This window comes from Thalassophryne amazonica, chromosome 14 (genome assembly GCF_902500255.1).
Source record: "Thalassophryne amazonica chromosome 14, fThaAma1.1, whole genome shotgun sequence".
Lineage (NCBI taxonomy): Eukaryota > Metazoa > Chordata > Actinopteri > Batrachoidiformes > Batrachoididae > Thalassophryne > Thalassophryne amazonica.
The window spans coordinates 34,782,949-35,021,169 of NC_047116.1; the positions used below are offsets into that span (position 1 = coordinate 34,782,949).

General features: G+C 42.8%; 5 protein-coding genes, 1 long non-coding RNA gene and 1 other non-coding gene across 8 annotated transcripts; 6 read left to right on the top strand and 1 right to left on the bottom strand.

Moving 5' to 3' along the window:
* Window positions 1–1,810: 1,810 nt before the first annotated feature.
* myo10l3 (myosin X, like 3) lies at window positions 1,811–142,958 on the bottom strand. The gene is made up of 41 exons (XM_034185803.1): window positions 142,816–142,958; window positions 104,126–104,224; window positions 79,075–79,233; window positions 76,137–76,324; window positions 75,856–75,990; window positions 75,330–75,454; window positions 75,199–75,212; window positions 74,981–75,065; window positions 74,539–74,645; window positions 74,108–74,237; window positions 72,180–72,298; window positions 67,861–68,007; window positions 66,010–66,110; window positions 65,596–65,662; window positions 61,953–62,045; window positions 50,666–50,734; window positions 45,915–45,997; window positions 45,708–45,816; window positions 44,736–44,816; window positions 26,525–26,649; window positions 26,286–26,400; window positions 20,810–20,916; window positions 19,383–19,778; window positions 18,731–18,764; window positions 17,842–18,618; window positions 15,261–15,384; window positions 12,824–13,067; window positions 12,578–12,673; window positions 12,288–12,381; window positions 11,946–12,001; window positions 11,714–11,856; window positions 11,290–11,484; window positions 9,345–9,502; window positions 8,772–8,895; window positions 7,605–7,902; window positions 7,248–7,455; window positions 6,971–7,107; window positions 6,722–6,845; window positions 4,629–5,084; window positions 4,356–4,547; window positions 1,811–3,001 (listed from the first exon to the last, which is right to left on the bottom strand). Exons 1-41 carry the CDS (start codon window positions 142,834–142,836, stop codon window positions 2,897–2,899), a joined length of 6,240 nt encoding a protein of 2,079 aa, XP_034041694.1. The 5' UTR covers window positions 142,837–142,958; the 3' UTR covers window positions 1,811–2,896.
* Window positions 142,959–164,494: 21,536 nt separating this feature from the next.
* On the top strand, window positions 164,495–191,908 carry glb1l (galactosidase, beta 1-like). The gene is made up of 16 exons (XM_034186542.1): window positions 164,495–164,673; window positions 172,693–172,859; window positions 172,930–173,092; window positions 173,779–173,839; window positions 173,927–174,021; window positions 174,112–174,292; window positions 174,387–174,445; window positions 174,532–174,653; window positions 176,547–176,587; window positions 176,997–177,115; window positions 177,219–177,293; window positions 177,395–177,484; window positions 177,598–177,711; window positions 177,885–178,016; window positions 191,134–191,361; window positions 191,475–191,908. Exons 1-16 carry the CDS (start codon window positions 164,608–164,610, stop codon window positions 191,664–191,666), a joined length of 1,905 nt encoding a protein of 634 aa, XP_034042433.1. The 5' UTR covers window positions 164,495–164,607; the 3' UTR covers window positions 191,667–191,908.
* A 28,523-nt stretch (window positions 191,909–220,431) lies between these two features.
* trnak-uuu lies at window positions 220,432–220,504 on the top strand. The gene has a single exon. It is a non-coding gene; the product is annotated as a tRNA-Lys (tRNA).
* Window positions 220,505–220,610: 106 nt separating this feature from the next.
* Window positions 220,611–224,229, top strand: LOC117525197 (low choriolytic enzyme). The gene is made up of 9 exons (XM_034187042.1): window positions 220,611–221,043; window positions 221,141–221,183; window positions 221,282–221,341; window positions 221,427–221,582; window positions 221,676–221,793; window positions 222,058–222,236; window positions 222,385–222,466; window positions 223,545–223,669; window positions 223,819–224,229. The coding sequence occupies exons 1-9, from the start codon at window positions 220,984–220,986 to the stop codon at window positions 223,836–223,838; spliced, it is 843 nt and encodes a 280-aa protein (XP_034042933.1). The 5' UTR covers window positions 220,611–220,983; the 3' UTR covers window positions 223,839–224,229.
* A 338-nt stretch (window positions 224,230–224,567) lies between these two features.
* LOC117524252 (high choriolytic enzyme 2) lies at window positions 224,568–227,447 on the top strand. Its single transcript, XM_034186022.1, has 7 exons — window positions 224,568–224,914; window positions 225,009–225,060; window positions 225,163–225,222; window positions 226,632–226,784; window positions 226,869–226,986; window positions 227,081–227,259; window positions 227,350–227,447. The coding sequence occupies exons 1-7, from the start codon at window positions 224,843–224,845 to the stop codon at window positions 227,445–227,447; spliced, it is 732 nt and encodes a 243-aa protein (XP_034041913.1). The 5' UTR covers window positions 224,568–224,842.
* A 102-nt stretch (window positions 227,448–227,549) lies between these two features.
* Window positions 227,550–228,085, top strand: LOC117525199. Its single transcript, XR_004564979.1, has 2 exons — window positions 227,550–227,643; window positions 227,747–228,085. It is a non-coding gene; the product is annotated as an uncharacterized LOC117525199 (long non-coding RNA).
* Window positions 228,086–228,482: 397 nt separating this feature from the next.
* Window positions 228,483–237,238, top strand: tmem41aa (transmembrane protein 41aa). Of its 2 annotated transcripts, none has more exons than XM_034187011.1 (5): window positions 228,483–228,734; window positions 230,849–230,897; window positions 230,988–231,149; window positions 232,566–232,704; window positions 236,133–237,238. In XM_034187011.1, exons 1-5 carry the CDS (start codon window positions 228,493–228,495, stop codon window positions 236,348–236,350), a joined length of 810 nt encoding a protein of 269 aa, XP_034042902.1. In that variant the 5' UTR covers window positions 228,483–228,492; the 3' UTR covers window positions 236,351–237,238. The 2 variants fall into 2 exon arrangements, with proteins under 2 accessions (XP_034042902.1, XP_034042901.1); XM_034187010.1 differs by having other exon boundaries at window positions 228,484–228,734; window positions 230,747–230,897.
* The last annotated feature ends 983 nt before the right edge of the window (window positions 237,239–238,221 follow it).

A 238,221-nucleotide genomic window follows, 5' to 3' on the forward strand; every position in this document is an offset into this window, starting at 1 on the left:
CTAGGGTATTTCCACTTATGTGCCTCAAATCCTGAATGTATTGCTGGAATCCTAATACATCCATAATTTCCATAAATGATTTGCAGTGGGGATCAGAAGGCTTATTTATATGAATTTTTAAGTCACCAATAATCAGAATGTTATCTGCACTAGTCGACAAGTTAGAGATAAACTCACCAAAATCATGTGAGAATTTAGAGTATGGGCCAGGGGGCCTATATACAGTGACAAAGTAATACGGCTGATTTTTTATATCGGTATATGACTCAGTATAGCATGGCACAAGACAGGAAAGCTCAACAAATGAAAAACTAAATAATTGGATGTGTAGGTATAGTATCGGCCAACTTCACCTGGAGTTATATCAAGTTGAATCGGCCCTGCCCCAAGCCATCTTGAGCTGAGTACAAGTGGGCTGCTTGTGTGTGTAGCAGCTTGTACTCTTTCTTCTCTTCTGCATTGTGTTATGCTGACTCCTTCCACTCACTCCTCTCCAGACCCAAACTCATGATCGGCGGAGTGGGAGGTGGACGCTCTAACCAGAAGGCCAAAAACACAGGTTCTGGCCCTGTGACCAGAGTCCTATTAGCTGTTGGGGAGTGAGGTTTACTGACTACCCTTGCACTGCGACTCCTGCTGGCCTCCATCACCTGTGCATGCTCCGGAGGACTTTTCACTAAATGTAGCCGAGCAAGAGCTGGTTGAGGAAATCAGCTGAGGTACGGCTCAGCCCGTTATGGCACCAAACTTGTCCAAGTGTAAAAGCAGCTTAAAGCTTAACGGATGGTTTCCAACTGTCTACCAGTCAACGTAGATGAGTATGCCAAGTGCTCCACCCCCTTCCACAGCCCACCCTACCCCAAGTTGTGCAGAGTCACTACTCATGGAATCTTCAGTACTAAAGTTGGCCAGGTAGAGGTGCTGAAGTTTATAACAGGAGGCAATCAATTAGCTAATTGAATGAAACAGAAAAAAAATGATGCATCTCATTTTAGTTTTGTTTGTATGAGAATGTTTGAGCATTGTAAAGCTGATGTTATGTTGACCAACTGAAAAAAATAATTAAAGCAGTACACTGCAATGAAAACTCAGGGGTGCCTATAAGGATGTATGTGCTTTCTGAAGACCGTTCTTGTTAAGGTTTTGTGGTAATGTGCTGTGCACAAAGAGTGAGATTATGCGTGTCAAGTCTCATGCAAGGTGCCAACAGGTAGGACAATGACAAATGAATAACACATTTGAAATGCAATAATTTATTTAAAGCATCATAAATTCAAATATAAAACATTTTCTGATTTCTTTCCCTTTTAAAACAAGCAGAGATTTCAGAAATACAGTCATCAGTCTCTGGTGTGGCCGCCGGCAGCTGACCAGAGAGTACAATTCGATACGGTGGGATAGCAATGTGGAAGACGGTGATGCAATGTGAGGTAAATACTGAGCTCAAAACCTGTATGGATCATGCTTTTACCATAAATTGTAGACTGGTTTGCAGGCACCAGTTTTTGTTGTTGATTTTTTTTCTGCTGACAAAAGCTCAGTAAAAGGATTAAAAAAAAGTCTTTATCTCAAATCATATAACATTTGTTTTTCTAAATGCAAAAAAAAAAAAAAAAAAAGGAAAAACACAACTATTACAAAAATAGCAATAATGCATTCCAGCAAAGTCTCCCAGTTGTCAAATGCTTATAAAAAAATAAAAATAAAAAATCAATAAATAAATAACTGACCCACACATGGCCTCTAACGTCACAGGGGGAATATATATATATATATATATATATATATATATATTTTTTTTTTTTTTTGGATGCATGCCGCAGCAACATTTTGCTTATATCTCAGGAGGCATCGCTTTTAGTTATTAAATTACTTTGAAGGCAGATACACAATTCAGACTGCAAAGAAATGAACTTGAAACACAATACTGACTCCTGGACAATGAACACACACACATTATTCCAAACAGTTCAAGGACTGGGTTTATTAATCTGCACCTTATAAGAAAATACTCTTCTGCAGTGGTTAATTAATTGCACATCCATCTCATGTAAAGATGCAGTGCGCTTTGATTTCCAGTGTTGCTGCAGCTTGCTGTTGTGAAGAAAAAAAAAGAAGCTGAATTTGGTTTTTAAGAATGTGCTTTTTGGCACATTCTGTACATCTGATCTGCAGGAGCTGCTACTCAACAACACTCTAAAGGCCACATTTACTCTGAAAGTGTTAATCCAAAATATAGCATCTTAAATAAAAAATAAAACTTAAATAAGGCAAAGTGAGGGAGATATTCCCCCCAATTGGACAATGGGTACATTATCCACTAACCTGAGGAAATCTCAATTCTGGAGAACATTCATTAAAATGGGGTTCAATACTATGTAAAAAAAAATCATGAGAACACATGCAGCATTCTATGTATTTGCCACTGCAGCACATTCTTTTTTTTTTTTTTTTTTTGTCATTTTTGGGATGTAGGCTTAAAAGCAATTTATTGCTTTGAGGAAAAAAACTCTAAATTTAGATGTGAAAATGTTTATTTAAGAGATAAGGTGGTCGTGGTGGTGAGATATGGAGGGTAAAAAAAGAAAACATACCTGAAGTACATTTCAAGTAAGCTGTGAGAAATGGCCAGTGTAAATAATCAGAGCAGGTAACATGTTTTTATGTTTGGACTCTGCTGGATGAAAGCAACACTCAGGAAAACTGTTTAGTGTGCGGATCCTAGAGTGTTCTTTGAGAAAGAACAGATGTCACCAACTTCTGCGTCGCTGTACAAAATCATTTTGTCTACACAGTCAAAAGCTCTGAGTCACAATTTTTGTCAATCTCAGTTTTAATTATATGAAGCCCCGCCCTCATTTTAGGCCAGGTGTCTTCATGTGTCCCATCCGGTCTATCACCTGATCCAGTTGGTTCCGTAACTGGACACGGATCTGACGCTGCACCGCTTCTTCACGATCATGTTTATGTAGGCTTTCATGATCTTCGTGATCTCGCCAACCTGGTAACGTAGAAATTAAACAGTTACCAAACGGCATCGAAACAAAACCGAACATACTAACAGAAACACAGGCTCCCAGTGTGGGCCGTGACTCCCCGGTGTGCTGTGAATGTACTGTAGGTGAAGCATAGGTCACTATCAATATATTTTAAAATGTCTTTGATTTTCAATTGTGTAACAAAGTTTAAATTGCCTAAAATATTTTATTATTTTAAAAATGTAATTATAATACATCTTAGTCTCATATGTCAATGAAAATTGTGGTTAAAAGTTTGGGTGGTCCCCAGACAATTTTCATATTTTAAAGTGGGCCCCAGCATTCTTAATTTTGGGAATGGCTGTATTAATTAATTGAATTTGTCTGCAGGATGTGAAGAATTGGCTGGCTCAGATTTTTTTAAAATTGAATGACGACAAAACCAAAGTTGTTGTGTTTGACCATCCTAATTCCCCATCATCCGCTGACTTGTGTTCTTGGCCCCTTGGCATCTTTCTCGCAGTCTGTGGTAAAAACCTTGGAGTTCTAATAGACAGCTCGTTTAAGTTGGACAAACAGATCAATTCTGTGGTTAAAACTAGCTTTTTCAACTGCGAGTCCTAAGTAAGGTGAAACCTTACCTCCACCACAAGGATTTTGAGTGTGTTGTCCACACATTTATCACGTCGCAACTTGATTATTGCAACTTGCTGTACTGTGGAGGAGACCAATCCTCCCTTAGCCGCTTACAGCTCGTGCAGAATTCTGCTGCTCACTTGCTGATGGGCACCAGGCGCAGTGAACACATCTGTCATCTCTGCACTGGCTTCCAGTCAGCTATCACATTGATCTTAAAATATTGCTCATCGTATTTAAATGCCTGAATGGTTTGGCTCCACCTTATCTATCTAAGCTGTTGCCCTCTTATGCTCCCTCAAGGATGATGAGGCCCACCAATCAGCTGCTTCTCAATGTGCCAAGAACACGTTTGAAAACCAGAGGAGACATGGCCTTCTCTGTAGCTGCTCCTAAGCTGTGGAACAGCCTTCCTTTCAATATTAGATCTGCGTCTTCTTTAAATGCTTTTAAGTCATCACTGAAAACCCATCTCTTTGCACAGGCCTTCAATATCTAAGTGGAGTTGCACTTTTGTATTAAATTTTTTATTGTATTTATTAGTGCTTGGTTTTTGTATTTTGTATTCTTGTATTTTTATACCCTTTTATTCTGTATCTGTGAAGCACTTTGGGCAGCTTTGGTTGTTGTAAATGTGCTATATAAATAAATTTGACTTTGAATTTAAATATTCCTATTGTTTAATTACTCTAGCTTTTCTGGCAAAAAACAAACAAATAAACACAAACTAAATCCATTTACCTGTGGTGTTTCAAAGAACATTTCCCTCTCGTCCACAGTGATCTTGTAGGTGCAGGCCTGGGGCACCCCAAAGAAAATGATGTGCTCATACGGGAAGGTCTCCAGAGGCTTTGGCTCTCCTCTCTTGTAGACGGACACATTCTCAGCGCTCACACTCAACCACAGGTCATGAGGGAAGCCTCCTTCTTTGCACTACAAAAACAGAACCAGGATCTCAACAACATGTAACAAGATTAAAAGATACCACCATAAAAGATTTACTGATGTTTTTACCTCAACATCAAATAGTGTGGATCCGTAACCATTCCATTCTTTGATGATTGTCATATATTTGAGCATGGCCTGGTGCTGGTCCAGACCTGCCAGGTGGGACCATTTCTCCAGGATGCTCGCTCTTGTGGCAGATGTCTCCTCTTTTATCCACATCTCCACCATTTGCTCTTCTTCCATTCTTTGTTTTTTCATTGAGCCTGTCTTTAACCCTCGGCGCAGGGTTCCATCCAAGAAGCTAGTCCTTCGCCGCTCCAGCGTCTGACCTGACCCTGAAGCTCCACCGACTTTGGTGAACTGTAGGACTCGACTGCGCAGGCGGCCCACAGGATAGACACTATCCAGGCTCCAGCTCACCCGTGTTTTGTCTCCATGTAGAAACTGCAGACGCAGAGCTGCTAGGTGCTGCAGGGTCTCCTCGCGGGCTGGAAAGTGGCCCCGGGTTAAACTCTCATGTGCCTAAACGAACATTATCAGCGTAAAAAGTAATTAACGCCTGCTGACATGTTGGCTAAATAGAGGAAACAAACTTTTCTGGGAATTACTGTATGTGAAGCATCCTGCTATTTCTCTCAGACACTGACCTCAACATGACCTGTCTGACAGCACAGTGTATTTTACCGAGTATAATATCATCTAAAGTGAGTACATACAGTCCCACTACAAATATTATAGTGTTTAACTCTTCTTATTTCGGCTGCTCCTGTTAGGGGTCACCACAGCAGATCAATTGTTCCCATCTCACCCTGTCCTCTGTATCTTCCTCTGTCACACCAACCACCTGCATGTCCTCCCTCAGCACATCCATAAACCTTCTCTTTGGCCTCCCTCTTCTCCTCCTGCCTAGTGGCTCCATCCTCAGCATCCTTCTCCCTATATACCCAGGGTCCCTCCTCTGCACATGTCTAAACCATCTCAGTCTGGCCTCTCTGACTATTAGAGTTTGTCACCTTGATTCAACACTATGATAGAGTTGATTTAACATTATTCAGACCATCCTGCATGTGCTCACTACAGAGTCTATTTTAGGAAGTTTTCACACCTGAAAGTCTGAAATAAGCGCTATACCAAGGCTCACGTTCTGATATGTTTTGTCTAGTTTGTTTGGTTTCACATTGCAATTTTATGTTTGGACTAAAGAACTTTCCACAACAAAATTCTTGCATCGTGTTATCATCATCTGTGCTGGCTGTATGTCCCTATACTTGACATTGGTTTATTTGGAGACATGTGTGTGTCTGACATTGACTTGTAGTTTAAGTTAAATGGATACATTTTTATGGGTCTTTTCAAATTCAATTTTATTTTTTATTTTTACCATATCACAATTAAAACTTCATCTTCCACTCGCTCTCTCATTTTTTTTTTTACTAGTTTTGTTTATTTTCTTCTTCTACTGCCTAAAGAATGACCAATTCCGTTTTTCTTCTTCTACTGTTTAATGGGTGATGCTAACCTGCCTCAACATCCTCTAATTGGTCCAAAAGTAAAAACTATTCAAAAATTGTGCAGATGTTTTCACGCATACAAACAAAACGAACCATGGTTCAGTTTGATCTGGACTGAGACTACCCCATTTGGTTAGACCAGATTTTGATCATTTGGTCTGGATCATGGTGCAAGGCAGCTTTCACACCTCATATTTTGGTTTGCCCGAACCTGATAAGTCAGACGGTCTGGACTCTGGACCAAACAGACTAGGTATGAAAGCACCCTTAATACAAACAATTTACTGTGAACCAAACCATGCATTATATCCAAATATGCTAATGCAGTGGCCATTTTGTGAATGCATTATGCTAACGCAAGTTACTAACTTGTAATCGCTTATGCTTATTTATTTAAACTGGCTTTTAATGCCTAGTGGTGCTGTGATTATGTTTTGTTTTTATGTGCCTCTTTAACTCTGTTTTATTTTTGTGAATTCTTGATCTTTGATTTTACTGTAAAGCACTTTGGACACGATTTGGCTGTTGGAAAGGGCGATAGAAGTAAATGTGATTGATTGATTGATTGATTGATATGCTGCGGTAACAATATCAGATATCCACATCCAGAAATTCACCAAAAATGACTCCTTTAAAAACAAAACACACCTGTTCAAACATGAAGGCAAACTCCACCCCTTCCTTCGGCATGCTCTCCACATCCAGGAAGCAGTAAAGTTTGAAATAGAGTTTCCATTGTCCTTCATCCTCTGCTTCATCACTGCCAGCCAGTCTGTTAAGAATTCATAAAACACTTAAGTCGCTTACACATCAAATTTCCGTTTATCCATTACTTCAGATGTCATGCACATTAAAAATGTAGCATCTAAGTAAATGACCAAAAATGACCAAATTTACCTTTCAAATTTGGCCAAAACATCAGCAACAAGAACTCTGCTTTCCACGGCTCTATCAATCAGGTCGTTATGTTCAAAGAGAGCAAACATGTTCCTGCTGTCCTCCATAGCCAAACCTCGAATTAGCTTCTCCACAACCTGGGCAAAACAAGGCAATACATTAAAAATTAAAATTTTACAAAATATCTCTGCAGCGGCTGTCATAATAACAGCAACATGCGACTCCTCTATTGTATTTAACATTTCAAACAGCCTTTGAAATATTTGCACATACGTACCTCCCCAGCAGTGGTGTGCGAGTTGACGGATATCTTGCAAGAGCCTCCTCCATGGCAGTAGACAGTAGTGGTCATTTCTTGTCTGGTAAGCAGTGCCATGATTTCTTCTTGGGAGGGAACAAACTCCCTGGTCTTAGTCTTCTTTAGAGATTCGTTGATGAAATGGGCAAACAGTTCAATCTCAGTACCAGGGAACAGCTCCTTAATCCTGAGGGGACACACACACACACACACACACACACACACACACACACACACACACACACACACACACACACACACAAAGACCAGAAGTGAAGTTAGAGTTTCTACCAGATTAACAGATCGATCACAGGATTCAACGAGAGCTTCGCTTACCTTTTCAGGTGAAATTTGAGGTAGCGTAGGATCCCTCGACTGGGCAGGAAGGTGCAGCTCATGCAGGTCAGGAGATGCCAGTGGGCACGATTGGCTGGACTGTTGGGGTGAGGGACGTGATTGGTTTGTTTGATCAGCTGACAGTAGACTTCATCTCTTAGTGGCCTCAGGTCCTGGCAGGTCTGCAGGATTCCCTGGATAATGGGCACAGGGTCAGACACTGCCTCCATTTCCTGCAATGAGTTGAAAATCTTCACAGCTTCATCCTGCAGGCTGGTGTAACCCTTTTCTTTTTGCACTGACAAACAGAAGGGAAGAGAGAAAAATTAGTCAGACAGGCAGTGCTCAGCATTGTTACTTTATCAAACTTGTTACTTTTAAGATTCCCCATGCAGTCAGGTTTTGTTAGTTGACTGTATTTTTTCTCGTGCTATGTGGTGAATGCTAAAACCTAGATTGTTAGCCCTCTCATGCTCTGCAACTTGAAGTGACACCATTGTCATACTGGTGACGCTACAGCCTGCATGAGCATCGATCTTCAGCCTGCAGAGGAGTGTGCCACACTACAGTAACTCAACTGAAGTGTTCAAAATTCCACACAGTAGGTTTATGAGCCAAATCCTGTAATACAGCTACAGTAGAACACAGCGGGTGGTGATCTTAAAAATTTTTTTGGTCACAACAGAGAAGTTTGATTTGGAATGAAAATACCCTTTCCCATTATACTTAGAATCATTCATTATCTGTATAACATTTCACAAAAGGAGAATCAACATTTTACTGCATATAATTTTACAAACAAGCTGTTCTCAGTGCTTTATTTTCTGGAGTACAAGTCATGTTTTTTATTTTTTAACTAGTTTGGAAGTTTCTGTAACTTATATCCAGGTGCGGCTTACTTACCGAAAAATCGTGCAGTGTTATTCATAATAATAATTACAGTAACTATTTATATAGGACTTTCATAGAAATCAAAGCACTAAACAAATAAACTCCAATAAAAGAATAAATGGCAATAATAAGATGTACACTACAACAATTCCAAATGAATGAGTTGGTAATACAGAAGAACATACCAATGTTAGCTGTGCAGTCCCTACTTGTATTTGATAATCAATGTGCCAACAGTAGTATGCTGTCATGGTGTTCGAGGGCCAGAACACTCACAGTGAACGCTGACATCGCCATAAGGCAGAGGTAGAAGAGGGGAGTGCAAAGGATGCTGGGTATATCTCAGGATGGGGTTCCTCCAGTATGTCTGCTCCACAGCCTCCACATTCAAACTGCTCTCCTGGACAAATGGAAAAGATAAACATCCTTACAGTTGTGTTCTTTTCAAGTACATCTACTGCAAGAAGCTATTTCATTCTGTAGGTTCTCAACAGTCAGATCAGAAAATAGAAATAGAGTACTGAGAGTAGTCATATCAAAAGTACATATTATAGATGCACTAAATCCAGCTGAATGTAAAGAAAAGAGGTTAAAGTATTTCTGAAGCAGGTGAAGATCACAGCACACAGTGAGTACCTCACATTACTACAATGTGTGCTCCTGGCAATGACTTGCACAGCTGAAGAGTCACAATTAAAAAAAGGACCCAGCAGTTATGGAATGTCAGATCATTTGCATGGTGAATTAGCATTTTAATCTGTTACATATTCTATGCATGCAAAATAAACTCTTACACAGTACACAGACTCACAATCAAAGCAGAAAAATGGTGATGTAAAGCTGTAATACCTTGATGTCCCTGATTAGTTGCTGCGTTGGAGTTTCTATGGGAACTTTGCCATCTATGGCTCCCTGTATGGCAGATGTCCACCTCATGGCTTCATTCAGCATTTTGGTGTAAAGTCGGTAGGAGTGTTTACGCCCGTGGATAATTATATTCCAGTAACCTAAGTGAAGTTAACATAAAATACACAAAACATGTCACTTGGAAGTACACTCAACAAAAATATAAACACAACACTTTTGGTTTTGCTCCCATTTTGTATGAGATGAACTCAAAGATCTAAAACTTTTTCCACATACACAATATCACCATTTCCCTCAAATATTGTTCACAAACCAGTCTAAATCTGTGATAGTGAGCACTTCTCCTTTGCTGAGATAATCCATCCCACCTCACAGGTGTGCCATATCAAGATGCTGATTAGACACCATGATTAGTGCACAGGTGTGCCTTAGACTGTCCACAATAAAAGGCAACTCTGAAAGGTGCAGTTTTATCACACAGCACAATGCCACAGATGTCGCAAGATTTGAGGGAGCGTGCAACTGGCATGCTGACAGCAGGAATGTCAACCAGAGCTGTTGCTCGTGTATTGAATGTTCATTTCTCTACCATAAGCCGTCTCCAAAGGCGTTTCAGAGAATTTGGCAGTACATCCAACCAGCCTCACAACCGCAGACCACGTGTAACCACACCAGCCCAGGACCTCCACATCCAGCATGTTCACCTCCAAGATCGTCTGAGACCAGCCACTCGGACAGCTGCTGAAACAATCGGTTTGCATAACCAAAGAATTTCTGCACAAACTGTCAGAAACCATCTCAGGGAAGCTCATCTGCATGCTCGTCGTCCTCATCGGGGTCTCGATCTGACTCCAGTTCGTTGTCGTAACCGACTTGAGTGGGCAAATGCTCACATTCGCTGGCATGTTGGAGAAGTGTTCTCTTCACGGATGAATCCCGGTTCACACTGTTCAGGGCAGATGGCAGACAGCGTGTGTGGCGCCGTGTGGGTGAGCGGTTTTCTGATGTCAATGTTGTGGATCGAGTGGCCCATGGTGGCGGTGGGGTTATGGTATGGGCAGGCATCTGTTATGGACGAAGAACACAGGTGCATTTTATTGATGGCATTTTGAATGCACAGAGATACCGTGACGAGATCCTGAGGCCCATCGTTGTGCCATACATCCAAGAACATCACCTCATGTTGCAGCAGGATAATGCACGGCCCCATGTTGCAAGAATCTGTACACAATTCTTGGAAGCTGAAAATGTCCCAGTTCTTGCATGGCTGGCATACTCACCGGACATGTCACCCATTGAGCATGTTTGGGATGCTCTGGACCGGCGTATACGACAGCGTGTACCAGTTCCTGCCAATATCCAGCAACTTCGCACAGCCATTGAAGAGGAGTGGACCAACATTCCACAGGCCACAATTGACAACCTGATCAACTCTATGCGAAGTAGATGTGTTGCACTGCATGAGGCAAATGGTGGTCACACCAGATACTGACTGGTATCCCCCCCAGTAAAACAAAACTGCACCTTTCAGAGTGGCCTTTTATTGTGGACAGTCTAAGGCACACCTGTGCACTAATCATGGTGTCTAATCAGCATCTTGATATGGCACACCTGTGAGGTGGGATGGATTATCTCAGCAAAGGAGAAGTGCTCACTATCACAGATTTAGACTGGTTTGTGAACAATATTTGAGGGAAATGGTGATATTGTGTATGTGGAAAAAGTTTTAGATCTTTGAGTTCATCTCATACAAAATGGGAGCAAAACCAAAAGTGTTGCGTTTATATTTTTGTTGAGTGTACTTAGACTTTCACAGGGTTTTGTTTCCCTAAAACATTAACCTGTAGATTGTCGTAGTTCATCTTAGAGTTAATCTTAGAGTTCTTTGGAAGAAGGCTATAAAATAAACCCACATTTCACTACTAACCTGTGTCCTTGAAGACCTTCTCATCTGGCTGCACCACAGAACAAAGGCTGTTGAGGACCAGTGTTCCCAGTTTAGTGGCGCTGCGCTCAGATGACTTGTAGTAGTCGAGGGAGTTACTGTTAAGAACAAACCAGCGCTTTTTCAGTTTTAACGAGGTGCTTTTAGCTCCAGATTTCATCTCTTTATGCAGCCAGCCTGCAAAAGGAACAAATTATTTAGTGAAACAATGTAATCTCTTCTCAAAACTCAAGATGTTCAATAGCTATTGTACTACAAGAATAAAAAGTTAGCGGAAGCACATTTAGTGGCAGTTAACTGGTTCAGTAATGGTTTTTAAAGTGAGCTGAAAAGCTAAACGGTGCTCACCACTGCTTATTTATAATTCTAAACATGAATCACTTTTACAACACATACAATGACGGACCTCGGACTAAGAACTCCTGTCCATCAAGTCTGGAGTCTCCTTTGGATTTCTGCAGCAGACCGATCCAGTGGTGCATCTCCTCAGGTGTGTCTGTGTTGCAGTGGATCACCCGGTTTGCTGTGATGATCACAAATGAGTTTGGTCTGGCGAAAAGACAGGCATAAATTATTAATAGAATATCCAGACTGTCAGAACATTATACCTCTGATGGTCGTCAAATGTGATTCCTCACCTGTCGGGGTTGTCCGAAGCACAAACAGAATCAATTAAGCCCACGTCTAATGTACCCTGAACAAAGACGATGGGGTAAATAAACTTTATCAGCTATTGAGACATTTTAATTTACTATACTTTCCTGACACATTTTCTTGTATGAACAGTTAACTACACTGTGATCTCTGTAATGTCCATGCTAATGGTCAGTGAGGTTCTACTGGCAGTTATACCTCAAAACTCTGCCCAAATTCACATCTAAATATTATACTTCAGCCGATTCCGCTACATGCTTCATCATAATTGCTGAAAAACTGCTGAGGCTGGGGTCCAGGCAGTAGAGATGTAAAACAGAACTAACCACTGCATTTTTTGGGTTGGCTTGTTCATGGTGCATCTCCATGAGCTGCTCCGGGCTGGCGCTGTGGACCCGACTCAGCACATTGAACCAACCACTGGATGGGGTCAAAATGAGTCCACATAGAAAAACAGGAACCAGTGAATATGTAATTGAAAATTACACTATGAATTTCTAATGGCAACCACAAGAGGGAACTTTACTTCCACATTCTGCACATTGAATGTGAGATAATGGCAAATGTCAGCAAGCAAAACGGCTCCAAAAGCAGCAAAGTTATTTATACAACAAACCTGGCATCTTCAGGGGTCTCCGCATAGATGTGGTAGGTTCTCTCCTCAGTCACAATGTTCAGTGCATTTTCTTTCTCATGGTTGTCCACTATATTGCTACAGAAAGATTCACAGTTACCAACAATTCAGAAGAAATTAATCTGATCTTAAACTGGAAACAAAGAAATAAAACCTATCAAGAAGAGAAAAATCTAGTACGTGAATCAGATAGTGTAAAACTGGAGAGGATGGAAGGGAGGGACCTACTTCACTGTGCGGATATCGATTGTTCCTTTCAGCTTCTCCTCGCTGTCATTCTCAAAGTACATGAGTTTTGACTCCTGCAAAACAAACCAGCGCATCTTCCAGTTGCGCCGAGATAAGGTGGACATTCCTCCTCCTTTCTTGTAGAGCCAACCAGACTTGAGGGAGTCCTGCTTTGCCCGGAACCACATAAAGGTCTCGTCCTTCAGGACACACCACCGCCGACGCCACGGGATCATCAGACCACCTGAAAGTGGGAACAGTGCACAGAGGAGAGCACTGTAAAGTGTATGCTTCTACAAGGAGTCTCCACACGACAGGAGGTAGAAGACCTTATCACACTTTCACCAGCACTGGCCCATACATCTGGACAGAGACGTGACCACCAACCCGCTGTTCACAACTGACAGATCTTTATTGTGTACAAAGCTTCTCAGCTGTCTGTAGGACTGAGATCGAGTTGCCGCCCTGGACTGACCCTGATGCCCTACTACCTTTTATGCTACCCAACCAGTTACTGGAATGGATGTGTGGAGGGACGTCTTAAGGATTATAGAGAAGCCAATGTGGAGTGAACTTCTGGATATCTCCTATCGGAGATCCTTTGTCGGTAAACAGACTCTGCTGCACCCTCTTGCTGTGTATTCATTTACGTTATCCTGCCATTGTGCACAATGAACTACATTTGATTGTTTGAGTTACAATTTTCCTTTTGATAAGTTACTGCATGTTCTGTCAGTCTTGTTTTGGTGCAGGTATTCCGTCAGCTGGAGAAGATTCCTCTTTAAATCCTCCTTGGTGGAAAAAAACTTAATCTTTCTTCTTTACACATGGTAGCACATGCAAATACTGTATGTGAACAATGGTGATAGTGTATTTTACAAGCTAACGCGTGTTTAAATGCAAATATAAAAAACAATATTTATTTATTTATTTATGTATGTATTACAGCACAAGATAAATACTGTCATCCATTGGCCATTTCATTATGTTTTAGGCCGCACACAGAAAGGAAAGTGAAAAAGTAAAGGAATTTTCAGCTTGTAAGGTACATTTTTGCCTTGAAAGCGAGGAGAATGTAGAAACTTCCCATTTATGATGACAGGCAACCAGGTGATATGTTGAATCAATACTTCAGCTCTACTTGGTAGAGCTCTTGGTAGAGCTGTGCTTTTATTTTGACATGAAAAGTGATCTTGGCTGCAAAAAAGGTTGGTGACCATTGTTAGATAAATAAGATAAAAGAAGCCAAACTGTGAAACTACATCTATACATCTAATTACATCCATCTGGTTCTGGTTCATGGCGGCACCAGACCAGGCAGCTCATCCCCACTTCCCTGTCCTTCGCCAAGTCCTGTAACTATTACAGGACATACAGGAGTTACAAATCATCACTTTTTACTGAGTGAGTGTGCAAGAAGCAGACTAGTGAGTGAAGCCACCAAGATACTCATGACAAATCTCAGGAGTTACAGTCCTCTGTGGTTGGAGAATGTTTGTGCAACTTCCTGTCAGTTGCACCACCAGTCACAGGTTTGTGGTGAAGCTATGGAACAGATAAGAAAACAGATCAAATCTAGGCTCAAGTATTCCACGTGCCTTCTTGCAAACTGTAGCTGAAAATGTGACATCTTCTCTTAAAACAAATTCTTCTCTGCTTCCCTCCACAATAAAGCCGTGTAACTGGTGTTGCAACACTCAAAAATTGCACTATGCACAGTTTATACATTTGCAGCCACAGAAAGCTATAACTCTGTCAGAGCAGTCATGGGCTTGGGAGCTTCCCTCATTAGTCTCCTTCTTGCATGGTCACAGTTTTTGAGAACTGCCTGCTCCAGAAAGAGGTACCGTATAGTATCACACGCTCTGTATTTCTTAATGATTAATGTAAATGAAGTCCAAGAAATCTTCAGTGACTTGGAAATGTTCATGTATCCATCCCCTGATCTGACTTAAAAAAATAAATACATAAATTAAAAATAAATAAATAAAACTGTGTAAACATGATGATTTGTTTGAACATAAATGCTTTTATATATATAATATTATATTTAATTTACTTGATTATTTACAGGCTCTGAAATTAGAAAGACTGTTTATAAAAATGGCTGCACTACAAAACATACCTGATTGATTTATAGCAACTCTAATGTAGTGGTGTACAGAAAAAAAGTTAGAAAAACTGTAACTGTCCAAATACTGATGACATGGCTGCATTGTGGCAGTATAACAAAGCCACAAAACCAACAAGACTGAAACATTAGAATTCAGAAAGCAACCTTAAGGAAGAAACAATGTACATGTGACTTTGATTTGAGAATTTGTACATGGAACAAGATAACAACTTCGGATGATTTGCTACAAGCACACATGCTGTGTGCAGCCATACTTAAACCACGTGCATGCCTGGCAGGCAGTGAATTGGTAAAGCCACTAACTCTTCATGTAGAGGTAGCCGTGGAAGTATGGAGGCCCGCTGCCATTCAGGAGATTCACTCTTCCATTGGAAACTTCCTCATCTGTGTCCACGTAGCCATTGTTGTCTTCATCACTCTCAATGAACTGCAACACAAACACCATCATTTACTATGAGAAAAAAAGCAATCGTGTTACTTAGCAGTCATGTTGATAGAAATACAATAAACTGCAAAAACAGTAATTTTTACCAAGTTGTGTCTAATTTCTACTCAAAATATTTAATCTACAGTTAATGTAAGACAAAATCACTTAGGTTATCGTGTACAATTTCAGTTAGTTATAAGTTGTTTTTAGATAATACATCTTAAAAATCGTATTAATTGTAAGTGTTGGATACATCGTCTTTTGAGTTGCATCTGAGATTAAACAATTTTTTTTTACTCACATGATTTTTAAACTTCTGTGTTATTCGTAAAACCAATATTTTACTCAGATTAAGTGTTACAACTCCAAATGAGTTATTTCAGATTATTTCAAGATATTATTTAAAAGTGAATTTTCACTTGTTCTGTAAACAGATTATTTTAAACTTGTGACACGTTAAAAACACTGTTTTCATGTGAAACCGATTAAGAATTATTTCAATTAGCTGAAAAACTCATTTGGTGTGATCTACAAATATAAGCAAGAGGTTGATTTTTGTTGGCAGTTTTCCACAGCAGCCTATACTCAAGGTTCTTGAAATGGAGCAATATCTCCACCTGGTGGACATTTACCATGAATGCAGGTACAACAGAGTTTCACCAAGAGCTCTATAATTTATTAATCAGGAAGTGCTATATCTTTTACAAATAACAAAGCAGCTTTTAAAAAAGTATGCTGAGCCAGAAAAAGCTTGTTTCTTCTCAGATATGACTCAAAACAAGATGTGTCCAAAAGTCACTGTGAGATCTGAAGATGGTTGCTCTACAAACAAGTCCTTATATTCAACTGACATTTTACAAGTACTTATGTGATTTTGTTTGGTATTAAGTGTAATTAGATAGTTTGACTAGAAATTAGGCAAATATACTTGACAAGATTACTGAATGCATGCTGAGTTTACCAACATGCTCGTGTGTGCACAACAGACTCAAAAACAACTAAATGAGCCATCTGTGCGGTTACAATATATTAAGGAACAGATTTTTTTTCCTATTTAATTAAAAAGTGCCCCGCAATAAACCAGTGTCCTGTCCAGGGTACAGACCCCTTTCAGTCACGTGACCCGGCCACTTCCCAGCCACTCCCCATCCCCATGCTGCCAGTCATGCACAGGGTGTCCAGGGTTATTTACACAAGAAACAACGTACATACTGCAAAGTGTGAGACAAGCTTAGCGATAAACTCATTATGTCTGAACTTGACAGTGGAGTAAGCAAACATACGAGCCATCTTTCTGGTGTGGAATTACAGCAGTACAAGGATAAATTTGATGTTTTTGGCACTTGTGCACAGCATCAGGCGTGTTGTTCTTTGTTGACTGGATCTGGAGCAACATCACTGCACGTGTAAGTATGCTCAGGACTTAAGTTCATTGAAGATTGCAAACTTATATATTTTATATATTAACTTTACTGAATTTTGCGTACGCTGCTGCGGAATTGTGGAAGAAAACTCAGCCGACGCTCACTTTTTTTGTCATCATTAATGAAATGAGTAATGTCTTTGTGGTGCAGTTTTTTTATTTCACTATTTCTAACCTTACCCATGGTATAATGGTGGAAAGAAATGGCGAAAAACAAAGGAAAGATGAGTTGAGATGGCTTGTTTACACCGCCAAATGTATTGTGATCGGTTGAACATGACCTTTAGCTGCGCGTGGCACCGTCCTGCACGTGACCTGTGACGTTACGTGCAAAGCCTCAAACACTCCAGGCTCCAGCCCCACCCCCCGACACTTAATTTGAGTAAGCGGATACATAAAATGAAAGAATGAATAACTGAAGAGTCAGTTTTTACTTTCTAACTTCAGCACCTAACTGTTTTCTCATTGCATTTGATGCAAAGCTACTGTATATGCACATAGAGACATGCTACATCAGCTCACAGGCTCTCTGTTTGCCTTTGCAATTTTACTGAAGTGGCAGTGTTTTGTCTACGTGCTGTGTTAATGGGAACAGATTCACAAGAGTATTTGCAGAGTCACAAAAAAAAAAGAAACATAAAAATCACTGCTATGTTATTTGACCGTGATTTAAACAGATACTGCATTTTTGCGTGCAAAGAGAGAACTCAGATCCAAACAGCATAGGGAATATTGGTATTAAGATTACAAATGTTTTGATATGGAAAGACTATGAGAGCAATCCAGAGGAAATTAAAGGTTTCTGAACAGATATAAAAAAGGACACTTCTCATTATGGGATGAATTGTGAGGGTAGAATATAAACATAAGATCCAATTACTCCTATGGGATCGCTTGATTTGGCTGAATTAGCAAGATACTATCTCACTGATTGTCCTCTGATTGTCCTCCAAATAATTCCTTGTTTGATCAGATCTACAGCTGAGCTCATTGCATTTGACAGAAACGGCTCCTAGTCTGTTAGGAGGCCTCACCGAGTCTGAGCTGCCCCTGAAGGAGTCCAGGCTGTTTTGGGTACAGGAGGATTTTCGTAACACTTCCTCATCTGTGGCATGGCCATCATTGGTGCTAGCACCTGAGCTTCCATGAGCCTCCTCAAACTCCTCCTGATCGTAGTCTGACTCCGTGTCTGGCATGATGGCGTGAGACAGCCCCTCATTCACATTTTCAGTGTCTGAACCCCTGCTGGCCCTCCGGCATGGTTGTTTTTCTCCATTAGTGACCACAGGAGGACCAGGGCTTTGGGAGGTTTTGAGAATGGGGACATGGTTCAGACCATTCATAACAACTGGGGAGTCATTTGGTGATGCAAAGGCAGGTGGAGGAGGGGGAATACTTTGGAATACTTCTTTGTCCAGAGGATCCACAGGAGGAGCAGGGACGTCAGGCAAAGGAATACACTCATCCTCAGCATGAAACCCCTCATCCACCTCCTCTTCAGCCAGAGGAGCAGTGGAATCGGTAGGATCATGAAGGTTCTCTTCACTTGAGAGTGATGGCTCTAAGCCACCAAAGTCCAGGAGCTCCAAAAACTCAGTAGCTACACGAGACGCCTCCTTCTCCAGTCTGTAGATCTCGGCGTCCCTCATCTGACGTAGCTCCTCATGGGAGATGTCTCCGAGAAGGGACACGCCATCCTCCTGCTGCTTCTGGAGACGCTCGATCTCTCTCTCCAGCCGTAAGATCTCCTCCATCTGACGGGACTCTTCCTCTGTGCAGTAATTGTAAGACATCGACTGGGTAAGCTCCTTCTGTAGACGACGACAGCAGACACAGGAAGCAAAATTAAGAACAGTTCTCCACCCCATTCCCAGCTCACTGTTTTGTCATTTCATATAAATGTAATTTAGAGTCATTAATTACCTTCTGACAAGCACCATTCATCTTCAGTGAAGTCCTAAATACAAAACAAAAGCATATTAATAAGCGTCAGAGCATTTAAATAAACAAATTATAGCTTTTCTCTGATACTGAACTGAAACTAGAGCCTGTGTAAAATGGATTTTTTGGGGGCTGATACCAATATTGATATTAGTGAATAATATATTTACAATACCAATATATAATGTACATAATACTGCCACCACGTTACCTTCACTCAAATTGTCAGTCATCGTGTGGAATCGTTCAACATTTGCATAAAATAGATTCCTCGTCTATTTTGGCCCCATCTATCTGGTGGCATAGCCCACTCTGATTCAAAATGAACGGCAGCTGGTCGCTTTGCCTCTGTCTCTTGTAGCTAATGTAACCAAGGAGTGATGGGAGTCCCAGCCACGCTTGACAGCATTGTAAACAATGCCGATGGAACACCCTCTGCTGGATAAACTATGTAATGACATGATTTCCAACAGCCAAAGTGTTTTCTACATTGTTTATTTGGTAAAATAAAAGTTTTCGTATTTGTAAAAATATTGGCGACGCTGACATGATCGCATAAGACTCATATCGGTCAATATTACTGGTGAACTGATATACTGGTTGGGCTCCACCTGAAACATACACATGTTTATACCTTGTCTTATCTCCTTTAGCTGCCATTTCCTGCGCCGCATCCCTCCTCCTGCTGAGCTCCTCACTCATCAGCCTTTGTTTCTCCTCCTCTTCCTCCATCTTCTTCTTCTTCTCCACCTCCTCCTGCAGTCTCCTCTCCTCCTCCAGCCGCCTCCTCTCCTCTTCTATTTGCCTCCTCTCCTCTTCTTCCTCTCTCCTCCTCTTCTCCTCCTCCTCTTCACGCTTCTGTTTTTCCTCTTGGAGCTGGCGGTAGAGAGATCGGGCCAACCGGCCTCTGTGGTGCTTCTGCAGAATGATGGTAGCCGAGCGCAGGCGTAAGAAGATGCTTCTCCAGAAGTGAGCGCGGTAGTTCTTCTGGATGGTGATGATGCTGGACAAAACCTTCTTATACTGTTTTCTGAGGAGAGAAGAGAAACAATTTCAGTCACTGTTTATTGGAAAATTATGTGTGCTTTTTTTTTGCGTCACTGCACCTACTTTGTGATGCTACATGCTGCTTGCTGACGTTCCCTAAATAACCACAATGTGTTTTGCCGCACAGTGTTTTCAGACTGTTGGACTGGTGCTGCTTCACTGCAGCCCTGTGGGCTGGAGTGTTCATTCCTGTGACTAAGACCCGTTACACACATTTTGCACATGTCAAGCACACACACACACACACACACGCACACACACACACACGCACACACACACAAGTACCACATGCAATGCTCTGATTTTCTGACACTTAGTTGCCATCATTCTGTTCATCTGAGCACAAATTGAGAGCAGAGATAATGCTACTTATGTAAGTTCCACAGGCTCAGTTTACAGTAGAAGTATCTTTGAGGGGAAATGAATCTACATCCTTATGCTGTCATTAGGCCCATTATACTCTCCAAACGCAGCTTTGCAGAGAGCCATATGTGACCTTGTATACGGCAGCGTGCAGGTGGAGTACAGCTAGACTACATGACTCAGGGTGTCTGCACGTGCAGATGGACATACTGTCTGTCAGGTAAGGTGAAAAGGTTAAAAGAAAAGCCTCGCTAGTCATAAATCAGAGATTACTCCGTGAAGGAAAAAAAGCTTAATTTAAGCTCAGATGTTACAACCTGTAGACGCATAACCTCCACATTATTCTAAATTAAACTGACATTGATGCCATATAGTGCTTTAAAAAAGAGCAACATATTTCACTCACAAAATGTTACAACACATGCATTTGAAACTTTGTCAGACAAAGCAGCTCCTGTGCTGATGCTATAAATAAACCCTTACAACATGCCCACATGTACAAAAGTGTGTGTGTACATGCACCAAACCCCAGTGCCAGACACACGAATGCACACAAGGGGTGTGTGCCTCGATGACAAAACAAACACCAACAGTCACTGTCACGTAGCCCACCGTCTTGTACTTCTACTTCCTCCTCCATCTATCGCTCACCTTGCCACATAGCTGAGAATGTGGGCGCGGATCACCATGCCAGCCCTGCGCCGCACCTCTTCTCTCTCCTTCTCCAGCCTTTGCTCCAGGGCCTCCTTCAAGAACACCTGCGTCCCAAGCAGTGCCACGGCCGAGAGCGGGGGGAGAGGGAGTCGGGGAAGATGACAGAAAGGAGAAGAGAGAGGGAGAAGGAGAGATGGGATAGGTTAGTTTGTCCTCAGAGATGAGCAGGGCCCCTGCTGTCAGTTGGCAGCACCCTCTGTCCACTGCAGGGGAAGCTGTGGTGCAGCTGAGCCGAGCAGTCTGACTGCAGAGTGGAGTGGAGAGGAAACAGGCACAACTGCAGTGTCGCTGCTAATGCTGCTGCTGCAAAGCCTCATTGTATTCACATGTCCTTCCTGAGCCTTTCCCCACTGCTACTGCGCTCCACTGACGTGCACAGGCAGAGCAGCAGAGAGAGGGAGGGCAGGGGAGGAATTGAGGGATGAGGGGGAGGAATTGAGGGATGAGGGGGAGGAATAGTGGCTTGTGTCCAGATACCAAGCCACACCCCTCCATGCTCTTATGGAGGAAGGAGGCAGAGAGAAAGAGTTTAAAGTTAACCCTTCCCCGGCTCCTGGAGAATTTAGTTTCTAAACCGGCTCCACCTCTCTGAGTCATACAACTGTAAATCAGAATCAAAGCAGCACAGCCTTCTCGAAGGAAGAATATCATCCTACAGCTCCTCTTAAACACGAAAATACACAAGAAACACACAGTAACATGACATTCTTTAACATTTCTGCTCTCAGTGTCACTACAGTAGATACTGTATAGAGCCAAATACTGACTTGGCAGAGGTTTTGCACCACATTCCGCTCCAAATGCAGCTCTAGATCTACAAAGAGAATTAAAGTACATGTTTTGATGGTGCGAGGAAAACCATGCAAACATCTCTTACTCTTTGGCCCTGCTGTGGCAACCCCAAGTGAAAAAGGGGGAAGCCAAAACAATTTATTTTTGTGTATTTGACCATGGTTGTGTGGGGGTATTAAAACATATGACTGGCATATTGTCTTAGTAACTGTTGTAGAAATGGAAATATCAGACCATCAACTTCTTCACTGGTCTGTGCAGTTCTCCCTACCGCATACCCGCATATAGGAAAAATCCCAGAACGCATTTACATCATCAGCATTTTTTTAAGCGGATAAAAGCACTTCCAGGTGCATTAATACAGTGAAGATTTTCACTCCGCAGTGCCTGGCTAATTATATTTATGTGCCTGATTATATGCCTATTTTAGTGTTTGTTTACTGTTACTTTCACATGCGTTATCTCCAAGTCTGTCGTCATGGAGGAGTGCAAAAAATTTCACAAATATGATGGGCCCACAGCTGAAAAAAATGTCTCCCTATAAGGAGCGTTCCCTGCAGTGGAAAACTACACTGGGAGCTGGTGAGTCTCGCAGAGAAAGGTGCACAAGTTTATCCAAATTTGCAGAAGTATGACCACGAAGAGAAAGCAAAGACGGGTGATGACAGCAGTGGGTTTTGTTCCTGACAGGAGAGCTGTGATGAAGACAAGGGATGTGAAATGGCTACCAGCCATTCGTGTTAGCGATGTTACCTGTTTATTGATTGTGGTCGAACAAATGACAGAATAAAGCAACACAAATGTGACGATGGCTATCAGATGTTTACTGACCATCCTGTGAAACTCATAAAACTTGGAAGTATCGAAGGAGACAACAACTTTGTGTACATATGAAGCTGTGTGAAACTGGAGCAGCGCCAGAGAGCAGAATAATATTCTACATGGCTGCTATGTGCTAACACAGCAGAAGTAAAATCAGTGGGATGCTGTTATGTTTCAGGGTATGTATTTATTACTACTTTGTGCTTATCCGATCTTATTTAGATATAGTTTATTTATTTATTTATTTTTAAGATATGTTAGCGTTCGCTTCCTGAATGCACTGTGGGTTACAAAGAACCCAGAACCAGAAATACGTTTGTTAGCCAGTCTCGGAAAATTCAGGCAAAAACAAATAGTTATTCCTTCTGTATAGCGTAACAACCCACACTATCTCAAATCTTTGAAATGAAATCCTCCAAAAGGGCAAACAGTGGACTCTACTGGGTCAAGTCCACAGCAGCTCACACCCTCTGGAAGCGGGGTCCTGACACTCAGCCATTACTCAAAAGCGGCCACGCCCGTAATCATTCATCACTTCATTACTTAAAGTGGCTTTTGCTTCCAGCTGCAAACCAACCTGTCAGGTTAAAAACTGGTTTATTTTTGGTCGAAGTGTTCTGAATGATTAAAAAATTTGGAGCTCAAACTAGAACAGTGCTCGATCCCTGGTGGTAACAACTGCTACCCTGACATTCTGCAACATAACCAGATTTAATCGGATTCCTCTCGTCTCTGAAGTGTGTGTGTGCTAAGGTGCTATGCTTAAATGTGGACCTTATGTGGGACTTGTGCATGTGTGTATTTGACTTCCAGATGTTCCACTAATCAAAGGATCCCACAGCTGCAACCCTGCCTGCCCCTATGCGTCTCAGAGAGGAGGAAGCTTCCTCTTCGTCCACATCCTTCCCTCGTCTGTAAAACAAACTGCTCAATCACCCACCCACACACACACACACACACACACACACGCACACGCACACGCACACATGCACCTCGTCAATCCAACGTCATCCCAGCCCCCAGTTCTGGGCACGCACTTCCTCCATAAACAATCAGCACGGACATAATTACATGCAGATTGTTTCTCCAAAGGAAATGTAACCCCATCTCTCAGCCCCCATCCCACAAACCACACTGAAATTGCCTGTTTGTACGCGAAAATATTGTGCCACTATCAAAATCACACGCATGGCAGAAACATTTTGTACATGGAGCCACTGTGTGCAATATGCAAACAAGCAAAGAAACAAACAAACACCTCAGAGGTGGAGCCGTCATCAGTAGCGAGTCATCTAAAGGCAGAATAATTACTACACTGTGGATTTTAAAGGCAATATGGCTTCACAGACTTTATGGCTTTGATGTATGATGCAGAATGCCATGTGTGCAGCAGAAACTATTCATGCTGTGTCAGTCAAAAGGACCAAAACAGGAATCAACAAATATAGGAACAGCACCAAAACAAAGAAATCGGAAGAAACATAGGGATAACCTTAGCACTTTTTTAGACCCACGTTTTTGACCCAAGTTTTTTTTTTTTTTTTTTACCCAAAAACTTCGGTCTAAAACCCAGGTTTTTGGGTCAAGGATGAACGCCACAAAAATGGAATGTTGATAGGATGAATATTTTTGGAGAAATTAGGGATATTAGGTAACACTGAACAATGGACGTTGATATCAACATTAATCAGTCCCTGGTAACCAGACAAGCTCTGAACAAAAGACATATTTCAACTTTGCCAGTTGCAAAACATGACATCAACTAAATCTGCCAAATAATAAATACATTTGTTCACAAACCTTCTCATTTTAATTTACTGCACTTTCAGTTAAAGCCATTATACAACTAGAAACTTTGCATAATTTATTACCACTCTTGAAAAATGTCAGCTACGTATTCACAATAAACAATACCCAATCTAGAGCCTGTGGATCTCCATGGGCAACGTGCTAGTGTATATACAGTAGTGTTCAGAATAATAGTAGTGCTATGTGACTAAAAAGATTCATCCAGGTTTTGAGTATATTTCTTATTGTTACATGGGAAACAAGGTACCAGTAGATTCAGTAGATTCTCACAAATCCAACAAGACCAAGCATTCATGATATGCACACTCTTAAGGCTATGAAATTGGGCTATTAGTAAAAAAAGTAGAAAAGGGGGTGCATCAATGGACTACACGTCACAATTTGAACTCCTAAAGTACATGTTGGACTTCAGCAGCAGTGGAACACCAAAATGTAAGTTCCTTTTCTGTTGTTTATAAATTAATATAATATCAAATGACAAGGATCTACTTTAGCCGTTACATAAAACAAATAATGAATGTTTTTACATAATTTTCAATGGAACAAATATTTAATTTAATTTAATTAACACATATGTGTGTGTGTGTGTGTTAGAACGTGTTGCCATTTGTATGTATATATTGACATATGTTGAAATGTTAAAATTTTACTCCATAATCAGTATCAGCCCACAAAAAAATCCATATTTGTTGGGCTCTAACACACACACACACACACACACACACACACACACACACACACACACACACACACACACACACACACACACACACACACACACACACACACACACACACACACACACACACACACACACACGATGTGAACTCTATTAAGCATGTTAAGTTATGGCTATTGGAATGATTTATGCAAATTAGCAATCTAATTGGCATATCTGTATATCATCCTAGTTGTATCACCATAATATACACACCTTCTGACAAATATAAATTTATCTTATTAATATGCAAATATATGCACAAAGTAGCTGTAAAATCAGCTATAATCAGCTCATCGACTCTCCAGTTGATATATATGGTGTAAGTGTCACGTGTGTACCATATACTGTTATTCATGACATAATCTCCTGTAAGATACATATACAGTAATAGGACATAAAACCATTATTATTTTTAATCCTCATCTGATCTCATGATCCAATGACTGACTATTCAGACAGCATTTAACATGGCACTCAGCATTGTGCAATCCTCCAGAGTCCATACAAACAAGTCATTATAGGTTAATCATTCTGTGAGAATGCAGGGACGGGAGCGGATTCCCGCTGGAGAGCTGATGATTGTTCATAAAGCCAGAGAGAGAAATGATGCATAGGGAAGGAAATGAAGAAGTAAAGGGAAAATCTGAAAGATGGTCACTGAACGGCTCAAATAAAAGCCAAATGCAAATTTTCATGAAAGGAAAACAAATGCCGAGAATGTGCCTGTCCTCTAACCACTGCTTGATTCATTGACTCATTGCTGTTTTATGCCTCCAAACAGTTCACTGAGAGGTTATGTTATTAAATCAACATCTTGGTGAGCGTCAACAGGCTCGCACTATTCCGGCTAAAAATCAGGCTGCTTTGGGATTACTGTAAACTCGCGACACTGAGTTATGGTTACAGTAACAGTTGTTAGTGTCAGGGTTTAGGGGCAGTCATGTAACTCTGTGGTTGTAAACAGGAGAGCCGTAGAATGACCACAACCGGCCAAAAAAATCCTTTGCATGTGAGTCACAGCGGAGGCCATCCAAACTGTGGCACACATTAACGTCTTGGGAATGACAAGAGCTCGACTTGCCAAAAAGCACAAGTCTCACAGAGCAGCAGATTTATCACGAACATTATTGACTTGAACGCTGCAGAGCCCATGTTAATCTTGACGTGACCTTTCACCTGACCCTGCAGCCTGCCCAGCTGGGCTCTTGTCTGCTTCACTCCGGTAACACTATCCTGCTTCCTGTGTATGTGTGTGTGCACATTCTCTACCTTTGTCTTCCCCAGCTGCCACTCTTTCTTCGCTTTGTCGTGAAGCGTGAGAAGCTCTAAACAGCTCTGCTTCTCGTCCTCTGAGTGTTTTCTGTTCTTCACGATCATCTTGTACCTGTGAAAACACAAACACAGAACGACAGCACACTTTGAGCACAATCAGACAAAATACTTTAGTGTGGTTCTGCTTTTGAAGATTTTATTGATTGAATTTTTATTTTTTAGAGGTATATCCAGACCTGCTGTAGAAGTCCTTGAAGGTTCTACGAACAGGGAAACCAGCCCTGCGGATCTTCACAGTTTCCAACATCCCAGAATATCTCAGCTGATTTAGGACCACATCAGGATCAAACTGGTTCGCATTCTGTGGACAGTAATACAACAAAGCAAGGTAACTGTCACCAGATTTAAAGTTTAATACTCTCAAACAGCTACACTGCGTTTCTTCTACTTTTAGGTTTTTTTCCCCCCAGAATTAGAGTTTTTAATTTTCAACTGTAAAAACAATCAAAATGCAAAATCAAAACAACTAAACAGTTCAATTTATAATGTTTATTTTTGTTAATTTTAAAGTAGAACTGTGTCTAAACTTTGACTTGCAGTATATATCCCATAAACACACACACACACACATATATATATATATATATATATATATATACAGTGAGGAAAATAAGTATTTGACCACCCTGTGAATTTGTAAGTTCTCCCACTTACAACCCCTGGCAAAAATTATGGAATCACCGGCCTCGGAAGATGTTCATTCAGTTGTTTAATTTTGTAGAAAAAAAAAGCAGATCACAGACATGACACAAAACTAAAGTAATTTCAAATGGCAACTTTCTGGCTTTAAGAAACACTATAAGAAGTCAGGAAAAAAAATTGTAGCAGTCAGTAACGGTTACTTTTTTAGACCAAGCACAGGGAAAAAAATATGGAATCACTCAATTCTGAGGAAAAAATTATGGAATCATGAAAAACAAAAGAACGCTCCAACACATCACTAGTATTTTGTTGCACCACCTCTGGCTTTTATAACAGCTTGCAGTCTCTGAGGCATGGACTTAATGAGTGATAAACAGTACTCTTCACCAATCTGGCTCCAACTTTCTCTGATTGCTGTTGCCAGATCAGCTTTGCAGGTTGGAGCCTTGTCATGGACCATTTTCTTCAACTTCCACCAAAGATTTTCAATTGGATTAAGATCCGGACTATTTGCAGGCCATGACATTGACCCTATGTGTCTTTTTGAAAGGAATGTTTTCACAGTTTTTGCTCTATGGCAAGATGCATCATCATCCCCAAACATCCTTTCAATTGATGGGATAAGAAAAGTGTCCAAAATATCAACGTAAACTTGTGCATTTATTGATGATGTAATGACAGCCATCTCCCCAGTGTCTTTACCTGAAATGTAGCCCCATATCATCAATGACTGTGGAAATTTACATGTTCTCTTCAGGCAGTCATCTTTATAAATCTCATTGGAACGGCACCAAACAAAAGTTCCAGCATCATCACCTTGCCCAATGCAGATTTGAGATTCATCACTGAATATGACTTTCATCCAGTCATCCACAGTCCACGATTGCTTTTCCTTAGCCCATTGTAACCTTGTTTCTTTCTGTTTAGGTGTTAATGATGGCTTTCGTTTAGCTTTTCTGTATGTAAACCCCATTTCCTTTAGGCAGTTTCTTACAGTTCAGTCACAGACGTTGACTCCAGTTTCCTCCCATTCGTTCCTCATTTGTTTTGTTGTGCATTTTCGATTTTTGAGACATATTGCTTTAAGTTTTCTGTCTTGATGCTTTGATGTCTTCCTTGGTCTACCAGTATGTTTGCCTTTAACAACCTTCCCATGTTGTTTGTATTTGGTCCAGAGTTTAGACACAGCTGACTGTGAACAACCAACATCTTTTGCAACATTGCGTGATGATTTACCCTCTTTTAAGAGTTTGATAATCCTCTCCTTTGTTTCAATTGACATCTCTCGTGTTGGAGCCATGATTCATGTCAGTCCACTTGGTGCAACAGCTCTCCAAGGTGTGATCACTCCTTTTTAGATGCAGACTAACGAGCAGATCTGATTTGATGCAGGTGTTAGTTTTGGGGATGAAAATTTACAGGGTGATTCCATAATTTATTCCTCAGAATTGAGTGAGTCCATATTTTTTTCCCTCTGCTTGGTCTAAAAAAGTAACCGTTACTGACTGCCACAATTTTTTTTCTTGATTTCTTATAGTGTATCTTAAAGCCAGAAAGTTGCCATTTGAAATGACTTTAGTTTTGTGTCATGTCTGTGATCTTCTTTTTTTCTACAAAATTAAACAACTGAATGAACATCCTCTGAGGCCGGTGATTCCATAATTTTTGCCAGGGGTTGTAGAAATCATGGAGGGGTCTGAAATTCTCATCTTAGGTGCATGTCCACTGTGAGAGACATAATGTAAAAAAAAAAAAAAAAAAAAAAAAATCCAGAAATCACAATGGATGATTTTTTAATAATTTATTTGTATGTTACTGCTGCAAATAAGTATTTGAACACCTGTGAAAAGCAATGTTAATATTTGGTACAGTAGCCTTTGTTTGCAATTACAGAGGTCAAACGTTTCCTGTAGTTTTTCACCAGGTTTGCACACACTGCAGCAGGGATTTTGGTCCACTCCTCCATACAGATCTTCTCCAAATCTTTCAGGCTTGGAGTTTCAGCTCCCTCCAAAGATTTTCTATTGAGTTCAGGTCTGGAGACTGGCCAGGCCACTCCAGGACCTTGAAATGCTTCTTACGGAGCCCCTCCTTAGTTGCCCTGGCTGTGTGTTTGAGGTCATTGTCATGCTGGAAGACCCAGCCATGACCCATCTTCAATGATCTTACTGAAGGAAGGAGGTTGTTTGCCAAACTCTCGCATTACATGACCCCATCCATCCTCCCTTCAATACGGTGCAGTCGTCCTGTCCCCTTTGCAGAAGAGCACCCCCAGAGTATGATGTTTCCACCCCCATGCTTCACGGCTGGGATGGTTTTCTTGGGGTTGTTCTCATCCTCTAAACATGGTAAGTGGAGTTGATTCCAAAAAGCTCTATTCTGGTCTCATCTGACCACATGACCTTCTCCCATGCTTCCTCTGGATCATCCAGATGGTCACTGGTGAACTTCAAACGGGCCTGCACATGTGCTGGCTTGAGCAGGGGGACCTTACTGCCCTGCAGGATTATAAACCATGACAGCATCATGTGTTACTAATGTAATCTTTGTGACTGTGGTCCCAGCTCTCTTCAGTCATTGACCAAGTCCTCCTGTGTAGTTCTGAGCTTTCTCAGAATCATCCTTACCCCACAAAGTGAGATCTTGCATGGAATCCCAGACCGAGGGAGACTGACAGTCATCTTGTGTTTCTTCCACTTTCTAATAAATAATCATAACAGTTGTTGTCTTCTACCAAGCTGCTTGCCTGTTGTCCTGTAGTCCATCCCAGCCTTGTGCAGGTCTACAGTTTTGTCCCTGGTGTCCTTAGACAGCTCTTTGGTCTTTGCTATGGTGGACAGGTTGGAGTGTGATTGATTGAGTGTGTGAACAGGTGTCTTTTATACAGGTAACAAGTTCAAACAGGTGCAATTAATACAGGTAAAGAGTGCAGAATAAGAGGGCTTCTTAAAGAAAAATTAACAGGTCTGTGTGAGCCAGAATTCTTGCTGGTTGGTAGGTGTTCAAATACTTATTTGCAGCAGTAACACACAAATAAATTATTAAAAAAATCATACATTGTGATGTCAGGATTTTTGTTTTAGATTTTGTCTCTCACAGTGGACATGCGCCTAAGATGAAAATTTCAGACCCCTCCATGATTTCTAAGTGGGAGAACTTGCAAAATCTCAGGGTGTTCAAATACTTATTTTCCTCACTATATATATATATATATATATATATATATATATATATATATATATATATATATATATATATATATATATATATATATATATATATATATATATATATATATCTATCCCCCTTCGGCTGCTCCCTTGTTTGCACTCGGGGTCGCCACAGCAAATCCAAGGTGGATCTACATGTTGAATTGGCACGTTTTACGCCGGATGCCCTTCCTGACGCAACTCCACATTACAGATAAGATAAGAAGATAAGAAAAGCCTTTATTCATCCCTCAATGGGGGAAATTTCAGTGTCACATCACAGCATAGAACAGTAGGAGTACACAGAAGGGCATGCAATAAAACAAACAAGTATCTCTCAAAAAACAAGAACTAAAAAAGCACTGAGTGCCGGGTAACACTAAGGCTACCATTGTTCAGTTCAATGCTGCACTGCTGGGATGATATACACTGTCGGGATGTAAAAGTGATCAGATAAAGTGACTTCAGCGTGAAATGTACGATAAGTTACTCTGATATTTACAATATGGACAGGTTAAAATATAGTAGGTAAAGTGACTTAAGTTTGCACCATAAGTTAAATTATTGCACCTAATAAATACGGCAGGTAATGACATGATTATTGTCCTGGTTGCTATGGTTACCACAGTACTAGCATTGTTCATTGTACAGTCTGACAGCAGCCGGGAGAAACGATCTGCAGAATCTCTCCCTCACACAGCGAGGGTGGATGAGTCTGTCACTGAAACTGCTCTCCAGAGCAGACAGAACGTCCTGCAGGGGGTGACACTCGTGGTCCAGCATAGATGTAAGTTTAGCTAGGACCCTCCTGTCCCCCACCTCCTGCACAGAGTCCAGAGGACAGCCCAGGTTAGAGCAGGATTTCCTGATGATCTTATCCAGTCTTTTCCTGTCCTCTGTCATGCTGCTGCTCCAGCAGACCACACCGTACAGGATGGCTGAAGCCACCACAGAGTCATAGAAGGTCCTCAGGAGTGGCCCCCTCACTCCAAAAGACCTCAGCCTCCTTAAGAGGTAGAGGTGGCTCTGACCCTTCCTGTAAAGTGCTTCCGTGTTGTGAGTCCAGTCCAGTTTGTTGTTCAGATGAACACCCAGGTACTTATAACAGTCCACTCTCTCAATGTCCCCTCCCTGGATGTTCACTGGGGGGGAGTGTAGTGGAGCAGCGTCTGAAGTCCACCACCATCTCCTTGGTTTTCCCTGCGTTGATGAGGAGGTGGTTCCTCTGACACCAGTCCACAAAGTCCTGAAATAGTCCTCTGTACCCCGTGTCATCGTCATCCATAATGAGTCCAATGAGGGCGGAGTCGTCGGAGAACTTCTGCAGGACACAGCTGTCCGTGTTACATGGAGAAATGTGTCAGGGGTGGGATTTGAACCCGGAACTTCTGAACAGACACCAAGCGCATTACCCACTTTTCCACCACCCCATATATATATATATATATATATATATATATATATATATATATATATATATATATATATATATATATATATATATATATATGTATGTGTGTGTGTGTGTGTGCAACCCCAATTCCAATGAAGTTGGGACGTTGTGTAAAATGTAAATAAAAACAGAATACAATGATTTGCAAATCCTCCTCAATCTATATTCAATTGAATACACCACAAAGACAAGATATTTAATGTTCAAACTGATAAACTTTATTGTTTTTATGCAAATATTTGCTCATTTTGAAATGGATGTCTGCAACATGGTTCAAAAAAGCAAAAAAGCTGGGACAGTGGAACTGAGGACACTAATTGTTGAAGCTTTGTATGTGGAATTCCTTCCCATTCTTGCTTGATGTACGACTTCAGTTGTTCAACAGTCCGGGGTCTCTGTTGCCGTATTTTGCGCTTCATAATGAGCCACACATTTTCAATGGGCGACAGGTCTGGACTGCAGGCAGGCCAGTATAGTACCCGCACTCTTTTACTATGAAGCCACGCTGTTGTAACAAGTGCAGAATGTGGCTTGGCATTGTCTTGCTGAAATAAGCAGGGACGTCCCTGAAAAAGACATTGCTTAGATGGCAGCATGTGTTGCTCCAAAACCTGGATGTACCTTTCAGCATTGATGGTGCCATCACAGATGTGTAAGTTGCCCATGCCATGGGCACTAACACACCCATAATAGAATCACAGATGCTGGCTTTTGAACTTTGCACTGGTGACAGTTTGGATGGTGTTTTATCCTATTTTGTCCAGAGGAGACGACGTCCATGATTTCCAAAAACAATATGAAATATAGACTCATCAGACCACAGCACACTTTTCCACTTTGCATCTGTCCATTTCAAATGAGCTCAGGCCCAGAGAAGGCGGTGGCGTTTCTGGATGTTGTTGATGTATGGCTTTCGCTTTGCATGGTAGAGTTTTAACTTGCACTTGTAGATGTAGAGACGAACTGAGTTAACAGACAATGGTTTTCTGAAATGTTCCTGAGCCCACGCATTAAGATTCTTTACACAATGACGTCAGTTTTTAATGCAGTGCTGCCTAAGGGATTGAAGGTCACAGGCATTCAATGTTGGTTTTTGGCCTTGCCACTTATGTGTAGAAAGTTCTTCAGATTCTCTGAATCTTCTGATTATATTATGGACTGTAGATGATGGAATCCCTAAATTCCTTGCAATTGAATGTTGTGAAACATTGCTCCTAAACTGTTGGACTATTTTTTCACGCAGCTGTTCACAAAGTGGTGATCCTCGCCCCATCTTTGCTTGAGAACGGCTAAGCCTTTTGGGGATGCTCCTTTTATACCCAATCATGACACTCACCTGTTTCCAATTAGGTGTTCGTTCAGCATTCATCAACTTTCCCAGTTTTTTGTTGCCCCGTCCCAACTTTTTTGAAAAGTGTTGCAGGCATTCATTTCAAAATGAGCAAATATTTGCATAAAAACAATAAAGTTTATCAGTTTGAACATCAAATATCTTGTCTTTGTCATGTATTCAATTGAATATAGGTTGAAGAGGATTTGCAAATCATTGTATTCTGTTTTTATTTACATTTTATACAATGTCCCAACTTCATTGGAATTGGGGTTGTATGCCCAATCATGACACTCACTTGTTTCCAATTAACCTGTTCACTTGTGGAATGTTCCAAACAGGTGTTCTCTGAGCATTCATCAACTTTCTTTCATCGGAACTGGGGTTGTACCTGGGAATCCCACAAGCCAGTAGGAACTATGATAAAGATGCAAGAAAGTCAGTCAGAGCCAAATACCTCTAGTAGGTAAGACAGGTGCTGAGAAGCCAGCTCAATGGTAGGAATAAGATCTGAGCATCATACATACCCCCTACCAGTCATCAGATACCAAGGTGGCATACTAAGTTGGCCACAGGAGCAGATACATACCACTGATGTCATGACACTGAAACTCCACATAATGCACAGAGGTTTCCACCCAAAGTCTATATTGTGAAGTCCTCAAGTCCCACTGGAAGACGCCACCACAGGTGGTTAAGAATGACAGGGCTAAGGTCCTGTGGGACTTCATATTCCAGACAAACAATCAGTTGCTGGCCAACCAACCAGACATAGTGGTGGCTGACAAGGGAAAAAAATAAACTGCAGTTGTGATTGATGTGGCAATTCCAGCTGACAGCAACATCAGATGGAAGTAAAATAGATAAGTACCAAGGGCTTAAGGAACAACTGGAGCAGCTGTGGAAGGTAAAGTCCAAAGTGGTCTTCGTGGTCATAGGACTGACAGCTGTAACCCCCAATTTGGAAGAGTGGCTCCAGCCGACTATTTGTGATTGATTGTGCAGATTCCAGGCACAACATCAGAGGTCTCTGTCCAGAAGAGTGCAGTCCTAGGAACAGCTTATATATATATATGTATACTCAACAAAAATATAAACGCAACACTTTTGGTTTTGCTCCCATTTTGTATGAGATGAACTCAAAGATCTAAAACTTTTTCCACATACACAATATCACCATTTCCCTCAAATATTGTTCACAAACCAGTCTAAATCTGTGATAGTGAGCACTTCTCCATTGCTGAGATAATCCATCCCACCTCACAGGTGTGCCATACCAAGATGCTGATTAGACACCATGATTAGTGCACAGGTGTGCCTTAAACTGCCCACAATAAAAGGCCACTCTGAAAGGTGCAGTTTTATCACACAGCACAATGCCACAGATGTCGCAAGATTTGAGGGAGCGTGCAATTGGCATGCTGACAGCAGGAATGTCAACCAGAGCTGTTGCTTGTGTATTGAATGTTCATTTCTCTACCATAAGCTGTCTCCAAAGGTGTTTCAGAGAATTTGGCAGTACATCCAACCAGCCTCACAACCACAGACCACGTGTAACCACACCAGCCCAGGACCTCCACATCCAGCATGTTCACCTCCAAGATCGTCTGAGACCAGCCACTCGGACAGCTGCTGAAACCATTGGTTTGCATAACCAAAGAATTTCTGCACAAACTGTCAGAAACCGTCTCAGGGAAGCTCATCTGCATGCTCGTCGTCCTCATCGGGGTCTCCACCTGACTCCAGTTCGTCGTCGTAACCGACTTGAGTGGGCAAATGCTCACATTCGCTGGCGTTTGGCACGTTGGAGAGGTGTTCTCTTCACGGATGATGCAAAGGTGATGTGTTGCACTGCATGAGGCAAATGGTGGTCACACCAGATACTGACTGGTATCCCCCCCCCCCCCCCCCATGAAACAAAACTGCACCTTTCAGAGTGGCCTTTTATTGTGGGCAGTCTAAGGCACACCTGTGCACTAATCATGGTGTCTAATCAGCATCTTGATATGGCACACCTGTGAGGTGGGATGGATTATCTCAGCAAAGGAGAAGTGCTCACTATCACAGATTTAGACTGGTTTGTGAACAATATTTGAGGGAAATGGTGATATTGTGTATGTGGAAAAAGTTTTAGATCTTTGAGTTCATCTCATACAAAATGGGAGCAAAACCAAAAGTGTTGCGTTTATATTTTTGTTGAGTATATATAAGACAGTCCTATAAAATGCCAATATGAAGTCACATCTCCTTTCTATTGGTCACATGATGTTTGACCTTTCTCACCTTTACAGGTCAAACTCATTTAAAATTAACACTTCAATGAATTGCTTAAAGACACACCTATGCTACAAGAAAACTCTAAAATGAAGTCACCCATCACCTTTCTCATGGTTACATGACCTTGATGACCCTGAAAGGTCAAATTAATTTAGAACAAGTATTTCAAGGAATTCTTTAAAGATCCACTTGAGGCAGAGGGAGCCTGGTAACCCAAGAACTTCATGAGGGGAAGATAGCAGGCGTACACTTCTTCTTCTTTGTCTTTTGGCTCTTCCCGTTAGGGGTCGCCACAGCAGATCAATCGTTTCCATCTCACCCTGTCCTCTGTATCTTCCTCTGTCACACCAACCACCTGCATGTCCTCTCTCAGCACATCCATGAACCTCCTCTTTGGTCTCCCTCTTCTCCTCCTGCCTGGTGGCTCCATCCTCAGCATCCTTCTCCCTATATACCCTGGGTCCCTCCTCTGCACATGTCCAAACCATCTCAATCTCGCCTCTCTGACTTTGTCTCCAAACTGTCCCACCTGAGCTGTCCCTCTGATATGTTCATTCCTAATCTTATCCATTCTTGTCACTCCCAAAGAGAATCTCAACATCTTCAGTTCTGCCACCTCCAGCTCTGCCTCCTGTTTTTTTGTTAGTGCCACTGTCTCTAAACCATACAACATAGCTGGTCTCACTACTGTTTTGTAAACTTTCCCCTTCACTCTTGCTGATATTCTTCGGTCACAAATCTCTCCTGCCACCTTTCTCCACCCACTCCACCCTGCCTGCACTCTCTTCTTCACCTCTCTACCACACTCTCCATTACTTTGAACAGTTGACCCCAAATATTTAAACTCATCTACTTTCACCACTTCTACTCCTTGTAACTGCACTATTCCACTGGGCTTCCTCTCGTTCACACACATGTACTCAGTCTTGCTTCTACTGACTTTCATTCCCCTTCTCTCCAAAGCATATCTCCACTTCTCCAGACTAGACTCAACTTGCTCTCTACTCTCACTACAGATCACAATGTCATCTGCAAACATCATAGTCCATGGGGACTCCTGTCTGATCTCATCTGTCAACCTGTCCATCACCACTGCAAACAAGAAAGGACTCAGAGCTGATCCTTGGTGTAATCCCACCTCCACCTTGAATGAGTCTGTCATTCCGACTGCGCATCTCACCGCTGTCACACTATTTTGTACATGTCCTGCACTACCCTAACATACTTCTCTGCCACTCCAGACTTCCTCATACAATGCCACAACTCTTCCCTTGGCACCCTATCATAAGCTTTTTCTAAGTCCACAAAAACACAATGTAACTCTTTCTGTCCTTCTCTGTACTTTTCCAACAGTATTCTCAGAGCAAACATTGCATCTGTAGTGCTCTTTCTCGGCATGAAACCATATTGCTGCTCACAGATCTTCACCTGTTTTCTAAGCCTAGCTTCTACTACTCTTTCCCATAACTTCATGCTGTGGCTGATCAGCTTTATGCCTCTGTAGTTACTGCAGCTCTGCACATCACCCTTGTTCTTGAAAATAGGAACCAGCACACTTCGTCTCCACTCCTCAGGCATCCTCTCACTTTCCAAGATTTTATTAAACAATCTGGTTAGAAACTCTACTGCCATCTCTCCTAGACATTTCCATGCCTCCACTGGAATGTCATCTGGACCAACTGCCTTTCCACTCTTCATCCTCTTCATAGCAGCCCTCACTTCTTCCTTGCTAATCTCTTTTACTTCCTGATTTACTCTCGCCACATCATCCAGCCTTTTCTCTCGCTCATTTTCTTTATTCATCAACTCTTCAAAATATTCCCTCCACCTTCTCAGCACACACTCCTCACTTGTCAGCACATTACCATGTGCATCTTTTACCACCCTAACCTGCTGCACACCCTTTCCAGCTCTGTCCCTTTGTCTGGCCAATCGGTACAACTCCTTTTCTCCTTCCTTACTATTCAACTTCTTGTACAGCTCGCAATATGCCTTTTCCTTTGCTTTTGCCACTTCTCTTCTCGCCTTACGCCGCATCTCCTTGTACTCCTGTCTACTTTCTTCATCTCTCCGACTATCCCAAAACGTTTTCGCCAACCTCTTTCTCCTTATGCTTTCCTGGACCTCTTGATCCCACCACCAAGTCTCCTTGTCTTCCTTCCACTGTCCAGATGTCATACCCAGTACTGCCCTAGCTGTCTCCCTCACCACATCTGCAGTACTTTTCCAGTTGTCCAAAATTGCTTCCCCTCCAACTAGTGCTTCTCTCACCTGCTCGCTAAATTTCACACAACAGTCTTCCTCCTTCAGCTTCCACCATCTGATCCTTTGTTGAGCTCTCACTCTCTTCTTCTTCTTTACCTCTAAAGTCATCCTACAAACAACCATCCTATGCTGTCTAGTGACACTCTCTCCTGCTACCACCTTACAGTCTGTGATTTCTTTTAGCTTGCATCTCCTATAAAGAATGTAGTCCACCTGTGTGCACCTTCCTCCACTCTTATATGTTACCCTGTGCTCCTCCCTTTTCTTAAAGTAGGTATTCACTACAGCCATTTCCATCCTTTTTGCAAAATCAACTACCATCTGTCCTTCCCCATTCCTATCCTTGATACCATATCTACCCATTACTTCCTCATCACCTCTGTTCCCTTCACCAACATGCCCATTGAAGTCTGCTCCTATCACCACTCTTTCATGCTTGGGCACACTCTCCACCACCTCATCTAATACACTCCAGAAATCTTCTTTCTCCTTCATCTCACAACCTACCTGTGGGGCATATGCACTGATGATATTCATCATCACCCCTTCAATTTCCAACTTCACACTCATCACCCTGTCAGACACTCGCTTAACCTCCAACACACTTTTAACATACTCTTCCTTTAAAATGACCCCAACACCATTTCTCTTCCTGTCCTCACCATGGTACAACAACTTGTACCCACCGCCGATGCTCCTGCTCTTACTTCCCTTCCACTTGGTCTCTTGCACACACAATATGTCTACCTTTCTCCTCTCCATCATATCAGCCAGCTCTCTCCCTTTACCAGTCATACTACCAACATTCAAAGTCCCCACTCTCATTTCCACCCTTCTAGTTTTCCTCTTCTCCCGCTGTTCGTGGCAACGTTTTCCTCCTCTTCTTCGTCGTCTTCGCCCAGCAGTAGCCCAATTTCCACCGGCACCCTGTTGGGCAACAGCACCGGTGGCGGACGTTGTTAACCCGGGCCGCGACCGATCCGGTATGGGAATTCGATTCTGAGTCTGCATAGTTGGGTTGGCTTGTTTTACGCCGGATGCCCTTCCTGACGCAACCCTCCTCATTTATCCGAGCTTGGGACCGGCACTCAGAATGTAGTGGCTGCACACCCCATGTGGCTGAGTTAAGATAGCAGGCATACACTGTGTCCTCTAAATATGTTCTCAATTTCTAAAATAGATATCAATGTCAAATATGGTACAGCTAAACTCTGAATGTCAATATAATCCTCCCCTGCTCGGCCTGCATGCTTTTTCAGATGATCCGTGTGCTACATTGAGTTAAACTTGAACTAAAAAGTTAATTAATGTATCAGTTTACTTTAGCACTTTGGTTAGAGCAAAGAAAACACACAACAGAGAAGCCTGTACAGTGTTGTGCAAGACTGTGCAAGCAGGGTGACAAACTTTCTTTCTGGAATAATCAGCTGCATTGTTCACAGCTCTGTTGCTGCGGCACTTATCACAGAAGTGGATCAGTGATGTCTGCGGCCTCACACCTTCACACAGGCTGCCCGACGCGGCCACACGAAGGCCACCGACTGCCAGAGGACACAAAACCTGCACGTGACTCAAGCATTCTGCAAATATGTCAATCTAATTACAGCTAATTCCACTCTGCATGGAAACAGACACACTCTGATATAAAGACACCTGCAGGCTTGCATGTGCTCACGCTGTTAATCACACCAACACAAATGTGCGCCCTCTCTGGGCTGTGAAGTTCGCACTTTAGTAAAGGTATTCGGCAGCTGAAACAGGCACCTTCACTTGTCTGATGGCAAACGAGCTAATCCATTCCCCAACGAAAGTGGGTAAATGTAAATTGCACAAATACAGTGCATGTGTTATAGTTTGCATACATGCAGCCATGTGTGAAGCTTGTGCATGCACGCCTGTCATTCTGAGGGATTAAACCAGGCATGGCTTGTTCCATCTCCAAATGGGGTGGGAAAGAGAGGCAGAGAAAAGAAGGAGGGGAGTGGAACAAAGGGTGAGTGAAAGACAGTGTAGTTGCCATGTTACTGTAATAAGTCAAGAGGGGAGGTGTGGAATGACATAAGGAGGAGGCACGTAAGAAGTCAAGAGGAAAAAAGACAATCACCACATTGTGTCCACCAACTCTGAGCCTTTGACAGCCTTGAATTAGTTTGTTTTCTGAACTCCCACATGCAACTAGTGTGCAAACACAATAAAGCCTATATTGTGAATGTTAAATTTGTCAGAAAGAATTTAAAGCAAAGCCAGTGACATATTTATGTACATTAGCACCCCAATAATGTTAAAAATCTTTGTTTGACTTTTGATCAGACTCCTTCCTTTGATGATGAACATATCAAAGATGTAATAACATTGTCTTTTTTCATTAGAAAAATATTGCAATGATGAGACCAGTTTCATCTGTGGCTGATGCTGAGGTTGTGATTTATATTTTTGTATGATCCAGAACTCATTATTGCTTTCTGGCCACCCAATAAAACATGAGAAGTCTTCAGATGGTTCAGAATGTGATTGTTCAAATACTGACTGGAAGTGAGAAATTTGATCATATTATGCCACTGATCGAGAAGGGCGGATGGGGGTCACACACACACCCACACACCACATTCACTCATGCACTACATACCTTCTGTCTTGCAAGAATAAATTGCATATATGTTCATAAATGGTTCTGCCAGTGTGGCACTTACCATTACTATATATGCAGACAGGGGGGGAAAAAAAATATTATGCCACTGATGGCTTCTTTACACCGGCTGCCTGTTCACAGAAGAGTAGATTTAAATGTTCAGTTTTTAATCCCTTTGTATATCCCATCGATGGGAAATTTCACTTTTTATTTGTGAGATACTGACAAGCCAAAATGAGGCTGGTGGTAGGGGGTTAACCGAGAAAATTCTGAAAGGTTGTGCACCCTCTTATGCGGCAAAGTTGGTGCAGCCATATGTGCCGGCACGTACCCTACAATTTCCAGAGGACTGTGTGTTGTGCTCCGAAGGTCAAGCGGTGGCACAGCAAAGTGCGAGCATATCGTGTACCAGCTGTGTAGAACAGTTTACCAACTGAAATGAAGCAGTAGGGTTCTGTATTTTTAAATCCAGACTAAAAAACATTCTTATTTCCTACTGTGTGCAATCAATGAGGGTGCATAGTTACAAAAGTTTATTTTTTAGTTTTTTAATTAGCTTTTAAATTTTGAGGTTTTTTTTTTTATCTATTGTTGTAATTACTTTATGTGCACAATGCTGTGTTGTTGCTTTACTATTAGTACTACTTCTGTTAAACCCTTTGATTCTTGAGAAAGCACTATATAAATAACAACAACAATAATAATTTTTATTCATCATACTAATTTGCATATCTATGTCATCATACCTACCTTTGCTGTTGACAAGTCATGTTGTGATAATGACATCATGCAAAGAGGCGGTGTCCCTTCAAAACTGACCAATCATGGCTCACAATAACCTTTCCTTTCCTCTGGCCAAAACAGTCAACAGCAACCGCTAACATAACCTCTTTGATTACAGTCCTCACAAGCTCTCAAATGAGCCCCATTTGTTCTGATCCGTTGTGTTTTTACTGAGCTGACACAAAGTATTTTTCTTCTTCAAAAAATCGATTTCACACTATTAACTTTAGCAATGTTCTCCTTGGTTACCATGGCAACCATCTAAATGTCTATTTGTCTGCTTTATTTAAGCAATGTTAACCCTGATTATGGTTATAATTTGTTACTGAATTATATCATTGATGTACATTCAGCACAATGCATCAAATAATGTAGGATTCAGTTAATTTCCACATCTAATTTATTATGCGTATTAGTATAAACATGCTCATTCATTTGAAAATCTTGACAAATAAATATCTGAATGTGGTTAGACATATGTTGCATTCATTTAAATAAGCCATTATTTTGGACATCTGTGTTGATGAAATTTGATTCTGAGGTTTACCCGTGCATCACACTAAAAATAATTAGCACAGTAGCACAGTGTCCTATGACTGTTGGGATAGGCTCCAGCCGTCTTTATAGGGGTAAGCAGGTACAGAAAAGGAATGAATGAATGAATAAATGTCATCTTGTAGGATTCCTGAATGCAAAAGCAGGTTTTAAGGTTCTACTGCTGACTTAGAGAATACTAAATGGTTGAACTTTTTGACTCTTATGCACCATCACTTGACCTGTGGTCTCATGATGCAGGGTTAAGCCACCTTGACACTTGCACGAATTGGATCGTGGCGAGGCTGCCACTCACGCGAACTAGTCGTGAATACTGTGCAACCTATTCGCAAACACTGCGTGTCACTGCACGTCATTGCTCGCAGGGACTCGCACAGTTTATGCCCAGTTTACAATGAGTCAAGTGTCAAGGTGGCTTTACTCTGTGTTCCTCAGAAGTCAGCAGGATGCAGACTTTTTGCTCATCATTCTACTTTCTGAAATAATCACCTGGTTGACATGAATTAAAATGAGTAGAATTCTCATTAACATGCAAATACGTATAAGCATCAATTAACAATGAAATGTAATCAGCTCCATTCCTCCACAGGTAGTAACTGTGGTGTAAGCATGAACTGTCTACTCTGTATTGTGTTCATTATGTCCATAGGGACAGATGCAAGCAAGATAAAATAATGTACTGCACACTAGGTACAGACTAGTGGAGCATAAAAGTGATAACATGACAATAAGTTTTTTTTAAAGAAAAAGTTATCAAAGACGATTTTGAAATGCATTTCAGCAGTGTGTGACGGTCCAGAGGCACAAGAAAAAGCACAGAATTTCAGATTAGGTTTGCCTCCTTCCTCTGGCTCCACTACAGTTGCTCTTGTTTTATCTTGGCATTCCACTGATGCAGCCAAATCAGTGACGCATCAGGCAACTTGCTACAGCTGGAATACCCAGCATTGACCTCTGACCCTGGTTAAGGGGCTAAAATGGCAGGAATGTGCCATTACACAGCTCCATTATTTGGAGACATAACGGGTGTCACTGCACGAAAGCCCTCATGCAGGGTTAGATTATTACCAATACGAACAACAGCCACAGCCACATGAAATCTTTACTTCACAAACAGAAAGTGGAAATCTAAAATTAAAATGGCTACCTAGAGTGTTAGTATCAAGTGTCTACCATGTACTGTTTTATTAAGGAGTTATCCTGTTCACAAGAAACATTACCACCTTCTCATTAATATGCAAATATACGTACAAAACAACCTTAACTTCTAACCAGTTTATCTATACCCAAGGGGAAACATACTGAACACCTAGTGCAAGCATCAAGTGTCTACAACCAAAGTTTTACAAGAATATGTCCAAAGTCAGACGAAGGCATAAAGACAAACTATCATAATATATAACATAAATTGTAGAAATAAATATAACACAATGCTAAAATACCCTCGGCTGTATGAGCATTGTGTTCTTTCTAATTTGTAGTTATTTAAATAATTTTTAAGATCCTATTGTCTTACGTACAATTTGTACATGCTCAGTTCATGAAAGAACCGCTATCAAATCAATCAATCAAAAACAATATGTTTTAATGGCATCTGCAGGAGGCTTTGCGTGTGTACATGAGCTTTTGACAAGAGCAGAAGTTGTGCAAATCAAGGAATATTTGTAGATCACCCTCTGTGCATTTGCAGGTATTAATAAGAAAAATTTAACTCCATAGGAAGCTAGCTTTGAGTTAGCCAAAGTTATTAGGTTCCAAAAACAGCATTTTTGTTGTGTGGGCCGCTGAAGAGGAGGTACTGCTGGCCCACCACCACCAGAGGGCGTCCTGCCTGGAGTGCGGGCTCCAGGCACCAGAGGGCGCTGCCGCCTCACAGGAGCAGCCTGGGTGACAGCTGTTGCTTATCACCGACGACAGCTGTCATCAATCATCATATGGTATATCAGCAAGACGGCATCTCCACCTCATTGCCGAGATATCGTTCTACCTGAAAGGTAATATCCTCAGCCTGACAGCTTGATTGAAAGCCTTTTTTTGTGATTTTGTGAGTGATAACAGACTTTTTCTCCAACGAGAGGTGGAGGTAGCTTCCCTGCCGTGCAGATTGCTGGGTGCAGACGCACCCACGTTTAACTGTGTTTTTGTTCCTCGCCAGCAGTACCAGGTCCGACACGCGGAGGCAGTGGCCACCTGGGAGTTCGGGACTTGGCGGCTCCAGTATTCCCGGGGTCTGGTGGCGGAGGAAATCGTGTGGTTCCGGTTCTGCTTTGGACAGGCATCTCCTATCCTCGAGCCTGCCCACACGACACCTTGTAATTTGACCTTCGATCTATCGTGTGATCTGTTGTGTTTGTTGTGCACGTTCGCAACAGTAAAGTGTTGTTATTTGACCTATTCCATTGTCCGTTCATTTGCGCCCCCTGTTGTGGGTCCGTGTACTTACACTTTCCCAACAATTTTCAGTTTTAGAAGTGTCTATTTCTCACTAGCTTTTACATAATAAATGACAAAGAGGTTATATTAACACACAAATGAAACAGAGTTTTGCAGCTAGCTAAACCAGCCTATGACGTCATCACGATGACGTCGGTGAAATGTCTTTGAAATCACTTCAGAGGTGTTATTATGTTCCAAAAACAGCATTTTCCATTTTGGACGTGTTTATGCCTCACTAGCTTTTACATAATATATGAAAAACATGATATATAAGTGAAGCAAGTGAAGTAATTTTAGACAGACCTGCCACTGATGTCACGGCACAACTCTACTCTTATTGGCTGTCAACCCTGCGCCTCAAAAAAAAAAAAAAAAAAAAAGGAAAAAAAAGAAAAAACTTGAACAAATTAAAACAGAATGTGACTTTTCAACCTCTTAAAATACCTCTTAGCTTAGGTCAAGGTTAGCCATCTTTGAACTTGTCCAAGGTCTGTGTCCCAAGAATGTTCCCTGTGAATTTGAAGACTCTGGCAGTAATATTACTGGACATATGCTGAGCACAGACAGACGGATGGACAGACGCAAAGCCTTCGCAATACCCGATGGCCATATTTGATGGCCTTGGATAAAAATGACTCTGCACTAGTTACTATTACACTGCAAAATCAATACATAAATAGCCTCCCAATAATTAGCTTTGAGGAATGACAAATATGAATAACAAGGAGGTTTAACTTTGCATAAGTTGATCTTGATGACCTGCGGCAGGTTTTCTGACAATTACTGCGCAGTGAAATACATGACCTACCTTATCCATGTTTGGCTTGATGCAGCGCACAAAGAAAGGGTTGGAGGCACTGAGTGTGGCCATCAGGGAATGAAGGGAATCCTGAAACACAATAAGAGCTTGAGGACAAAGATAGAAAATGGCTTTCAGCCCAAACGTGTTCATTCATGCCCGTTTATTTATGCTAATGTGGAACTCCCTGGAAAAGATGTGATTTAAATAACAATCAGCAGATTTATATACAATAAACACATTCACTGTCTTGACTGAAATAATAATAAAAAAAAATACAGATCAGGCCAAAAGTTCAAGTCTGCACAGGATTTATGTTATTATTTGTTGAGTACTTTTGTCTTCTGGATCCCACTGCGTGCTTACGGCGTCTTACTCAGCCCTTATTTACCTAAACACACACACGCACGCGTGCGCACACACACACACACACCGAGGACCCTTGAACCTATCCAGCTATGTCAGCCTCCCTCTCCTCCCCGCCTCAGACACTCTGTCTCCAGCAAGGCCTTTCCTGGCAGAGCTGAGTGTGATTGGCCCCTGGTTGGCCCCTCGCTACCCAGCCATCAACCCTAAACCCCTGGTTTCAGGAACTGTAGGCCAAGGCAGTCTGCCAAATCCTCTTCTCCCCTGCTCCTTCTCTCCACACTGCAGTTAGGACATGCTAAGTTGAGCCCACAAATACAAACCCCCTCACCACCATCCCCGGCTCACAACCGTATATTTCATACATCCCATCAACCACTATCCCTCTGAGGATCAAATTCACAGATTGCCCTCTCTTTCCACTCTGTCTCTTCCTCATTCCTATCCTCCTTCATGTCAGTGCTCTCCTGAAAGCACTCATCACGCAAAGATAGAGAGAGAGCCAAATGTTGAGGGGTTAGCATGTGTAGCCATATGAGGGAGACAATTAGTTTGCCGTCCATGGGATGGTGCAATTCTGCAATTGAGTGTGTGGAGCTAATGCCGCAATTTTACCCTGAACTGAGAGCTGACTGTGGGCTTGCGTCTGGCCGTCCCCATCTTCAGGGTCTCGTCTCCACTTCTGCTACCCACTCGCTCAAAAAGGTCATAGATGAAATCGAGCCTGCAGACACATACCGCAGCACAGGGCCCGTGATGGTACATAAATGCAATGAAAGCAAGTCATGCATCATGTAGAAATCAGAGCTACGGTGTGCTTACCTGCTGTCTTTGAGAATGAAGAGGATGTCGTCTCTGAAAGTGTCTCTGTTCTTCTCCAAGATCCCCCGTACATCATAGAGGACCTAACAACAATGTCAAAAACAAAACTCGTGATCTGTGTGGAGGGCGTGTGTACATACAGTATGTATATACACCAAAGTGTAACAGCAATCTGCTTACACAGTCATCAGAAAACAGACTATAATCATATTCAATTATTTAGGACATTTATCAAAACAAAAGCTTCATCATTAGTCATTTTGTCAAAATGTAAGTATCTGGTAATTTTTCTTTGTTTTATAGTCTTGGACATTAGGTCAGACAAATATCTGAATTATCCTCTGGGAAACTGTGATTAGTATTTCTCATTATTTGGTAAGCTAAAATTAATACATTTATCTTAAAAACAACCAACACACTTAATTGTATTGTAAAGAATTGTTAGCCCTAATAAGCATACGTAACTAATTTTAAACATTCTGTTCCCAACCTGGGGTCCGACACCCCCCGCCCCTTAGGGGGCGCTAATGATCACAGGGGGTCCTGAGGGTTTCTCTGCTCCGACGTTATCAAGATTAACACACTTACTTCACAGTCAAAATGAATTAAAAACATAATTTTCTTTGGAGGAACCAGGGGGATAAAACGTTAATTCCCCTGACCCCCACACACCCTCTTCAAAACTTTATTTTGTTAGTAGGGGAGTATGTGGGTGGGTTCCATGAAAAAAAAAAAAAAAAGGTTGGGAACAATCTTAACAGACACTGGTTTAAGTTGAGATTCCATATTGTTGCAAGCAATACTACAGACTAAATTCCATTCCAGCTCTGATACATCGGCACTTTGTGTTAATTCTGTGTCTAGAGTGGCAATGAACTGCAAGTGTTTAGTGCTGTTGTGTCAAACCAAAAAGCTGTTGGTTTGAAACCCATCTTTCTACTTTTGTAATTCACATGTTTTTTTAACGATCTGGAAAGAAATAGATTTAAGAATATTGTTCCACATAAACCAAAAACTTATTCTTTTTTGTATATACAAGTATGGATACTTGTTTATTAGGACAGTATTTGAAGGTCTGTGATCTGCAAATCCTAATCAAGTTCATGACAAGAGGAGAGGATTCTAACAGAACAGACTTTTAATATAAAGGTGACATTTTAACTCATCACATTAGTTGTCTATGTGTGTTTTAGATTCAAGACAGTAGGGAAGGGCCATAAATACCGAATCTTGAATTAATGTTTTTACACAAGAGCATGCATCCATTTGGAACCACGTTTCTGGATTTAAATTGCAGAGGCAGCAGGTTAAAAGTAAGGGCTCACAGCTGTTCCTCTCCCCAGCCGCACCTCCCAGCTCTTCCTGGGTGATCCCAAGGAGTTCCCCAGCCAGATGGGACAATTATCAAGTTCAGTGTGTTCTAAATGTACCCAGAATCTCCTACCAGTTGTGCATGCTCAGCAGAACTCGAAAGGAAGGTGAGCAAGACAAAGTCTTATGCTCACTTTCGTGGATATGCATCCTGGAATTCCACAATTTAAAGCGTTGTCTGTACCTTGGAAACATTAGAGGGTCAGGGAACGTTTTTTTTTTTTTTTTTTTTTTTTAATTATGGCAGGATTATAAAGAGGTCTGAAAATTTTTCCTCTTCATCATGATACTTTGGTTATGCTTTGCTGTACCGTGGAGCTGACAGTGTTGTTGTGCATGCAGTGACATAGCCGGGAGGTATTCCAGGAGCACCAAGGTTGTGCTAAACACAACAGTACAACAGCTGTTTCTGCAGATGTCAGATGGTCGAAGTCCTGCCTGTTATGTCATCAAACTGTGCACGAAATCACATTTGTGGGCAATTCTGAGCTTCGTGCGGTTATATTCTGGGATGCATATCTGTCAGAATAGTTAGTGAGAATCTGGTTTAAATTTAAACGGGTTTCTTGGAAAGAATTCATATGGATTGCATTCACGCAAGCAGTGTGTTTCTGTGCACTAGAGCAGCCAGGGCTGGAAATGTGTGTATTGTTTTTGAGTAGAGTGAAGGGCCTCTGCAGTAACGCGGTCACCTGTCGAGATCTGTTCAGCCTTCATCTTAGCTACATGACATTCCTCTGCCAACAGGAGGATCCCACAATTATACCTTCTGAACATGTGTTTGCGCTTCCATGAGTGTATGCAGTCGTGACAAAAATAAAAAGCATTGTGCAGAAAGTAATATGCATGTACATAATAGGCAAACAAACACATTTGTGTACCTATTTGTATATTATAATCTAGTGTGGGGTGGGGTAGGGGCAAACCTGCAGGCTCTTGGGAGTGGGACCCACCCTGGGTAACACATATATTTTCAAATCACAGACACACTAATTACAGCCTATTCCTTTGTTGCTGAAATAGATTCATATACAATAGACTCTGTGTGTTAGTCAATGCCAGGTTTGATTATCGCTGCGTAGTCTTGTAATTCTACAGGGGAATGGGACCATCAAAGAGAATTACACCCAGCACGAAGGCAGAGTTCAACAATCAACCATCCAGTAAATACAGTTACAATTCATCGACCAACAGTTCTTGCTTCTTTGCAAATTATTCACTGCAAGACATAAATCTCTAAATGTGTCCAGCAGAGTTCACGAGGTGAAGCCATCATTGTTTGTTGTTAAAGAGTTCATATCAGGCAAAAGAGAATCAGCTAAAATTAACTACATTTCCTGGCTGTGCACAGATAATCAAATCTATGGGAGGATGCTACAATTTCCCCCACTGAAGTCATGGCACTGTTTCAGATAACAGAAGAATCTTTCAGAGCCAGAGAGAGACAGACAGTGAGACAGACAGAGAGAGGAGGAGGCTCTCTGGGCAGGAAGACAAGCCTGAGAGAGAGAGAGAGAGAGAGAGAGAGAGAGAGAGAGAGAGAGAGAGAGAGAGACAGAGACAGAGACAGAGACAGAGACAGAGACAGAGAGAGAGAGAGAGAGAGAGAGAGAGAGAGAGCAACTGGCTGGCCTGCCCATCCTCTCTGGAGTAAACCGTTACCATAGACATCTGGGCCAGACTTGTGACTGGGCCGCTGCGCTCACAGTGAGCACATTGTCTGAGGCTCTCTTCGTAAGGTCATTCTGTAACAATCTTTGGCCTCTGTCGGGTGTCGCCAGCCCCCCCCCCCCCCCCCCCCAACCCCCCAACACATACACATATCCAATTCAATCCCTATCACTTTTTCTGTGTTGTCGTATCCAGATCTAGACTCTTGTTTGGTCTCCTCTAACATTTTCTACACAGGTGTCAGGACTACAGACCACAGCTATAGTTAACAGGATAACTTTGGTTTGAGCGTTTGTTTAAGGGATATTTTTGTAGACTAGGCAGTGGTTTTCATAACGGATGACTTGTGTGTGGACATTAAAATGTATAACCGGCATATTGTCTCGTAACAGATTCACCATAGGTGGACCTAATTTCACCAGGCTAGGTGCTATTAAGTGCTAACCTGGTGCAAACACATAAATTGAATAATACTAAAATTTCACTCAAAGGAAACACCAGAGCACCAACGTCCTTGATGGTCCGTTAGTACAAAGAACTGCACAGCAAGCCATATCATCTCATATATTTGTACGAAAATGCACAGAAAGAACAAACAGTCAACTTGACCGGGTCAAGACCACAGCAGCTAGCAACCATTGTTAGCGAGACTGACTCAGCACTCAGCTGTCACTCAAAGAGACCACACCCCTATCTAGTCTTAACTTTAGAATCAGAACCAGCATAGCTTTTATTCACCAAGTATCCACAGAATACAAGGAATTTGACTTCGGTTTATGACTTAAAATAGCTTATAACACCCCTCTACAGTTGTCCAGAAAGCCCCTTTCACACTGGGCCTGTGTAGGGCTGCATTGTGCTGCATATCTTGTACACAAGAATGGCTGCATAAGTTGCGCGCAGGTGGGAGCTTGGCAAGAACGCGCACGGGGGGAGAAACTTGGCTCCATGACGCTCTGGACACGCAGATGGATCTGATACATTGGAAAAGTCAGAATACATTATTTCCAGGAGTTAATAGACTTTATTTAACGTGCCACAATCGTGAGAGAACTTGAGGTGAAGGCAGAGCTGCAGCCGACGAGGGCATGCGATCTGTCCATCAGGAGTTATCGTGGAGGCGGACATGTCCTCTTGCTGGTGATACATCTGTGAGGAGTTATAGTGGACACGTCCTCTCGCTTAATTTTTTGCATTCATTTTGTGGACCCCTTTGCATCCCTCAGCTTATTGCCACATAGGGCAGTGCATAAACTCAGCGTAGTCGGGTATGCTGCATTATGCAACTCCATGTTGGCCCAGCGTGAAAGGGGCTGAAGGGGGAAAGCTAGCTATAGAGACCAAATCTTTTTAGTAGCGGGCTGTAAACATATTTATTTCTGATGTAAATTGGGAGAATTAAACATGGGCACTACAAGGAGTGACTCGCATCAGCAGCCATTCATGGAAGTGCAAGATTTTGTTTGTTTCATTTGTCAGGACAAGAAGCTGGGGCTTGGGTCAAGACTAAAGCCCATTCTTTCATCAAGTGTGTGAACGTGAAGAAGTATGTAGATGTGATATCTCTATCCTCCCGGATTTTGGCAAGCAGTTTCCACTACCTAACCAACAACTACCTCACTTCCCCACACAGACAGAAGGAGGCGCGTGATTTTGTGTGTGTGTGTGTGTGTGTGTGTATGTATGTGTATAAATGTGGTGTCGGTTACCTCTCCAGCATAGTGTTTGATGCCAAACTGGTGGTCAGTCACTCTGGGCTTCACATAGTATGAGTTTGTCTGAGGACACATGACAAAACTGCTTACTTTTTCAAATTCACCAAGTTAGGATAGGTGGGAAAATTAAGACATTACCAATCAGAGAGGATTCTACATGACAGAAAGAAAAAGACAAAGAAAAAAATAAATACAACACAAACCCAACATATTTATGGAAGTTGTTTTCTGGGATTTATACATTTATACATATGAGTAAAACGTGTACATGATTTGTGTAGGAGATAATCAAATTTGTTTCTTTTTTATTGTTTTTGGCAGCAAGACTTCATGATAGAATAATGACGAAACTGAATACCACATGCAACCCTAGGCAAATATGTTTTTTATTAGATTAACAGTAAAAGTTAGAAAATTTGACATTTGAAGATGTTGATTTAAAACAACTGCCAGGAGAATTTTGTTCATTTTATTTGCAATTCCAAAAAACAAAACAACAACAACAACAAACAGGAGAAATGGATTAGTAAATAACACATTTATCAATATGATGATGTTGGAAAAACGCGATAGTTTATCCAGAACAGTTCAGTTTTAATGGTAAAGGATCGCCACAAGATATTTATTTTGCAGTCTTTAATACATATTAGCCTCATAAATTATTTGATATTCAGAAGTCTTTAATGACTTTTTCAGCCCTTTTTTGATGATGCCAAAGATTCTACATCATACTGTACTTCTTCCAAACATCAATCAGATATGCGCTGCAACAGTTTGTGTTATAGCTGTGAAATCAAAGTACGTACTAAGTAGACAAACAATATACTGCAATCACAAAATCAAATTCATAATTACCTCATACGAGGTCTGTGAGAAAAGTATCCAACCTTTTTATTTTATGCAAAAAATATATGGATTTGATTCATATGTTTTTACGTCAGCCAAGCTTGAACCGCTGTGCGCATGCGTGAGTTTTTTCACACCTGTCGGTTGCGTCATTCGCCTGTGGGCAGGCTTTGAGTGAGCACTGGTCCACCCCTCTCGTCGTTTTTTTTCATTGCGAGGAAATGGCGGAATGATTTGGGCTTTGTTCCATCAGAATTTTTTCAGAAACTGTTAGAGACAGGCAGCTGGAAACCATTAGGAAAATTCACATGGCTTTCAGTGAAAATTTTATGGGCTTCACAGAGATTAAGGAGTGTTACTACCGCTTTAAGGACGGCCCACAATGGCGCACAGCGTGCCGCACAGCGTGCCGCGCTCCGAGCCGCGATCGACAGGCAGAAATGACCATTTCATTTCTAAACGGATGGCTGTATGGATCCGGGACCGTCGTGTGCAATTTCTCTGGTTATCACAAGAGCTGGACATCAGCCATTTTCCGGCAGATTTCACTTTTAACAAGAGATTTTGTCATGGAAAGCCGTGTGGAGGCTTCGCGCGTCACGACGGATTCGCTGATGGAGCGAGACAAAGAACACCTCAGTTTTGGAGTGTCAGAGGACAAGTTGGGACATGCCCAGCTCTCCACAATTTCTCTTATACTCACTCGACTGGTAAGCCACTGAAAGCCAAGATAGGCATGTCCCAACTTGTCCCTGACAACCTCTGACACGCCAAAACGGAGGCGTTCTTTGTCTCACTCCATCAGCAGCTCTGTCGTGACGCGCGAAGCCTCCGCGGCTTTCCATGACAAAATCTCTTGATAAAACTGAAATCTGCCAGAAAATGGCTGATGTCCAGCTCTTGTGATAACCAGAGAAATTGCACACAATGGTCCCGGATCCATAAAGCCATCCGTTTAGAAATGAAATGGTCGTTTCTGCCTGTCGATCGCGGCTCGGAGCACGGCGCGCCGTGCGCCATTGTGGGCAGTCCTTAAAGTGGTAGTAACACTCCTTAATCTCTGTGAAGCCCATAAAATTTTCACCGAAAGCCATGTGAATTTTCCGAATGGTTTCCAGCTGCCTGTCTCTAACAGTTTCTGAAAAAATTCTGATGGAACAAAGCCCAAATCATTCCACCATTTCCTCGCAATGAAAAAACGACGAGAGGGGTGGACCAGTGCTCACTCAAAGCCTGCCCACAGGTGAATGATGCAACCAACAGGCGTGAAAAAACTCACGCATGCGCACGAAGGTTCAAGCTTGGCTGACGTAAAAACATATGAATCAAATCCATATATTTTTTGCATAAAATAAAAAGGTCGGATACTTTTCTCACAGACCTCGTACATTGGTTTAGATTGAAATAGACTAGAGGTTTACTATTTTTATAATCTTACCTTTGGAAAATGACAAACCACTCAGGAACCCCTAAAGCACCCACCCCCCTCCCTTCGTTAATGAGCCTTACTAATTTTTAACCAACCATGATACTCAAAGAATAGGGGATAAGGTTCTTGCAGCACTGACAGGAGACTCTTTTTGTTGCTGCCGGTTTTCTTTTTATCCCCTGTGCCAGTTGTAAGGCCAGAAGGGGGATATAGAATTGCACTCTATCTAAGCTTCAGTCACACCTTCATGTGCACGTGACAAATTGAACATAATGTTCACCTACTTTGAACTCAACCTAAATTAATGCATTAGAAATGTCTAAATTTAAGCATGGCACGGGAGCCCCTCCCTTCTTATGGCATGAAATTCAAGGCATAGCGTGACATGAAGTTCATGCTATGGTATGGCTTCATGCCATTACCACAGAACTACAATATTTGACATAGTCTTCAACCACAACAACTGAATAGTGCCTGCATTCTGTGTAATCACTGAGCAAATTGTTCTGTTTGTTAGGAGGGAAATGAGCCGAGAACATATGCATTTTTTTTAAGCTCACACTATTTGACATCTTGCTGTCAGCTTGTATGCACACCCCTGGAAAGAAACAGAAATAATTCTTCCTAAACTTCCTCCACATGTTATCCCATGTCCATGTCGGTGAAGGCTGAGCAGTTGTGGGGTTCGTGTCTTGTCCAAAAGCCCACAGAGAAGACAATGAAAGTCAATGTTATGAACAAAGAATGAGTATTGTGTAAATCTTTTAGACATATTCATCATACCTAAAACTTTTTAAAATAAGGAAAAGCTGCAAAATTTCAAATTTTTATGAATAAATATAAATAAATAGAGAGCATGTAAATCAAATTACATAATCTGTCGGAGTAGGTGTCTTGTAATTTCTAAAAAACATTTTATTATTGAATGATCATCGGCATCAACCTTCAAGCAGTAAAACATTGAAGAAATCAATCTTTCTTTTGTTTATTTTTAATATGAAAATGAGACATCCAATTTGATAATTGACTGATGAAGAAGATGATGATGAAGAAGAACACAAATAAGAAAAGAAAGAATTCTAACAAGATGAAAAATATAAAGGAAAAGAAGAGGAAGGATAAACAACCACAATTTTTGTCAGAATTGTAGGGTACCAAAAACACTGTGCACAGTACGGTAGTTTTTAAAATAGGTTTAAGTCTACAATGCAGAATGCACTTATTAAACTCTAGTTATTCCCATTTGTATTTTATAAATGTTATGTTGCATTCACATGTTGGCTGTAAGTGGCAGGCGGTCAACTGGCAAACTGACTCCAGCTGTGCACCGTTACGGCACTTGCCATTAAGTTAAAAATGTAACTTTTCCCACCTGCCACAGCAACAAACACAAACAAGACATTTTGTCTTTAACAAGGAGAAAAGACAAGCAGCGAGAGATAGACTATTTAAAAGTGACAAATCGCCCGTTTTAAGTAGTGCAGCAGATAACTGAAACAATCATGCAAATGGTGATAAAAACATCAAATTTGGCAGAAATACTCCTCAGACATTCCTCTTTTGAATAAAACCGATTGGCCACTTGAATTTTCAATCGGTGGTCACGTAGGGGTCAACTGAAGAATTACACAGTGGTCAAAACTGAAGCATGCTCCAATCATATTGAAAACTATACCACATTATTTGCTTGATCATAAAGATTCCAAAAAGGTATAGTTTGGACTATCTGTGACTGACTTATATGGCATTATGGGGTAAAAACAGCAAAAATGGTGACAAAGGTCAGTTTCAGTTTGTACAGGGATCAAAAGTTAAAGCTGCTCCAATGTTGATTAGTTGATTTAACAGGGTTTTAAAAAGGAATAGTTTGGACCATGTATCACGTTACGCGGTAACATACGAGGTCTGTTAGAAAAGTATCTGACCTTTTCATTTTTTTCAAAAACCATATGGATTTGAATCACGTGTGATTGCATCAGCCAAGCTTGAACCTTCGTGTGCATGCGTGAGTTTTTTCACGCCTGTCGGTTGCGTCATTCGCCTGTGAGCAGGCTTTGTGTGAGCAGTGGTCCACCCCTCTCGTCGGATTTTTATTGCGAATAAAATGTCTGAATGATTTGGAGCTTTGCTGCATCAAATTTTTCCAGAAACTGTGAGAGACCTCCAGGTGGACACCATTCGGAAAATTCAGATGGCTTTCAGGGACGATTTTATGGGGATTACACAGATTAAGGAGTGCTCCAGCCGGTTTAAAGACCGCCCACAGCATCTGAGAGTGCGGCGCACTCCGAGCGCCGATCGACAGGCTGAAACAACCAGATCATTTCCAACGTGAAGGCTTTGTTGATCCGGAACATCGTCTGACTTACACAACAATGGCAGAAGACGTGGACATCAGTACTTTTTCGGCACATTCCACTGTTACAGGAGTTTTTTTCATGGAAAGAGGAGCAGAGGGATGCGCCACCGTGCCGCTCATGGCGCGGCACAAGACCACCTCCTATAGAAATAAAACTTGATTGATTGACAAGACCACCTCCGTGTTGGTCTCACAGGACGGCTTTCAGACGGCTTTTCAGTCGTGTGACTATCCGAGAAATTGTGCATGAGCTGGACATGCCCCAACATGACCTCTGAGGCTTCATCACGGCGTTGCTTTGCGCCATGCGGCTCCACCGCGACGCGCGGAATTCCTCCGCACGTCTGTCTCAATGTGCCGAAAAAGTGCTGATGTCCACGTCTTCCGCAATTCCTGTGCTAGTCAGACGACGTCCCGGATCAACAGAGCGTCCAGTTTGGAAATGAACAGCACATTCCACTGTTACAGGAGTTTTTGTCATGGAAAGAGGAGCGGAGGAATGCACCACCGTGCCGCTCATGGCGCGGCACAAAACCACCTCTGTGTTGGTCTGCATGGCGCAAAGCAACGCCGTGATGAAGCCTCACAGGACATGTTGGGGCATGTCCAGCTCATGCACAAATTCTCGGATAGTCACACGACTGAAAAGACATCTGAAAGCCGTCCTGTCAGACCAACACAGAGGTGCTTTTGTGCCGCGCCATGAGCGGCACGGTGGCGCATCCCTCCGCTCCTCTTTCCATGAAAAAAACTCCTGTAACAGTGGAATGTGCCGAAAAAGTAGTGATGTCCATGTCTTCTGCCATTGTTGTGTAAGTCAGACGACGTCCCAGATCAACAAAGCCTTCACGTTGGAAATGATCTGGTTGTTTCAGCCTGTCGATCGGCGCTCGGAGTGCACCGCGCTCTCAGACGCTGTGGGCAGTCTTTAAACCGGCTGGAGCACTCCTTAATCTGTGTAATCCCCATAAAATCGTCTCTGAAAGCCATCTGAATTTTCCGAATGGTGTCCACCTGGAGGTCTCTCACAGTTTCTGGAAAAATTTGATGCAGCAAAGCTCCAAATCGTTCAGACATTTTATTAGCAATAAAAATCAGATGAGAGGGGTGGACCACTGCTCACACAAAGCCTGCTCACAGGCGAATGACGCAACCGACAGGCGTGAAAAAACTCATGCATGCGCACGAAGGTTCAAGCTTGGCTGATGCAATCACACGTGATTCAAACCCATATGGTTTTTGAAAAAAAATAAAAAGGTCGGATACTTTTCTAACAGACCTCGCATGTCACGTCATAGAATCTAATGGACATTGACCTTGTTTGACCTTTACTTTGGAGACCAAGCATTCGACACTGTCAAAACTACTCCATTTATTAATCCTATTAGCTCAACCAATAATTTGCATCACTTTTTACCAAAATTGGAGCAACTTTAACTTTTGACCCCTGTACAAACTGACACTGACCTTTGTCACCATTATTCAATTCAATTTCAATTTATTTTCATTTATATAGCGCCAAATCACAACAGAGTTGCCTCAAAGCGCTTCACACAGGTAAGGTCTAACCTTACCAACTCCCTCTGAGGAAGAAACCTCAAGCAGACCAGACTCAAAGGGGTGACCCTCTGCTTGGGCCATGCTACAAACATAAATTACAGAACATTTCACAGAACAATTCACGGACGAATATACAAGAAATGCTATTGGCGCACAGAACAGGAGGATCGCCAACACGAATACAACTCCCATCGCTGGATGGAGCTGCACCTTAAACAGAGAAAAAACAGAATCAGGCATCAGAAAGACAAAAAATACTGTATAATTTGCCAGCATTAAACAACAAGAAAAACAGAGAAATACTAAGGTGATCGCCGGCCACTAGCCCTAAACTTCACTAAAAGACCCAGAATTTAGGTAAAATTGAGGCCGCAGCCCGCTCCAATTACTAATAAATGAATTAAAAGAGTAGAAAGTGTAAAACAAAACTGTACCAGTATGCTAGCCATATGAAAGGGAAAATAAGTGCGTCTTAAGTCTGGACTTGAAAATCTCCACAGAATCTGACTGTTTTATTGACGCAGGGAGATCATTCCACAGAGCAGGGGCATGATAAGAGAAAGCTCTGTGACCCACAGACTTCTCATTCACCTTAGGGACACAAAGTAGTCCTGCACCCTGAGAACGTAAATCCCGGGCCGGTACGTAAGGTTTAATTAGGTCAGCTAGGTAGGGAGGTGCCAGGCCATGAATAATTTTATAGGTTACCTTAAAATCTGATGTCACTGGGACAGGAAGCCAGTGAAGGGATGCCAAAATGGGTGTAATGTGGTTGTACTTTCTGCTTCGTGTCAAAAGTCTGGTTGCAGCATTTTGAACTAACTGGAGACCCCTAATGCTAGACTGCGGTAAACCAGAAAATAGAACATTGTAGTAGTCCAATCTAGAAGAGATAAATGCATGGATCAGGGTCTCAGCATCAGCCATAGACAGGATGGGACGAATCTTCGCTATATTTCACAGGTAGAAGAAAGCAGTCCTCATAATATTTCTAATGTGGAGGCCAAAGGACAACGAAGGATCAAAAATTACCCCAAGGTTCCTCACTTTATCAGTGTGATGTATGACACACGAGCCAAGGCTAAGAGTTAACTGGTCAAATTGATACTGATGTCTCACTGGACCAAGAACCATCATTTCAGTCTTATCAGAGTTTCAAAGCAGGAAGTTTCTAGACATCCAACTTCTCACTGCTGCAAGGCAATCTTCTAAGGATTTTATGTGAATGAGATTACCAGCAGTTATCGGCATGTATAACTAAGTATCATCTGCATAGCAGTGAAAGGTAATCCCAAAATGCCGCAATATGTGCCCAAGGGGTGCTATATAAAGGGAGAAAAGCAGGGGGCCTAAGACAGACCCCTGTGGAACCCCAAATTTCATGTCACTAAGGTTAGAGGTAGTGTTACTGTACAAAACACAGTGAGAACGACTGGTCAAGTATGATGTCAGCCATGCAAGGGCACTCCCAGTAATCCCAAAATGATTTTCCAGCCTATCAAGTAGAATATGATGATCCACTGTATCAAAAGCAGCACTGAGATCTAACAGCAACAGAACCGTAGTGGTGTCCGAATCCATTGTAAGCAGAAGATCATTCACCACTTTAGTGAGAGCGGTCTCTGTGGAATGATGTTTTCTAAAAGCAGACTGCAGTGGCTCAAAGAGATTATTCTCAGTAAGATAGTCTACGAGCTGCCGTGACACCACTTTTTTCCAGAATTTTAGAGAAAAATGATAGATTTGATATCGGCCGATAGTTTTTCAATACACTAGGGACAAGATTAGGTTTCTTAAGTAATGGTTTAATCACTGCAGATTTGAAACATTTAGGAACAGATCCAGAAGTTAAAGAAAGATTAATCATTTCCAGCACAGTTGGCCCAAGAGCGGACCACAGGTCCTTAAACAGTTTTGTTGGTAAAGGATCAAATAAACAGGTTGTGCTTTTTGTTGACATTACGAGTTTTGTCAGCATGCCTAGTGAGATACTATCAAATTCTGTAAATCTAGGTAATACCTCAGTAGTGGCGCCTACCTCAATAGCAGGGTGTAGTGGCTGGGTTAAGGCATGCCGGGATATGTTTAACCTGATGTCTTCTATTTTCTTCCCAAAGTAATCCAGGAAATCTTGTGCTGTAAAAGGAGAGCGAACTACAGGTGGTTGTCCATGGATAAGTGTTGCCACCGTGTTGAATAAGAACTTTGAGTTATGCTTGTTTTTGTTGATCAAATCAGAGTAGTAGGTCCGCTTTGTAGCCAATAATGCATGCTTATAGTCTAAGATAGCATCACGCCACGCAAGGTGAAATACTTCTAATTTTGAACGACGGCATTTCCTTTCTAGACCTCTTGCTTTATGCTTGAGGTCACGCAGATAATCACTGAACCAAGGTGACTGTGATTTGGAGGAGCGCGATTTTAACAGAGGTGGTGCAATCATGTCGAGTGTAGTTTTGAGCACTGAGTTTAAACTATCCAGAAGTCTGTCTACTGACTGGGTATTTGTCAAATGTGAAGCTAAGACATCAGGCAGTCTAGCTTCGAGTTCAGTCGTAGTTGAGGAGTTGATGCATCGCTGTAATGATATATAAGGTTGTTGTTCCACTAAACACGGCAGCGAAACTGTAAACTTAATAAGTGAGTGATCAGACACCATTGATGTAAGAGGCATGATGTCAATATTCATGACAGCAATACCACGTGCGAGAACCAGCTCCAGGGTATTTCCACTAATGTGCGTTGAATCCCGAATGCATTGCCGAAATCCTAATGCATCCACAATTTCCATAAATGATTTGCAGAGGGGATCAGAAGGCTTATTTATATGAATGATAAAGTCACCAATGATCAGAATGTTATCTACACTAGTTGACAAGTTAGAGATGAATGCACCAAATTCATCTAAGAATTCAGAATATGGGCCAGGAGGCCTATATACAGTGACAAAGTAATAAGACTGATTTTTATTCTTCTGACCTTGGCAATGTGTAATATCCTGAGCAGAGCAGAGAATCAGATGCTCAAATGAGTTATATTTGTAACCCCCAACAGCTAATAAGCTAAACCTAGATTTATAAATAAGAGCAACACCCCTGCCTTGCTTCGCATCACGAGGGACATGACTAAATGTATATGCTGGTGGGCAGGCCTCATTTAAGGGGAGGACAGCTGTAGGTTTAAGCCAGGTTTTACATAGCCCAATCATATCTAAGTGATGATCAATAATTAGATCATTGATCAACAATGATTTTGAGGACAGTGATCTTATGTTAATGAAACCCAGTCTAAGGACCTCAGTGGGGTTGACAGTTGAACTGTTTGGGTTTAGGGATGGTTCCAGAGTAGCATATATAAGATGCCTAGAAGTAGGTTTAGGTTTGAGACATTCCATGCGCGTTGTAGGTAGCAGACATTAAATCTTTGCTATTGCTGGAACAACCACTGGGCCATCCTCAATTTCAACATCATCCAATATAGTAATGGGTATTAAGTTTGGAAAGCATATCCCTCTTTGATTTTTATGGACACGACTACGGAAGCAGGCCACAGTCTCAACTTGTTGAAATTCCCTCCCTGGCAAATAAACTGCACTATCACCATAGTGGATTTTCTGCACTAAATTCCCCGCTAAGCTAATGGATTCCACACCCACATTTGTCATAAGTTTTGCAGGGTCTCTAATCACCTGCTCCGTGGCCTGCTGTAGATTCCTAATGTTACCCTCCCTGTAGAGCTCTATTTATGTTCGCAGACAAGATGGCGGCGCCTTCCCCAGTAGGGTGGAAGCCGTCCGGCATCAGCAAGCCACGGTGGCCCCAGAACGAAGGCCAGTTATCAATAAAGCTAAAGCCTTGCTGTCTACAAAACTGCACCAGCCACCTATTTAACGATGTCAACCTGCTAAACGCCTCATCAGCAACCCGGGAGGGGAGGGGACCAGAGACTATTACAGCCAGTTTTTGTAAGATTCTTGCTGTTTCTATCCCATAACTCCATAGAATTCAGTTACAGATAGTTCAAACTATACCTTTTTGGAATCTTTATGATCAGGTAAATAATGTGGAGTAGGTTTCAATATGATTGGAGCATCTTTTAATTTTGATCCCTGTGGAATGCTTCAATTGACCTCTACCTGAACGCTGACTGAAAATTCAAGTGGCCAATTGTTTTTTCAAAAGAGGAATGTCTAAGGAGTATTTCTGCTGAATTTGATGCTTTTATCACCATTTGAAGGATTCTGCTATAAATATTCTCTTATCTGCTGCACTAAATCAGGTAAACATGAATAATTTGTGTGATATTACCAAGAGGAATTAATCTATAACCTCACAAAAAGTTGAATTCTTAAGAACCATCAGAGCTAAAGCTTCCTGTTTTAATATAATCCTGTGCAAAATGCTAAAAATCTGTTGTATCGTTAAATTATGTAAGGTTAAGGTTTGTCAGACCTTGGCATAAGTGGCCAAACCTTGAAAAAAGAGCAATAATATCAATACAGACAGACAGATGCCAGAAGACACAATGACACCAACAAGCTGGACTTGTTGAGTTGTAAAAGCAGCAAATGCTGTAAATCTGCTTCACCATCTGAAACGGCTAATCCCTCAACCCTTCAAAACGTGACCTTATAATGAAAGATATAAATCAGTGGTTAAGTTATACACCATGGGAGCAGTCAGTGAGTCCTCAGGTTTCAGTTTGCAACTCTCCTGTTTCAGTCACCTGCTGCCCTCTGAAGCTTTCTGGGAACTCCTCTTTCTGATAAACACGATGATCGGGCTGGCAGAAAAGCTGATCGCATTTCAACATTGTTGCTTTTGCATGCGAGATTACCCTGAGGGGTGTGTGCAAGCTTTACACAGATTTAACACCGCACCAAGGGCAAATAGGAGCAAAGAGGTTAACTCTGAGTGTGTTTGTACTGCAGGTTGGTAAACACGATGCCTTAACAGGAGGTAAAAATGCTTTGTTGGGGACATGGATTTTTATGAGCGTATGCCTGCAGGGGCTTGACTGTGCATGCACTGCTGCCTGTGCGACACATGTTTGCATGCTTCCATATGTGCGTGTATGTGTAGACTCACTGCATGCCGACTGTGCAGTTTCTCCAAAAGGGTGTAGTCAGTGCCTTTGGGGAAGCGGCTCTCCTCATTGATAAGAGCCAACATGCCCAGTTTCTAAAGGGGAGACAGACGGGAGAAAAGAGGTCAAAAGACATTGAAGTCAAGATGAAACTAGTTCTAATCCTATTTAGATACATCTGGCAGATGTTGCTGTAACAGTACATCCAGGAAAGTACAGAGTACTTCTTTCAGTTTAGTCTTTTATTCATGAAGTGTGGGTTAACTAAGCATAAAAGCTCATGCCACGACAACGCTTGTACTTAAATGACCCGTTTGCCACAGGCTTTCTCAAGCAACATGATTTATTGAAATCACGCAAGAAACTGGTTCTATCAACTGGGTTAGGAACAAAAAGCAATCAGATTTCTGCTGATCAAACTGGATATTCTCGTCTGCACAGCCAGATCCATAATAGTTGGACAATTACAGTTTCATAATTTGGCCTTTATATATTATTAACGCAACAAGTTTCAACATGTGCTTATAATGCAGACTTTTAGCTTTAATTCAAGGTGTTTAACAAAATGACTATTACCCAGCAGCACGGTGGCTTCCTGGTTAACACTGTTGCCTCACAGCGAGAAGGTCATGGGATTGCTTCCCACCTGTGGCCTTTCTGTGTGGAGTTTGCATGTTCACCCCGTGTTTGTGTGGGTTATCGCCGGACGCTTCGGCTTCCTCTCCCATACCCAAAGACTTGCAGGTTAGGGGAATTGCAAACTTTAAATTGTCTGTAGGTGTGCATGCTGGCGTGAATGTGTTTGTCTATATGTGGCCCTGTGACAGACTGGCATCCAATGAAAGGCTCATTAGCCTTTCATTGGATTCAGGTGTGTTGGAGCAGGGAGATGATGTGATTGGAGAAACAGCATTTGCTTCTTGCATCACCAGCCACATATTCATGGTATAGTGGAATATGAAAGGATTTAAATACAAGAAAACAGATGAAATCTTGGCTGGAGTCTTTTATGTGCTTTCTGGCTAACTGTAGATTCTTTTTAAATTACATTCTTCTCTGTTCCACTTCACCATGAAGGTGCACAACTGGTGAAGCAATAGACAAATATTGCACTGTTCACAGTTCCTTCAATAGCAACTACAGACACCTGAAATTCCTTCTGAGTTGTATGGATGTCTCCGTGGCTTCCTTCACAAGTCTCCAACTTGTAGGGTCAGTTAGTTTTGGAGAACTGCTCACTCCAGACAGATTTACTATACAGTACAGTACTGTTTGCATTTCTTAATGACTGATTTAAATGAAGTACAAGACATATTCAGGATCTCAGAAATATTCATGTATCCAACCCAACTGGTCTAAAGACAACTGGATGTAAAAGTGGTGATTTCCAATTACTTATGGGCTCTGACAGTGGAGGGACTATGCATGCAAACGATCATAATTTATAAACGATTAATGCAATATTTTTGTTAAACCCCTTGACTTAAAGCTGAAACTCTACACTACAAGTACTGTAGGCTACTGTTTCTTTTCAACTACACTGTGGCGGTGCATAGAGGCAAAATTACAAAAATTATGTCGTGGTCCAGTTACTTATGGACTTGACTGTACATAATTAGGATTACACAATAGCCGTTTGAAAAATGCCAGACAGAAAAAAAATGGTCGTGACAGCTAACAACAGAATAGTATACAACCCCTGGCAAAAATTATGGAATCACCGGCCTCGGAGGATGTTCATTCAGTTGTTTAATTTTGTAGAAAAAAAGAAGATCACAGACATGACACAAAACTAAAGTCATTTCAAATGGCAACTTTCTGGCTTTAAGAAACACTATAAGAAATCAAGAAAAAAGATTGTGGCAGTCAGTAATGGTTACTTTTTTAGACCAAGCAGAGGAAAAAAATATGGAATCACTCAATTCTGAGGAAAAATTTATGGAATCACCCTGTAAATTTTCATCCCCAAAACTAACACCTGCATCAAATCAGATCTGCTCGTTAGTCTGCATCTAAAAAGGAGTGAACACACCTTGGAGAGCTGTTGCACCAAGTGGACTGACATGAATCATGGCTCCAAAACGCGATATGTCAATTGAAACAAAGGAAAGGATTATCAAACTCTTAAAAGAGAGTAAATCATCATGCAATGCTGCAAAAGATGTTGGTTGTTCACAGTCAGCTGTGTCTAAACTCTGGACCAAATACAAACAACATGAGAAGGTTGTTAAAGGCAAATATACTGGTAGACCAAGGAAGACATCAAAGCGTCAAGACAGAAAACTTAAAGCAATATGTCTCAAAAATCGAAAAATGCACAACAAAACAAATGAGGAACGAATGGGAGGAAACTGGAGTCAACGTCTGTGACCGAACTGTAAGAAACTGCCTAATGGATGATGCTGGAACTTTTGTTTGGTGCCGTTCCAATGAGATTTATAAAGATGACTGCCTGAAGAGAACATGTAAATTTCCACAGTCATCGATGATATGGGGTTGCATGTCAGGTAAAGGCACTGGGGAGATGGCTGTCATTACATCATCAATAAATGCACAAGTTTACGTTGATATTTTGGACAATTGAAAGGATGTTTGGGGATGATGAAATCATTTTTCAAGATGATAATGCATCTTGCCATAGAGCAAAAACTGCGAAAACATTCCTTGCAAGACACGTAGGGTCGTCATGGTACAGGGTCAATGTCAATGAGCAGATCTGATATGATGCAGGTGTTAGTTTTGAGGATGAAAATTTTTAGGGTGATTCCATAATTTTTTCCTCAGAATTGAGTGATTCCATATTTTTTTCCTCTGCTTGGTCTAAAAAAGTAACTGTTACTGACTGCCATAATATTTTTTTCTTGATTTCTTATAGTGTTTCTTAAAGCCAGAAAGTTGCCATTTGAAATGACTTTAGTTTTGTGTCATGTCTGTGATCTGCTTTTTTTCTACAAAATTAAACAACTGAATGAACATCCTCCGAGGCCGGTGATTCCATAATTTTTGCCAGGGGTTGTATTAGCATGGGAAATCTAAAATCTACCGTCTGAAGAAAAGTGAAAATGACAATAAAATAACTTTGGTTAGTTGCAATATGTTGGTTTGTATACCTGAACAGCAGAAATTTCAATTTTATTTAACGATACAACTTCTTTGACAGAAATAAGCTACAGTCACACTTTCTCAATAATCTAATTTCTTGCATACATTAATAACAATCCCACCAAGTGCTTACATATAGCTGCAACTTGTTGACTATCAAGCAAAATCATAAAATGGAACTAAACACATTCCTCAAAAGCAGTTACCTTGTTTGGAGTGAACCTTTCGTACTGTTGTAAATTTGAACTACAAACCTGTTAATTTTAAGCCCATCTTCATGGAGGCTCAATATCAGACTATCCTCTTAAATATTCCCAACACAAATCATCTACACTTCACTGAAGCCTGACATTTAACCGCTAAATGGTGCACATTACTTTGCACACAACATGGAAAATGAGACTGTATAATCATAGAGTGGGACTTGGAGGTCAGTGCAGGCGTAGTGTGGTGTCTGGGTTAGCATGTTCTTGTAGGCGGTTTGTGGTCGGTCTCGGTGGTGATTTTGCTCTCAGGATCTGACTATCAGTCTGTAACAGTTACCTTTTCTATGAGATCCAGACACTCGGCATTATCCATCCAGTCTATGGCCTCCCACTGGATCCCCTCCCTGTGGGGAGACACGCACACGCACACACACACACATAAAAATATAAACAGCTATGTAGACACAATGGCGGTATTATCTAGCATGTTCATGTGATGAAATGAGCCGTGTCCAAACTGCTGGCCTATTATACAAGAAAACAACTGTCTGAGGGAGAAACTGAGTCCAACTGCAAATCTCTGGCAGTTTGCCCGAATGGCCATGAAGAGGCACAACCCCCATGCCTGGTCCTATCTGTCTGGGTGACATTCTCCAACACAAGCACGGCCTTGTTTTATTTTCAACTTCTCCAGGCAAACTATCTGTACATGTTGACATCTGTAACTGTGGAACATTATGAGCCTCTTTACCGGTTGTACTCCAGCTGCTCCAAAGAGAAGATGTGCTTGTTGAAATATTCCTGAAGTTTCTCGTTGGCATAGTTGATATTGAACTGCTCAAACCGGTTCACCTAAATGATAACAGAACATGGTCAAGTCAAAGCCAGTGAGGTGTGCAGCTCAAACAGTTTCTAATACACTCAACAAAAATATAAACGCAACACTTTTGGTTTTGCTCCCATTTTGTATGAGATGAACTCAAAGATCTAAAACTTTTTCCACATACACAATATCACCATTTCCCTCAAATATTGTTCACAAACCAGTCTAAATCTGTGATAGTGAGCACTTCTCCTTTGCTGAGATAATCCATCCCACCTCACAGGTGTGCCATACCAAGATGCTGATTATACACCATGATTAGTGCACAGGTGTGCCTTAGACTGCCCACAATAAAAGGCCACTCTGAAAGGTGCAGTTTTATCACACAGCACAATGCCACAGATGTCACAAGATTTGAGGGAGCGTGCAATTGGCATGCTGACAGCAGGAATGTCAACCAGAGCTGTTGCTCATGTATTGAATGTTCATTTCTCTACCATAAGCCGTCTCCAAAGGCGTTCCAGAGAATTTGGCAGTACATCCAACCAGCCTCACAACCGCAGACCACGTGTAACCACACCAGCCCAGGACCTCCACATCCAGCATGTTCACCTCCAAGATCGTCTGAGACCAGCCACTCGGACAGCTGCTGAAACAATCGGTTTGCATAACCAAAGAATTTCTGCACAAACTGTCAGAAACCATCTCAGGGAAGCTCATCTGCATGCTCGTCGTCCTCATCTGGGTCTCGACCTGACTCCAGTTCGTCGTCGTAACCGACTTGAGTGGGCAAATGCTCACATTCACTGGCGTTTGGCACATTGGAGAGGTGTTCTCTTCACGGATGAATCCCGGTTCACACTGTTCAGGGCAGATGGCAGACAGCGTGTGTGGCGTCGTGTGGGTGAGCGGTTTTCTGATGTCAATGTTGTGGATCGAGTGGCCCATGGTGGCGGTGGGGTTATGGTATCGGCAGGCGTCTGTTATGGACGAAGAACACAGGTGCATTTTATTGATGGCATTTTGAATGCACAGAGATACCGTGACGAGATCCTGAGGCCCATTGTTGTGCCATACATCCAAGAACATCACCTCATGTTGCAGCAGGATAATGCATGGCCCCATGTTGCAAGGATCTGTACACAATTCTTGGAAGCTGAAAATGTCCCAGTTCTTGCATGGCCGGCATACTCACTGGACATGTCACCCACTGAGCATGTTTGGGATGCTCTGGACCGGCGTATACGACAGCGTGTACCAGTTCCTGCCAATATCCAGCAACTTCACACAGCCATTGAAGAGGAGTGGACCAACATTCCACAGGCCACAATTGACAACCTGATCAACTCTATGCGAAGGAGATGTGTTGCACTGCATGAGGCAAATGGTGGTCACACCAGATACTGACTGGTATCCCCCCCCAATAAAACAAAACTCCACCTTTCAGAGTGGCCTTTTATTGTGGACAGTCTAAGGCACACCTGTGCACTAATCATGGTGTTTAATCAGCATCTTGATATGGCACACCTGTGAGGTGGGATGGATTATCTCAGCAAAGGAGAAGTGCTCACTATCACAGATTTAGACTGGTTTGTGAACAATATTTGAGGGAAATGGTGATACTGTGTATGTGGAAAAAGTTTTAGATCTTTGAGTTCATCTCATACAAAATGGGAGCAAAACCAAAAGTGTTGCGTTTATATTTTTGTTGAGTGTATATAGATTTTAAATCTGACTTTCTGTTCACTGTCTAGTTACCACAGTCAAGTGAGGACTTGCCTCAAAGTTCTCAAAGCCAAAAATATCCAGGATGCCAATCGACTTGAAGTTATCTTTCCCTTTGATCTTCTGGTTGATCCTCATTATGATCCAGGAGAAACACTGAGAATAAAGTGCCATGGCAACAGAGTCCCGAGAGTCCACAGCCTGCAAACAACAAGAAAATATGAACATTTATAAAGTCACAGCAGAAAGAAGATACAGGAGACTTTGCATCTGTGTATTAAACATAAATCCAATGTACATGTCACCAAATCAAATCAGTGCAGATTTAAACATTTTTAAGACTGCTTAATTTATGGGATGTTTAATAGCAGATGAAAAGCAATGTTGTGTCAGAATCTCTCTGTCAGCAACAAAGATGATACAATGTCTGATTTAACAGCAGACGGTCTCATTTATCATCAACGTATTTTAAGAGTCACATTTTATAGCATATATATATATATATATATATATATATATATATATATATATATATATATATATATATATATGCTTTCACTGTAAAAATGTTTGTAACAGAAGGTATGACATCATCATTGTTCATCTTACACCCCCCAACCCTTTTTTTTTTTTTTACACTTTCAAGCAGATGGAAGACAGGTGGTTCCACATCTGTAGAATATGGTGGGTGGTCAAACAGATGGAAGCCACAGTCATGCAGCATTGGTAACAGTCAGCATGACTGTGCCCCAGAGCTGGGGCACAGTCCTGATGAAACAAGAACCCCTTCATCACTTTTCTTGGGTGTCTGTTCTGAACAGTATCTAGTAACTGCCTCAGTAAACTGGCACAGTACTCTCCATTTATGATGTGGCCCTTTTGAAGGTAGTCCATGACTGCAATGCCCTTTCCACCACAGAAAACTAAGGCTACCACCTTCCCGACACACACTTTCTTTCTTCAATTGAGTCGAGAGAGAGAGAGAGAGAGAGAGAGAGAGAAGATGGCATTGACTGCCTCTTTGGCTCAAAGTGATGGACTCATTATGGTAGGTAACACCGAATGAAATTAGACTGATTTACTTCCAAATTGCACAGTTTTTCACTTTACATGATAAGCCTGCACAGAGCACTTTTAATCAGAGTCAGAAGACCCATCAAGCAAAATCAAATCAAATCAGATCAATTCTATTTATATAGCACCAAATCACAACAAACAGTTGCCCCAAGGCGCTTTATATTGTAAGGCAAAGCCATACAATAATTACGGAAAAACCCCAACGGTCAAAACAACCCCCTGTGAGCAAGCACTTGGCGACAGTGGGAAGGAAAAACTCCCTTTTAACAGGAAGAAACCTCCAGCAGAACCAGGCTCAGGGAGGGGCAGTCTTCTGCTGGGACTGGTTGGGGCTGAGGGAGAGAACCAGGAAAAAGACATGGTGTGGAGGGGAGCAGAGATCAATCACTAATGATTAAATACAGAGTGGTGCATACAGAGCAAAAAGAGAAAGAAACACTCAGTGCATCATGGGAACCCCCCAGCAGTCTAAGTCTATAGCAGCATAACTAAGGGATGGTTCAGGGTCACCTGATCCAGCCCTAACTATAAGCTTTAGCAAAAAGGAAAGTTTTAAACCTAATCTTAATCCTAATCTTAAACCACTGATATTCCAAGTTATGTGTGCAAAATGTTCTTAATTCTTTACTAGCAGATTTTAACACCATTAGCTATCCGATTAATAGTCAATCACCTATCGTTCATCACCACATAGCACCAGTTTTGGGTTGTTTAGACATTGGATTATCTGCTGCTAAAAAGAGAATGTCACCCTCCACTGTATCAACCATTTCCCTATAAATGCTATTGGGATTTAAAGGAACCTATTTTGATGGTGTACACAAAACGGAGTTCCTCACACTGACGCAAGTGACTGGTGATGATACGTACAGAGTGAATGTGTGTTTGGAATCTGCTTATGTAATAAGGCAAAGCTGACTATTTCACAGCATTGGACTTTAGATCAGGTTTTTACTGGTCTGAGACACAAACTCTTACTGGTGACAGAAGATGTCAACAGATGAGTTTTACACCTCATTTTTGGACCAACACATTCACAGAAGTGCAAGTGACATTGTTATTCAGAGGGCGCAGGCATAGGGTGTAAAACTGACATGTGGAGTTGTGTGGAAATTAGCAATGATGCCTGCACCAGGCTTTGGGCTGGGTTTACTATATGACCCAAAATCTTCTACAGAAGGTATGTGAAGATAACCCAAGTGTCTTCTATGAAACGCAGCTATACTAACTCCCTCCCAATGCACGCACTTATACACACACACACACACACACTAATCAAAACAGTTGAATAAATGGATGCTAAAGGTACCTTGACACTTGCACTTGCATTTGATCCCCACACTGGCATGTGATCTGGCGTGCCAGAGAGTAAACTTATTTTAAACTGTTGTAAACTGTGTGTGAACTGTGTGCAGCTGCGTGCAAGTACGCAAAGAAAATTTCAAAATGCTCAGAATCTCTGGGACATTAATTTTGTCATGTGAACATTGCGTAATCTATTCGAAAAAAACACTGTCACTGCATGTCAATGCTTCTCACTGCTGCAGCGCAACACATATGAACGATTATGTGCATGTAACGATTATGTTACATCCACAATAAACATCATTTTACAGATACATTATCTAACTCATAAAAATGAATGAAAATACAATTGTTTTACCAATCCATTACAATATAAGTATTATAAATAATTATCTTTGAAATGATTCCAAATGTGTTCTCCATCTCTTAAAGCACTTGAGAAAAGTAGCAGCTGTAGATAATCTCTCTGTTATTCCGGGAGCGATGAGAGATGGTTTCATCAGCCAAATTCCGACAGCAAATGCGTCATCCACTATGAACTAATTACTTTATGTAACGCGGCATCCAGCAGCACAAAGCGCGGCATCCAGGAGGACAAAGTGGGTTGCACTGGCACGATGAATTGGAATTAATTTCGTGCAAGTGTCAAAGTGGCTTACGTTTCATTATACTGCCATTACTCTTTGGGATTCAGCCAACAAACCTCTCAGTTCACTTTCATGTACTATGCATAACAGAGAAATATGAATTTTGTGGCTAAAACACAGATCAGTGATGATGCATATGCATGTTACTTAAAATGTATTTGCAACTGCTACAGTATTTGACCCAGGTTTGACTTTAACCAATTGCCATAAAGCTGCTTATTTCAGTTGAACACCATCTGTGTACATACTGTATATAATAAGCTTTAGCCTGCCAGGTACACTTCCTCCACAGGTATTGTGCTCAAATAAGAAAACACTGTGGCCATGTGCACTGTATATTGTACAATTCTCTAGGGCTTCTGAGTAATCCATCATGCCCAATCACTTTTTTCAGCTAGCGGGTGAGAACAGAGTGCTGGTGGCTCCAGGATCTCCGTCACTGGACTGAGAAGAATGGGTGTTTGTCCCCAGGATAGGGGGTCTGCTGCATGGGTGACGAATGGCCACTGTGAGACAGAAGTCATTCTCACCAACTCCAGGACAAGAATAATGCACTCCATTAAGAGACAAGCTGCTTCAAAGGCCAGGCAGAACAAACGGCAGCAGGGTGACAGTACAAGGTCTTTGTCTTTGTGATGAAAAGCTTTCTTGTTACTTTCGTGTCCTTGTGATAATAGTAAAGGTCTATTCTGCATATTGATTGACGTTTATGAGATTGAGTGGGCTGATGGCGTGCCTGCCCCCCCCAAAGAACTTTGTTTCATGCCTGAAAAATTTGCTTTAGGCATATGGTCACAAGCCCAATACATGCATTAATTTTTTTTTTTTTTTTGGAGGGAGGCAAATATTTCACTTGGAAATGCACAAACTGAAAAAGTGGAGATTGCACAACTCCTCCAACGTTGTCTCATATCTTGCTGCCTGGCTGCACTGCCTCCAGAGGTGAAGGCTCTCACTTCAGCCCAGCCACTGGCTCTATTGTGCCTCTGACTCAGATCACTATCACGATAGCTTTATTGTGCCAAGAATCTGGCAGACAAAAAGCAGGAAATGGCTGGGAGTCACGCAAGGGATCTAGGGAGGCATGAGGGGAGTGTGATGGAGAAATGGAGAAAAGCTTTGTGTGTCACCAGGACGGGTGTGTGTGTGTGGAGGGGGGTGGGGTGTCAAATTTTTGTTTTCAACCAATCTCATGATTCCACATCGATATATCGATTCCTGAGAGATAAGGACTGCATTATTTTTTGGATGCCAGTCAAATCAGTGTTCTGCTTCGCTTCATCTTAGCTGCAGTATCCTTTCATTGAGCAGTGGAGAAGGAAGACGGATTAGTTGCACGCTTACCTGCTCCACAGTGAGTGGCGAGCAGATCTCCTCTCCTCTGAGGATCATGGAGCGTTGGGTCAACACCTCTGACAGCTGGAAAGAGTCCAGACCCAGCAGCTCGCTGACATTACTGACCACTGCAAAACACACCCATAGGCATACTTACTTACAAGTATGTGTTTATATAGTGCATCAAAGTTCAATGCAGCTCAAACACAGCTTATGTCAAACATTAGGAGATCCTACACAGGGCATAGGAAACTCTGCTTTTGTAGTATTATGGTGCAGTACTCTGTAGTCACTGCAGTATACCGATTCTTTGGAAAAGAGGTCAGATGTAGCTAACAAAGGAGCCTTGAGCTCATGCTACAGCATGTTTGGGGTTCTCTTACTGTCTGTTAGCATAATGTCAATCAAACCTACATGCAAACATCGAACAGGCACCAAGAATACTGCAGAGCTGCTCAACATCTGTGTCAGACCAATTATGTCATTTAGCAATGAGGCATGTGTACAGTGTATTCCAATGGAAACAATGTGTCATGTTAACTGAACCAGGCTTGACCCCAACTGTTCTATTACTCATTATAATAGTTTGCATGCTATGTAAAATCTGTTTTCCATTGTTAGTGGCATCGTATAGATTATGTATTCTTCACTCCAGTAGGACTACTTACTTGCAATATTTTACCAGAAACATCTTTGACAGTAATACAACCCGACATCAATAAAATGTTTGAAAGCCTCAGAATCTTGACTTCAGGATTTATATCGGACATGCAGTTGTCTCTTTAATAGGTTTCATGTCTTAACTTGAATGAACTTATTTTATGTACTATGTGTTGTGTCCTAAATTATGCTGTACTTGAAGTGAATTACAGAATGTGTTGCTGTACTGCATTTAATATTCAAGCACCAGATAAGCTTTCCTCTGACAGTAAAATTGATGTCATTACCCTGCATGCTGCTGCATACTCATAATTCATTATGTAAGTTATATCTCAGTGTGCAGAGCACCCAGGGAATGCATCAGCCCTCTGATGCCTTTCATCTGAAAACAAAGTACAGCATGATTTTTAAGGCAAACAGTCTAGAGGGTTGAAAAGGTTAAAATTATACATATTCTTGACAGTTCCCAAGAAATATTATTCATTTCTCCTTAATCATCTCTATGCATGGCAGTTTAAACAGTGCAGTACAAATGTGTGTACAACTCTCAACAGAGTCCATCTTAAACATTTTTGTGCAAATACAGTTCGGCTAATACGTATACTGTATATTTAAAGAATGATGATGTTTTTGGTAGTTTAAGTGTCCATCACAGCATATGAGGTTTTCAGGAAGCCATTTTCAAAAACTGAGTGACGCTGCATGAAACAAACTAGTGAGCAAAACCACCAAGAGATACATGGCAAAAGCTTCAGTAGCTATCCATGGAGAAACTGTGCACATTTACGTTCTTGTGTTCCCCTTTTTAAGAGTGGATTCCCCTATGCTGCTCAACAACAGCAAGGCACGTTTTTTTTTAAATCTGAAGTCTCTCCGATCACAGCCAGAGACGTTACAGGGTCATATGATGGTCACAGTGTTTTCTGAGGAAGGCCTGCAGGAGACAGATTTGCCAAACTATTTCTATTTCTTTATAATTTATGTAACTGAACTCCAAAGAAAACATGACACTTGAAATCAACTACAGGCCTATTATCAGCTGATTTGCCAATAAAATAAAGAGGAAATAATTCCCGTCTGCTCAAGAAACAGCTCAGCAGCCAACTGTCCAATTACTTTTGTTCACTTAAAAATGGGGGTCAGAGTCAGATAGGGCTGGAATTCGTACACCGTTCACTTTGAGAATGCACTACTTGCTCCTCGTTTCAACTGTAACACACGGTAACAAATGCATTAAATATGGTGGCCTAATATAGATGATAAATATGTTGACTTACCCCCTTTGGATGTGATCTGAGCTCCGCCTGCTGTCATGAATTCAATGTTTCCCATATGGAGGACAGCAGACAGCAACCTGAACACGTCTCTGATGTCCTCCTCGGTGAATTCCATCACCTTCAGGGCTTCCTACAACAACACCAGAGGAAAAGAAAGATGACATAAAAGGCACAATACAACAACACAAACCACATCAGTTGTGACAGCAAATAAATGTAAAACATTTCAGAAATTTCAAGAACATAATTTAGAATCTGCCTCACAAGCCAACATAGACCAGAAAGACTGATGCATACTGTGGCAGATAATACGACCACAATAATAATGGAATATAGCGCCCCCTACATGTAAAACAGGTCACCTACATTACATATCTCTTCATGTACGGTATGAGCGCCACCATACGTTCTGTTCTCATCCTCTTTCTTACCATGACACTGTCAAAGAGCTGCTTGTCATCCAGACTGCCGTCCGCCACGCAGCCTGACTGACTCAGGTAATGATATGACTCAGGACCCTCAGACAGAAAGTACATGTCTGCAAAACACATAAATGAACAAAAGAAAAACAATTTTCGTTAATTTTAATTTTCACATGATAACCAGCGTCCATGTCGTCAAAATACTGAGCAGCATTGTGCTTATTTGTGCACCCATGGGTGTGTTGGTCTAAAAGTGACGTGTGGTCAGGTGTAAAGTGGTGCACTGGTATCATCGAGAAGCAAACAGCAGCACAAAACAGAGAAACCTAAACTCAAGCACAGTGCATTTCTGATATTTAAGCAGCACAAAAGTCAGATTCGCCGTACACAAATGGGTTCATGTACACACATCATCATCATTATTATCTATAGATATTAACAAAATGCCAACCTCTCTGTTCTCTGTCAGGCCCTGCCAAGAGTGCATAGAAGATGTGGTAGTTTCTCTCTCCTGGATTCTGTCGAACTACACGATTCTTAGAAAGACAAGATAACAAAAATATGTTACAACACTTTCATAGCTGAATATGCTTTAATAATAATTGTTTGGTACTCATCAAATAACAGAAGTAGTTCTTGAAAGGTCCAATAAACATAATTAAAACTCACCTTTTCCAGTAAATCTGATGGGTGCAAGTCAAGGAGAACAAAGATAAAATTGTGGTATGATTTGTTTTTTTTTTTGTGAAACACTGGCATGACATCTTTACTGTACATGTGAGTGGACTGATGAAGGATACAATCAATGATGCAGCCTCCCTGTATGTTTCCATTCTGGGAAAAGTGGAGCTGGATGAATTTACCAAAGCGACTTGAATTATTATTGTACACAGTCTTAGCATTCCCAAATGCTTCCATGATGGGACTGGAAACAGAGAAAGAAGACTGTTTTCATGGTGTCATCTCAAAAAGCTGTACATAAAAAGGTTTAGAGTCTTAGTTTATCTACCACAGGAGCAAGTATTTGGCAAAATGGCAAGGGAAAATGATTGAGAACTGGCAATTGAGACGTTTTGAGCCTGACTTAGGAAAAGTAGGGTGTGGTTCTCCATTTTTTGCATTTTGAGAAACCAGCATTTCTCAAACTGCACCCAGTGAGTCAAATCTTCACACATTCCAGAGAAATGTTGGCCTGTCTAGAGTTAACCCTAACCCACTTCTGACCTCTAGCCCCCCATGACCCTTCACTGGAATAAGCAAGTTCAGAAAATGGATGGATGGACTCTTGAAACCACATAAGACTTGAGGTCAAAGGTCATGCAGCACCTGCTTTGGACGAGCGCCTGCTCCACCCTGGTGGTCCTCTCTGATAGAGGAGTACCTGCTGAGTTCTGACTCATCACTGAGAGGAACTTTAGCAGTAATTTGGTGCTTTCTGTTTTCCCAGCGCCGCTCTCTCCACTGAGGAAACAGTACGCACAGGTACAATTAGATACAGTTGACCCCTTTATTAGAATTATTTGGGAAAAGTGCTACAAATAAACACAAAAACACAATTTCACACCTAGTTTGCAAGGAATATTAGACTTTTTCTTTCCAGTGCTCACCTTATTAGAACACACTGGCTGTCATGTCTCTTCCACAGACAGCGGTAACACTCATTGGCCACAGCAAAGATATGAGGAGGCAGCTCCCCCAAGTGGTGTTTGCTGTACAAGTCGACCGCAGTGCCATCGTACAGACCTGCTATCTGTTTGTAGGGATTAACTGCTGCCAGAATAGAACCTATGTTGGTCTGAGGCAAATGAAGATACGGAGATTAGTAACAAAAGGGACGCAGTGACGATGAATAACAGAAAAGAGAGAAAAATATATAGACAGACGAAAATGAAAAAACTAAAATACAGAAACATACAGTAAAATGAGCATCATTTATATAAAAATAATTATTCAACTTGTACGTCTGGCAAGGTGCTTGTAGCTTCTTCAAGATTCAAGATTAGTTTATTTGCCATTTGTAGTTAAAAAAACCACATAATGGTTGAGCAAAAAGCTCAGTGCATCACACACAAGAAAACAACATTAGACAGACATGGAACAAATTATCACATAAAGACACATTGACACTGTGAAATACAAGGTACAGAGATCAAGTTAAAAAGTTAAGATCAAATAAATTAAATAAAATAAGGTGCTGTCAGGCTTAAAGTGCACTATTCAGTCTGATCACAGCTTGTGAGAAAAAGTTCCCTGCATAACAAGACGTCTTACACCTAATGGAGCGGTACCTTCTTCCAGAGGGAAGAAGCTCAAACATGACTCTTCCAGGATGGCCAGAAGGATCATTTATGATCTGAAAAGCTCAGTTTAAGAGTCTACTTTTGTACAGAGCCTCCAGCACAGGCAGGTCACAGTTCACAATTTTTTTGGCTGAGCGGACCACCTTATATAACGCTCTCTTGTCTTTGGCAGTAATGTTTCCAAACCAGACAGTGATGGAGCTAACAAGAAGACTTTCAATCGTGCACCGATAAAAATTCACAAGGATTTTAGAGTTCATGGTGAATTCTCTAAGTTTCCTCAAGAAGAAGAGACGCTGACGAGCCTTTTTGACAATACTTGTGGTGTTTTTGTTCCAACTGAGATCATTGGACAATGTCAGCCCAAGAAATTTACATTCTTCCACAATTTTGACTTTAGAGTCCTCAATAACAAGAGGTGAATGGCTGTTATTTCGACCAAAGTCAACAACAAGTTCACAAGTTTTAGAAGTGTTCAGGAGCAGATTATTTTCTTTGCTCCAATCCACAACTTTCTGTACCTCAGCTCTGTAACAAGAATCATCATTTGCACTGATCAACCCAATGATAGCTGTGTCATCAGCGTATTTAACTATGTGATTACTGTCATGGGAAGCCACACAGTCGTAAGTGTACAGAGTAAAAAGGATGGGACTAAGGATACATCCTTGAGGGGAACCAGTGCTCACAAACGTTTCATCAGAAAGACGGCCATTAATTTTCACTCTCTGAGATCTGTTGGTTAAAAAACTAAAAATCCACTTACAAATGGCATCACCCAAACCAAGAGTCTTACGTTTTTGAACAAGTCTGGATGGCACAATAGAGTTAAAAGCCGACCTGTAATCAATAAATAACATTCTAGCATAAGTATTACTAGAGTCCAGGTGGCTATAAATACAGTTCAAGGCAAAAGAGATTGCGTCCTCGACACTCCTGTTCTGTCTGTATGCAAACTGGAGTGGGTCCACAGACACTGGGATCTGGCCTTTAATAAAATCCAGCACCAGACGTTCAAAGCATTTCATTAAAACAGAAGTGAGTGCCACTGGTCTATAATCATTCAAACATGTCACAGGTGTTTTCTTTGGCACTGGAATGATAATAGATTTCTTAAAACTTTCTGGGACAGTACAGTTCCTGAGTGACATATTAAAAAGATCCGTAAGAACAGGAGCCAATTGCTCCGAACATAGTTTGAGGACAGGCTTCTAATGCTTTTCGAATGTAATCTTAAACAAATAGCCTAGTTTGCACTTTGCAGGTTGATGGGATGTTAAAGTCATACCTGTTGCTCTTGCTCTGGTAATGAATGACCTTTGTGTAAAACTGCTTCACAAAAGTGTGTTTGTGGGTCATCATGACATAACATCCTATGATGCTCTTAAAACCACTTTGATACACCAGACAGGGGTTTGACAAACGTTTTGGGCTGGCCATCACTGTACACATCAGAACAGGGACTTTGTCACATCTGTAAAAATGAATTTGTGGATACATTTAAGGCATTTTGGTCTATCTGCATATTTACCCTGAGGATTTACCCTGACTTTTCTCAATCCCTAGTGTAAACAGGTACCGGCCTTGGCTGGGGAAGATCCTGCAATGGACTGGTGTCACATTCAGATTCAGGGGGAGTCAGACGTCTTATCTGCCTCATGTTATGAAATCCAGGGATCATCACTGGCACAATGAGCTTCAACGCCTATACAAAGCTTTCTTCTTCAATAGTAAATATGTTCATTATACGTATTTACTTTTCTAACATGTCCAAAACTGAACTTGCTCACTTGTTTGACTTGTGATATCGCAAAGTACACAGAAAATGCCATCAGAAATTATTTTGCAGAGTGGCAAGAGCAAGTGTGTCAGTAAAGTTAGATGAAGACGAGACTAAAGTTTTCAAAGACAAAAACTGAGGTGTGCTTCTTACACTCTGTGAAACACATCCGTATTCTGGACTTTATAGACAAACCCTATGTGATGTCACCCGCCGGTTTCCTTAAATGCATGTGTGAAATTCAAGCAAGTACAGAGATGGGCAAGCCCCCCCCCCCCCCCCCACCCCCAGTTCTCATATGTACAAAACAAGCTTAGCTTGTAAGTTTGTTTAGTACATATGGTTCAAAAACTGGTTTGGCTTTTAATCTCTGCTGTGGCTGTGTCTGACACAGTATCTTCCCATTTCCAGGAATAAGAAAATTACATATGTGTGATGGATTATTCTTTTCGTGGAAAACCTTACATATATGCTGTCCTTTTGATATCGTAGAAAAAGGTTGTGCATGATGGCAGCTTCATGTAGTTCTGCCAGCGTGGACATGTCCTCCACTCCATGGATGCTGCTGGGGTGCATGTGGTACACGGTGTCTCTGCTCAGCTCTGCTCTCTGTAGGAAGATCACCTGAAACAACAAATGCATATTCTGTGAATAAAACTGACAAATCAGTTTTTTTTATTATTATTATTTTAATATGATATTTATCATCTTAAATCTTTAGCATCTTATGATCTTTTGGGGGAGGTAATGGTCTAGTGGTTAAGTGTTGGGCTTGAGACCAGAGGATCCTCGGTTCAAATCCCAGTATGACCAGAAAATCACTAAGGACCCTTGGGCAAGGTCCTTAATCCCGTTTCTCCAGGTGTGTAGTGAGCACCTTGTATGGCAGCACCCTCACATCAGGGTGAATGTGAGGCATTATTGTAAAGTGCTTTGAGTGTTTGATGCAGATGGAAAAGCGTTATATAAATGCAGCTCATTTACCTTTATTTACCATTTAGCAGAAATATTAGTGCTGGTTTCTGAAAGTAAACAACACTCCGACTTCATAACAGGACCATAAATGGAAACACGATGGCACAGATATTCTGGTTCAGTGTATCCAATATGGCAACATCTCATCAAGAACTGCATGTTTTATATCTGCTTCTTGTTCACATGGTACCATACACTTACATACCCTTTTCTAAAAAAAAAAATAATAAAAAAAAAAAAGGGTTTGCTGACCCCTGGTGAGCTGTGAAGGTATTGCAGGTGGGTTGTGAGAAAAATAAATCAATCAATAATTAAGTAATAAAAAAAAACAAAAACAATTATATATATATATATATATATATATATATACACACACACACACACACAATTAAAGGTTTTGGTGGGTCCCATGTGGTTTTGGTGGTTCATGTTTTAAAGTTGACATTGGCATTCTTAAATTTGAGATTGGCTTGTCTCGTAAATTACTCAATCAATATATAGTGTACATATTAAAGTGAATGACTTAGCAGGGGTGGTGGACAAGTGGTTAACGCGCTTGGTTTCAGTTCAGAAGGCTCCGGGTTCAAATCCCACCCCTGCCACATTTCTCCATGTAAGGTGGAGTTGCGTCAGGAAGGTCATCCGGCGTAAAACCTGTGCCAATTCAACATGCGACCCCGAGTGCAAAACAAGGGAGCAGCCGAAGGGACTTACTATTATAGTGAATGACTTTCAGCTCGCACTCTACTTTGACCATTACAGGCTAAATAAACACCTCTTATAAAAAAAAAAAAAAAAATCAAATCAAGTTTCTACAAATATACTGATAGCATACTATGTTAAATTGAAAAATACATTCTAAGTTGAACTCGGTTAAATTAAATTTAGTTTTATATATATATATATATATATATATATATATATATATATATATATATATATATATATATACATACATATACATATATATATATATATATATATAGTTATTTAAAATATGTTCTGTAGGGGAATATGTAAACTGGACAATATAGGAAAAGTGGAGGCTGAAGGGACACGTCTGAAATCCCTCGTCTTCCTGTCTGATCTTCATTCTGAGAGATAAAAATCTTTTGACTCACAGAACTCCCCCCCCCCCCCCCCCCAACCCATGCTGCATTCCTGCTACATGCCCAATAACATGCAGCAGTAAATCAAAAGTAACCAGCGTGGATGTCTTGACACTTACAATATTTTTATCGTGTTTATAAGCGAAATAGTTTAAGATTTGCAATTAACTCTATTGTGGCAGAGACCCCATATGTAAAGGTTTCGATGAGGGAAATCGACTCTGGTAGACTTTACAGTTCCTGGAACTCTAATGGAAGAAGTGAAGAAATGAGAGACAAACCCAAGTGCTCAGTCTACTTGATGGGAAGCTGTGTCTAGATCAATACTGACAGACGATGTGCTGGTCTTGTGGTGACCAACTGCATTACTGCTGCCTCTTCTGGCATATTTAATTCAATTGTGTCTCATTTGGGAGCTGACACTGTGTTTTCACAAAGCTGCTCGCAAGACATAAAGTGGGTGTTGGACTTTGCGGTACCACATTGGAGGAAATCAAGATTAACACTGAAAATAAGTTGCAGCATTGTTTTGAAGGCACACAAGATTTAGCTAAACTTTATGGCAAATGTACCATAATTCATCTGAAGTGTAAAAACCTTTCTGTAGTGAACATTTCGCTGCGGTAGGAAGAAGGGTGCATGAGTTTTAATTTATTTTGTGTTTTTGAAAATCAACACAGGAACAAAATTAAACCCACTGAGATTATTAGTTCAGTGGAGTTAAAGGTTAAATGTGGAAATGTCACATCTTCTAATAAATGATCACATCTTGGCTACATATGTGACTGTCATGGTTTGTATCCTTGTGTGAAAGATTGACATCAATGTTGAAATCAAGGGGATTTTTTGGGGATGGACTGGTACACCACCTCTCTACCAATAACGGCTGTGATAAGCTCTAACTTCCCCCATGACTCTTAACTGGAATAAACGGATTTTGAAGTCTGAACGGTGAATCTGGGGAATGAAAAATTAGTGTATAAAATCACGTTGACTCTGGTCTTTCACCTTTGTCCATTTCAGCTTTACATGACCGTTGGAATGTGGGCGTATGCTCAAAGAAAAGCACTAAATGAATGCACTCCTCAGTGAGTTGCACCATATTACCATGATATGGTGTTTTTTGAACAGATGAACACAGTTGGGAGAAACGTGACATCATACCTCAAGCAGAGGTTTGCAGTTTTGCAGCCATTTTACACTAAATTTCACTTTTAACGTCTAGACCAGGGGTGGGCAACGAGGGCCGAGACACTGCATGTTTTCCTTGCAACCAATCACCTCAGCAGGTGGGTTGCTGATGAGCTTCTCCCTTGAATATAAACACCTGGTTGTCAATGAAATCACCTGCTGAAACACCTGAACATTAATGAAATCACCTGCTGAGGTAATTGGTAGCAAGGAAAACCTGCAGTGCTTCGGCCCTTCCTGGCACATGATTGCCCACCCCTGGTCTAGACCCTCTTCTCTAACAAATTGGCCCTGATTCACCATGCAGCACTCAAGAGACTAATAAATAAAATAAACTGTTCGCTTTTACTGCATTCATTGTTTGCACTGTAATTTTCCATTCAATGACATCACTGCTACTTCATGCATGTGATGTCATTACGAACAGATGGATTCATGTTGCCTGAGGTGTCAAGAAACTGAAAACAGACTCCTATTTGGCAATTCTTTCTCACAAAGTCAAACAACACCACCTGTAAAATACTTTTAATGTGTTACCATCTAATTTTAAAGTGTGTATGACTGGAGTATCACAGTAGTGGCCTGGGGAATGGATTAGGCCAGTGAGCCAGTAATTTATTGCCTATAGCATGAATTATTATGTATGGATAAAATGTGACCTTTCTTTTCATCCAGTTTTTCATAAAATCAAATCACTTAGTTCTGGGCTGATTCTCAAATAGGGACATAGTAATATGCAGGCTTAAGTCTCTAATAAAATTTCAGGATACTTATTTAAGGATGTTTGATAGTTATTTGCAATAAGAAATACCAAATACCAAACTGTTCAAAATAAGACAGTGATTTTTTTTTCTTTTTTGGAAATACATATGGGAGAAAAAAAATGGGGCCATCTTATATTCAGGATCTACACTTTTACAGGTCACAGATATTTTGTATACTACAAGTACTACAAGTTCATGGTGATAAATACAGCAGAGTCAAACAACTCTCAAGCAGCCCAGAAATATGGTATGGAGTGTAACGTTAGAAAATGGCTTGCCCCAAAAAAGACTTAAAATGATCAGTCAGAAAAGCTTACTATGGCTCTAAAATCAGCAGTGTGTCAGTGTATGGTTGAGAAAGAAATGAGAGGGTGTGTATGAAATGTGATTTTATTAGAATTATTTTCATATAAAAGCATTTCTTTATTAAAAAGAAATCAGCGTAGGCTCGTTTGTCATACATCACACTGACAAAGTGAGGAACCTTGGGGTAATTTTTGATCCTACATTGTCCTTTGACCTCCACATTAGAAATATTACAAGGACTGCTTTCTTCCACCTGCGAAATATAGCAAAGATTTGTCCCATCCTGTCTATGGCTGATGCCAAGACCCTGATCCATGCATTTATCTCTTCTAGATTGGACTACTGCAATGTTCTATTTTCTGGTTTACCACAGTCCAGCATTAGGGCTCCCCAATTGTTTCAAAATGCTGCAGCCAGACTTTTGACACGAAGCAGAAAGTTCGACCACATTACACTCATTTTGGCATCCTTCACTGGCTCACTATCCCAGTGAGATCAGATTTTAAGGTTCTGCTACTAGTCTATAAAACTGTTCACGAACTGGCACCTCCCTACCTAGCTGACCTAATTAAACCTTACGTACCGGCCCGGGCTTTGCGTTCTCAGGGTGCAGGACTACTTTGTGTCCCTAGGGTGAATAAGAAGTCTGCAGGTCATAGAGCTTTCTCTTATCATGCCCCTGTTCTGTAGAATGATCTCCCTGCGTCAATTAAACAGTCAGATTGTGTGGAGACTTTCAAGTCCAGACTTGAGATGCACTTATTTTCCCTTTCGTATGGCTAGCATACCGGTATAGTTGTGTTTGATGCTTTTTACTCTTTTAATTCATTTTATTAGGAAACGGAGCGTGCCGCGGCCTCAACTTTACCTAAATTCTGGGTCTTTTAGTGAAGCTTAGGGCTGGTGGCCGGCGATCACCTTAGTATTTCTTCTGTTTTTCTTGTTGATTCATGCTGGCAAATTATACTGTATTTCTTGTCTTTCTGATGGCTGATTCTGTTTTTCTCTCTGTTTAAGGTACAGCTCCATCCAGCGATGGGAGTTGTATTTGTGCTGGCGACCCTCCTGTCCTTTGCACCAACAGCATTTCCTGTATATTCGTTTTGTGAATTGTTCTGTAATTTATGTCTGTAGCATGGCCCAAGCAGAGGGTCACCCCTTTGAGTCTGGTCTGCTTGAGGTTTCTTCCTCAGAGGGAGTTTTTCCTTACCACTGTTGCTCTGGGGATTAGTAAGGTTAGACCTTACTTGTGTGAAGCACCTTGAGGCAACTCTGTTGTGATTTGGCGCTATATAAATGAAAATAAATTGAAATTAAAAAAGTGATTTGATCTTCAGAAAAGGGATGTCCATCATTGAATCAGGGTTGTCTTATATTCAGAACAATATGCGATATCAGATTTCTAACCTGTTTCCAATTTTGAGATCCATATGTATATACAACCCCTGGCAAAAATTATGGAATCACTGGCCTCGGAGGATGTTCATTCAGTTGTTTCATTTTGTAGAAAAAAAAGCAGATCACAGACATGACACAAAACTAAAGTCATTTCAAATGGCAACTTTCTGGCTTTAAGAAACACTATAAGAAATCAAGAAAAAAATTGTGGCAGTCAGTAACGGTTACTTTTTTAGACCAAGCTGAGGGAAAAAAATATGGACTCACTCAATTGAGGAATAAATTATGGAATCACCCTGTAAATGTTCATCCCCAAAACTAACACCTGCATCAAATCAGATCTGCTCGTTAGTCTGCATCTAAAAAGGAGTGATCACACCTTGGAGAGCTGTTGCACCAAGTGGACTGACATGAATCATGGCTCCAACACGAGAGATGTCAACTGAAACAAAGGAGACGATTATCAAACTCTTAAAAGAGGGTAAATCATCACGCAATGTTGCAAAAGATGTTGGTTGTTCACAGTCAGCTGTGTCTGAACTCTGGACCAAATACAAACAACATGGGAAGGTTGTTAAAGGCAAACATACTGGTAGACCAAGGAAGACATCAAAGCATCAAGACAGAAAACTTAAAGCAATATGTCTCAAAAATCGAAAATGCACAACAAAACAAATGAGGAACAAATGGGAGGAAACTGGAGTCAACGTCTGTGTCCGAACTGTAAGAAACCACCTAAAGGAAATGGGATTTATATATAGAGAAGCTAAACAAAAGCCATCATTAACACCTAAACAGAAAAAAACAAGGTTACAATAGGCTAAGGAAAAGCAATCGTGGACTGTGGATGACTGGATGAAAGTCATATTCAGTGATGAATCTCGAATCTGCATTGGGCAAGGTGATGATGCTGGAACATTTGTTTGGTGCCGTTCCAATGAGATTTATAAAGATGACTGCCTGAAGAGAACATGTAAATTTCCACAGTCATTGATGATATGGGGCTGCATGTCAGGTAAAGGCACTGGGGAGATGGCTGTCATTACATCATCAATAAATGCACAAGTTTACGTTGATATTTTGGACACTTTTCTTATCCCATCAATTGAAAGGATGTTTGGGGATGATGAAATCATTTTTCAAGATGATAATGCATCTTGCCATAGAGCAAGAAACTGTGAAAACATTCCTTGCAAAAAGACACATAGGGTCAATGTCATGGCCTGCAAATAGTCCAGATCTTAATGCAATTGAAAATCTTTGGTGGAAGTTGAAGAAAATGGTCCATGACAAGGCTCCAACCTGCAAAGCTGATCTGGCAACAGCAATCAGAGAAAGTTGGAGCCAGACTGATGAAGAGTACTGTTTGTCACTCATTAAGTCCATGCCTCAGAGACTGCAAGCTGTTATAAAAGCCAGAATACTAGTGATGTGTTGGAGCGTTCTTTTGTTTTTCATGATTCCATAATTTTTTCCTCAGAATTGAGTGATTCCATATTTTCTTCCCTCTGCTTGGTCTAAAAAAGTAACCGTTACTGACTGCCACAAATTTTTTTCCTGATTTCTTATAGTGTTTCTTAAAGCACAGAAAGTTGCCATTTGAAATGACTTTAGTTTTGTGTCATGTCTGTGATCTGCTTTTTTTCTACAAAATTAACCAACTGAATGAACATCCTCCGAGGCCGGTGATTCCATAATTTTTGCCAGGGGTTGTATATGTATATCCATATGTATCAAAATTTATTCAGTTGATGTGATACATTTTAAAACACCCAAATACCAATATTTTGGATTGGTTGGGGGATCTGAAGTGATATATCCTTTGATTAAGTGGTTCTCCTGAGAGGACAGAACCTGGCTATTGAGTAAATAGAGTTTAATGATCTATGGTTCCATTTATGTAAATGTGGATCTTGTTGATGATGTTTGATTTTTAAAAACAAAACAAACAAAAAAAAACATTTGTTGGAATTTACTTCTGATGGATATTCAATAACTTTATACAACATTATGTCATGTCAACCCAAATATTTCTACTATCTGAATGCCTTCATTTGTCTGAGCACATGGAAGGAGGTCCACACGGTCAAAGATAACACGTGATACGAGATCACCAGGAGAAAAGAGGTTACAGGACCATGTTACATTTTCAGTTGCAATCAGAATCTCAGGTTTCAATAGAGGAAAACAAATGTGTCTGTTTTGGCCAAACACACAATGAGGTTTATGTTTAGAAACTCTAAGCCAATTCAGTTTCTCAAGGGAGGGGATGTACACCTACATTTTTAAAAATTTTTTGTGTCAAGCAAAACCTTTGTTTATGATCTCCTGTAGATCATTTTTCTCTTCAGGTTTCACAGAATGCCCCTCAGGGATGCAAAGGTGGTCAGAGAAAAATGACCTGGAGTTCACAGCATTAAAAAAGGTTTCACATGCTTGTGTTTGAATTTTCTTATTGTCCATTATAACAAATAAACAGAAAGGAATATTACTGTCAAAATTCCAAGATAAATTAATAATTCAATCTCAACTTGGTGTAAAAGCTCCACAAATAAATACAAGCAGAAAGTGTTAATAATTAAAGCAATATTTTAACGTATGCTCTCTGTTTTAGTGAATCATGAGTCAGACTGTGATTACAATTCTACTTTTGTGTGGGCTCAAGCTTTAGTAGTTATAATTAATTACGTAAATGGTGAAAGTAGCGTCTGACATTAGGCATTTTACAACAACACCTGTCATTGATTTGGACAAGGGTTATTCACTGTACAAATCAATCCTGCCCAAATGGTGCCTGGTGCAAACATTAATTAATACAGTATTGTGATGGTCTATTAACTGTTTTCAGTTAATAGAATAACTTCATAGAAATTCTATTATATTCTGCTGGCAGACATAAGTAAAATCAGATGAATATTGCCTATAAATAAAGAATCCCAAAAGGGTTGAAACATTTATCATGTAGACACAGAGTTTTCTGAATGCACTTTTCTCAAACAGAAGTAAACATTAAAACACATAGTGGCTCTATTGAGCAGTTATCCAGAAAAGACTGAGAGGCCATCAATGACCTATATTAAGCAACCAAGACTGTATAGCTGCAGGGCTCAGACAACTATAGGTTACACAGTCTAAGAATGGTCGAGACACCCGTGAGAATGCAAATGTTGAAAGTAAAGCAGAATGTTAAACTAAATAACAGATATGGTTTATTGGGTTAGTTTTTAAACTATATCCACAACATGTTATGGAAAATATTTTGGTCATCTGGTGAAGATAAGTGAATCTCTCTATTTAACTTTCTTTCTTTTTTTTTTTTCTTTTTTTTTTTTTTTAGTAGGAGTGGCAAACTGCATCACAGACTTCAGAATTAAGCCAGGCACACAAGTTTGTATTATTGGTATTTTATTTTTTAGGCTCTGGAGCTTCTGTCTGCAAATCCTGAAATCAAACTCACCAGACAAATTCAAGGTACGGCAAGAGTAGCTTCTGCCGTTCACATTTTACATCAAGTTCTCTAGCAAGGCATCGCCCCTCACCCAAATCAAACTGAGTAATTTCAGTGGGTGAGTATGTTTCAGACACAACTCCTGTTGCATGATACTTGTCTGAAAAGGAAACTGCAGGCAATGATGGAAATTCATATGAGAAAACAGCTCATGATTATGTCACCAGCAGCAGCTTTTTAGGTGACAGAAAACCTTCCTGCTTTTCTTCACATGGATGCCCCAGTGGGTATAACCCACTCGCTGTTAATCCAGCTGGTGCCATCTGGCCACAGAGCGTGCACACACAGACACACACACAGCTCAGCTGCAGTATGTCTGCACTAATCTAGGGTGTTTTTGTAGCCTGTGCTGCCACAGGAATAAAACAGTGATGGTTAATGTGACTAAACGTGCTCTGTCCATGTTCTGTTCTGCTCTGCAAGATGTGCAACCAGGCAGGGAGCTGCAGAGTTGTGCACACAATTGAAGCAGTGAAGCAAATAGCATATCATACCATACATATCATACCAAACCACAGGTGAATGACGTTGCCAGGTTAGATTCACCAAATCACCTCTGACACAGTACATGGATGCAAAAACACTAAAGTCCCTTTCACACCGAGCCTGCGTAGCCTTGCAATGTGCTTCTGCATATCTATTACACAGGAATGGCTGCGTATGTTGCATGTAGAGGGGGAAGCTTTGGCCCGCCTCTTCTTCTTCAGTGGTTTTGAAGCTTCAATGCCAGCAAAGTTCAGCAGAGTTCAGCGGGATTAATAAAATCTAGCGATGCAAAGATGCACTTATAAAAAAACCTAAAAGGATTTCGCCAGATTGGCGTAGGGTAGCGTACAATTGCGGAGGCTTGGTGTACGGTAGCGGAGTGTTGCAGTGTTGCGTATACTTGCATACGGTAGCGGAGTGTTGCATAGATTTGCGTAGACCACTGGACGAAGTGCTCTATGCCGAATGTCTGCGAAAAAATTAAACATGTTTAATTTTTTGTGTCCATTTCCCAGACCCCTTTGCGTCCCTCAGCGTACTGCCACGTAGGGCTGCATGAGCTGAACTCTATGTTGGCCCAGTGTGAAAGGGGCTTAAAATAGATGGGTACACAGTAATGTACACACATCATCGCTGCCATTGAATATAACAGTAAAAGTCAATGTCCTAGAGCAGAAAACAGTCCAGGAATGGGAAGATCACATACGAGGTCTGTCCAAAAAGTATCGTACCTTTTTATTTTTTTCAAAAACTATATGGATTTGAATCATGTGTGATTACATCAGCCAAGCTTGAACCTTCGTGCGCATGCGTGAGTTTTTCCATGCCTGTCGGTTGCGTCATTCGCCTGTGGGCAGGCTTTCAGTGAGCACTGGTCCACCCCTCCCGTCGGATTTCTTTTGTCTGAGAACTTGCTGAGAGAATGCCGCTTTGCTCCATGAAATTTTTTTCAGAAACTGTTAGAGACAGGCAGTTGGAAACCATTCGAAAGATTCAATTGGATATCGGTGAAGATTCTGTCGGCATCACGCGGATTATGGACTGTTAAAACCTTTTTAAAGATGGCCCACAGCCGCGGATGGCGCGCGGCGCGCCGAGCGGCCATCAACAGGCTGGATCGACCAGATCATTTCTAAACTGAACGCTGTGTTGATCCGGGACATCATGTGACTACCACAGAAATGGCAACAGAGCTGGACATAGCACTTTTGCAGCACATTCCACTGTTACAAGAGATTTTGTAATGAAAGACGTGCGGAGGATTTCGCGTCACCGCATTGACAACACCCTGGAGCCGCGCTGGATCTTAAATGGCAACCGCTCGAGTAGTCAACCAATCCATCCCCAGATTCATTCGACTTGAAAGTAACCATTTATCTGCCACAGCCAGAAACATGGGTGTTCCTTGTGTGTTTGCCAACCACTGGTGTTCTCTGCACTGAGGCACCTGTGTGCTGGATCATGCACAGATACAGTAGTGTTCAGAATAATAGTAGTGCTATGTGACTAAAAAGATTAATTGGGGGGAGGTGATGGTCTAGTGGTTAAGGCGTTGGGCTTGAGTCCAGAAGATCATGGGTTCAAATCCCCGCCTGACTGGAAAATCACTAAGGGCCCTTGGGCAAGGCCTTTAATCCCCTATTGCTCCCAGTGTGTAGTGAGCGCCTTGTATGGCAGCACCCTGACATCGGGGTGAATGTGAGGCATAATTGTAAAGCGCTTTGAGCGTCTGATGCAGATGGAAAAGCGCTATATAATGCAGTCCATTTACCTTTAATCCAGGTTTTGAGTATATTTCTTATTGTTACATGGGAAACAAGGTACCAGTAGATTCTCACAAATCCAACAAGACCAAGCATTCATGATATGCACACTCTTAAGGCTATGAAATTGGGCTATTAGTAAAAAAAAAAAGTAGAAAAGGGGTGTTCACAATAATAGTAGTGTGGCATTCAGTCAGTGAGTTTGTCAATTTTGTGGAATAAACAGGTGTGAATCAGGTGTCCCCTATTTAAGGATGAAGCCAGCACCTGTTGAACATGCTTTTCTCTTTGAAAGCCTGAGGAAAATGGGACATTCAAGACATTGTTCAGAAGAACAGCATAGTTTGATTAAAAAGTTGATTGGAGAAGGGAAAACCTATATGCAGGTGCAAAAAATTATAGCCTGTTCATCTACAATGATCTCCAATGCTTTAAAATTGACAAAAAAACCAGTGACGTGTGGAAGAAAACGGAGAACAACCATCAAAATTGATAGAAGAATAACCAGAATGGCAAAGGCTCACCAATTGATCAGCTCCAGGATGATCAAAGACAGTCTGGAGTTACCTGTAAGTGCTGTGACAGTTAGAAGACGCCTGTGTGAAGCTTATTTATTTACAAGAATCCCCCGCAAAGTCCCTCTGTTAAATAAAAGACATGTGCAGAAGAGGTTACAATTTGCCAAAGAACACATCAACTGGCCTAAAGAGATACGGAGGAATATTTTGTGGACTGATGAGAATAAAATTGTTCTTTTTGGGTCCAAGGGCTGCAGACAGTTTGTGAGACGACCCCCAAACTCTGAATTCAAGCCACAGTTCACAGTGAAGACAGTGAAGCATGGTGGTGCAAGTATCATGATATGGGCATGTTTATCCGACTATGGTGTTGGGCCTATATATCACATACCAGGTATCATGGATCAGTTTAGATATGTCAAAATACTTGAAGCGGTCATGTTGCCTTATGCTGAAGAGGACATGCCCTTGAAATGGGTGTTTCAACAAGACAATGACCCCAAACACACTAGTAAACAAGCAAAATCTTGGTTCCAAACCAACGAAATTAATGCCTCGCAGATGTGAAGAAATCATGAAAAACTGTGGTTATACAACTAAATACTAGTTTAGTGATTCACAGGTTTGCTAAAAAAGCAGTTTGAACATAATAGTTTTGAGTTTGTAGCGTCAACAGCAGATGCTACTATTATTGTGAACACCCCCTTTTCTACTTTTTTTTTTTTTACTAATAGCCCAATTTCATAGCCTTAAGAGTGTGCATATCATGAATGCTTGGTCTTGTTGGATTTGTGAAAATCTACTGAATCTACTGGTACCTTGTTTCCCATGTAACAATAAGAAATATACTCAAAACCTGGATTAATCTTTTTAGTCACATCGCACTACTATTATTCTGAACACTACTGTAAATGCACCACATGGCCAAAAGGTTCTAGTTGCTGCTCCCACTGCAGTTCCTATGTAACTGTTGTGTGGGCCGCCAGAAGAGGAGGTACTGCTGGCCCACCACCAGAGGGCGCCCTGTCTGGAGTGCGGGCTCCAGGCACCAGAGGGCGCAGCCGCCTCACAGGAGCAGCCAGGGTGACAGCTGTCACGCATTACCTGCAACAGCTGTTACCAATCATCTGATCGGCAGGAGTATATCAGCAGGACGACGTCTCCACCTCTTCGCCGAGATATCGTTTCTACCTAGAAGGTAACGTAGCTCAGCTGACGAATTGTATCCTTTTTGGATTTTGTGCGTTGTTCTAAGGAGTATTTTTCCAACGAGAGGTGGAGGTAGTTTTCCTACCGTTCGGATTCCTGGGTGCAAACGCGCCCTCCTTTAATTGTTCTTTGTTCCTCGTCAGCAGTACCAGGTCCGACACGCGGAGGCAGTGGCCACCTGGGAGTTCGGGACTTGGCGGCTCCTGTATTCCCGGGGTCTGGTGGCGGAGGAAATCGTGTGGTTCCGGTTCTACTTTGGAGAGGCGTCTCCTATCTTCGAGCCTGCCCACACGACACCTTTGTGAATTGACTTTTTTCCATTATTGTAATCTGTAGTGTTTGTTGTGCACATTCGCAACAGTAAAGTGTTGTTATTTGACCTATTCCATTGTCCGTTCATTTGCGCCCCCTGTTGTGGGTCCGTGTACTTACACTTTCCCAACAGGATATCTCGGCCAACGTCATGGATCCCGAGGGGCGTCAACCGGCTGTTGAACGGCCAATGGAAGAACAGGGCGCACAGGCGTCCGCAGGAGGAATGATCGGTGAGTTGCAGCGGATCCTCACCGCTTTCACGGCTCGGTTGGATTTAATGACCGAGCAGAACGTCCTCCTTAACCGCAGGGTGGAGGCTCTCGCCGCGCAGGTGGAAGCACGCCCTCAGGGCGCTGCTGCGGCTCTCCCTCCTGTCAACCCTGTGCGTAACAGTGACGTTCCACAGGTCGTTCAACGCCCCCTCCCACCTTCCCCGGAAGCATACATAAGCCCTCCAGAGCCGTACGGAGGTTGTGTGGAGACGTGCGCGGACTTCCTTATGCAGTGTTCGCTCGTCTTCGCACAACGTCCTGTCATGTACGCGACTGATGCTAGCAAGATAGCTTATATAATAAACCTGCTTCGCGGTGAGGCACGCGCTTGGGCTACAGCGCTCTGGGAGCAGAATTCACGGCTCCTTCAGACATATGATGGGTTTGTGAGGGAGTTCAGAACTGTGTTCGATCACCCAAATAGAGGAGAGACCGCTTCAGCCGTGCTGCTGTCAATGAGACAGGGGCGCCGGAGCGCAGCTGCCTATGCAGTCGACTTCCGCATCGCGGCTGCGAGGTCCGGCTGGAATAGCACTGCCCTCCGCGCAGCCTTTGTAAACGGACTGTCGTTGGTTCTAAAGGAGCACCTGGTGGCTAAGGACGAACCGCGGGATTTAGATGGGCTTATTGATCTAGTTATACGATTAGACAATCGGTTAGAAGAACGCCGTCGGGAACGAGATGAAGGGCGTGGCCGGGCACGCGCCGTCCCTCTCCCTTCTGGTTCCGACCGCATCCCGCCCTCCCCATGCTCCACGGCCCCTACGCTCCGTGTGGTGACAGCTCCCCCTGCTGACGAAGCTATGGACACGAGCAGGGCCACATTTAGGGCACCAGATAGACAGAGGAGGCTGGCCCGCGGAGCGTGTTTTGTTTGTGGCTCGATAGAGCATCAGGTAAGAGATTGCACCGAGCGGTTAAACACCAACGCCCGCCCCTAGAGACTGGGCTAGGGGTGGGCCGAGACATTCACGTGGGACACACCCACATTGCCACACGACTCCCAGTTACAATCCTTTATGAGGAGTTAACCCTGAAGGCCCCAGCACTGGTGGACACGGGCTCTGAAGGGAATCTGTTGGACAGCAGATGGGCCCGGGAGATAGGGCTCCCTCTGGTGGCGCTTACCTCGCCTGTGCAGGTGCGGGCACTAGATGGCTCCCTATTCCCTCCAATCACACATAAGACACCACCTGTAACTCTGGTGGTGTCAGGAAATCACCGGGAGGAGATTGAGTTTTTTGTGACTCCTGCTACCTCCCGTGTGATTTTAGGGTTCCCCTGGATGTTAAAACACAATCCCCGGATCGATTGGCCGTCCGGGGTAGTGGTTCAGTGGAGCGAGACCTGCCAGCGGGTATGTTTAGGTTCCTCGGTTCCTCCCGGTTCCCAGGCTAAGGAGGAGGTCAGAGTCCCGCCCAATCTGGGGACGGTGCCGGTGGAGTACCATGACCTTGTGGATGTGTTCAGTAAGGATCTGGCGCTCACCCTTCCCCCCCACCATCCGTATGATTGTGCCATTGATTTGGTTCCAGGCGTTGACTTCCCGTCCAGCAGGCTGTACAACCTCTCACGACCTGAGCGCGAATCAATGGAGACCTACATCCGGGACTCTTTAGCTGCCGGGTTGATCCGGAATTCCACTTCCCCGATGGGTGCAGGTTTCTTTTTTGTGGGAAAAAAGGATGGCGGACTACGTCCATGCATTGATTACCGGGGGCTGAACGAAATCACGGTTCGTAACCGATACCCATTGCCCTTGTTGGATTCAGTGTTCACGCCCCTGCATGGAGCCCAAATATTCACGAAGCTAGACCTTAGAAATGCGTACCACCTGGTTCGGATCCGGAAGGGAGACGAGTGGAAGACGGCATTTAACACCCCGTCAGGTCACTTTGAGTACCTGGTCATGCCGTTCGGCCTCACAAACGCCCCCGCGACATTCCAAGCATTGGTTAATGATGTCTTGCGGGATTTCCTGCACCGATTCGTCTTCGTATATCTAGACGATATACTCATCTTTTCTCCGGATCCTGAGACTCATGTCCGGCATGTACGTCAGGTCCTGCAGCGGTTGTTGGAGAACCGGCTGTTTGTGAAGGGCGAGAAGTGTGAGTTCCACCCCACATCTTTGTCATTCCTGGGGTTTATCATCTCCCCCAACTCCGTCGCTCCTGATCCGGCCAAGGTTGCGGCGGTGAGAGACTGGCCCCAACCCACTAGCCGTAGGAAGCTGCAACAGTTCCTCAGCTTTGCAAATTTCTACAGGAGGTTCATTAAGGGCTACAGTCAGGTAGTTAGCCCCCTGACAGCCCTGACCTCACCAAAAGTCCCCTTCACCTGGTCGGATCGTTGCGATGCCGCGTTCAAGGAGTTGAAACGGCGCTTCTCGTCTGCACCCGTTCTGGTGCAGCCCGATCCTAGTCGCCAGTTAGTGGTTGAAGTGGACGCCTCGGACTCAGGGATAGGAGCTGTGCTTTCCCAGAGCGGGAAGACCGATAAGGTCCTTCACCCGTGTGCCTATTTTTTCCGCAGGTTGACCCCGGCCGAACGGAACTATGATGTCGGCAATCGAGAACTCCTTGCGGTGAAAGAGGCCCTTGAAGAGTGGAGACACCTGTTGGAGGGAACGTCCGTGCCATTCACGGTTTTCACTGACCACCGGAACCTGGAGTATATCAGGACCACCAAGCGGCTGAACCCCAGGCAAGCCCGCTGGTCACTGTTCTTCGGCCGTTTTGACTTCCGGATCACCTACCGTCCCGGGACCAAGAACCAGAAATCGGATGCCTTGTCCCGGGTACATGAAGATGAAGTCAAAACGGAGTTGTCGGATCCACTGGAACCCATCATCCCGGAGTCCACTATCGTGGCCACCCTCACCTGGGACGTAGAGAGAACCGTCCGGGAGGCCCTGGCACGAAGCCCGGACCCCGGAACTGGGCCGAAGAACAGACTCTACGTCCCACCAGAAGCTATGGCTGCAGTCTTTGACTTCTGTCACGGCTCTAAGCTCTCCTGTCATCCAGGGGTGCGAAGAACCGTGGCAGTTGTCCGGCAGCGCTTCTGGTGGGCGTCCCTAGAGGCCGACGTCCGGGACTATATCCAGGCCTGCACCACCTGCGCCAGGGGCAAGGCTGACCATCGCAGGGCTTCGGGACTGCTCCAGCCGCTGCCCGTGCCCCATCGCCCCTGGTCCCACATCGGCCTGGATTTTGTCACGGGCCTCCCGCCGTCCCAGGGCAACACCACCATCCTCACGATAGTGGACCGATTCTCCAAGGCGGCCCACTTCGTGGCCCTCCCGAAGCTCCCGACGGCCCAGGAGACAGCGGACCTCCTGGTTCACCACGTTGTCCGGCTGCATGGGATCCCAACAGACATCGTCTCCGATCACGGTCCCCAGTTCTCCTCGCACGTCTGGAGGAGCTTCTGCCGGGAACTGGGGGCCACGGTGAGTCTCTCATCCGGGTATCATCCCCAGACCAACGGGCAAGCAGAACGGGCCAATCAGGAGATGGAGCAGGCCCTGCGTTGCGTGACAGCCGCGCACCCGGCGGCCTGGAGTACCCATCTGGCCTGGATCGAGTATGCCCATAACAGCCAGGTGTCTTCAGCCACCGGCCTCTCCCCTTTCGAGGTATGTCTGGGGTACCAACCTCCTTTGTTTCCGGTGGTTGAGGGAGAGGTCGGTGTGCCCTCGGTCCAGGCCCACCTACGGAAGTGCCGTCGGGTGTGGCGTGCCGCCCGTTCTGCCTTGCTGAGGGCCCGGATGAGGACAAAGGACCATGCAGACCGTCGGCGGACCCCGGCCCCTACGTACCGGCCAGGGCAGGCAGTGTGGTTGTCTACCAAGGACATACCTCTTCAAGTGGACTCCCCTAAGCTGCAGGACCGGTATATCGGTCCGTTCAAAATCATCAAGGTCATCAGTCCAGCCGCAGTGAGGCTTCAGCTTCCGGCCTCAATGCGGATCCATCCCGTTTTCCACGTGTCCCGGATCAAGCCCCATCACACCTCACCCCTCTGTACTCCCGGTCCGGCACCACCTCCTGCCCGGATCATCGATGGCGAGCCGGCTTGGACTGTGCGCCGGCTCTTAGATGTCCGTAGGATGGGCCGGGGCTTCCAGTATTTGGTGGACTGGGAGGGGTACGGACCTGAAGAACGCTCCTGGGTGAAGAGGAGCTTCATCCTGGACCCGGCCCTCCTGGCCGATTTCTACCGCCGCCACCCGGACAAGCCTGGTCGGGCGCCAGGAGGCGCCCGTTGAGGGGGGGGGTCCTGTTGTGTGGGCCGCCAGAAGAGGAGGTACTGCTGGCCCACCACCAGAGGGCGCCCTGTCTGGAGTGCGGGCTCCAGGCACCAGAGGGCGCAGCCGCCTCACAGGAGCAGCCAGGGTGACAGCTGTCACGCATTACCTGCAACAGCTGTTACCAATCATCTGATCGGCAGGAGTATATCAGCAGGACGACGTCTCCACCTCTTCGCCGAGATATCATTTCTACCTAGAAGGTAACGTAGCTCAGCTGACGAATTGTATCCTTTTTGGATTTTGTGCGTTGTTCTAAGGAGCATTTTTCCAACGAGAGGTGGAGGTAGTTTTCCTACCGTTCAGATTCCTGGGTGAAAACGTGCCCTCCTTTAATTGTTCTTTGTTCCTCGTCAGCAGTACCAGGTCCGACACGCGGAGGCAGTGGCCACCTGGGAGTTCGGGACTTGACGGCTCCAGTATTCCCGGGGTCTGGTGGCGGAGGAAATCATGTGGTTCCGGTTCTACTTTGGAGAGGCGTCTCCTATCTTCGAGCCTGCCCACACGACACCTTTGTGAATTGACTTTTTTCCATTATTGTAATCTGTAGTGTTTGTTGTGCACATTCACAACAGTAAAGTGTTGTTATTTGACCTATTCCATTGTCTGTTCATTTGCGCCCCTGTTGTGGGTCCGTGTACTTACACTTTCCCAACAGTAACTGCTGGTTTGACCCAAGGTCATTCCAGTGGGACTCAAGAATACTCTGAGGAGACCTAATACCAAAGATATCCAGTTATCACCTTAGGTCACTGGTTAGCATCCAAGCCTCACAACCATACAGTAAGACAGGAAGCAACATGGACCCTAAAAACTTGATGTTCATCCAGTCTTCGAATTTCAAAATGTAAATAATGCTGCTTCCCCATCATCCCGGTCGGTCTTTCAGCTCTACTCTGTTCCTTTCAATCTCTCTGGCTTTACTCAAGGTTTGTACTACATTTAGTTAATCACCTGCTGTTAGGAGCTGTTGGACAACTTGTGGACATTTAGAGTGTTTATTATGAGCAATACCAGAAAGCTCCTTTTCAATCTACCCCCATCTGACCCCGAGATATTTGAATGAGAAACCATTACTGAACCTTTCATCACTGCTATTCTCTCTCACACACAAACAGGATTTCCTCCAGACACAAAGACAAACACACACCACCACACAGATAAGCTGGGGTCCAATGAGTTGTCACTAGGAGGCCATTCTTGTCATTCTTACTGTGTTGGAAAAGGTGCTGAACCCACCACAGAACTCAAAGATGAAACAAGTTTGTTAACAATTAACAGGTTACGTACATACACTCCTTCTTCCATCCAAAGTGAAAAGTGTCAACTTTGTTGTATTTTCAATTAAATATACAGTTTAAATGATTTGGAAATGATCACATGATATTTCTCCTTACAGCATCCAAACTTTTTAAGAACAAAGTTGTACAGATTTTCACGGTCCGATCAGTTTTAGTTTATGTTTCTCACTTCTGTTTTTATTTGGACAGCTCGTTTCCTCGTCTGTTTTCACGTTCTTTACTTCCATGTTAGCGCAGAGTGATTTGATATTTTCAGAGATTTCACCTTGTACATAAAAGCCTCTCTCTTGGGTTTCTCTATGCCAGTATGTCTTAAGCTGTTTGCAAAGTCTGCTCATGTTCCATTTCCTAGTGATCTGTCGTTGCCGACCAAAGTTTGTTACAGCTTTGCAGCATCTTCGTCACCTGTCCCCTTTGGAGTTGTTTGCCTGGTCTGACTGGCTGTTTGTATACAAAATTCGTATGCTTGCCCATTGACAACTGTGCTGCCTAATCCCTTGCAGCCACCTCTGCCCCACTGAGGAATCTCCGGTGCTTTTGACTGTGGCCTGTTTGAAAAAACACTGAATAAAGAACTTTTACCTTACTTCTCTGCACTGGAGTCACCAGTTGTTGATTTGTCACACATACAATAATTAGGGTATGAAATTTCAGCAGGAACCGTCATTTTCAGTGAAATGTATCATCATATCGGTAATAAAATGTGTTTTCTTCTGATAAAAGTAAGTCCTTATAGAAAAGTAACTCCTTATAGTCCCTGAGGACAGCACTTATCTCCAGATGCTGTGGCATGAAGCAGACAAGAGCCCACAACTCCTCCTGGATGGGTCGATGGTATGGCGCATCCGGAAAATATTTACAGCACTTCACTTTTTCCACATTTTTTTGTTACATTACAGCCTCATTCCAAAATGGATGAAATTCATTTTTATTTCCTCAAAATTGTACACATAATGCCGCATAATGACAATCTAAAATAAGTTTTTTTTTTAGATTTTATGATTATATATATATATATATATATATATATATATATACACACACACACACACACACACACACATATACATATACACACGAGGTCTGTTAGAAAAGTATCGGACCTTTTTATTTTTTGCAAAAACCATATGGATTTGAATCACATGTGATTGCATCACCCAAGCTTGAACCTTCGTGCGCATGCGTGAGTTTTTTCACGCCTGTCGGTTGCGTCATTCGCCTGTGAGCAGGCTTTGTGTGAGCAGTGGTCCACCCCTCTCATCGGATTTTTATTGCAAATAAATGTCTGAACGATTTGGAGCTTTGCTGCATCAAATTTTTCCAGAAACTGTGAGAGACCTTCAGGTGGACACCATTTGGAAAATTCAGATGGCTTTCAGGGAGGATTTTATGGGGATTACATAGATTAAGGAGTGCTCCAGCCGGTTTAAAGACCGCCCACAGCATCTGAGAGCGCAGCGCACTCTGAGCGCAGATCGACAGGCTGACACCCCGCTGAAACAACCAGATCATTTCCAACGTGAAGGCTTTGTTGATCGGGACGTCATCTGACTTCCACAAAAATGGCAGAAGACATAGACATCAAGACTTTTTCGGCACATTCCACTGTTACAGGAGTTTTTTTCATGCAAAGAGAAATGGAGGGATGCGCCACGGAACCGCTCATGGTGCGGGACAAAAGCACCTCCGTGTTGGTCTCACAGGACGGCTTTCAGATGGCTTTCAGACGGCTTTCGGTGGCTTTTCAGTCGTGTGACTATCCGAGAAATTGTGCATGAGCTGGACATGCCAGAACATGTCCTGTGAGGCTTCATCACGGCGTTGCTTTGCGCCATGCGGTTCCACTGCGACGCGTCTGTCTCAATGTGCCGAAAAAGTGCAGATGTCCACGTCTTCCACAATTCCTGTGGAAGTCAGATGACGTCCCGGATCAACACAGCGTCCAGTGTGGAAATGAACGGCACATTTCACTGTTATAGGAGTTTTTGTCATGGAAAGAGGCACATGCACAATTTCTCGGATAGTCACACGACTGAAAAGCCACCGAAAGCCGTCTGAAAGCCATCTGAAAGCCGTCCTGTGAGACCAACATGGAGGTGCTTTTGTCCCGCGCCATGAGCGGCTCCGTAGCGCATCCCTCCGCTTCTCTTTCCATGAAAAAAACTCCTGTAACAGTGGAATGTGACGAAAAAGTCTTGATGTCCACGTCTTCTGCCATTTTTGTGGAAGTCAGACGACGTCCCGGATCAACAAAGCCTTCACGTTGGAAATGATCTGGTTGTTTCAGCAGGGTGTCAGCCTGTCGATCGGCGCTCGGAGTGCGCCGTGCTCTCAGACGCTGTGGGCCGTCTTTAAACCGGCTGGAGCACTCCTTAATCTGTGTAATCCCCATAAAATCGTCCCTGAAAGCCATCTGAATTTTCCGAATGGTGTCCACCTGGAGGTCTAACAGTTTCTGGAAAAATTTGATGCAGCAAAGCTCCAAATCGTTCAGACATTTATTTGCAATAGAAATACAAGGAGAGGGGTGGACCATTGCTCACACAAAGCCTGCTCACAGGCGAATGATGCAACCGACAGGCGTGAAAAAACTCACGCATGCGCACGAAGGTTCAAGCTTGGCTGATGCAATCACACGTGATTCAAATCCATATGGTTTTTGCAAAGAATAAAAAGGTCGGATACTTTTCTAACAGACCTCGTATATATACATATATATATACGAGGGCTGTCAATAAAGTTACGGTCCTTTTTATTTTTTTCAAAAACTATATGGATTTCATTCATATGTTTTTACGTCAGACATGCTTGAACCCTCGTGCGCATGCGTGAGTTTTTCCACGCCTGTCGGTGATGCCATTCGCCTGTGAGCACTCCTTGTGGGAGGAGTCGTCCAGCCCCTCGTCGGAATTCCTTTGTCTGAGAAGTTGCTGAGAGACTGGCGCTTTGTTTGATCAAAATTTTTTCTAAACCTGTGAGACACATCGAAGTGGACACGGCTCGAAAAATTAAGCTGGTTTTCAGTGAAAATTTTAACGGCTGATGAGAGATTTTGAGGTGATTCTGTCGCTTTAAGGACTTCCCACAGTGCGAGACGTCGCTCAGCGCTCTCAGCCGCCGTCGTCAGCCTGTTCAAGCTGAAAACCTCCACATTTCAGGTTCTATTGATCCAGGACGTCGTGAGAGAACAGAGAAGTTTCAGAAGAAGTCGGTTTCAGCATTTTATCCGGATATTCCACTGTTAAAGGAGATTTTTTTAATGAAAGACGTGCGGACGGGTCCGCGCGTTGGGACGCAGCCGACGCGACGCTCCGCCACAGGAAAAACACCTCTGTTGAAAGCCTTAAGGACAAGTTGGAACATGTCCTGCCTGTTAAACAATTTCTCATATACTCACTCCACTGAAAGCCATCAAAAGCCGCCTGGATTTTACAAATGGTTATCAACACGGAGGTGTTTTTCCTGTGCCGCCGCACCGCGTCGGCTGCGTCCTGACGCGCGGATCCATCCGCACGTCTTTCATTAAAAAAAAATCTCCTTTAACAGTGGAATATCCGGATAAAATGCTGAAACCGACTTCTTCTGAAACTTCTCTGTTCTCTCACGACGTCCTGGATCAATAGAGCCTGAAATGTGGAGGTTTTCAGCTTGAACAGGCTGACGACGGCGGCTGAGAGCGCTGAGCGACGTCTCGCACTGTGGGAAGTCCTTAAAGCGACAGAATCACCTCAAAATCTCTCATCAGCCGTTAAAATTTTCACTGAAAACCAGCTTAATTTTTCGAACCGTGTCCACTTCGATGTGTCTCACAGGTTTAGAAAAAATTTTGATCAAACAACGTGCCAGTCTCTCAGCAACTTCTCAGACAAAGGAATTCCGACGAGGGGCTGGACGACTCCTCCCACAAGGAGTGCTCACAGGCGAATGACGTCACAGACAGGCGTGGAAAAACTCACGCATGCGCACGAGGGTTCAAGCATGTCTGACGTAAAAACATATGAATGAAATCCATATAGTTTTTGAAAAAAATAAAAAGGACCGTTACTTTATTGACAGCCCTCGTATATATACACATACACACACACACACACATATATATATATATATATATATATATATATATACATATAGTCCCTTCAGCTGCTCCCTTGTTTGCACTCAGGGTCGCCACAAATCCAAGGTGGATCTGCATGTTGAATTGGTACGTTTTACGCCAGATGCCCTTGCTGACGCAACTTCACATCACACCCTTTGCCATGAAGTTTAAAATTGAGCTTAGATGCATCCTGTTTCCACTGATCATCCATGAGATGTTTCTACAGCTTAACTGGAATCCACCTGAGGTAAACTGAGTTGATTGGACATTATTTGGAAAGGCACACACCTGTCTACATATAAGGTCCCACAGTTGACAGTGCATGACAGAGCACAAACCAAGCATGAAATCAAAGAAACTGTGTCTTGAGACAGGAATGTCTCAAAGCACAAATCTAGGGAAATATACAAAAACATTTCTGCTGCATTGAAGTTCTCAATTAGCAAAGTGACCTCCATTACCTGTAAATAAAAGAATTTCAGATCCACCAAGACTATTCCTAGAGCTTGCCAACTGTCTAAACTGAGCGATTGGAGGAGAAGGGCCTGAGTGAGAGAGGAGACCAAGAACCCGATGGTGACTCTGTCAGAGCTCCAGCATTCCTCTGTGCAGAGAAGAGGACCTTCCACAAAGACAACCGTCTCTGCAGCAAAGCACCAGTCAGGCCTGTATGGTAGAGTGGCCAGACAGAAGGCACTCCTTAGTAAAAGGCACATGACAGGCCACCTGGAATTTGCCAAAAGCAGCTGAAGGATTCTCAGACCATGAGAAATAAAATTCTCTGGTTTGAAGGGACAAAGACTGAACTCTTTGGTATGAATGCCAGGCTTCATGTTTGGAGGAAACCAGGCACCATCCCTACAGTCAGGGGGGGCCACCAGGGATTTTGGGCCCCATGAAAAGAAATCTTACTGGGCCATCCCCCCATAATATTTTGTCAGTATTATAATTGCCTTAGGGGCCTCTCTGGGCCCATGTCAATCATGGGACCTCTAGAATTCTTCTCTTTATTCTCCCCTTTTCGGAACGCCTGCCTACAGTGAAGCATGGAGGTGGCAGCATCATGCTGTGGAGATGTACAAAGACATCCTGGATGAAAACCTGCTCCAGAGCACTTTTGGCCTCAGACTGGGGTGACGGTTCAATTTTCAGCAGGACAATGACCCGAAGTGCACAGCCAAGATATCAAAGGAGTGACTTCAGGACAACTCTGTGAATATCCTTGAGTGGCCCAGACCTGGATGCGATTGAACATTTCTGGAGAAATCTGAAAATGGCTGTACACCAACGCTCCCCATCAAACCTGATGAAGCTTGAGAGGTGCTGCAAACAGGAACGGACAAAACTGCCCAAAGATAGGTGCACCAAGCTTGTGTAATCATATTCAAGAAAACTTGAGGCCGTATTTGCTGCCAAAGTTGCATCAACAAAGTATTGAGCAAAAGGTGTGAATACTTATATATATGTGATTTCTTAGTTTTTTATTTTTAATAAATTTGCAAACATTTCAAAAATCTTTGTTCATGTTGTTATTATGTACGTAGAATTTTGAGGGAAAAAATGAATTTATTCCATTTTGGAACAAGGCTGTAATATAACAAAATGTGGAAAAAGTGATGCGCTGTGAATACTTTACAGATGTACCATACGTCACAGGTTACTTCCCAGCCAAGGCTGGTAACCATTTCACAGGTGGGTAAACGGAGACAAAGCAGATTATGTGCCTTGCCCAAGGACACAAACGGGTAGCACCAGCATGATTCAAAACCAGGTCTACATAATGGCAGGCCAGGTCCTGATCCACTGACCTACCTATTCGCTGGTGTATTTTCAAAATAAACATATAAATCATTACATAAATGAATCTGGAAAGTATACAAGTGTAGTGCATTTTATATGTATGAGCTAAGTAAAGAAAAATGCTACGTTAGAGACAGATTGCTGAGATTTTATGGTAGTTTGAATTAAATAAACAGCAGTGAGTTCTTCTTACCTTTCCATAGTCAGTGGTTAACTTCAGAGATAAATCATCAGAAGAGCTAATAGTGGATGGAAGGAGCTGGTCTTTGTGTCTCAGCCAGACCCGGCCCCCCTGTAACACAATAATCATGCAAAATCATAAGCTTTCAGGTGCCAGACTCACACTGAAGACATGAGTTGGTGAGATCCCTAGTTTCTCCAACTATATCCACAGAATCCTACAGCTCCTTCAGAGTCGTCATGGGTGACTTGGTGGCTTCTCTCACTAGGCTCCTTCTTGCACAGTCACTCAGTTTTTGAGGATGGGGAGGTGATGGTCTAGTGGTTAAGCAGTGGGCTTAAGACCAGAGTATCCTCAGTTCAAACCCCTGTCTGGATGGAAAAATCACTGAAGGCCCTTGAACAAGGTCTTTAATCCCCAAGTTGCTCCCGGTGTGTAGTGAGTGCCTTGCACGGCAGTACCCTGACATCAGCATGGAGTGTATGGGTGAATATGAGGCATTACTGTGAAGCGCTTTGAATTTCTGATATAGATGGAAATTGCTATATAAATGCAGTCCATTTACCATACAATACCACAGTGTTTGCATTAGAAAATACTCCCTTTACTTTTTTCAAGACCCCAGCAACAATGACATAGAGTGACTATGTATAAAAATGGCTGTAACAGTGAAATGGTTCATGCAATAATTGTAAATTCCAATAAAGCTGAAGGTTTTCACTTCAGGCATCTGTCTACTTTCCCCTCAGCTTCATTGTAGTGGTGTACAGAAGCAAAATTATACAAATGTCCAAATACTTATGAACATGACTGTAGTGTATAAAAGCACATATTGTCTTGCTTTAATTTCTTATTCTTCCTTGTCTAACTCAGCAATGCTCACCACCCGGTGCCACTATTCTGACACCACAGCAAACTGGCAGAGTTATCCTCTTACCAAACACCATTTGCCAAGATGTTTACCAGGCCGACTGAGGGCGTGGCAGAGGCTCAAACAACCAGCTCGTCATACACACTCAGTGATGAGTCTTTAATTGTGCACGTTGGTTTACCTCATGAAAGAAAGAAAATTGGCCATTAATGACCATTTACCACTTAAGAAAGCAATCAATAGAAAGAGTTTTGCAGTCAGGCAGGCTATAATGTACTTATCACACAATGCCCGATCGCATCCTAGCTGGAGACGGACAGCAACACCAGTACTTGAGCTAATCAGGGTGGGCTTGTGTCCTGTGTTTGTGTATCAGTGTGAAGTCACGGACCCCCCCCTCAGCTGTGTTTGCTAGCAGATCCGTAACCAGGAGCAATAACAGGAATCTGTGGCTGATTGCTCAGACAGACTGTTATTTCCGTGCAACGGTGGCAGATGCATTTATAGAACAGGCTGCATTTGACTGACTGTGAGAACTATGAAAATCTTTAAAACCGTAATCCTGTGGTCTCATTAGGCAATGGTTTAAGATGACTAACTCCACAACTATCAGGAAAAAAATGTTCTTTCTTTCACACAGTGCAACCTCTGGACCTCAAGAAACCCGTAAACCTGTGGAGGTTGGGCACTGCCCACGCACAGCCAGCTCAGTAGAGGAGCAATTAAAAAAGAAAATCTTAAAACATCATCAATCGCCATTAAAGGTGGTCAAGGCAAGAGACAAATGGGTGTCCAACAGAGCGTAAAACTGAAGAGATCAATGTGCATGGATTCCATGAGGAAACAAGGTCACCACTTTCAGACATCAATCCTCATTAACTATTTACAAAAGGCTGCCACGTGTGCACACACATTACCACCATGTAGCATAAGTGTGTTTGCCATAAAGGTCATAACAACGACCAACATTTAGTGTAAACTTCAATCTATTTGTGACACAGGGAGACAGAGGAAAAACACCTCCGTGTTGATAACCATTCGTAACAGTCAGGCGGTTTTCGATGGCTTTCAGTCGAGTGAGTATCCGAGAAATTGTTTAACAGCTGGGCATGTTCAAACTTGTCCTGTAATGTTTCCAACGGAGGTGTTTTGCTGTGGCGCCGCGCGATGAGCGGCTGGGTGCCGACGCGCGAATCCGTCCGCACGTCTTTCATGACAAAATCTCCTTTAACAGTGGAATGTCCAGATAAACTGCTGATCCCGAGCTCTTCTGAAACTTCTCTGTTCTCTCATGACGTCCTGGGTCAACAGAGGCTTAAATTTGGAAGTTTTCAGCTCGAAACAGGCTGACGACGGCGGCTCGGGGCGCGGCGTGCCGTCCGGCTCCGTGGGCAGTCCTTAAAACGACAGTAACACTCCATAATCTCTCATCAGCCGTTAAAATTTTCACCGAAAACCGTCTGAATTTCTCGAATGGTGTCCACTTGGATGTGCCTTACAGTTTCAGAAAAAATTTTGATCAAGCAAAGCGCCAGTCTCTCAGGAAGAAGTCAGACAAAGGAATTCCGACGAGGGGGTGGACCAGTGCTCACTGAAAGCCTGCCCACAGGCGAATGACGCAACCGACAGGCGTGAAAAAACTCACGCATGCGCACGAGGGTTCAAGCTTGTCTGACGCAATCACACGTGATTCAAATCCATATAGTTTTTGAAAAAATAAAAAGGTCGGTTTCTTTTCTAATAGACCTCGTACATCCTACCTATACAGTGGTTTGTAGCAGCACTCTGCTGAGGTGGTTGAAATAAGATGTGAAACAGCAGTGGGCAAGCCAAGACAAGAAATACAGTAGTGGGATAACTGAGGATTTTACACTATATCCAGTTATTGCATCAACAAAGATTTTCCAGTGCCAAAAAATAACAAATGGAAGATATTTGACTCAAAAACTCTAGAACAATTCCATCAAAAAATAAAATCCTGAATGAATGAATCCTGTAGGAGTCCTATAGGAATTTCAATAGAGGTCTTGCAACATTCCTAAGAATATCTTATAGTGTTTCTACAGAAAAACCTTATTGGAATCTCAAAGGAATTTCTGTAGTATTGATACAATAAAGAGGTGTGTCAGATTCCAAAGGGAATATCTATAAGTTTCCTTTAAGACTTAAAATCTTATAGGATTCCTATAGGAATTTTGATTGGTATTGCTATAGATAAGAGCTCTTGCAAAATTCTTAAAGGCCCCTTCACACATAGCACAAATGAGACCAAATCAGGCTGAATCAAGCTGAACAAGGCCAAATGGGCAAAATTTTCAAAATATGAGACTCGGTCAGGAGGGACAGACATTCAACCAGCCCTGTACGACTGGCGTACAAATGTCGTCCGAATACCCAAAATGTGTCGAAGCTGCCACAAATGATTCGTGCACATTTGGCGTGCGGCAGCTCCAGAATCCAAGTAGCCTGCACCCGGAACACAGTACAAAACAGGAAGAAAAACAAACAGAAGAAAAAAAAAAAAGAAAAAAAAATGGAACACTCCACAATACCGGTAGAATGCAGCAGTAATATGCAGAATGCACCCGAATGCTATACGTACCACATGAAATCTAGGTGGAAAGTGCAGGGGGGTGGGGGCGTGCCAGGTTGAGCATTGTGGCCCGTTCATCGGAAGACAGTACATGGATTGGATATCCCCCCCCACCGCCTCTTTCTCTCTCCCTCTCTCTCTGGAAATCAGCTCTTTACAAGGGTGCGGCACAGCGTGGTCTGCTCTGTCCCTGCTACATTTCGAATGACATCCAACCCATGACATGTTTACATGTCAACCAGGGTCCCCTGACAAATGCATAACTGAATGTGATCGCGGACATCACATCACTGACGTGCACACCCACAGCCGTTATCACCGGTAATAGGCACCAGTCCGTGGTGCATCATAGACAGGCAACCCATGATCACGGGACCACGGTTCACATACACCAGTCTATATAGTGGCTCAAAGACATGATCCAGAGGACAAGTAAGGCCTAGTTCAAGAATAATGAAGCCAAACTGTGACATAACCATCAAAAATTAAAAGTGTTTTTTTTCATGAAATGTTATCATTTTAGGTTTGGTTATATATCACAGTTTCAATATTTCTATTGTTCTCAGTTCAGTCATTGCTAGAAATTATCAGTGCATATATACTATAATGTGCTAGAGCGTAACGCTTGCGACAACAGTTGGAGGTATTTTCTTTAGTCTGCAGAAGCCTGAAAAAAAGAAATTCTGTCCAGTAGTTCCTGGTATTATTGAACAAGCAATATAATTATTCTATTGAAGCAGAGTAGGAGATATAGCTAAGGTGTTGACACAAATAGATCAAGGACTTATTCTCAGCGTTACGCTTGCAACAGTTTTACCTTGCTTTAGAAACATGATGTTTTTCTAGGAAATGACATTTCTACCTTTACAAAAATGTATTACTGTGTGTTAGTATGAAGCACAAACAAACTGACAAAATACAAGGTTATTTCTTTAACATTCAACTTTAAATGATAATGCTAAATATCAATGTCACACAAAATTGATGAAAAATGTGCTATTTTGGGGGTAAATTTCGTGCATATCTCTGGAACCTTTCAGAATTTTTCCATGAAATTTTCAGTACCTGTCAAAGAGACTATAGGCAACTCACAGATAAATCGGGATGGTGCTAAATAAAATAATGCCTTGTTCATGACAAATGCAATGCAAATCAACAGTTAGGCTTCATTATTTTTAAACTAGGCCGTAAAGCAGATTCCCCTGTCTTTTCTCTTTGTTTCCTATTTTACATGTTTTTGTCTCTCACTCTCCCTCAGCCTCTGTCCAGACCAGCAAAGCGATCACATGAATGAGCTCACGGCTTTCCCCTCTCCAGGATGTGGGGCCCATGTGCTGGCCACACTGTGGTGCACATGTGTGTCCTCGCTGTTAGTTAATGCTCCACATGACGGACGGACTGTGTGGATGTTGCAATCATGTGGTACGTGCAGTGACGCGCAGTGGCCCATCACACTGTCCGGTGGGATGGCGCGCTGGCCGCGGAATGCTGCCTCATACGGGATTTATATGTCGTGCTGGATGACGCTTTTGTGAGCTGACGGTGGGAGCTAACAGCGGGATGGGAGAGTGTTCAGCACAGGCTGCTGCAAAGTTGGTGTTTGCCCAGTGTTGTGACACACACCTGGAGGCATTCCAAAGCTGAGTTTTTTTATTTCTGTTGTAGTGGCCTGTCCGTGCTTTATATGTCATGATAGGTGTATTAGCTGTCACATCCCGGTCAGCTGTGTTGTGTGGCAGCGCACTGGGCCTGTGACACGCATTGACTCCCCGTGGGCCTGCAACACGCCACACGCACCCTGCATGTCATGTTACAGCTGTGATGATCATAATGTCTCACACCCTGCACTCTGACCACCGTTCGGGCTTTCGGCACGTCGACCACACCTCGATTATGGTGTCATGTGCACTACATTCAGGCTGGCTGTTGTGAGTACACTGCGACACCTAGACTTTGGCTAAGTGTGGGTTGAATGGCCATTCGGCCATCATTCGCCCTCATTTGGCCTGTAGTGTGAAGGCTGGCTCGGTCAGGATATTCAGCTAAGATTCGACATGGTTGAACATTTCGTACGGCCCCTTGACCGCAGTCCGAATGGTCCAACTTGCCGTACACATGTTGCAACTGCAGTCAAATCGCGGTACAACTGCATCTTGACCGCCGATTAGATTAGACAGAACTTTATTGATCCCTTGGGAAGACTCCCTCAGGAAAATTGAGGTTCCAGCAGCACTGCATAGCAGCACACAAGGTAAGAAGCACACAGAGTATCAAAAGCGAAAAAAAGAAAAACAGTTTGCAAATACAAATACACCATATAAATACCAGACACACTGATCAATACTGGTTTACTGGCTACTACTTCCAATGTGAGTGGGACGCGAATGTGGTGTACATGTGCCGTGGCCAAAAAGATGTGCCGACTGCTGTGAGACTGCTGTATGAGGTGTTCGAATGTGGCTCAAATTTGCACGATTGTCGTTGGAATCCTCCTGCGTGCACCAATTGGCCTCATTGGTGTTATGTGTGAAGGGGCCTTAAGGGATGTTCTACATGATTTCTACAAATAAATAAGAAAAATTCCTATAGGAATCACAAAGGAATTTCTACAGATTTCTTATAAAGAAGAGATCTTATAAGATTTCAAAGGTAATTCCTACAGAAATATCCTAAAGGGTTCCCACTGGAATGTATATAGGATTCCTATGAGAAAATTATACAGAAATCTCACAGCAATTTATATAGGATTCCTATAAAAAAGATGTCTTATACGATTCCAAAGACAATCCCTGCAGGATTCTTACAGTTCTCCTCAAGGGTCCCAACAGGAATCTTATAGCACATGAGTAGGGCGATGCGATGTGTAACCAAATGGCGCAGCTGCTGTGTTCCCGCACGCACAAAACCGTCGCAACATGTATTTTTAAAAAAATTTTATTTATTTTTTCTTCACAGCAGCTGCGCGACCGATGTGTAACCACATCATGCAACTGGTGACAGTGTGTTCCCGCATGCACGAACTGTTGTACTAGCATCGTGCACGCCTGCCCATCGGCACGACGTTTCGTGGTTCGCTCATATGAACTGCTCCGACGGGTGTCGCCCTGAGTTCTACATATTCAGACTATGTGTGAAGGGGTCCTAAGGTTTGCAGTGAAAAGCATATTCCTAATTTGACTGGTTCATTCTAGCCTGGTAACTCAGAACATTAATTAACTGTTTAATCTGGTTTTACTAGCCTGCTTAACCTGCAAGTGGATCACATTCAGGATCCGGCCAGTTCCTGCACTGTCAAGAAGCTTACCTGCCACCGCTCACTTTAGAGCTTCTCAACCATGATCATTCAGAATAAATACCTTAATTCAGACTCCATAATCACTCTGTTTTCTTACTTTTGGGTGAGTTTCCTGGCATGAATGAACAGTGTTTAAAATCTCACTGCTACCGAGTCAACGCTCCAGATATTTCATATTTATCTGCAGTTTCTCAAAGTGATGCACAGTCATGATTTTAAAAAAAGGAGCAATATTAAACAGTCTAGATAGCATAATTATTGCCCCTTTTTCCATAGACCGAAGAATGTCCATTTGTTCAGACGAATGTGCTACACTGTTAGCGTGGTAGCATGGTAAGTTAGAACTGCATCAGTGTCTGTGCACAATGATACATTGATGGCTGACAAAGGCAAAAAAACTAAAAACAAAAGTACCAGCAATCACATAACAAACACAAAAATGTAGTAGATTATTCAGTTTGCACTTGATATTTTTCATGAAGCAAGCAGGGAAGAATTGCGTTACCAGAGGAAGCATTACAGTTTAGGATTGCGAGGAGCCATCATTGTTCACTCATGTCATATGTTCTGCAAAAACAAAAACAAAACGCGAAAACAAAAAACATGATCATAAGCAACAACACAGTGTTGGAGTGAGCTTAAACATCTCAATCAACGTTACGCAAAGTATACGTTGTTGTCTGTAAACCAAACAGGACAGCAGCTACTGAAAAGTGAACCTAAATGGTCTCAATCACCCCCTAGTGGCTGGTTACAGTATAGGTATTTTAACCAAATGTCTGCTATTCAAAGTGCTACAGCAAAAATGTTTTGTTACACTCAACAGCACTGCAAATCACAAATTGCAAAATTAACAACCCCAGAGTTAAATAAACACTGTACTATTGCTTCTCTTACAAAGTATGTATTTGTTAAATTATCACCTTTGAAAGTCGTCACACTCTGATGGTGTTTTCTGGCTTATTACTCTTCTCACATAAAATACTACAAATGCTCGTAACTTAGATGACCTCAGACTGTGTGAGAAAGACAAAGTGTTTCCACAGAGGCCCGACAAAGACTCGCACACTCCACACACAACTGCCACAGGGAAGCTTTAACCCTTCAACCTGTTGATTATGAAACAACATTGGCTTGAATTCTGTTTTCTCCTTTGTCACTCATTGATGGACTAAATTAAAATAACACTTGTAGAGAGTTGAATTAACTCTCTAAGTTCACATATGCACTAGAACCCGAAAGTTGTTTCGCCATTACTCGAAAGAGCCTTATGTCAAAACACCAATGTCTGAATCAGTTGGACCAGACATTAAACAGACGTTACCCTGCCAGCTCTAGAGCACAAAGTCTACATAATGTTTGACTGAGCAGGTTGTCTGGAAGCATGTGCTGGTGCCACGCTCTGCCACATCCACCACACCATGGAACTACCCCGGATCCTGTACCAACCAGTCCATTCCCACCTCTCAAAAATAGCCTATCCACCACAGATAGGTAACTGGTGGGTACCCACTTGGCCTTCTCCAGTCGCTGAGCCACCTGCATGCTGGATCATACCCAGAGAAACACGGCATATTTCCAAAATGTCATAGTTGACATTCTCTCATAATGCAAGTGATACTCCTCACCTGAGAACCTGTTCAGACTGGGGCTGGCAATCCAATTTGAGCAAGATTCGGACCGAATCTGGCTTGAGCCAAATAGGTTATTTTCTGAATCTGAAGAGTGCGAATCAGATTTAGAGATTCAGATTGATTTATATCCAGTTCAATCCACCTCAGATTGAGCCGGATACAAAACAATCAAATCCCGCCTCTCGGAAATGGGTTGTGCCATGTTTGAGTAGGATTCGCCGTGGTCTGAATGCAAATGTGGTTAAAATCCAGCTAGCTTGTGGATCATGACATCAAACTTCCTCACTATGTCCATGCGCCTGCAGTGTCCTCTCCACTGTGATGACGCACAGTGCAGCTGCAAAGGCGAGGAGAGCGAACAAACCTTTTTTTTTTTTTTTCTTTGTGGTGCTTTCTTATCAAGAAAATACGCTGGGTGCATTCTGAGGTCCATATCTACACACAACTGCGTTTTGACGTCAACAGCACAGCATACACAGCCGAAAAACAGGTGTGAATGCTATCTGGCTAGAAAGCAATCCAGATTAAATCTGTGTCAAGCCGGATTGCCAACCCCAGTCTGAACGGGGTCTGAGTATCCCAAAGTAACCGCTCATTTTACACAGTTATTCCAGCAGTACCCAAGGACCCCCTGAAGAGATGTAGTACCAAAGATATGATGCCATCCCCTCAGGTCCCTTGTTAGTCTATTTGAGCCCATAGGTGGACAGTCGATCCTTGTCCAGAGGAATCCCAGGGAGCAAGTGGGCATGATGATGATGTTGATTTTAACTGGCATGAGCCCAAACAATACAAACATTCAAGGATCAAGAAGAACGGCAATTTACAAGTCACGTTACAGTCATGTCTTACAAGTTGTCAACGAAAAAATCTAATTGCAGAGATGACAGTAAAGGCCAACGCAAAAATCATCAGCAAATTCAAGGAACATTAAGAGTGTTTTCTGCAGTGTATTTTTGTATCATGTTCTGTCTTCTGCACACTACACAGACATCAACTCTTGCCTAAACCAAACAAAGTATTTCCAGCGGGTGAGTACACTTCTTACACAGACTGTCTCCTATTGTATTGTGTGTTTCATGTGTGAAAGGGCAACTTCAGACACGATTCTCTAGACAGCTCATATTTACTCAAGGGCCATATTAGCTCAATTCACTTGGAAACTGTTGGAAACAGTGGCTAGACACCACCTGTCTGGGCATTAAAACGTTTTTGTTTTTACACTTTGCTGTGTTGTTAATACACAAGAAAATTGTCTCAATAATTGATTCAGACAGTACAAGTTAAAATGGGAGAGGTGATTTGGGGCTCTAGTCAGTTGAGGCATCACCATGTGTGTTTGTCCACGTGTCTGGGTCTTTGTATCTGAGCGTGTGCCTAAAGTGTGTAAAGGAGGAGGGTCAACTAGAGATGAATTGTCTCAGCAACAGATGGTCCACCAATACTCCTCTCTTTTGTCTCCTCAAGTGCTTTGTCACTAAGTCAGGACAAAGGCAACCACCCCTAACTGGAAGCTCAGAGGTTAACCAGACAGAAATACCTCAAACAAAGGACAGCTGGGACACACAGGAACATGAACAGGTATCAACTCATAACACCCCAACGCATGCAGCCAAAACAGTTACATCTTCCAGACTGCAAATCTTCTGCTAATGCAGAGTTTATCGTTCTCACTGGTCTTGTAAATCAATTGTGACAACTCCTTGAAAAGCAGTCAAGCAGATGGACAGTCTTCATTATGCTAATGAAGTATAGCCTTCGTTGCCTTTAATTATTAGTTGTCAGGTCCACCCCTGGGCCTCTGGTAGCCAGATGTTTTGATTGCTCCAATAAAAACCCTCCACAGAAACACTGCCGTCACAGTTCCAGTGCCAGCTAATTTGAAATTGTAAATGCTGTGCATCACTCAGCATGTGTGGCAGTGCCGAGACAGAATGGGTCAGTGATGGTAACATGAACCAACAAAACAGCGCTCACGCCAACGTACCATCATGCTTTCTGACACAGAAACCACTCTGGCTGAATGATGTGATCCCAGAGTTGGAGGTTTGAGTTTCTGCAGCTTGTATAATGACATCAATCTTAGAGAGGCGCTAATTAAAGGAGTTTAAATATTTAAGGGCATGTACATAGTACAGGGTGCCATGGCTCTTTCTCTGCTGTCAGGCACAGCTAGAGTGCAGATCAGATCAGGTTGTCATATGAGCCAGAATAAAAGAAAAGTAATTAGCTTAACCTGACAAGAGTATGGTGGAACAATTAGTTATGATACACCTATTTGTTGGACCACAGGGTGAATTCCGAGTGCAGTGAGAGAATGCCTGCTTTGAACACATGAATGAACGGTGGGAGTCCAGATATGACAGTCTGCTGACTACACTTGAGTAGTTTCCGTAGACTGTATACAGTGAGGAAAATAAGTATTTGAACCTCTGCGATTTTGCAAGTTCTCCCACTGAACTCAATAGAAAATCTTTGGAGGGAGCTGAAACTCCAAACCTGAAAGATTTGGAGAAGATCTGTATGGAGGAGTGGACCAAAATCCCTGCTGCAGTGTGTGCAAACCTGGTGAAAAACTACAGGAAACATTTGACCTCTGTAATTGCAAGCAAAGGCTACTGTACCAAATATTAACATTGATTTTCACAGGTGTTCAAATACTTATTTGCAGCAGTAACATACAAATAAATTATTTAAAAAAAAAAAAAATCATACATTGTGATTTCCAGATTTTTGTTTTTTTTAGATTATGTCTCTCACAGTGGACATGCACCTAAGATGAAAATTTCAGATCCCTCCATGATTTCTAAGTGGGAGAACTTGCAAAATCACAGGGTGTTTAAATACTTATTTTTCTCACTGTATATACAGTGGACAACTCCCCTGTGACATCACCCATAGGTTTTCTGGAGAGGGTCTGAAGCACAAACAGGTTGACTGCAATTGTGATCTTGGCCGTGCCTAAATCTGCCCATGGCTAAGCCATAAATGGGTAAAGGGGTGAAGCATGGGCAAGACTGGTATGATAAATGCAGCCCAAACATTTCCACCATTTTGCAGTTATCAAACAAGCTAAGGCTAGCTGTGGTTCAGGTGTCTAATTAAGGCATATTTCTGCAGAGAGGGTGGTGGTTTCCATAATGGGTGGCTTGGGCATACTGACAGATATGCACTTCACGTCATTGGCTGGCTTACCTACATTTAAAACCTGAACAGCGGTATAACAACTGCTACTGTGTTCGTTATTTTCATGAGAAATAACTCTGTTATAGGAAACATTACCACATTCTCTCATCAGCTGTTAAGTTTTCTGTAACCTGCTATTACCGTTCCATAAAAGCCACCAGACTTCAATATTTGTGCCATTTTTTCCTAACACACACACACACACACACACACACACACACACACACACACACACACACACACACACACACACACACACACACACACACACACACACACACACACACCTTGGAAAAGGAAAATCAAAAAGTTATTCAGATCAAATGGTTAAACAAACAGAAGAACAAACGGACAAAATGAAATATTTTTTAGCTGACTTGTATCACCACAAAAAAAAAAACTGATCAGCCCTTCCCATCCATATGAACCTTCTCGCTGCAAGATTCCATTTTAATCATTCCACCACTTTTTAAGTTAAAGTATTCACAATCAGACTCCTATACGAGGTCTGTGAGAAAAGTATCCGACCTTATTATTTTTTTCAAAAACCATATCGATTTGAATCACGTGTGATTGCATCAGCCAAGCTTGAACCTTCGTGCGCATGCGTGAGTTTTTTCACGCCTGTCGGTTGTGTCTTCGCCTGTGAGCAGGCTTTGTGTGAGCACTGGTCCACCCCTCTCGTCGTTTTTTATTGTGAATAAATGTCTGAACGATTTGGAGCTTTGCTGCATCAATTTCTTTCCAGAAACTGTGAGAGACCTCCAGGTGGACACCGTTCGAAAAATTAATATGGCTTTCAGGGATGATTTTATGGGGATTAAACAGATTACGAAGTGTTACTGCCGCTTTAAGGACGGCCCACAACTGCTGAGAGTGCGGCACGCTCCCAGCGCCGATCGACATGCTCAGACCCCGCTGAAACAACCAGATCATTTCCAACTTGAAAGCTTTGTTGATCCGGGAGGTCGTCTGACTTTCACAAAAAGGCAGGAGACATGGACATCAGCACTTTTTCGGCACATTCCACTGTTACAGGAGTTTTTTTTCATGGAAAGAAAAGGGACGCGCCACGGAGCCGTTCATTACGCAGCACAAAACCACCTCCGTGTTGGTCTCACAGGACGGCTTTGAGATGGTTTTCAGACGGATTCCGGTTGCTTTCCAGTCGTGTGATTATCCGATTGTGATTGTGCATGAGCTGGACATGCCGGAACATGTCCTGTGAGGCTTCATCACGGCATTGCTTTGCGCCATGCGGCTCCACCGCGCTCCTCTTTCCATGACAAAAACTCCTGTAACAGTGGAATGTGCCGTTCATTTCTAAACTGGACGCTGTCTTGATCCGGTATGTCGTCTGACTAGCACAGGAATTGTGAAAAGACGTGGACATCATCACTTTTTCGGCACATTAAGACAGACGTGCAGAGGCAATGCCGTGATGAAGCCTCACAGGACATGTTCCAGCATGTCCACCTGGAGGTCTCTCACAGTTTCTGGAAAAAAATTGATGCAGCAAAGCTCCAAATCGTTCAGACGATTCAAATCCATATGGTTTTTGAAAAAAATAATAAGGTTGGATACTTTTCTCACAGGCCTCGTATAATCAAATAAAATATTTTTGTAGATATGCAAGAGCACCTCTTTTAAATATCTTAATTTATCTAAATTGTTGTTCAGTTATGTGTACTAATATGTGAGTTGTGTTTCATGGCTCATCTTTTTAGAGAATCTGTAACTAATACAGACACATTCAACTGATTATTACTACATTGCATCCGCAAGAGTATTCACAGCGCTTCACTTTTTCCACATTTTGTTATGTTACAGCCTTATTCCAAAATTGAGTAAATTAATTTTTTCCCTTAAAATTCTTCTCACAACACCCCATAATGACAACATAAAAAGGTTTTTGAAAGTTTTGCAATTTTATAAAAAACAAAAGAATGAAAGCACGCGTACATAAGTATTCACACCCTTTGCTCAATACTTTGTTGATGCACCTTTGGCAGAAATTACAATTAAGTCTTCTTGAATATGATGCCACAAGTTTGGTGCACCTGTCTTTGGACAGTTTTGTCCATTCCTCTTTGGAGCACCTATCAAGCTCCATCAGGTTGGATGGGGAGCGTCAGTGCACAGCCATTTTCAGATCTCTCCAGAGATATTCAATCGGATTCAGGTCTGGGCTCTGGCTGGGCCAGTCAAGGACATTCACAGAGTTGCCCTGAAGCCACTCCTTTGACATATTGGCTGTGTGCTTAAGGTCATTGTCCTGCTGAAAGATGAACTGTCACCCCAGTCTGAGGTCAAGAGCGCTCTGGAGCAGGTTTTCATCCAGGATGTCTCTGTACATTGCTGCATTCATCTTTCCCTCAATCCTGACTAGTCTCCCAGTTCCAACCACTGAAAAACATCCCCACAGCATGATGCTGCCACCACCATGCTTCACTGTAGGGATGGTGCCTGGTTTCTTCCAAACATGACGCCTGCCATTCATGCCAAATAGTTCAATCTTTGTCTCATCAGACCAGAGAATTTTGTTTCGCATGGTCTGAGAGTCCTTCAGGTGCCTTTTGGCAAACTCCAGGTGGGCTGCCATGTGCCTTTTACTAAGAAGTGGCTTCTGTCTGGCCACTCTACCATACAGGCCTGATTGCTGGATTGCTGCAGAGATGGTTGCCCTTCTGGAAGGATCTCCTCTCTCCACAGAGGAATGCTGGAGCTCTGACAGAGTCACCATCGGGTTCTTGGTCACCTTCATGACAAAGGTCCTTCTCCCCCGATTGCTCAGTTTAGACGGCGGCCAGCTCTAGGAAAAGTCCTGGTGTATCGGAACTTCTTCCATTTACGGATGATGGAGGCCACTGTGCTCATTGGGACCTTCAAAGCAGAAGAAAAGTTTCTGTACCCTTCCTCAAATTTGCGCGTCAAGACAATCCTGTCTTAGAGGTCTACAGACAATTCCTTTGACTTCATATTTGGTTTGTCCTCCAACATGCACCATCTACTGTGGGACTTTATATGTAGACAGGTGTGTGCCTTACTTATTTCATCCATTTTGGAATAAGGCTGTAACATAAAATGTGGAAAAAGTGGAGCGCTGTGAATACTTTCCTGATGCACCGTACATTTGAATAAAAACTTAAAGCTATTTTCATTCTTGAGTGTAAAAAAGTATGAGAAAGCAATTCAGACACAACACAGGAGTTTCTTTCTGTGTCCTTAGCAAAGGAGCACTAAAGTCAGGGACTGTAACAAAATCTCCTGAATGCAGACTGAGTGGAATAATGGCGAATCGGCCAAATGGTGATGAAATAAGTGAAATGGCAGGAGATCTGGGTGACAGTTCATTTAGGTCATCGACCTCAAGCTTTCTCAAGGCTACTTTTAATTCCTCCAATGCTCCATGTCAGTTCTGTGCAGGCAGATGGCTGCGTTGCTATTTGACTTTATATTTGGCCACTGGGGACAAGGCCTCATGTAACACAAGGTAGCATAGCATAGCATAGATGTTTAAGCTTATTGGAGGGCAAGAGAGATAGCGGGGATGCACATCAGTGTATCAAAAATACCACTGCATAATTTGAGAGCCAATAATCCTCTTCTTTGTGTTGGACAGAAGAGATACGGAAGTGCACCACTGCAGAAGTAAAAATCAGCCTTAATAAAGTTAGTTGTATCCGCTACAAACTTGTGGCAAAATTCCAAGACCTATAAGCAGCCGTGAGACAGCAAGCATCCAATCAATCACAATGATGTCACCACTTTGAGTTATATTTCCCCCTCATATTTTTGAAGATCTTCACGTTCCAGAGGTAAAAATACATCTAGTAAAGTAAGTCCCTTCAGCTCCTCCCTTGTTTTCACTCAGGGTCACCACAGCACATCTGAAGTAGACCGACATGTTGATTTGGCTCAAGTTTAAGGTCGGATGCCCTTCCTGACAACTCCTGATTACATGGAAGCTTCCACACTGAAAAAAAAGCCCAATAAACTTTTGGCCACCACCCCTACCTGTTAAAATATTACTAGTATTAATTTTTAGTTCAAACAACAACAAATAAATAGCATTACAAAATGGTAGAATGCCTCACCAACAAATAACACAAGAGTGCTCAGAGCACAATATCCTCCGCTGTCAAATGCTGCTTTGCTTGCTACATTCTGATAACATTTCAAGGTGAGTGATAGCTGATTTCAGAATACAGACACCGATTCATGAAACTGGCAATGTCTAGGTTTGTTAATCAAGGGCCATAACTCTGCCAAAATGTGTAAATCTTGTACAATATTACAATATGGATATTACCAACCTATATAAAGGAAATATACCAAGTATCACAAAATTCCTCTTAAAAATGTGAAAGGAGTTGAATTCAGAATGCAGACAACCACTCATGAAACTGACAGAGTATCGATTTGTTAATCAAGGGCCATAGCTCTGGTAAAATGGGCCTAATTCCAAAAATATGACAATATGCGTATTACCGACCTATAACAAAGACTTGTACCAATTTTTCCAAAGTTCCTCAAAAAAATGTGAGAGGAGGAGTTTTCAGAACGCTTGTACCGTTTTTTGGGACGGACAGACAGACAGACAGACAGACAGCCATGACATAATCCCCCTTTGGGCTTCCAGCCAGCGTAGCATGTTGCTGCGCACTCCTAACAGGACTGTATTGCCTATTAGCCAATGAGCATTGGAAAAGCGGACAGTAAACAATAACAGTGATCAAATGTATTTCTTTCTCCACTTTCTTTAAGATATTTTTCAACAATTCAATGAACTGAACGGGAATTCGCTTTTAAAGTGAACTATAACTACATTAATTTGTGGACCTCTGGACTGATCTATATGCACTATGAACCGGCTGATGGTTTGATTTTAATGTTACGAATCGTTGAGTGGAGCAATGTAATGCTTTAAAAACAGACAGACGGAAATCACCACGACATAATCCTCCTTCAGGCCTTCGGCCAGCAGGGGATAAAACTGAATCGGACTGCATTGTGTTGCGCTGAACTGAATCACACTGATTTCAATCATTCCCTCATAAAAAGTATTGTAAAAAGCAAAGTAATAATAGTAAAAGTACCACTGACCCTAAATCATATCATAGCCCACGTATCTAGATACATATTGGATCGTTTATAAGGCAGAAATGCACACCTCCACTTACAATCGTTCCATAACATGCTTGCTCCTGGAAACAGTCTACTGCCACCACTCTTTTAACAGTATTACGTAAATTGTGAGAAAATATTGATTGGCTATCAGTGATTGCATCTGTGAGAGGCTGTTTTCACATTGTCTTGTTCATCTTCTTTGTTCCCTCTGTATCACTGCTTGCTGCACATGGTGCTGGAGCCAGCATGGGCTGAGGGCAGGGCATGACAGGGGGGGGCGGGTCACCAGGGAACCGAATCAAATAATTAGAGGCAACCTTCAGCATCTGGGCTGGAAGAGGTATGAATTAATTATGGGGGGAGCAGCTGATCAGAAATTAGCTAATGGAGGAGGAGGGGTCCCATGAGACAAAGGGCTTCCCTGAGCCCGTGTTTGGGGAATGACAGGGTAGAGAGAGGAGTTCATTAATTTGTTCTCGACTCCTGGAAACAGACAGATCCCCCGCTGAGCAAACCCCAAACAGACTTTAATCACAATGACTGGAGGCAGCAGACTGATCAGTTAACACTCTCAACAAGACTGAATGATGGAAAAGTCAAACATGCAATGCTGTCATCGCTGACAATCGTCTTTTATGCTGTTTTCATAAAAGAATAACTGAGGCACAACCTTCGAATAAATTAATTTGTGTAAGTGTGAATGGGTGTATTCAAGGATGCCCCCCCCCACCGTCACAATTTACGATGTAATTAGTATATTGGATACAATTTACATAACAAAATATATCTTCAGCAACACAATAGAAGGAATGTTTGCCACGCTGGCACATCACTTACGTAACCCGTTTTACATCAAACACAATCATCCTGCAGAACTATGATCAAGAAGAATAATGTGTCCTGATAGTTTCAAAACTTTTCTGTAGAATCAGATAAAGTGTAGAGGTGGGGTGTGTGTGTGTGTGTGTGTGTGTGTGTGTGTGTGTGTGTGTGTGTGACATGATCACTACATGCTTGAGTAGATTTTTAGTCAAGCATGCTGAGTCAGATTAACTACAGAACCAGCAGTCATTCTTCTGTCACTGCTGTGGCATCACACAACAGTAATCCCAGAGATATTCCAAGAATGCTACTGAATTTGGAATGTCAGAAACACAGGATGTGTGTCTGATATCTGGGTCATGCTCAGTGGAGATTGGGTTTGGAGGCAGAATGGAGCCGTGAAGAAGAAACCAAGCTCCTTTTACACTGAAGTTGACCTTTGCCTGTATCTCCAGCTGTCCCAGATTGACCGTTCATGTTTCCTGGGGATTCTCCTGTTTAACATATGCATACTTTATAGCTTTGGATTTAATGTTCTGCTGCTCGAAAGAGAGGTCACCCTGGGTGAAGGTCAATGTCAATCAGGTCAAATGCCAGATCACCATAGCCCTTAAAGTGTTCATGTCCACTGGCACCTTTACATATGATCTTCTCAACGCAAAGAGCAATTTCAATAAAATTTGGTCAATAAACTAAGTGTATTGTCCTCTTGTAACACAGGTCGTGTCATTGTCATAAGAATCAGGTCAACGTCATATCAGACAGCCTCTGTCATGATACAAGGTGGCTTGACACAAAAAGCGGTAGGAGGCAACTACAGACTCTTAGACATGATGGTAAGAGTAAAAAGGTTTTATCTGGATCACTTGCAGATGGTACAGTACACAAGGAAACAGTCAGCGTAGCAGAGGTATCAGGCAGGTAACAGGCTGAGGCGAGGTCCAAAATCGAGCAGAGTTCAAACACAGTGGCAACGAGAAGTACAATACGCAGAGACAGAGGCAAAGTAAAAAAAAACGAGCAAGGTTCAGGGATTCGGTGAGGCGGAGGTCGGTTAACATAAGCAAGGTCAAAAATACAAAGCAGAACAGGACTGTGACGAGAGGCTGGATAGTGTAAAAATAAAACAATATGGCAGTGAGCTGTGAGACTCTGAGGAGCAGGTAGGGAGCAGGTTAATCAAAGTGTGATGAGGCGCAAGTGTGTGGAATACTCTGGAAGGGGGCGTGACCGGGGAAGACAAAAGTAAGTGCAAGAGAGTGCAGCGAGACAAAGGCAAAGTGAACTGGGGCAAGATAACTAAGTGGCAGAAAAACCAACTGTGCAAACGTGACGTGCTTGACAAATCATAATAAACGTGAACAAAACAAAAGGGCTAAACTAAGAACTAAGGTGGTGAGTCAAAAAGTGGAAAACAAGAAAACTAATGATTAGAACTAAAACTAGAGTGGACCTGATACAGAAAAGTGAATGCAATAAAAGTGGCAAAACAAACTCTTGGTAAAACAGAGACTACATAGTGGACAGAAAGCAAAACCGGGGACTACATAATGAAGCAATGAGCAACTGACACACAATAAATTATAACAGAAAATAAAACCCAAGACAAACAGAACACAAACCAGAGAATACAGAAGATCATGAATAAATGAATGACTGCAAAACTAAATGATAATCAACACATGAACCAGTGACTATAGTATACACAAAGGAAAACAATAAACAAAACCGAACAGAGACTTAAAAGATAAAGTAAGAACATATGGGAAATAAAACCAAAGAACCACAGAGGAATTTAGTCAATAAGCTCAGAGCAAACACCCTGAGCTGGGGCTGAGCCTAACAATGCCATGTATAAACCATTAATGACCATATCTCAAGGGTGATATGAGATAGTGAAATGTTTTCTTTATAAACTTCTGCTCTCCTGAGGCTGACAAACGTATTAGTCCTCTAATATCAGTGACATCATAATGATGACAAGTGAAGTGGAAAACTTCAAAGTGGCACTGCATTTGGCAAATGAAACGTGATGTTTACATGAAATAATAATGCATCTATAATAACATAATGCATACAAATTATCAGAACGATTGACAGGGAGCGATAGAGAGAGTGATTCTATGGGTTGTAAATACTGACCGGATGCAGTGCGGGATATCGATTATAAATGTTTTATCCTGCCAATTAGACCTCAAATTACAGCCGCAGTAATAATTTTAACATCTCAGGTAATATTTCCATGTGGTTGCTGTGTGTTGCAGTTAAACATATACACTGCACATACTGCACATACATAAGAAAATGTTAAGTACAAGCGAGCGCATGCAGACACACACTCCATCGAGTAGCTGGTTGCCTCTGTCAGTACTAATCATAGGGACTAAAAAAGGAAAGTTCACATCTGGGCTTGGAGCAGTAATCACAGGTTGGTTGTTATTAAGCTTCCAGATGAAACCTCTGAACTGAGAGGATTTAAACTCCACTTGTTACCAGCTCAGAGTGTCTGCCAGGTAGGGCAGACAAGGTAAAGGCCAACAAATATTGAGAGGGTAAGCAGCAGTAAACAACTTTAATTTTCCCTGGATACGTGTTCTGGGCAAATGAACTGTATGTAAGTGTACTGGAATAAAAATGCTGACTATGTGGAGCAGGAGGACTGGTCTGGTTTGTAATCCACCGTTATTATATGGTGGAGAATTTCACAGGCACTACTGTGCTCCTGAAGACCATTTAAAATCCAAAAAGGGAGATACCAACATTTATGAAAAGGGAGTTCACTGTTTTGTGTAAGGTAAAACAAAGACGCAATCTCCATTTCCAACTTGAACAGAAAGTAGTCTATTCTCTTGAAACATTAAATTCTGGTGTTATGTGGAAATAAACCATGGAATTACTGATCCAAATAAATCTCACCACTTCAGTAAAAAAGCAAGCAAACAAACAAACAACAAAAAATACTGTTAATTCTACCAGACATTTCAACATGCATTCCCCCAAATACCAATAATGCGTTTTATATCTGGCACATTGATACATTTGGTTGAATGGCTCAATTGTCCAGATCATTTATTGAAAAAAAAAAACACAACAACAAATACAAGGTTAACTTATAACTATACACCATAAAATACTCCTGCACCACGCCACAATATCTGGAGATACTTGTGTCATATTAAAAGAAAAAGTAGACACTCATACACAAGTATCCTCTGTCAATTGTGTTGATTTGAACAAGCATCTGTGTCACTAACTTAAAGAAGGACCACACAGGGATTTGGATAAATAACAGTGTCACCAATTCTGCTTTAAAATGGCTATGGTAGGAATACGGAAAAAGAGGTAATTCGTTTAGAAAGAAAGAAAGAGCTATCTATCTTAGAGATAGGTTGAGAAGTTCGGTCATCTGTGGGGAGCTCAGAGTAGAGCCGCTGCTCCTTTGCATTGAAAGGAGTCAGCTGAGGTGGTTCACATATCTGGTAAGGATGTCCCCTGGGCGCCTCCCTAGGGAGTTGTTCCAGGCATGTCCATCTGGGAGAAAACCCCAAGGAAGACCCAGGACTAGGTGGAGAGATTACATCTCCACACTGGCCTGGGAACACCTTGGGATCCCCCAGTCAGAGGTGGTCAATGTGGCCCGGGAAAGGGAAGTCTGGGGTCCCCTGCTAGATCCCGGATAAGTGGTTGAAGATGACTGATGAGTGAGAAAGAAAGAAAGAATGAAAGAAAAAAAGACAAAGAAAAATTTCCGTGGTTGTGGTCGTCATAGCAGAATTCCAACAGGTCTTTGATGCATTCATTGAGGATTGTCAGGTTCATATTTGGTGAAAAACCAGATAACTTTTTTCAAATTGTCACAGGCACAAAGATCAATACTGTGTTCAGTAGAGTGGGTGGTCCTTACATGCTCTTGTTGTGACCCAATCATGCTCAAACTTGAACACTCATGTGGGATGTCCAATTCAAAATACGTTAAGTGAATGATTGGGCATCTAATAGAGAAATGTGGCAGGGGTGGGGTTTGAACCAGGAACCTTCTGCACTGAAACCAAGTGCACTAACCACTTGGTCACCACCCCTGGGCATCAACACAATAATGGACTTAATAATGTAGCCTGTTTGACTGGGGCTCCAGTCTTCACCTCTTGGTTGTCTTTACGACTACTGTGCCATTGTGAAAACTGGACTACATGTGGTTGTTTCGCTGCATTTTCTGACAATCTCGTGTTGCACTTTTTGTTTTATCTTGTTAGAATGGTCAGAGCAGACGGTCACACAACTGAGTCGAGAGACCTTGCACATGTACAGGCATTTGAGAATGACATATTATGATGTGGTACTGTATAAATTAATTGAATTGTAAACTGATTTGTAAAAAAATCTAAAGTTTTGTTTGAAGTGTGACTGATGCATAAGTGGTGTGCAATTCTTCTGGTCTGAGAACCAGAGAGGGGTTAATAAAAAAAGACTGAACGCGATGAGATGTGATTCTGAAATGTGGTTACTGACTGTCTCTGAAGGTAATGTGCATATTCATGTATGTGCAGATGGAGATGTTTCTAAAGCTCTGCAGTCAATAGTGCGGAGGCTGATAATGACTCCCAGGAAGAAGCTAGCATGGCCCATCCTGCAAGTGAGAGGCATGCAGGTTGGGATATAATCAGTAAACAAATAAAGCAATGTCATTCTGTGACCACACTGGTAACATAAACAGTCTACACATATAGTAAGTACACAATTGCCTCCAGTAATCAGTCAACAGTCTATTCTGCAAATAAATTTTATGAACTTAAATACCAAAATATCAATTAATATAAAGGCCCCATCACACATAGCACGACTGAAGCTGACTAGCACACGAAGGAGGAATTGCATGCCATTTGTGAAAAATCTGAGCCACCTCTAATGCCTCGTACACCCGTCACTACAACCATTCGTGCACACAAGCGACTGAAAGACAGAGAATGCCCTGTGAGAGCCCGTTCGATTCCTCTATTGGCAGCTGTCGGCCAAATTCCAGGTACCACACATGAACATCCAATACCACTCGTGAAGCACTTAGGAAATGTGTGGCTATTCGCGCAGTCAATTTGTCTACGTGCTTCCACGACTGTGACGTTACCAAGCACCACACGTGGCTTGCCAGAGTGTCGGCTCCCCCCTCAACACGTGTCTGCGTGTGTATAGCATATGTGTCATGCCTCCCCGCTCCCTCCCCCACAACATGTAACGTGCGCATTTCTCGCACTTCCCCCCCCACAACACTTCCATGAAATTCTGATATGTATGTACAGATGGGGAGCGGCCAGCCAGAGCGCACACAGCACGGTGAGGCGCCTGTCAGCTGATCGGTGGCCAGAGACTCACTGACAGCTGCAAATGATGGCTCAGTGCACACGATGTGTCACATTGAAAACACAAAAAACCACAGCCAGGACAGATACAGAAATAATTACTACAATAACTACATAAACAATTACATAATAAATAACTACAAAAAAAGAGTAACACTTTGGTGTGTGCGCTGAACGGACAGGGGGCATGGCTGGCTGCCAACAGCAGCAGCAGCTGTTGAGATCTCCAGTCCTGGACGTCACAGCTGTAGAACATGTACCGTGTTTTGACGGACATGACCGTACAACTATCCACCGTGACGCACGTATGTGTGCTTGCTGTCCTCACATGGAAATACATAAAACTTTTATAGCTTTTGCAGCAGGCTGGCAGGTGCACATTGACAGGCTGTCCCACTTGAAATGGACCATCAGATTACATGGACACGCAGCAGGTGATCTGAATGTCATGTCTGTCTAACACATAGGTGTCAAACTGATTCCAGAAAGGGCCAAGAGGGTGCAGGTTTTCTTTGTAACCACCCACTGCACCAGGTGATTTCACTGATTAACATCACTTTGAGCAGATGGAATCAGTTAATCAGTGAAATCACCTGGTGCAGTGGGTGGTTACAAAGAAAACCTGCACCCTCTTGGCCCTTTCTGGAATCAGTTTGACACCTATGGTCTAACAGAACACACGTGTCGGGCCGGACATGTGTGTGTCCTGTGAGCGGCATGCCGCAGGGCTATATGACAAGCCAACAGTGCGACAAATACGCCACTTTCAGTCATTTATCACCAAAAACACGCCGTAACAAGCATTTTGTAAGTTATTACAGCGCTTTTTTCGCTGTAATTAAAGATGATGAAAACTTCCCTTTCCATACATTGACTGTAGCACAGTGGTAAAGTTTTGGTCTGTTAATCAAAGCTTTTGTAAACTGCAAGGTCAAATCCTGTGAGTGGCATTTATTTTTTATTTAACCTCAGGGTTCTGTATTGGGTCCCCTTTTATTTCTATCAACCCATGTCATTTCCCCATGCAACATGCCCTGCCCACCTCCACTTTGGCCGTTTAATCATTGAAAAGAGGTCTTTACACTTGTTCTCCAGCAGATATTTTCAAACCTGATTCTACCACATTAGCATTTCATACAACTAAATTTATGTTCTCCAGATTTAGAGCCAGTCCATATTTGTACACTACAGGTTACTGCAGGTAGTGTACATATACTTTTCTTCTTAAAGCCATTGGAATTTTCTTGTCATGTAGCATTTCTTTATATCTACCAATATAATTCCATCCTGCCCTAATCTTGGTCAGCAGCTCTTCTTCCATATTATCCACCAGGTGAATTGTTTGTCACAAATACATGTATTCCTTGTCTTTTTCAATTTGCTGATCATCTATCTTTATGCCTTGTAGTTTACCTTGTGTTTCATTTCACCATTGTGCATGTTTACAGCAATGGGTTTTGCATTTTCGAGTCTTTCAGTTGTGTTTCTAGAGGAGTGATTTTATAGGTGTCCTCAAGCAATTCATTTTGGATAAAAGAAACCTTGGACTACTCTGATACGGATATAGACACAAACAGACACACATGCCAGACAGGAAATATGGGTGTTGGCGAGTACACTGAACGCCATTGCAATTGTTTTTGCAACTTTTGACTTGTAAACCTATAAAAGTATCCAATGCTCCCGTCTAGTTCTGTAAGCCCTTGAACTTTGTCCATCATTGTGGGCTAATAGACATGGCAAATGCCTCCATTGAATTATTTGTTACATGAAGAAAGTGATTAAAAGGGGGAGGAGAGATGAAGGTCTTTGTCTTTAATCATTACAAACAGACAGCTTTGTCTGAAGAGCTTGGTGGAGCAGGCTAAGCTAGAGTCAACAGCATGGTGTCAACAGGAGGTTATCACTGAGCTCCTCGCGTGATGACCAGCTCCCTGAGGGGTCAGGTTACACATATAGGAAAAAAAAAAAACACAAATACATGAAAGCTGCACAGTAGATTTTGTGGAGTAAAATATACTCTGCCAAGATAACATTTGGTCCCAGCCCAAATAGAGTTAAATACACTCTATTATAGAGTGAAATCAGCTCTACTGTCTTGTTAAGTCAGATTTTCAACTACACTAAGAGTCATTCACAGCATGATAGAGTTGACTTTATACTGTGATGGAATTGATTTAGCACTGCGAAAGAGTATATTTAACTCTATTTGGACTAGGACAAAATGTTATCCTGGCAGAGTATATTTTACTCTGCAAAATTTACTATGTGGTGATATGAAGTATATATTTGTCAAAGCAGGAAATTATGTACAAGAAGAAGGAATGCTTAATTCCATCCAGCATCCTTGGCATCTCATGCTTAGCACACATGGGGTTCTCAAAGTTCTGCGGTTTTTCCCCAATTATAGTAGAAGTCTGATAGACAACCAGGCAAAAGAGAACACCCACCAGTACAGAAATATATTTTAATAGTGACAATGAAAAAATGCTGATGAAATTATGAAAAACAACAACAAATAGTCATTAATTTGGAAATCAATAACACCTGATTCGTTTCACAAAATTGACAAACTCACTGACTGAATGCCACACTACTATTATTGTGAACACCCCCTTTTCTACTTTTTTTTTTTTTACTAATAGCCCAATTTCATAGCCTTAAGAGTGTGCATATCATGAATGCTTGGTCTTGTTGGATTTGTGAGAATCTACTGAATCTACTGGTACCTTGTTTCCAATGTAACAATAAGAAATATACTCAAAACCTGGATTAATCTTTTTAGTCACATAGCACTACTATTATTCTGAACACTACTGTATAACTGTTGTGAATGGGACGAGAACAGGTACCAACTTAAAATCGAATAAAAAGATTAATCTCTAAGAAAACTTATAATGCGGGAATGTGAAACATCTCTAAACAATGTCTTAAGATCAGAAACTGAGACACTGAAGGCAAAGTGTCATCAAAAAGTTATAAAACTTTGTGGTAATTGAATATGATCCACATGACAGTGGCTTGTTAAGGCGGCCACCGTTCAGCACCTGAATCAGTGCTTTCATTGTGCACATGTACCCTGAGATCTGCCACTGATAACTGGGTTGATTCTGCCAATATGCACACAAAATTTTGCTTATATCGAAATACGAGGTCTATTAGATAATAAACCGACCCTTTTATTTTTTTTTTAACTATATGGATTTGAATGACATGCGATTACACCAATCATGCTTGAACCCTCATGCGCATGCGTGAGTTTTTTCACGCGTATCGGTGACGTCATTTCCCTGTGGGCAGGCCTTGAGTGAGATGTGGTCCTGCCCTCTCGGCTGAATTCCTTTGTTTCACATGCTGCTCGAGACGGCGCGCGTTGCTTTATCAACATTTTTTCTGGACCTGTGAGGAATATCCGAGTGGACACTATTCGAGAAATTAAGCTGGTTTTCGGTGAAAAGTTTAACGGCTGATGAGAGATTATGGGGTGTTTCTGTCGCTGTAAGGACTTCCCACAGAGCAGGACGTCGTGCAGCGCTTCCAGGCGCCGTCGTCGGCCTGTTTCGACCTGAAAACATCCTAATTTAAGGCTTAATTCACCCAGGACGTCGTGAGAGAACAGAGAAGATTCAGAAGAGGCCGGCATGAGGACTTTATGCGGACATTCCACTGTTTAAGGACATTTTTTAATGAAAGACGTGCGCGCAAATTCGCTGTGTCGTTTCCGTGACGACTCGGCAAATCTGTGTGCGCCGCGACAGGAAAAACACCTCCGTGTTGAAAACCATTTGTAAAATTCAGGCGGCTTTTGATGGCTTTCAACAAGTGAGTAACTGAGAAATTGTTTAACAGCTTGGGCATGTTCCAACTTGCACGTTAAGGTTTCCAACGGAGGTGTTTTTCCTGTCGCGACCCCCCGCAGTCGGGTCCGCCCCGACATGCGACTCTGCCCGCACGTTCTTTCATTACAAAATGTCCGTTAACAATGGAATGTCCGAATAAACTCCTCATGCCGACTTCTTCTGAAAGTTCTCTGTTCTCTGACGACTTCCTGGATCAACAGAGCCTGAAATGTGGAAGTTTTCAACTTGAAACGGCGAGACGCTGCCGCCTCGAAGCGCAGATCGCCATCAGGCGCCATGGGCCGTCCTTACGGCGACACTACCAGACCAAAATCTCTCATCAGCCGTTAAAATTTTTACCGAAAACCAGCTGAATTTATTGAATGGTGTCCACTCAGTTGTGCCTTACAGTTTTGAAAAAAATTTGATCAAACAAAGCAGCAGTCTGAGCCATTCCTAAACAATGAAAAAAAAAAAAATCGACGAGAGGGTGGGCCACTCCTCACTCAAAGACTGCCCACAGGCGAATGACGTAACCGACAGGCGTGAAAAAACTCTCGCATGCCCACGAGGGTTCAAGCATGTCTGATGTAGTCACACGTGATTCAAATCCATATGGTTTTTGAAAAAAATAATAAGGTCGGATACTTTTCTAATAGACCTCGTATATATATTTTTTGCACCTATACAGGTGACGATGCTGAGGTTCGCGATACAGAAATTGAGTGATCTTAGTCTTTGAGTGTTCTTTAATGTGGTTCTATATGTTATATACCCACTCATTGACAAAAGCAATATATTTCAATGAAAAAATACATATGTGATTTTTTTTTTTTTTACTCAGTGATCAAGCTTTGCAAGGCTGTGGTAGGATTACATCAGTAATGAGAACATCACTTAAATTAAGTTTTTGCATTGGTGTGTACCACGCAATTTGAGTTTTTTGTTTTGTTTTGTTTTGTGAGCACCACTGGGCCTGAACAAATTCTAGGGGAAACACTGTTATGTGACCGACAACACTATAGGCCCTTCCAGATCTAATCAGGGCTCTGTGATTGAAGTGGGACTTCTCAGGCTCACGACTAATTTAAGGACCTCCAGTACACCAATTCAATAAACCACTGTTACATTGTTTGGCGCATGCACACCGAGTATTCCGCAAATCGTTCATGTAGAATGCTGTGGGGAGCATAGCCTTTTAATGTGGGTGTGCAGGCTCCGTGTAACTATATGGACATGACTGAATCTATGGATAACGCTGGAACAAATGCTTGTAACTTTCCCAAAGAAAGGTGGACAAAGTCCCTTGAACGTACCCCAGATGTGACAATCAGAACAATAAGATAATATTTAGAAGATAACATTCACGCCATTAGCTGTAATCTTGAATGCACCGTGCGCACAGTTTTGTCACAGCTTTATTCGTAACCAATCATTCAGTATTACAAGTGCAAAAACAGCTGCATTAAATGTTTTCATTAAAACGTGCTTCACACAAATAATACCTGTGTTTGGGAGGAAAACCAGAAAAATAGCAGACTTTTCCAATCAGGAAGTGCTGTCAAGGAGACTGCAGAATGCTATAAAAACGCAATGTTCCATTCAGTCATCAAAAACATTAAAGTCTACTGCTCCAGTCGTCATGAAATGAAATCCAACTCAGTGTTTTTCAAGCATTCAAAAACAGTCAAACATGCACTGAAAACAGCTGAACTTCTGGCAGAGGGCCCAGTTTACTTTCGTTTTGAGGCGAGTTGCCAGATCTGCACTTTATAAGACAGCCTGTTAAAAGGAAAGCTGGATTAAGCAGTTTCATCCTGTTTTAACACTTTTTTGGATCATGGGAGATCACAGTACAGCAGCGCCTTGTAGTATAAACTGCAAGAACTGCTACTTATGCCACACCCCCAATGCTGACAGCAGAGGTGGGAGAGCTCAACATTAGTCATGCAAGATTTAGGCCTACACACTACTGAGCATGCGCACTGGGAATGTAACAAAGGTCTATTTATTTATATAGCGGCAAATCACAACATACGCTGCCCCATTAGTGATTGGTAACGAAAAACTCCCTCAGGCACTGTTTTGATTGTCAGAAGTAAACTCAAGCAGACCAGATGCAGAGAGGTGGTCATCTGCTCTGGCCATACTACCAATAACAAATAAAATAAAGAACAACAAAGAAATGTCAAGCATGCGAGAAAGAGAAGATGCAGCGAAGCATCCAATTGCTCATAATGTCCAGTGGTCATATTAACCAATTGTTCAAAATTGTTTAAAAATTTGTGTGTTAAAATACAATTCCAGGTGAAAATAAGCTCAGTTCTACCCCTCCTTTCTCCTAATATTAGGGCAGGCTCTGTCAACATGAGGTGTGGAATTAGACAGTGTCTGTTTTTAAATTAGTCCCTGCACAGATTAAACAACGTCCAGACTACACAGAAGCTATAGCAGTTCTGCTGACGCACACATAAATGCTCCCTTAATAACTACTCCATCTGCTGGTTCACAAACAGTCAGTGCTTTGAAGTCCTTGCAACAACTACGTAAACACTCTGAAGTGCACTGTTCAAAAATTCCCTGTGATGCCATAAGACACAGAAACACAATAACAAATTTAAATTTAATCATGAGTTAAGGAATGTACGTATTATCCTTTTATGTTGCTAAGCTTTCCTTCCTTTCTTACAGCCTTGTTACAAGGCTTAACTTCCTTCCTTACTGTACTGGCCATCTGCATGGCAGCTGAAGGAAGTGATAACTGGGTAGAATAGACACGGCCATCACTAGAGGAAAAAAGTTCAGACTCAGGAGCTGCTTGGCCTTTCTCACATTACCCATTACTCCAAACAAAGCTTGCAGAGCAAGTCATTTTGTGGCTCCTGGTTCAAAGAGCCAAACATCAACATCACACGGAGCTATGGGAGATGTTTCAGGATGGGGAGACCTTCTCTATGTGAATGGAATGATGGCAAATGTGTGGAATTGAAGCTACCACAGCTAACACAATCCACGGATGACAGGCGGCCGTGACCTGGAATTCCAGGGTCAGGGCTTGGCATCTGGGATTCCCTCAGCCAGAATACCTTTGAGAAGGACAAATTTGGAGTGTAAAGCAATGCTGCCACATGAAGGAGTTAATGAGTGTAGAATGGTCCTCGTGTGACTTTACAGTGTGTAGCAGCTGCTGCTATAAGTGGAACAATTTCTAAGTTTAGACATGCAAATAACTGGGCTTTAACCAAGTCAACAGACAGATTCACAGAAGAAGAAATGCTGCAGCAGTTATTTTATGTGCTATTTTTTTTTGTGTGTATGTGTGTGTGATAACACTTTAAAGACACTCAGATATATAAATGTTTGCAAGAAAAAGGAAAGTATGAACTGCTGTTTTTAAAAATAAAACTATAAATCTCAACATTTAAGTCAAAATGTTTTGAAGAAAAGTTTTACTTTCAAAGGAAATAATATGCCTTAAAGAATGAAACTAAAATTTTGAGAAATACGCTGAACTGTCTAGACATTCAAAGAAAATGAAACTGTTGGGAAAGTGTAGGAACACGGACCCACAACAGGGGGCGCAAATGAACGGACAATGGAGTAAGTCAAAATAACAAAGCTTTACTGTTGTGAATGTGCACAACGAATACAACCAATCACAGCAATGGACAACAGTCAATTCACAAAAGTGTCGTGTGGGCAGGCTCGAAGATAGGAGACGCCTCTCCAAGGTAAGACCGGAACCACACGGCTTCCTCCGCCACAGGACCCCGGGAATACTGGAGCCGCCAAGTCCCGAACTCCCAGGTGGCCACTGCCTCCGCGTGTCGGACCTGGTACTGCTGGCGAGGAACAAAGGACAGTTAGATGGGGGCGCGTTTGCACCCAGGACTCCGAACAGCAGGGAAGTTACCTCCACCTCTCGTTGGAACAGTAATCCACAAACTAGCACAATCCAAAAAGATACACTCCGTAGCTTCGATACGTTACCTCTCTGGTAGAAACGATATCTCGGCAATGAGGTGGAGGTGCCGTCCTGCTGATATACCCCACAGATGATTGCCGTCAGCTGTCTCAGGTGATGGGTGACAGCTGTCACCGTAGCTGCTCACGTGAGGCGGCGGCGCCCTCTGGTGCCTGGAGCCCGCACTCCAGGCAGGGCGCCCTCTGGTGGTGGTGGGCCAGCAGTACCTCCTCTTCAGCGGCCCACACAACAGAAACATCCTGCTCTGCTAGTTGCTGGCTTGAATGGTAGTAAATGTAGTAGGAGTGGTAGTAAATCTTCTGTGACGAAATACCAGTACCTGAATTAAACTAGCCAGCTTCTGTGCATGTAATTGACAAATATGAGGCATTAAAATAACAACAGCAAAAAGTTCAATTATTTGCCTTTGAAAACATCAAACCAGAATTATTTTCTTTCATGTACATCTTCATATGGCGTGCTTCCATTGTCTGACGTTTCTCAGTACTTTAAGAGCAGTTGTGCTTACGAAACCAATAACACATCACTCATCTTCAACCGCTTATCCGGGATCGGGTCATGGGGGCAGCTCCAGTAGGGGACCCCAAACTTCCCTTTCCTGGGCCAAATTTACCACCTCTGACTGGGGGATCCCGGGGCGTTCCCAGGCCAGTGTAGAGATATAATCTTTCCACCTAGTCCTGGGTCTTCCCCAGGGTCTCCTCCCAGCTGGACATGCCTGGAACACCTCCCTAGGGAGGCATCCAGGGGCGAACCTTACAAGATGCCCAAAGCACCTCAGGGGCTCTGTTCAACATGAAGGAGCAGCAGCTCTACTCTGAGCTCTTTATGGATGGCCGAGCTTCTCACCTTATCTCTAAGAGAGACACCAACCACCCTCCTGAGGGTTTTTTTTGGCCGCTTGTACCCGTAATCTAGTTCTTTTGCTCATGACCCAACCCTTATGACCACAGGTGAGAGTAGTAGCGAAGACTGACCAGTAGATTGAGAGCTCAGCTCCCATTTTGTCACAACAGTATGATGAATGCAACACCGTCCCTGCTGCCCCAATTCTCGAGCCATTCTCACGCTCCATTATCCCCTCACTCGTGAATAAGATGCTGAGGTACTTGAACTCATGAGCTATTAACAAAAATACAAAATTCTAATTATCTCTAACTGAAGAAGATGAACCACAATTATTTTCCTTTTTGCAAATCTTTATATAGTGTGCTACCATTGTATGAACATTCAGAGAAATCCAACAATTTAAGAGGAGTTGTACTTATAAGATTGATAGAGAGGATGATCCCGTCCCCAAAATTTTTGTTCGCGTATGGTATAAAACGAAGACAGTTTTTCGGGTCTTCCAAAAGAACTTCTGTGTCTTAATCCATATGATAATCTGATGCATCAGAAAGTACAATGTACAGTGGCTTAGTCGTTTGCACTTGTGCCTCACAGCAAGAAGGTCATGGGATCGCTTCCCGCCCTTTCAGTGTGGAGTTTGCATGTTCTCCCTGTGTCTGCGTGGGTTTACTCCAAACACACCGGTTTCCTCCCACAATCAAAACATGTTTATTTACGGTCTGCTCCTTCTCTACTCTAGTTGGTCCCCGGGTGTCAGACTGTGGCTGCCCACTGCTCCGATTGTGACTAACTGTGATTAGGATGGGTTAAATGCAGAGGACAAATTTTATTGTATATATGTGCAATGACAATAAAGGTTCTTCTTCTTCTATAGTTTCTTTATTAGTTTTGAAACCTAAAATGTAATTTATTCAGAACATCCATTTTTGTCATTATAACATGCAGGCTGAAGACGTTCTCTCCTGTTTGTTCATCCATGTCGCACCTTTTTCCTAGTATTCTTCAAGATATTACATTTTCTCAAAATCATCTTCAATATTGTTCCTCTCTTCTACAACTTTGTTGTTATGACTGTGACTTTTCTTTAAAAATGGTGCTTTTTAAGTTTCTAAAATTCTGTTTCCCAATTTTTAAAAAATCTCAGCATGATAACGTCATTCTTCTAACAGTATATGTGCGCTGCATCTATCGAGAGAGATGACAAAATCCTGCACAGTGGCAGAGTTTTATCAGGTGTTGACACTGTAGCCAAAAATCTTTGACGTGCAGTAAGTGAGTTTGTAATGTCTCACACCCATTCAGAGGACGGATGGGGTGAGGAGGCTAGGCTGCACAGATGAGTGTTTTATGGTCAGAGGAAAATCTGTCATTTTGAGAAAACATGGGATTTGAGGATAGACATTGGAGCACACACCCTCTGTACCTACCACTCCTCGACCAGGAGAGGCGAGACAAGCACCAGACAAACCGAGATACTGAACACTGTTCATTTCATTGAAGTAATTTGTAAAACAACTACCTTCGTCTCAGTGCCTCGGCACAAACCACTAACACACCAGTAGCTGTAGTCAGCATTGCCTGAGTCACTTCATGCTAATGACCTGTCTGTTGCCCAGATTCAAGACAAAACATGATCATAATGCGTTGACATAAACACTGTAAGCCATTTTAAGAGTGTGAAGTAGTTGAGTCACTGGACTGCACAATTTATCCCGTTGCACTCGTTTTCACCCAGTTGAACTCAGTTTAATCCTCGCCTTAGTTCTGTTCCAGAAACCCTGCTTAATTAAATCCACACGGGTGATGTTCAAGCTTCTGGCTGTATGCCTTAAAAAGAAGGTCCTTTTAAAAACAGGACAACCCTGCCATTCAGATTAGTGCACACATGGATATGCCGCTACAGATACTTCTGTTTCAATGGTTACTAAAGATCAGCTGCAAAATCAGTATAACATAGTCATAAACTATGTCCTTAAAAACGATCACACTACTGAACCTAAGACCTGCCAGTACGTGTGATCATGTCATTCACTTACTTATAAATCTCCCCAGTCTGACCTGTGTGACTCTAAATGAGTGCATATTTTATGAAAGAACCAAGATTCCAAGAATAATATGAGCAGAAAAAAGAAGTGCAGGGACTCTAAGAGAATATAGATCACTTATCAGGTATCTTCAAAACTGATAATCCTTGCAATTAGCAGAGCAAACATAGGAATAACAGAGTCACCCAGTAACAGAGACCTCAGAATTTCCATGAGTAACTCCATAAAAAACAATACATATTTAGATCCAAAAGTTTAGTTTCAGACAGACCCAGTTGAGGACCAGTCATGCTGGCATCCCTTAACTTGCACGTTGATCAAAACATTAAACAGAAGCTTGCTTGTGCGGCCATCAACACCACACTTGTCCCAGCTTGGAGCAAAAATACAGTTAAAGTGATCCGTTAAAAAAAAAATTAAACATCAGAAGGGAAATACTAGCCCGTATCACAGTGTCAAACCTTGAACTTGTGCAAGGTATAATGTTTGCGGCTGCTCCCGTTTGTTCAGAGTTGTCACAGTGGATCCAGCACAGATCTACATTGGGATTTGGCTAGTTTTATGCTGGTTGCCCTTCCTAACACAACTCCAGGTTTTCCCTGGAGAAACACACAGAGCCCCCGGTCTTCCAAAGAGGTCACCCATCCAAGAACTAACCCAGACCCACTCTGCTTAGCTTCTAAGATCTGACAGGATCAGGCTCACACAGAGCAGATTGGCTGCTTAGCAAGATATAATGTAGAGCAGCAAATGTCATCAGGGTCGATGGCATCCTTATGACATTATCACGTATACTAGGATTGTATCTGGTTGTACCTGGTTTTTACAACTACAATTACAAGGTTGAACTTGTCTAAGGTCTTAAAGTGACCATATGTCTAAATTTCTCCTTGATATACAAAGACTTTATCAAGAAATAGTGTACAAATTAACCACACAAGCACACACCCACACACATAAAAGGTCAATAAATTCCTAGACATTTTGTTCCTTCAATGAAGCAGGTTTAAAAAAAATTTGGTTTGTTCTGGTGTCTGTCACTTTAATGCCAAACAGTTGGTATTGGCTCCATCCCCATCAAAGGGAGGGGGACTTGGAGTGATATAATGGCTGAACAGTCTGTCTGGCAACCTCTTCAGTGGGCGTGCTTCCCACAGTAAGCAGGTATGGACTTCCGTGACATATGTCACAGTGTTGCTTAGCAAAGCATGATTTTATTGTACTGTAGTACTGTAGGTGGTTTCTAAAAGCATAAACACAGACATATAAGACAATGAGGTTGTTTAACATAAAACCCCAACTACAGTTAATAATAAAGTATATTTAAATAACTAAATTGCACAATGCGATCCCTTTAATCAGATAACATTATAAAATGCTTATGATGTATGTGAACTGAACTAAGATCGCACAGTGAACCAAATATAAAGAATGTAGATGAAAACAAAGCTGTATATAACGCAGAAATGTTTTTTTTGGTCAAATCTGAGTTTGCAGTTGAAAGACCAAAGGAGAAAAAAGTACCACAAGCTCCACAGATGTCCTGCAATTCTGAGAGGAAATAAAAACCCTCCTATGTACTGCATGTCACTTGAATAAAATCAGATTATGAAAAAGAATCCAAATCACCTCAGCTGAATGGGTGGGAAGTTACACAATGGAATTCAAAATGTAGAAAACTATCTTTATAAACAAGTTTGCATCACTATTGGTTTTACATGTGTCACATGACGTAGGCTAATGAACAGACTAAAGTTATCAATAGCCAATCATTTTTAGAGACAGAGTCAGCTCCTTTCAAGACAGCAATGGCAAGAACTTGGTGACATCATCAGATCTGTATGCTTGTCCAATTGGGGAAACCCCAGCATTTTTATCTCATGGGTCTGTAAAACTCACAAACTCTATGATAACATTTTTTTCAGTGACTGGTGAAACCAGGACTGGAAAAAGAGCAATTAAATGAATGTTAATTAATGATCCCTTCCCCGTGACCCGATCCCAGATAAGCTATTGACAATGTATGCATGTATGTAATGAACCCTTGTGAATTCAAGTTAAATAGGGGCATACTCCGTTTATGAAGAAGAAAGTCAAAATTAAATATCAATACATGCACACTCAGACCCATTTTCATTTTATGGAGAAAAAAAAATATAACCTAACCTAACCTAAAAATAACTTATTTTCTAATTTGAAAAAAAATATTTTAAAAAATTCGGACTGAGCGGAAAGTTAAAAATAACAAACATCATCCATGATTCATTAAAGGATTTCTGACAAGAACTGCCATCGTATCAGAGGTGACCTCAATTAGACTCAATATTAAAGATTTATTAATATCACTTGCTTAGTCTGTACAAGAAAATATCAGACCTCTGTATTTTTGTACAGGCCGAGCAATGCCGAGGTCTGATATTTTCTCATATAGACCGAGCAAGCGAGGTTAATAAATCATTTATCGTATGGTTGTTTTTTAGCTGCGTCAACAAAATTTGATATTTATGGAGTACGTTCATGTCCGACTTGTTTTTTCTAATTGTGTTTTTAGCTTTCTGGTTTGTAACAAAGTGTTCAATCTGTTCCTGACGGTTCGTCTTCATTTTGCATATCCACTTTGAGCTCGTTTGCTGTTAATTCCTCCAATTAAAACTCCTTAGTGTAATAAAATTCGCTCAGAGAATGGTCCTCTTCGTCACTCATAAATTTCTTTGTTTGGTTTTTGTTTTATTTTGCTTTTAAGTTTCTTCTTTAATGAGGGAAAATGTCAAATTTCACGCCATGAAAATTGAAAACCAAGTCGCAAATCTGATCTGTGATCCGGACCAATTGTCATGGTTAACTGTCTGAGATGGGAAAATCTCAGACTGGAAATCGGCCAATCAGAGCGCACGTACTATCGTAGCCATATAATAAAAGAGCATATCTGAGGCTTCATTCCTAACTAACTATAACTGCTCCATGCCATATACGTCTCCTTTATCTGACCACTTTACTCTAATGGTTTCTCTAAGTTAGAGTAGCTTACTGTTCCTCTACACAGAAATATGAGAGGGAGAGGCACTGATAATTTGGGTATCATCTCTTAAAACCAACTCAGCCCCCACACTGAGTCACAGCACTTCATCACTAAGGGCAGAAGAAGTTTTACTTCGCTCACACACCGTCTCTTTGTGTGCATGTCGAATCAGTGCATGATGACAAACCAGACCTATATGCTGTGCAGTGGGCACGGCGTGTGCTCATCTGTGCACTCCACCCGCTAATGCCCACCTTCAAGTTAGCATTAGCTAACAATTTTAGATAACAACCACTAAACATGATGCCCACCATGTGAACAAAATGTAACAAAATATACAACGAAATGGGAAAGGAAAAAATATAATTAAAAATTAGACAGAAGGTGTGGCTGGGGATGACACAAAAAATAAAAAAATTTGACAAATCAGTGATGGCAAACTCAAAACACTGTCCCAGAATGTTAAGAAACCCTTTGCAACACCTTGGTTTTGGAATGTTGCTCTGGAGTCTGTTTCAAAAGGAAGATAGCACATTCTGTGCTAAATGGGCCTTCATTACATCACCAAATGTTTCAAAATTTCCACACTTGCCCCTTCTGCTGTTGAAACATAATAAAATAAAAGTGAATGATTTGTATGTGTGCACATTTATTGCAAGTTTAAAGCTATGAGTGTGTTTATGTGTGTGGATATTCCACAGAGTATGTATGACACAGCATGTAAATCGGGTCAAAGCCGGATTTTATTTCCATTACCACATTTGACCACCACTCCTGGAAGGCTGCCACAGGCTTCCGGTGACAAAGACATACACAGCTGCTAACCAACTGTTTAAATTTCTTAAGGATTAGATAAGGATAACAGGGTTAAATTTTTCTGAAATGCAGAAAAAGTATGAAAATTTGAATAATACTTTGCACACTTCCAGAAGTCTTGCTCAGTAACAGAATTCCGATATGATTCAGGAATATTTCTGATTCACATATTGCAAGAAAGTATATGGTAGTATGTGTGTTCCGTGTGTTTTGTAAATTGGAACTGTTCCACAATGGAACCTGGGCCATATCGGAATGGTGCTACTGTGCAAGACTCCTAGAAATGTGCAAAGCCATGAGCCATAAGTTTAATTATTGTTCAAATTTCCAACCACTTTTTGCATTTTCAAAACTAATACCCGAACCTATACCTTTACTGTAATCCTAATCCTAAACAATTCAAGATAAAATAATTTGCAAGGTTGCTAGGCAGCCGAGACAAATTCCAGATACAATGGTCACAACAAGGAGTAAAAAAATTAAAAAACTAAATAAATATAAATCACACTTTGCCCCAATTCGGAAACTACAAATGATATGTGTCTTATTTGCATCTGTGTTCTGCACAGTTTGCAAACTGGCACAAAGTCCGATTTAACTCCCAAATCTGACAGCCATTTCTGGAAGGGTGCTGTGCGCTTGTGGGGTTGGAACAAGGCTCTAAACCTGCATCAGATACTTAGCAACCTTGCAAATTGAATTTTTCAGGGTTAGGTAGAATAAGAGTTTGGGCTAGGATTTAATTTTGGGGGAAAAATACATAAGAATCTTGGAAATTTGAACAATACTTCTATTTGTGGACCACGGCTTTGCACATTTCCAGGAGTCTTGTGCAGTAGCACAATTCCGACATGGCCTAAAAAAACAGACCTACACTCTAGGTCCAATTTGGGAACATTTCCAATTGACATAGGCAGGGAATATAAATGATGGCATGTGTCTTATTTACATCTGTATTTTATGTAAGAATTTATGTATATCAGAGATCTGGTCCTAATGTTTTTTTTTTGTCATACAGTCTATGGTTTTTGTTTATCAGATGTTGCTTATGGTTTAAACATCAAGTACATTGAGTCTACCCTCTGAATAATGAAAAGTGTTTTATAAGTATGTTCTTGTCTAATTTTCCAGCCCAAAGCCACCACAGTAAATTCAAAGTTCTACATTTTTAGGTTAATAAACACTTCATAAAAATGTAAAATACAGAAGAGTCATACTGGGAGTTTTTGGTATGAAGAAAAGAACAGGAAGGAGGCTAACTTACCTCTATAACCAAGGTGTCCATGTTTTGTCTTTGTAGTCTGGCTTCAGGGTACCAGGGCGGCGGAGGAGAGGACGCTGGACTCCCAACTGGTTTCCATCCGCTTCAGGAAGGCTAAAAGTTCTTCATTCGCAAGGAGTATCCCATTCAGAGCAGGCCAGCAGTCAAAAAACAAGTCATTTTCCTGCTCTTCGTAGCCGTGTGTTATCTGTCCCGGTGTGGGTCTCTGCTGTCTGACTGACGACCCGGCACATTATGCAGAGGGGGCGGAGCTTCAGGACTCCCTCATCACCACGCCCTCTTCGAGGTGCACGTTTACAAAGAGCTGGACAAAAAAAAAAAAGCATGTATATATTTCCAACATAACAAAGAGTTATAGTTACTGCATGGATCAGAACAGCCGAAATAAAATACAAGCGTTCTTGAAAATAAATAGAAAACTAATTACAGTCTGTTGTTCTTTTGTGCAGTAGTACAAGGGGATGATTTAAATTTCAATAAAATGTTTCTCAACAGCAATAGTTGAGGGGCGCACAAAAATGCTGCCAAAATTGTAGTTGTATTAAATGTGTATATCTTTGTTTATATATATTTTCCCCCTGGAACTTGAATTTTTGATCATGGAGTGCACTGCTCCACAGCGACATCTGCTGGTGGACCCGTAGCCCCACTGGCCCCTAATGTAGAGATGCCCATGCACAGGAATATTTTTTTATTTAAAATAAATAAATGAATAAATAAGTAAATCCCTGGGGCTTAACGTGTTCAAATGTTTGACTGTCCACGATTAAATCATCCTTTCATTTTTTTCCCCAAGAAGATTAAGGAGACTTCACACATCCATCACAGAGAGCTGATCCAACCATCCTCTGGAGACGAGTACCATTTAAGCATATATTGGGATATTATGCCATCTTACTTTTCGAAATTGGAGAAGTCACTTGGAATAAGTGATGAAACATCTTGAAGACCAACAAAAAGTCCAGTTGGTGCAGAGTAAACTTTTAGATAAAAGGTGTAGCACCCGTAGAGGATTATTTGAGCCATTTTGGGTAAATGTGAGTACTGATATAATGATTCTACTGCTGAGTTCCACTAATGAAAGTGATGTGTTCTGTTGTGAGGATGGAGCGTTATTGGACACACCCAGAGAACAAAGCAACCCTGGAGGGAGGAGGGGGACTAAAAATTGATTGAATCAGAATAGTTTAGCTACGATGGATGGCAAAAGTACAACAGTGAAAGCCAGAATGGTGACAAAATGTAATATGTAACAATATAATTCAACGAAAGCTGATCCAATATATATCTGTATCTCACAGCCAAAATCCCATTAATGTGTAAATATGGACGATGACAAATTCTGGTGCCATATTTATTAAATTATGTGGCTGTTCCTGGAGCAGCACAGAACCAATAAATCTCTAAGTGCATTACACACACACACACACACACACACACACCTGCTGTGGGATCAAATGATTCTGTAAGTGAAAACAACTTAATAGATTGAATGGCAGCATTTTTATGTGTGGGTGAAAAGTCACCAGTTTTGCCTTTTGTGGATGAACTTCATTATTGTTATTGTTATGAAACAATTTTTAAAATGAAATACTTGTGTGTTTTATATTTATCCTTTAAGGCTGAGGCCGTGACACTGAACTTTTTAAAATAAGTCTACACAGATATGAAAAAAAAAAAAAAAATTAATGTTACAAACTGCTTCTACAAAATGAAAAACAGTGAAGTTGCAATTGTTGGTCACCATCACACTGAAGTGTCTTAGACCTCCCTGAGTCTGTGGAATTAATGTCCCAATAGCAAGATTTCACAAAACATCTTCCCAGAAACATTCCTTCTTAGATATCTTTGCACTCTGAGTGCATACCGTACCATCGCTAAAATATGTTAACCAGCTCCCCCATACGGTTGAGTTCCTGTTTGTTTATACAGATTCATATTTCCGTTCACTGACCTCAAGAATGCCTTCTAGTGCCTTTCTATGCCTGACGTATACATTTTTTTCTGTGACTATGTGCTAGTTTGTTTAAAATAATTTAGAAATGTATAGACTGAATGTATATAACTGGAGTTAAAAGTTGCAAATTCATGGGATCCTTTTGAACATAAAAGTCATTGTGTTTCTGTTAGAGGTGTTAATATTTTGAACTAGAAGCACTCAGAGAGCGCAAACCTCCGCCAAGGCCGTAGGGTCACTGATGTCACATGGAATACCCTTTGGCAAAGAGACTTATTCCACGTCGTTTCACACATCTACCGTCATGTTTCAGATTCAGTGGTTAAACCATTAGATCTTCAGCAAATGTATTTATAAAGAGAAACTGCATGAACTACACAAGTTTTTTTTATTTTCTAATAAGTTTATTCAATGAAGAGAAACAAATGCTAAAGTTCTCATACTGTTGTGTTGTAACTTAATTTTTGTTCAGCCTTTGTGACCCGTCTTCATGAAGTTAGATGCAAAAATGTTGAAATTGGCCCTATCCTGCAATGATAAAGAATCTTTAAAAAATTACTGGCTCTGGATCGTGTTCCGGATCATTACCAAAATTTAATGTCTTCTAAGTAAGGCCAAGATACACCCCTGGTAAAAATTTAATTGAAATCCGTTGAGGATTTTTTGAGTAATCCTGCTAACAAACCAACCAACAAACAAACGGACGCGACTGAAAACATAACCTCCTTGGCGGAGGTAATAATTGTCCTGATAATATTAAAATACTTGGGACATTAGTTGGCTTTTAAAGGCTTTACAAAAAGAATATACTTACCCATTATAGTTGAAGGATTATGTTTACCAATTTTGTCATTGTGTTTGGGATTGTGCACTATTGGTTGTTTGGTTGTGTTTTAAAATTTTAGTGATTAAGTTACATTGTTCATGCACATTTTGTATTGTTGCTATGAGTATATATATTTATATATGTATACATTCTTTATTTCTTATGGTATAAGGGGAGGGTATTTATAAGCTTTGCTTCTGCCTTCACCCTTTTGGCCACATATGTTCTCTGTACCTTGATATTTTTATGTTTTGCTATTGTCTTAATTGTTATTCATCTGTGTGCTGAATAAATAAAATTCATTCATTTCAACATGAACCCAGATCTCTGTCATGGTACCATCATCCCATAGGATAAATGGAGTAAATCAGTGAGTGGATCCACAAAATTTGCATACGTATTCAACTCTGAAATTATGGGTTGAAGTGAGGACTGGTAATCCTCCTATGCAGAGCCATACTGCCATCTTTTAACATCCACAATGACCATAATATAAAAATATAACGCAATGCTAAAACACTCTCGGCCATATGAGCATAAAAATAGGAAACAGAATGTGACCTTTTGACCTCTTAAAATCGGTCCAGGTTAGCCATCTTTGAACTTGTAGGCTCTTAGTGGCCACTAAGACCACTGTTCCTTTTATTATTGTTTAGTTTCTGAGAACTAATTAGAGTATTAACCTAATAAACCCTGAAATGAGTCACTGGTTATTCATTATCCTGAGTCTTGGTTTTCTGAGCTGTGAGAAATTCGACACTAATGCCTCACATTGTGTGATTCATCAACAAAGCACAGAAAGATCAGTCTTTCCGGTGCACTATTACATCACAAGCCCAATACATTTTACCTTATAAGCCCAGATTTGGAAAACACAATGACTGTTGTGTAACAATAATGACACTGATTTTTTTTTTTAATCAATCTTTTTAAAACATTCTCAGGGTGGATAATGCTGAAATTGTTTTAATCTCAGTGATGACAATAATCATGCTTAATAAATTAACAGTTCCAAATGAAATGAAGTGTATTTAAGGGGGGTGGCGGTTCAAGGGGTCAGAGGGGTCTACAAACACCTGCTTCCACCAACAGAGACAACAAAGGCAGGTTATTTTGGGATTGATTGGCTCTTGGCTCCGAGTGGGGCGGGGGGTGGCTCAATCTAATTACAGACTCAAGAGGGATGACTTCATTCGGGTGACGCCCAGCCTCAAGGTGACGGTTTTCTGTGTCTCCCATCACATTTGGGGCAGGCCTCTCCAATTTCTGTGAGGATGTTTGACTCCACAGTATATACACGGTTCATCCAGAAAGTATTCAAAGCGCTTCATTTTCTCTACATTTTATTATGTTACAGCCTTATTCCAAAATGAATGGCATTCATTTTTTCCTCAATATTCCACACACAATATCCCATAATGACAATGTGAAAAAGTTTTTTTTTTAAATCCTTGAGATCTTTGTACAGCTTAATTGGAGTCCACCTGGGGTAAATTCAGTTGATTGGACATGATTTGGAAAGGCACACACCTGTCTACATATAAGGACCCACAGTTGGCAGTGCATGTCAGAGCACAAACCAAGCATGAAGTCAAAGGAATTGTCTGTAGACCTCTGAGACAGGAATGTCTCAAGGCACAAATCTGGGGAAGAGTACAGAAACATTTTTGCTGCTTTGAGGGTCCCATTGAGCACAGTGGCCTCCATCATTCATAAATGGAAGAAGTTCAGATCCACCAGGACTCTTCATAGAGTTGGCCGCCTATCTAAACTGAGCATTTAGGGGAGAAGGGCCTTAGTCAGGGAGGTGACCAAGAACCCAATGGTCACTCTGTCAGAATTCCAGCATTCCTCTGTGGAGAGAGAACCTTCCAGAAGGACAACCATCTCTGCAGCAACCCACAAATCAGGGCTGTACGGTAGAGAGGCCAGACGGAAGCCACTCCTTAGGAAAAGGCACATAGCAACCCACCTGGAGTTTGCCAAAAGGCACCTGAAGGATTCTCAGACCATGAGAAACAAAATTCTCTGGTATGATGTGACAAAGATTGAACTATTTGGCATGAATGCCAGGCGTCATGTTTGGAAGAAACCAAGCACCATCCCTACAGTGAAGCATGGTGGTGGCAGCATCATGCTGTGGGGATGTTTTTCAGCAGCAAGAACAGGGAGACTAGTCAAGATTGACAAGTTGCCTTTTCGGCCACACAAGTTCAGTGTATGTTGTTTTTTTGTTTTGTTTTGTTTTTTAGATTTGTTATTGTTCTTTCTGTTGTTCATCTGTGTGCCAAATAAATGAATTAATTTGTTCATTCATTCTTTCAGGGAAACATGAATGCAGCAATGTACAGAGACATCCTGGATGAAAACCTGCTCCAGAGCACTCTCGACCTCAGACTGGGGTGACGGTTCATCTTTCAGCAGGACAATGACCCTAAGCAAAACAGTCAAGATATCAAAGGAGTGGCTTCAGGACAACTCTGTGAATGTCCTTGAGTGGCCCAGCCAGAGTCCAGAACTGAATCTGATTGAACATCTCTGGAGAGATCTGAAAATGGCTGTGCACCAACGCTCTCCATCCAACCTGATGGAGCTTGAGAGGTGCTGCAAAGAGGAATGGGCAGAACCACCCAAAGATAGGTGCACCAAGCTTGTGGCATCATATTCAAGAAGACTTGAGGCTGTAATTGCTGCCAAAGGTGCATCAACAAAGTATTGAGCAAAGGGTGGGAATACTTATGTATAACCCCAATTCCAATGAAGTTTAGATGTTGTGTAAAGTGTAAATAAAAACAGAATACAATGATTTGCAAATCCTCTTTAACCTTGTTCAACTGGATACACCACAAAGACAAGGTATTTAATGTTCAAACTGATAAACGTTATTGCTTTTGTGCAAATATTTGCTCATTTTGACATGGATGCCTGCAACACATTTAAAAAAAGTTGGGACGGGGCAACAAAAGACTGGGAAAGTTGATGAATGCTCAAAGAACACCTAATTGGAAACAGGTGAGTGTCATGACTGGGTATAAAAGGAGCATCCCCAAAAGTCTCAGCCGTTCACAAGCAAAAATGGGGTGAGGATCACCACTTTGTGAACTGTATGAAAAAAAAATAGTCCAACAGTTTAAGAACAATGTTTCTCAATGTTCCATTGCAAGGAATTTAGGGATCCCGTCATCTACAGTCCATAATATAATCAGAACATTCAGAGAATCTGGAGAACTTTCTACACGTAAGCGGCAAGGCCGAAAACCAACATTGAATTCCTGTGACCTTCGATCCCTCAGGTGGCACTGCATTAAAAACTGACATCATTGTGTAAAGGATCTTACCGCGTGGGCTCAGGAACACTTCAGAAAACCATTGTCAGTTAACACAGTTCGTCGCTACATCTACAAGTGCAAGTTAAAACTCTACCATGCAAAGCGAAAGCCATACATCAACAACATCCAGAAATGCCACCGCCTTCTCTGGGCCTGAGCTCATTTGAAATGGACAGGCGCAAAGTGGAAAAGTGTGCTGTGGTCTGATGAGTCCACATTTCAAATTCTTTTTGGAAATTATGGACGTCGTGTGCTCTGGCCAAAAGAGGTAAAAGACCATCCAGATTGTTACCAGTGCAAAGTTCAAAAGCCAGCATCTGTGATGGTATGGGGGGTGTGTTAGTTGCCCATGGCATGGGCAACTAACACATCTGTGATGGCACCATCAATGCTGAAAGGTACATCCAGGTTTTTAGCAACACATGCTGCCATCCAAGCAACGTCTTTTTCAGGGACATCCCTGCTTATTTCAGCAAGACAATGCCAAGCCACATTCCTTGCATGTTGCAACAGCTTGGCTTTGTAGTAAAAGAGTGCGGTTACTAGACTGGCCTGCCTGCAGTCCAGACCTGTCGCCCATTGAAAATGTGTGGTACATTATGAAGCGCAAAATACAACAACGGAGACCCCGGACTGTTGAACAACTGAAGTCGTACATCAAGCAAGAATGGGAAAGAATTCCACATACAAAGCTTCAACAATTAGTGTCCTCAGTTCCCAAACGCTTATTGAGTGTTGTTAGAAGGAAAGGTGATGTAACACAGTGGTAAACATACCACTGTCCCAGCTTTTTTGAAATGTGTTGCAGACATCCATTTCAAAATGAGCAAATATCTGCACAAAAACAATAAAGTTTATCAGTTTGAACATTAAATATCTTCATCATCATCATCTATTTTATTTGAGCAGAGGATAAGAAATACAGAGAACAGAAAAAAAAAAAAAACAAAAACAGAAAACAATTTAACAATAACATAAAAAACAAAAAAACTGAATTTACTATTAACTCAGAACATTGACTCTGCTCAAAAAGGAGTGGGAGGAAGAAAACTTATTTAATCCCACCCCTTTATTCAAATTTAACATAAAGTGCATAGCTGCTTCCCGTCAATTAGATAGAAAATTAAGAAAATAATACATTTAAATACTTGTAAATTCCCACAATAGATACCAACAGCAGCAAGAAAACAATACCAGTATAATAAACAAGCGACAAGCACATACCAACAATGGTAAGAAATCAACGATACCAGTTACGGCAAAGAAAACAAACATATGATGCTCATACCAACAATGGTAAGAAAACAACAATACCAATTACGGTAAGAAAGCAAACATATAAAAAACATACCAACAATGATAAGAGACAACAATACCAATTATGATGAACCAAACATATGAAAGAAAGAAACATATAATGCACAAACCAACAATTGTGATACAGAGTCATGAGCCATGAATGTAAAATGGCTTTTATTGTTAAGTCTCAATCATTCTATACCGATCCCAGACCCTCTGTTTATAATGTGACTTGAATTCATGTTTTGGCATTGCTTGAGTCTGACGTCCAAACCATTCCATAACTTTGCTCCACATACAGACACACAAAAACAATTTTCCGAGTGGTTCTAACTTTTAATAATGTGAATTTGGCAAAACCTCTAAGATTATGAACACACTCTTTAACTGAGAAGAACTTTAGAATGTTACTTGGCAGTGATTTGTTAAATACCTTAAATAAAATCTGTAATGTAGAATATTTTACAAGATCATGAAATTTAAGCAATTTTGATTGCATAAAAAGATTATTGCTATGTTCTAAAAATCCAACTTTATGTATGATCCTTATTGCTCGTTTTTGTAGTATAAATAGTGGTTGTGTTGAACATTGATAGTTGTTACCCCACACTTCAACACAATATGTTAAGTATGGGAGAACTAAAGAACAGTATAATGTACGGAGTGCATTATGATCAAGAAATTGCTTTACCTTATTCATAATAGAGAGGCTTTTTGAAATTTTCATTTTTATGTGTCTGGTGTGGGCTTTCCATGTTAATTTACTGTCTATTATTACTCCTAAAAATTTGTTTTCAGCTGAGTTTTCAATTTGGACACTGTCTATACATATTTGTAATTTAGATTTAACCTTATAATTACCAAATATCATTGCTTTTGTTTTATTTAAATTTAATGATAATTTGTTACTGTCCATCCATTTTTTTATTTTACTTAGTTCGTCATTTACAGTATTTATAAGTTCATTGTAATTATCACTACTGTAGAATATATTTGTATCATCAACGAATAATATTAGTTTCAGTGATCTAGATGCATTAAAAATGTCAATATACATATTAAACAATTTGGGACCCAACACTGCCCCCTGGGGGACACCACAAGCAATGCCAAGACATTCAGATTTGTAATTTCCCATTTCCACGTATTGGACCCTATCTGTAAGATAACTTTTTATCTCCTCTGATACCATAATTCTCTAATTTGTTGATTAAAATTGAATGGTTAATTGTATCAAATGCTTTTTTAAGATCAATGAATATTCCAACAGCATATCTTTTTCTGTCCAATGCATTAGTAATTTCTTCTATTGCCTCAATAAAAGCCATTGAAGTGGTTCTTTTCTTTCTAAAGCCATATTGACCTTCGTTTATTAACTGATATTTTTCTATGAATTTTTCCAAACGAGAGTCAAACAATTTTTCTAGGATTTTTGAAAACTGTGGGAGTAAAGAAATTGGTCTATAATTGGTAAAAAATATGTTTGTTGTCATTTTTGTACAGTGGTATAACTTTTGCAATTTTCATTTTTTCCAGAACACATCCAGTTTGGAATGACAAATTACAGATATAGGTCAGAGGTTTTGAAATGTTGTTGATGACTTTTTTGACTAATACCATGTCTATATCGTGACAGTCTGTAGACAGTTTGTTTCTGCATTTATTAACAATGTCTTTTATTTCCTGTTCATTTGTTGCTGAAAGAAAAATTGAATTTATGTTTCTTTTTATAGTTTCATTAGACTGCTGAATTCCTGGATTTGGGATTTCAGCTGCCAAATCAGGGCCAACATGTACAAAAAAATTATTAAAACCATTCACTATATTATTCATGTTGTAATCATGAACATTTTTATCAATAAAATAATCTGGATATCTTGTATTGGAAGATCCTGGTTTAATTAGGTTGTTCAAAATGTTCCAAGTTTCTTTGATGTTTTTATTTTTTTGTAGAATTTCATCATAGTACAACTTTTTACTTATTCGGATGACTTCTGTTAATTTGTTTTTATATACTTTATATCTTATTTCAGCTTCTTTTGTTTTTGAATTAATAAATTTTTTTATAAAGGCTGTTTTTTTTTTTGCAGGCTTTTAATATTCCTTTAGTTAGCCAAGGACATTTATTGTATCTTTTATTTTTATAGTATTCTTTAAGGGGACAATGTTTTTTATACAACGTGCAGAAAATATCTATAAAATTGCTATATGCACCATCTACATCTGACTCACTGTAGACTGTACTCCAGTCTTGTATACTTAAACTGCTGTTGAAGGCATTTATTGTTTCTTCTGTTCTTATTCGTTTATGGACTACTTCTCTGTCATGATTAGTTTTTTTAAGGTCACAGTCATAAACAATAAAAACAGGTAAGTGATCAGTGATATCACATATGAACAGGCCACTTATAACTTGATTTTCAATAATATTCGTAAAGATATTATCGATTATTGTGGCACTGTGAGATGTTATTCTACTTGGTTTTGTAATTGCTGGATAAAGGGACATACTATACATTGTGTCAGAAAAAGCATCTATTGATTTCAGTTTTTCAGGATTCAAAAGATCTATATTAAAATCCCCACAGACAAATATATTTTTAGTACTTATTTCCGAGAACATTTTTTCCATTTGTTCATTAAAAATGTCAATACTTGAACCAGGTGACCGATATACACAACTTACAATAATATTTTTCCTCTTTTTGTTGTCTATTTCAACTGTCAGACATTCCATTACTCCATCTATTGTTACTGACATACTTTCTACAACCGTAAACTGAATTGTTTTATGAATATATAATGCAACACCACCTCCTGTTTTGTATTTCCTGTTTACATAATGCAACTCATAATCTTCTAAATCAAAATCAATACCTTTTTCCTTTTGTAACCAGGATTCTGATATGGCAATAATACTAAATGGTGATATAAACTGTTGCAAATTTTCCTTTATAGAGTTAAAATTAGTGTACAAACTTCGGCTGTTGAAATGTATGATTGACAATTTGTCGTCCGAAGTCGTAACATTTGTATACTGGTCTTGTGTATAGTAATCACAGTTCATATTTATTGAAACAAGAAGGTTGTTGACCGGGTCAGTTTCATTTTCCTGATCTTGTGTGTTGTGCTCAGTATATTTAAATGTTTCCAGTTCCTTTTGTTTAAATTGTAAGATTCTCTGTAACAAATCTGTATCTTTGTTGTTCTTTGGTGTGAATATGTGTGTTGTAATGTTCATGGTGGTGTATAGAGTCTCACATTGTTACCTTTATCTTTCAGTTATATTTGTCAAGCTCTTCTATATTTCTCACCACCATAACTTTTGCTTCTTCTGGTGTACCATTCAGTTTGATGAGAATCCTACAATTTCTTACCCACGTTTGCTGAATTCTTTGCTGTTTCTTTAGGTTTCTTGCTTTCTTGGCTATATCGGCATTCTTTTTGGTTAAGTGATCATTCATGAATACATTTGTTCCTTTTAGTTTGAATCTTTGCTTCAAGAGTGCCCTTTTGTTTCTTCTGTTGGCAAATCTTACGATGACGGTTGGCCTCTCTCCGGTTTGTCTCAGAGTGTGACACGCCTCAATGTGCTCCAGGTCCAACTCTATCCCTCTACTCTGGAGGTAGGATGCCACCTGTTGCTCCACAGAGAGCGTCTCCTGCTCACTGGGCTCCTCACCACCACCAACAACCGCACGCGCGTACGAGCGCGGCTTAATTTGGATTCCTGAGATGACCACATCGTTCATACGAGAATGTTGCTCCAGTTCCTCCACTCGCTGCTCCAGCTCTGTGATGCGCCGGTTTTTCTCCTCATTCTGGAGGCGCAGCTGTTTAACCTCCTGCAAAAGTTCCAAGAGCTGTGTCTGCTGCGTTTTGACAGCAGACACATCCTCAGCCAGAGAGTCAAGTGACTTTCAAGTCTCCGTAGTTCAATTTGGACGGCATCTTGTTAATAACTCCAACCTTACTTCAAGACAATTCCTCTTGTATTTCCTCACAGGTTTGGCATCCTGCTCAGTCATGTCTCTGCCGGGGTTTTTATGGCTGTTAGTGCGCTTCAGTCACTTTTCCCAGCCGGTATTAACTTTGGACACTTGACTTGGCTAACTAGCGTGTAGCCCCGTTAGCTCTCAGTTAACCTCGGCTCCACTCCTTCCTCCTTCCTCCGGGCTTCTTCTCAAACTGCCTCTACAAAGAAGCTGCGACTCTGCTTAGAAACTGGTCCTCTGCTTAGAAGACTGGTCCCAACTGTGTTGCATGGCATCGACCAACTTCTGGCACCAAACAAAATGCAAATCGAAGGCGTCTTCACGCTAAATGCTGGTAACATGGAAGCAAACGTAGTACTTCACACTCCTGAACAGGCGGTGGCAGCACCTTCTTGGACTGGTGGTGTATTCAATTTAATGTAGGTTGAAGAGGATTTGCAAATCATTGTATTCTGTTTTTATTTACATTTTACACAACATCCCAACTTCATTGGAATTGGGGTTGCACATGTGATTTAATAAATCTGCAAAAATGTCAACAAAAAAGTTTTTCATGTTATCATTATGGGGTGTTGAGAGTATAATTTTGAAGGAAAAAATGACTACTCCATTTTCGTATTAGGCTGTAACATAACAAAATGTGAAAAAAGTGAGGCGATATGTACACTTTCTATCACTAAATGAGTTTGAACGTTCAAGTCCACCAAAGGTCAAAGGTCATCTAAAAAAGAAAAGTATGTGGTTAATAGTAAGCATAGGTGTATTTTAAACAGTTCCCCAGAATAGCTCTTTGAAATATCCTTGATATACTCGTATGTATGCAATTGCTTTGACCTTGGCCTGCAACCTTGACTGTTAACTGAATTTATACAAAGTCAAATCCGTTTGTCCTTGGACCAAAAACAATACCTCTCCATATGCTACTGTACATGTGTTTACAAACTGGAGAGGAAGAAGGAATAAAATATGTGTCGTACATAGTCCATTTCCCACCATAAGTGTTTCATGGTTGGGCGTTATGTTGCGTCTCAAGAGCCGATAGTTGTACAGCCTGTATTTTAGTACCAAACTATTTGTAAGGTATAGGTTTGTATATGCTCTAACCCATAGTTTGAAATTGAAGCTTTACCATGGAAGCAATCAAAAAGGCTGGAATCACCCACCAGTCAGATCTCAGTAACCACTTAGCCTGGTCAGCAGATCTGGAACCTTAAACTATTCAGCAACCCCAAGTTTCTGTTTGCTTCAGTGGATCACTTTCATGAAAATGACCAGAAGTAGTTGTGTCAACCTTTGACCCCAGCACAATTACCCCCTTGCTGTAGCTCAGTATCCACTGAGGCTAGAAAGCAGATTTGGGGATCACATTACTCAGATACATTAAGTTTCTGCAGTCTCAATTTGGACATTTTTCATGAATATGAGAAAAAAAATCCTGTTGACCTCCTTTTAGCGAGAGGTCAGGAAAATTGTTCCGTAGAAGAGATCGTCTTAACGGAGTATAAAGAATTACATCTTTCCACTTGGCAGAGGGGAATTATTTGGAATAATTTTAATATCAACATCAAGATTTTACAGTCAGTTGCACAACCTGCTCAGAGGGGCAGAGGGTCCCACACTGCCTGCTTCCCCTTTCTTCTCTCACAATCACTTCATTTGTCCCCAGTAAGCGTGTTCTCCTCCGTGCATTAGTCACTGGGTTTATCTGTGCTTTGAAACCCCATTTTCAGCTCTCTTCAGGCCCACTGGTAACTAAATTACACGCCTGTGTCCGCTGTCCTTCCTCTCATTCCACGGACAATTAAGTGTGTGGGATAGTGAGCTCATGAGCCACCAGGACGGCCTATTTGTCCAATCTGAGGTTCAAATCAGTGGCCATTAGCAGTTGTGAGCATCCACCTCTCAATCTTCTTAAATTAGAGACTAAAGAAGCAATGCAGGAAATTAGATCAAACAAAGGGAGTGGGATTTAACTAAAAGACTAAAAAGCATCTGTAAAAGTGTCTGTGCTTCCAAATGAACACAACAAGACACTGCCAAGCAGCATTACAGGACAGATTACCTTCCACTCTGTTCATAATTATTTACTACAATATCAGCCATGTCATATACTATACGAGTTGGTCGTGCATGAAGTGTAGTTGAGTGATTTTTCTGGATTGTTTTGGGTTGAGGGCGCCTCCCTAGTGGGGGTGTTCCAGGCACGTCCAACTTGGAGGAGACAACGGACTAGGTGGAGAGATTATATCTCCACACTGGCCTGGGATCGCTTTGAGATGCCCCAGTCAGAGGTGGTTAATGTGACCAGGTAGAAAGGAAAGTTTGGGGACCCCTGCTGGAGCTGTTGCCCCCGTGACCCGATCTCCGATAAGAAGTTGAGTATGTATTTTGGGTTGAGGCTCCTGCATTCTTTAAATGAATTACAGATGCTTTAAAAATAACAGAAAGCTGCTTATTTGTATACAAATAATGCAACTGTATCCATTCAGATTTACGCAATCATTTTATTATTAAGTGATTGGCATCTGACGTACATTAGTCGAACAGCTACAAAGACCTATTCATTAATGTAACTTGAAAATTGATTCGTTTCTTTCATTTAAAACAACACCAATAAAAACAACAACAAAACTCACACTTTGTTTCTGTGTAGGCTCTCAGTTGTCCAGGTGGTTTCCATAGTAGAGAAGCTTGAATCTTCAACTGGACTGGGTTGCTTGACGTGAGGACGTTTCGCTTCAAATCACAGAAGCTTCCTCAGCTAAAATTCTTGCTCTGGTAGTCTGACTTCTGTCTTGACTCTTGTAGAGAAGAATAAACCAGAAGCCAACAAAAGCTGGAGTTTTTTAACCTAACCAGACCCCACCTACCGAGAGGCTGACTGCTATAGGCTAGTGACTAAACAATAGCTCTAATTAGCACCTATTGTGCTCTAGTTAGCACTCTCCTAATGACAGGACGGAAGCCTCCCCTGATGGCTCCCTTGACGACTCTCTCCTGATGACGTGAATGACTCATTACCATGAACAAAAGACTGAAACTGCTTTGACCTGAGTACCACATTGTAAATAGGGGACAAAGCGTGTCTGAGACCCACTCCGCGGTTAAGGCTGGGTTTCAACTGTTTTACAAAGAATGCTTCCTTGACACCTCTCTCAAACCATTTCTTCACTTTGGCTAAGCTTTTAACTTCCTTGTCCTCAAACGTGTGGTTAGTGTCTTTCAGGTGGAGATGAACTGCAGACTGAGGTCCACTGGCGACCTCTCCGCGGTGCTGGTATAGCCTCTTGTGTAAACGTTGCTTCATCTCACCTATGTAGTGTTCATTAGTTTTCCTGACATCTGATATGATGCACTACATTGCTCTGTTTGTAACTAGGGATCCTGTCCTTAGGGTGAATCGACAGGCAGACATACTACAGACTGTACCCGGGGGACGCCACTCCATGCATCTATGAACTGCCCAAAATAGACAAACAGGACGTGCCACTCAGGCCTATTGTATGTAGCACAGATTCCATCACATACAATTAGGCCAAGCACCTCAAGTGGATTTTGGCTCCTCTAGTGGGTAACTCAGACCACCATGTGGAGAACACACAAGATTTTGTGAACAAAATCAAGGACCTGCAGCTGGAGGCAGATGAAACTATGGTGTCATTTGATGTGACTTCGTTGTTCACCTGCATCCCCACCGCTGAGGCCATCTCAGCTGTGAGGCAGAGACTGCTGGAAGATGTGTCTCTACCTGAAAGGACCAAACTCACACCAGACCACATCTGCCAACTCTTGGAGATCTGTCTTAACACCACGTATTTCCTGTTTAGGGGGAATTACTACAGGCAGATCCATGGTTGTGCGATGGGGTCTCCGCTATCCCCCATTGTGGCCAATCTGTACATGGAGCGAGTGGAGACGTCGTTCACGGGCATCTCTCCCAGTCACTGGTTCAGATATGTTGATGACACATGGGTTAAAATCAAGCAACAGGAGGTCAAGGACTTTACAGAACACATCAATTCGGTGGACTCCAATATCAAGTTCACACGTGAGGATGCCAGAAACAACCATTTAGCCTTCTTGGACTGTGATTGTTGTGTGGGCCGCCAGAAGAGGAGGTACTGCTGGCCCATCACCAGAGGGCGCCCTGCCTGAAGTGCGGGCTTCAGGCATGAGAGGGCGCTGCTGCCACGGACACAGCCGGGGGTGACAGCTGTCACTCATTATCTCTTGACAGCTGTCACCCATCTACACTTCATCATCTCACTCCATAAAGACCGGACGTCATCTCCACCTCGTTGCCGAGATATCATCTACCTAAGGAGGTAACTTTCTCAGCCGTTGTTTTTGTCTTTTCCGACAGTGTTTGCTTCTGTATTGTTTGCAGTCAGTTCTGTGAGTGCTTGCAGCTGGAGGCTGAGTTTGTGATACATGGAGAGCTGACATCTTCGCTCCCCACGCCAAACTGTTGATAAGTACTCATTACTACTGCATGTGCCAGTTTTCTGAATGAGAGGTGGACGTGGAATATCCACCCTAATTGTTACTGGGTGTTCATACACCCACATCTGATTGTTTCTGCTCCTCGCCAGCAGTACCAGATCCGACATGCAGAGAAGGTGGCCACCTGCGGACTCGGAACTTGGTGGCTCCAGTATTTTCCAGGTTCGGTGGCGGAGGAAATCGTGTGGTTCCAGTTCTTCTCAGGACAGACGTCTTCTATCCTCGAGCCTGCCCACACGACACCTTTGTTAATTGACTTTTGTACATATTCTGTAATCTGCTGTGTTGAGTTGTGCTATTCACAACAGTAAAGTGTTCATATTTGACTTCCTCCATTGTCCGTTCATTTACGCCCCCTGTTGTGGGTCCGTGTCACCACACTTTCACAACAGGATATCTCGGCCAGCGTCATGGATCCCGAGGGGCGTCACCCGGCTGTTGAACAGCCAATGGAAGAGCAGGGTGCACAGGCGTCTGCAGGAGGCGTGATTGGTGAGTTGCAGCAAATCCTCACCGCCTTTACTGCTCGGTTGGATCAGATGACCGAGCAAAACGTCATCCTTAACCGCAGGATGGAGGCTCTCACCGCACAGGTGGAAGCGCGCGCTCAGGGCGCTGCTGCAGCTTCTCCTCCTGCCGACCCTGTGCAGGATATCGACGTTCCACTGGTCGTTCAACGACCCCTCCCACCATCCCCTGAAGCATACATAAGCCCCCCAGAGCCATACGGGGGTTGTGTGGAGACGTGCGCGGACTTTCTTATGCAATGTTCGCTCGTCTTTGCACAACGTCCCATGATGTATGCGTCTGATGCTAGTAAAGTAGCTTATGTGATTAACCTGCTTTGAGGAGAGGCACGTGCTTGGGCTACGGCGCTTTGGGAGCAAAATTCACGGCTCCTTCTCACGTACGCTAGGTTTGTGAGGGAGTTCAAAACAGTGTTTGATCACCCTAATAGAAGAGAGACCGCTTTGACAGTGCTGCTGTCAATGAGACAGGGGCGTCGGAGCACAGCCGCTTATGCAGTCGACTTCCGCATCGCGGCTGCGAGATCCGGCTGGAATAACGCTGCGCTCCGCGCCGCCTTCATAGACAGACTGTCGTCGGTCCTGAAGGAGCACCTGGTGGCTAAGGATGAACCGCTGGATTTAGATGGGCTTATTGATCTCGTTATACGGCTAGACAATCGGTTGGGGGAACGCCGTCGGGAACGGGACGAAGGGCGTGGCCGGGCACGCGCTGTCCCTCTCCCTTCCGGTTCCGAAAGGGTTCCACCCTCCCCACGCTCCACGGCCTCTACACTCCATGTGGCTACAGCTCCCCCTGCTGACGAAGCTATGGACACGAGCAGGGCCACATTTAAACCACCTAATAGACAAAGGAGGCTGGCCCGCGGGGCGTGCTTTGTCTGCGGCTCAATTGAGCATCAATTGAGAGACTGCCCCGAGCGGTTAAACACCAACGCCCGCCCCTAGAAACTGGGCTTAGGGTGGGCCAAGACATTCACGTGGGACACACACATATTTCCACACGACTCCCAGTTACAATCCTTAGCTGGGATTTAACCCTTCAGGCCCCAGCACTGGTGGACACGGGGTCAGAAGGGAATCTGCTAGACAGCAGATGGGCCAGGGAGGTAGGGCTCCCTCTGGTGGCGCTCCCTTCACCATTGCAGGTGCGGGCACTAGATGGCACCCTTCTCCCTTTGATCACACACAAGACACTACCAGTAACTCTGGTGGTGTCTGGCAATCACCGGGAGGAGATTGAGTTTTTTGTGACTCCTTCTACCTGATTTTGGGGTTCCCATGGATGTTAAAACACAATCCCCGGATTGATTGGCCGTCCGGGTAGTAGTGCAGTGGAGCGAGACCTGCCATCGGGTGTGTTTAGGATCCTCGGTTCCTCCCGGTTCACAGGCTGAGGAGGAGGTCAAAATCCCTCCCAATCTGTCAACGGTGCCGGTTGAGTACCACGATCTTGTTGATGTTTTCAGCAAGGATCTGGCACTCACCCTTCCCCGCACCGTCCGTACGATTGTGCCATTGATTTGATTCCAGGCGTGGAGTTCCTGTCCAGCAGGCTGTACAACCTCTCACGACCTGAGCCGCGAATCAATGGAGACCTACATCCGGGACTCGTTAGCTGCCCGGGGCTGATCCGGAACTCCACCTCCCCAATGGGAGCAGGTTTCTTTTTTGTGGGCAAGAAAGATGGCGGATTCGTCCATGCATTGATACAGGGGGCTGAACAGATCACGCTTCGCAAACCGATACCCGTTGCCCTTATTAGATTCGGTGTTCACCCCCTGCATGGAGCCAAGATCTTTACCAAATTGGACCTTAGGAAATGCATACCACCTGGTTCGGGTCCGGAAGGGAGACGCGTGGAAGACGGCATTTAAACACCAGTTGGGTCACTTTGAGTACTTGGTCATGCCGTTCGGCCTCACTAACGCCCCCCGCGATGTTCCAAGCTTTGGTTAATGATGTCTTGCGGGACTTCCTGCACCGATTCGTCTTCGTATATCTAGACGATATACTTATCTTTTCTCCGGACCCTGAGACTCATGTCCGACATGTACGTCAGGTTCTGCAGCGGTTGTTGGAGAACCGGCTGTTTGTGAAGGGCGAGAAGTGCGAGTTCCACCGCACTTCTTTGTCCTTCCTGGGGTTTATCATCTCCTCCAACTCCGTCGCCCCTGATCCGGCCAAGGTCGCGGCGGTGAGAGATTGGCCCCAACCAACAAGCCGTAGGAAGCTGCAACAGTTCCTCGGCTTCGCAAATTTCTACAGGAGGTTCATTAAGGGCTACAGTCAGGTAGTTAGCCCCCTGACAGCCCTGACCTCTCCAAAAGTCCCCTCACCTGGTCGGATCGGTGCAGTGCCGCGTTCAAGGAGTTGAAATGGCGGTTCTCAACTGCACCCATTCTGGTGCAGCCTGATCCTAGCTGCCAGTTTGTGGTTGAAGTGGACGCCTCTGACTCAGGGATAGGAGCCGTGCTATCCCAGAGCGGATAGACTGATAAGGTTCTTCATCCGTGTGCCTATTTTTCCCGCAGGTTGACCCCGGCAGAATGGAACTATGACGTGGGCAATCAGGAGCTCCTTGCGGTGAAAGAGGCTCTTGAGGAGTGGAGACACCTATTGGAGGGAGCGTCTGTGCCTTTTACGGTTTTCACTGACCATCGGAACCTGGAGTATATCAGGACCGCCAAGCGGCTGAACCACAGGCAAGCCCGCTGGTCACTGTTCTTCGGGCGTTTTGACTTCTGAATCACCTACCGCCCCGGGACCAAGAACCAGAGATCGGATGCCTTGTCCCGGGTGCATGAAGATGAAGTCAAGACTGAGCTGTTGGATCCACCGGAGCCCACCATTCCGGAGTCCACTATCGTGGCCACCCTCACCTGGGACGTGGAGAAGACTGTCCGGGAGGCCCTGGCACGGAGCCCGGACCCCGGAACTGGGCCAAAGAACAAGCTCTACGTCCCACCAGAGGCTAGAGCTGCTGTCTTGGATTTCTGTCACGGTTCTAAGCTCTCCTGTCATCCGGGGGTGCGAAGGACCGTGGCAGTGGTCCAGCAGCACTTCTGGTGGGCGTCCCTGGAGGCCGACATCCGGGAATATATCCAGGCCTGCACCACCTGTGCCAGGGGCAAGGCAGACCACCAGAAGGCACAGGGACTTCTTCAGCCACTTCCTGTGCCTCATCGCCCCTGGTCCCACATCGGTCTGGATTTTGTCACGGGCCTCCAGCCGTCCCAGGGCATGACGACCATCTTCACGATAGTGGACCGATTCTCCAAGGCGGCCCACTTCGTGGCCCTCCCGAAGCTCCCCACGACCCAGGAGACTGCAGACCTCCTGGTCCACCACGTCGTCCGTCTGCATGGGATACCTACCGACATCGTCTCTGATCGTGGTCCCCAGTTTTCCTCACACGTCTGGAGGAGTTTCTGCCAGGTACTGGGGGCCACTGTGAGCCTCTCGTCCGGGTATCACCCGCAGACCAATGGACAGGCAGAATGGGCCAATCAGGAATTGGAGCAAGCCCTGCGCTGTGTGACGTCCGCACACCCGACGGCCTGGAGTGAACATCTGGCCTGGATCGAGTATGCGCATAACAGCCAGGTGTCCTCTGCCATCGGCCTCTCCCCATTTGAGGTGTGTTTGGGGTATCAGCCCCCATTGTTTCCCATGGTGGAGGGAGAGGTCGGTGTGCCCTCGGTCCAGGCCCACCTGATGTTACGATTGGAGAGAACAGGCAGCTCCAGACAGAGGTTTACAGAAAACCCACTCACACTGACCAATATCTGCTCTTTGGCTCAAACAGAGCAATGTAGTGTACCATATCAGATGTCAGAAAAACTATAATGAACACTACATAGGTGAAACGAAGCAACCTTTAAACAAGAGGCTATACCAGCACCGCAGAGAGGTCGCCAGTGGACCTCAGTCTGCAGTTCATCTCCACCTGAAAGACACTAACCACACGTTTGAGGACAAGGAAGTTAAAAGCTTAGCCAAAGAGAAGAAATGGTTTGAGAGAGGTGTCAAGGAAGCATTCTTTGTAAAACAGTTGAAACCCAGCCTTAACCGCGGAGCGGGTCTCAGACACGCTTTGTCCCCTGTTTACAATGTGGTACTCAGGTCAAAGCAGTTTCAGTCTTTTGTTCATGGTAATGAGTCATTCACGTCATCAGGAGAGAGTCGTCAAGGGAGCCATCAGGGGAGGCTTCCGTCCTGTCATTAGGAGAGTGCTACCTAGAGCACAATAGGTGCTAATTAGAGCTATTGTTTAGTCACTAGCCTATAGCAGTCAGCCTCTCGGTAGGTGGGGTCTGGTTAGGTTAAAAAACTCCAGCTTTTGTTGGATTCTGGTTTATTCTTCTCTACAAGAGTCAAGACAGAAGTCAGACTACCAGAGCAAGAATTTTAGCTGAGGAAGCTTCTGTGATTTGAAGCGAAACGTCCTCACGTCAAGCAACCCAGTCCAGTCGAAGATTCAAGCTTCTCTTCTATAAAACTCACACTTGTTCATAGCTGGAATATGAATTTTTGAACAATGCAAAATTTAATTTTCTGCTGACCAACTTATTTGGAAGAAATATGTGAAAAATACCCTATATTTTTAATTATAATTCTTAGGTGATTAAAACTTTTGCACAGTACTGTATAACACAATTGTATTTACAGTTACACTTCCCTGTTGCATGACTCAGATCTGGATTTTCTAAATTCTCACAAACATTGCACACATTTGTTCTCTTTAAGGAATTATAGCGCCATCCTGTGTCAAAAAGTACAAAGCTTTCACATAATAATAATAATAATAATAATAATAATAATAATAATAACAACAACAACAACAACAATAATAATAATTGTTCAGACATGTCATTATTGATAATGTGCAGACTGATCGCAGCATACTAGGCAACAACGTGAATTATTATAGTGTTAAATGTGTAGAATTACATTTTATTGATTATGTCGATAAACATTATTTCTTTTGTGTCCTTCCTGCATTAGTGTACCTGCATGACTGAGGTTCAATTCGGCGATGTTTAGGACCCTGTTATTCTGTGGTGATCATATGATTCATTTTCGGCGGTGTTTAGGACCCTGTTATTCTGTGCAGGACCCTACTCATTCTGTGGCGATCACGTTGTTTAAATCCGGCGGTGTTTAGGACCCAGTTATTCTGTGGCGATCACATGATTGTTTTTTTTTAAAGATAATATAGCCTTTGGACAAAGTACAGTGTAATAACCTGGTAATAATAACGGGCATAACGGTTTGATGACGGAAAATTTTGTAACAATGACTTAATTTAACGTTAGCCCCACTGAAGGCAGCAGACATGCCTGCGAGTGTGGAGTTCTTGGCGGCAGTGATTCTTATATCTTTATCTCAAAGTGGAAACTTGGTAAGAAAACAACTATGTAGTTCTGTTTTCTGAAATTTCTTCTTGTCGTTGAGATAACGACTTAAAGATGGGGAATACTTTGAAAACATTGCTTGTTATGTTTCCACTGCTGTTCATGAGCACATTTACAGTGGGTAAAATATGCATTGAACATGTCACCATTTTTATCAGTAAATATTTTTCTAAAAGGACCTACCCACATTAATTTTTATCTCTCCAGATGTCAGTAATAACCCAACTAATCTGCACATGCTAAGTAATCAAAGCAAATGAAATAATGTGTAATTAAATGGAATAGCACAGGGGAAAAAGTATTGAACACACTCACTGAAATTTATTTAATACTTCGTACAAAATCCTTTGATGGTAATGACAACTTCACTGGTGTTTTTGGGTTGATGTGCAGTGCCATTTATGGTGTGTATCATAGCATCTAAAGAGTTCAGTTTGGGCTCATCTGACCAGACTATATTCTCACAGTATTTTACAGGCTTATCTAAATGTTGTACAGCAAACTTTAAATAAGCTTCATCATGCTTTTCTTTCAGCAATGGAGTCTTGTGTGGTGAGCTTGCATACAGGCCATGGCAGTTGAGAGCATTACTTATTGTTTTCTTTGAACCATTTGTACCTGCTAATTCCATGTCTTTCTGAAGTGGCCCTTGGCTCTTGGACAACTCTTCAGATATGTTGTGTGGGCCGCCAGAAGAGGAGGTACTGCTGGCCCACCACCAGAGGGCGCCCTGCCTGAAGTGCGGGCTTCAGGCACGAGAGGGCGCTGCCGCCTCACAGGAACAGCCGAGGTGACAGCTGTCACTCATCAACTATGACAGCTGTCACCGATCATCTGCACTTCACCCCAGATAAAAGCAGGATGACACCTCCACCACGTCGCCGAGATATCGTTCTTCTAAGGAGGTAATATTCTCAGTCATAAACTAAACTGTATCTTAGTCTGAACTCTTTTTGCAGCCTCTTTCCTGTGGAGCCTTGTCCGCTGATTGGTGGTTTGTGAGAGTGCCGACGTCTTCGCCTCTCACTCTTTCCAGATAAGTGCTGAAACAGGAGCTGCACGAGTGTGTGATTTGAGGTGGAGGTGGAATTCCCACCGTTGTTGTTACTGGGTGTACACACCCACACTTGACTGTCTTTGCTCTTCGCCAGCAGTACCAGATCCGACACGCGGAGACGGTGGCCACCTGGGGGATTCGGGACCTGGCGGCTCCAGTATCCTTCGGGTTCGGTGGCGGAGGAAATCGTGTGGTTCCGGTTCTTCTTTAGACGGACGTCTCCTATCGTCGAGCCTGTGTTGTGTGGGCCGCTGAAGAGGAGGTACTGCTGGCCCACCACCACCAGAGGGCGCCCTGCCTGGAGTGCGGGCTCCAGGCACCAGAGGGCGCTGCCGCCTCACAGGAGCAGCCAAGGTGACAGCTGTCACCCATTAACCAAAACAGCTGACATCCATCAGCGGAGGGGTATATCAGCTGGACGGCATCTCCACCTCATTGCCGAGATATCGCTCTATCAAAGAGGTAACGATCTCAGCCAAACGTGCTATTAACTGAAGCCGTAATACTTGTTGCTTGTTTGTAGGACAGCTGACTACTGGACTGGACATATTTGGATAAGTACTCACCTTCCTACATTTCCATATTGTTTTTGACGAGAGGTGGAGGTGGTGTCTCCACCCTCCGTGTTGCTGGGTGCAGCCGCACCCACACCTGACTGTTTCTGTTCCTCGCCAGCAGTACCGGATCCGACGAGCGGAGGCAGTGGCCACCTGGGAGTTCGGGACTTGGCGGCTCCAGTATTCCTGGGGTTCGGTGGCAGAGGAAATCGGGTTGGTTCCGGTTCGACTTGGACAGACGTCTCCTATCGTCGAGCCTGCCCACACGACACCGCTGAAATTGGACTCAATCTCAATATTGTAATCGGTTGTGTTTGTTGTGCCTATTTCACAACAGTAAAAACAGTGTTATTTGACTCCTCCATTGTCCGTTCATTTGCGCCCCCTGTTGTGGGTCCGTGTTCCTACACTTTCACAACAGGATATCTCGGCCAGCGTCATGGATCCCGAGGGGCGTCAACCGGCTGTTGAACGGCCAATGGAAGAACAGGGCGCACAGGCGTCCTCAGGAGGGGTGATCGTTGAGTTGCAGCGGATCGTCACCGCTTTCACGACTCGGTTGGATTTGATGACCGAGCAGAACGTCCTCCTGAACCGCAGGGTGGAGGCTCTCGCCGCGCAGGTGGAAGCGCGCCCTCCGGGCGCCGCTGCGGCTCTCCCTCCCGTCGACCCTGTGCGTAATAGTGACGTTCCACTGGTCGTTCAACGACCCCTCCCACCTTCCCCTGAAGCTTACATAAGCCCCCCAGAGCCGTACGGAGGCTGTGTGGAGACGTGCGCAGATTTTCTTATGCAATGTTCGCTCGTCTTCGCACAGCGTCCCGTCATGTACGCGACAGATGCTAGCAAAGTAGCTTATGTAATAAACCTGCTTCACGGCGAGGCACGCGCTTGGGCTACAGCGCTCTGGGAGCAGAATTCACGGCTCCTTCTGACATATGATGGGTTTGTGAGGGAGTTCAGAACCGTGTTCGATCACCCTAATAGAGGAGAAACCGCTTCAGCCGTGCTACTGTCAATGAGACAGGGGCGTCGGAGCGCAGCTGCCTATGCAGTCGACTTCCGCATCGCGGCTGCGAGGTCCGGCTGGAATAGCACTGCTCTCCGCGCCGCCTTTGTAAACGGACTGTCTTTGGTTCTTAAGGAGCACCTGGTGGCTAAGGACGAACCGCGGGATTTAGATGGGCTCATCGATCTTGTCATACGGCTAGACAACCGGTTAGAAGAACGTCGTCGGGAACGAGACGAAGGGCGTGGCCGGGCACGCGCCGTCCCTCTCCCTTCCGGTTCCGACCGCGCTCCGCCTTCCCCACGCTCCACGGCCCCCGCGCTCCGTGTGGCTACAGCTCCCCCTGCTGACGAAGCTATGGACACGAGCAGGGCAACATTTAGGGCACCAGATGCACAGAGGAGGCGGGCCCGCGGAGTATGTTTTGTTTGTGGCTCGATAGAGCATCATGTGACTGCCCCGAGCGGTTAAACACCAACGCCCGTCCCTAGAGACTGGGCTAGGGGTGGGCCGAGACATTCACGTGGGACACACCCACATTGCTACACGACTCCCAGTTACGATCCTTTATGAGGAATCAACCCTGAAGGCCCCAGCACTGGTGGACACGGGCTCTGAGGGGAATCTGTTGGACAGCAGATGGGCCAGGGAGATAGGGCTCCCTCTGGTGGCGCTTACCTCGCCTGTGCAGGTTCGAGCACTAGATGGCTCCCTACTCCCTCCAATCACACACAAGACACCCCCTGTAACTCTGGTGGTGTCAGGGAATCACCGGGAGGAGATCGAGTTTTTTGTGACTCCTGCCACCTCCCGTATGATTTTAGGATTTCCCTGGATGTTGAAGCACAATCCCCGGATTGATTGGCCGTCCGGGGTAGTGGTTCAGTGGAGCGAAACCTGCCATCGGGTGTGTCTAGGTTCCTCGGTTCCTCCCGGCTCCCAGGCTAAGGAGGAGGTCAGAGTCCCGCCCAATCTGGGGACGGTGCCGGTGGAGTACCACGACCTTGTCGACGTGTTCAGCAAGGATCTGACGCTCACTCTTCCCCCCCACCGGCCGTATGATTGTGCCATTGATTTGGTTCCGAGCAGTGAGTTCCTGTCCAGTAGGCTGTACAACCTCTCACGGCCTGAGCGCGAATCAGTGGAGACCTACATCCGGGACTCGTTAGCCGCCGGGTTGATCCGGAATTCCACCTCCCCGATGGGTGCAGGTTTCTTTTTTGTGGGTAAAAAAGACGGCGGACTTCGTCCATGCATCGATTACAGGGGACTGAACGATATCACGGTTCGCAATCGATACCCGTTGCCCCTGTTGGATTCGGTGTTCACACCCCTGCATGGAGCCCGAATTTTCACCAAGCTCGATCTCAGAAACGCGTATCACCTGGTTCGGATCCGGAAGGGAGACGAGTGGAAGACGGCATTCAACACCCCCTTAGGTCACTTTGAGTACCTGGTCATGCCGTTCGGTCTCACAAACGCTCCCGCGACTTTCCAAGCGTTGGTTAATGATATCTTGCGGGATTTCCTGCACCGGTTCGTCTTTGTATACCTAGACGATATACTCATCTTTTCTCCGGATCCTGAGACCCATGTCAAGCATGTACGTCAGGTCCTGCAGCGGTTGTTGGAGAACCGGCTGTTTGTGAAGGGCGAGAAGTGTGAGTTCCACCGCACGTCTTTGTCCTTCCTGGGGTTCATCATCTCCTCCAACTCCGTCGCTCCTGATCCGGCCAAGGTTGCGGCGGTGAGAGACTGGCCCCAACCCACAAGCCGTAGGAAGTTGCAACAGTTCCTAGGCTTTGCTAATTTCTACAGGAGGTTCATTAAGGGCTATAGTCAGGTAGTTAGCCCCCTGACAGCCCTGACCTCGCCAAAAGTTCCCTTCACCTGGTCGGATCGTTGCGATGCCGCGTTCAAGGAGTTGAAACGGCGCTTCTCGTCTGCACCCGTTCTGGTGCAGCCCGATCCTAGTCGCCAGTTAGTGGTTGAAGTGGACGCCTCGGACTCAGGGATAGGAGCCGTGCTGTCCCAGAGCGGGAAGACCGATAAGGTCCTTCACCCGTGTGCCTATTTTTCCCGCAGGTTGACCCCGGCCGAACGGAACTATGACGTCGGCAATCGAGAACTCCTTGCGGTGAAAGAGGCTCTTGAGGAGTGGAGACATCTGTTGGAGGGAACGTCCGTGCCATTCACGGTTTTCACTGACCACCGGAACCTGGAGTATATCAGGACCGCCAAGCGGCTGAATCCCAGGCAAGCCCGCTGGTCACTGTTCTTCGGCCGTTTTGACTTCCGGATAACCTACCGTCCCGGGACCAAAAATCAGAGATCGGATGCTTTGTCCCGGGTACATGAAGACGAAGTCAGAACGGAGTCGTCGGATCCCCTGGATCCCATCATCCCGGAGTCCACTATCGTGGCCACCCTCACCTGGGACGTGGAGAAGACCGTCCGGGAGGCCCTGGCACGAGACCCGGACCCCGGAACCGGGCCGAGGAATAAACTCTACGTCCCACCAGAAGCAAGGGCTGCGGTCCTGGACTTCTGTCACGGTTCTAAGTTCTCCTGTCATCCTGGGGTGAAAAGAACCGTGGCAGTCGTCCGGCAACGCTTCTGGTGGGCGTCCCTGGAGACCGACGTCCGGGATTATATCCAGGCCTGTACCACCTGCGCCAGGGGCAAAGCCGACCACCGCAAAACATCGGGATTGCTACAGCCCCTGCCCGTACCTCATCGCCCCTGGTCTCACATCGGCCTGGATTTCGTCACGGGCCTCCCGCCGTCCCAGCGAAACACCGTCATCCTCACGATAGTGGACCGATTCTCCAAGGCGGCCCACTTCGTGGCCCTCCCGAAGCTCCCAACGGCCCAGGAGACAGCGGACCTCCTGGTCCACCACGTCGTCCGGCTGCATGGGATACCATCAGACATCGTCTCCGATCGCGGCCCCCAGTTCTCCTCGCACGTCTGGAGGAGCTTCTGCCGGGAACTGGGGGCCACGGTCAGTCTCTCGTCCGGGTATCACCCCCAAACCAACGGGCAAGCAGAACGGGCCAATCAGGAGATGGAGCAGACCCTACGTTGTGTGACAGCCGCGCACCCGGCGGCCTGGAGTACTCATCTGGCCTGGATCGAGTACGCCCACAACAGTCAAGTGTCATCAGCCACCGGCCTCTCCCCTTTTGAGGTGTGTTTGGGGTATCAGCCCCCATTGTTTCCGGTGGTTGAGGGAGAGGTCGGTGTGCCCTCGGTCCAGGCCCACCTGCGGAAGTGCCGTCGGGTGTGGCGTGCCGCCCGTTCTGCTTCGTTGAAGACCCAGATGAGGGCGAAGACCCATGCAGACCGGCGGTGGACCCCGGCTCCTACGTATCGTCCCGGGCAGGAAGTGTGGTTGTCCACCAAGGACATCCCACTGCAAGTACCCTCCCCGAAACTAAAGGACCGATACATAGGACCGTACAGAATCCTCAAAGTCATCAATCCCGCCGCAGTGAGGCTTCAGCTTCCGGCCTCACTGCGGATCCATCCCGTGTTCCATGTCTCAAGAATCAAACCACATCACACCTCACCCCTCTGTACTCCGGGTCCGGCACCACCTCCTGCCCGGATCATCGATGGCGAGCCGGCCTGGACTGTGCGCCGGCTTCTGGATGTTCGACGGATGGGCCGGGGTTTTCAATACCTGATGGACTGGGAGGGGTACGGCCCTGAAGACCGCTCCTGGGTGAAGAGGTGCTTCATCCTGGACCCGGCCCTCCTGGCCGATTTCTACCGCCGCCACCCGGACAAGCCTGGTCGGGCGCCAGGAGGCGCCCATTGAGGGGGGGGTCCTGTTGTGTGGGCCGCTGAAGAGGAGGTACTGCTGGCCCACCACCACCAGAGGGCGCCCTGCCTGGAGTGCGGGCTCCAGGCACCAGAGGGCGCTGCCGCCTCACAGGAGCAGCCAAGGTGACAGCTGTCACCCATTAACCAAAACAGCTGACATCCATCAGCGGAGGGGTATATCAGCTGGACGGCATCTCCACCTCATTGCCGAGATATCGCTCTATCAAAGAGGTAACGATCTCAGCCAAACGTGCTATTAACTGAAGCCGTAATACTTGTTGCTTGTTTGTAGGACAGCTGACTACTGGACTGGACATATTTGGATAAGTACTCACCTTCCTACATTTCCATATTGTTTTTGACGAGAGGTGGAGGTGGTGTCTCCACCCTCCGTGTTGCTGGGTGCCGCCGCACCCACACCTGACTGTTTCTGTTCCTCGCCAGCAGTACCGGATCCGACGAGCGGAGGCAGTGGCCACCTGGGAGTTCGGGACTTGGCGGCTCCAGTATTCCCGGGGTTCGGTGGCAGAGGAAATCGGGTTGGTTCCGGTTCGACTTGGACAGACGTCTCCTATCGTCGAGCCTGCCCACACGACACCGCTGAAATTGGACTCAATCTCAATATTGTAATCGGTTGTGTTTGTTGTGCCTATTTCACAACAGTAAAAACAGTGTTATTGACTCCTCCATTGTCCGTTCATTTGCGCCCCCTGTTGGTGGGTCCGTGTTCCCTACACTTTCACAACAGCCTGCCCACACGACACCTTTATCCATTGACTTTGTATCATTCTATAATCTGCTGTGTATGGTTGTGGCATTCACAACAGTAAAGTGTTCAAATTTGACTCCTTGTATTGTCCGTTCATTTGCGCCCCCTGTTGTGGGTTCCGTGTCACTACACTTCACACACAAGATAATTCTTTTTACTCCTCTGTTAGAATCTTGTGAGCAGCACCTGGTCAATGGCTGGTTTATGGTGAAATGATGTTCTTTCCACTTTAAGATTATGGTCCAAACAGTGCTACTGGAACATTCAGAAGATTAGAAAGCCTTCTTCTAACAATTGCCATCAGTATGTTTTGCAGCAGTACGGTTGCTAAGATCTGAGAGAGTCCTTTGCTTTTTACCATCATGTGATGTTTCTTGTGCAACACCTTGGTAATGAGACACCTTTTTACTGACCATTGGGACTGAATCGGAAGATATTAATTTGCATTGACAAGGGGCAGGATGTTTTCTTAATTACGATAGATTTCAGCTGGTGTCTCGGCTGTGCCATTTCACATGATTACACATAACCTAAATTCTGTATTTATTTATTTTGGTTTCTTTATATACGTATGTGTATATGTGAGTTGTTACTGACATCTGGAGAAAATTTCATGTCGATAGCACCTGTAGAAATACATTTACTGAGAAAAATGGTGATGTGTTAAATATTTATTTTTACCCGCTGTACCAGTCTCACATAGGACTGCTATCATAAACTCAGCAAAAGAGGTGACTTCTAGGTTGCAGTGGTCATCAATAAATGGTCCCAATGCTTCTGTTGCAGGTTTCTGGAAGATCATTCTCTATAGACTTCAAAAACAACTGTTTCCTGAAAGATGGAAAGCCGTTTCAGTACATCTCGGGCAGTATTCACTACTCCAGAATCCCACAGTACTACTGGAAGGATCGACTCGTGAAGATGTACATGACTGGACTCAACGCAGTTCAAATGTAAGATGAACGAGATAGGCCTTAAAAAAACAAAAAACAAATCAGTGTGTATACTTGTGACTGTTATTAGGTTCTCTCACAGATATGTGCCATGGAATTTCCATGAAGAAACACAAGGGGTGTACAATTTTACAGGAGACCGAGATTTGGAGTATTTCCTGAGCTTGGCCAATCAGACAGGTCTTCTGGTCATCCTGCGTCCAGGACCTTACATATGTGCAGAATGGGAAATGGTGAGAGACTGAAACTTGTGTTTGTGATTGAAATTATGAACTCAAGTTATCGCTGAAAGAAATGTTAGTTCAGTGAAACATTTTTAAAGGGCAGCACGGTGGATTAATGGTTAGCACTGTTGCCTCACAGCAACAAGCTCATGGGATCGATTCCCACCTGTGGCCATTCTGTGCTGAGTTTGCATGTTCTCCCCGTGTTTGCGTGGGTTTCCTCCGGGTACTTTGGCTTCCTCCCCATCCAAAGACATGCAGGTTAGGTGAATTGGAAACTTTAAACTGACCATAGGTGTGCGTACAGATGTGAATGTGTTTGTTTGTCTATATGTAGCCCTGCGACAGACTGGTGTCCTGTCCTACCAACTTTCACCCTTAATCCCAATCAGAAGACTTAAAGTATATCTTTATTGTAGCTATGTAGACATTTTTTGTTCATATGACAGAAAAAATTAAAAGTCCTATTGATGTACGTAAAAAAAATATTCAAAAACTTTCTCCCAAATCAAAGTGACTAAAGTCAGGTTTCTTTTTGTGGCATTTGTGACTCAAAATCAGTGCTTTGCTATTCAAATAAAAATGGCTAAGAAGTACCATCAAAAAATGAAGATAGAACCACATTCAAAACTGATACTTATTGATGTGTTTGATAAATTGTGCCTCCTTCAGTATATAAAATTCTTTGCCGTCAGGGTGGACTGCCGGCGTGGCTCCTTGAGAAACCAAATATCCAGCTTCGAACTAATGACACGGGTATATCAAACACCTTTGTGGCTATCATGTTTATTATTGTTATTATCATTATTTAATTCCATATTGATTTATGATGTTCTGCTAAAGATTACATGGAAGCGGTCAGCAACTGGATGGCTGTTCTCCTTCCTAAAATGAAAGGTTGGCTCTATACCAATGGAGGAAACATCATTAGTGTCCAGGTAGAGCACTAAGTACAAGGTACCTATGAGATTTTTTGAAATAGTAACCATGTCAGTATGATTTGAATGAATCATCTTCCTCACTTACAGGTGGAGAATGAGTATGGAAGCTATTACGCTTGTGATTACAACTACATGCGCCACCTGCAGACTGTGTTTCATTTCTTTCTGGGTGAAGACACAGTCTTGTTCACCACTGATGGAAACAGAGATAAGGAAATGAAATGTGGGGCTCTGGAAGGTTTATATGCCACAATAGATTTTGGCACAGGTTGGTATTGTGTGAAGAATGGTGAGTAAGATCTAGTTTTCTGAGGTGATTCACAGAGAAAGTTTCCATCTGTACCATTTCTGCCTTTATTTAGACACAAACATAAGTGAAGCGTTCGACCGGCAAAGAAGGTTTGAACCTCAAGGCCCCCTGGTTAGTCTGATGTGAATTTCTGACTGTGATATTTTTGGCTTCTTTGAATGAACTGCATATTAAATTAAACTGAAATTGTGTTACAGGTAAACTCAGAGTTCTATACTGGCTGGTTAGATCACTGGGGAGATGAACATGCCATGGTTGCTACTCAGAACATCACCACAATGCTTGAAAAAATGCTAACTATGGGGGCCAACGTCAACATGTAGGTCCCTATCAAACCTCCATTCTTTCAGGCTTTGTTCCTCTCAGTGTAAATTTGGTTCAAGTCAGGTCAGGTCTGAGAGCATGTGCCACATCCACCACTCGGGGTCTTGGATGACAACCACCCAAGCTGTAGCCATCTGACAATGACATGTAACAGATGGGTGTCCCTTGACCTTTTACAGGGTGCTCTGGGCTTTTGTTGGCTTCCTGGACTCAACCATCGGAAGTGTATCTGTAAGAGGAGAAAGTGTTAAATTTATAGAGACATTCCTTTTATATTGGTAGTGACATTCATGTCTCTAGGTCCTCAGCCTGTGAGATCTAGAGACGCCTGGGAAGAGCTTATGGAGTCATGATGTCGCTGGACAGGGGTGTTTGGCAATGCTAATATCTTTACAGGAGTGGTCCAGTTCTTTCAAGTCCTGTTGCTGCCTGTCTTACTGTATGGCTCTGAGATTTTGGTGTTAACCAGCAGAGACCAAAGCCGATGACTGGATGTTAGCGCTGTTCATCTTATACAGTGAAAAAATTAAAGTTGTGAGAGAGTTTGGGCCGCATGGTGTTTATTGTTCTACTCGTGGTTTTATAGGTGCAGACCAAATCTGAATTCAGTCAGATAAGATTTAGAGATCCCCCAGAGTGACACGTTTGCCTCTCCCTCCACTGGCAAGGCTACATCACCCTAAGGGGAGAAGACTCTGGTGCCATTATTTTTCTTTTACAGGTACATGTGATGGCTTTTAATCGCAAAAGTGGTGGTTAATTGGTCACCCAGAGGAGAACACTACTGGAAGTCATCTCCCCTTTTTGCTTGTTTGGGGAAAATTGTTGCTTTGTGGGGGACCCCTAAACAATGTCCAATTACAATAAAAATTGGCACAGATCTTTTGTTTTATTAGTGGAACAAGAACAACATGTGGCCCAAAAGATTTTGTAACATTTGACACTTTGAATATTTCTACTGGATGTCTTTGGTACTAAGTCTCTTCAGACAATCCTTGGGTATCCTTGATTTTGCATTGTGAGGAAGTGTTAACATTGACATTTTGGCCCTGGCACCCATGGCCGAAATGTAGCTGATGTTTCCTCACTACGCAAGTCTCCCTAATTAAGCTCTCATTTGACACAAAGTAATTCCAGCAGAACTCACGGATTCTACCAAGAGACCGTGTACCAAAGACATCCACTTGTTGTCTTAGGGCACTGGTTAGCATCAAAGTTTCTCAATCATTTACCATACTGTGACAAATAAATCTGGTTAAGATGCACATCTCACAAGATGTGAAAGGCATCAACTGCAAACATTAACTAGAGAGCATACAAGAGCACACACACCTCTGCTAAGGCCCAACAGTCCTATGTTTATCTAACCCAAAGTGTAGGTGGGGCCACTGTTTCACCAACGCACAAGCAACATAGACGTCTACAGGAAAAATTACAAAAATATTAATTTAAAATGACCCTGGTTCCACATCTGCTACAATATACACATCTCTACTTTGACCAAAGCCCTTTTTTTAACTTTCAACTGCCCACCATTGCCATTCACCACAGCAGATCCAGCAGAGATCCATATTTGGATTTGGCACAAATTTTACAAGTTGTCCTTCCTGGTGCAGCGTCACTTCTAGATAGGGATACATGACTACAGCCCCTGGTGTTCCTAAGCACTCTCCAGGCCAAGTAGTAATCAGGACCCACTCTGCTTAACTTCTAAGAGTTGATAGGATCAGGTGTGCACAAGGCAACATGGCTGCTGACCCAAGCCCTGTTAGATGTCCTCCTTATAGATAAATCAAGGAACAAACAAATTCCAGTTTTCATATGTCCTCCTTGGTGGAGTATATTTCCCACAATTAACCATTTACAATTCACTCCTCTCTCTCCTCAGGTACATGTTTGAAGGAGGTACTAGTTTTGGCTACTGGAATGGTAAGGTCAAGTGTTTTTGTGTTGGATTTATATCAACTGCAGAGTTCTTCACAGGTCCAGAAGTTTGGAGTTGACATGAAACCAATCCAGTGAAAGCCCACATGAATGAAACTTGCATATGACTTGCAACAGAAACAAAAAAACAATGGACTTGGAAATTTTTGGCCCTTAAAAAAATTGTTGCAGGAAATTTTTCAGGTTTTTAAAACTTCTGCAGTCCAAAGTCTTTAATGTGTCGTTTCCTCCAGCAGTGATAGCGAGTCACTTTGAATGCATTGAATTTTGAGGTAATAGAACAGGACTCAGCCTAGACCCACTGATCCAGGCTTACTTGCACCTGTGAAGACCTTTTCTTACACTTCACTTATTCCTCATGCAGTTAGTGCAACATTATGCACTTCTCCCAAAGGTGCTGATTATGACACAAGGTACCGCTCAGTAGTGACTAGTTATGATTATGACGCCCCACTGTCGGAGGCAGGAGACCCTACAGAGAAACTGTGGGCCATCAGAGATGTCATCAAACAGGTACCACTAACCGAACAGCCACCACCAAAACTCTTTGATCCTGACTGTATGTGCATGTGTTGTTTTCCTGGATATTGAGATGATTAATGGACTACTCTCACAGTTCAGAAATATTCCATCTGGACCCATGCCACCAGCAACTCCCAAGTTTGCCTATGGCTTTGTGACCCTCACAAAGGTAAAATATATTATTTGACCACATTGACACTAATGTCATTTGCGTCACAAAGTTAAACTGTAGCTGCCCTAATATCATGTATTATTCATGCGGTTTCACAGGTTGGTGACGTGAGCAGTCTGTTGAACATCCTGTCACCCTTACGGCCTGTCCAATCTCAGCATCCTCTGACATTTGAAGAGATGAAACAGGTATGTAGGGTGACAACAAAAGATAGTGACTAGCATTTTAACAACAGAATACCTGTTGAGTCATGTTGAACTTCTAAACTGTTTTGTAACCTGTCACATCTATTGTGTTTTAGTATTATGGCTACATGATGTATCGGACAACACTACCCAGGGACCTCTCAGGGCCCACGGCACTTATCTCTCCTCTGAATGGGGTTCATGACCGTGCATATGTGTCTATCAATGGGGTGAGCACTTACAATGACCTTTTGTTGTCGAGCCAATCAGATTCTCAGGTGAGGTATGGGAAAACAAGCATGAACTTTGCATCACAGCTGAAGTCCAAACATGGTTGTACAGTAACAATTGACACACTTAAAAGCTCAATTGTATATATTAATGTTAATACTCTTGTAAGCAGGTGTTTCAGGGGCTGTTGGAGAGAGACATTACGCTTGTGACGAACATTACTGGACAGAAGGGAGACACAATGGATATCTTTGTGGAGAACATGGGCAGGGTCAACTTTGGCCCAAAAATAAATGATTACAAGGCAAGAGAATTATTATTTTTATGGGTATACTAGTGATGGGATAGGGGTGTTATTTAAAAAGTCAACTACAAATACCATTGTGCTCAAATGTTTACATACCCTGGCAGAATTTTTGGTTTTTGATACAAAATGCACAACTGCATGATATGTGCACCACTCTCAAACTTGACATACAGTGGGGTAAAAAGTATTTAGTCAGCCCCTGATTGTGCAAGTTCCCCTACTTAGAAAGATGAGAGAGGTCTTGTTATGTGTCGACGCAGATTGAGGAGCGAACCTGCGTCAGACAGGACCCAGCACTAAAAATAACCAGAAAGCGGTTCCTTCAACAAAAAACAATTTATTTTTCACCTGTGCCTAAATAAATTATACAAAAAACCCCAACCCAATGTCCTTCAAGAGGAGTGACTGCTGGCACGCTCTCCAGTGTTCATGGGGAGAGAAGTCCGGTGCTCCTGGACTCACTACCATCAAACAGACACCCCCCAGGTGGACACGACAAACTGACTCTCTGTTGAAGCACAGAAGATGTGAGGTACGTTAGCAGTTATAGCAATTTCTTTCAGAAAACACATGCTATCAGCAACACATCAAGGTCTGTACTTTTTATCTTTATGCACATGAGCAGCTTCTCACAATAAGTGGAGGATCACTTATCCTGCACGCCACAGCAGTGAGAAGCAAGCCACACCATTCTCATCACAATTTCACGTATACTATGTAACAAAACATCAAGTTACTATCTACAATTAGTCCAACAGTTAATTACCTTTACTGTGTGCTGACAGCATGTGTCCTCACCCTTCCTTGCTTCACAGGCTTAATGTGTCAAACCCAGGTGCGGTCCTCAGCGTCTCACAAACGAACATCACAAGGTCGAGTTCCCGGCAGTTCTGCTTGATTCACACATGCCTTAAAAGCAGAACGCCATCCAATTATCCGCTACAGCTGAAAGTCTTTAGGGCTGCACGTGAGCACCAGTCTCAGGTGCCTCACATGATATTGACGAGGGTGAGGATTCTTCAGCCAGCACCTTTTTTCCACAGACAAATCAGCTTCCATGCCACCTGAGGAGCAAAGAAAAGAAAACAACACCAAAACCTCCAGCCACACCCCCAACACACAACAGTACCCCCCCATCAACGGGAAGCCCCCCGGCGACCGACCAGACCAGGACCGAGAACAGCACCTCTCTCCAGGGTCCATACCAGGAAGCAGACAGCACCACGCCCCCGAGGTCCACCACAGACAACAGGACAGGCACCGCAGCTGGAAGGCCAGCTGGAGTCAACAAAAGCCCCAAAACAAACCCCAACAATCCAACACAAAAAAAACACAAAACCCACCCAACAACCTCCCCAGGGGACCGTCCCATCAAACCCCGGGAAGAAAAAAAAATCATCCCAAACACCAAACCCAACATAGTCCCACAAACACAATACAAACAGAAATACACGAAAGAAAAATAACAAACAACCCTCCCAAAACGACCCGCAAAGACCAACCCCCCCCAGAAGGCCTCCATCGCCTGTTCCAGGAGGAACAGCCAGAACCAAGATCCCACACAGGTCCCCAGGTGTACATAGAGTAAAACGCCGCCCCCCAGGGGACCGCACCATCAACCCCAGGAGGCGCCCCCCCCCACAACCCCGGAACCCCAGACCCAGGCACACTCGGCCAGTTAGCCCCAAGCCAATTCCCCCCCAGAGGACCGTCCCATCAACCCTGGAGGCGGAACCCGGAAGGAAACAAAACAAAAGCAAAAATCAACCCCCGGAGGACTACCAAAAACAACCCCGGGGGATGGTAACACAACTCTAAACCCCGTTACCCTCCCCGGCACCCCGAAAGACCCTAGGTCCCACACAGAGCCCTTCGGCGGCTCAATAGCAGCGAACCGCTCGCAATACTAAGCCGGAGAAGGGAACAGGAAAAAACTAGCACGGCTCCAACCCCAAGGCGCAGCGGAGAACCGGAAAAACGTCCGGTGCCTCAACTCGACCATACCCCAGCCCCTCGGGAGGGGTGGAACCACCGAAATGGCAAACGGCAACAGATCAGGCCACCCCTCCGACTGAGGTAAGTCCCCGCAGCACCATACCCCGGCAACACCAATGACAAACGGTACAAAGGCACGCCGAGGCTGGAGTGGAACCGGGCCCTAACCAAAACAAAAAAAACGCCTCTAACACCCCCCCCCCCCCTAGGTGCAGAGGTCTTCTGAGAATACTCAGTGACCAACCTGCACCACCCCACCACCCACAAGACAAACGGTCTTGGGGCAAGTGAGGCCGGGGTTAGGAATGTAGAGAAATAAAAAACAACAAAAGAAAACGACCCAACAAGCCCAAACAGAAAATACCTAAAAACACATAAAAAAGCAATAAGGACAAGAGTCCAGGCAGACATCCAACCGCCGAACAGCCACTCCTCCCCCTCCAGACAAACCTACAAATCACCAACCAAAAATAGAAAAAAAAAGAGAGAAGAAGAAAAAAAAAAAACAATTACCCGTGCTGGGTTTTGTTTTTTTTTTATTTATTTTTTTATTTTTTTTATATATGTGTATTATACTGCCGGTCCCAGAACACTTGGAGTCACGTCACCATTATTCTTTTTGACGTCTAATAGTCGGGGCAATACAGAAATCTCTGCTCGATCGAGCTGCATGGGCTCGTCGACAGGAGGAGCCAGGGGTCCCGTCGGGGGAGCCTCAGTGGGGCGAAGAAGAGGCGGCCCAGACCTGTGTCGGGGAAAGCCCCGAGACGAAAAACCCCGCTCTGATGGGCGTCCTCTCTCGCGTCCACGCTCCCTCATCCGATCATCCAGACGAATTACCAACGATATTAGCTCATCTAAATCGTTTGGTTCGTCACGGACCGCCAGCTCGTCCTTTAATGACTCATTTAACCCGTCCACAAACACGCCCCGCAAAGCTGCGGCATTCCAACCTGACCGAGCAGAAAAAATCCGAAAGTCCACGGAATACTCCGCCGCACTCCGCCTCCCCTGCCTAAGATTCAGTAACCGTTGAGCAACGGTATTCGTTTTCACCGGATGATCAAAAACCAGTCGGAACTCCCGGGAGAAATCCTTAAAGGACCCTAACAATGGCGAGTCGTTACTCCACAACGCTGTGACCCAAGCTAAGGCGTCACCTCGGAGCAAATTTGTCACGTATGAAACACGGCTCCCATCAGAAGAGAAGGAAGCCGGTCGCTGAGCAAAAACCAGAGAACATTGCATCAAAAACGAAGCACAAGCCTCGACATCTCCCGCATAAGGCTCCGGATGACAGATAATCGGTTCGAACACCGAATCCCTGGGTGACGGAGTTATCTGCCCCGGTATCGCTGATGCCACAGCTGACGCAGCAGGAAGCGGAACGACTTGCGCTGCAAGCTCCGTAACACGGGCGTCTGTTTGTTTAATTTGATTTGCGAGATGCTGTAATTGCTCCCATATTTTCTCCAAGTGTTCTTGGACTTTCTCGGCAAAAGGAACCGCCTCTGCCGCTGGGTCCATTATGGAATGGCCGGGAACTACTGTTATGTGTCGACGCAGATTGAGGAGCGAACCTGCGTCAGACAGGACCCAGCACTAAAAATAACCAGAAAGCGGTTCCTTCAACAAAAAACAATTTATTTTTCACCTGTGCCTAAATAAATTATACAAAAAACCCCAACCCAATGTCCTTCAAGAGGAGGGACTGCTGGCACGCTCTCCAGTGTTCATGGGGAGAGAAGTCCGGTGCTCCTGGACTCACTACCATCAAACAGACACCCCCCAGGTGGACACGACAAACTGACTCTCTGTTGAAGCACAGAAGATGTGAGATACGTTAGCAGTTATAGCAATTTCTTTCACAAAACACATGCTATCAGCAACACATCAAGGTCTGTACTTTTTATCTTTATGCACATGAGCAGCTTCTCACAATAAGTGGAGGATCACTTATCCTGCACGCCACAGCAGTGAGAAGCAAGCCACACCATTCTCATCACAATTTCACGTATACTATGTAACAAAACATCAAGTTACTATCTACAATTAGTCCAACAGTTAATTACCTTTACTGTGTGCTGACAGCATGTGTCCTCACCCTTCCTTGCTTCACAGGCTTAATGTGTCAAACCCAGGTGCGGTCCTCAGCGTCTCACAAACGAACATCACAAGGTCGAGTTCCCGGCAGTTCTGCTTGATTCACACATGCCTTAAAAGCAGAACGCCATCCAATTATCCGCTACAGCTGAAAGTCTTTAGGGCTGCACGTGAGCACCAGTCTCAGGTGCCTCACATGATATTGACGAGGGTGAGGATTCTTCAGCCAGCACCTTTTTTCCACAGACAAATCAGCTTCCATGCCACCTGAGGAGCAAAGAAAAGAAAACAACACCAAAACCTCCAGCCACACCCCCAACACACAACAGTACCCCCCCATCAACGGGAAGCCCCCCGGCGACCGACCAGACCAGGACCGAGAACAGCACCTCTCTCCAGGGTCCATACCAGGAAGCAGACAGCACCACGCCCCCGAGGTCCACCACAGACAACAGGACAGGCACCGCAGCTGGAAGGCCAGCTGGAGTCAACAAAAGCCCCAAAACAAACCCCAACAATCCAACACAAAAAAAACACAAAACCCACCCAACAACCTCCCCAGGGGACCGTCCCATCAAACCCCGGGAAGAAAAAAAAATCATCCCAAACACCAAAACCCAACATAGTCCCACAAACACAATACAAACAGAAATACACGAAAGAAAAATAACAAACAACCCTCCCAAAACGACCCGCAAAGACCAACCCCCCCCAGAAGGCCTCCATCGCCTGTTCCAGGAGGAACAGCCAGAACCAAGATCCCACACAGGTCCCCAGGTGTACATAGAGTAAAACGCCGCCCCCCAGGGGACCGCACCATCAACCCCAGGAGGCGCCCCCCCCCACAACCCCGGAACCCCAGACCCAGGCACACTCGGCCAGTTAGCCCCAAGCCAATTCCCCCCCAGAGGACCGTCCCATCAACCCTGGAGGCGGAACCCGGAAGGAAACAAAACAAAAGCAAAAATCAACCCCCGGAGGACTACCAAAAACAACCCCGGGGGATGGTAACACAACTCTAAACCCCGTTACCCTCCCCGGCACCCCGAAAGACCCTAGGTCCCACACAGAGCCCTTCGGCGGCTCAATAGCAGCGAACCGCTCGCAATACTAAGCCGGAGAAGGGAACAGGAAAAAAACTAGCACGGCTCCAACCCCAAGGCGCAGCGGAGAACCGGAAAAAACGTCCGGTGCCTCAACTCGACCATACCCCAGCCCCTCGGGAGGGGTGGAACCACCGAAATGGCAAACGGCAACAGATCAGGCCACCCCTCCGACTGAGGTAAGTCCCCGCAGCACCATACCCCGGCAACACCAATGACAAACGGTACAAAGGCACGCCGAGGCTGGAGTGGAACCGGGCCCTAACCAAAACAAAAAAAACGCCTCTAACACCCCCCCCCCCCCCTAGGTGCAGAGGTCTTCTGAGAATACTCAGTGACCAACCTGCACCACCCCACCACCCACAAGACAAACGGTCTTGGGGCAAGTGAGGCCGGGGTTAGGAATGTAGAGAAATAAAAAACAACAAAAGAAAACGACCCAACAAGCCCAAACAGAAAATACCTAAAAACACATAAAAAAGCAATAAGGACAAGAGTCCAGGCAGACATCCAACCGCCGAACAGCCACTCCTCCCCCTCCAGACAAACCTACAAATCACCAACCAAAAATAGAAAAAAAAAGAGAGAAGAAGAAAAAAAAAAAACAATTACCCGTGCTGGGTTTTGTTTTTTTTTTATTTATTTTTTTATTTTTTTTATATATGTGTATTATATTGCCGGTCCCAGAACACTTGGAGTCACGTCACCATTATTCTTTTTGACGTCTAATAGTCGGGGCAATACAGAAATCTCTGCTCGATCGAGCTGCATGGGCTCGTCGACAGGAGGAGCCAGGGGTCCCGTCGGGGGAGCCTCAGTGGGGCGAAGAAGAGGCGGCCCAGACCTGTGTCGGGGAAAGCCCCGAGACGAAAAACCCCGCTCTGATGGGCGTCCTCTCTCGCGTCCACGCTCCCTCATCCGATCATCCAGACGAATTACCAACGATATTAGCTCATCTAAATCGTTTGGTTCGTCACGGACCACCAGCTCGTCCTTTAATGACTCATTTAACCCGTCCACAAACACGCCCCGCAAAGCTGCGGCATTCCAACCTGACCGAGCAGAAAAAATCCGAAAGTCCACGGAATACTCCGCCGCACTCCGCCTCCCCTGCCTAAGATTCAGTAACCGTTGAGCAACGGTATTCGTTTTCACCGGATGATCAAAAACCAGTCGGAACTCCCGGGAGAAATCCTTAAAGGACCCTAACAATGGCGAGTCGTTACTCCACAACGCTGTGACCCAAGCTAAGGCGTCACCTCGGAGCAAATTTGTCACGTATGAAACACGGCTCCCATCAGAAGAGAAGGAAGCCGGTCGCTGAGCAAAAACCAGAGAACATTGCATCAAAAACGAAGCACAAGCCTCGACATCTCCCGCATAAGGCTCCGGATGACAGATAATCGGTTCGAACACCGAATCCCTGGGTGACGGAGTTATCTGCCCCGGTATCGCTGATGCCACAGCTGACGCAGCAGGAAGCGGAACGACTTGCGCTGCAAGCTCCGTAACACGGGCGTCTGTTTGTTTAATTTGATTTGCGAGATGCTGTAATTGCTCCCATATTTTCTCCAAGTGTTCTTGGACTTTCTCGGCAAAAGGAACCGCCTCTGCCGCTGGGTCCATTATGGAATGGCCGGGAACTACTGTTATGTGTCGACGCAGATTGAGGAGCGAACCTGCGTCAGACAGGACCCAGCACTAAAAATAACCAGAAAGCGGTTCCTTCAACAAAAAACAATTTATTTTTCACCTGTGCCTAAATAAATTATACAAAAAACCCCAACCCAATGTCCTTCAAGAGGAGGGACTGCTGGCACGCTCTCCAGTGTTCATGGGGAGAGAAGTCCGGTGCTCCTGGACTCACTACCATCAAACAGACACCCCCCAGGTGGACACGACAAACTGACTCTCTGTTGAAGCACAGAAGATGTGAGATACGTTAGCAGTTATAGCAATTTCTTTCACAAAACACATGCTATCAGCAACACATCAAGGTCTGTACTTTTTATCTTTATGCACATGAGCAGCTTCTCACAATAAGTGGAGGATCACTTATCCTGCACGCCACAGCAGTGAGAAGCAAGCCACACCATTCTCATCACAATTTCACGTATACTATGTAACAAAACATCAAGTTACTATCTACAATTAGTCCAACAGTTAATTACCTTTACTGTGTGCTGACAGCATGTGTCCTCACCCTTCCTTGCTTCACAGGCTTAATGTGTCAAACCCAGGTGCGGTCCTCAGCGTCTCACAAACGAACATCACAAGGTCGAGTTCCCGGCAGTTCTGCTTGATTCACACATGCCTTAAAAGCAGAACGCCATCCAATTATCCGCTACAGCTGAAAGTCTTTAGGGCTGCACGTGAGCACCAGTCTCAGGTGCCTCACATGATATTGACGAGGGTGAGGATTCTTCAGCCAGCACCTTTTTTCCACAGACAAATCAGCTTCCATGCCACCTGAGGAGCAAAGAAAAGAAAACAACACCAAAACCTCCAGCCACACCCCCAACACACAACAGTACCCCCCCATCAACGGGAAGCCCCCCGGCGACCGACCAGACCAGGACCGAGAACAGCACCTCTCTCCAGGGTCCATACCAGGAAGCAGACAGCACCACGCCCCCGAGGTCCACCACAGACAACAGGACAGGCACCGCAGCTGGAAGGCCAGCTGGAGTCAACAAAAGCCCCAAAACAAACCCCAACAATCCAACACAAAAAAAACACAAAACCCACCCAACAACCTCCCCAGGGGACCGTCCCATCAAACCCCGGGAAGAAAAAAAAATCATCCCAAACACCAAAACCCAACATAGTCCCACAAACACAATACAAACAGAAATACACGAAAGAAAAATAACAAACAACCCTCCCAAAACGACCCGCAAAGACCAACCCCCCCCAGAAGGCCTCCATCGCCTGTTCCAGGAGGAACAGCCAGAACCAAGATCCCACACAGGTCCCCAGGTGTACATAGAGTAAAACGCCGCCCCCCAGGGGACCGCACCATCAACCCCAGGAGGCGCCCCCCCCCACAACCCCGGAACCCCAGACCCAGGCACACTCGGCCAGTTAGCCCCAAGCCAATTCCCCCCCAGAGGACCGTCCCATCAACCCTGGAGGCGGAACCCGGAAGGAAACAAAACAAAAGCAAAAATCAACCCCCGGAGGACTACCAAAAACAACCCCGGGGGATGGTAACACAACTCTAAACCCCGTTACCCTCCCCGGCACCCCGAAAGACCCTAGGTCCCACACAGAGCCCTTCGGCGGCTCAATAGCAGCGAACCGCTCGCAATACTAAGCCGGAGAAGGGAACAGGAAAAAACTAGCACGGCTCCAACCCCAAGGCGCAGCGGAGAACCGGAAAAAACGTCCGGTGCCTCAACTCGACCATACCCCAGCCCCTCGGGAGGGGTGGAACCACCGAAATGGCAAACGGCAACAGATCAGGCCACCCCTCCGACTGAGGTAAGTCCCCGCAGCACCATACCCCGGCAACACCAATGACAAACGGTACAAAGGCACGCCGAGGCTGGAGTGGAACCGGGCCCTAACCAAAACAAAAAAAACGCCTCTAACCCCCCCCCCCCCCCCTAGGTGCAGAGGTCTTCTGAGAATACTCAGTGACCAACCTGCACCACCCCACCACCCACAAGACAAACGGTCTTGGGGCAAGTGAGGCCGGGGTTAGGAATGTAGAGAAATAAAAAACAACAAAAGAAAACGACCCCAACAAGCCCAAACAGAAAATACCTAAAAACACATAAAAAAGCAATAAGGACAAGAGTCCAGGCAGACATCCAACCGCCGAACAGCCACTCCTCCCCCTCCAGACAAACCTACAAATCACCAACCAAAAATAGAAAAAAAAAGAGAGAAGAAGAAAAAAAAAAAACAATTACCCGTGCTGGGTTTTGTTTTTTTTTTATTTATTTTTTTATTTTTTTTATATATGTGTATTATATTGCCGGTCCCAGAACACTTGGAGTCACGTCACCATTATTCTTTTTGACGTCTAATAGTCGGGGCAATACAGAAATCTCTGCTCGATCGAGCTGCATGGGCTCGTCGACAGGAGGAGCCAGGGGTCCCGTCGGGGGAGCCTCAGTGGGGCGAAGAAGAGGCGGCCCAGACCTGTGTCGGGGAAAGCCCCGAGACGAAAAACCCCGCTCTGATGGGCGTCCTCTCTCGCGTCCACGCTCCCTCATCCGATCATCCAGACGAATTACCAACGATATTAGCTCATCTAAATCGTTTGGTTCGTCACGGACCGCCAGCTCGTCCTTTAATGACTCATTTAACCCGTCCACAAACACGCCCCGCAAAGCTGCGGCATTCCAACCTGACCGAGCAGAAAAAATCCGAAAGTCCACGGAATACTCCGCCGCACTCCGCCTCCCCTGCCTAAGATTCAGTAACCGTTGAGCAACGGTATTCGTTTTCACCGGATGATCAAAAACCAGTCGGAACTCCCGGGAGAAATCCTTAAAGGACCCTAACAATGGCGAGTCGTTACTCCACAACGCTGTGACCCAAGCTAAGGCGTCACCTCGGAGCAAATTTGTCACGTATGAAACACGGCTCCCATCAGAAGAGAAGGAAGCCGGTCGCTGAGCAAAAACCAGAGAACATTGCATCAAAAACGAAGCACAAGCCTCGACATCTCCCGCATAAGGCTCCGGATGACAGATAATCGGTTCGAACACCGAATCCCTGGGTGACGGAGTTATCTGCCCCGGTATCGCTGATGCCACAGCTGACGCAGCAGGAAGCGGAACGACTTGCGCTGCAAGCTCCGTAACACGGGCGTCTGTTTGTTTAATTTGATTTGCGAGATGCTGTAATTGCTCCCATATTTTCTCCAAGTGTTCTTGGACTTTCTCGGCAAAAGGAACCGCCTCTGCCGCTGGGTCCATTATGGAATGGCCGGGAACTACTGTTATGTGTCGACGCAGATTGAGGAGCGAACCTGCGTCAGACAGGACCCAGCACTAAAAATAACCAGAAAGCGGTTCCTTCAACAAAAAACAATTTATTTTTCACCTGTGCCTAAATAAATTATACAAAAAACCCCAACCCAATGTCCTTCAAGAGGAGGGACTGCTGGCACGCTCTCCAGTGTTCATGGGGAGAGAAGTCCGGTGCTCCTGGACTCACTACCATCAAACAGACACCCCCCAGGTGGACACGACAAACTGACTCTCTGTTGAAGCACAGAAGATGTGAGATACGTTAGCAGTTATAGCAATTTCTTTCACAAAACACATGCTATCAGCAACACATCAAGGTCTGTACTTTTTATCTTTATGCACATGAGCAGCTTCTCACAATAAGTGGAGGATCACTTATCCTGCACGCCACAGCAGTGAGAAGCAAGCCACACCATTCTCATCACAATTTCACGTATACTATGTAACAAAACATCAAGTTACTATCTACAATTAGTCCAACAGTTAATTACCTTTACTGTGTGCTGACAGCATGTGTCCTCACCCTTCCTTGCTTCACAGGCTTAATGTGTCAAACCCAGGTGCGGTCCTCAGCGTCTCACAAACGAACATCACAAGGTCGAGTTCCCGGCAGTTCTGCTTGATTCACACATGCCTTAAAAGCAGAACGCCATCCAATTATCCGCTACAGCTGAAAGTCTTTAGGGCTGCACGTGAGCACCAGTCCCAGGTGCCTCACATGATATTGACGAGGGTGAGGATTCTTCAGCCAGCACCTTTTTTCCACAGACAAATCAGCTTCCATGCCACCTGAGGAGCAAAGAAAAGAAAACAACACCAAAACCTCCAGCCACACCCCCAACACACAACAGGTCTGTAATTTTCAACATACTGTAGGTACACTTCAATTATGAGAGACAAAATGAGAAAAAAAAAAAATCCAGAAAATCACATTGTAGGATTTTAAAAGAATTTATTTGTAAATTATGGTGGAAAATAAGTATCTGGTCACCCACAAACAAACAAGATTTCTGGCTCTCACAGACCTGTAATTTCTTCTCTGAGAAGCTCTTCTGTCCTCCACCTGTTACCTGTATTAATGGCACCTGTTAGAACTCGTTATCTGTATAAAAGACACCTATCCACAGCCTCAAACAGTCAGACTCCAAACTCAACCATGGCCAAGACCAAAGAGCTGTCGAAGGACACCAGGAAGAAAATTGTAGATGTGCACCAGGCTGGGAAGAGTGAATCTACAATAGTCAAGCAGGTTGGTGTGAATAAATCAACTGTGGGAGCAATTGTAAGAAAATGGAAGACCACTGATAATCTCCCTCGACCTGGGGCTCTATGCAAGATCTCATCCTGTGGCGTCAAAATGATCATGAGAACAGTGAACAAAAATCCCAGAACTACACAGAGGGACCTGATGAAGGACCTGCAGAGAGCTGGGACCAAAGTAACAAAGGCTACACACTACGCAGAGAGGTACTCAAATCCTGCAGTGCCAGGTGTGTCCCCCTGCTTAAGCCAGTACATGTCTCAGGCCTGTCTGAAGTTTGCCAGAGAGCATATGATCCAGAAGAGGATTGGGAGAATATCATGTGGTCAGATGAAACCAAAATAGAACATTTTGGTAAAAACTCTACTTGTCGTGTTTGGAGGAAGAAGAATGCTGAGTTGGATTCCAAGAACACCGTATCTACTGTGAAGCATGGGGGTGGAAACATCATGCTTTGGGGCTGCTTTTCTGCAAAGGGGACAGGATGACTGATACGTGTTAAGGGAAGAATGAACGTGGTCATGCATCGTGAAATTTTAAGCCAAAACCTCCTTAGGCAACAAAGGAGTGGCTCCGTAAAAAGCATTTCAAGGTCCTGGAGTGGCTGAGCCAGTCTCCAGACCTCATCCCCATAGAAAATTTGTTGAGGGAATTGAAAGTCCATGTTGCCCAGCGACAGCCCCAAAACATCACTGCTCTAGAGGAGATTTGCATGGAGGAATGGGCCAAAATACCAGCTACAGTGTGGGAAAACCTGGTGAAGACTTACTGGAAACATTTGACCTCTGTCATTGCCAACAAAGATTATGTTACAAAGTATTGAGTTGAACTTTTGTTATTGACCAAATACTTGTTTTCCACCATCATTTACAAATAAATTCTTTAAAAATCCTACAATGTGATTTCCTGGATTATTTTTTCTAATTTTGTCTCTCATAGTTGAAGTGAACCTATGATAAAAATTACAGACCTCTCTCATCTTTCTAAGTAGGAGAACTTGCACAATCGGGGACTGACTAAATACTTTTTGCCCCACTCTATGATCTCAACAGTCAAACGTGTCCCTCAGAGTATGTACGGTACCTGTAAAGTTCAGTACTCAAATGAGTTCAATGGTTCTCAAATTATTACACAAATATCTTCATGTGTTTAACTAGAGGGCACTAAGTGAGGAAATACCCCCACCTACCAAGGTCCAACAATTCTGTTGATCTGCACTTAACTGAAATCATGGGGCCCTGTTTCACAAAACAACATGGAAACCAATGGGAAACATTATGAGAGTACCAGTTAAGACATTATTTTCTATGAATCTGGATCTGTGTCTAGTCCAAAAGTTATCCAACTCTTTAACCAAAACCCTACATTGCCACCAATTTTTATTGTGAACAGTGCACTTATTTTTGAGATATCATATAAGAAAATCAAACAAGGCCAGAAACATTAGCAATATTAGCATCTCCTTAGCAAAGTTACATAATTATACTTTGGCCCTCCATTATCGAGAGGATTTCACATGATTGATTTTATCACTAGATGTGGCAACACACTGTTTGTTAGAGGTCTCAAGTCGCCCATAAATGCATAAACCCTGAATTATGACAACTGTTGACATTTCATGAGAAGTTAACGCATGTTCTCAGCTGGGTGTTTGGGCATTTCTGCAGGGCCTCCTGAGTGACCTGATCCTTGGCAACGATGTACTGACTGATTGGAATATCTACCCTTTGTATATTGATGAAACCATTGCTGGCGGATGGCCTCATTCTAAGAGCCAGCAGTCCCCGTCTGTCTCCAAGAACGATCTGTCAGCAGGGCCAGCGTTCTTCATGGGGACATTACAGCCCAATGGCCTGGCATGGGACACCTTCCTCAAGCTCAATGGGTGGACAAAGGTTAACAGTGAATTCCAATTTTGCCTTATTTTGTTTTAATTTTTTTCAGAAACACAGGAAATAGCATTAAATCCATTCTGATGTTTGTCTCTTTTCTTTCACATTTCCATTAGGGTCAAGTGTGGATCAACGGTGTGAACCTGGGACGATACTGGCCAGCCAGGGGCCCTCAGCAGACCCTGTATGTCCCTGGACCCCTGCTTCGCACCAGCCAGCCAAACGAAATCACTGTGTTGGAGCTGGAAAAGGCCCCGGAACATTTACGCATTCTCTTCATGGACCGACCTCAGCTCAGCGACACGTGAGGAAGAATCAAAGACAAGTAGCGTCAGCTCTCTTATCACTTTTGGTTTCAGTGTTTCTTGCGTAACCGGATCTTTATCAGTATCCAGTTATTTTGGTACAGAACATCAGCTACTTTAGCAATATAATGTGAAAATGTGAAAAAACGTCACTCATGCAGGAACAGCATTGTTATGTTTATTGTACTCACTTTAAAACCTTTTATGCTTATTCCCAGTAATACAAATAAAAAACTGATTACATTTAATCCATTTGTAATAACTGGTATCATGTGCCGTAACAAAAAATATGTATAGAATGTAAGACTCTTACAGCTGCAGAAATTCACATAGTGTCAGTGAGGCAGCTTCATTTGGACTAAAGCATTTTTTTTTTATTAAGTCTAGGCTTTTCAGAGTCTTTGGACACATCAAAGGGTGCAGAATTAATAATCTAAGTACTGAAAGTGGTCTTCACAGATTCAGCACCTTCTGGTGAGAGTAGGGGTGGAAAAAAGCTAATCTAATTTTACCAGGTAGGTCAGCAAATAAGGAGAGGGCCTGCCTTCATATACACCTCCTTCTCACACTACTGGTGTTCTTGGACAAGATACTTCACCTTGTCTCTGTCCACCACCCACCTGTAAATGGGTATTGGCCTTGGCTGCAGAAGTAACCTGCATCAAACCGACGTCCTGTCCAAAGTGGGAGGTCAAAGACTGTCATCCGCTTCACACGAAACAGGGCCGTTTCAAGGCATTTGGGGGCCCTAAGCAAAATGGACTTGGAGGCCCCCTTACGCTTACCTACGTCTACCACCCCACCCCGTCTGCCCAAAGTCTACATGGACCACAGCATAGACACATCATTTAAGCTCACACTTTATATCAATAAAATATTTCTTTGACAGTGCATTTGAATATTTGTAAAAAAAAAAAAACACACCACCATCCCATAATAATTAACATATAAAGAGTGCAAATTGTGTGGTAAGTACAATATCCAAAATACTTCAAAAAATGTGCACAGTAACTAAATCAAACATACTTTAAAAATGTTATTAAAAATAAGTTATTGACAAAAGTAATATTTAAATGTGAACAGGTATATGTTGTTAACTTGTGGTACTGTAGATATTATGTTTGTATGTCTACATGAGTCCTTGGGTGTTATTCTCATAAGAGTCCAGCAGAGGGCGATGTGAGGCCAAGGAAGTTGTCTGAGTGGTTCAGTAGATTACTTTTTGGGAGACTCATTTCAGGAGTGGACATTAATCATTTATGAAGATGCAACACTGTTAATATAACACAGCCAGGCATGTAGCTAACAAACATATTTTGTTGACACGTAGGCCTAATTTATCCATTGTAAATGATCACTTACCACTGTCCTGTTTTGTCTTTTCTTCCTTTTCTTTCTTATCTGGCTTCCTGACAGATAACTCTGCTGCATGATTGCTGAAGTTTTATTTTTTGCCGGTGTCCTGAGGCCTGTTGACATGAGCTCCAATGCATGCGCATCTCTCTCTACCCTGGACTTTACACCTTACCTGTCAAGTTGAGCTACTCCATGTGGCTGGCTACTGTGGGAGGGGCCTCCTTGAGGGGATTCCGATAACAGTGTTGCTGCACTTTCTTGCACTGACCGTCACAGAATTTATAGGGGCACGCACACAGTTTGTCACACAGGTCGGGGCCCCAGGCAGTTGACTGGTTTGCTTGCCTTGTTGCAATGGGCCTGATGCTAAGGAATCCGAAGATAAACCCCAGCACAGATGGACCTGTATTGGACTTAATTTTTTCTTCTTTGAGAGGAGGCTCCTACTTCAGATTACAAATACTGATTCCCGTAAAAAAAAAAAAAAAAAATTTACCCCTTATCTTGTAATTACGAGATCAGGGATCCAATTTTTTTTTTTTTTAATCCAGCTTCCGCACAATGTGCTTCTGTGCTACCAATCCCTCAGTAAAAACAAGTGTGACCATTCTTGAGTCATAATCGAAAATCGTCCGATTTGTAACTGCTGAGGATGCACTGTGATCGCACACAAAGTGTGGATTTTCCCCTAAGGTGTTCCTGGATGAATAAAATTCCTCCAGGGAGGGGCACGGGGCACCCAGACTGACATGCGCCCGGAGGTTAGCCCTTCTTTGTCCCAGGTTATGATTATGACACATGCCACATTGAACACTGCTTCGCTCAGAACCACATACTACACATCCACAAAGAAAACATCTTTATGTAATTGATGTATGAAATTCCTCCAGGGATGGACATGGGGCGTCTCACCAAAATGAGACATCCTCCGTTCTTTATGAATTACACTGATCTTGATGTGCAGCCAGTTGCGAGTCTGGAGCTCAGGGACCGTCAATAAATTACCACGGTGAAAGGAAATGCTTTGATAAAAACTCAGTAACGTCACATTTATGGTTTGTAGTGCCATCAGACTCACATCACACATAAGCTCCTTCTGGTTGTACTACAGCACTTACATTTTCTTTGTGGATGTACAGTATGTGGCACCTGTCACAATCATAATCAGGGACAAAGAGGTGCTAACCACGGCCTGGGCATGTCAGTCTGGGTGCCCCGTGCACCTCCCTGGAGGAATTTCATTCATCCAGAAACACCTTAGGGGAAAATCCACACTTTGTGTGTGATCACAGTGCATCCTCAGTGGTTACAAATCGGCCGATTTTCGATTATGACTCAGGAATTCTCACATTTGTTTTTACTGAGGGATTGGTAGTATGGAAGCACATTGTACAGAAGCTGGACCAAAAAAAATAGACCCCTGATCTTGTAATTACGAGATCAGGGGGCTAATTTTTTTCTTAATCCAGTCAATGCAATGTGCATCCATAATTGACTACAATTTTCACTTGGAATCACACTGAAATGACGATATGTTTGTGAAGAAAGTGCTCAGGATTGCTGGGCTGTTATTATGCTGATATTACAGTATGTGAAAAGAGGCTGTGGAAATACCCCAGACTGTAGGCACGGAAGGCAAAGTCCTCTAAATAATAAAATAAATAATAATAAAAAAAGCCAATGTACCTTTTAATGGTACTGAGTGGTTTCCGTCTGACCACTCTACCATACAGGCCTGATTGGTGGATTGCTGCAGAGGTGGTTGTCCTGGAATGTTCTCCTCTCTCCACAGAGGAATGCTGGAGCTCTGACATAGTGAATATCAGGTTCTTGGTCACCTCCCTGACTAAGGCCCTTCTCCCCCAATCACTCAGTTTAGACAGGCCGCCAGCTCTAGGAAGAGTCCTGGTGGATCCGAACATCTTTGTTATGTGTCGGACGCAGCTCGGAGAACCGACCAGCGTTTGAAGGACCCAGTATGAAATAAGCAGAGCACGGTACAAAGGCTAACTGAATTTAATACATAACAGTGATACAAAACATAACAAAAGAAAGTGCGGTCTGGCGTGGTGCGCTCCCAGCAGCGCTAACGGTCCGGAGCCAGAAGCTGTTCGGACCCAAGGACCCCGCCGACACCCCCCAGGTGGCCGCAACAAACCGAGTCTGTGAAAGAAGGAACCATTATGTGAGTCCACACTCTACACACAGAGAGAACACTTAAAGGTGTACAAACAGCAAACACTTCCTGGCTTGATTACTAATCAGCTTCCCAACCTGCAGGCATGGAACATCCAGTTCACAAAACTCCACTGCAGTGGAAGCCGATACATGACTAACATACAGCTCAATATAAAAAGGTGTGAGGGACACCACATTTACTGACTGTATAAATGTTAGTCACAAAATCTAACGTACCTCAGGAAGTGTGCTGACGAGCGTGAGACCTCACCCCCTCCTCTTTCACAGACCGTGCATCAAACCCTGGACGTTCTCTGCATCCACTGATGATGAGATGGCTCCCGAGACGACGATCTCACCCGTCTGGTCACAAGGTCGAGTCTCTGGCAAATACACACTGTATACTCCAGTCTTAAATGCCACCATGTTCCAATTCATATAGATGCACCTCAGCTGTGAGTCCTGACGAGCCGCAGGTGATCAGGGTGAGGTCCTGATAACCTCAGCAACACAGCCACTCAGTCCCAAATGCAAGCCACCTGGAAGGAAAAACAAAAGACAGAAACAAAAAGGCAGCCAGGCCCCCCAGCCATACAACAGTACCCCACCCTCACGGGAAGCCTCCCGGCGACCACACAAACCTGGCCCAGGAGAAACACCCCCCTCCAGGGACCATGGCTGGAAACCGCATCTGCATTCGTCTTCCAACAGAATGGTTGATGTCCTCTCCTCTGGCTGCATCCTTGCCTTTGTTTCAGTCAGTAACTTAGCACAGGTGTGGCCAGGAGTTCTTAAACCTGTGTGGTCAGCCTTTATCCAACCATGTGCGGTCATTAGTCATAAATCAAAAAAGACAAACACAAACAACCAAACCACCCCCCCCCCCCCCTCCCCAGGGGACCGTCCTATCAAATCCCGGGATGAGGAGAAAAGAAAAACCCCAAACTTAAGCTTACAAATAAAAGCGCTAAACCCCCCCCCCCCCCCAAACGACATGTAGGGACCAACACCCCCCAGAGGACTTCCCGCCAGCTCCAGGAGTAATAACCACAGCCGAGGTCCCTCTGGGATCCAACGTCACCCACAGGGACTCCCAGCGCCTCCCAGAGGACCACTCGTCAACCCCAGGAGACGCCTCCCCTCACGACCAACGGACCCAGCCCCGGCCGTCTATGGCTAGATGGACCCACAGCCCTTTCCCCCCCAGAGGACACCACAGTCAAACCCTGAGGGCGGAAACGGGGGGGAAAACACCCCCCCCCCCCCCCCCCCAGGTGCAGAGGTTACCTGGGAAACGCCCAGCATAACCACACTGCACCACTCCAGCAACGCCGACACTACTGTTCACATGGCTGGAGCCAGAGGAGAAGAGAGGGAACAAAAAGAAAATACCCCAAACCCCCCCCTCCCCTCCCGGGTGCAGAGGGTACCTGGGAAACGCCCAGCACAACCTAACTGCACCACTCCAGCAACGCCGACACTACGGCTCACACGGCTGGAGTCAGAGGAGAAGAGAGGGCATAACAAAAAACAAAACAAAAAAAAAGAAAGAAAAAACAACAACCCAAATACCCCCCCCCATGACCCCCCAGGGGATCGTCCCATCAAACCCTGGGAGGTGAAACTGAAAAAAAAAAAAAAAAGAAAGACTAACAGACTGACATAAGGTTGCTCGGGTCCTTTTTTTTTTTTTTTCTTTTTTTTGGCAGAACTGCAGGGTCACGACCCCAGACACTAAATAGTGAAAAACAAAAAATAAAATCCCACACAAAAACCAACTCAAAAAACACCCACACAAAATGAACTAACACAAAACAAATAAGTGATTTATACCGTCAAGCTCCAACAAATGGAACACACCTGTTCCAACTTAAGAGCTTGACGGTAATGTGACTCAGTCACCAAAAGAGGGAGCCAAAGTGCTAAAAATGAAAAACCCCCTTTGGTAACTGAGAAAACAAGCTCATGCTGCCTTTCTGTGAGCAGCACACAACCAAAAATGTGATTCAACTAAATAACACCGGAGCTGACACAACAGACGCAGTAGCTATCATTACCCGGGGAAACGGGGCTACGACTGTAACACAGGAAGCACCGCGACCCGTGCCACAGAGCTCCGCCGTGCGCGTTCACCCATTACAGACTCACTCCTGCAGCTCCCGTTCAAACCTCTTATCCGGTCGAAGTGCGATGCGAAGCCGTCGCCAGTCACACTCCACCACGACCCACGGATAAGGCACACACAGGAACACGGCTGCAAGAGAGCACGAATCAGTATTCAGTAATGGGTTCTCAAACACGCACCATCCGGGCGGAGAGCACCCGCAACTGATCCGGATAACTTCTGAATGTCTGCTGCCGCCTTCCCGGCGCGTTACTGTCTCTGCTACCGCTGGGTCCGTGATGTTTGGCCAGAGACTACTGTTATGTGTCGGACGCAGCTCGGAGAACCGACCAGCGTTTGAAGGACCCAGTATGAAATAAGCAGAGCACGGTACAAAGGCTAACTGAATTTAATACATAACAGTGATACAAAACATAACAAAAGAAAGTGCGGTCTGGCGTGGTGCGCTCCCAGCAGCGCTAACGGTCCGGAGCCAGAAGCTGTTCGGACCCAAGGACCCCGCCGACACCCCCCAGGTGGCCGCAACAAACCGAGTCTGTGAAAGAAGGAACCATTATGTGAGTCCACACTCTACACACAGAGAGAACACTTAAAGGTGTACAAACAGCAAACACTTCCTGGCTTGATTACTAATCAGCTTCCCAACCTGCAGGCATGGAACATCCAGTTCACAAAACTCCACTGCAGTGGAAGCCGATACATGACTAACATACAGCTCAATATAAAAAGGTGTGAGGGACACCACATTTACTGACTGTATAAATGTTAGTCACAAAATCTAACGTACCTCAGGAAGTGTGCTGACGAGCGTGAGACCTCACCCCCTCCTCTTTCACAGACCGTGCATCAAACCCTGGACGTTCTCTGCATCCACTGATGATGAGATGGCTCCCGAGACGACGATCTCACCCGTCTGGTCACAAGGTCGAGTCTCTGGCAAATACACACTGTATACTCCAGTCTTAAATGCCACCATGTTCCAATCCATATAGATGCACCTCAGCTGTGAGTCCCGACGAGCCGCAGGTGATCAGGGTGAGGTCCTGATAACCTCAGCAACACAGCCACTCAGTCCCAAATGCAAGCCACCTGGAAGGAAAAACAAAAGACAGAAACAAAAAGGCAGCCAGGCCCCCCAGCCATACAACAATCTTCCATTTATGGATGATGTGCTCATTAAAGCAGCTTAGATGTTTCTGTACCCTTCCCCAGATTTGTGCAAGACAATCCTATCTCGGAGGTCTACAGACAATTCCTTTGACCTCATGCTTGGTTTGTGCTCTGACATGCACTGTCAACTGTGGGACTTTATGTACAAGTGTGTGCCTTTCCAAGTCATGTCCATTCAACTGAATTTACCTCAGGTGGACTCCAATCTGAACTCAATTTTGAGCTTTATGACAAAGGCTGTGAACACTTGTGATTTCTTAGTTTTATATATACCGCATTTTCCGGACTATAAGTCGCACTTTTTTACATGTTTTGGCCGGGGGGTGCAACCTATACTCCAGTGCGACTTATAAATGAAAAATATACCGGTAGATTCTCAATTAATTTACCGTAATAAAACAATTTTACGTGACAGAGTCGCTCTATGTTTTAAAATGGCCACCGGAAACGGAAATGCAATGCATCATGGGCACTGTAGTATGGCAGCCGTCCTATAGGTCACGCTGGTCATGATAACCAATCAGAGAACAGAACATTGGATGCGTATTCCTCACTTCACTCAGACAATGATTGTGAAACAGCGTGTGAAGCAGACAAACACGGTGCTTATTCCGGGAGGGCTAACAAAACAGCTTCAACCCTTGGATATCAGTGTGAGCAGAGTTGATGCTGAGAGCTGCGTGGGAGCACTGGGTGAGCAACGGCGGAGGATTAGCGTCTGCACTTGGAAGGAGCTGGTGTCATGAGCTGCGCAGGGAGGTGCTGCATGGTTCGGCTCGCAATGTGGTCCGCAAAATACAAACATATCCGTAGGTAAAATGCAGATCACGAGAGGGCGCTCAAGGCTTGTGTGACTGTTCCTGCGACTTCTGACTACCATAGAAAAATAAAAATTTCAACATTACTGATAACAAGACAACAGAGAAGGCCAGAAAAAATGCCACCAAAAAGAAAAGAAGCATACTCTGCAGATTACAAGTTGCAAGTGGTGAAATATGCATCCAAAAATGGTAATCGAGCAGCAGAGAGAGATAGTTTGGAGTGAGTGAGAAACCTGTGAGGGACTGGAGGAAAGCGGAGGTTACTCTAGCCACCATGAAAAAAACAACAAAAAGCTAATCGCGGGCTAAAAGCTAGATGGCCATAGCTAGAGAAACGAGTCCACACATGGGTGCAGCGTGCAGCCGGGAGAGGGTTGTCAACAGTGCAGTTACGTCTCCACGCCAGGGTCGTTGCTCAGGAGATGAATATTAATGACTTTGTGGGAGGACCTTCTTGGTGTTACCGTTTTATGCAACGCAACCGCCTCTCTATCAGAGCAAGGACAACGGTTTGCCAAAAACTGCCAGCAGACTTCCAAGCCAAGGTTGACAGTTTCCGCGAGTTCATTGAAAAACATGCAACTGAGCACAACGTGACACCGGATCACATTCTAAACATGGATGAGGTCCCCCTCACTTTTGACATTCCCATGGGCCGAAGTGTTGCAGAGAAGGGAAAAAGAGTGTGAATATAGTCACAACAGGTCATAAGAAATCACACTTCACAGTGGTGCTGGCATGTTGTGGAGATGGATCAAAATTACCACCAATGGTCATTTTTAAAAGAAAAGCCATGCCAAAAATCCAATCCCTTACAGTTTACGCCGCCGTTTACATGCCCCCTTTGTGTTTACATGCCGCCGTCATATTTACATGCCCCCACGTGTTTACATGCCGCCGTCATGTTTACATGCCACCGTCGTGTTTACATGCCGCCGCCGTACGTGTTTACTACGTAAGTTCCTTGACGTTTTCAAGATTATTCTGAACATATTATTTGGGGTTGACATTTTATGTGTTCCTGTGAGCGATGCGAGAACATGGAGACGATAGAGGAAAGTGTCTGCTGTAAGGAGCAATTGTGGGTGTGCGGGTGGAGCGAGCGGCAGCCGGACATTTCATGCATCACACAACTCCGCGGATTTTGATCAATCTGCCTGGACTTGAAAAGGCTAAAACCTTTCGCCCTTGTGTTTGTGCAATATGCTGCAACACACTGGTCAGGCATATCGACAAACAAGTCCCTGAGAGCTGTGTTTAATCAAAGTTTCTGCCGCTAAAAAAAGTGTAAACAACGGCTGCCAGGCGCGCGAGCCGATACGGTCTACATGTAGTGACGTACTTTAGGCTTGGTGCTCAGTGGGAAGCTGGTCACGGGGCGTGCACATTTTTCAGTGGCGGGACGTTCAAATGTTATATATAATAGGAGAACTGTGCCCATTTTCCCAAAACGCTTAGGTTGACCGAATTATATAACCTTTGTTACATGTAATAGGACTATGTTGTCTTTAAGTGTCATATCCACTTTAAGGCAGTCTTACGTAACCTGTGGGAGCAGTGGATGACGGATGGGGAGCACAGTTTCACAGCAACCGGGAGAATGCGCTCTGCAAATTTCCAGGAAGTCATCAGATAGATCGACAAAGCTTGGGCTTCAGTGACGACCAAAACCATCGTGTCGGGATTCAGAAAGGCTGGACTAACTGGAACTGAGGAATCTGAGGAAAGTGACACAGAAGAGGACGCAGCGCAGTTGTTTCAAAGTGACACAGAGGATGAAGAATTCAATGGTTTCAATGATTTGGAGTGGAATTGAGGGTTAAGTGAACTTGTTCGCATGTTATTTATGTTACGGTATTGTGATGTTCCTGTTGCGCTCTTGGCATATTGCATGTTTTCGCGTTTCACAATTTCGGCACCCTGAGTGACATGGTTGTTGTGAGTAATGATATCTGTTGCAGAACCACATTCATGTAGTATGCTGTCAAATAAATCTTCTCAACTCAAGGTGGCGCAGTTTCTGCCCTTTGCTGTCACAATATTATCATCTGAACTTTTCATGTTAACATACCTGTACGTGGGCTATCCGTAAAGTATCGGTCCTTTTTATTTTTTTTAAAAACTATATGGATTTCATTCATATGTTTTTACGTCAGGCAAGTTTGAACCCTCGTGCGCATGCATGAGTTTTTCCACGCCTGTCGGTGACGTCATTCGCCTGTGAGCGCGCCTTGGGAAGGAGTGGTCCCGCCCCCTCGTCGGAATTTCATTGTCTGGAAATGGCGGAATGAAAAGGACTTTTTTTCCATCAGATTTTTTTCAGAAGCTGTTAGAAACTGGCACCTGGAAACCATTCGAAAAATTTATCTGGCTTTTAGTGAAAATTTTGCGGGCTTCACAGAGAATAAGGACTGTTAACTGTCGCTTTAAGGACCCCTTTAAGGACGCTTGGCGCACCACGCTCCGAGCTGCGACAACACAGCACAAAACACCGTATCATTTCTAAACGGATGGCTCTGTGGATACGAGACGTCGTGTGCTCTTTCTCCGGTAATCACAAGAGCTGGACATCAGCCATTTTCATTCCGCCATTTCCAGACAATGAAATTCCGACGAGGGGGCAGTACCACTCCTTCCCAAGGCGTGCTCACAGGCGAATGACGTCACCGACAGGCGTGGAAAAACTCACGCATGCGCACGAGGGTTCAAACTTGCCTGACGTAAAAACATATGAATGAAATCCATATAGTTTTTTAAAAAAATAAAAAGGACCGATACTTTACGGACAGCCCACGTATGTCCATGCGACTTATACTCCGGTGCGACTTATCTATGGTTTATTTTTCTTTATAATGGATAAAGTGGCTGGTGCGACTTATAGTCCGGAAAATACGGTCTGTGTGTGTGTGTGTGTGTGTGTGTATATATATATATATATATATATATATATATATATATATATATATATATATATATATATATATATATATATATATATGTATTCTCCACACAGATTGCAATAGCCAATCACAGATTAGCCTTTCTGTCCATCATTTGCGTGTATTTTGCCAGAAAGTTATGTTGGATCCAAAAGGATCCAAAAAGGCTAGGACCAAAAGTTATATTGGATCGGTTCCCACTGACCAACAGCATTAGAGCTTACTGCCAACAGCTAGCCAATCAGAGAGTGGCATACGAAGGTCAGGAACTAGCTGACAGACGCTGGTTGAAAAAATGGCAACAAACATGTCAACAACAGCAGAAAATCGTCTGCCAGTGAGGTTTGCTGAGTTCACAGAGGAGAACTCCACGGACGCCAAAAACACTAAGAAGGTAGACAAGCACGCTACTGATGTTTTAGAAGCATTCATATGCTGTTCACAACAAAATAAATTGATCTAATTTACTTGACTCTTTGTTGTTTGCTTAATTTGGGAGGGGGGTGGAGAACATAACAATTGATGGATGGCAAGTTGTCCAACAGAGAAATATTGGATTCAGAAAAGTTAACTTGTCTTCATCCAATATTTCTCTATGTTGGACTCCTTACCATCCATTATTTGTATAATATACAAAAAAAAAAATTGTCATGCTGGGCTATTGTGTGTAAAATTTTGAGGAAAAAAAGGAAAAATTTCATCCATTTTGGAATACACACACACATTCAGTAAGTTGTAAGCATGAGAACAATCGACCCGACCTACCCCCATTTTGCTTAATTACATAAACTCACTGTTCTCCCATAGTTTGATGTAGGTTCGATGTTTATTCACACAATAGTTGGCCTGAAAATTACAGACATGTTTGTGTTTTTCCCTGGAACAAGATGTGTTCCACTGATTATAGTCGGTCTGTATGACAATGATCAGACAACATGCAATTACTCTTAGCATATGATTTAGCTTGCCGTAAATATGAATGGTGGAAAGTACCTCATGTACTTTCTGCACAATCACCCTGTGTGTGGGGAAGAGAAGAGTTTGTGTCCTGGCATCCTGTTTGTCCAGCAGTGCTGAGGGACCACCAACTATGAATGTGGTCGAATTGCGCATGAAGCAGGAATCGTATGCAGTACGTGTGATATCAGAACTGCCTCCAAGGCCTCATACACCTGTTGCTACAACTATTTGTGCACACCAGCAGCTGAAAGACAGAGTGTGCCCTGTGAGAGCCCATTCGATCCCTCTCGCGGCAGGTGTCAGCCAAATTCCAGGTGATACACACGAACATCTAACAGCTTGCTTGGCACTTAGAAAATGTGTGGCCATTCGTAATATTAGCACAAAAACAGCAGATGATCACTTTCGAGCTGGATGTACCCCACGAGTGTGGCAAAAAGCAACACATGTGGTGCATGTGTCTTACACATGTGCATGTGTGTCGAACCCCCTCCCCCGACTCCCTCCAACACACGTGGCGAGCCAGGGGGTGGGGTGGGCACACTTGCATAAAATGCTGATGTGTATGTATAGATCTGATCACACAGGGGCCAGACAGCGAGGTCTGAGCGCACAGAGCACGGGGAGGGGCCTGCCAGCTGATCACAGCACACTGACAGCTGGATGATGGCTCAGTGCACACATTACAACCACAGAAACCACCTCCAGGACAGGTATATAAATAATTACAACAATATGTACATATGCAGTTACATAACAAATAACAAAAATGAAAGACCACATAACACAGAGTGACATGTTGGTGTGGGCGCTGAATGGAAAAGGGGGCGTGTCCACTCACAGCCGCTGCTGTTGTGATCTCTGCTCCTGGACATCCCAGCTGGAGAAAACACCATGTTTTCAAGGACATGAACTTACAACATTCCTCCATGAGGTGTGTGTCTCTGTCTGATTTCCTCATGTGGAAATAGATAAAACATCTTTCGCCTTTGCGCTGGGCTGCAGCAGCTGTACACAGCACACCTTGTCCATGTCCTTGTTAATTTCAGGCATTTTTTCGCACCTTTGCAGGACATCAATGGTAGCACAGTGGTAGAGTTTCTGGCTGGTAATCAGAGCTTTTGGTAACTGCAGGTTCGAATCGCATGGGTGGGAAGTTTTTTTTTTTCCTCGGCAGCTGCTTCCTCGGTTACGCATGCTCCAGCTGCTCTCAGTACGTTCCCGCTGCGATGGTTTCGTGCACACAGTGGGACCATCACAGCGGGTTTGTTCACGCCTGCCCCTCGGTTCGATGTTTTCATGGTTCGCTCATACGAGCTGTTCCTCCGTGATTCGCCCTGATTTGTACTTATTCATACTATGTGTGAAGGGGCCCTAACGGAGGTCTTCATCAAGTGTTCACTCCAGATCCTGAACATCCTGCAAGAGCATCAAAACTATGTGGAAGAAAAAAAAATATTAAAACATAATTAGCTGCAGAAGAAGAAAAGTTTCAGTTAATCAAACTCCCAAGATGACACTAATTGAATTCCTAAGTTGTAAGTTGTGATGGTCTTAATCTCACTGTAACTGTGTTTGTTATATCAAGATATACTATTGGCAGATGCATTGGCCCTATGAATGGGAAGACATAATCTGAATTTGGTTAGGATTGTTCAGTGATCGAGGTCAAATTTTCAAAAGTGAGTCCTGTACAGACCTTCAGCCCCATGAGCACATGTGCTTACCCCTGAATTCCATATTGTGAAGGGGATGAGAGTCACTCCCACTGAGCAGGGCGTCAGTCAAACACAGGTTACTTCCACCACCAAGGCTGGTACCCATTTACTGCTGGATGGACTGAGACAATGCAGATGAAGTGTGTTGTCCACAGACACAGGTGGGTGTGTGGGATTAAAAAATATGAAATGAACCCAAACATTTTATTGCTTGTAAACTCAACTATTTAAAAGCCTGTGAAACATTTTCTCTACAGTCCTGATACTTTGAAATGTGGGTGTGATGTCACACTTTTCTCTGGGCACTATTGGTCACTATTTTAAAAGACAAGACAGAGTTAGGGCTGCAAACTTAATTTTGGGGTCTTTTTGATTTAATTTCTTAAAATGTACATACACAAGGGTGGCCGGTTGGTGACAAGCAAAATGGACGCCTAACTCAGTGCTCTCGCCAGGAAATCACAAACTCATCCCCAAAACTGAGACAACTCGAAATTCAACATTAAAGCACAAGTGGGGATGAGTGGGGAACAAAAAAGAGGAAGACGACTAAAACAGAGACCTCAGAACAAAGCCGAAAACGATTCAGAAATGGAGGAAAAAGGTACCACTCGAGAGGACAAGCTAATGGCTAATGCTAAGGGAGCTAAGCTAACAGCTATTACATGGCAGGACGGGCTGTACAGCATAACAAAAGAAATACGAGCACTTAAACAAGAAATGAAAAGTGACTTTGTGACGCTCAAAAACGAAGTCAAGTCAGACCTAAAGCAGGAATTCAGTACGTTTAAAGAACAGGTCGACCAGACGTTGTTGGAAAACACGAAAGAACTTTAAGAGCAGAAACAAGCTTTGGAAGAGGCGCAAAAGCGAATAGAAGAACTGGAAGAATTGAGTACTGAGTCAAAACAAGCCCTCCTCTCTGCTTTGGAAGTGCAACGGGATATGAAAGAGAAATTAACTGACTTGGAAGGAAGATCAAGGAGAAATAATATCCGAATCTTCGGGGTACCGGAGGGAGCGGAGGGGGACTCAGTCCCCCGCTACGTGGAGAACATGCTGCGGAGGGAATTGGAGCTACCAGCAGAGACCCGTCTCTCAATTCAACGAGCACACAGGGCAATAGCTGGACGCCATGGACCTGGAGCAACACCTAGGTCGATCATTGTGAACTTTTTGGAATTTGATACTAAAGAGTCCCTTCTTAAGAAAGCATGGAAGAAAAGAATACAAGTGAACGATAAACCACTGTTGTTGACCACGACTACCCCAGAAAGGCAGTTAAAAAACGTAAAGCATACAGTGGTATCAAAAAGGTATTGAAGACACACGGTATTAAATTCCAAACACCACTGACAAGAATCAGAATCCATTGCCAAGACGGGCCAAAAACCTATGGCAGCCCACAGGAGGCAGCAAGAGATGCGGGAGAGAGGGCTTGACGTGGAGATGGGAGAAGAACAAGAGGAGGCATTCAACAACAGGATCAAAGAAGTGTTTCCATGGGAGAGGAACCAGGAGTCATCTGCGAGGAGAGGAGCCAGTCAGACAGCAAAGGAGAGGCTTCAGGAGTTTTGAAGATGAGGCGAAACAAATAAAGGGAGGTAGTTGTAAGCAGACATTGTCAGCACAGGTATCACTGACTAAAAATAAAAATATATTTTTAATACGAGGTTACAGTATAAGTAGAGTTCTAAGTTTGGGAATAAACATTACTATTATTACTCTACATCAATTTTGTGTTTTTCCTTTTTTTTTCGTCTTTACTTGATAATCATTAACCCCATACAAATTGTTGTATGGATAAACAAACCTATTTTTATTTATACTGGATAGATATTTTGCATAAGCTACAACCTACCTCCTTAGCCAAACTGTCGTCTTTAAAGCACAATTTTGGCGAGACTATCGAAAACTGTTGGACTAGTGTAGAATGAAGGGGAGACTCATTCGTGAGTCCATCTCCACCACTACAGAGGGGCCCTCCTTCTCCAGGAAGCTTTACCTCTCCAACACCAACAGGACATTGGAACAAGATAAAGGTCCTCAGATTTACCAGATACAGGTCCACAACTGTTCTTTTCAGGTTATAGTTCATATTGTTAAATGTGTTCTTCGTGGCAATGTAGTAGAGAAGCTTGAATCTTCGACTGGACTGGGTTGCTTGATGCGAGGACATTTCGCTTCAAATCGCAGAAGCTTCCTCAGCTAAAATTCTTGCTCTGGTGGTATGACTTCTGTCTTGACTCTTGTAGATAAGAATAATGGATTATGGAAAGATTATTTGGAAAGATTATTCTTCTCTATTTATTATGGAAAGATTATTCTTCTCTACAAGAGTCAAGACAGAAGTCAGACCACCAGAGCAAGAATTTTAGCTGAGGAAGCTTCTGCGATTTGAAGCAAAATGTCCTCGCGTCAAGCAACGCAGTCCAGTCGAAGATTCAAGCTTCTCTACTATGGAAACCACCTGGACAACTGAGAGCCTACACAGAAACTTTGTGGCAATGTGACAAATAAGAATCTTTTTTTTGTTAAAGATGCAACTTAATCCTTTGAATATAATATCGCTCAACGTAAATGGATTGAATAATCCAATAAAAAGAAAAAAGGCTCTCGGTAAGTTTAAAAAAGAAAACGTTGATGTAATCTTCTTACAAGAAACACATCTCACAGACAAGGAACATGGAAAATTAAAAACTATGGGCTATAAAAATACTTTTTATAGTTCATTTAAAGGAAGTAGTAAAAGGGGAGTCACAATCCTAATCTGTAATAATATCAAATTTGAATGTAAAAAAGAAGTAAAAGATAAGGAAGGCAGATATACGAGGTCTATTAGAAAAGTATCCGACCTTATTATTTTTTTCAAAAACCATATGGATTTGAATCACGTGTGATTACATCAGACATGCTTGAACCCTCGTGGGCATGCGAGAGTTTTTTCACGCCTGTCGGTTACGTCATTCGCCTGTGGGCAGTCTTTGAGTGAGGAGTCGTCCACCCTCTTGTCGATTTTTTCATTGTTTAGGAATGGCTCAGAGACTGCTGCTTTGTTTGATCAAAATTTTTTCAAAACTGTAAGGCACAACTGAGTGGACACCATTCGATAAATTCAGCTGGTTTTCGGTAAAAATTTTAACGGCTGATGAGAGATTTTGGTCTGGTAGTGTTGCCGTAAGGACGGCCCACGGCGCCTGACGGTGATCTGCGCTTCGATGCGGCAGCGTCTCGCCATTTCAAGTTGAAAACTTCCACATTTCAGGCTCTGTTGACCCAGTAAGTCGTCAGAGAACAGAGAACTTTCAGAAGAAGTCGGCATGAGGAGTTTATTCGGACATTCCATTGTTAACGGACATTTTGTAATGAAAGAACGTGCGGGCAGAGTCGCATGTCGGGTCGGACCCGACCGCGGGGGGTCGCGACAGGAAAAACACCTCCGTTGGAAACCTTAACGGGCAAGTTGGAACATGCCCAAGCTGTTAAACAATTTCTCAGTTACTCACTTGTTGAAAGCCATCAAAAGCCGCCTGAATTTTACAAATGGTTTTCAACACGGAGGTGTTTTTCCTGTCACGGCGCAGACGAATTTGCCGAGTCGTCATGGAAACGACTCGGCGAATTTGCGCGCACGTCTTTCATTAAAAAATGTCCTTAAACAGTGGAATGTCCGCATAAAGTCCTCATGCCGGCCTCTTCTGAATCTTCTCTGTTCTCTCACAACATCCTGGGTGAATTAAGCCTTAAATTAGGATGTTTCCAGGTCTAAACAGGCCGACGACGGCGCCTGGAAGCACTGCACGACATCCCGCTCCGTGGGAAGTCCTTACAGCGACAGAAACACCCCATAATCTCTCATCAGCTGTTAAACCTTTCACCGAAAACCAGCTTAATTTCTCGAATAGCGTCCACTCGGATATCCCTCACAGGTCCAGAAAAAATTTTGATAAAGCAACGCGCGCCGTCTCGAGCAGCGTGTGAAACAAAGGAATTCAGCCGAGAGGGTGGGACCACATCTCACTCAAGGCCTGCCCACAGGGAAATGACGTCACCAACACGCGTGAAAAAACTCACGCATGCGCACGAGGGTTCAAGCATGATTGGTGTAATCGCACGTCATTCAAATCCATATAGTTAAAAAAAAATAAAAGGGTCGGTTTATTACCTAATAGACCTCGTATTATGATTAAAGGGAAGTTAGAGGAAGAACTGGTTACATTATTTAACATATATGCCCCTCCAGAGTCAGATAAATCTTTTTATAAATTAGTATTTGATATCATTACCCAGGAGTCAGATGGGATATTAATTAGTGGAGGTGATTTAAATATTGTTTTGAACCACTTTATGGACACTACTAGCAAGACAAGAGGCAGTAAAACCAATATAGCCCGCTACATAAATACAACCTTGAAAGAATTGGGAATAATGGATGTCTGGAGAGAGTCCCATCTGTTGAAAAAGGACTACACATTTTATTCAGCCCCACATTCGATTTACACAAGAATAGACTATTTCTTAATGAATAATGAAGACAGATTCAGAATAGTAGAATGTAAGATAGGCACAGCTGACCTGTCTGACCATTGCTCACTATACCTGACTGTAAATTTAAATAGGAGAACCAAGATTACAAACTGGAGATTGAACATTGGATTGTTAAACGATAAAAAACTAGTGGAAAAAATAAGACATTGAAATATATAGAAACAAAAATGACCAGGAAGGAATATATCCCACAATATTGTGAGATGCTATGAAGGCAGTAATACGGGGTAAATAATGTCAATAGCGTCATATAATAAAAAACAAAAACTGAAGGAGTACCAGGAAACTGCAAAGGAGCTACAAAAACTCGAAGAACTGCATAAGAAGACAAACGACACAAATACATTGTTAAAAATCAAAGAAGTACTTCAGACTTCAGACAACTTTATTGATCCCAAAAAAGGGCAATAATGTTTACACTCCAATTACCTCACACAAGATACAGCAATCAATCCACAATTACTACTTGTTTACCGTAATAATGGCACACATCAAAATTAAAGACAACACATATACATTTGACATTGTTTATATGCACTAAACTTGAAGCAGTCCGTCATCCAAATTGAGGTAAAGTGGGTGAAGGCCGCTGCAACTGTAAGTCAAGCCGCCAAGACCAGCTTGAGAGAGGACGAGGCCTGCCGCAGGGAGGGAGGGGCAGAGAGTGGTCCAGTGTCCAGACAGACAGCCCGGAAGTCCGCGTGAGGCGCCATCAACAGGCCTTATCTGTCCATCCTGGGGGGGATCCCAGTCCTGAATCAGTCTACCAGAGTCTCAAGGTCCCACAGTCAACATCTCGGGACTGGGAAGGGAGGGGGGAGAGACGAGGAGCGAGGCTATCAGGAGTGTTCCTCGGGGGGAGGAATTTATCCCAGTGGCCTTGAAGGACAGCTGGTGTTTGGAAACCAAATAGATATTCAGATTAACAGACGCCTGGCAGATTCCACAGTCTGAAACTTCAGAGTGGCTCCCAATACATCAGAATAGAGGAGAGATGTGGTCTTACAGACGATCAAAGCAGTTTTCCAGTGCAGCCATTCTCCCCGAGATGGATTCCAACATGCGGTTGACACCCGCCAACTGAGCTAACACTGCCCTTCCAATCGAATCAATCATGTGGGGCAGCCTGGACGGGCCAATTAATGCCGCCTCCACCTTCTTAATTTTCCGGTAGACCAGTGCTGTGGCTGCTCCACACAGCAGAAACCCAGTTACCACAGCTCCAAATAAGTAAACATCTTCAACGTCCTCCACAGACAACGTGTACAGGCACATGACTTGCCACCTCCAGCTGTCCATCACGTAACCCGCCACGTGTCCTAGCAGGACAGGTCGGGTCCTCCGCTCCCGAGTGTCTTGTGGAAAAAATAGTATCAATTGCGTTCAGAGCCCACTAGATCAGGATCCATTTTGCCATTTTCCAGAGGAGCAGGGCTGGCAGCCTCACAGACAAAACACGCTAAGGGAGAGTGGAGGAGATGCGACCACCCTCGTCGGAGTCCCAAGCATGAACTACTAACAATGGAAGTGGAAAACAAAATCAGATTTCTAAAACAGACTTATTATGAAGGAGACCCGAAAGCAACTAAATCACTGGCGAGGCAATTAAGAAACAAACAACAACAGAGACCCTATTTCAAAATCACTAAACTTTAAACCAGAAGAGATTGAGAGGGCATTTGAAGAATACTATACAAATCTATATAAACAACCCAGAGCTGCCGATGACGAGACAATTAAAACATTTCTAAATTCTTTAGATCTTCCAAATATAAGAAATTCACAAAATACTAAAATTTGTTCTGAGAATTCAAAGAAAGAATTAGAAGATGCAGTTAAAATAATTAAACCTAATAAGACTCCGGGGGCCGACAGATTTCCCATAGAATGGTATAAGACCTTCAAAAAAGAACTTAATCAAATGTTGATAGCATCATGTAATCAGACACTAAAGAATGGAAAACTTCCTCCATCGTGGAACGAGGCCATAATCACAGTCATACCCAAGGAAGGCAAAAACAGAGAATACTGTGAAAACTATAGACCAATATCAATACTAAATTGCGATTATAAAATATATTCATCAATCATATCTAATAGATTCCAAACCTTTATATCAGACATAACAGACAAAGATCAATCCGGCTTTATTAAAGGGCGGCAGACCCATGACATGGGTCATGGGTCCTATGGGACCTACATGTAATTGAAGAAATCCAGAAAAAAGAGGAAAGTGCAATATTATTAAGTTCAGACGCCGAAAAGGCTTTTGACAGTGTTAGTTGGAGAGTTCTGTATCTTTGTCTGGAGAAATTTGGTTTAAATTCACAATCCGTCACATAAAAACATAAAGCATAAAAACACTTTACCAGGCAAGAATTAAGATAAACGGTAGTCTTTCGAATTGGTTCAAACTTGAAAGGTCCACAAGACAAGGCTGTTGCCTCTCTCCTACTCTATTTGCAATATTCACTGAACCCTTGGCCCAAGCAATAAGACAGGCCGAGGAAATCTAGGGAGTTAAAATCAGAGAAACTGAACATAAAAGACTCAAGTTTTGTCTCTTAATTTTAGTCTATCAACAGACATGATTAAACAATACAACTTTAAGTGGGTGAAAGAATCAATCAGCTATCGGGGTATAACAATTACAAGCAACCTAATCAATCTGTATAAAACAAATTACATTCCTCTTAATCAGAAAATATACCAAGATATGGAGAAGTGGGAAATATTGCTACTTGATATGAATGCAAGAATCGATTTAATTAAGATGAATGTATTACCTAGAATTTTGTATCTGTTCCAATGTTTGCCAGTGCCAATACCTATCACACAATTTGTAGAGTGGGATAAAAAAAAATCTCAAGATTTATTTGGAATGGGAGGAAAGCAAGAATCAAATATTCAACACTTCAAATACCCAAGAAAGGAGGAGGATTGGCACTGCCAAACCTTCAAAATTATTACTATGCCGCACAGTTGAAACCCTTGATTTGCTGGTGTACCACTGACTGTTCTACTAAATGGAAGGAAATAGAATTGGATACTGAAGGGGGCCGTATAAGAGCCATGATAACCAATAAGAAAATGTTTAAAGAAAATGAGAAATATTTAGACTCACTTACCAAATTCACATTGGAGACCTGGTTCTCAGTAGTTAAAAAATATAAGATGGAGAACGAAATTAAGATCTTTAGTTGGACGGCATATGATACAAACTTCAAAACGGTAATTATTAACTCAAAATTTAAGGAATGGTCAAACAGAGGACTGACTATGTTTAGTAAATTAATCAAAAGAGGCGAAATTAAGACCTTTCAGACTCTACAAAGAGAATTTGACTTGGATAAACAAGATTTTTATATGTATCTTCAGACTCTGGACTATTATCACAAGGAAATAAGACCAGGTCTCACAGGGGAAATAAATACAATTACAGAAGTATTAAGTAACGTATACAAGAATTGTGTCTGGAAAACTAATTTCAAAATTGTATCAAGGCTTGGTAGGTAACAGCAAAACTTCAACATTATACATAAGAGATCAATGGAAAAAAAGAACTAAAGATGGAAATAAGTGATGAAATGTGGTATGACATCTGTGAAATGCAACAGAACACATCGAGTTCTAAAATGTGGAAAATGTTCTGCTGGAAAAATATTGTACGTTTTTTCATTACTCCAAAGATAAAGAAGAGTTCATTGTCTGCACATCAACCTTGCTGGAGATTGTGTGGAGAGCAGGATGTTAACCACACACATATATTTTGGCATTGTATTAAGTTGACAAGCTACTGGAATAATGTTTGGAAAGAATTAAAAGACATACTTGTATATGAGCTACCCAAAACATGTACAGTATTGCATTTAGGATATTTAACAGACATTGCAATCCCAATTAAAGACCGATACTTGGTGAAGATTCTTTTGGCGGCCATAAAAAAAGCAATTACACGAAAGTGGTACAAGGCCACCACTCCCACCTCAGACAATTGGAGAGAAATAGTGGATGACATTTATAATATGGAAAGACTTGCACATATCAGACTACAGCTACCAAAATTTGAAGAGCTGTGGAAAAAATGGACAGAATTCAAACTTCGGAGATGAAATCTACGATCTATCTAAGATGCCCTATGTGAATAAGTAATATGTTGTCACATGCCACTTTGTTTTGTTGTGATATTGTTCCTCTAAAATGTGATTTGTTATGTTATAATGAAAAATAAAAATGATAAGTATTTAAAAAAAAATAAAATGTACATACACACAGTGCATATTATTATACGACCAAATGTTCGGACACACTTTCTCATTCAACTGAATAGGAAAGTGTGTCCAAACATTTGTACTGTACAGCAGTGTTCAGAATAATAGTAGTGCTATGTGACTAAAAAGATGAATCCAGGTTTTGAGTATATTTCTTATTGTTACATGGGAAACAAGGTATCAGTAGATTCAGTAGATTCTCACAAATCCAACAAGACCAAGCATTCATGATATGCACACTCTTAAGGCTATGAAATTGGGCTATTAGTAAAAAAAAAAAAAAAAAAACAAGCAGAAAAGGGGGTGTTAATAATAATAGTAGCATCTGCTGTTGATGCTACAAACTCAAAACTATTATGTTCAAACTGCTTTTTTTAGCAATCCTGTGAATCACTAAACTAGTATTTAGTTGTACTATAACCAAAGTTTTTCATGATTTCTTCACATCTGCGAGGTATTAATTTTGTTGGTTTGGAACCAAGATTTTGCTCGGTTACTAGTGTGCTTGGGGTCATTGTCTTGTTGAAACACCCATTTCAAGGGCATGTCCTCTTCAGCATAAGGCAACATGACCTCTTCAAGTATTTTGACATATCCAAACTGATCCATGATACCTGGTATGCGATATATAGGCCCAACACCATAGTAGGAGAAACATGCCCATATCATGATGCTTGCACCACCATGCTTCACTGTCTTCACTGTGAACTGTGGCTTGAATTCAGAGTTTGGGGGTCGTCTCACAAACTGTCTGCAGCCCTTGGACCCAAAAAGAACAATTTTATTCTCATCAGTCCACAAAATATTCCTCCATTTCTCTTTAGGCCACATGATGTGTTCTTTGGTAAACTGTAACCTCTTCTGCATGTCTTTTATTTAACAGAGGGACTTTGTGGGGGATTCTTGCAAATAAATTAGCTTCACACAGGCGTCTACTAACTGTCACAGCACTTACAGGTAACTCCAGACTGTCTTTGATCATCCTGGAGCTGATCAATGGGTGAGCCTTTGCCATTCTGGATGTTCTTCTATCCATTTTGATGGTTGTTTTCCATTTTCTTCCACAAGTCTGTTTTTTTTTTGTGTCCATTTTAAAGCATTGGAGATCATTGTAGATGAACAGCCTATAATCTTTTGCACCTGCATATAAGTTTTCCCCTCTCCAGTCAACTTTTTAATCAAACTACACTGTTCTTCTGAACAATGTCTTGAATGTCCCATTTTCCTCAGGCTTTCAAAGAGAAAAGCATGTTCAACAGGTGCTGGCTTCATCCTTAAATAGGGGACACCTGATTCACACCTGTTTGTTCCACAAAATTGATGAACTCACTGACTGAATGCCACACTACTATTATTGTGAACACCCCCTTTTCTACTTTTTTTTTTTTTTTACTAATAGCCCAATTTCATAGCCTTAAGAGTGTGTACATCATGAATGCTTGGTCTTGTTGGATTTGTAAGAATCTACTGAATCACTGGTACCTTGTTTCCCATGTAACAATAAGAAATATACTCAAAACTTGGATTAATCTTTTTAGTCACATAGCACTACTATTATTCTGAACACTACTGTATACTCGTATGCTTTTGTCACAGACATGAGTCCAGTATTTTACAGACTAGTCACACCAGAGCATAAACTGTACCTATCAAATAAATGCCATGAAGAAGAGAAAACCCCCTGTAAAAGTCGCACTGGAGTACAATATAAGTCACATTTATCATTTATTTTTAAAACATGTATTTCCACAAGAATTCAAGAAAAAACATTCTGTATCAGTCTGGAAAGGTGATTCGGTCGCACACACTAGCCTAAAGAACATTGGCTAAATATTTTTAGGTAATAGGCCACATATGAAAAGTTCCCGATTTCACACCACATCACTGAATTCTTTGAATTTTTCATCTTTGGTGTTGTTTCTAAACAATTCCAACAACTCTGGAAGACCACGAAGTGCTTCTGGATATGGGGCTATACCACAGCTTTTAACTGCATGTTGAAAGTAATTGACTCCCATAATGAAGTGCCCCCACCCCAATTTTTTTTTTTTTAAATAAGCAACTTAATGTTGTGTTTCTTACTTCTACTGTACCGAAAACAAATCAAACTGTGATTTTAGTGTACCGCTACACCCCTATTTTTTTTTATATATAAGACACTTTGGAGTATAAGTCGCAGGAACCTTCCATACTAGTTAAAACAAGAAAAGACAGTCCAGAAAATATGGTAGCTAACATACCGTCTGTCTCTGTTAAGACTTTCTGTCAAGTCTTTGCTTCAGTGACATCTCTCTATCCATTCACAGCACCATCGCTGAGCTCACAGATAATTAACACAAGTGTTGGCTTCCTTACTTATAACAACGTAACAGATTTATGTTATATTTGGCACTCAAAATTATACATTATATGCACACTTTTATCCTCTGTAATTAACACATGGATCTGCTTTTTGTGTCCAACATGACAACAATCTGACGTCATAAAATGAACGTGCTCTCTGAATGATACTACATATAATACTGATTTCTAGTGGTCACTGTCTACAGCTGACTAACAGCTGTAGGTTATATCTTCTAATAGAATAGATTAAATATTTAATATCCCCGATGATGGAAATTTTTATTTGGCTCACCAGACATACAGTATAATACAACTGAACATATGAAATTGCTAAAAACACTCACTCATAGGCTGGAACCTATCCCAGCAATCACAGGGGGTGAGGTGGGGGGCCATATGTATACAAACACACACATTTACACCCATGAACAATTCAAAGTTTCCAGCCCAGCTAACCTGCATGTCTTTGAATGTGTGAGGAAGCCAGAGCACCTGGAGAGAACCCACGCAAACATGAGGAGAACACGCAAACTCCACACAGAAAGGCCACAGATGGGAATCGATTCCATGACCATCTTGCTGTGAGGCAACAGTGCTAACCACTAAGCCACCGTGCTGCCTGGTGCTATAAACATGCAGAATAAAATAGAGACAAGTAAGAAATAGGTTAAAATACATAAACTAGCAGCTCAATCAAGTATGTATGTTGTCACTGTTTGATTAAGAATGGTGAATAAAAGATTTTTAATAATATACACTCAACAAAAATATAAACGCAACACTTTTGGTTTTGCTCCCATTTTGTATGAGATGAACTCAAAGATCTAAAACTTTTTCCACATATACAATATCACCATTTCTCTCAAATATTGTTCACAAACCAGTCTGAATCTGTGATAGTGAGCACTTCTCCTTTGTTGAGATAATCCATCCCACCTCACAGGTGTGCCATATCAAGATGCTGATTAGACACCATGATTAGTGCACAGGTGTGCCTTAGACTGCCCACAATAAAAGGCCACTCTGAAAGGTGCAGTTTTATCACACAGCACAATGCCACAGATGTCGCAAGATTTGAGGGAGCGTGCAATTGGCATGCTGACAGCAGGAATGTCAACCAGAACTGTTGCTCGTGTATTGAATGTTCATTTCTCTACCATAAGCCGTCTCCAAAGGCGTTTCAGAGAATTTGGCAGTACATCCAACCAGCCTCACAACCGCAGACCACGTGTAACCACACCAGCCCAGGACCTCCACATCCAGCATGTTCACCTCCAAGATCGTCTGAGACCAGCCACTCGGACAGCTGCTGGAACAATCGGTTTGCATAACCAAAGAATTTCTGCACAAACTGTCAGAAACTGTCTCAGGGAAGCTCATCTGCATGCTCGTCGTCCTCATCGGGGTCTTGACCTGACTCCAGTTCGTCGTTGTAACCGATTTGAGTGGGCAAATGCTCACATTTGCTGCCGTTTGACACGTTGGAGAGGTGTTCTCTTCACGGATGATGCGAAGATGTGTTGCACTGCATGAGGCAAATGGTGGCCACACCAGATACTGACTGGTATCCCCCCCCCAATAAGACAAAACTGCACCTTTCAGAGTGGCCTTTTATTGTGGGCAGTCTAAGGCACACCTGTGCACTAATCATGGTGTCTAATCAGCATCTTGATATGGCACACCTGTGAGGTGGGATGGATTATCTCAGCAAAGGAGAAGTGCTCAATATCACAGATTTAGACTGGTTTGTGCACAGTATTTGAGGGAAATGGTGATATTGTGTATGTGGAAAAAGTTTTAGATCGTTGAGTTAATCTCATACAAAATGGGAGCAAAACCAAAAGTGTTGCGTTTCTATTTTTGTTGAGTATATTTTACTGGATTTTTACAAGATTTCAAGGTGCTTGCTGAGATTGTACAATGTCCATATCTCTAATATTATAAACAAGTGGTTTACAACAACAGCAATTTCCACCATGAAGCTTGCGAAGAATGCAGATAATATGGTGGAAAATCCACAACCTTCACAGTTATCACATGAGCTACACAGTGCAACCTGGTCTGTGTGTTGGGTTTTTATTTATTTTTTGGTCATTTTATATGCAATATGTGCATGAGATACAATTTTCAAGGAATTTTTTTTTTTTTTAAATTCATTGCTTTTTCACAGGTTTTATTCAGCACTGTCTATCAAACTATACTATATTGAAGAGTCCGGCCAGCGTAAGATACTGGTACATGTCCCCAATTGTTTAATGTTATCTCATTGTTGCAGATCATGTATGCACTTTAAAATATTTCTGCAACTTCAGTGAATCCCAAAGCATGCGTGGGGGTTTGGTTAGGCACTCCGCCATCCCCACCTCTTTTCATAAAACCATTAGACACAAGAACTAAATTATACCTCAATAAAATGCGATGCACATACAACACTTTTAGCGTGCCTGCGATAGACTGGCCTTCTGTCAAGGGTATACCCTGCTTCTCACCCTATGACTGGAGTGAGTTGGTGTAGAAAATATTAATGATTTTAATTTGTCCCACACCCTTTAGCCTACGATGGTTTTAATGTTCAAAATAAGTACTGGACTAGGTTAACATTTTTTTTGCCATGAGTGAAGAGCTGAACTCAAAAAAAGGCCCAGGGTTAAAATAAATGAATCAGAATCCCCTTTAAAGTTCAGCTAAATCTTTATGTGGAAAGCAGTGATGTTTCACAGTGAACATTAATTGTAATGAAAGATCTGCAACGCCAATGTTTGACAGCTGTACTTGCACGAGGCTTTGCCACATACCAGAATACACATTTAAACACACCACTGGTTTGGATCATTTAAGGCACTCGGATAAACATAATTTAGAGACAAAAATCAAACTAAACATTTTATTAGGTATACCTGCTGACAAAACCCCCACATACACAATACGAAATGCAGTTTGTCATTTAAAACAACACTGTACACTGGAAAAGCATTTTAAACAGGCAGGCAGATAATGGATGGTTTCGCACATGGTTCACTTGGGTTTGCTTTGGGTTCTTTTGGGTTTACGCGTTGATGAATGGCTCAAAGCTTGTGCTGAAGACAAAGAGAGAGAAAGCATATATTACAATTTTCTTTCAAAAACCTGTTTATTTTATGGAAGTTTAATCCCTTACCAGCCAAATAATGTGCCTTGGCCTCTGACAGACGCTGTTTCACATCTAAAATTTGAGCAGCAAGACTTTCTTCCTTCTTTGTGACACACTCATACGTTTCCTCTAAATAGGTCCTTTGGGTTCTGAAAGATAAATCATATATAGAAAGATTTCCATTTGCTCCTTTTCTCTAAATACACACACACACATAGCACAATCACAAACCTGTCTGCAGCAGTTTGACTGTTCAGCTGCTCAGAAAGAAGCCTTTCTTCTTGGAGTAGATGACCCAGTTGCTGCAACTCGTCAACAACTTCACTTCCTTTCATCATCATCGCCCTCCGTTCAGTTTCTACGTAGCTGCAAGCAAAATAAATACTAATCACATGTATGTTCTGCACAAAGGTCAACCTGGTTAGCTACTGCACCCACTTACAGCGTGTGTGTGTGCAGCTGCACGGTGTTTCTAAGCAGATGCCATAGTTGGCATTCTGCCGCCGCCATTACATGGCTCTCTAGAGCCATCTTTGCTCTCCATTTAGTTCAAAAAGTGTCGAAATCATAAAGTACGCTGTCAAATACACTTATTTTGACGGACAGATTTTTTCAGATTTTTATTTTATTACTTTTATTTATAAATACATATAAAAATTCATAAACTCTAATACAGAGGAAAACATAAAGCTTCCAAAAATAGGGTGCTTATTTACATTGTGGTCCTCGAACTATGCGACAAAACCTCATTAAAAAATGTTAACTTTTAAGTACCATTGAAGTGTTTCTTCCACCGTTGACGATTTTTCCAGTTTGACTTTTTCCAGTTTGCGAATGTTTTCATCGATGGCATTTTTCAGCTGTTCGATCTGTTCCTGAAATTTAACGTGAGACGAAATTCAACGTTAGCGCACCACTACTAACAAACAATCGGTTTACTGTGAAAAATAAAGAACAAAACCACAGTTTCAACGTGAACGTGTAATCCACACCATCTTTTGCTGAATGATTAGCTTGGCGCGATGTTAGGTAGCTCGTAGTAGCAACGCTGTTTCTTTAAAAGGTGACGCTAATTAGCGATGGATAAATGTTAACGTCATCTTACGTCAATATTTTGGTGTTTCTTTATCAATCACAATTTACAGAAAAGATATTGTGACGTGGTGTTAGTATTCCCTTATGAAGACATGAGGTGTGGTAGATGTCAGAGCCCGGATAGCTCAGTCGGTAGAGCATCAGACTTTTAATCTGAGGGTCCAGGGTTCAAGTCCCTGTTCGGGCGGTAGCTTTTTTTTTTTTTCTTTTCCTTTCTTTCTTGTCACTAATACAATGAACTCTTTATTTTTTCTGACACATTTACTCTCGAAAAAGACACTTATCCTCTGAAATTTGTCGAAAACAGCGTGTCAACAGCTGGTAAAGTAGCCCTTTTGGCATAAGCTAGCTAAAGCCTAAAATGACCAAAACCCTGTGCTAAACATTAAACCATTTCATTTAAAGCTGGTCATTGAACCAGAGCTGTTATTACAAACACTGACACCTCACATTATCCCACTGTTGAAGTTGTTGTTTATGAAAGAATCAAACTAATTTGGGGATTAAACTCACTCAGAGGTAAAAAAAAAAAAAAAATACCAGTAGGCGTGTAATTTAACCGAGATAATCATGGGTATTTTCTGAAAACACTGATACGGAACACATATAAAGCAAGGTATAAGTGCAGGTCAATGGCAACGCCAAAGACATATCGGACTGGCAACGATGGAGCGGATTATGCTGTTATGCCTGGTTTCCACCTTTCTCTGGGTCGGGCACGCTCAGGTAAATGTACACATGGGATTGAGGTAGAACAGGGGTTTTTCAAGTCAACACAACTGCCAATAACTTTGGGGGGGCGGTGTTTTTTTTTTTTTTGCAGAAATTTGTGTTCAATGCCAAAAAGGGCCCCAGTGGTTACAAAGGTAAGCACAGTTTTGACTTGTTCTAGAATGCTGATAGATGTTGATGAAGTTGCCACAAATGATTCTACGCACAGTCACTTCTGCCTCTTTCTTTTAAGAACGCCAGGAGCAGGAAGATACAGCAATGGATGCAATTATCAAAGCTAATGAGTTCCACGGTAGGTGGCACACAGATTTATATCTCAACAGCATTGTGTGCTATAATATGTACATTTATTTTTCTATTCTCGATTTCTTCCAAAGCAACCAGAATCATAGACGGGGTTACCACTCTCAGAGAGGGAGATGTTGCTGTTTCCTCTGGAAGACCCTCCAAAGTCTGCTTTGCACGAAGTTGCCTCTGGTCTAAGTCAGTGGATGGGCACGTCTACATTGCATACAAGCTCTCACCTGAGTACAGTGAGTTTTATTTAAGGTTATAGGTGTAAACAGTGCATTTTCAGATTCTCCAACATTGTGTGGGTTATCTGACTTGACTGTTTTGATCATTAGCTGAAGCAGAGGCAAAGATTATAAAGAAAGGGATGGAGAACGTAGAAAAAGGTACCTGTGTGCGCTTTGTTCCTTGGACTCACCAGCGAGACTACATCGACATCCAGTCTAAGGCGGGGTGAGAGCTCTCGCTTGGAATGTTTGATTGTGATGTTCTTGATTTCAAAATGTAGTTTCTTCTGCTTGCTGTGCTAAAGACTCCGCAATTTTGTTGACATAATGCCTTTCAAATAAAGATCCAATAAACAGGCGAATTTCTTTGTAAAAAATAATTTTGCTACCTGTTACATTTTGCTCCTGTGTGGCAGTGCAGGCACCTTAGTTGTGGAGATTGTTGTAATGAGGTGTTGTGTGCCTGTTCTGTGTGCGAATGATAATCCAGGTGTTGGTCCTACCTTGGTGCACGTGGTGGAAGACAGACTGTATCTCTGCAGAGTCCTGACTGCCTCCGTGTCGGAGTGATTTCTCATGAGTTCATGCATACGCTGGGTTTTGTGCATGAGCAGTCCCGCTTTGACCGGGACAACTATGTCACCATCATGTGGCCAAACATTTGGAGAGGTAATTTATAAGGGGCAGGACACTAAACGATATTGGCAAAGCAAATCTCCACAATATTTTTTTTAAATATATTTCTTTTATTTTTTTTCTGTTTATTTTTTAAACAAATAAAACGAAAACACTCAAATATTTTTTAAATTTTCAACAGACCGTTTGAGGAACTTTGAAAAATTCAGGACCGAGACTCTGGACCTACCTTACGACTATGGCTCAGTTTTGCACTTTGGAAAGTAAGTGAGAATTATGTGGTATATATTTTAAGAAAATATGAATAACTAAAATGTGTGGACACTTTTCACTGCTGAAAATACAGCAGGACTCCCGATGTGGGGTGTGCAGAAGTTTCATAATTAATGAAAGAACTAATCAATATCTATTATTTTTTGAAGCACTGCAAATAACCAAAATATGCAACTACTTTGCACCTTTAAAAAAAATACATAATTTGTTATTTAATAATAAGTGGTCTTAAATTGATTTTTAAAAAAGTCACATTACATTTAATCAAGTTTTTTGCAGTCATTTTTCTAATTGAGGTATTATCAGCAACCACCTTTGTTGTCATAAACTGCTCAGGACATACAAAAGAGCAGTAGTATTAGTAGTAGTAGTAGCAGTAGTACATGAAGATTTAAAATGAAAAACAGTTTGTAAGTTAATAATTTATTAGGTTCTTTAATTCATGACAATAATAACTGTTACTTTTTGATGGAACAGTAATGTTTGTCCATTATATATTTGATTTTCTCTTATGGGTGGATCCAGAGGGTGGTCTTGGGAGCCACAGGCCACCCCTGGAATCTAACAGTTCACCTTCTCATAAACTATGACTGCCTGTCTGCTGAGTCACAGGTGGGACGTAGACTGAACTCTGATGAGAAAATTGTCAATTAATGAGATACAGTACAATAGTAATTATGTAATTTGGTCATCTGGGTTGGTATCATACCACTTAGCCTAGAAAACTGTTAATTTTATTTTGACTGAGGAAATTTTTTAGATCATCAGATTTAAGCCTGAATGCTAAGTTATGTTTTGTTTTTAATCAGATAAGTTAATCAGTGTGTGAGCATTTGTTTGCGTGCCTTTGTATACGCCTGACTTGTATAACTGTATAAATAAGAACTCCATCCCCAGGCCATCCCAGCTAAATAAATCTGGAGACACCACTGTTTCTGTTGCCTCACTGATGAAGAAAAATAAAATGAAATAAAGCAAAATTATACATTCATATCAAAAACTTTTAGGATAACTGAAATTTTAGCACAGTATCCAAATACAAATAATATAATGTATGATTATTTTTAGGTATGCCTACTCCCAGGATGGACAGCCAACCATTGTTCCTAAAAATGCCAAAGAAGTTAAGCTGGGTCAGGCATTCGGTCTCAGCCGCATTGACAAGATGAAAATCAACAAACTTTATAAGTGTGGTTGGTGTCAAACTTTACAGAAATTCTTTACAAATTAAATAATGTCAAGACAATTTATGTTCTGTATTTATCTTTTATAGTATCCTTTAAACTGTAAAATAATCCTGAGGATGACAATCACTGTCATATTCTTTTTTCTGTTTTCTCAGGCGACATTGACGACAACTAACCAGAACAAGTTGGCATTACTGAGTAATTATATACTGCTGTCAAATAATAGAAATAGTTGAAATAAAGTTTGATTCAAGCTTACTGTGAGCACTCCTGTATTAATGCAGTCATTTAATAATTAAAAATACTGTTCAAGTTGACGGTTTGAGAAATGAGTGATGGTACAAACTTTTGACGTTATAGAACATGGGCTTTAGAGAGAAAGGGTTTGGAATCATAGAAATATATGATGATTTATGCTGAGTTTATTATTTTTCCATGCATACAGTAATTTCATGAATAAGCGGGGAATTGCACATAAAATATGCAACAATACTCAGAAATTATTTGATGTAAGAAATAAAAATGTATCATGCAAGGAATACTAATAATGGAATTCATAAAATCACCTACCCACTTATGAAATCTGTTTAAAAAATAAATGAATGAATAAATAAATCTTGTAATTTTGCTGCACTAAACACGGTGTGTTTTTATAAACTGCTAACACAGAATCTTTCCCCATCACCCTTCAAATTGGCCCCTTGATATAATAAAAATTATATTTGTTGACAGCTTCTGTTTTATTTACACTTGTGACAAAATGAACGTTGTCAAGATGGTTATAAACTGACACTTTATCACAAAATCACTGGTTGCCAAGCTCAGTCAGACACAAATTGGCAGTGTGTTGTCCCGGGACACTTATTGTCCTGTTGGCGCCTGCTGAGTTGTAGTGAGGACAAAACACCTGCGACTGTCTAATTTCTGAAAGTGCTGAATCTTAAAGTACAGGGCGAGAGTGAAGGTCAGCATCAGGACCACCTGTGAAGGATCAGCACTGGACTCGTCTCAGTTATTACGTTGGATGATGAAGGATCTTAATCGTGATTCATTGTACGTGCACCCAATCACTAGCGAGCACAGCAGCAGAAGTGGGTATATAGATCCGGCAGAGAGGAACTGCTGAGGTGTTGCATTGGAAGAGTGCAGGAGAAACTATTAACTGTACTCATCTAAACAATGCATTCTTCCAAGATCATTCTGGGCCTCTTCCTCTGCACGCTCATGCAAGCATCCGCACTACCTGTTAAGGTCAGTATCACATGCAAGACTTTTAGATGAAATACCCATTTAATTGTGGTTATTCTTTGACTTTAAACTATATTAATGTGCTTTTGAGTTACAGAATTCGACCGGGGTGCATGAAGGCAAAGTGAGGATGAAAAGGAAATATTCAGGTGAACTTGTGGAAAAATAGTCATTTTTAAAACTATATTTGATAAAAGTGATTTTTAGGAGATTAATACAGTAAAACTAATGTTTTCTCTTTTTGTGTTCAGATGAAATTCCAGATGATGAAGAAATGAATGCAATGGACCAAATCCTGATGGTCAACAGTCGTAAGTAGACTGTATGCAGTACAGCAATCAAGTTGTTTTGTCAGTCTCAAAGGACAATTTTTTTTTTTTTTTTACAGCTTCAGTCATTTAAAAATATTGTTCGCTCCAGTCTCTGAATGCTCTACTAAACTTTGATAACTGAATAAGAACAAATCCAGTTTTCAAAACAGTTGAAACGAATATCAATACTGCCGCTGCAGTGGAGTTGTAAATGAACTCAAAACCACATTTTTCCAAACATCAAAATTTCAGTGTAGTTGTTAAAGCATTATTGCATTTCATGATAACTTACAAAATATATTCCTTTTGGTATTGTTACATTTCTTTCAGGACTGTTTATTAAACTTCTGCTGATAATTCAATATCTGACTTTGTTGTTCTCTGTTCAGTAAACTTTTAAATGTACCGTGTGTGTGTGTGTGTGTGTGTGTGTGTGTGTGTGTGTGTGTGTGTGTGTGTCATAAACAAGCTGGAGCTACCTGCTAAGACTGATGCAGGGTTGCAAAATATTCCAGAAAACACACCAAGCAGGATGTACTTCTTCAGACATTGTTGTACCACTAATTTTTAGTGTTTATAACGTAGCTTGATAATATTTTATGGCTATTTTGATCGTAAGTTAATTTTTTTTTTTTAACTCAGTTGACTCTCATGGTTTAGCTATGGAAACAGTATAAAAAAAAAGGATTTCTTGTAAATGGAGCAGTTGCCAAAGGGGATCGCAGCACGTTGAGACTTGATTTATAACGTGACGATTAACATGATGGATTGTAGTCATCTTAAAAGTCATTAAGATTCACTTATCTTGGTGACAATCATGTCTGTGGACCCTCGGCCTTTGAGATTAAGAGACTGAAGAGTTTATGGAGTCACAAGGACATTGGACAGCTGGGTTTACAGATGCTGAAACCTTTGCAGGAAAATGAAGGTCCAAGTGTTTTAGGGTCCTAATGCTTCATGTCTTACTGTATGGTTGTGAGACTTGGACGCTAAATAGGGGCAAAAGGCGACAACTACCATAGATGTTTCTGGTTAATAGGTCTCTTCGGAGGATCCTTGACTTTATATCAAACTAACAGTCACTTAGGGAGACTCAGATGAGGAGACTCTGACATTTTGACCATGTGGTACATTTCTCTGGATATGATCCATCATATAGGTGCCTCAGTGTTGAGTACCCAACCAAAAGGAAAAGGCATAGGGATTGCCAATATTTCACCTGGCTGCGGCAAAGAGATGCTTCCTGGGGGGGGGGGGGGGACTGTTCTCTGCCTAGGTGATTGCCATCCAAGACACAAGATGGCTCTGTAGTGGTGACATACACAACCGGTGAATGCTCCCAGACCTCAAGCTCAGGTTGTATAAGTTGACCTGGGCCTTTAAAAATCATAACTTCCTTCTCTCACCAGGTTTCAGCGCCCCTCGTGGACTGTCAATCAGAGATGGAGATATTGCCACCTCATATGTGCGGAGTGCTATATCGTGCCCTGGTAACGCCTGCCTGTGGCCTAAATCAATTGATGGATTTGTTTATGTGCCCTACATCATGTCTCCATTGTATGGTATGAATCATAAAGCTGTTACTAAGGCGAGTGGCACTCATTTCGCTTTTTCCTGTTAAATGAAAATATATTAATTTTTTTAAGATGACATGGACAGAATCACAATAGAAACTGGGATGCAGGATATCGCTGCAGGAACGTGCATTAAATTTGTTCCACGCACTCATGAAGCCAGCTTTCTTGATATCCAGCCTAGATATGGGTGAGTGTAGCCGTGACAAACTGTACGCTTCATTTTCGTGATTTTTTTTAAATCAGATTTTTTTTCTTCATTTTGCGTTTGGCTTTTCCACAAGCTGCTGGTCATTTCTGGGGCAGACTGGGGGAAGCCAGACCCTGTCGCTGCAGACTCCTGGATGCATGTGGTCAGGAGTGGCTGCCCATGAGTTCATGCATGCTCTCGGATTTGTTCACGAGCAGTCTCGCTCAGACAGAGACCATTATGTTACTATTGTCTGGAAAAACATCATGACAGGTGAGGGTGAACAATCACCTCCCAGAAAGCCAGTTTTCCTCCAAGAATGCCGTTTTTTTTAAATGCACGAGTGTTATTTGTGTTTTGCAGATCACATTCATAACTTCAGGAAACAGGTGACAAACAATCTGAACAGTCCCTACGATTACAGCTCCGTCATGCACTACGGAAGGCGAGCAGCTCTTTAAGACAATTATCGGTTGATGTTTTGTTGGTGTTTGACTATATACCATATACTTTATATATTTTAATGATTCAGGTATGCTTTCTCTGAGGATGGGGGACCAACAATAATCCCCAAACCAGATCCTTACATCCCTATTGGTCAGCGTGATGGACCCAGTGCTCTGGATCTTCATAAAATCAATGTCCTGTATGATTGCGGTAGGTAACCTCGCACACAATGTTCATGGCTCGCTTTCATTTAAATGAAAATATCTTTGATTCTGAACAGATAACTGAATTTTCTTTCTGCTGTCCACTGTAGGTGCCCTGGAATAACGATCCAGAGAGCAGATATGTCACCAAAAGTAGTTTTCTAATTAATCCAAAGCTTTATCACTACCACAACTACACAGAGATCGTTAGATTTAATTAAACTCTGCCATCAAGTCACTTGTGCAGACTGATTAATAATTATTAAACTGTTCATTTGTAGTTTAGTGAATTTATTTCCTAATCTGAGTAACATTTTGATTTGTTAAACCGTATTTTAATGTGCACTTTGTTGACCAAGAGTTGTGTTCCATTAATAAAGTCAAGTAAGATTTACCATAAAATTGTAACAAGATTAAATAAAGACTTGTATTAAAGAGACTGTGCAGAATCAGTTTTTGTCTACCTTTTGCAATAAAACATAAGTGGGAATTCCTGTTAAATATCCTCTAAATAACACAATTCTGTGAATGTGCATGCAGAAACTGCCCTGCTACGTCTAAAATATTTACTTGAAACAGCTCATTTTAAGTTTCTGTGACGTATGGCCAAGCGTTTGAAAAGAAATGTTCAAACTTCGACCACATCTACTTCTAATTTTCATCATGCACGTAATCACGTGATTATTCCTTCCATCAAGCTAAAACGCGTCCACCAGGTGTCAGTATTCAGCAGGTGATTGTGGGGTTAATTTCAAACGAAACTACGCTGCCAAATATTAGATTTTTTTAATCAACTCCACGCTATACCTATAGGTGGCGGTAATTTACAGTTTCCGAACTTGCCGAACTACCGTAAATGACACAACGAAGAAGAATTTTAACGGCAAGGAAGGGAGATTTTTTTTTCTTTTTTTTTCACCGAGAGACGAATATGCGTTCACTTCTTGGTTTGGTAGCTGTTGTTGTTTTAGCGACCTTATATTTGTATTTACTCTCTCTATACTTTCCTGCGGCGCCCGGACGACGTCCTCATGCAGAAGCGGAACGTTTGCAAACCCACTCCGAGCAGCACATCGACGCCTTCGAGGCACCGAGCAGGTGAGTGACGTCACCAGCTTCGGTGCTTAGTAGTTAATAAACAACAACGACAAAATAACTGGGGCTGGTGTTGTCTAAAGCCTACCAGATGACTTTAACAATCAGGTCAAACTTTGTGTTATACGCCATTCTGTGGACTGTTATGAAAATGTTTCACCTCATTTCAAGCCGTCACGTGACACTCCCGGAACTAGGAGTGAGAATTTACTGCAGCCTCCTGTAACCTTAATCCTGAAATTCCCAAATTACACACCTTAAGAAAATTCTGTTTGATTTGTCTGATCCATATCTTTCATTCATTTTCTGTTGCTTATCCGGGTCTGGATTGTGGCAGCAGACTAAGCAGCTCCTCCCACACTTCCCTATCCTCACCCAAGTCCTGGGGCATCCTGAAGCATTCCCAAACCAGCTGGGAAATCTTAACCCTCCAGCATGTCCTGGTTTCTTTCCCGGGGCCTCCCCCCAATTGGATGTGCTTAGAAGACCTCCGTGAGGAGATGACCAGGCGGCATCCTGCTCCTTCACTGATGAGCCAATGAGCAGTGGCTCTTCAGAGTCCCTCTCAGATATTCAAGCTTCTTACCCCGTCCATGAGTGTATTAATCCCAGATAACAGATGGAGGAACTTGTATCCACAACCTTGTTCTTTCGGTCTAGTTTCAAGATTCAAACAATTTTATTGATCCCTAAAAGGGCAATTCATATCACACCCACTTACCTCAGACAAAAATACAGCAATTAATCCACAGTTATTGCTAGTTGAACGTAATAATGGCACACATCAGAATTAAAACAACTGCACATATACATTTGATTGTTTATGTACACTAAACTTTGAAACAGTCCGTCATCTAAATTGAGGCAATGTGAGTATGGGCTGCAGCAGCTTTATGCTATGCAACCGAGCTTGGGGGATGGAGGTGTGAGGTTGCTGCGGCTGTGCCGCGCGAGCCTCCCAGAGGGGGAAAGGAGTGGCAAGTACGGAGGCTGGGGTGAGGTGGGGACAGACAAAGGAGGGGTAGGGGTAGGGGTGGGGTGGGCGGCGTGCGTCGTGTGCGCAGATGAGTTCATATCAGTCTCTGTCCTTGTGTGCGTAGAGTCTGAAGTGGCTGTAGGGGAGGGCAAATGAAGAGGGAAGCAAATGTTTCACCAATGCCTTTGAAATCCTTCTGGAGGAAAACAGCGGGGCATTTTGACCTTCAGTAGCTGATAAGGCTGCCATGTTTGGGTTAGGCAGAGAGAGACACAGAATTCCAATACGGCCTCTCTTTAACCGTTCATATCCAATTGTGAATATTCACTGATCTCCAACATCAATTCCTTTGCAGGGCAGACATTGTTCCGAGATGGTTTCCAACTTGCCTTTAAGTTCAAAAGCTAACGCAGTCTGAGATTGTACCGCCTTGCCCACCTTGTTAATAATGACAGATAGATGTGGGGTTATGGTTTTGATAGCAGCCATCTTTCCAATTTTCTGGTAGGTCAGGGCAGCGCATAATCCAAGCAGCAAAAGACCTCAAACCATAAAGGCAAAAGAGAATAAATCCTCAACGTCTTCCATGGAGAGTGGTGCCAAGCACGCAGCGTGCCATTTCTCCCAGGCATTGAGAATGTAGCCTGCAGGATAGGTTCCATCTGGGCACGCTGGGTCCCCCAGCCCTGATTCCTTGTTGAAAAAATGGTGTCAGTAGCATTGAGAGACCAGCTGATCAATTCCATGGTTATTCCAAATATAGCTCGAAGAATACACAGTCTGGTGACATTGGGACTTTTGAAGGTTGGGGCAGAGATAGAGAAAAACACAGAAAGAGAGGAGGAGATGCGACCGCCCTTGCCGGAGTCCCATTACTCAAAGTTCATGGCCATAGTTGAGGATCGGAGCATAAATTGACTGGTAAATCTAGAACCTCACCTTCTGGCTCAGCCATCCTTATAACAATTATGATTCATATGATTATATGTCCAGAGTGCCTACCACAGTCATGAATAATGATTTACAGACTTCTTCATAGGTTGAAGTTCCCTTCAGACTTGGAGGAGTTGAGGGAATTGGCTGAACTTCTGCAGTTTTACAAGACGGAGCACACTGGTTATGTCCTGCTTCTTTTCTGCAGTGCATATCTCTACAAGCAGTCGTTTGCCATTCCTGGCTCGTCATTTCTGGTAAGTTAAAAAAAAAAATTTCCAGTGAAAACCTGTAAAGTGTTTATGTTGTACAGTAAAACAGACCGGTGTGTTGTTGTCATTGTTTAGAACATTCTAGCAGGAGCTATATTTGGACTGTACCAAGGACTCCTGCTTGCTTGTGTTCTCACCACTGTGGGCGCCACCAATTGTTACCTACTATCCCAAGCCTTTGGAAAACGCTACATTGTTAACGTCTTCCCTGATAAAGTCTCAAGTCTGCAGAGGAAGGTATGTGTGTATCATGTAATAAAATAAGATTCAGTCATGCAAAAAAAAAAAGCTTAATTTTGTTCTGTAAACCTGTCTAGCTTTTGTATGCCCATTTTAGACACACCCATGTTTCACCTGGCTGTGGCAGATAGATGGCTATTTTAGAGATCTGGGAATGGACCGGTTGTCTGCCTGGGTGGTTGACATCCGGGACTCTAGGCATTTAGGTCATGGTGATGGAGGGTGGACCTAAAGATGGATGTTATCATGTCTGATGCCACCTTTATCAGTTCTGAGGTTTGGTGAACTTTTAGAACATTCACTTGAGATACTATACTGTATATTGGTAGTCCAACTGACAGAATAGACCACATGACAAAGTGGGATAGGAGTTAGACTACCAGTGCATAGATCTGTGTTTGATATTAGGTGTGTGCTTCAGGCTACCTGTCTGTGTTCTTGGACAAGACACTTCTGCATTGTCTTAGTCCATTAAGATGGAAATGAGTGCAACCTGCGATGGATTGGTGCCTCATCCGCTTAGTGCAACGCTATGCTGGGATAAACACAGGCCCTATAGAGGAGTTTACTTCTACTTCCTAAGGAGAAACTGAACTTGAGATGTAGAATTTTGTTTCAGGTGCCTTGGCTTATGTCATTTTTAGGGAACCCACAGGTTCAATAGGGAATTTTTGGGGTTCCCTATTGAGGCCTGAACTATGTCATAGTAATTGATGAGTTTTTATGAGTACTTACATCAATTTCTGGAATCTTTCATGGTCTTTGAGGCAGTCATCTTAGCATATGCACACTGTTGACCCACTGAACATCTGACATACTGAATAAAAACTTATTTTTTGTAAGTAGAATTATAATGTGTTTTGTTTAAATATTAAGTTATTTTAAAACATTGCCAGGCAGTATCATAGTGTGAAAGGCTGTTTATCAGCTCTTCTGGAGGTACTGTATATAAGAAAACACAGGATAATAATAATAGATACATGCAAAATAGGATAAATGAGCAGCATAAAAGATATGTTTATATATATTTTACTTATATTTCAATGCAGGACATTATAATTATGTTTATAAAATAAGTTGCACCTCCAAGATGCGTAGTGTGTCCAGTGAGCGTCATCATGTCAGCCCATTTACACCTTTGATTATACATATGGTTTGGACACTACTGTTATGTATTCATTCATTTAATGTTGCAACATGTACAACTTCATAGAAAAGCAGATCATATGCCAAAATAAGACTGTTCAAGATATGAGATCATCAGAGCAGGTCTGTGATTCCAAACACTAACAATCGCATATGTTTTCATGTTCAAGGTTTAAACATATCTGATTAATGTCATGCTTTTAACCCTTTAACAAATATATTTTTCATTTCACTGAGAAGAACTAATGTCACATTTGTTCATCCAAGGTGGAAGACAACCGGGACTGTTTGTTCTTCTTCCTGCTCTTTCTGAGATTCTTTCCCATGAGTCCCAACTGGTTTTTAAACATGTCTGCCCCGATTGTCAGCATCCCCATCACCTTCTTCTTCTGCTCTGTCTTTATCGGTAAGACCCAACAACTCCTGCTGAGCAACACTCCAGCATATTTCTCCTACAACTTACTACTTTAAGTACAAAAAATAATAATAATAATAATAAATTGGGGGAAAAAGAAGGCTTCTGCTAAAAAGGTTACATCACCATTGTAGGGGAAGGCTGATGGTAGTTAATTGTTATTTTGCCACCTCCTGTATATATATTCTGTATATTGCTTTTGTTAATTTCAACTTGTACTTGTTGTTGTTGGTTGTAAGGATGATATTTAATCCACACAAATGATTTCTATTTTCTTTAGCTCTCAGTTGCTTTTGAAAATTTTGTGTCAAAATATTGAACCTAAACCTTTTGCTTACATGTAACTGATCAATTCTGCTGTTTGTTTCACCCAGTATGACTCTGTTTATGGTTTTAAGAGACTTGATGTTCCCTTTTTCATTAAATATTTTTTTTCTTTTATGAATTGTGAGGAAATTAAGATTAGCTGGGCTCCAGAAGTTACACATTTATGTTTCAGTAATTATTTCATATAGTGCAGTTAATTTTTTCTGTATTTTTTTTTAAGCGATCCAAGATTTTTTTTATTTTATTTTTTTTTCTCGGGACAGTAAAGTTTGTCTTATTGAGTTAGCCGCGGTCCCACCGAATAATGAAGGCTGAAGAAGGAGCCACGCACGCTGTTTTTTTGTTTTTTTTGTTTCGTGAGCTATCGTGGCAGTATAGTGGCTCAGAGTGGCTCTTAGAGGCATTATATTCAGTTAACGAGGCTCCTCTCTGAGCGTGGCGCTAATTTCAAGATGTTCAAAATTTAGCAACAACAGCGTGGCGCAGTTTGTGTTCGAGTTACTGCGACGGCTTAGAGGCATTTGGGTGGTGCTTACGAGTCTGTAAAAAGTCCATTATCCGTGCGCCTGGCACCTTCGCAGGACCTGAGAGGCTATTTTGGAACAGCTCTCCTCTTGTGCACACAATTCCACCTGCTCTGTGTGCTGGACTTTACTCTATATAAAATAATTATTTTGTAGTGGATTAATCATTTTCTGCCAAACCTTGGATGCTGGAAACACCTATAATCACTTCTAGAATCAGAGGACTGTTTCATCTGGATGCTTTTTTTCCCCCTCTCTTTCCTGCGCCATGTGTAATGTATTTTGAACAGCTTAAGGTAATTATGTTTGTTTTTTATAGCTTGATAAAACAGTTCCTAGCTGTAAAAGTATGTCTGTATGTTGATGTCTGTTGTATGTAAAAGTATGTTGATTTAATATCTTGTTAATGGATCACACCTCCGCTGTGTTTGCGCACTGAGGCAGGACCTGAGAGGCTATTTTTGGAGCGGCTCTCTTGCGCACACAATTCCACCTGCTCTGTGCGCTGGACTCTATATAAAATAATTATTTTGTAGCGGATTAATCATTTTCTGTCAAACCTTGGATGCTGAAAACACCTTTAATCACTTCTGGAATTAATGGCTCACATGAGCTCCGCTGTGTGTGTGCATTGAGGCAGTGACTCATCATCACGCTTCAAACGAGCATTTAGGCAGAACGCCAGCTCACAAAAGAGTGATATTTCAGTCAATATTGGACGAACACAAAGTTAAAATTTGGGTGACTGGGTGAAAGTGGATGTGTGTTTAAAGCCATGGAAGATAATAACTCCAGTGGAGCAGCTAAGAGCAGGAGCTGTGCGGCAACACAGGTGGAGAGCGCACAAAAGACATATTTTGAAGACATAACACAAAGTTAAAAGTTGTATCATGATAACTTGTAAGCTGCAGAAGAAATAAAGAAATATATATATATACTGAAAATGATCCATAGGTGTATGTAATAAAACGGCCACCTCATTCTATATGCAGAACGGCACCGCGCACAAAAGAGTGCTTTTGCAGAAATAAACGGACGAACACAAAGTCACAAGTGGAATCACATTGTAAAAATGACTGTGTTTAAAGCCAGGGAAAAAATAAGCCAGCAAGCCACGGATGGAAAGGAAGCCACTTAGAAAGAGCACAGAGGCGGCTGTCCATGAAAGGACAACAGCAGCGCGCGTGCAAAAGAGCGATTTTGCAGAAATAAACAAAGTTTTGTGTGTTTAAAGCCGCAGAAGAAAAGCCAGAGACCTGCTGAGCCAGCGAGGAGCACAGAGGCGGCTCTCCAGGAACCCGTGGTTCGGGTCTAGCTGGTCTGGTGCATTACAGGTGGACAGCAGCCTGGCGCACAGCGCACAACTGTGGAACTGTGCTGGAGTGTCTATTTTTGGACTGCGTTAAAAAAAAAGAAAAAAAAAGAAGGGACATCTTTAAATGCTGCTGTGAATCTGTGAATTGAAAACCCACACGTTGAAGGGACCAGGTGTGGGAGGGCTGGAGGTTTGGACCAAACTCATGCCTAAACGTGCGCCAACATGGCGCTATCATGGCACTACGTGGCTTAGTGTGGCTGATGCGAGCCTTTCGAGGCTGTAATGACAGGTCGGTCGTGGCTCACTAGAGGCTGCTACGCGGCACATGCGGCGTAGAGAGGCACATAGTGGCACCTTCGTAGTGGAAACGTGATAGATCAAAACGTGGGTCATTCTTCGAATAATCACCCCACACCCATGCGTGGCTCCTTCTTCAGCCTTCATTATTCGGTGGGACCGAGGCTTTATCATTTAAGACTGATTATTTTGAAATGAGACGTATACACTGTGTAAATTTAGGCTCTTCTTTTGTGTGGGAACAGAAACAAGTTCTGAAGAAGGAAGGATTATAAAGTGCAAAGAACTTTTTTCAGATCAAAGAAACATCATCCACATCTTCACTGGGAATCATAAAGGTCAACAAATTCCACAAGGCATATTTGTGGAAAACATGGACAGAAATGGCCATTTGCTGACCCCCATTTTAGCTAACTGATGGGGCATTCATAGCTGAAGGGTTAAGGAGCGAACCACATGCTGCAGAATGTGGTTTGCAGTGTGCTCGGGTTTGAATCCTGGGTGATCTTTTGCTTACCTGGTTCCTGGTCCTCTTACTGTCTTGACTGTTTTTGAATCGGGTACAATCGGCATTAATCAGGACCTTCTTGTTTTTTTAATTGGGGTGAAAAAGTAAAAGGCTCTGTAAGAGCCTCCTCAGCAACATGAAATGAAAGGATGTCGCACTCTTGAACAGAAGTCATTTTTGAGATTTTAAAAGAAAAAATTTAGCTTTTTGGAAAAGTGTGAGGAAAAACATGGTAAGAGGAAATGGCATATAATCAGTATGTAATCAGATATAAAATGTCAAGTTAAGGGTAGGAACTGTGATTTCATATGAATTTTAAGTTTTTACCAAATCAGGCCTGATTTCCTCAACTTTGAAATCAGGACAGAAATCGCGGCCAAAAAATCAGTAATTGGAGACGACCCTTACTCCAGTTTCTTTCTTCCCCTCTTGTCTGGTTTTGTAGGGCTTCTCCCGTACAACTTCATCTGCGTCCAGACAGGCGTCATGCTGTCTGAGGTGTCCTCTCTGGATGACTTGTTCTCCTGGAAACGGTTGTTCCAGCTGCTGGCAATTGCTTGCATGGCTCTGATACCCGGTGCCCTCATCCACCATTACAGTCAGAGGCGTCTCAAACTGGGCGACCAACAGAATGGCGTCACCACAGACAGGAAGATACAGTGATGGTTCCAGAGAAGGACTACATCAAGTGGTGAAGCACTCCTTTTTCTGTTTGTCGCTATCGGTGGCAGATGTGAGGACATCTGATTGGACTCCTCTGAAAGCTTTTCAACCCCAGGAGCTTTTAATTTGGACTTTATGGTCACACCAAGTGGCAGAAAGGGATTGCAGCAGGTTTGAGGTGAACAATTTTGTGGTTGTAAATGTTAATCTCTCCTTGCATATGTGAGCACAAGAGTAGGAAAGTGCTGTACTCTCTAAGGAGACATTAAGTACAGACAGACTGCTGTCTGACCACAGAACACTTGTTTAAAATGCAGAGTCCCTTAAAGACCTGACCTCTACCTCTGACGAAGATCACAGGAAGAGATGGAACTTGATTCAGCTGGTTGACATGAAAGTTTACTACTTACTGTACGGCACAAGGGTATGATTGTTGTATTCATTCTGTATTTTCGCTGGACATAATTTCTTTAGGGTTCTCTCTTTTTGCTTGGGAGCATCTCAGCAGATGTGATATGGATTAGCACGTTGGTTTGGCAAGTTCTTATTTACACTGGGTGCCTTTCCTGGCACAACTCCACCTGCACATGGAGAATCAAGCACAGGTGGTCTTAAACCACCACCATTTTGTTTTTGTACTTGGCTGTGATATTGTTGTGTATATTTTGCAAATTAAATTTAAATTCAAATGTATTTTTCCAAATGTTCTTCCAAAAGTGTTAAATGTATTAGAAACAGTATTCTGAATGAAAATATTTTCAGCCAAATGTATGATTTCATTTTTTTTTTTAAATTCCAGCTATAATTGTCTGCATTCTTTTTTTAAAATGTGAATGTGCACTTGCTGTTGCTGGTTTAAGGCCTCTGTTAAATCCAGTCTTAATGGTGTTCTGTGTTTTTATTCTTTACCTTCTGTTACTTTTTCTGTCTGTTGTAAGTCTGACTGTTGCTCTTCATGTGGGTGATTTATGGACAGTACGCTATTGTACTGTTTTTAAGAGCTTTATTTATTGCATTAGAAGTGATACAGTTTACACGCAGCACATCTTGTACAGGTTGTCTGGCTCAGGAGTAATTCCAGGGACTCTGCGTGTTAATCTGTCTCACTTGCGCTTCCCATGTTTATTAAGTTTACACAAATAATGAATGATTTTGAGTGCATTGATAAGAATTTTTCATGAGGTCAAAGATTCTTACCATTGCACAACTGACAAAACATTCATTATTTGTTTTATACAATGCCAAAAGCAAAACCTTGTCATTTGATATTTTATTAATTTATAAATGAGCGTGTGGTGGTCGCGGCGTACAATAGCACAAAATGTATAGAACCAAAATTGCATGGTAAATGGAACTAAACGCCAAATGGTACGAATCCGTATCAAGTGACATACAAACCACCAATCAGATGACAAGGATCTGTTTAGCTGCTATATAAAACCAGTTAATATGATCTGTGGATAAGAAGGCAGTAATGTTTTTACAACCCCTGGCAAAAATTATGGAATCACCGGCCTCGGCGGATGTTCATTCAGTTGTTTAATTTTGTAGAAAAAAAGCAGATCACAGACATGACACAAAACTAAAGTCATTTCAAATGGCAACTTTCTGGCTTTAAGAAACACTATAAGAAATCAAGGAAAAAAGATTGTGGCAGTCAGTAACGGTTACTTTTTTAGACCAAGCAGAGGAAAAAAATATGGACTCACTCAATTCTGAGGAAAAAATTATGGAATCACCCTGTAAATTTTCATCCCCAAAACTAACACCTGCATCAAATCAGATCTGCTCGTTAATGTGCATCTAAAATGCAGTGATCACACCTTGGAGAGCTGTTGCACCAAGTGGACTGACATGAATCATGGCTCCAA

Bases quoted from the DNA above. Each gene is read 5' to 3' on its own strand.
- myo10l3 (XM_034185803.1), bottom strand. From the start codon at position 142,836: ATGGACACCTTGGTTATAGAG. The intron at 75,991-76,136 runs GTGAGCACTGGA...CTGTTTCCTCAG, and splicing joins AGCCAGTGTGTTCTAATAAG to TGGAGAGAGCGGCGCTGGGA. The intron at 65,663-66,009 runs GTAAAGAGGCTC...GTCTCCCCACAG, and splicing joins GAGCAGCTGGAGTACAACCG to GGAGGGGATCCAGTGGGAGG.
- glb1l (XM_034186542.1), top strand. From the start codon at position 164,608: ATGCCTGCGAGTGTGGAGTTCTTGGCGGCAGTGATTCTTATATCTTTA. The intron at 172,860-172,929 runs GTAAGATGAACG...GACTGTTATTAG, and splicing joins GGACTCAACGCAGTTCAAAT to GTTCTCTCACAGATATGTGC. The intron at 177,116-177,218 runs GTACCACTAACC...CTACTCTCACAG, and splicing joins TCAGAGATGTCATCAAACAG to TTCAGAAATATTCCATCTGG.
- LOC117525197 (XM_034187042.1), top strand. From the start codon at position 220,984: ATGGAGCGGATTATGCTGTTATGCCTGGTTTCCACCTTTCTCTGGGTC. The intron at 221,342-221,426 runs GTAGGTGGCACA...TTTCTTCCAAAG, and splicing joins CAAAGCTAATGAGTTCCACG to CAACCAGAATCATAGACGGG. The intron at 222,467-223,544 runs GTAAGTGAGAAT...GATTATTTTTAG, and splicing joins TCAGTTTTGCACTTTGGAAA to GTATGCCTACTCCCAGGATG.
- LOC117524252 (XM_034186022.1), top strand. From the start codon at position 224,843: ATGCATTCTTCCAAGATCATTCTGGGCCTCTTCCTCTGCACGCTCATG. The intron at 224,915-225,008 runs GTCAGTATCACA...TTTGAGTTACAG, and splicing joins CATCCGCACTACCTGTTAAG to AATTCGACCGGGGTGCATGA. The intron at 225,223-226,631 runs GTAAGTAGACTG...TTCTCTCACCAG, and splicing joins AATCCTGATGGTCAACAGTC to GTTTCAGCGCCCCTCGTGGA.
- tmem41aa (XM_034187010.1), top strand. From the start codon at position 228,493: ATGACACAACGAAGAAGAATTTTAACGGCAAGGAAGGGAGATTTTTTT. The intron at 231,150-232,565 runs GTATGTGTGTAT...TGTTCATCCAAG, and splicing joins TCTCAAGTCTGCAGAGGAAG to GTGGAAGACAACCGGGACTG. The intron at 232,705-236,132 runs GTAAGACCCAAC...CTGGTTTTGTAG, and splicing joins CTTCTGCTCTGTCTTTATCG to GGCTTCTCCCGTACAACTTC.